This window comes from Tasmannia lanceolata, unplaced genomic scaffold (assembly GCF_043159265.1).
Source record: "Tasmannia lanceolata isolate RefF3 unplaced genomic scaffold, GAP_Taslan_0.1 ptg000016l, whole genome shotgun sequence".
Classification (NCBI taxonomy): domain Eukaryota; kingdom Viridiplantae; phylum Streptophyta; class Magnoliopsida; order Canellales; family Winteraceae; genus Tasmannia; species Tasmannia lanceolata.
Genome location: NW_027518693.1, coordinates 4,942,265 through 5,222,137, shown reverse-complemented (window position 1 = coordinate 5,222,137; position 279,873 = coordinate 4,942,265). Strand labels below are relative to the sequence as shown.

Here is a 279,873-nt window from a genome sequence, read left to right as displayed (position 1 = left end):
GGAGCCCGGTCCACCGACTTCCGGAGAGCAGTCGCCCGGCGAAATCCGCAGTCCTTGGCAGATCTGATGACCGGGGCGGAAGAGTACATCTCCGTCGAGGAGACTCTCGCTGCCCTGGATTCCGTCAGCAAGAGAAGATCAGAGGAGAAGAACCCCGCCAAGCAGCGTAGGGATGACAGGCCCCAGAGGAAGGAGAGCAGTCCGTCCCGGAAGGAAAGGAGCTCCCCCCGGCCTCGAAAGGAGAGTAGCCCCCCGGTGAGGGAGCGCTACACGCCCCTCACCGCGTCTAGGGCTCAAATTTTGGCAGCCATCCGGAAAGAAGACTTCATCCGGTGGCCGAAGAAGCAGACGTCGGAGGCAGGCACCCAAGACATGTCCAGGTATTGCCGGTTCCACAAGAGCCACGGCCACGACACCAACGCCTGCATCCATCTGAAGGAGGAAATCGAGCAGCTGATAAGCAGAGGGTACCTCGGGAGGTACTTAAAAAATAACGACAACAGAAGGGAGCGCCAGGACAACCCGAGATCCAGAGACAGAAGTCCTCGAGACGCCCAACCCCTGGGCGACCGCATCCAGGCTCCAGCCCCGGCCGTTCTCCCTCCTCAGGTACCTCAACCTCAACTCCAACCTCATGGTGTTATTGGTACCATTTCAGGAGGACCGACCGCGGGAGGGACCTCTTCATCGGCCCGCAGAACCTATGCCCGGCAGGTCAACGCCGTCCATGCCTGCAGCAAGAGGGCCGAGCCAGAAAATGAGATATCCTTTTCGGAGGCAGATCTTGATGGTCTGATCCTCCCCCACGATGATGCCCTGGTCGTCACAATGCTAGTGGCGAACTGGGAAATGAAGAAAATCCTGGTCGACAACGGGAGCTCCGCCGACATCCTCTACTACCACGCATTCGAACAGATGATGATCGGAGCTGACCGTCTGAAGCCGGCCAACTCAGATCTGTTTGGATTCTCGGGAGAAGTCGTCAAGGTCGAAGGGCAGATTGAGCTTCCAGTTCTGATCGGGGAGCCGCCCTGCCAGTCCTTCGCAATGGTGACCTTCCTGGTGGTTAAGGCCAAGTCGGCCTATAACGCCATTCTAGGACGCCCCGGCCAGAACCTCCTACGAGCGATTCCCTCCGCTTATCACCAGAAGATGAAGTTCATTACGCCAGGAGGCGTAGGTGAAGTCAGAGGGGATCAGCCCCAATCAAGACAATGCTATGCGGCAGCACTGAGAGGGAAGAATGCGTCTGAGTCTCTTCCAATCGAGCTGTACGATCTGAGAGACGAAGCGCAGATCACAGTCAACCAGCCCGCAGAGGACCTCATCTCCATTCAATTGAACATCGATGATGAACAGAGGGTTGTCCAGATCGGCTCTGCCCTGCCAGAGGCCGCGCAGCAGGATCTCGCTCAATTCCTCAGGGCCAATGCAGATGTCTTTGCCTGGACTCCTTCAGACATGCCCGGCATTGACCCGTCGATTAGCACCCACGAGCTCGGTGTCGATCAGACCTGCAAGCCCGTGAAGCAGAAGCGTAGACACTTTGCACCGGAGAGACGGAGAGCCATCAGAGAAGAGGTGGAGAGGCTTTTGAAGGCTGATTTCATTCGTGAGATCCAGTATCCGGACTGGCTCGCGAATGTGGTAATGGTAAAAAAGTCCAACGGGAAGTGGAGGACCTGTATAGACTTCACAGACCTGAACAAGGCCTGCCCAAAAGACAGCTACCCACTTCCAAAAATAGACCAGCTCATTGACGCTACAGCAGGTCACGAGCTGCTCAGTTTCATGGATGCTTTCTCGGGATACAATCAAATCAGAATGTACGAGTCTGACATCCCGAAGACATCATTCGTTACCGACCAGGGGACGTATTGCTATCGGGTGATGCCTTTCGGACTGAAGAATGCGGGAGCCACTTACCAGCGTCTCGTCAACAAGCTGTTCAGAAATCAGATTGGCCGGAACATGGAGGTCTACGTTGATGATATGCTAGTGAAGAGCAGAAGTGCTTCCAACCACGTCTCCGACCTCGAAGAGGCCTTCCAAGTCTTGAGGGAACACAACATGAAGCTTAATCCGACCAAATGTACATTTGGTGTCGGAGCGGGCAAGTTCCTGGGCTTCATGGTAAGCCAGAGAGGAATAGAGGCGAACCCGGAGAAGATCAAGGCGGTAATGGAGCTGACTCCTCCGAGCACTATCAGAGAAGTACAGCGGCTGACCGGGCTGGTGGCAGCTCTGGGGCGGTTTATCTCAAAATCCGCCGAGAGATGCCTCCCTTTCTTCAATGCGATCAGAGGTATAAAAACCGCGCCCTGGACTCCGGAATGTCAAGCAGCGTTCGAGGAGCTGAAGCAGTATTTGTCCTCCCCACCCTTGTTGTCCACGCCGGAGCCAGGAGAAGAGCTGATTCTGTACCTCTCAGCGGGACCCTTGGCGGTTGCAGCAGTACTGATCAAAGAAGAATCTAATCAGCAAAAGCCGATCTACTATGTTAGTAAGGTCCTCCATGATGCAGAGACCAGATATCAGAGAGTAGAGAAGCTCGTGTGCGCCCTCATTACGGCGGCCCGGAAGCTAAGGCCGTACTTCCAGGTGCACACAATCAAGGTCCTGACAGGACAGCCTCTCAGACAGATCCTCCACCGGCCAGACACTTCGGGCCGGCTTGTCAAGTGGGCCGTGGAGCTCAGTGAGTTTGATATCAAGTTCCTACCCAGGCCGGCGATCAAAGCTCAGATCCTCGCTGACTTCATAGCCGAGTGCACAGTTCCGGACCCAGACCCCGGGCTAGTAGCAGTTCCATCTCCGGAGGCAGAGCTGGCCGTGCCAGATCCCCGGGTCGTTTCCAGAGCATCACCGCATCCCGGGCCTGAGACCGTCATCTCGCACCCGGTTTTTGATGAAGAGCCGCTTTGGGAAGTTTACGTGGACGGGTCATCGAACAAGACAGGGTGTGGTGCAGGGCTAGTTCTCACTGGACCAGAGGACTTCGTCCTGAACTATGCCTTGAGGTTCGGTTTCCGTGCGTCCAATAATGAAGCAGAATATGAAGCGCTCATCGCCGGGATGAATCTTGCTGTGCAGACCCGTGCTCAGAGGCTAAAGGCGTACTGCGATTCGCAGCTCGTCGTCTGTCAGATCCAGGGAGTGTATGAAGCCCGTGAAGAGCGAATGATCAAGTACCTGGGGAGGGTTCGCAGTCTTGCCGTTCATTTCAAGAGCTTTGAGGTCGTCAGAATCCCCCGAGCAGAGAATGTAAAGGCAGATGTGCTATCAAAGCTCGCAGCCTCAGGTTACACCGCCCTCAGGGAAATTCGCATGGAGTTCCTGAAGAGGTCCAGTATCGACGCCCAGTCCGTCGTGGTGATGCAGATTGACGATGAACCGTGCTGGATGGATGAGATAATCAGGTATCTGCGCAGCGGAGAGCTCCCGGGAGAAAGAAAGGAAGCCCGTAAGGTCATGCAGAGGGCAGCGAGGTTTTCACTGGATGGCGAGACTCTATACAAGAGGTCGTATACCCTCCCGTATCTGAAGTGTCTTCGCCCCAGTGATGCCTTGTTAGCCCTGCAGGAAACCCATGAAGGAATCTGTGGAGAGCACCTCGGGGGCAAGGCCCTGGCCATTAAAATCCTCCTAAGAGGTCTGTACTGGCCTACGCTGAGGAAGGACGCGCTGAGCCTTGTGAAAAAGTGTGAGAAGTGCCAGAAGTTCTCTCCAGCCGTCCACCAGCCACCCGTTCCGATGGCCCCGATCATCAGTCCTCTTCCCTTCGCAGTATGGGGGATGGATATTCTGGGCCCCTTTCCGCCGGCCTCAGGAGGCCGTGAGTTCGTCGTTGTCGCCATTGATTATTTCACCAAATGGGTAGAAGCAGAGCCTCTGGCCAGGATCACAGAGCAGAATGTACAGAACTTCTTCTGGAAATCGGTGGTGTGCAGGTTTGGAATCCCCCGGGTCCTCATAACGGACAATGGCAAGCAGTTCGACTCGAGGAACTTCCGAAAGTTTTGTTCTGACCTGCACATAGAGCAAAGATTCACATCTGTGGCACATCCTCAGACGAATGGGCAAACAGAGGTGACGAACAGGACCCTCTTGCAGGGGATAAAGAAGAGACTGGATGGCAAGGCCGGGCGTTGGGCAGACGAACTGTATCATGTGCTCTGGGCGTATCGGACTACTCCGCGTACGGCCACAGGCGAGTCGCCTTTTAATCTCTCCTTCGGAACAGAAGCAGTTATCCCGGTCGACATCGGCGTCCCCTCCCCAAGGATCGTCCATTTCAGTGAGCAGCTCAATGGGGACGGACTCCGTGCCAACCTTGACTTGCTTGAAGAAGTCCGTGAGGAATCTCAGATCAGGTCGGCGGCCTATAAGCAGAAAGTATCCAGATATCATGACGTCAAGATCCGACCAAGAGAATTCCGCGCTGGCCACCTAGTCCTGAGGAAAGCCTCCGTTTCCCAGCCAAGAAGCGTGGGCAAGCTCTCTCCGACCTGGGAAGGACCTTACCGAGTCAAGGAAGTCATCCGCCCAGGAAGCTATCGGTTAGAGTCCCTCGACGAACAGATGCTGCCGCATGCTTGGAATTCTAGAAATCTTCGGATCTACTATCAGTAATTTTGTTTGCCTTCATAGGCTTGTAAAGAACTGCTGTAATCATCCGAATTCCGCAATGAATAAAATAAGTTTCCCAAATAATTGTCCCTCTTTGAGTAACTCATTTAGCCATCAGTATATAGCAGCAGTGGTGCACTCCGGCTCATCCTAGTGGCTTGGAGATCAGTTCCAGCCAGGACGCCCGCAGTGGAAACCACCTTCAAATATTTCCTAAGTGTTTGAGTACCAAGCTTCCAGCTCGGCTCTCGCAGACTTAGGACGAGCAGCAGTGGTGCACTCCGGCTCATCCTAGTGGCTTGGAGATCAGTTCCAGCCAGGACGCCCGCAGTGGAAACCACCTTCAAATATTTCCTAAGTGTTTGAGTACCAAGCTTCCAGCTCGGCTCTCGCAGACTTAGGACGAGCAGCAGTGGTGCACTCCGGCTCATCCTAGTGGATTGGAGATCAGTTCCAGCCAGGACGCCCGCAGTGGAAACCACCTTCAAATATTTCCTAAGTGTTTGAGTACCAAGCTTCCAGCTCGGCTCTCGCAGACTTAGGACGAGCAGCAGTGGTGCACTCCGGCTCATCCTAGTGGCTTGGAGATCAGTTCCAGCCAGGACGCCCGCAGTGGAAACCACCTTCAAATATTTCCTAAGTGTTTGAGTACCAAGCTTCCAGCTCGGCTCTCGCAGACTTAGGACGAGCATCAGTGGTGCACTCCGGCTAATCCTAGTGGCTTGGAGATCAGCTCCAGCCAGGACGCCCGCAGTGAAAACCACCTTCAAATATTTCCTAAGTGTTTGAGTACCAAGCTTCCAGCTCGGCTCTCGCAGACTTAGGACGAGCAGCAGTGGTGCACTCCGGCTCATCCTAGTGGCTTGGAGATCAGTTCCAGCCAGGACGCCCGCAGTGGAAACCACCTTCAAATATTTCCTAAGTGTTTGAGTACCAAGCTTCCAGCTCGGCTCTCGCAGACTTAGGACGAGCATCAGTGGTGCACTCCGGCTCATCCTAGTGGCTTGGAGATCAGTTCCAGCCAGGACGCCCGCAGTGGAAACCACCTTCAAATATTTCCTAAGTGTTTGAGTACCAAGCTTCCAGCTCGGCTCTCGCAGACTTAGGACGAGCAGCAGTGGTGCACTCCGGCTCGTCCTAGTGGCTTGGAGATCAGTTCCAGCCAGGATGCCCGTGGTGGAAACCAACTTCAAATATTCCCAGCACGGTTCTCGATGAAGCACAGAAATAATACGTACAAAAAAATAAGAATGCTGTACAGACAGTTTAACAAAAAATGTATTTGTATTCAGTATTCATATTCGCATTACAAAATTGCTCTCTTGCCGAGCTGGCTTACAAAGAATAGGCGTCACCGACTGTGCAAACAAAAAAGAAAGAAGGCTGCTGCTCAGGCCTCCTCGTCGGCCACCACCTCGGTGACGACCCCTTCGGGAGTGAGGGCTGCGAGCTCGCCACCCTCCGCCGAGGAGACGGCGGCCACAGTCACCTCCCCATCCACCTCAATAGGCCGGGAGGAGTCCGGTTCGTCTTCCTCCTCATCTTCCTCGTCCTCTGGAGGTGCATACGGGACGGTTAGCCCGTCCAAGGAGAAGCCGGGGTGAATCCTCTTCACCTGCTCGGAGCAGAGAAGGAAACCCGCCCTGTAGGCCTGGAGGCCTAAGTCGAAGTGCTGGGCATCCTTCCTCTCCTCAGTTTCCTTCACGGCCGCCTCCACGGCCGCCTTTTCCTTCCTTCCGGCCCTCTCAGCCGCACTCAGGAGATCCTGCACGGCCTGGTTTTTGACCCTCTGCAGCTCGTCCTGTAAGCTGTTGAGCTCGGCCTCTTTGATCTGGACGGCTTCATTGAGCTCGCCGTTCTCCTTCTGGAGCTGGGCCTTTTCGGACTCGATCCTTGTGATCGTCTCAGAGAAGAGATATCGCTTCTTGGCCATATCCCTTGAGTACACCTGGAGTTGATAGAGGGCGGAGCTGATTGCCGCTTCGCAGGTCTCCGGCACCTCTTTTTCGACCGCTAGCCGGTCGCGGGCGAGGACACCCTTGTACATCAACTCTGCGGCCACCCGGGTATCCCCCAGGCCGGTGTCCGTTTTCTGCACGGCCCAGTTCGGGCGGAAGACGTTGTCGCCTCCAACCGCTGCAGTAGCCGGCATACCCAGTACTGCCCCGCCGTGCTTTGACCCCGTCGCCGCTCCGGACTTGGAGCTCTGACCCGTGGTGTCTGCCCGGCTAGATAGGGCAAGCTTATGCGTCGCCCGGCTGCTTTTAAGAGGCTTAGCCAGCGCGACCATCGGCGGGGTCGACTCCGGCACCTTCCTCTTCTTGCCCTTTGGTTGGGGCTGCTCCTGCGCTGGAGACGCGCCCGAAGACTGCTTGATTCTGTCCAAGAGGGACATCTGCTTCACCATTTCTGCAAAAGAGAACGGAGCGCAGTCAGCAATATGAAAGTTGAAAAATACTTCAGAAAAATAAATGCTATCCTATAGTGTCTACGTACGTGCCGGCGTCGCACGGCTGACCCCGAGTGCGACCAGCTCGGCCTCCTCTTCGAACTCTGAGCAGTGAACTGGACCTCGCTTGAGCTCTTCTTTGATCAGAGCGAAGGTCATATGGTCATAGTCTTCGAGAGCTGGTTTTTTACTAAGGCGGCGAGTGTCTGGCGTTCTCCATTGTAATGAGAACGGCCACTGCGAGCCCGGCGCGGTGTCTTTTACATAGAAGAACCTGTTCTTCCATGTGTGAATGGAAGAAGGTATCCCAGTGATCATTTTCATTTCAGGCCTCTGGCTAATGTAGATCCAGCCGCCGTCCTTATGCCTCTTCAGGTGCGCACACATCCTGAAGACGGGCACGGTGGGGTTCCTACGGAGCCGGACTTCAAGAAGGTACAAGAAGCCGATCAGTGTCCTCCAAGAGTTCGGGACGACCTGTGTAACTGCCAGCCCGTAGTAATTCAGTGCATCCGCAAAGAAGGGGTGGAAGGGGAGCCTAAGCCCGGCCCGGAAGGCCTCCTCATACACGCAGAGGTCTGCGCTATCGTTGCTGGCCCGATCCCCTTCGACAGCCGCCCTCAGAATGTACCGGCTAGGAATACAGTATTTGTCCCTGACGATCTGAAGCCTGTTCGGCCACAGATGGTTCACCTCGTATAGGGCCCCGATGTTATACTGCGGGTTGGCTTCCATCTGTGCCTCCGCTATCACCTCGACTGGCATGCGCGACGATTGAGGGACTGCCGCTTCGACGTCCTCATCATCGTCGCTGGTTTCTACCCGGTCCGGTCCGTCCCCACAGGCCGGGATTGTGTCTAAGTCCACACTCATTTCCTCACCGCTCTCCTCGTCTATTATGATCACTAGCTCTTCGCCCTCAACACCGGCCTCCACTATAGGTGAGGCCGGAACCGCTCTCTCTGATGCCTCGGACCCCGATGCGGTACTGGTCGAACCGGACTCCCTTGAACTGGAGTCCGTCTCCGAACTAGTGCTAGACATAAAAAGCAAAAAGAGAAAGAAAGGCTAAAAGCTAAAAAAGATTACCGAACTGGAGTGTTGGACGAGGACCTCCGGGCTCACTGATCCGAAGCGGGCAGAAAACTTGAGCAGCCGAACAGAAGAGGAGGAGAGTAAAAGATGAAAAGTAAGAAATGAAGAGTAAACTCCTGTATTTATAGAGAAGCTGGGAAGAGCGGGAAAAATCCCGCCCATTTCCGCCAGCCGGAGTGCGCCACGTCGCCTTCCGCATTAAATGCGCCGCTCGCATTAAATGCGCCGCTCGCATTAAATGCGCCGCCTGCATTAAATACAAGGCACAGGTCCCAAAGCGCCAGAAGACAAAAGACCTATCCGGCTGTCCGGACAGGATATGGGGCATTCGAAAGACAAAGACCTGTCCGGCTGTCCGGACAGGATATGGGGCATTCGAAAGACAAAGACCTGTCCGGCTGTCCGGACAGGATATGGGGCATTCGAAAGACAAAGACCTGTCCGGCTGTCCGGACAGGATATGGGGCATTCGAAAGACAAAGACCTGTCCGGCTGTCCGGACTGGATATGGCGCGTTCGCTAGACGACAAAAGCGCTAGGCGACAAAAGACCTGTCCGGCTGTCCGGACAGGATGATTCAAGAGGATAAAAGACCTGTCCGGCTGTCCGGACTGGATATGGCGCGTTCGCTAGACGACAAAAGCGCTAGGCGACAAAAGACCTGTCCGGCTGTCCGGACAGGATGATTCAAGAGGATAAAAGACCTGTCCGGCTGTCCGGACTGGATATGGCGCGTTCGCTAGACGACAAAAGCGCTAGGCGACAAAAGACCTGTCCGGCTGTCCGGACAGGATGATTCAAGAGGATAAAAGACCTGTCCGGCTGTCCGGACTGGATATGGCGCGTTCGCTAGACGACAAAAGCGCTAGGCGACAAAAGACCTGTCCGGCTGTCCGGACAGGATGATTCAAGAGGATAAAAGACCTGTCCGGCTGTCCGGACTGGATATGGCGCGTTCGCTAGACGACAAAAGCGCTAGGCGACAAAAGACCTGTCCGGTTGTCCGGACTGGATATGGCGCGTTCGCTAGACGACAAAAGCGCTAGACGACAAAAGACCTGTCCGGCTGTCCGGACTCGATATGGCGCGTTCGCTAGACGACAAAAGCGCTAGACGACAAAATGTTTCACCAGCAAAGACCTGCCCGGCTGGCCGTTCACAGCCTTAGCCGAGCAGGACCCCATGACTTCCTGAACCAAGGACGTTCATGACCCCTGGCCGCCCAGGCCCCTGGTCAAAAATTCAGCCATGCTGGATAGTCAAATGCCTTCTGCCCGGCCGTACTCCTTCAGGCTAAACGCCAAGGCCAGGCCAGGGCGCCAGGAATCTCCTGTCCAGCCACTATTTCTCTTAGCTGAGTCTGAGCCCGGCCTCAGCTGCCTGGAGGTCTTAAGGCCGGCCCGACGCTGTCTTTACCTTCTCTTTGCTTCTTCTAGCCACTTTCATGGCTTGAAGAACCAGGGGGCAACTGATAGGGTCCGGACTCAGCACTGAGGGAATCCGGACTCAGCAATCCGGACTCAGCAATCCGGACTCAGCACTGAGGGATCCGAACTCAGCATCCAATTAGCTTCTGGCACGTGGCCCTCACAAGGACCGTTGGAAGGCCAACACCTGTCTCCCCTAGGTGTGGCACCTGGACCAATCAGGGACCTCCACCTGCCCTCCTTAGGCATGAGACCTGGTCCATACAGAGGCCACCACCTGTCTCACCACTACCACCTGTCTTAGACAGGTGGCTCAGAATCACTATAAATAGCCTTCACTTGTTCTAAGGTGAGGGTCCTGAAAATCTGAGAACCAAAACTCTAAGCTTTTTACTCTGACATTGCTCTACACTCCTGCTCATACTGACTTGAGTGTCGAAGCACCCGTCCGGAGTATCACTCCGGGTTGGTCCTCTGACCCTTTTCTTTCTTGTCTGTATTCTGTGCAGCGCAGGACTCAACCAGCCATTCAGCCGTGGCTCGTTAGCCCGGACCACCCAGTCCTACCATAACCTGTTACCGATTTTAGGCCTAACAACATGTATTTTTTTTGACAATTAGTTGATGATTTTATTGAAGATATCATCATCTAGTGTTGTGAAACAACAAATTATACGATAAACTTAAGTTGTTAGAGTTGGTGTTATTTAATCATTTATACCCCTCTTTTTTGGGTTGTACACATGGCACAGGTCTTTGCGTTGGCCCTACACGTGAATTTTTAGTATCAAAGAGTTGTTGAGTTTTGAACCTTGAGATCTCATACTGTGTGAAACAACCAGTTACTCCAAAAGCTTAAGTTGTACGAGTTGGTGTTATTTAATCATTTATACATCAGCAAGTATTATGTGTGCAACTCGGGCCGGGTAAACCCTTGCGGGTGTGGCTAGTTAGCAAGTGTCATGGGTATGGGTATGCTCCCCATAGACCCGTGTTCGATACTCCCCGGGCTTACCCGATGCGCGTGGTTTACAGGTGATTGCACGCATCCACAGGGAATAGTCCCGCCCTAAAAATTGGGGTGGGAATACCCAATGTCATTTAAAAAAAAAAAAAAAGGGCCCTAACCCAACTTGAGGTAGAGTTAATTGACTCAACTGAGCGTCGGGTTGAGAAGGGACAAGCCTAACCCAACCTGCCTCTAAACCTCTCGTTCCTAATTAACCCAAGATTTCAAATTGGGTTGGATTGGGTTTGGGTGGGCTCGGACAAAAGCAGAAATAACATCATAAAAAAGGATATTGGATTTGGGGGCAAGTTGGGTTGGGTTTGGTTACAATAAATTTTTTATTAAATTAAGAGGAAATATGGCGTTTGGAATACAATAAAATTTTGATAAAATTAAGGGGAAGGGTTGGGTTTAGATTGCCCAAGGCCTCAACCCTAACCCATTAAGTCAGGATGGCCTTTTCAAACCCTAACCCAACCAAACCCAAACCCGAAAAAAGACCACTAACACGTCGCCGCCTAGAAGCATGTTGGGTGCTGATTAACCATTCTTTAACCTTTCCCTAGCATATTTCCTTGTTTTCATTCCTAGCAAACTGTGAAGATGCTATTAGAGGTACCCGTCACCAACCAACCCACTAACATACGCCTGATGTGTAACTGCCCATTCATCCCAAGTGCATGTATCCTACCGGACCATCGAGCAACACTCATACTCTTTCCATTAGTGCTCAGTTCTCATTTTGTTGCCTCCGTCTAACTGTAAGGTCGAACGATTCCTCCGGAGTTCAACCTCCTGGTGTCCTTAACCTTTTGTCTGTAAGCGTAGGGAACAAGGATGAGCCCTCTCCATGATGAGACAAAGCGCGGAACCCCTCCGAATCCGAGAACCAGTTTTGAGCATCAACAAATATGGATGGCAAATGGCTACATGTATACACTGGTTCAAATTAAATAACAAAAAAAACACAATATTTGAAGCCATAATTGCATGATTGGCTTATTTTTGGGTCCAGGAGATCCAATGCGACTCCTATCTGCTGAATGGTTTGGAACAATAAAAGGGCCCTTTATGATATAGCGGACCCGCATTGCTTCTTTTTTAACATATTCTTATTTGCAGACGGGATATTAGAGAGAGAAGAAACTAAAGTCTTCTTAATAAATATGCGGATAGATGGAGAAAGCTGAAAAACCTCAAAAACAAAAGTTTTCGTTTGGTGGTAGTGTTTGAATTAGATATGGAGACCGTTTTGGGGACCTAAAGTGGAACGGAACTAATAGCCTCTTGGCCCTCTTCACGAGTCAGCAGGGGGATTTGCTTCATTGCTTGGTTCCACTCTAGGTCCCCAAGTCAGTCTTTATAGCAGCACTGAATAAATTGGAAAACTGCCCTTCCATGCCATGTGGCATGTGGGGATTTGTTTGGTTCCACTCTAGGTCCCCAAATCGGTCTCTATAGCAGCACTGAATATTTGGTTTCCGACCCTTGCTGTAAAATGATGGATCTTTTTCTTTATCCCTAGTCAATGGATCACGTGCATCTCACATGAGTCGGATGGCAAGGACACTTCCCAAATGAATATGTACAAAAATATAAAGAGGGGGTGAGAAAATTGCTGGATAGTGACCCACTTTACATTTATTATGAAGGCAAAATTGCAAAATCACACTTCATTTGTCCGGATTTATCCAAAATGCAAACACTTTTTGAGTTGATTTTAATTTTTGAGTCAAATAACCCTATTAGTTTACAAATTTAAGAACTAATTATTTGCCCAAAAGGACTCAATATAAATGATTTTGAGTCAAATAATCAGTTGTGGACTCACAATCAGTTCTCACAACCCAAAACAAGAAAGCAAATAAGCCCTATTTTTTTATTTGGGTATGGGCCCACTGTGTTTTTTGTAGTGTTTTGATTCGGGTATGGACCCACATTGTTTGGATGATCCAAAGCGTTCATTTGATGGGCCCTGACATAGATAGGGTGTGCCCAAAAAATCAGCTCCACTGGATCATCTTAACCCTTCAATCTGTGGACGAAACGTCAACTGAGGGGGCCTACCTTATACAAATTGAAACCACAGGGATCTACTTGTAACTTTTTAAACATTAGGGGTTAAGTTGATTGTGTCAGAAACCACAGGGTGTCTAAGTGTATTTTTCCCTATTTTTTATTCAAAATTGTCCTAAATCACTCTAAACCTACCATAAAATTGATTTAAACATGCTGAAAAAATTACAGAAAGGTCAGTAAATTTATAGAGGAAATATCAGAGAGGTCACCTTCAACTTCTCATGCATGTATAAAAACTAAAACTGCTAGTGTAATGTAGAGTTGGATATTCAAACATTTCATAGAGTTGGATATTCAATGGGGCTTTCTGTACAAAAATCCACATAGGGTGAACCAAAAAAAGCCTCAATGAGGAAAAAAAGATCGAACATAACATAGAGTTCGATATTCAATGGGGCTTTCTGTATGAAAATCCACATAGCCTGAACCAAAAACAGCCTCAATGAGGAAAAAAAGATCAAACATAACGTAGAGTTCGATATTCAATGGGGCTTTCTGTATGAAAATCCACATAGCCTGAACCAAAACAGCCTCAATGAGGAAAAAAAGATCAAACATAACGTAGAGTTCGATATTCAATGGGGCTTTCTGTACGAAAATCCACATGCGTGAACCAAAAACAGCCTCAATGAGAGAAAAAAAAGAAGAAAAAGATCAAATATAAAACCATAGATTGCAACTTACCATAACAAAATTTCAGCGGGAAGAAGATGGCAAAAAAGCCTTACCTCATCAATCCAGGTGCACACGAAAATAGCTGGAAAAAAAAAACTATCATTAAAACAAACCAAAGAATTCAAAAATTGAAAAAATATAATAGATCTAAATACCTGCTACCAAATTGAGTCTCAACTTCTCCAAGGCAGCTCACACACTTAGCTAACGCTCTAATGACTCCCCAAGGGCTGAAAAACGTACCAATACCAATCCCAATAGCTGTACGATTGCCCTTTTTCAAACCGAATGCAAGTATCCCAGCCCCAAAAAGGGACACCAATATCCCCCAAAAAATCTTCCCAAGAGAACTAGGTGGGTTGTCGAGATTTTCAGTATTAGGAAGAGGGTTCTCGTCGTTATTAGGTGGAGGAGGATGGTTGTTGAGATTGTTTTCAGTAGGATTTGGGGTAATGCCATTGCGAGGACGGATATCAACTCTCACATCCCCAGGCTTTGCAGTAAGAGTCACAGGGTTGGGGTTGGGTTTTTGTAACACAAGGATTTTCATCTCTTTGTCATTAGGGTTTTTTCCGGGCACAGATATCTCAATAGAGGTGTTCGGTTCCATGGTTTCTGGACACAAAAAAAAAAGAAAAAGGAATAGAGTGAGAGAGAAGAGAGAATGGCTTAGATAAGTTTTCTTTTATAAGGGCAGGTAAGGGTGTCAATTTTGGCTCGGGCTCGGAGGCTCGCTCGAGCTCGGCTCGAATCCTTAACGAGCTGAGCCGAGCCGGCTCGAATCCTTAACGAGCTTAGCCGGCTCGGCTCACCAGGCTCGTTAAGCTTAGCGAGCCGAGCCTAATTTAGGCCAGGCTCGGCTCGTTAAGAATTTAATATATTTAAAAATATATATTATATATTAATTTATACATTAAAAGGGTTGTCCAGGGAGTGAAAGGAGGGGGGCAAAATATGTCACTTCATTTTTGAAACCCCATTTGTTATTAGGACCACCCCCCATAGTGTAAAAAAAGTAGTCAAATTACATAATATAACCCGAGCTCGGTAAGGCTCGCGAGCCTGGCCGAGCCGAACCGAGCCCGAGCCTGGTTCGAGCCCGAGCCGAGCCGAGCTTTTGAGCTTAACGAGCCGAGCGGCTAGTTTACACCCCTAGGGGCAGGCCGAATTATTTAAAATGTGGTAGTGCCAATGTCAATGGCCATAAAGAAATTAAGAAACAGAAAGGGCGATGATATTTTCACCCCCTAACAGTACGCATTCGCCCCACTTGACTTCAAAAAGCGTTCATGTTATCAGTGGGGCGAAGAGGGGGTGAAAATATCATCGCGAAAGTGTCCTTTTTTAGTGGGATTTGCTAGCGTTCTTCGCAGAAGACATTTTGAGGAGGAAAAGAGGACGCTAGCAAATCTTTAGATCCCCTTTTTCACACCACGTTCTTCTACTTATCTTATCTCCGGTGGCTCCACCGCTTCTTGATCCGCCTTTGGACTTCTTCTCCGCCTTTAGCTTCTTCTCCGGATGGGTTTGTTCTCGGCGCCCATGGAGGAAAAGATGATTATGGATCGCGTATTTTAGGCTCCTCCATGGCCGGGTTTCTTCTCAGCTTTACTTGGCTTATTTTTAGGGTTTTGAGTGCAAATGGATTGATGACATGACTAGTTTTAGGCATGGATCGATGACTTGGCATTTTAGGCATTCGATCACAAACCATCGACGGTTGTGGTGATTTCTCTGAAAAGCAACACAACGTTGAGAAATGATTTCTCGTCAGAACAACGAAATATGCCATTGTCAATGTACAAATATGGAAATTCTGAGGGCCTCCTCATTCAATGACAGCCCCTCAAAAAAAATTAAAATGTTTTCTTATACGCCTCAAATTCCCCTCTCTCCATTCTCCATTTCCCCTTCTCTGTATCTCTAGTCTTTGTTGTCTCCTCTATGTAAAATTTTTCCCTCTGTTTTGGGTGATTTTATATGCTGTGTGCGGGAAAGTTCATTATTTTTTCAAAAGGTACAGTGTGGGCCACTTCACGGGATGATCTAAACCGTTTAATTGTTGGACCACAACATAAGTAGGGTGTACAGCAAAAATCAATCTGCATAGCTGGCTCCTAAACATGTACTTTTTGAAAATGGAGGGATGCTAAACTGAGGCGCCTTACCAAAAATCAGATGAAAGGGTGCCCCAAATTGGTGACATGCATCCAATCGGGGCACCCTTTCATCTGATTTTTGCAAGGGCGCCCTTGAGTTTAGCATTCCTCTTAAAAATATTTGACTTCACACGTGCACAAAACAATTTAGAGGTGCAACTCTGGTTGATTTTTTGGAATTCAGATTTAGCTTACCTTAAAATCGGATTGGGTTGATTCCAGTTCATTTTTTAGCACAAGCTCAACCCGACCGGACCCAAATGTACCCCTAAAACACATACAAAATTTCTAGATTTGGATTTTGAGAAATAATTGTGATTCCAAAACTGATTATGGGGTTTAAAATTAGGGACTGTTTGGATAAACGGATTTTAGAATCTTGGGTTTCTTCAAAATCCTGGATGGGAGACAAGGGAAGAAGGAGACCCCGTCTCGCTTCTCTTTATAATCTTGAATTTTAAGTAAGAAATCCAACTAATTTTAGGTTGTACCTCTGAGGATTCGGATCAACCTATGAAAATTATTTTTGTGGCACAACCTATGTAGGCAGTGGCCCATCTAATGGATGGTTTGGATCATCATATGGTACGGGCCATACCGTACATTTTAATAAAGTGAGGAGTGCGATCATCAAAATACGGTGAGTAGTGTCATTATAAAATATGGTAGTGAGGACATTAGCACTATATATAATTTGAAGCCATCGTTGTTACTTAGATGTTCCCACGCGGGTCGGGTTCAACCCGAATTTGGGTTGGGTTGGGTCGGGTCGGGTTAAGCTTTTTCGCGAATCGGGTTGGGTTGGGTTGGAAAAAATCAATCCGAATTTGAAATCGGGTCGGGTCGGGTTGGGCTGTCGGGCAACCCGACCCGACCCAAAACCCGAATTTGGGTTCCATCTGAAGAAGTTTTGTATATGTGTTTTCCTTTTTCAACATTGAAATAGTCTCCACAGTCCACAATGGACGGTTTGGATAATCCTATGGTGCCGGCCATACCGTACTTTAATAAAGTGAGGAGTGTGATCATCAAAATATAGTAGTGCGGATAACATTTTCCTTTGCTAATTGTTAGTCCCTGTTTGGTTTGGATTTTGAGAACCGATTGTGAGTGAAAAACTGATTATTTGTGACTCACTATTGGTTCTCAAAATCCAAAACAACCCGGCTTGAGTTTGAGGTGGTCAACAATTGGTACCATTTCAAATCGGGTCAACTCGACCCAACCCAACCCGAATTGGAAATCAAGTTGGGTCGAGTTGAGGAAATTGCAAATTGGGTTGGGACAGGTTGAACCCAGTCGGGTTGGAAATCGGGAACTACTTTTCCTTATTCACTATGTGCGAATCAAATTACAGAAAGTTTGATATTACGAATGCAGGACACCTGTAAAAATATTGACGAATTCTGCGCACCTTAAGAGGAACAACAATTATGGAAACCTCTATAGATTGGAGGGCTAGGATCAGCCTATGGAAATTGTTTTACGGACACAACCTATTTATGTTGTGTTCCATCACATGGACGGTTTAGATCAACCTATGATGTAGTATGTATAATTCTTTATCGGTCCGTGCATCGCACGGGGTTTTTTGCTAGTACTATACTATATAGCAGAAGAGAATTTTTTGAATTTTTTGAAAATTCTAGGAGAATTACACATTACTTTTTTTGACTTTCTTAAACAAAGGCACCCATTCAACCCTTTCCAATCTTACCCCCTCCTTTATACTTTTTAACAAAGGCACCCATTAAAGCCACATAATTTCAATCTTACGCCCCTCCTTTATACTTTTTTAATAAAAAATCTATATGGTGATCTTAACCATCCGATTTAAGAGGAATTATGGAAACCTCTATAGATTGGAGGGCTAGGATCAGCCTATGGAAATGATTTTTGGGGCACAACCTATTTATGTTGTGTTCCATCACATGGACGGCTTGGATCAACCTATGATGTGGTCCGTACAGTTCTTTGTAAGCCCGTGCATCGCACGGGGTTTTTTTTACTAGTATATATATAAAGAGGAAAATGATTGTACGCTCGAGCGTACCAAGCTTATGATACGCTTGAGTGCCCAATCACATGGGGGCCCACTTGTTAGGATGATCCAAAGCATTCATTTGAAAGGCCCTTACATAGATGGGGTGTGTACCAAAAATCAGCTCCATAGGATCATCCTAACCCATCCATTTGTAGAGGGCAAAAATAGACAGACCACAAATCTCCCCCATAGGGCTTCTAGTTTTAGGGCTAGTTTGTAAAGTGAAATGGAAGAGAGAAGGGTCAGAAATGGGCAATGGGATGTGTAAATATGTTTAGCTAGAGATTGGAAAAATGGAGATCCATAAATGATAAAAATAAGTAAATAAATATTGGGAGATGATATTTTCACTCCCCCTGCATTACGCACGAGCTCCCCCTTATGATGCGATTTGACGTTAAAAGTGGGCAACTTTGGTAAAATAACGTCACAAGGGGGGCGCATGGGTAATGCAGGGGGGGTTGTAAATATCATCTCCCTAAATATTAAAGGGAAACAACTTTTTTCGGGTAGCTGTACACGTAGAGGCGTAGAGCAAGGAGGGATGCATGGTACTCCATTTCAATAATTAAAACGGGGAGGAAAACGAGCTGTCGAAGTTTCAAAAAGTAAAACTTCAAAGTGGCAGAGTAAGATGGTGATAATTGTAAAAGTTTATAAATGAAGTTTTGAAATAGGTGGCTGATATGATCCTCATCTCTGTTTGATTGTGAGAGGTTGCTGTACTTGCTACTTGTTGGGTTGTGTGGTTCTTTATACAGAGAAATTAGATGATATTTTCACTCCCCCTGCAGTAGAGAAGCTACCACGCGAATGAAGAAATGCCTTCTGTCGATGGACCGTAGCAATTCCCAGAAGAAAAGCATAAAAATATGGGATTTGCTAGGGAATTTTGCAGCTGAACTTCGCATGAGAAAACAACTACCTCAGATGCAAAAGTCAGTCACAAAATGCCTTTGCTAAATTTCCTAGCAAATCCCTACAAATATACATGAAAAAGCTTGTATAGAAGTGTTCTTACTTGCCCTTATCTTTTAAAAAAATAGGGATTTGGTAGGGACCACCGCATTTGGCGGGCGGCTGTTGCATGAGAGTGCAGCCCCCCATAGGCTCACCTTTCAACAGATTTTGTCTTATTCGTTTACTTGTGGCTGCTATCTTATGCAACAGCTAGCCCGTGACATGCCTTTCGCGAGGGTCCCTAGCAAATCCCAAAAGAAAAAAAAGGATGAAAGCCCTAATTGCTCTTCTTTTGATTGGTTCACGGAAAAATAAATATCAAAATTACAAGATAAAGCAGCTCCAGAGAACTCCACATTTTAGGGAGGTCCCTAACAGTCCTCTGTGCTGTGCCACTTGTCCAACAACATATCAATAATATTTCTTTATCCCAAGAACACCCTTATTTATATGATTAAATGACAAAATGGCCTCTGCTTTTCTACACACGGAAGCATGGAGTGAATGGCTGTTTGGACAAATCTAAAACAAGCGTGTCTTGATACAATTTTCCATGATTAGGGCAAGGGAAATGATATATTATCTCCTTTTCTTACTTGGGACAGCCCCATCAAGTATACGAGTAAAAAAAGGGCGCTGATATTTTCGCCCCCCCTCCACTCGATATCCACTCTCCCTTGATGACTTTTTAACGCAAAACGTTAAAGGGTCCCGTAGATAGCACGTCTCTCTACTTTTATTACCGGCTGGCTGATTTACCGTTTTAAGAGAATTAGGGATTATAGGGTCTGGGTTCTGGAAAGGAAAGAAATACCCCTAGCGTTTTGTGTTAAATGTTCGTAAAGGGGAGTGGATATCGAGTGCATGGGGGCGAAAATATCAGCACCCCAAAAAAAAAGTTGCACGTATCTCTACTTTTTTTCATTAGCAGTTATTCGCACGAAAAATTGGCGAATTAATATCTCTCAAATATCTTTTTTCTCTTCAGATCGGAGAGAGAAATGAGAAGCAAATATCTGCAATCTTATGAACGACCTCATCAGATCGACGAATAACTGGTAGATTTCGTAACCTTCTGAGCTTTTTTCTAGGTTTGATTTAAACGAATGGATTCTAGAGAAGCTTTTTGAGTTCTGATTGTTTTGAAAAGATCGTATGCTGTTGTTTTTGTAAGGCGTTTCATGTAAGAATCCATCAGTATCATTCGATTTTGTGTTTTGCTTTGCTCCATTTTTGATGTTTTTGTTCCTTTTTCTTTTGATTATCCTACTATGGACCCTTACAAACTACAGGCAAAATTGGAAAATCCCTGCTACAAAACCTATTTTGTTCATCTAGAAATTATGCCCTAATTCTGATTAGATAATAGAAGACTATTTGGGTACTTAATTGATAACGACTGATTGTCTTCAAGAATAAAAATTCACTGTGATAGACCAGTCTCTCCTATGTGCAGAGCACCCAAACAGAGATGATTTTTCATTAATCTGCCTTTTCTTGTCACGGTCTATCCTTAATCCAATCACTTACTACAAACTAGGCATGATATCTATACCAAATTCCGAATCCTGTACAAGTCTCCCCCAAATATGTTACAAACTTACAACTAACATGGTGATTATCTCCTTAGTAGTAAACGAAAAACCACTACAAAGATAACAAATTACCTACTTGCCATAATGGAAATTATTCAAAATTAAAAAAAGAAGAAGAATTCTATCCTTACATTCCACCTCTCAATCTTAATTTTGATATTGGCTTTGGCTATAAGAAGATTTGACTCTCACGAGTAAAAAGAATTACTATTGATGAAGGAAAATTTTGAGATCTTTTGTAGCCTCTGATTTGCCATATTGATTTATGGTGCATAACTGCATACCTTACGGGTGGATTCATAGAGATCAAGTGTGGATTCCCTTGATTCTTGATTCATGGTGTTATCTCTTTTAGGTAGGTTTCTAGAGATCAAAGGTGGATTCTTTTGGTAAAGGGGCTTTTGTCATTATGTGGATTCTTATAGATATCGGTGGATTTCATACAATTTATGGATTCATTTCGTTACCCTTATTTCTTTCTTCATTATTGATTTTTTTACACTCTCAATTGCTTTAGATATCCTCTTTGATTTTCCATCTGAATTTTTCCTTTTCCCTTTTCCCTTTTCCCGTTTCCCCTTTTCCCTTTCCCATTACGTTTTTCAATTCTTTCATCTATCTACAAATTAGTGTCCAACCATTTATTTTCATTATCTTTTGCTATTCTTAATCTTGATTTCTTGATTTTAAATTTTGATTTCTTGAATTCGTTATTTTTTACAACCCAATCCCAACCGATTGTTTTTTCAATTCTTTCGTCTTGGCATTCAAAGTCAATTCGGCTGTTTGCCTTCCATTCTAGTTTCTTTCTTTTTTAATGGCAAATAGATTTATTGAGAAAGAAGCAGGAGAACCCACAACCAAGAAGGCCAAAGTACAAACAAAGGAAAGAAATTGGCTATACAACTACAAAGATCGCGCCCAGGGGCTGCAACTAGAGCGCCTAAACATCTCATAAGATGGCCATTAATAAAAAACCTCTAAGCTAGCCTTAGAAACACCTTCCTTAGTCATTGGATCAGTGTCCTGGTTAGCTGATCTTTTTACATGATTAAATGTAATCGTTGAATCATCAACTTTGTCCTGAATATCGTTAAACCAATGGGCCAATCTCCAAGGAATGGGGAGATTACCCATAAGCTATTTGATGACATTAAGGGAGTCCCATTCAACTACTACTTGTCCCTGAGGTTAGGATAAAGCAGTCTTAGCCCCTGAAGAACAGCCCTCACCTCTGCTTCATTTGAATCCGCCGTACCGATTGGGCTTGAGAAAGCCCATAATGTGTTCCCATTTTCATCTTTTAAAACACCTCCTATCCTTGCTGACCCGGATTTCCCATGTTAGATCCATCAAAGTTAAGTTTTAGCAATCCCTGAGCCGGTGGAGCCCATTCTTGCACCTGGGTTGATACAATTTCTGAGCTAGTGCACACCTCCCTCCTTCCATACCATAAATCATGGGCTGAAACAAACCTAAAGGAGGGTAGAATCCTTGCCCAAGAAATAGTTAGGGGTGTGATTTTACAGAATAAGAAGTAGGGTCCTTTCACTAGGACTCTAAAAACTCTTAACATTTCTTTCCTTCCACAGTACCCATAGAACTTCTAGGAGAATCAACTGAGAAGTTATTCATACAGTCAATAAATTATCAAATATGAGGCTGGAGCTGGATTTGTTGCAAATTTGGAAATCCCTCTCCCATGTGATGTCGTTTGTGTGGAGTATAACATCTATGTTTTTTCCGCTTGTGACTATCAAATTTGGATATCCCTCCTTATGAGGAAATCCAAATTCTCTTTTCTCCTCCCATATTGTCATTTTTGGTGTTGATAAATCTCATCTTGATGCGCCCGTGTCATTTCTTTTTCCTTTTCAACTTATATGAGAAGATTTCACGTGATTGTTTCACATTCAATATTATGTTTCTCTAGCTTTTAATTTTGTAGTAATTGTTAACAGAGCTGCATCGGTTACATATATGAATAGATCAAGCTCATTCAAGATGCAGATTTACTTAGTTTAAGTTCTGTTGGACAAAGAAGAAAGCTGTAATCTGTTTTTTCATTGTTCATGTAGTCTTAAAAGCTTATCAAAGCTTCCTAGGGAAGCCACATGCATCAATTTGACTTTATCCTGGTGGGACAAAGAAGAAAGTTGTAATCCGTTTTTTCATTGTTCATTTAGTCTTAAAAGCTTATCAAAGCTTCCTAGGGAAGCCACATGCATCAATTTGACTTTATCCTGGTGGTTTCATTTTCTCATCTATGTATTGTTGCTTTACATTATTCTGGAACTAGGTATTCATTACAGCTACAGTACAATCAAAATGGATATGTTTCCCAGTTGTGAGGCTGGAAATGGTCCTTCTGTATTACAGTTGCAAAAATGGGGCCATTCGCAAGCTCAGTTCAACTTGTCAGAATTTCGTGAAGCTTTTATTTCTCCAACAAGGGAGCTATTGCTTTTGCTTACATATCAGTGTGAAGCCTTGCTGCTTCCTTTGATTTCTGGTGAATCTCCCAGCCTCTTTGTACCTTTTTCACTGTTTCATCTAAGCTCATCTCTGCATTTCACTCAAGTTCAATTTTCTATATCCTCAGGGGAAGTATCGTTTTGTACATTGATGAACAAGGATGACTCAGACACAAATTGTTCTGGGGTTTTTCAGAAACCACATTCTTTACCTTTCGGTTCCACAGCACAGACAGCCTCAAGCAGGTCAGATTCATTGTACAATACCCCATACACTTCTGAACCTGTAAAAATGGTACATAGCAGTGCATTTCCACTGGGAAGTAATTTGTCAACATCTAAGAAGTACCCTGTTGTTTGTGATGTAAAATCATTGGCTTGGGGTCACTGCGGGGATGACTACAATCAGCACAAGGACACTGCCTTTAAGGAGCTTCTTTTTGTGTCTGGTGATCGTGGCATTACAGTCCATGGTTTCTGTTGCCCAGATAAAAACAATGAGGGGACCAAATCAGCACCTGAGGGTGAGGTTGTACGAGGTAGCTGGGTGGAGTGGGGGCCTTCCGCTACCCCTATGCTTGGAAACGCACATGATTTAAATAGTGATGATGGAAGTGGGGAGTATTCAATGAATAATACCTCAAAGAACTGGTTACGAACTTTCCTTACTGAAGTTGAAACTGTTGAATCGGAGGGTAACTTTATGGCCAGGTTCCCGGCAAAGTCGTCATTCCCTTGTTTCGCAGAGGTGGTTTCCTTTAACATTTCTTTTAGCACTTATACATTTTCAGATTTCCTTTCTTGTCACAATCCTGTATCAGATGAAAAGGAAAACCTGTGCAAGGAAACACTGCTACCTGAAGCTGACAGTCATTATGGGGCAGCTGGTATGGGCATTCTATTCCAATGTTCCAGAGTGTTCTCCAGCTCATCTCACCGGTCAATTGGTTTTGTTCTCACATCAGCAGCACCTGCACCAATTAATTGTAGGCTAGAGAATGGACAAAGTGAAAGCAAAATCATTGTGGTAGTTTCAATGGTATACCAGTGGGGGTTACAGTGGGTTTGTTCAGTGGAACTGGATTCTATTCCGAGTTTGGGGCCCAAATTTGAGTGGACAGACTTTAAATTTTCTGATGAACTTCTCATTTGCCTCAACAGTTCAGGCTTAATCTCTATTTGGGATGCAACGACAGGAAAATTTATCGTTCGTCTTGATGTTTTACGGTGCTGTGGACTGAATTTAAAACCACAAACTAGGTTGGAGCAATCAGAACGGTCTATAGAGGGTCATTTGGCTCCCACAAATACTGATGCACAAATTGACCTATGTAATGAAGTTTATGAGAAGACAACGGACCAAGTACAAGACCATCTTTGCTCTAAAAGAGTTTTTAAAAGGTTGATGGTGGCATTGAATTCTTCGCTGTTAGCCACTGTCGATGAATGTGGAATAGTGTATGTAATTTGTGTTGATGAATACATTTCAGATAAATATTATTCATTTAACAAACTAATACCTCATTTTAAGTACTGTGGGTCTGGCCTATTGGCTGCATGGAAGGTTGCGGGTTCTGAGATAGGTGGTCAGAGGGTATTTTCTGATATTTCAAACAGTCCAGATTTGACATTCTCATCAATAGAAAATGAAAAATTATCGTGCACTGATCACAGTGACAGAGGTAAGTTTTGGAAAAAGCAAAAGCATTCCAAAGGCAAAGGAAGCCAATTTTATTCAAATTTGAGTGGCTTGTCCAGTGCTGCTCAGATGAAAGATTGTCATATCCCCCCCTCCGAGTCTTTGTCTCCCATGCGAAGAGTATTCCTTCCTATAGATGGATTTGGTGAAGAAGATTCCATTTGTTTTTCCCCCTTTGGAATCACTCGACTTGTTAATAGGTGTAATTTAAAAGATCAAAAGGGTTTCCGAATTGTTCACACCTGCTTACATGTGGCTTCATCAGTTCTTGATGACAGAGGCTTAAATATGTGCCTGCAACCTAGATGTGTTCGTCTTCCAGAGAAGGAAAAAGCCTTTCTAGGGGAAGCTATTGGTTGCTTATTTCAAGGATATCTGTATTTGGTGTCACAAGATGGGCTGTCTGTTGTTCTTCCTTCAGTTCCAGTCTCACCAGCTGACCTGCCAGTAGAATCTATTGGATATTGGCAACCAAGTACATACAATGGGTACCGAATCAAAAATTTGTTGGCAGTGGAAGAATCTAAAGAATTTTGGCGACCTTGGAAAATTGAGGTTTTGGATAGAGCACTTCTGTATGAAGGTCCGGAAGAGGCTGATCACATATGCTTGGAAAATGGTGAGAATAATTGACTTTTTATGTTGATGTGTGATTGCTATAGCCAGTTATCTTGTTATTGGTAACAGTCTTTTGGTTATCGTAATTATTTACTAGATCATTATTGCTTCTATTGCATGGTTGTTGAATAAGCTTTTGACTGTTTACTTTGTGCATTATCATTTATTTGAATCATGTGTTATTGTGTTGTAACTCTTTTGTTGGCCATGGATTTAATATTTCTTTGCTGATTGTATGATCTCATTCTGGTTTTGCATTGATGCATATTGTTCTGTTCGAACATCTTTTATCCACAGACCATCTGCTTATGTGATTTTGCTTTGGTTTGCACATTTAGAATGCGCCCCAACCTCAACAAAGAATTTGATGCAATTTTAATCTCTCATTGAAATATCTTTAATGTGTTTACCTTTTACCCAATCTATCTTTAATGAATTTCTCCTTTGAGCTTTGGTTACAAATTTTGGCCCATTTATCAGGTTGGTTTTTTTTCTCCTTTGAGCTTTGGTTACAAATTGGCCCATTTATCAGGGTGGTTTTTTTTTTTTTTTTTGTCAATTTGCAGGTTTGCACCATTATAAATCATGAACTAGCTGTTCGATATTGTTCAGGGCTCCTGGTTGGAGGAAGCAATCAGTCAGAATATCTGACAGCTATTCTAAATAGATTTTATTAACTACCGCATCTCCAAGATGAGATAATATCAAGATTTCCAACCTTCGATCGTCATTTCAATTTGTTTGCTGAGAGGAGCGAGCATCTGCTTATGTTATTTTGTTTAATTTTGCACATTTAGAATGCCCCTCAACCCCAACAAAGAATCTGATGCAATTTTAATCCCTCTCATTTAGAATGCCCCTCAACCTCAATAAATAATTTCATAATTATTTACTGGATCATTGTTGCTTCTATTGCATTGTTGTCTAATAAAATTTTTTGACTGTTTACTTTGTGCATTATCAATTATTTGAACCATGCGTTTTTGTGTTGAATTAGTCTTTTTTGGGCCATGGATTTAATATTTCCTTGCTGATTGTATGATCTCGTTATGGGTTTGCAATGATGTATATTGTTCCGTTCGAACATCTGCTTATGAAATGATGCTTCGTTTTGCACATTTAGAATGCCCCTCAACCACAGCAAAGAATTTAATGCAATTTTAATCTTTGTCATTGAATTATCTTTAAGATGTTTCCCTATCTATCTTTGATGTATTTCTCCTTTGAGCCTTGGTTTCAAATTGGCCCATTTATCAGGGTGGGATTTTTCAATTTGAGTCTACCATTATAAATCATGAAACAGCTGTTCGATATGGTTGAGGGTTCCAGGTTCGAGGAAGCAACTAGTCAGAATACTTTATAGCTATTCGAAATAGATTTATCTGCTACTGCATGTCCAAGGCGAAATAATATCAAGATTTGCAACCTTCGATCTTCATTTTTTATTTTTTTGCTAAGAGGGACGAGCATATAATGCTTCTGAAATTCGTGAAGAGAAAAAGGAAGACCTTGGTGATGAAGGCACTAAACCATTATTCATATCTATATTAGAAGTAGTTCCGTATTTTATTTGTCAATTGGTGGCGAATAAAAACTGACATTTATTAATGCATATTTCAGGTTCTATTATCCTTTTGAAGGCTTCAATTACGACCGTTACCATTCAAAAAACAAAAAAAATTACGACCATTATACTAAAATAAAGTTATTGTATCCTCATTGAGGAATAAGGTTAGATCATCTACAAAGAGAACGTGGCTGATCGCTTGGCAAAGGAAGGAGTAGATAGGTTGTCTTTGGAGTGGTTTGATTTCTTACCACCTTGACTCGGGCCTCGATTTGTATTTTCTCTTTCTCATTGTTTACTTTTGTTTTTATTCGCATTGTGTCCTTCAGGTTGACTCCCTCTGTCGCCCTTCTTCTTTATAATACATTTTTGCTATCGCTCAAAAAAAAAAAAAAAAAACAAAATCTACAAAGAGATCGTGTCCTATTGTCCTTAATTCACCTTTAAAATTGGTAGTTTGGATCTGTTAGAAATGAGATTAGGGTTAGAGAAGAGAGGAAGAAGAAGAAGAGTGAAGGATGGAGAGTCTCCACTAGGGAGCTCCTCATGAATATGATGTATATATAGGCCCAAACTAGGGCAACAACATACAATGACTACAATACCCCTAACTAATACAAGTAATGTCTAAACTAACCTAATACGTTATTCAACACTCCCCCTCAAGCTGGAGTGTATATACTATGAAGCTCCAGCTTGCTACAAAGAACTACATCAACAACTAAAAAAGTACAAGAAGCTCATGCACATCCAGCTTGGTATAACACTCATCCTCAAGCTGGTGTGGTACATACATAATGAAAAACATAAACAAAAAAACAAAGGCCACCATAAACAGCATCGAGATCAATGTCCATCAAAAGAGTAGCTCCCCTGAAGTAGCACAACAACGAGAGCGATCAAATAAGGCCTCTCCTTGAATGAGAGCACGACGAACATATCCACATATCGAGGGCAATGGAGGCGCCATGGCAAGAACAACTACAATTCCGCAAGCAAAAGAGGCACACCAAAGGTGCGCATAACGAACATTGGCGAAGCAGCACAACGCCAAGTGAAGAGGATAGCAACTGATGGGGAAACCATCGAAGACAAGGTCGACGGAGAAACTGTTGCCTGGAGAGAAGGGATAGAGAGAAAGAGGATAACCAACCAATGATGGGGGAACCATCATCTGGAGACTAGGTCGACCGCAGGAACATCGTCACCTGAAAAGATAAGAAGATAGGAAGAGGATAACCAACCAGCGATGGGGAAACCATGGTCTGGTGACAACGTCGACGGCATGAACATCGTCGCCTGAAGATAAGAAGAGGAAGATAACCAACCAACGATGGGGACATCATCGCCTGGAGACAAGGTCGACAGCATGGACATCGTCGCCTGAAAAGAGCATACCAACGATGGGGAAACAATCCCCGGAAAGGAGAGGTCGACGGGAAAAGACAGTCACCTGTAAGAGAGCCGACCAACGATGGATATGGAAGCCATCGCCCGGAAAAGAAGGAAGAAGATAACATGAAGGGATAAGGCAAAAAGCCGAACAACACGAAGAGACATGAAAAACAAGACATGAAAACAAGACAACATTCCCTCAAGAAGACAAAGACAACACTTACAACTTTGGCACATGAGGTGGCGGGTTTGGCTAGGTAACATAATGGAAATGTATCGGGCTGCAAATCCTGGAATGACAGTTCGACCCCGTCCTTGGCCTCGGGGAGTGGCGAGCAGGACAGAACTTGAATCAATCAAATGGCATCGTATAGGGGGGCTTTCCTTTGGTTGACATCCACAGACAAAATTCTTGAACTTCAAAATAAATGAGAAATGAGATTAGGGTTAGAGAAGAGAGGAAGAAGAAGAGGAGTGAAGGATGGAGAGTCTCCACTAGGGAGCTCTTCATGAATATGATGTATATATAGGCCCAAACTAAGGCAACAACATACAATGACTACAATACCCCTAACTAATACAAGTAATGTCTAAACTAACCTAATACATTATTCAACAGGATCTTCTTGCCTTCGACTTCCTGTTTCAGTATGGATGAAAATGTCTTTATAGCAATACAAAGAAGATATGGGAGAGGGGTCTCCTTGCCTGATCCCATTGTTACTGTGGAAGTGGCATTTAGAGGATCCACTAACAAATGTTGAAAAGAAAATCCATGTGAAGTCATTACGAAATCCATTCATCCGTTGACCTTTGTGTAAAAGATCTTGCAAGTTATGTGAAAGAGAGAGAGAGGAAGAAGATAATTTTCCTGGAGAACACCCTCACAATTTGTGGGACTGGAAATTGTATTAGGTTTTCATCTGATGCACAGCCCTAATCACATCCTTATATAGAGTTTTAAGCATAGTTGCCGGATTGGGAAGGGAGTGTGAAAAGCATTGCGGGAAGTGAGAGGTTTAGACAAGATAAAATGTGGGAAACAAAAATCTCTAATGAAAGTAAATAGGAAACATAAGGAAAGCATCATTAAAAGTCAACATGAAGCATATAATAAGCATCGTCGAAAGTGAACAAGTTTTAGGAAGCTATAGTTTCACATATTTTATTCATGTAGATTAATGTTAAGTTTTTGGAAAAAGATACATATAAGTGCCATTTGAAACTTCAGATGAGTTTTTTTAAGTTTCAAAGACACTCTTTTTAAATACGCTTCTTCGGCATTATTAGTATGAGACAACACTCTTTTAGGAAAAAGATTAAATTAAGTGGAAACATGTAGAGCTTGCTTCCCCAAAATGTGGGAAGCGAGAAGACCTTAGCTTCCGAAGCGAGCTTCCCATCCAACTAGGAAGTTTCCAGTAACTTTGTTTTTAAGTTACACAATTACACGACTGCTATTAACGGAGAGACACACCATACTATGCTTGTGCTATCAATGAAGATACACGTCATATGATGCTTATGCCATTAATGAAGAGAGACACCGTATGATGCTTGTGTATGCTCCATACTGAAATAGTCACTTATGTGTTATTTCTAACACTCTCCCTCAAGTTGTACTATGTCTTTGAACATCTTCAAATTTCCAAATAAATAGTATGATCACTCTACCTGATGATCATTATTGTCTGCTATGCAGATTGATGGTCTTGCTTGTGCTCAGGATTATTCAATTTGGTGTGTGGAGAAATGAGGATAGATTCTCTCTTCTGATCATCGTGAGTGTGAGTGGGGAACAACGGCTTTTAGTCAAGACACAATAGCATAAAGTGGATCTCCTATCATTGACTGAATCAACTGAGTTTTCATTTGTGTACGACTTTTTTTTTTTTTTTTTGAAAATTATTCATTTGTGTATGACTCTACCCTTAGATGATTATGCTTGGCAATAATAGGCCCTTTCCTTGAGCGGATTTCAAGTATCACATAATCCTAAACACAACTTCTAGGTGAGATGACAGGGGGCATACATAAACCGACTCACTATACTCATGGCATACGCAATATCTTGATGAGCATGAGAAACATAAATGAGTCTTCCTACTAGCCTTTGATATCTTCCGGCTATAATTTTAAATTTTCATCGAAATTGACGTTGAACACCCAAAGTGTTTCCGTTTCCATCCCCGCCAAAACGCATGCCTAAATCGAAATCCATACCCAAACAAAAGTTGCACGTGCATTAGTGGTATATTAGTATGTTTTACGTACAAAAATTTATATGAATTGCATGTGAAATGTGGTGTATGTATTATGTATAAATATTTATATGAATTACATGTGAAATATATTATGTACTGAATTATCAAATATGTATGACACTACATGTTACTAGGTGTTCAATGTTGTTAAACCCATAGTTTCAAAACTGCCATGTCATCGTGGACTCCTCTGAGTTGAATCCCTTTGGCCGTGTTCTTGTCCGAGTCCTCGTTTTGCCCTACGAAGCCAATCAAAACTCCTTTGACTCTCCTGAGTTATGACTGTGTCAACTGAGTACTCAGCCACATCAATCAATTCCTCGACCGTGTTTTGCCGAGTCGACTAGGATTTGCTTTGGCTGCATTTTGACCCACATCTGTGTTTTGAAACACTGGTAAACCATTGTAGGTAGTTTTTTGTGCTTATGTGATGGTTATTTGTGCTTATTCCAACACTTCAGGACGTGAACTTTCAAAAAAGAAAAAAACACTTCAGGATGTTTCATCTTAGGTGTCCATCATTTGCATACCATAATTTTATAGGATTTCACAGAAATTTTCACCCGACATGTTTCCATTTCCTTCACGATCAAAACGCATTAAAAAACCAGAACCTAAAACTTGCTTCCAGATCCATCGGATCATCCTCACTGTCTTGACCAAGCTTATAGTTAGGATCTCTAGGGGTGTCTCCAAGTTTACATCCAAGCATTCACATCTCCTTAAGGAGGTCAAGAACATACTTCCTTTGCTACACGAAATGATGAAAATGCCCTTCTTTGATGTTGCCACTCAAATGCGAAGAAAGTGCTTCAGGTTTCTAAGTTCTCTGATCTCAAACTCCTTGTCTTCAAGTTCTGCATCTCTTTAGGGAAGTTCTCTATCACCACAATGTCATCTACGTAAATGATAAGAGCAATTGTCTTTACCCCGAGCGTGCTTTATGAACGGAGTATGTTCATCTTGACTTTGCTTATATCCGTACTGTAGCATAGCTCTGTGAAATCTCTCAAACCACGCTCTTGGAGATTGTTTCTTCAACCAGGAAACCTTGCCTTCAATAGTTGGAGATGCGAATTCTGTAGGGACATCCATATAAACATCCTCATCCAAGTCCCCATGAAGGAAACCATTCTTTACATCGGATTGTTGAAGTGGGCATGTTAGATTTGATGTTAAGGAAATAAGAACTGGAATGGAATTCATCGTAGCAATTGGGGCGAAGGTCTCTTAATAATCAATACTGTAGGTCTGAGTGAATCCTTTAGCTACCAGTTTCGTCTTGAATATCTCCACTGAGCTGTCAGTCCTGTGTTTTATTGTGAACACCCATTTGCAACACTAGTCTTCTTTACCATTGGAAGTCATCAATTCCTAATTGTTGTTTTTCCCAGGTGATCTCATTTCATTTCCTCTACAGTGGCTGCCTTCCACTCAGGTTCTTCCAGAGCATCCTTCTACCTTGGGGAATAGGCACGAAAGACAAATAGGATACAAAAGCACGATATGGAGAGAGGTTATGATATGGCGCAAAGAGATGGGATGATGGGTGCAGGAGCGCACTCCTTTACGGACAACACTAAGAAGATCAAAATCTACAAAATCAGGATTGGAAGGAGTAGATACAGGTTTTGACTCATTAACTGGGTGACAACCTTGATTTGATGAGTTCAACTAATAGGGATTTTGCGAAGAGGTACTGTGCTTGTCATTCTGCCTTCTAGAATAGAGTTGTAATTCTTTGTTTCCTACTTGACCACCTCCTTGTTTCCTACTTGACCACCTCCTTGTTTCTTTGGTTCCTCTTGTTCATTAGTCCTCATCACAAAAGTGAGGTATTAGTTGTCGTAGAGAAGTCAAGTCTTCACATTACTTCCATTCTCTCTAAAGAGTAGTCTTTGGAGAAATAGGCCATGGATTAAAAAAAAACCACATCCATGCTCACAAATTTCGTTTTGGAGGATGATAATATCTGTACCCTTTTTATCTCACTGAGTATCCCAAGGACACGTACTTCAATACAATCAAGTTTCTCTTATCTCACTGAGTATCCCAACGACATGTACTTCAATACGATCAAGTTTCTCTCTGGATCATCCCTGAATGTGAACAAAACAGACTCAACCAAACACTCTAGGTGATAAGGAGAAAAGCAAGGAAGGAATTGATAAAACTTTCAGCAGAGCTTTGAATCCTAATATCTGAGGCAACACTTGGTATATTAGGTGGGCAGCTATATGTATTGCCCCAATAAGACTTCGAAACATGCATGATAAACATCAAGGATTGCACTACTTTTCACAGGTGCTGTTTCTTTCTTTTTGCAACTCCATTTTGTCAAGTATCAACGCAGTCTGGTGAAAAATACCATGATTAGTAAGATGAGTGAAAAATGCACCATCTATGTCTCACTGCGATTATTCGATTCGAGTATTTTGAGTCTGGTGTTCTAATTGAGTAGATGTCTCATTAAATTCATCTAGTCATACTTTGATCAGATTCTCCTTTTTGTTTGAATGATGATGATCTGATTCTCCTTCATTGCTATATACCCACATCTTAAGGGGGCTCTATCTAGTCTGCTATAAATTCTTTGGTCACCTGCCTGACTATTGAACTGAAGATACAAAGGAAAAAAGAGCAGCCCAGTGCACGAGGCTCCCGCCATTGCGGGGTCTGGCTAGGGCTAGATGTACGCAGCCTTACCCCTACTTTGCAGAGAGGCTGTTTCCCTGACTCGAACCTGTGACCACCAGGTCACAATGGAGCAACCTTACGGTTGCGCCAAGGCTCGCCCTTATTGCGCCGAAGATACAATGTTAAGTTAATTATGTACTCATTAAAGTCGTCCAGTGATACTCTGATCCGATTCTCCTTTTTGTTTGAATGATGATGATCTGATTCTCCGTCATTGCTATATCTAGTAAGAAAAATATTCTTTTTTTATGACATAGGGTATCCCCACCCCATTTAGGGCAAGACTAACCTCTACGGATGCACACAATCACCCGTAAACCACGTGCATCGGGTAAGCCCGTGGGGACTCGAACTCGCATCTATGGGGAAACCATAAGCGGATGAAAAATAAAAGGCTGATTGTTTGGTTTGAATTCCATTTTCATGTAGCTATTTCAAAAAATAAAAAATTCATTTTCATGTCCTTTGGATGCTCCGGTGAGAAGAGGTGACTCGTGCCAAATTGATGGAGTAAAAAGAGGGGCAGACTGAAAACAACTTGGGTAGAAACAGTGAGGAAAGACTTGATAGCTAGGAACATAACCGAGAACTTGAACTTGGATAGATTAGAATGGAGGAAAACGATCCACGTAGAAGAACCCAACTAGAGCGAGGATTAGAGACGGGTAGATTCCTTTCACCTTCTTCATGAAATTTTTCTATAGGATTCATTTAGCCGACCCCAACTAGTTTGGGACAAAGGCTTTGTTGAGTTGAATTGAGTTGAGTATTATGACTGTTTTTAAAGCTTCTATGTACTGTTTTTCATGTTGCGAACTGATTTCTCTTGGTGGGAGCTCATCAAATAGAATCTTTAAACTTTATGTGTTTAAGTATGATAGAAACATATTTTCGTAATCAACTGACAAGTTGTGGGCTGTCAATACCATGGCAGGATGGGGCTTGAAAATTGCTCGGATGCGTCACCTGCAGTTGGCATTGCACTACTTGAAATTTGAGGAGATAGAGCAGTGAGATTCTGTCACATGTTTGTGTCTTTTTTTGTTTAGTTTTTAACCCACTTGAAATTTATTATCTAAAGGGGTGTAATTTATTCTGATCAAAATTGAATATTTTATGCTATAACGTAATCTAGGCAGAAACATGCATGTCTATTATTACAATTGGCTACTTGTATAGTTCTAGGAGACCATCTCTGACATGATACAACACTAATACTGGTATGGATACTCTGTGGATACTTTTGTCTGTCAAATTAACTTTCATGCTTCAAACAGATAGCTCGCTGATCGAACTCCTCATATGCTTCATTTTGTTATGCTTGGATATTTGGAATTTAAATATTGGTTATCCGAAGTCTGAAGCCTTATAAGTAAATATTGAGTAAATATTGGTTATCTGAAATCTGAAGTCTTATAGGGGCTATCAATATATGGTTAGTACTTTGTAAGTTATATCTAGTTGATCTTTTTGAGTTTTTTTGATATATACATCTCCTAGAGTAGGATACCCATCTCACCATCTATATCCAGATTTGTATCTGGGTATATAGGTGTCCGGGTCACTGCACAGAACTAGGTGTCAGACATGGGGATTCAAAAAATTGAAAATTTGACTTGCCAACGTTTTTATGTAACCGTATGTTAATGTTGAAATATATATTAATATATTATTTCATACGATTTGTGAAATTATCAAAACATATCTAGATAAATAGAAATAAAATATTATTATTATTATTGTTGTTATTATTATTATTATTATTGTTATTATTAGAGTATTCCATGAAGAAATGAAAATTTAAGTTTTATCCATGTCTATGACGATTCAATATGCATGTCTGACACCGGGAGCCATATAAATAAATTTCTTGAAACTTGACTCAAGTATAGAAGGAAATTTGCAACAGCTCAAATTCTCGCCCCAAGATAGTGCAGGAGTGGAGTCCTCCGGATCCATCAAAGTCCTCCGGATCCAGGTTTCTTAAAGTTGAACTTTGGTGGATCCAGTATTGGCAATCCGGGACCATCGGGGATTGGAGGTGTGCTTAGAGACGAAAATGGTTCGGTGAGGTGGGCTTTCTCGGGACCAGCAGGGATAGTTGACTCCAGTGAAGCCGAAGTGTGTGCTGCCTATCAAGGAATTAAATTCCTTTCCGAGTCCTTGGATAAATTGATTGTGGAAGGGGATTCTTTAAATGTTATCAGACGGCTTAGTGGTGCGGTGGCCCACCCCTTTCCGTGGAGATTTATGTTTTTCTTTTGAGGAAATTCAAGATCGGGTGGGTGAAGCTCCCCCTTCTTTCTGACATATTAGAAGATCGGCTAACCTTGTAGTTGATGGGTTAGCTATGGATGGGGTTTCTAAAGAGGACTTGGAGCTTTTTGATTTTCTCCCTCCTTGATGTTTTGTAGTTTCTTTTCTGGTTTTCTTTTTGTTCCCTTCTTTTTATTCTATTGTCTTGTATTTGACCATCTCGGTCTCTAAATGAAATTTTCACCAGTCAGAAAAGAAGAAAGTAATAGTTGTTTCACTCATAGTTTCCGAAAGCTTCCTAGTTGGGTGGGAAGCTCATTTCCACAAAATCTTGCTTTAGAAGCTAAATTTTTCCGCTTCCTAAATTTAGGGGAGCTGTACTTCCTACACATTTCATATTAATTAGGAGTACACTTCTTTGTACACTTTTTATGTAGGTGATTATTTCTCTCTAAAGAAGCATGTTCTCCTTTACATTAAATCTACATGAAGAGAACATGTAAAATTATAAATCTCCAAAACTTGTAATTCTAATTAGCTATGAAGTCCATTTTACTACTTGTAACCCTAAAGCTACATTAACCTTTCCTCCCTAAGCTACTATAACCTTATCTCTTTCTACGTCCTTGTTCGCTTCCAATCAGGCTTATTATATGCTTCATGTTGACTTTCAACGACGCTTTCTATACGTTTCCTCTTTCAGTTTTTTTTTCTCGCTTATTTTTTTTTAATTTGAGACCCCTCGCTTCTGCTTCCGCTTCTCGCGTTGCTTCTGTCACTCGTTTCCCACTCAAGCAACTATGGTTTCACTCATGGTGCTTAGATAAATCAAAATGGGTTCATTACTGATGTCTAGCACTTAAAACGAAGGTTAAAAGTCTTACCCGTGCATGCAAAACTTACCCATGTTTGATCCTCATCCTTATAAAGTGACTGAAGTTTCATTGCTTACTAGATCGTGCCATGTTTGTGCATCAAAGGCCTGGCTTTGGGTTCAGCTTTGTTTTATTCATGATTATGTTTATTTATTCTAAGTTCAATAGTTTTATATTTTTAGGATGGGTTATATTATTTAAATATGTAAAGACTAACTAGTCATTTTACTTAAACTTGTTATAATGGATACCTAGTAAAAATGAAAGATAGTAGCTCAAAATGGATAAGTCCCCAATTCGTGATTCTGATCTTTGACCAGTCTATTGATGCTTCAGTCCTTTTTTTTGGTGTTAAGGTACAAACGAACTCCGTAAAAATTGTTTAAGAGGCTTTATAGCATATTGAGCGACCCAATTCGCTAGGGTATCAGGCGATTCACTGTGACACAGAAGCCAAGTTTTTCAGTGTATCACCCAGTATAGGATTTTGTTCAAAACGATAAATTTTCATATCATCCAATATCTTAAACAATGATATTGATGGGCAAAGACTTTTTCCCCTACCCTTACATTTTGATGATTGCTCGATATGGAAGCAGTCATTCATCTCATGGTTTCATGTAGAAGCCAGGTATAATTCCATGAAAAACAAGAGCAAGCTGAGTTGTTCGGCCAAATGACTGCTGGCGTATAACTCCATGAAAAACAAGAGCAAGCAGAATTGTTTGGCCAAATAACTGTTGGCTCTGTATTTTGATTATGTAATATTAGAAGCAGTCAGTCATCTAAGGGTTTTGCATAAAACCAAGTATAAGGACATGGAAACTAGAAAACAATGAGTTTTTGTCCAGAAGGCTATGATAACTAGTAAACAAAATTAGTGTGTGACTACTAGATCACTTTCTGAATAATATGCGGATGTGGGATCAGCTCAAATTGTAAATACGTAATTAAGAATGAAACACAGAAGCTAATTGCCATTCCCTTTACAGTATATGGCCAGTGACAGCTATTACTAAAACTTTCACCAGACATAAGAAAATATCAAATTTGTTTTCATCTGGCAAATTTCTCTGGTTTAGTATTGCAAGCATTGCTCAAGGAGTTTTGTATATATATTTCCTATTCTTTTATTCCTTATTCTTTCTAATTAATGTGTATTTATGCCCACTATCCATTTCGTTAAAGATTCATGCATGCATTGTCTTCATTTCTGTATAACTGCAGTGTTCGGTTTCAGTTTCGGCCTTGGTTGAAACCGAAATTTCGGCCGAAATCCGGAACAAAAAAAAAGGAATTATTTCATTAAATTTTGGTAATTTCGGCCGAAATTTTGGAAAAATACTGAATATTGAAGAAAAAAAATCAAATTCTCGAAATTTTGGCCGAAATTTGGTAGAAAAACGAATTTTCGGCTATTGTTGATTTCGGTTTCGGTCCCAACCAAAATCCAAAATTTCGGCCGAAATTTAAAACCATGCTCGTGTGTGCTCGTATGTGTTTGCACATGTACATGTGTGTCTCAATCAATGAAATCCTTATTTTGTTCTCTTCCAGATTTACAATATATAATGTCAAAAAAGTCACAATCAGAAACTTCTTCAACCTTAAATGGACAGGAAGGATGGGAATTAATCCTCTTCTGTCCTCAAATTCTTCTTCAAACATCGTCTGATGTTTTCCCCTGGGGAATGAGTGTCATGTTATTAAACTCCCAGTTGTGATCAACTTGATATTAGTATAGCTTTAAAACTGCCATCCGGTTTCTTTTCATTCCTGGATCAACATATTCTACAGACTTATCAGCTTACGTGGTTTATATATTGCTTGAGTATATGTGATTTCTTTGGCCTCAGTTTTTTGCAGTCATGATACCAAGTACTTTCTAACTCTGCATTTTCAATGGATGGAACAGATCTTTGGAGATGCTTGTGAATGTAAATTTGGCAGAAGAAGGCATCTTGAGGTTGCTATTTACTGCCATTTATCAGATCTGCAAAGTTGGCAGCGAAAATGAAATAGCTCTGGCATCAAGGTACCTCTGTTTTTTCTTATTTTTTCTTCCCACTTTACATACATCTATGTTTTCTGCTGTGGATCTGTTGGAGAATTTTTTTTGTCTTTTATATGTCTGTATCTGAAAAACGAAGTTTCTGGTTTAAGTTATACTAGCTCTTTTTTCTGCGGGCCAATGTTATTAACTTCAAACTTCTCCATTCAATTAAGCATGGGTTGATTGACATGAATCATTGTCCTTTGGTGTAGTGCTTAAGAATAAGAGGCTTACCCAAATCAAGGTTATTGGGTGCCGAATATATGATTATATTGGACCAAATGGTTCGTTTGTCTGCTCCAACTAGTTTACATTATCATCAGTTTTAATTGCTATGATTTTCAAACGGGTACTCATGTCAATTTTCCGAACTAATTTTCTTTCTTTTTTTAATTGGTTAAATGAAAATTTCTCTAGTAGAGGTGGCAACCTTTTTGTTTTGAGATCTATTGAATATCCACAGAACTTTAACCAAGTTCGCATTACTTTGCACTTAGCCATCAGTTTTGTGTTCGTAAATCTTCATTTTGAAGAGTTTTTGAAGATCTATCGAGTATCCTCAGAACTTCAACCAAATTCCATCATTTTGGGCCTCAAAATAGACCCAGATCTTGGTAACAAATATTCTCCTAAATTATCTTAAAATCCCTAGAAATTAAGGCAAGTCACTCCCTTTGTTTCCTACACAAATTTCTATCAATGACAAAAAGGTGGAAGTGGGTGCAGCACTGACACCAAGAATCATGATGTAGCAATACTGGTCTCTTTTCTAGCCCGATACTGAATCGACGATGTGGCATTAATGGGCTAATTTTGAGCCCCACTATCAATTGATGACGTGACATTTGTGGGGTTATTTTTAGCCCCATTCTCAACTAATGGTGTGACATTAGTGGGGGCTATTTTTCAGCTGCACTCCCAACTGATGATATGACATTAGTTGGGCTACTTTTTAGCCCCATTGTCAGCATTCTATTATCTAAAAAAATGATACTTCATCAAAAGGTCTGGCGATGGGCTACAATTTATCCCCATATACAATCCTTTCAAATTTAAATTTCGGTAAGTCATAAAAATAGTTAATTTCAATGACTGGATACAACTTCCGTGACTCCATAATTTCTCTTTTAGAAAATCATTAGGTTGACAAGTGTTGGTTTGTGGTAGTTAAACTGGGAAATCATGAGTTTGACAAGTTTCACATGCTTTGTAGGTAAAATAATATCTTGAAAATATCTTATGAAAAAAGAAATTTTTTTGAAGGGCAGGGGAGATGTACAATTCCACTGAAAAAATTGTAGTAGAAAAGAAAAAACATAGAGAGAAAGCAATTCTGAGAGAGAGAGAGAGAGAGAGAGAGAGAGAGAGAGAGAGAGAGAGAGAGAGAGAGAGAGGTTTTTACCAAGTAAATCATGGTAACAGCCTTTGGTAAAAGACTTGCAGCTCCTTAGCAAGAAAAGGAGTTAAAAGACCGCTCTTCCTCTTTTGCAAAGAAGGAGAGAGAGAGAGAGAGAGAGAGAGAGAGAGAGAGAGAGAGAGAGAGATCCTTGAGGAGGTTTTTACCAAGTAAATCATGGTAACAGCCTTCGGTAAAAGAATTGCAGCTCCTTAGCAAGAAAAGGAGTTAAAAGACCGCTCTTCCTCTTTTGCAAAGAAGAAAATGTGTTCTGTCGGAACAAGGGGAAGAATTTCCCATGAAAGAAATGTGGTTTCTACTCTACCAGTCAATTTTTGAATTGATGTATCATTCTATCAAAATCTTTTCCTCTCAATCTTCGAGTTGCTGCGTCATTTAAACTACGAATTGTTTCATATCTCTGTATCAAGGAACCAATCACTCAAAATCCCTACTCCAATGGCCTTTCAGATCAAGACAGAGAATCTCTGACTCATTGCCCTCATACACCAGCGAAGCTTGATCAAATTCCTTATTACATCCTGATTAATCTTCAAATCATTATATTAAACCAACTTTGGATAATTTTATTTATGCTTGTTACTGGCCACATCTTATAGATTTATTGAACATTAGTAGACATTGCAAGTCCTTTCCTGCATACAATACTTTGTCTCTCACGAGCATTATTATAACTTACCTTGAAGCACTCTTAGGCCAGTACCCTACTTGTCTATTTTCTCATCCATACAACAGCCACCAATCTTTACTCACAGGGTCTGCCATTCCAAAAAAAAACCTCGAAGCAAGTTGGGCTGGATTTCCTTGTTGCCAATGATGTAATTTCATGCTATTGCATCCTTGTCTTGGGACCTGCAATAAATTTTGGTTGAGGGCATTCTTCAAGACTATATCTATCAAGCGCCCAAGTGGCTTCATCTTTATTGACTTGAGAATCTAAACTGAATGATTTAAGCTCCTTTATATAGGAAAGAACCATAAGTCACTATTTACAAATAATCTGGGTGACTAAACCCGCAACGCACATAACTTAACAGCAACATAGTACATAAGAAACATTATGGCATATTGTATCCAAGTTTTTAAGTTTCGGTTTCAGTTCGGTTGCCACAGAAGCGAGAACATTTCGGTTTCAGTTCGGTTGCCACAGAAGCGAGAACATTTTGGTTTCAGTTGGAAATTTTGGTAGAAATCTTGTAAAAATTACAGAAATGTATGGAAACAGATGCAAATGTTAGAATTTTAAGAATGAGATTTAAGGAAATGCTGGAAAAAGCTCAAATACACACTTAGAAACCACCTCATAAGCAGGATAGCCATCCATAACAGTTTAACAACACAGAACACCTAGTGACATGCACTGTCGCACATGTTTTATAATTTAGTACCACATTTCACATGTAATTCATATAATATTTCTACATAATACATACACCACGTTTCACATGCAATCCATATGAATATAGTTATGTAATACATACTAATATAATATATTGCTAATACACTTACGATTTTGGTTTCGGTATGCGACTTGGCTTTGGCATGCATTCGGTGGGGATGGAAATGGAAACATTTTGGTTGTTTCTGTCAGTTTTGGTAGAAATTTAAAACCATGATTGTATCCTTAAAAATCCCCCTCAATATTGTACATAAAAAAATTATTTCATATTGTATTTTTAAAATATCCCTAGAGGGCGAGCCTTGGTGCAACGGTAAGGTTGCTCTATTGTGACCTGGTGGTTACGGGTTTGAGTCACAGAAATAGCCTCTTTGCAAAGGAGGGGTAAGTCTACGTACATCTAGCCCTCCCCAGACCCCGCAATGGCGGGAGCCTCGTGCACTGGGCCGCCCTTATTTTATTTTAAAATATCCCTCAACATGAATGGACTATAATGGAGTCATCTTCTGATGCTCCTTTAAATTTATATTTATATTTGAATTGTCTCTCTCGTGAAGATATGATAGAGTTGGTCGCGTGCATGTTGGTTGAGCATGAGATGATCTATGAACCATGAGTTGAAAAATTGAGAAAAGGGGAGGGGAAGAAAGTAGGAAAGAGAGTTGAAAATGGTAAGGATTTGTGAGTTGTTGGGGAAGTAAAAAAGGAAAGAGAAATAGTGCTTGAAGGAGAGGAAAATAGAAATGAAAGAGACAAGGGGAAAAATGATATATTGTAGGACATGGAAAAAGAAAACATGACTTGTTTGGAAGAAAAAAGTAAAGGATGAAAGTTTTGTGTTTCTAAAAAAGAAAATCACAAAAGAAGCTAAACAGAAATAATTTTGTTCGGATCCATGTTCGGATTCATCACTAGAGTGGCTCCCTCTATCATTACCTGGGAATTATGGAAGGAAAGTTGCTATCGTCAGATGCAAGGTAAGTTTCGCAGCCTTTTTATTGTTATTAATAGCATCATGGACTGGTCGCATGCTCTTTCCAAGAATTTTAAATTGTCCAAGGACTTCTCTTTCATTGAAGCACTAATAACAAAAAAGAAAGCCTGTACGTGAGCATTGTAGACCTCCTAAAGGTAATTTTATTATGGTTAATGTTGATGGAGCTTCTAGAGGGAACCCAGGGGTTTCAAGAGGAGACGGCATCGTTAGAAATAGCAAGAGTAAGTTAATTTCGCATACTTGGATTACTATGTACTTCTAAGTTCTAACTAAGTTGATGGCTGAACTCCCTTTTGGATGGGTTTGCAAGACTCCGGGTATGAAAGATATTTGGGTGGAATCTGACGTCCAACTCCCTGTAAATCTTTTACTGGGAAAAGGTATCCCTCCTTGGTCTTTAGTATTATTTTGCAGGAATTGTAGTCTCTCATCTCTAAAGCTAATGTTTTGATTTCTCACCAATTAAGAGAAGGGAACTGTGTGACTGATCCACCAGCGAATAATTCTTGTAATTGCTCGAGTAATGTTTGTTATTGGCAATGTGATAGATTAGCTAGAATCACTAAGTGTGTGGTTTGTTTTGACTTGTTGGGAATCCCCAACATTCATATTAGATAGTTTTCGTGTTGTTATTCTTTTTAGGGGTGAAGGCAAGGCTTGATGTCCTTCTCTTCTTTTCTATTTATTAATAAAATTTTGAGGTCCGGCCCGAGTCCTTGAAAATTCCTGGTTGAAAAAAAAGCTGAATGGAAATACACCATCACAGAAATAGAACAAAAAGTGAATTGACTTCAGATGCTAAAATGTCGAGAAAGAGACCAAAATGAGATTGAGAGCACAGAGTAGTCTATTTTTCTTGTAAGAAAGAAATGATAAGGGAATAAAGGAAAGCGTGATTTCCATCTTCTTGTGACAGAGAAAGAGGAAAAAAAAAGAGATAAGGCAATAAAAGAAAGCATGATTTTCATCTTCTTGTCAGAGAGAGAGAGAGAGAGAGGAAAAAAAAAGAGACAGAGAAAGGCTACAAACTAAGAAACTGATCATGAGAAATAGTGGTAGGCAGTAACACAAGATTTGCAAACAAGAATAAAGGATGATTAAAGAAAAGAAAAGGAGACCGATGAAAATTAAAACGAGGGAAAGCATAGATCCAATGAAAGAGATATGATCACGAAATGTAAAAATAAGAAAAAGAAAGAGAAGATTGCATTAGCTAGTTTGATTGAGAAAACACTGCAAACGAAATCCTGGATAACCCTTTGCAAATATGATCTTTCGTTGAGGTTGAGGAAGGCATAATGGAAACCTATAAAAGTGCCATATTGTCTGACTTTTAACCATGATAAGTTTTAGAGAAAAGAGCAAGAAGAAGATGGCACATTTTATTACTAAGATTGGCTCACACTAGAACAAACGTGATCCTTGGTGCACAAGAAGACATATCTGTATTGACTTGAAAGGATCAGCCTCCATATATATATTAAACCCATTAAACACCAATTTAACATAGAACTTATCTTGGCCTCTTGTATGGTCATGTCTTCCTCTTTCTCCACGTACTTCCAAGCCTCATGCTTTCCTATTATGCAATATTGGATTCTCTTATGCTCAAAAAGGATATCTACGTGCTATTGGAGATGCATTTTTTCCTTTGTTATGTAGCTAAATACTACTCTGGTATGTTGATTGTAATTTCCTTGTCCTCTTGCTTTCATGTATATGGACATAGGGAATTCTTCCTATAAGACTAAGTCCCAGCCTGGATTGCGACAAATGGGATGATACAGATCTGCTTATTTTAAGTCACCTACTCATAACCTTAGAAGCACGAAGCGGGTGCGGGTGCGGGGGCGGAGGCGGGAGCGGGGTCGGGGAAGCGTGGGGTCTAGAAGAGTCTAAGTTTGGGAGCGCCATGGGAGCGTGTATGCAATAGTTTCTTTATATATCTTTCAAAATCCAATTACATCAAAAAATAATAGTTTCTACCCATTTTCATACGTATATTCAAAATTTAAATACATCTAAAACCTAATTTCTAACCATCTTCACCATCTTCATTTGCGTGCACTTGTTCCTCGTGGCTTATGAAGATGCACAAGCCTTTGTACTTGCTCTACTGAAGTACTTTGAAGAGTTGGAGGAGTTTGATGTAGGGAAGTTGATGATGGCGGGACTTATAGAGTAATAGAAGCAGGCTGGGAGTGTCATTAGAGCAGTTCTCGTCTCTCTGGGGTCGCGCTCCCTGGAAGCTCCTTCCTAAGGAGCCGAATCGAGGTTCCGAGGTGGGAGCGGCACCCTGAGAGAAGGTTCCTGCTTCTAAGCTCATAACCATCAAGTGGATATTCCTTAGTAAGTTGTGTTTTTGACAGCATGACGTGTGCTTTGGTCTAACATTGGGTGCTCTTTCTCTCAACAGTCCACAGATCTTTGTTTTCGTCTGCATAAATAGCCGTGGAATTGCAACTGAGGAACCTTTGTGGTTGAAGATTGTTGTCACCAACTTAACGACAACCTAATACATTGCATCGGGAACATTATTTCATTTTCTATTACTAGCAGATTGATGATTTGAAGAACAAAATGCTGTTGGTTATGACCACATTTACTGTCTGTTTGGTTGCAGGTATTTACCTGGTAGAGTAGTGGTATAAGTAGTCTACACGGAGGAGGCAAGCCTTGGATTTACCTGAAACTTACCTCGTAAAATGGTGGTAAGTAGTGGTTGTTGTCAACTTTGTAGAGTAGTGGTAGGGAGTGTCGTTACCAATACAGAAGGAGAAGAGAGAGAAAGAGAAAAATATCATTGCCAAGAAATCCAAGCAAAATTCCACCTTTTTGTGGTTTTTGGCTTGGATTTCTTTGGGAGGAGACGGGGGTGACACATCAGCAGACATGCAATGATTAGGCGGGAGACATCCCTGGTAGTCTCCAGGGATTTCAATGCTATATTGGCAACCAAACAAGGGGTTTTGCTGACATGACACCCAAATGCCAAGCAAAACCCCTAAGCCATCCCAACTTTTGTACAACCAAACACACTAGCAGTGCAAAAGCCAAATACATGGCCGTTGTTTACGTAGCTTGTGATTTAACTTGTCTAAAGACTTAGAATAAAGTTGAATATATGACTCTGTATCCAATATCTACTGTGATTAAGTGAAATTACTATACATATATCCAAGAATCTGGCTTCCCATGAGAGAACATAACACATAGAGGTTGATTATATATAATTACAAAATTACATCTATTTCGGTTCATAATGACTAAATAGTCTTACTCCGAAGTAATGACAAAACCTTCTTCATGCAACACAGTAAAATGTGTCATTATCAATAAACCATGATTTTAAATTTCCACCGAAACCGGCACGAAATGACCGAAATGTTTCTGGTTCCATCCCCACCGAAACCGAAACCAAAATGACAATGCATAAACCAAAATCGGTAAGTGTAATAGTCACATACTATATTAGTATGTATTATATTTATAATACATATTAATGTGGTGCACACACTATTTATAAATATTTGTATGAATTACATATGAAATTTGGCAGGTACTAAATTGTTTGACATGCGCGACAGTGCATGTCATTAGGTTTTTGATGTCCTTAAACGATTATGGATGGCTGTCTTGTTTATATGATGATTTGTAAATGTGTATTTGTGCTTATTCTATCCTTTCCTGAAGTTTCATCTTTAAATTCTATCATTTGCATATGTTTTCATACGTTTCATTGATTTTACAGGATTTCCACTGAAATTTCCAGCCAAAACCGAAACGTTTCTGTTTACTTGATGTCCGAAACTGAAACCAAAATTTAAAACCTTGCTATAAACTCTGATATAATGAAATTGATATACATATATCCGTGAGCACGGGTTTCCATGAGAGAACCTAATACATAGAGGTTGATCATGTATGTGTATAACTACAAAAGTACATCTGTTTGGGTTCATTAATGACTACATATGTCTACTCCAAGGTAATGACACAACCCTCTTCATGCAACACAATAAAGCGAGTCATTATCTATCCAAACATGAGCAATTTTGTAATTATACCTAATGAAAAACTCATTGAAGTGTATGGTTTTTGGCTACCCTAATTCATTTTTCCAGGAAGTTAACAAAAACAACTTGCTGATGACATATAATAATCATCGGTTCATTCAATGGTAGTTGAGGAGTAGTGAGTCACATGTATTTTGATTGATGGATTCTTCTAGCATTCTCTTAAGTACATATCCTTTCTGTCTTTGACTCAGCGACTCCTACATGAGATACTGCCTTCTTTGTCCTATATTTCCTCATGAGTAAATTGTGTTGACAGACTTCTGGTTTTAGCTGCCCGCTTTGCAACCAAAATGATTCGGAGATATGGGTTAGTGGAGCACAAGAAAGATGTATTCATGTTTGAGGGCATAGAGGACTCAAGAATCTCATATCTACAGCCAAAGTTTCCGAATAAGAAAACAGTTGAAAATGGAAACAGGAGAAGGCTTCGTGAGATGGCTCAGTTTTTGGAGGTCATCAGAAATTTGCAATGCCGACTTGGCGCAAAATCCAGACAGCCAGTTCAAGGATTGGTATGTTCTTTCGGTTGCCACCCGTAATTTATGAGTTAAGTTGAAGCATTTTATTACATCAGAAGGAATCTTTACACCATTTCAAAAAAAAAAAAAAAACAGAAGAAAAAAACAGAAAAATGGTTCCTCAAATCTCTGCGCAAATAGTTGACTAGTCAGTTGTTATTTCCTTACAGGTAGATGGCAGGGATGCATCTAGTCTTGTTGATCTTCCGCAAGATGATCCTCATCAAGTTCTTAACATGGATGTTGTTTCCTTGGGGATGCCATTGGAAGCTCAGAACCTGAAGGAGTTGTCCCTTCCAGCACCCGACGTGGCATTTGATAGCAGTGACAAGCTTGCTTTATTTCCCATTGAATCCTTCTCCTCAAGCATCTTGGATTCTGGGAATTCCCATGAGTCACAAAGTGGGGCATGGAGAAGGAAAATGGTTCCTTTGGAAAACCCGAAAGATATGGTTGCACGTTGGGAAGTAGATAATTTAGACCTAAAAAATGTTGTTAAAGATGCCTTACACTCTGGTCGTCTCCCTTTAGCAGTTCTTCAACTCCACCTTCAACGTTTAAGAGTTTTGGACACTGAGAAAGAGCCCTATGATACGTTCAGTGAAGTTCGTGATGTTGGAAGGGATATTGCTTATGACCTATTTTTAAAGGTACTGTATTGGTGAATTTTAACCTGAAGCTGACTCCAGTTTTGATTATGCTCTAATCATGCTTTTAAATTTCGGCTGAAATCCAAAATTTCGGATTTATTTATACCAAAATTTTAAGATTCACACCAAAATTACTGAAATTTCCTCCGAAATATCGGTTTCGGCTGAAGCCGAAACTGAAACCGAAATTTCAAACCTTGGTTCTAATGGCATGTGATTGACAGGGAGAAACTGGACTAGCTGTAGCAACACTGCAAAGGCTTGGAGAGGACATTGAGACCAGCCTCAGACAACTGGTATTTGGTACGGTGAAGAGATCTCTTCGAATGCGGATTGCTGAGGAGATGAAAAGATATGGATACCTGAGGCCGTATGAATTGAAGATATTGGAAAGGATGTCCCTCATTGAGGTACTTTTGTGTCCTTTTCTGCGATATATATTAATTATTTTTCTTCCATATATTTTACAATACTCCTAACTGATTTCTAAATTCTATATTTGATTATAAATATCTGTTGAACTAACTCTTATTTGTTTTATGTGGAATAGAGGCTTTATCCAAGCCGGAGCTTCTGGGGGACGTTTCTCAGCAAGTGGAAACAATCCAGTAAAGTTTCTTCTGGTTTAACTTTGCCAGAAGGAAATAGACTGCAGCTGACTGGTTCGTCGGTGTGGGACCCTTGTATCATTGAATGTGGTGAGGTTGATGGAGTTGTTATGGGTTCTTGGGCAAATGTCCATCAAGGGTCTTCTGATCCCGTGGTTGATGAAGATGACGTCGATGCTGGATACTGGGCTGCTGCTGCTGTCTGGTCTGATGCCTGGGATCAGACAACCATTGACCGTGTAAGTCTTTTCCCTTCCCACTATTCTCTAGTCATTGTACCACAGGTAGAAACATATGTATTTATAACTCCTAAAAATGATACTGTTAAATATATTCCCAAGCATCATTTTAAATTTCGGCCGAAATACCGAAATTTCGGATTTCGGTTGGGACTGAAAACGAAAATCACCAAAATCTGAAATTTCGGCTGAAACTTCGGGAAAATGTGATTTTTTTAGTTTTTTTTCCAAAATTTCGGCCGAAATTACCATAGTTTCGGTACATTACTGATTTTTTTAAACTGAATTTCGGCCGAAATTTCGGCTTCGGCTATGTCCAAAACCGAAACCGAAATTTAAATCCTTGTTTCCAAGTAAATGACCTTGGATAGGATAGAATGGAAGAAAATGATACACGTAGAAGAACCCAACTAGAGCCAGGATTAGAGCCGGATAGATTCCTTTCACATTCTTCATGAAATTTTACTAAAGGATTCATTTAGCCGACCCCAACTAGTTTGGAACAAAGGCTTTGTTGAGTTGAGTTGAGTTGAGTTCCCAAGTAAATGACAACCTGCGTTAGTTTGAAACCTAAGCTAATACTTAATGCCCATTCTTATTGTTATTCTCAGTTTTTGAGGAATCAGTATCTCCCTCATAAAATATCATTACCTTACAAGAATACTTCTTGAGAGTATGAGGTAAAAATAAAGCCAAAGCTTAAAAATATAAGGTATCTATTAGCTATTAAAAATTTACACTTATAAGGTTGTTAATAGTTAAACAAAACATCACATTTATAAGGTTTTAAATAACCTCTGGGCCACCCAATTTTTGCTTATTATCTATAATATAGGATTTCTTGATAAATTCTTTAAATTCCATTGCAAAACATTTTTTGTGTTGAGCCATTTGCCTTGCTATCAGTTTTATTGTTTATAGTTGTTACCACCATCTGTTATCAGATTTTGGTGTACCATCATTGGAGTTGGTATTTGGCTGCAATGTTCGGAAGGGATTATGTTGGTCCCATGCAATTACTCTTTTATGTAAATTTGCATCTAGGTAATCCAGTAAATAATTTGATAACTAAGAATTAAATGACCTCTAATACGCTGGCTTTTAAGTCAAGTGGTGAAGCAAGTTCTAGGCCTAACATTGAGTTTAAGCCAGCTTGGTGAGTTGGTGAATGGAGTGAATAAGAAAGAATGAAACTCGGTGTATTATAATAATAGAACAGTAGATGTGGCTGTGCCCAGGCCAATTACTACTGGAAAATTTGGAGGTGGTTAACAACTCTCTGTCTCCCAATGTATCGATGGGTTGTACTGCACAGAAGGATAGCTGGGAGAGTCTAGTTGGGGAAGACTGCAGGGGAAGTGAGTCAAATTCGCGGAACGAATCTGAAAGGAATAGCCTAGCTATGGTTTTAGGACTGGAGGAAAATCCGAAATACATTTCCTGGGTTGACCCTAAATTCGAGAATTTAGAGGTGTTTGTGAATCACGTCATTTCCACTAGTAGGGTTTTGGGGTTGACATATTTAGGCCCGGAAGATCAGTTGAGGAACATGTTTAGGGTTGCGGAGGGAAGAGATTTAGATCAGAGGATATGTTTGGATCCTTCAAGCTTTGAGGGGATAAGGAAGATGCTACGGGAATTAGGAAAGCTTAAATCAGATGTATATTATGAAGGTTCTGCAATCAATAAGCAGGAGGTTAAAAATATGAGGGGTGGCAAACGAGGTTGCTCCAGGGGACGTATTGCTCTTGCATCAGGTACCCGATGAAGATAATATCATGGAATGTGAATGGGTTGGGGTCTTTGGAAAAGAAAGCACAAGTTAAAGAAGTAGTAAAAGTTAATAAGCCTGAGTTAGTTTGTATTCAAGAAACGAAGTTGGGGTCGGTGAACAGTGCTATAGTTAAAAGTTTAGGAGGAGATACGAATTGGGATTTTATATCTCTAGATGCCGTTGGAGCTGCAGGGGGCATTTTAGCCATGTGGGATCAATCAAAATGGGAGATCCAAGACTCATGGCTAGGTAAATTTTCAGTCTCAATTGTTCTTAGGAAGTTGGGGGAACCTATTTTTGTGACTTTTTCAGGTATATATGGTCCTACAGTTAGGGAGGAGAAGAGATTGTTGTGGGAGGAACTTAATGGAGTTGAAGTAAGTGGGATCATCCGTGGTGTTTGGGGGGAGATTTCAACGAAATCAGATACATTGAGGAAAGGCTGGGGTGTAGAAGATCCAATCAGAATATGGTTGACTTCTCAGACTTTATCGCAGACAATGAATTGATTGATATTCCAGTGATGGGGGCTAAATTTACTTGGTCCAGAAGCACCAGTAAGAGTCGCATAGATCGTTTCTTGTTTTGTCCTGAATGGCTTTCCCTTTTTTCTGATTTGTGTCAGAAAGCGCTTGTCCATTCAGTCTTGGATCATTGCATTCTCTTGCTTGATCCGAGCTTGGATTCTTGGGGTCCTTCTCCATTCAGGTTTGATTTGGCATGGCTTGAAACTCCGAAGATTGAAGAATTGATGGGGGGATGGTGGTTTTCGCACAAGGTTGATGGGGCGGCAGATTATGTAATTGGGGAGAAACTCAGAGCTGTGAAGAAGACTCAAAGAGTGGAATTCCAATAGGTTAGTGGCAAACTCTGAAAGAAAGCTGTGGCTACAACATATAATCAGGGTTATCTCTTTAGCTGATGAGGGAGGGACAGCTTCAGAGGAGGATTTGAATGAGTTGGGGAGATCAAAGGAAGAACATAGATGTCTACTGTTGCGGGATGAAATATCGTGGAGGCAGAAATCCAGAGCAAATTGGTTAAAGGAGGGAGATAAAAATACTGCTTACTTCCATAGCATGGCTGGTGCAAGGAGGAGAAACAATAGGATTGAGGCTTTGGAGGTTAACGGTGCCTTATCATTCAGCAAAGAAGCTATCTCCAAGGAAATTCTGGAATTTTACAGGTCATTATATACTTCGGAAGGAGTGGTGCGGCCTAGGCTAGAAGTTGTGGATTTTAAATTCCTAGAAGAAAATAATAGGGTGGCTTTAGAAAGACCTTTTTCGGAAGAGGAGGTGGAGAAAGGGGTTTTTTCGATATGCCGTGATAAAGCTCCGGGGCCAGAAAGTTTTTGTCTAGCTTTCTTTCAGACATGTTGGGCATATGTGAAGGAGGATATTATGAAATTTTTTAATGAATTCTTCGATGGAATGGAGCTGGTTAGAGGCACTGGTGCGACTTTCATTGCTTTAATACCAAAAATAAAAGGTGCAGTGAAGGTTTCTGATTTCAGGCCTATCAGTCTAGTAGGCTGCCTTTACAAAGTTTTGTCAAAAGTCTTGGCGGATCGTATAAAGGTGGTTCTCCCTCTTATTATTTCTGAAAATCAGAGTGCTTTTGTGAGTCAGCGACAGATTTTGGATTGTTCTTTGGTGGCAAATGAAACGGTGGATTGGATGGCAAAAACAGGTACGGAAGGTGTCATATGTAAGCTGGACATGGAAAAAGCGTATGACAGAGTGGAATGGCATTGCCTAGATTATTTCCTTGGGAAGATGGGTTTCAGAAATAGATGGCAGGGTTGGATAAGTAGCTGTCTATCTTCTGCTTGGTTCTCCCTTCTTATAAATGGCTCTCCAAAAGGTTTTTTCAAATCTTCGAGAGGCTTGTGCCAGGGGGATCCGTTATCTCCCTTCCTGTTTGTGATTGTAGGAGAAGCTTTGAGTTTGCTGATTGGAAAAAGGTAACTCACTGGGTCTCGTTAGTGGTGTTAAATGTGGTCAGAATGGGGTAGAGGTTTCGCATTTGCAATTTGCGGACGATACTTTATTATTTAGTTCCCTTCAGGTTTCAAAGATCCTGAACCTTAAGGCTGTTCTTAGATGCTATGAAATTATTACAGGGCAAAGATCAAATTTCTCAAAATCTAGGTTGTATGCTGTGAATGTTGGAGAGGCAAAAGCGATTAGTTTAGCCAATCTTAGGGGTTGTCCTTTGGAAAGGCTGCCTTCATCATACCTCAGGCTTCCTTTGGGGATTGGGAGACCTAAAAAATGTGCTTGGGATCCTATTGTGGAAAGAATAGAAAGAAAACTAGATACGTTGAAAAGGAATTTGGTCTCCAAAGGAGGTAGGCTAACATTGATAAAGGCGGTGTTGTCGAATATCCCTATTTATCAGTTATCTTGTCAAGTGTCCTATGAGTGTTGTCAAGCGAATCGAACAGATTCAGAGGAGATTTTTGTGGGGGGAATCGGAGGAGAAGAGGAGTTTTGCTTTAGTAAGTTGGGAAGACGTGTGCAAACTAGTCAAAGGAGGGGGTTTAGGTATCAGAAAGATTAAACGGGTTAACCTATCGCTATTGGGGAAATGGCTGTGGAGATTTGGTGAGGAGCAATCGTAGTTTTGGGCAAAAGTTATTGTTGGCAAATATGGTGCTGAACCAGGTAATTGGAGATCTTTAAATTGCTTTAGTAAACCGGGAGTTACAATCTGGAGGGACATTTTTTGCTTGAGTTCCAGTTTAGATCGTGGTATCAGATATAGAGTCTACTCGGGTGACATGATTTCTTTTTGGAATATGCAATGGCGTTCCAATATTCCGTTGGAAGATTGGTTTCCTGATCTTTTCTTAGTTGCTGCGGATAAACTCGCCTTAGTGAAAGATTGTTTTGAGAGAGTTGGAGGTAAAGTCATCTGGAAGCCATCTTTTCGGAGAAGTTTTTTCGATAGAGAATTGCCATCGGTGGTCAGTTTTCTTCAGGTGCTTGAAGATATGTATATCAGCTTCTCAGGGGTTGATAAAAGGTTGTGGGTATGGGAATCTTCCGGTTTCTTTTCGGTTAAGTCTTTTTATAATGGATTGGTTCCTTATCAGGAGAATCCAATTGTTGCAAAAGTGTGGAAGATAAAAGCCCCTCCAAGGATTTGTGTTTTTGGGTGGGCAGCGATTCGTGGTCGGATTCAAACGGTGGATTTTCTGAGGGATAGGAATATGTTAATAGTGGATCATTGCGCTTTGTGTATCGAATCAGGGGAGTCGGCGGATCATATTTTTATTCATTGCAAAGTAGCCCGTGAGGTTTGGGGAGGGATCTTATCGAGGTTTGGAATTGCTTGGGTTTTTCCTTCTAATCTTAAAGATCTGTTTGAAGGTTGGTCGCTCATTCCTTGGAGGAAAAAAGGGAAGGTGCTATGATCGATGTCTTTGTTGGCCACAATGTGGGTTCTTTGGATTGAAAGGAATAATAGAATTTTTGAAGGTAGAGCAAAATCTTCTTATTATCTCTTCATCAAGGCAGTTGTGCTAACGATATCTTGGGCTAGGGCCCTCCCGCTTTTCCAATTTATTTCGGCTTTCAAGCTGTGGGAGGGGTGGAGAGTGGTTTGCAACAGTGAGGAAAGCGTTCCTGTAATACTTTAGGAATGGCTCCCTCCGCCCGTCGGTTTTTCAAAGTTGAATTTTGATGGTTCAGGCTTGGGTAACCCTGGCCCAGCCGGGATTGGGGGCGTATTGAGGGATTCCTTGGGTGTGGGCAACAAGTCTTATTCGGGTCCTATTGGGGTAGCCTATTCGAGTGAAGCTGAAGTTAGAAGTTTATCAAGGGATTTTGTGTGTGGGAAGAGATGGGCTGAACCGCATTATAGTGGAGGGTGACTCGCTTAACGTCATAAGGTGGCTCAAGGGTTCTTTAGTTCCTCCATGGAGATTTCTTCGCTTTTTCGATGAGATAAAAGACAATACGGATGGGTTCTCTGTTGCTTATCAACATGTGAGAAGATCTGCTAATGGCTTAGCAGACAAACTGGCTAAAGAAGGAGTTTCTAAGCAGGCTTTGGAGCTTTTTGATTTTCTGCCTCCCTGGTTTTTAGGGGGCTGTTTGTTGCTTGTTTGCTTGTTCTTTTCTTCGTTTTGTTGTTGTTTCTTTGTATCGTCGGGCGGACCATCTTAGTCTTCCTTTTTAATGAAATCGGTTATCATTCAAAAAAAAAAAAAACAGTAGATGTTTCTCATGCGTTCAAGCCTTTAAAACCCGAGTTTTGCAGATGTGTGGAACTATCTTATGAGTCAAGTTGAAGCCAGGCTAATCTAATCCAACCACCTGGGTGATGGTTAGTTTACATCCCAATTGATGTACTTATTCTCAATCAATGGTGCACACTATTCAAGTATCATGTTATTCATGTGATTCAATTAGTTGATTGGGCTCGAGTCTCTTTAATTGAGTTCTTTTATTGGTTGGCACTTTCACATGCCATTTGGTTCCTTCTATTCTGATATTTATGTGTGCCACCTTTATTGGATACATAAAGTTCCACTTATATTTTATATAATTGTCTCTTGCCATGCAGATAGTTCTAGATCAACCTTTTCTTATGGGAGTGCATGTCCTATGGGAATCACAACTTGAATACCACATATGCCACAATGACTGGGAGGAGGTTTCCAAACTCTTGGACATGATTCCAACATCTTTGTTAATTGACGGAAGCCTTCAAATTAATTTGGACAGATTACATTCTACTGCAACTGTTGGATGCAATGAAAAATTTCCTCTTCACAACGAGTATTTCTGTCCCGCTGAAGAATTGGATGGTGTTTGCATAAATGTTCCAAATATTAAAATTTTCCACTCTTCCGCTATTAATATGTGCTCCATGTGGTTAAGAGCACTTGTGGAGCAGGAGCTAGCCAAGAAGTTTATATTCATGAAGGAATACTGGGAAGGCACCGCGGAAATTATCCCTCTTCTGGCCCGTACAAGTTTTATTTACAACAAAGCCAAAATTTCCTTCCAGGCTGAAACCTCAGACACTTTATCAGATTTTGGTTTCTCAAATTTCAGTGAAGATTTGCACAAAGAATCTGTGGAAGCCTTTCACAAACTTGTTATACATCACTGTGCTCGATATAACTTGCCAAATCTATTGGACATTTACCTGGACCATCACAAATTGGCTCTAGATAGTGAATCTCTTGGTTCTTTACTGGAAGCTGCAGTAAGTTTCCTGTGATCCAGTGAGTTACTGTTTTCCAATTGAGATACACTTTAAATCCTTATTTGTTTTAATTGTTATTTCTTTTTCATTTTATGCTGTTATTATTATTATCCATTTTATAGGTTGATCTTGTCTATGTTTGCTTGATTTGGAATAACCACAACTGTCTGTGACACCAGAGGTGTCCATCGTTATCATTATATTAGTATCATAAGAATCGTTATTAGCATTTTCTTATCAATTGTGGATTTAATATTTCTATTTAAAACGAAGCATGGTAACTAAAGGGGAAAGTTAATTTAGTTGTATTTATATTATACATGTACATCCGTAATTGGGATAATTTCATTTTCTTGACATAGTTGTTTTGGACTTACCAATTTAAGTTTTGAAGGTAGGCATTTTAGTTATAGAAAATGGGGTTGTTTTAAATATTTGGTGCTACACAGAATTCATTCCCCAACCTTTAAAAAACCTAAGAATTATGGTGGGGGAAATTTTTGTTTTGCCAAAAAGCCCTTAATGCAACCTTTGAAATTATACGAACCAATCATTATTCCCACCATGTAAAAATTTTACTATTTTCTAATTAATAAAATGATTAAAATAAATCAAAAAGTAGTTTTTAGACTTAATAACAGCACTATTATATTAGATATTTTAGGGGCATTTTAACATTTTGTATTAATCAAGAAATATCAACCTGATGGATCACTGGAAATATTCAACAATGGTTGTTGTAAATGCTTGTTGAGATATTCTCAGTGAAACAAGTTTCACACCAAGAAATTTGCAGATCAAGAGTCTATCGACTCAAAGATTTCTTTTTCGACAAAAAGAAAAAACTTTTGCAACTTTCCTCAAAAACTTAAGTGATGCATTGCATGTAGGCCGTGGAGGAAATTAACCAAATATTGTACACCTATTGCACACCCTGTGCTCATGCATTGCATTTGGTCCTATCATAAATTAGTCATATGTTGTAGAAATGTTGTGCGCATTTGTTCCTATTGGAAACTATCAAGTTTGTATTTGTTTGTGCTAGCAAATTGCATGTGGGTCCCATCATAAATTACTCATATGGTGCACATCGATTGGACACAATGTGTTCGCACATCATGCTTGTCTTTTTCTAGCATTACACAAGAAAGATATAATAATCTTTCTTGTCCTTATCAAAGTCGCCACCCCTCTCTAGTACTTAGACCCATTGCCTAGATCTGCGGATTTTGTTTCGCAAGCTTTGAGTGGTAATAGTCCAAAGGGTGACTTGTTGGTTATATTAGCATCTTTCCAGTGCTACCTTGTTTTTCTTGTTTTCCTTTTGAAGAAACATCTTTTCATTTATTTGTTTAATGACACTTGGGAAAGATAGGTATGCTTTTTCTTTATATTTTATTCACTACTTTTTTTTCCTAATCATGCTTATGCAATTCTTGATCTTTGGAAAATATGATGTTGCTTGATTTGTCATGAGAAGATTATACGCCTTTGTCTTTTGGAGATGATGGGGTTGACGGAATGGGAGACAATTTTTGGTAGCTATTTTGAGTTTACATGGATATTTCTTTGACACGGACCATTCTTAATGATTTCTGGAGAATGGGTTTGGGGTTGATTACTACTGACTAGGTTTCTTTACTTGGATCATTCCTCTCACCTGGTGAATCAAACATTATCGAGTCCTCCCGCTGCCTCCTAGCTTCCTAAATTTAAACTTTGATGGTTTGAGCTTGGGTAATCTGGGTTCGGCCGGCATTGGGAGAGAGGGAGGGAGGGAGGGAGGGAGATAGGGAGGTGTTACGGAATGAAAAAGGAGAAGTAGTTTGGGCCTTAGCGGGCCCCTCTCTTAGCGGGCCCCATTGGGTAGGCCGACACTACCAAGGCCGAGGTTCACGCATCTCGTCAGGGTTTAAAACTATTGGCCGTGGATAGAGTAGATAATGTGATTGTAGAAGGGGACTCTTTGAATGTTATTAAGTGGCTAAATGGGACACAAAATCACCTGTGGAGATTTGATAGGTTTTTTGATAAAATAATCGATTGGATGAAGTCGTTATCTCTAGAGCTTAAGCATGTTCGTTGGTCGGCTAATGAGGTGGTCGATAGGCTTGCTAGAGAAGGAGTGTCGAAAGAGGCACTGGCATTGTTTGATCATCTCCCTCCGTGAAATTCTTTTGCAAAGCTTTGTTTTTATCTTTATTTTGATGTTCCCTTATCCTTGTATCTTGACCATCTCAGCCTTTTTTTTGCAATACAATTGAAGATCATTCCAAAAAATAAAAAATAAAAAAATTGGAGCCCTCCCTCCATGTATCTGGAATAAACCTAATATTGGTGAATCCAGAAAAGGAAAGGAGTGGTGCAATGACACTTGTATGAGCAATTTTCTGTGCAATCCTAACTATTGATTGCGATAAAGTGGTTTTGCCTTTCTCATTCTTATCTTGCAGCCAATGCAAATCTAAAAAGAAACAAAATCTCAACCCTTGGGGCAGGAATTTAACTTTCTCTTGAATGTCCCTCCCTTTATGATTTGGGTGTAAATTGATTGCCCTAATTCCAATGTAGTCAAAGGCTGTCCAGATGCTCAGACCTGTCTAACTTGTTACCTAGGGTTTAGCTGCTAATTTTTTACTGACCTTATGTGGATACAAAGACCTCAAGACCTTTTAGTCTATCACCTTGTCGCCTAATGATTGGGCTATGGTGACCACCTACAACTTGGGAGCAAAAGTGACTGGCTTCACCATTTACAATTTTATGTACTTTTTAACTTGAAATTTTATTATTATTTGTTCACAATTAGGCTACTCAATAATTAGTAATTATATTTACTAACAAAAGCATCTCATGGACCTTCCTTTTAACAAGAGGGTCCCTAAATCATTAGCACATCCTGATTGGCAGAGTAGTCGAACAATGTTGTATGACATGTTTGTAATTCTTTGTTGCTTTCCAGGGAGAATGTCAGTGGGCAAAATGGTTGCTGTTATCTAGGATAAAAGGGCATGAATATGATGCATCGTTCGCTAATTCTCGGTCAATTATTTCTCACAACGTAGTTCCTGATAGCAACCTCGGCGTTCCGGAGGTCAATGAGATAATACATACTATTGATGATATGGCTGAAGTTACAGGCGAAATGGCTGCGTTAGCCACTCTAATGTATGCCCCTATCCCCATTCAAAAATGTCTGTCCAGTGGAAGCGTAAATAGGCTTTGTAGCTCTTCAGCCCAATGCACATTGGAGAATTTAAGGCCTGGTCTCCTGCACTTCCCTACCCTGTGGCGTACATTGGTTTCTGCGTGCTTCGGGCAGGATGTAAATGGCAACCCTGTGGGTCTTAATGCAAAGAATGGTTATTTCTAGACTTTCTCATTTTTTTTCTAAGTTTGGATCCCATCCCTTAATAGTACTTGTTAAAAAGTTTTTTGTAGAACAGTACTTCTCACTGCATACCTGAAAGTATCTCTTCTTGTACAATGTTTGGCAAATCATCTTTGTCAGACTATTTGGGTTGGCGTGATAGCATTTTTTCCTCTGCTGGTGGTGACACTTCATTGGTACAAATGCTTCCATGTTGGTTCTCAAAGGCTATACGGAGATTGGTTCAGATTTTTAGCCAGGTTATTTCTGCTGTCCTTAATGACACTGAATTATTGTACTTCTGTGGTGTTATTCAATTCATTTTACCTAGTTGTTATGGTCAAAGGTGCTCGCCTAATGTAATTGAGGAAATCATATTGGAGTTTGATTTGCAATCTTTTTTTGCACCAAACAATATTATCATGTTATGGCCGGTAAAAGCCTGATAATGTTTCCATTGTTTATTGTCTTTGTATTCTCCATTGTTGTGTTTAATGAATAATAATGCTGTTTACGGGTGATTGCGCACATCCATAGGTATTAGTCTCCATTGTTGTGTTTAATGAATAATAATGCTTTTTATGGGTGTTGCGTGCATCCATAGGAATTAGTCCCACCCTAGCTAAAATGGGGTGGGGGTACCCTATGTCATAAAAAAAATAACAATAAAATAATAATGCTTTGTAAGAAGTTCTGGCATGGTTTCAAATCAGTCATAACATGCATTAAGTTCATGAAGCTTCATCCAACTAAAATCCACTTCCATCAAAAACATAACTGAAAATTGCTCCAAATTGCAAGGAATAGGAGTCGGCCCCTCTACCATATATTTTTACTCAAGCATTATAAAACAATTTCAAGCTTTAGAATGAAACCCTCTATATAAACCCTAGATCAACATGAAATAACCTATGATCAGCATGCGTGCATCCACACGTGTCGACACTCCTTTAGACACTTTAACTGTACTGCTAGAAGTGTCAGTAACTTTACATGTATGTATGTGTATGAGTGTAGAGGGCGAGCCTTGGCGCAATTGTAAGGTTGCTCCATTGTGACCTAGTGGTCACGGGTTCGAGTCACGAAAACAGCCTCTCTGCAAAGCAGGGGTAGGGCTGCGTATACATCTAGCCCTCCCCAGGCCCTGCAATGGCGGGAGCCTCGTGCACTGGATCGCCCTTTATGTGTATGAGTGTGACGCTATTTCTAGATTTTTAGGGGTTGCCATGTTAGATGCCTCATATCCGTGTCGAAACTCGGCACACGAATCAGTGTCCACAAATCATGATTATTTGTACTTTCTTTTTTAGGTGTGTCCCTGTTTCTAAATTTTGGGAGTTCGCCGTGTCTGACACTCCCTGTCCGTGTCGACACGCGACACTCATGTCGGTGTTCACAAATCATAGGAAATAACTAAATAGGAACTCATAAAGCACTTACCTCAAAGATGGCTTTATTTATTTGGAAACAATCTGTCCACCAACTCCAGGAAAGGAAGAAGATTCATACAGCTACAAGAATGGCTTTGCAGCTACAAGAGAGATCCTAATTGTTTTGTTTATCTTTTAAATGCTTATGCGATGAAAAAGTGACTTCTAGGAACCGAAAGAAAGTGGAAAATCCTTGGTTGCTTTAAAGTAGAAGAAGATGATGGCAGAAAGAGGAGAAAGAGAGTCTGGGAGATGGGAGAAATCAGAAATGATAGAAGGGAGCAGAATGGTCGAACCCCTCACTCTCACACATTTTGTTTTATTGAAATAATCACAAACTTGAGGCTTATGCCATTTGCCATTAATATGTTGGTCATACATAATCTCTAAATTTAGATTGCATACAATAACAAGGTTAGTGATATATTTGATCTCCAACATTATATCTATGAAAATTTTTAGCTCGTGCTGTTATTTTTTACTTCCGTTCCAAATATTTTTCTCAATTTTCAAAACTGCCGGGGATATAAACTCTTATCATGAGAAGGACTGCACTTCTTTATTTCTATATTTATTTCAGTAATTTTGTTAGCTAATTTTTCCTCCATCATGATTATATAGTAAGCTAGCCATTCCAAAAATCCATCTTCAATTATAGTATCAATGATTTATGCTATATTTCGTCTGTTGCCTTGGGAAAAAAAACAAATAAATGATTTATGGTCAATTTTCTCCTAACTCTATCAATGTTACTAGGGCCCTCTTGGATTGCAATCAATATCAGGTGCTGCACCCATGGGAGAATCCTTTCTTCACAGAGACACCTATTTTGATCTCACTGCAACCGAAAATGCTGAGGCCGCTGCCATAGCTTGGGAAGCAGCTAACCAGAAAAATATTGAAGAGGAACTTTATGCTTCCTCATTTGAGGTATGTTGCTTCTGTGTGTTTTCTTCTTCTTCTTCTTCTGCTTCTTCTTCTTTTTTTATTTTGAGAAGCGATAGCTTATATTTGCAGTGCCTTGAATTTAATATGTAGATGGGCAATGGTAAATAACTGCTGTCTGTCCTGTTGTAATATGGCCATGCATATTATCAAGTCACAATGTTATTTTAATTTTACTGTGTCATTTCTCAGGACATTTAGTTTTTCAGTTTTGGTTTTTCAGTTGTAAATTTTCTATAAATAGTCACTGATGAGGGATAAGTCTTATACTATAATGTTTAATCTAAACATAAACCTGAAATGTGAGTTGGAGCCAGAGCTTTCAACATCGTGTTGTATGTTCTTATTACTATAAGCGAAGCTACATATAGACTTGAGCCCTGTTGCAGTCAAAAAATAGGGTGTGGCAGTTGCGTACTACTGAGGAATCCATGTTAATTCATTAGTTAATGTGTGAGTAGGATGTTGACAAACGGTAAGGTGCAAGTGGCTTGTAGAGTAGATGGTGGAATGGTTTATATTATCTCGTCTTTTGTATTTTATTTTATTTTTTCTAAATAGGACTGCTTGGCGTCAAAGCAAGTTCACACATACAGAACAAAACTGTACCTAGGAACTTGGATTTCAAAATTGGTGAATGATGGAAACTAGACATTGAAACTATGCGGCATGTTGTAAGCCATTAACTGTTTGGTTGTTTTCCATCCCAAATTTGAGATGCTAAAAAAAAAGCTAGATTGTTAAACCAACCATAATCCTTTTTAAAAAAGGAGTTTGCATGTGGGTTTGATCTATGTTGCCTAGTTCGCTCAATGCCATGTATTGCAAACCAGTACGTGCAAACTGGTTCATAATACAGGTCACAATAATAAGCAAGCTAGAGAAGTACGAACCGGCATGAAAGATAGCGGTTTAATGTCCAATCTCAACTTTTGTCTTTCGTATTTCCAGATGATAGATATTTTTCACCTTCAACCCTTGAGTCTCATATTCTCACCTGCCATGTATTTACGGGTTCGAGAGGGTTTGAGTCGTTTGCTCAAGTACAACCAAAGACGATGCCCAAGGGACCAAACCATTGACTAGAAATGAACCAAAAGAAGCATACCCATTACGAACTGGATTCACATAAAAGTTGGTTGCCTCAAACTCGAACCCAAACCTGAACGAATCAAACCGATGAACCAGATAACATAGCTTTTGATTATTAATTTTGTTGGGAATCCTTTGGTTAAAAATTGTTCCATGAGGTTTTCTTAAGAGAATCTATATTCAAAATGCCTAATTCCATTTGAGGAGTCAAGAGGTCTCCAGAGCAGTCAGCATTAATAGTAAGTCAAAAAAAATTTTAGTTCAAGAATTGAGAGGTTGTTTGAGTTGGGAATATATTGTTGGTGATTGGTTGACCACTTGAAGAATACCTCGTTTAGAAAATTCACATCTTTTGAAAGCATTCTCCTTGTTGAGTAAATTCAGAATTGCAATTGGGTTTTTTTCGAACATTTAATTTGTTATTTAAAGAAAAACAAAGAGGAAAAAAAAGAAACAAAAGAAGGGGTCGGCCTCCTGTAAGTTGGGCATTTCTTCTTACACCCTTAATTCCAGATAGGATTCCATTAAATTTGATAACTTATCGGCATTAGTGCTTCCTTCCTGATAAAGAGCATTATAAATCCATTCGACAAACATTAAGCCAATTTTTCATGTTATGGAGGAGCCTTCTAAGTCTCTATTGATGGTGCTCTTATTCTTCAACCAAGATATAGTTGTTAGCGAATTGCCTTCATTCCACACCTGGTTGGGTGCATATAAAACCACAAACAGGGTCTCTCAAATAAGTTTGGGTAGCAATCAACCAGAATACAATCTCCGCCCCATTTATCTACTTAGAAGAGAGTATTTTCTCCATTTTCTATGTTACAAAAGATATCTTATTGGAATGATTTGAATATCTATTTCAAGGACTTCCATATATGTAAACCTTCCCTATTCCACTCTTCTAGACAAAGACTTGTCGCCATACTTTTGATATTTTTTCTCTAATTATAGAGGCCCAAAACTCATTTTTTGTCATTAAGCAGTCTCCACGATCATTTATCCGGTAAAGTCCCATTTTGAAACAGATTTTCTTTACACCAATCGCAGTTTCCGACTTAGGCCCACACACTTGATTCCTGTTAATTATATGGACCTCCATGAAAATGGGTAGGTCGTTCTGTAAGATTTTTTTTGGCGGGGGATTATATCTAGGTTTTCTATTAATGAGTGAAGTCATCCTTACCATAAGGCCAAGGTATCCTCATAATTAGTACAAACCGGACCTTTCATCTCTCAACCAAGCTGTCTCTTTTTGTAGCTTTGTAGATCCACTTGCAACCAATGTCCTCTTCTTTTGAAGATGAGTTATAGGAATACATGTATAATTTTCTCAAAAGCATGGATTTCCTCGGTAATAGATTGCTTCCATGTCGATTTGCAATAGCATTCCTTGTAGGAGCTAGTGATGCTAGCAAAGGTCATGAGCAAGCCCATAATTTTGCGAAGATCATTCGGTAGAAAAAGAGAGAACCAATGGCTAACTATGGAAGTCTTTGGCTTATTTGGAAATTGACATTTATTTCCAGCAAAAATTGCAGGATCTAATCCAATAATCACAAGATATATTAGCTTATCAACAAGTCGTTGATAAATGCCTGGAGCCTTCAATAGGTCTCCCCTATCTGATCTCAAGTAGATAACTTTCCAGATAGAAGAAGATACTGAATCCAAGTCTCTGTCAACAATTGTTTGTACTTTGTATTTCACAATCTTCTCTCAGTCTCGTAGCTGTCCATCCTTCCTAGGAGTGTTTTTTTTTTTTGGATTTACTCTTATTGAATTTGGCGTATCCATTTGTGAAAGTATCTTTTGACTTACATTGTTGTGAATGGTAAATCACACCAGAATATTCATGATGCTCCAGTCTTCAAACACGGATGCACCTGTTATTGTTAGTGATGGATCAAGTTAAATATATATATATATATATATATATATATATATATATATATATATATATATATATATTAAAAGTGTCGTTATTTAGCCGTGTCTGGCTTCTATTTGCATTTTATCACGTCTTTCCTCCCTGTTTTTCTCCAGTAATGTTCATGTGTTTGTGCATATAAATTACCCAAGTAATTAGATTAGATGACATGCTTCTATCATCTTACAGGCTTTCTATGTTCTTTAGGGGAATGGATTTGGAGTCGAGCACCACTTGCATCGTGGCCGTGCACTAGCAGCTTTCAACCATCTTATTGGCGTACGGGCTCTAAAATTGAAGTCTACATATGTTCGTGCAGAACCATCTGGAGCCTCATTGCATGGACAAACTAATGTCCAGTCAGATGTGCAAACACTTCTTGCACCTCTAACTCAAGATGAAGAATCACTCCTTTCACCCGTATGAACTTTTTCTTTGCATTTATATATTATTATTGAAACAAGATTTGAAATTTCAATTTCGGCCTCAGCCGAAAATGAAATTTCAGAGGAAATTTTGGTGGCAATTTCGGTTTCGGTGGAAATTTAAGTGAAAATCTTATAATTTCGGCTGAAATTTTAAAATTTTGATTTCTGTTTTAAATTTCGGTTTTAGCCAAAATTTAAAATCATGATTGAAATGAATGATATTTAGCTTTTCTGAGAGTGGGATGATCTAATTTTGATTTTATTCATCACCTTACATGTACATATAATTGTTTGAAGGTAGATTAAGAATCTTTTAGAATCCATGATAATGTTCAGGTTCCATGATATATATAGTAGTTCCCTTGAATATTTTAACCAGGTATATTGAAGAAAATTGCTAGAAGGAACCTAATTTTCCTTCATGCAGTTGTGACCATCAATGAAGTTGCAATCTTTGATGTGCTTTCTATTATTTTGACATGATAAAATATTTCTTGTTAAAGGCAAAATTATTTGTATCACTATCATCGCCGCACTTATATTTTGTTTACTTTACTATCCTCTTTCCCAATTTTTTTTGCTTTTGATTCAGGTAATGCCACTTGCTATCATGCACTTTGACCGCCCTGTTTTGATTGCTTCGTGTGCTTTCCTTTTGGAGCTTTGTGGATTATCTGCTAGCTTGCTCCGTGTAGACATTGCTGCCTTACGTCGGATTTCTTCTTTTCACAAGTCTGTTGAGTATAATGAGCATTATAAGCATCTTGCACCCAAGGGTTTTACATTGCATGCATCATCCAACGAAGGTGATTTTACCATTTCTCTTGCTCGAGCATTGGCTGACGATTATCTGCACCATAATAATGTTCGGAATACCGAGATAAAGGGTACTCATAGAGTTGCATCTATTAGTCGGCCTTCACGGGCTTTCATGTCTGTCCTACAACATTTGGAAAGAGCGAGTCTACCATTGATGGTTGACGGCAAAACCTGTGGATCTTGGCTTTTCTGTGGCAGTGGTGATGGAAGTGACTTCAGATCTCAGCAAAAAACTTCAAGCCAGCATTGGAATCTAGTCATAGCTTTCTGTCAGATGCATAATCTTCCACTAAGCACAAAATATCTTGCCGTGCTGGCAAAAGACAATGATTGGGTACTTACATTCTTGTCTTTTCTCCTAGAACTTCGAAATTTTAACTATCATCTGAGTTGAATCTTGAAAATATCTGTTGTTGCTCCTTTATTAGGTTGGGTTTCTGACAGAAGCTCAGGTTGGGGGGTACCGATTTGATGTTATTATCCAAGTCGTAAGTTTGATTTATTTCCCCAACTATCAAATGAAGCTAGTGATACATTAATGTCTGAACTCTCAACCAATGGAAAACTATTCTTTATCTGTTTTGATTTGTTTATTTTTGCATTTCCTAGGCATCCAGTGAATTTAGTGATCCACGACTCAAGAGCCACATATTAACAGTTCTAAGAAGCATGCATACAATGAGGAAAAAAGTTAGCTCTACAACAAATTCAACACCTGTGGGAAAAATTAATGAACCTTCATTCTCTGCTGAAAGCAACATTATGATTCCTGCGGAACTTTTTGGACTTCTTGCAGAGTGTGAGAAACAGAAAAGTCCTGGAGAAGCCCTTCTGATAAGAGCAAAAAACTTGCGCTGGTCACTTTTGGCAATGGTAGCATCATGCTTTCCAGATGTATCTTCTCTGTCGTGCTTAACAGTTTGGCTGGAGATCACTGCAGCAAGGTTACTAATAGCCTTTCCAGAACAGTCTCTAACTTACTTTATTTTATTATTTGCATTTTATGTTGTCGTCATGGTTTTAAATTTTGGATTTCGGTTGGGACCAAAATCGAAATCTCCCAAACCCAAAATTTAAGCTAGAGCACTATATTTCGGCTGAAATTTCAAAATTTTCAGTGAAATTTCGGTGGAAATTTCGGTTCGGTAATTTCTACGAAATTTCGGAAAAATGTGATTTTTAAGTTTGTTTACAAATTTCAGCCGAAATTACTGAAATTTCGGTACAATAATGAAATTTGCTTTGATTTTTTACCACATGGTTGTGGTGAACCGAATTTCAGGATCTCAACATTCTAAAAAAAAAAACGAATTTCAGGATCTTATGGTTGTGAATTTATTTATTTATTTTTCTATCAAGCTGCACTGATTTGTTAATGGACATGGGACTTTATCTTCTAGCAATGATTTTAGCCGAGATGTTTGTGCGAATTTAGGATGTGTTGCAGCAGAAATCTGCTTAAAATTTCACTATAGAACTTTCTTGACAGGGAGACCTCATTCATCAAGGTGAATGACATTGCCTCACAAATTTCAAAAAATGTTGGGGCTGCTGTCGAAGCAACTAATGCACTGCCAACTGGTAATAGAGGCCTTACATTTCGCTATAATCGAAGAAACCCAAAACGAAGGCGTCTAATGGAGTCCGCATCAGGAAATGCACCATCCAGTTCCCCTTCAGATGTTTCTAGTACTTTCAATTCTATCCGAATTTCTGGTCCTCATAAAGTCACCAACGAGGAGGAAAGGAGGAAATTGGCTGATGAGCAAGTGAAAGTTTTAAGCAATCCTGATGAAGGGCTTGTTTCTCTGTCTAATATGGTTGCGGTGCTTTGTGAGCAACATTTGTTTCTTCCTTTGCTGAGAGCATTTGACATGTTCCTTCCATCTTGTCCTCTATTACCTTTCATTCGCTCTCTTCAGGTATGTGGACAAGCTAAAACCTTCAACAGAATTCTGCTCCTGTAATCTTTAGATCAGTTCTTTTTTTGTATCATCATTTTGAAATACACAACAGTGATCTATTTGTTGAAATCAAGGATTTAAATTTCGATTTTGGTTTCAGACATAGCCGAAACCGAAATTTCGGCCTAAATACTGAAATTTTGGCCGAAATTAGGTAAAACAAAAATCAAATTTCATCAATGTACCGAAATTTCGGCTGAAATTACTGAAATTTCAGCCAAAATTCCAATAATTTCGGCTGAAATTTTGGGGAAAAACTTCAAAAATCACATTTTCCTGAAATCTCGGCTGAAATTTGGGACTGGCTGAAATTTCGGAATTTGGTTATTTCGGTTTCGGTCCCAACCGAATTCTGAAATTTCGGCCGAAATAGAAATTTAATTTCGATATTTTGGCTGAAATTTACAACCATGGTTGAAATTGAGCAGTGATCCTTTTGCTCTATTTCTTTTAGGCATTTTCTCAAATGCGACTGTCCGAGGCCGCAGCTCACTTAGCATCCTTTTCTGCCCGATTAAAGGAAGAACGGCATCATATGCAGCCAAATGTGGCAAGAGACGGGCAGATTGGAACAACATGGATAAGCTTGACTGCTGTGAAAGCGGCAGAGGCAATGCTTTCAACATGCCCATCAGCGTATGAAAAAAGGTGTTTGCTACAACTTCTGGCATCGGCTGATTTTGGAGATGGGGGGTCCGCTGCTACATGCTTTCGGAGAATTTATTGGAAAATTAATTTAGCTGAACCTTCTCTAAGGAAAGATGATGATTTGTATTTAGGGAATGAGATCCTAGATGATGCTTCACTTTTGACCGCTTTAGAGAAAAATGGACACTGGGAACAAGCACGTAATTGGGCCAGGCAGTTGGAATCAAGTGGCGCAGCTTGGAAATCTGCTGTTCACCATGTTACTGAGACTCAGGTATTGTGTTGCACATCTTAGACTTTGCTGAACGATTGCTGGGTTTTTTTTTTTTCTTTGGATGGCTTTGACAGAACGATTGTTGCCACCCAAGAAAGTTTGAAATTATTTGGGTAAAATGGAAGAGTAGTTATTATTCAGGGACACGGATTTCATCTTGTCATAAGAACTGTAAGAAATATTACGTTTACTCCTATCATTTCCCTGCTGCTCATATTTTGAGTTAACCCATTTTGTCCACCATTTCAGGACTAGCTTCGATGCCTGTGATCTGAGTTGACCCATGTTGTCTACCATTTGAGGACTAGGTTCGCTGTCTGAGATAACAGGGGACAATTTTGAAAATATCTTTCGTAAAAATTAAAATTTAGTAATTTGAAGGCTATGAAAACACATTGGTGGATTTGAAATAAATTGAATGGAGACATATGCTCTGTAATAAGTATACCATGTCAAAGATGAAGCCTGGGTCTTTTTGAAGATAACGGCTCTTACTAAGTTGAATCATGTTGAATTTGTTAGAAATTTGAATTACGCAGACATGTTTCTGAACTTCATATGCTCTTTTTTCCAATAGGTAATCTGAGACTGAGAACTTCAAATTGGATAACTTCTCTAGTAAGTCTTGGGGAACCAAGACTGGGGCCTTATAATACAACACCATCTTTCAGCTTTTGGATAAATCTCTCTAGTGCCACTTTTATCTTCTTTGCTTTTTAATAGGGTTGAAATGTTGGCTTCAATGTGGAGTCACTGAACGCCTTCCTATTGAGGTGCAAAAGTTTTGAAATTGGTTCAGCAGGCTCAAGTTGAACTAGCAGTTTTCTTATTTCTGATCTTTTGATGCTTTTGGGGGATACCTCAGTTTCTATGTGTCTCCCTTTCTTTTTCTTTTTTTTGAAATGAAAGTGCTAACAGTCCTAGTGGTCTCAGTGAAGAACCCCATCTCTTTTGATGCCGATGCTTACTTTCTATGCTGATTATTTCCATCCTCATGAGAAACCTCGTTTAAAAGTCAAGTGATCATAATCACATGGTGAACTTTTTCCGTAACTAGCAAGGATTAAATATATCTTTATTTCTTTGATGTAGTGCAAAACCATGGTTTTAAACTACAATTTGTGGACACACGGACACGAGTGTCGCGTGCCGACACGGACACTGAGTGTCGGACACGGCTAACTCCCAGATTCTAGAAACAGGGACACGCCTAAAATAGAAAGTACATATAACCATGATTTGTGGACACGGATTCGTGTGCCGAGTTTCAACTAGGATATGGGGTATCTAATATGACAACCCCTAAAAATCTAAAAATAGTGTCACTCTTAAACACATACATACATATAAAGTTATTGTCACTTCTAGCAGTACACTTAAAAGTGTCTAAAAGAGTGTCGACACGTGTGGACACCGGTGTCGTGTCGGACATGACATGACACGTGTATCGGCAATAAATTCAAAGTGTCGGCCAAATCATAGGTTTTAAACAAACTTCGACATGTGTCGATTTTGACAGACCCATGTCAACTTTTGTGTGGACCGAAATTAGAAGTTTGATTCCTTGTGGTGTGCCCACATAACCAAAAAAACCCATCTATCCAAGAAATATTAATGACATTCTATTAATAAATTGAGGAAGTTGAAAAGCAAAAATAATGGCACATCAAGTTTCAAAAAATGTAAAATTTCTATATTTAGAATGAATCTTATTGTTCCAAACTTACGCGACAATGCATGTCACTAGCTGTTTGATCTTTTTAAACCATTATGGCTGGTTGTTTTGCTTATATGATTGTTGTTAGGTGCATATATGTGCTTAATGTAGCATTTCCTGAAGTTTCATCGTAAATTTCCATCATTTTATTTCATTAACTTACATGAATTTTACAGAATTTCCATGGACTTTCATAGACTTCCATGAAGTACTTCCACTTCCGTGGTGACTTAAGTCCATACCAAACAGAGCATTTGAAACCTTGGGAGAACATTAGTTTGTCATGTTACCTGATTATCCTAACTATCTTATTTCTTTCATTTTTTTAATGGTTATCTTATTTCTTTCATCTACATAGAATCAAATGTCCAAATGAGACTCTGGCATATGCCATGTCTTAGAGGCAGTCTTGTCACTGTGTCTTGTACTCAAATCAGTTTAGATACCAGTTCGAACATGATAGGTTCATGAGGCAGTCATGTACTTTGATGGCACAGATCATATGAACGGAGTTGCCACCGTACTTCTCTCTCTCTCTCTCTCTCTCTCTCTCTCTCTCTCTCTCTCTCTCTCTCTCTCTCTCAGTTAATGCTTGGAAAACCTCTGGTAAAGGAACGAGGCTTTGATCTCTTAACATATCAAGCGATATCTCTTTTAGCATGATGAAAGTTGTTTGCTTCTCGGAAACTTTCCCTCCTTGCAATGTGACTGTGTTATAAGTCTTTGGCAAACCCAATAGTAAAAAAAGATGTCAAGTCGACTGCTTTGCAGTGTTACAGCCATCAGTTGATGAGACTAACAGCAAAGTACAACTTCAATTCCGGAGGATCACTTGATCGTGGGTATGAAGTTTTGTGCTGGTGAAGGCAAGTGTGTGAGTCGATAATCTATCTTGGCCTTCCACTTGGTTATAGGATTCCAAAAGCATTCCTTTGGGACCAAGTGTTGAGTGTATTGAAAGAAAACTGACAACATGGAAGAAAAATTATCTATCGTTTAGGGGTTGAATAGTGCTTATAAAGGTAGCCTTGGCTAATGTGTCGGTATATTACATGCCTCTCTATAAAATCCTGGTCAAAGTGACAAAAAACGGTACATTACATGGCTCTATAAAATCCCAATCAAAGTGACAAAAAGAATTGAAAAGATGCAAAGGGAGTTTTTGTGTGAAGGAATGGAGCAAGCAAGAAGAGTGAAACACCTCGTGTTCGAAAAAGGTATGCAGCTCAAAGAGACATGATGGAATTGGGCTAGGAAAAATCAGATTAAGGAACAAGGCTCTATTGGGAAATGGCTTTGGAGGCTTCAGGAAGTACAAGAAGCAGTGAAGCACTATGGCATCGAATCATCGGGGATATTAGGGGGGGGGAGCCCCTGGTTAAATTTAGGGCGTGGGTAGGGGGTATGGGGACTCAGTTTTGGGCATGCTTTCCCAGACCTATTCTCCCTGCAACCGGTAGAGGGGAATGACCATCCCTAAACGCAACTAGATTTCTTATATATGCTTGTGATCCCCATGTTGACTTTCCATATGATGTGGTTGGCATTCTTGGCTTTTCCTTCTCATCTCCTTGCAAACCTTTCTTTTCATAGCCCCCACACGATGAAAATGGGGATGCTTCCCATAATGACTACCATCTACCTCTATCTCTTTTCATTTGCCAGGTGAAACCAAACCATGCCTATAAAGGACTGTATGGCAAGTATCTCAATTGTTATGGAATACTACTGCAATAGCTCTTCATCCTCCAGTGTCCACCCTTTCACCGCTAGAGAACTTGTGATTTGTGTCTTCTTTCACATGGATGTGAAACGGATATAGGCACTTTTAACTAGATATATACACCTGTAGCTTTCTTGAACGTGTTTTAGATTTGAAGCTGTTTTTTATTTATTTATTATTATTTTTTTTTGTGTGTGTGGTCGTGGGGGGGGGGGGGGGGGGGGGCGGTGTCCCTTGTGTGTGTTGGGCTTGGCTTGCTCAGAACCTTCCAAGCCGTCTTAATCTGAAACTTTCTGCACTTATTTGGCTCCATACCAGCATATCGTTGCTACCGTTTAAAGGAATCTGAGTGTTGAGGATATTTGTGCATGCCTGGGAACAAGGATGTTCCTTACTTGGCCCAAATTCCAGTTTCTTTGATTATTGGGGAGTTATTGATCTCCGTACTTTTGTCAATATGCTTCATGTGTGGCTGATGTCCTATCCATTTATCCATCCAAAAGAGAGTTTCTCTTTTCTAGCCATTTTTCTTCGACACTTAATGTCTCTCCATTGTCTGGATGTCGTCTTGCTAATCAGCACAATATTTAGATGACTATCTTCTGTGTAGTTAGAGTTCATGAATTTGCTACGTAGGGTAGTATTCTCTTGGAGATTTTAAAGTGACTTTAGCCTGGAAGCCCTGCAATAGTCATACAATGATTTTGATCTAGGCCTCCTTCCTTCTTAGGTTTGCATGTGTTGCTCCAGGATGCCCAGTGACGCTTTCATCCAAATTTTGTACGGCCCCACCAAACAATTGGCCAGGGTACTATTTATTCTTGTGATCACAGTTTTAGGTGGGCTTAATGCCACCGGGATGTACATGGGCATACTAGACAGGGCATTGTTGATAAGAGTGAGTTTTCCTCCATTGGATAGAAGTTTTTCTTTCCATCCCTCCACTTTTTTTTCAAAGTTTTCCTATCGACTTATCAAAATATTCTATCTTCATTCCTCCCTTGAAAACGGGGGCCTTCCTAGTGGGGAAAACCTGTGGCATTGGCAAAGGGAAAGATGCTTTGCCGATGACCTTATGCATTCCATTGGGGTGTTTGGAATCAAAGGAATATAAGTGTCTTCAGTTGTACGGCCAAAATGATTGCTTTGCTGACTTTGGACATCAAACTCTCCATTATCAAGTGGACAATTGTAAGGGAATAATTTCGGGGTCTTTCGATTGGTGAAGGTTTTCGAGAGTACGAATCAATTGCATCTCACATCTTATGCATTTCAAGGCCGAATTAGGGGTCATTTGTTGGTGGTAGGTGACTCTATCTAATGTGATTACATGGGCGAATAGGTTACACTCAATTAGCTAACGTTATATTAGAAATTGTTGATCTTAGTAGAGTCTTAGGATCCTCTTGTAGGCATATCCCAAGAAGAAACATTTCCATGGCGATACCTTCGAAATAAAGTCTTAGTTGATCAAGTCTTCGCGTGGAAGATTCCCTTGCTCTCTTGTTGTTGCCATCTTACTGTTATTTCTGTGTTGTCATTCTAGCTCTTGTTTAGAGGTCACCATGACCCCGAGCCTTTTGTAAGTTTATCCTTAAATGCGAAAAGCAGTTGAGATCTTTCTGTTTTATCAGTGTTACAATGTAGAGAGGCTGATAATTTAGATTGGCTCTCATCATAGTGTCCTCACTGTACCTTTTGTTGCTTACTCTCCTGTTATGTATGCTTTGCAGGCTGAAGCTATGGTAGCCGAGTGGAAGGAGTTCCTATGGGATGTTCCAGAAGAGAGAGCAGCCTTGTGGGGCCATTGCCAAACATTATTCGTCAGATATTCCTTCCCTCCATTACAGGTCTGCTCATGTTGTATTACACATGTATAAACCATAGTTAGCAAAAAAGGCATTTAAAAAAATGCCATTTAAAACTCATTTTAATGGTTTGCCGTTTAAAACTTTTACAGTAAAAAAACAAACTCGATTTTTTGGAATGACCAACTTTCCAACTTTACCCCTACTATATTTTCCTTAGAGCTTTCATTTCCCACTTTTTCTCTTTTCTAAACCCCTTGCTTCCCGCTTTAGCTTCCCATATTGCTTCTCGCACTCGCTGCCCACACTGGCAACTATGGTGTAAACACATTAATTCCAAAGCATCTCTTACTCTTGCTTCCTTTGATAACAATTGTTGGCACTTTGCCAACAGGCAGGGTTATTTTTCCTGAAGCATGCAGAAGCTGTAGAGAAAGACATTACAGCAAGAGAACTGCATGAAATGCTCCTACTTTCCCTCCAGTGGTTAAGTGGAACTATAACAAAATCCAATCCGTAAGTGATTTTCTGGACTCATTGTTTTTTTTTTTACACATATTCCTTTAACTCTCTGGTGAATTTCTCCAGAGTTTATCCTTTAAATCTTTTGCGGGAAATCGAGACTCGAGTGTGGCTCCTGGCTGTGGAATCAGAGGCTCAAGTAAAAACTGAAGGAGACGTGACTTTACCCAATTATAGCTCAAATCATGTTGGAGTAAATATCACCAGCATTATTGAACAGACTGCAACTACCATTACGAGAATGGATAATCATTTAATTTCAATGAGGGCTAGAGCGACGGAGAAAAATGATACGAGGGAAAATAACCAGACACATCCCCGTCACCTGCAAGTCCTTGATGCTAGTTCTTCATCCACCGCTGGGAGTAGTGCGAAGACAAAGCGGAGAGCCAAAAGCTATCTGTCATCAAGACGGTCCTTAATGGATGCTGCTGACAAAACTAGTGACCCTGATGATAGTTCCAATTCTCCTTGCAGTTCCGCGCACAGCGTTGAACAATTTAAAAGCTTGCAGTTGCAAGAGGAAAATGTGAGAATAGAGGCATCTGTTTCCGGATGGGAGGAAAGAGTCGGCCCCGCAGAATTGGAAAGGGCTGTCCTTTCTCTATTGGAGTTTGGACAAGTAACAGCTGCAAAACAGCTCCATCATAAGTTATCCCCAGCCCACATGCCATTTGAATTTTCTCTTGTGGATGTTGCTTTAAAGATTGCTTCTATTTCATCTTCTAGTAGCAGTGAAGTATCTGCATCCTTGCTTGATCCAGAAATCCTCTCGGTTTTGCAGTCATACGATATACCAAGCGACAACCACTTGACTGACCCATTACAGGTACTTGACTGACACTTTATAGGTTTTGATCCAACTCTCTTTAGGGGCCGTTTGGATATGCGGATTTTAGAATCTTGGATTTCCTCAAAATCCTGGAAGGGAGATGAGAGAAGGAGACTGTCCGTCGTTTTCTGATTTCTTGCCTTTCTTTACGTCAAGCGAGAGAGTAGGAGATCATCCCATATTTCCAGGTTTTTGAAATCTCAGGATGGGAGAGAGATTTCTAAAACTTGGATTTCTCACTTAACATCCAGGACAATGGATTGTAGAATCCCAAATTTTACACCACTTTCAAACTAAAACAGCCCCCTAGTGTTCTTTGCAAAGGAGCTGCTTCATGTTGAACTAGTTTAGGTTGAGATTTAAAAAAATGACACATGTCTTTTCTATTTTCGGTTGAGATTAAAAGAAATGACATGTCCTTTGTCCATGTTAAGTGTTGTTTATAATCCTTTCAGTCAAGTAGCCTCCCCTTTCTTTTTTCTTTCTTTTTTGATTGATCCATGGAAATGGGTCGGAACTTTCTTAATCATTTATATGTAAGTGGAGCATCCTTACATCCTACTTCCATGATTATAGGTCCTCGAGATTTTTGCGTCTAAGTGTACTGAGGGTTGTGGACACGGATTGTGTAAGAGAATCATAGTAGTCGTGAAAGCTGCAAATGTGTTGGGTCTTTCATTTTCTGAGGCATATGCAAAACGGCCTATTGAACTGCTACAGCTGCTTTCTCTTAAAGCTCAAGATTCACTCGAGGAAGCCAAACTCCTAGTGCAGACCCATTTCATGCCTCCAGCTAGTATTGCACAAATTCTTGCGGAGTCCTTTCTCAAGGTAAACTTTGGTCCTTCTGTCTTCTTTTCTAGCATAATGTTGCTCATTTCATTCTCGAACATTTTCTATAATGTACCTTTTTTTTCCGGCCAGGGTCTATTGGCTGCACATCGTGGAGGATATATGGATTCTCAGAAGGAGGAAGGGCCTGCTCCTCTTTTATGGAGGTTTTCTGATTTCTTGAAGTGGGCGGAACTTTGTCCTTTGGAACCAGAAATTGGACATGCACTGATGCAATTAGTTATTAGAGGGCAAGAAATACCACATGCATGTGAGGTATTGGTTTCTTCTCTTGGGCTCTAAACATGCATAAAACAGTGTCTGATTTATCCAATTTCATGCCCAATACGAAAATTACTCAAGAATCTAAATGGACTTGCCAGCACTTACTTCGTAGAATTAGACTAAGAATTCATGGTGATCATATTCATAACATCCTATATTGTCATCATGAAATGAAAAATGAGTCGATACGCATTTATTTTTTGTAGATAACTTATCTCCTGATAAAATTTTGCCACGCAAGGCACGCTAGAGAAAATCAATGGCTTTGGGGAAACCAAAATTATTCCAAATGTTGGGAGGATTGCTTTCGAAGGGCCACCTGATATACTGTAGAAAGATACCACTCTTATCTGGCTTCCAGATAACTTTGTTATCTGAATATAATTGCAGTTAAGACTTTTGGTTAATTCAAGGAATTCATTGGAAGCTCCTAGAGACACCCTCAAGCAGTATTGGGTTAATAACCAAGTTTTTACTGAGTCTATTTGTATACTTTGCAACTGCCCGAGGATTAACAGTCTTTGACAAAAGATTTGGGAGTCGATCAGCTAGAATCAGGTTGTCACACACCATCTGCCTGACCAAAATAATATGTTTTTCTCCATTACGAGTGCTATTAAGGTATTCCTTTTCAATATAGAATTACTTCTTCCACAATTTCCAAATGTGGGATCCATTGGGCTCCCATATACATATGCACAAATTCCTTTAACATCCTGCATGGCTATTTGTTTTATACTTTTATTCATTTATTTATTTATTTTTGAATGATAAATGGCTATTTGTTTTTATGAGGGGTCAATTCGAGAATTCCAGGTGCCCCCTATGCCTTTGGGATGGAAGGTTTTGGTTTGCATAGTATTTTTATTGCAATTGCTCCATATCAAACCAATCAGGTTACACTATATTACATTTCCCAGGCCTATGTCCCCTAGAAATCAAGATTGATCTGTCTGTAGTTGCTGATTCTGATTCGTGACTTGCTGATAAAAGTCAGTGCAAACAATCAGGTTTAGTTCTGTTTTCTTTTATTAGTATCATTACTATTATTACCATTCAAATAAAAATATATATCATTACTCTTAAGTTTTTTCCATAGATGTTTCTCCAGAAATAAATTAAGAGTGCAAACTTCTCAAAGATCATAATTTCAAGTCTTAAATTTCCAGGTGATTTGCATGTTGAGTTTGCTTAACATTGTAGTCAAGCATGACATCAACCATAATGTAACCATAACACTTCCCTTCAGCATGATAAGTATCCCTACCAACTAAACTGATATTGGAGATGGTATTTTACATTTTTTACCTTAAGGAATTAATTTAGCATAGGTCCAACCAATGTTGTAAACACAATCATACGTATATCAGTAGTTGCACTTCTTCTAATTGGAACAACAAAAACAACAAACACCCACCCTCTCTCTAACACTTTGGGTCTGAGTATCTTATTTCTTCATTACGTTTGCACTCTCTCGGTCCTACTATTTTTGTTTACAGTCCTGCTTTCTAACAGTTTTGGGAGATAGTTAACTCAGCACCATTCCCTATCTTACAACAAGTTGAAATGATATTTCAGGTTGAGCTCCTAATTCTGTCGCACCACTTCTACATGTCTTCTGACTGCCTTGATGGAGTTGATGTTCTTGTAAGCTTTGCAGCTAACAGGGTAGAATCCTATGTTTCAGAAGGGGATTTTTCTTGTTTAGCTCGCCTGGTAACCGGAGTGAGCAACTTCCATGCGCTGAATTTCATTCTTGGCATTCTTATAGAAAATGGCCAACTGGAGCTTCTGCTTCATAAGTATTCAGCGGCAGACACAACTACAGGTACTGGTGAGACGGTCAGAGGATTTCGAATGGCTGTTCTTACATCACTGAAGCATTTTAATCCCCACGATCTCGATGCATTTGCTATGGTTTGTTTTTATTCTCCCTTTTTGTCCTCCTCATTTTCATACTTTTTTGTGCTTAAAGATATATAGGTGCTGTTTGGTTTGGGAATGAGAGAGATTATGGGTCCCCCTTCATCTGCCTTTTGGTTGAACTGGGGAAGCGAGAAATAGGGATCCCACTCACGTATTTCCCTTCATAAACAACCCAACTCAACTCAACGCAACTAAGCCTTTGTCCCAAACTAGTTGGGGTCGGCTTGTGATGATTGCACTAGATCCTGGTCACAGGGTGAACAGATCTGTGGTGAACGGAATCCGTATTCCCGTTTTTTATCTTCAAAACCAACAGTCCGTTAGGATCAATACCTGCCCCTCCTCTATAATCCGACCTGCGCAACTGCCGGAGACTCTTGACAGGCTTTTGTGGCCCCCACTGTATTTTAAGCCGATGGAGTAGATAACTTATCTACACGATCGTGTAGGAACACTTTTCTCATATATATATATATATATATAGAGAAAACGGTTCCTACACATATGTGTAGATAAGTTATCTACACACTAGCTTAAAATACAGTGGGGGCCACATTATTTGGGTGATCTAAACCATTCATTTTTAAGGCCCTCACATAGATAGGGTGTCCATAAAAAATCAGATCCGTAGGATCATCCTAACCATTCGAACTGTGGAGGCAAAAAATGGACTAAATTGTGAAGGTTTAAAGACATCCATTTTACCTCCACAAATCGTAGGGTTGGGATGATCCTATGGATCTGATATTTTGTAGACACCCTATCTATGTGAGGGCCTTTAAAATGGATGGCTTGGATCACCCAAACAATGTGGGTCCCCACTGTATTTTAAGCTAGTGTGTAGAGAACTCTCTACACATATGTGTAGGAACCGTTTTCTCATATATATATATATATATATATATATATATATATATATATATATATATATATATATATATATATATATACTCGAGTGCTGGAAAAGAAGGGGGGGGGGGTGGGGGGAGGGGGGTGATCCTAAGCATTCATTTGACATGCCTCATCATGGATGGGGGGGTGTACAAAAAATCAGCTCCATTGGACCATCTTAGGGTGTCCATTTGTGGGGACAAAAATGGACAAATACTGTTTGTCCACAAATCTGCCCATTTTTGGCTCCACAAATGGACACCCTATGGTGATCTAATGGAGTTGATTTTTGGTGGACACCCTATCCATGAAAGGGCCCATCAAATGAATGCTTTGGATCCCCCCCGCAACCCCAAATGTGGCCTACTCCTGTGTCTGCACTCGAGCTTATCTGCGCTCGAGCACTGGAACCTTCTCTCTCTCTCTCTCTCTCTCTCTCTCTCTCTCTCTCTCTCTCTCTCTCTATATATATATATATATATATATATATATATATATATATATATATATATATATATATATATATATATATGTATGAGGAAAGTGTCTCTAGTCGATCGACTAGAGAACCTTCTCTAGTCCGCCGACCAAAGAATCAGTGGGCCATGTCGTTTGGATGATCCAAATCATTCATTTGATGGCCCCTGACATAGATAGGGTGTGCCCAAAAAATCATCTCCATAGGATCATCCTAACCCTTAGATTTGTGGATGTTAAAATGGACGCATATAAACCCTATAGATAGGGTGTTCCCAAAAACACAGTGGCCCCACGTTGTTTGGATGATCCAAGTCATTTATTTGATGGGCCCTGACATAGATAGGGTGTACCCAAAGAATCATCTCCATAGGATCATTCTAACGCTTCGATTTGTAGGGGTTAAAATGGACGCGTATAAACCTCCACAAATCTGTCCATTTTTAAACCCACAAATCCAAGGGTTAAGGTGATCCTATGCAGCTGATTTTTTGGACACACCCTATCTATGTCAGGGCCCATCAAATGAATGCTTTGGATCATCCAAACAACGTGGTCCCACTGTGTTTTTGGTCGGTGGACTAGCGAAGGTTCTCTAGTCGACCGACTAGAGACACACACACACACACAGATATATATGTGTGTATATATATATATATATATATATATATATATATATATATCAGGTGAAAGCAGAGATGGAACGATTGAAGGAAGAATCTGGCTTATCCTATTATCTTTATGCCAACTGTATGGAAATCAATCATCACATTATGTTTACACCACACCATTCGAAAGACGAACATCAAGATCAATTTCAGGGACTACAACATTTTTAGATTGGCAGGATGAAGTAGAAAGCGTAATTGTAGAAGGTTCCCCCATCCAATAGATAAGGGATCTTGCCCTATAACCTAGTGAATAGGGAAGAACAGATCAAATATGTCTAGTTAAAAGCCTTTCTTTGGTGAACGATCAGTATAGTAGATTTTTATTGTTAGAGACATTTGAAAGATAAATTATATAAATTTTATTTTTTCCCCTTTTACATGTTTATGGTAATCAGAACCATATATGACATGATGTTTCTACTTGCTATGCAAATAAAAACTTTATCTTTCTTTTTCCTTTTGGCAGGTCTATAATCATTTTGATATGAAGCACGAAACAGCATCTCTACTAGAATCACAAGCCTTGCAGTCCAGGCAACAGTGGCTCGTCCGCTACGACATAGAGCAGAATGAGGATCTCCTAGAATCCATGCTTTACTTCATCAAGGCTGCAGAAGTGCACTCCACAATTGACGCAGGCAACAAGACCCGACGTGCATGTGCCCAAGCATCCCTCCTCTCCCTCCAAATCCGAATGCCCGACTTCGACTGGCTCAACCTCTCCGAAACAAATGCACGCCGTGCCCTAGTCGAGCAGTCTCGCTTCCAAGAGGCACTTATAATGGCCGAGGCCTATGGTCTCAACCAGCCAAGTGAGTGGGCTCTTGTGCTTTGGAACCAGATGCTCAAGCCAGAGCTTACCGAGCAATTCGTGGCCGAGTTTGTTGCTGTGCTTCCTCTACAGCCAACGATGCTTGCTGAGTTGGCAAGGTTTTATAGGGCTGAGGTGGCAGCGAGGGGAGACCAGTCGCACTTCTCTGTATGGCTCTCTCCTGGGGGTTTGCCTGCAGAATGGGCGAAGCACTTAGGGAGGTCATTCAGAAGTCTACTGAAGAGAACAAGGGATTTGAGGGTGAGAGTGCAGTTGGCAACAGTTGCGACGGGTTTTGGGGATGTGATTGATGCCTGTATGAGGGCCTTGGACAGGGTGCCGGACACTGCGGGGCCACTCGTGTTACGGAAGGGGCACGGGGGTGCATACCTTCCGCTCATGTGAAACTCGGATGATGAACTTTATTTTTCCAAGAGATGTTTTTTTGAGTTGAAGAAGAGCGCGGCCACTTGCTCACACTGGAGCTTCATGTAAATATTGTGTGGATGCTGTAAATTGGCTTTGAGAGCTTTCGGAATTTTGGAGGAGCTTTCATCATAAGTTGAAGAAACAGAGGAGGCACAATTCTATTAAATTTTTTCTGATAATGTCTGGTTATTTTAGTTTGCAGGTTGGGGTTGTATTCTGATTTAGCATCAGTCTCTTTGTATGCTTATTTTGTCTGTTATAGTGTTTGTACAGCACAGTTTTGTTTGATGATATATAGAAAAAAGAAAAATTTTGTCATATATATTTACAAAAGATGCTCATGAAAAGGAAGCATCTTCATGATCACTTCCAAGTAGGAAAATAAGACTCGGATGTGTTCTTCTAGTTCTTCTCTTGCAATGGTTGTATATGTTTGTAATCTTCCTTTATAGAAGAAAATCAGCCCATTTTGCTAAGGTTTTGTTTTACAATTCTTTATGCGGTTGGAAAACTAACGAGTGTAGTTCTAAGCTCCCTTTGGCTTAGGTCATATCTAGGGGTGCAACTCGGGTCGGGTTGAGCCTGGGCAATCTGACCTGAGTGAGGCCCGACATTGTTTATCAATTTTTTGTTTTGTAAAGTTAAAAACTTGGGCTGATTTGTGCTATAAGTAGTATATATATGCATGTAGGTGCTTGTCAAATTTGATAGAAATATGGAGACTAGAAATTGCTTAATCTTCATCCGTTTAATTTTCCTCATCGAACTTCTGTTTCAAAACTTGCTACATAAAAGTATCTTAGGCTTTTCCTTATAATGTGATTTGACATAAAGTTGCCCACTTTTTACGTCAAATCAGGTTATAGGGGGGTGTGAACGTAACGCAAGGGGGTGAAAATATCATCTCCCTTTCTTCAGTAGCATATAGATTGTTCCCAACTTCCCAATAAATGTAGGTTTGCCAATGGTATGTTCGTTTTGGATCCCTTAACAATCGAATCCTCTTTCGAGTGCTTTTAGGTCATGATCTTGCTTCTTTTTTGTTTTTAAATATTGAGGAATGCTAGATTGACAGGCGCCCTTGCAAAAAATGGGCAAAGGTCGCCCCCATTGGTCAAATTCCATTAAAGACAGTTGTATGGAATTTGACCCATGGCGGTGCCCTTTGCCACTTGTTTTTTGGTCTAGAAACCAATTTCTTAAAGGGAAATGATATCAGCACAACCATGTTTTGATTTTTTCACTCAACTCATCTTGTCTTTTTTATTTTTAAAAAGCTGCAATGGTACTTATTACAGTTCCCAAAAAGCTCGAAAAGACAAGCTGGGTTTGTGCGATTATTAAAACATTGTTGTGCTCAGATCATTTCCCTTTCTTAAATTTTCTCCACTTGAAGGTCTCTTCTGAGCTCAGCATTAAAAGAAAGTTTAGATGAAGATGAGAAAGATCCTCATAAGTTCATTGAAATGTATCGGAAATGATGTCATTCTTAAGAAGTGAGAAACAAAAGGGAGTGATAATGCTGAAAAGGGCGGTGGAATATCATATTCAAATCACAGAAACCCATATTATTTCTTAAGTTTTCTCTACATTAAAAGTCTCTCTAAGCTTAGCATTAAAAAATCATTAATATGAAGATGAGAAAGATCCACATACGTTCATAGAAATGCATTCTCCAACCAAACTTAAGCTTATCTAACTGAACTAATTTATAAATAATCATCCAATCAACAAGCCTTCCGTATAATATAAATCAAATTCTCATTAAGAAAGAGACGCAACATCTTTGAATTTTGTTTTAGAGCACATGCAAGTAAAGAAATGAAGAAAATGTAGGAAACTTAGGTATAAAATCGGTGAAAATGAAAGAAACAAAGTTTTACGTAGAGAATGGGTGAAGTCAATTGAGTAACCCCTTCAAACTCTTTGAATTAACCGGCTACCTTTTGAGCAGCAGTGACAGAAAGTCAGACAGTTCCCATGCAAGAGACCATTGCAAGTGTTAAGACTGTCACTAAACAAATCACTCAAAGTCTTCTCTACTATTTACAAGTAAACGGCACAATTTCTAGTGTTAATTTTCATTAAGGCTCTGTTTGATTAGACGTAAAAGGGGTAAAACAAATTCTACATTCACTTTTAAACTTAAGAGTGAGTGCAAAATTTTTTTTATGCCCATTTTAGCTCGAAAGAAACATAGCCTAAACAAATCCCTCGTAGTCTTATCTTGCATTAGCAAGAAAACGGCACAAATCTCTTTCACATTGTTCACTACCATTTACAAGAAAGCAATCACTATTCATATGAATAATGCGTGCTTATATGACTAAATGTACATGAGATTAAATTAGAGGTGGAGCTTAAAAATATAAGGTATTTCATAGATATAAAGAAGGCTGCATCTATAAAGTAAATAATAGCTACAGAGAAATTTACTTGTATAAGATATTTAATAGCTGTACCTGTAAAGAAATTTACGTTTATAAAGTATTTTATAAAGAAACTTCACACATTCATAAGTTTAAATTAATTAACCTTGGGTGCGACCCAAGTTTCCCCATATACATATAATTATGGCTATAATAAGTAAAGCTCTATAGTAATTCTAGTAATTAATACTCTCAACATTATATAAAATACGGACACTGGCAATATTAATTAGACACCTAACTTTATATATAATAATAGATGCATAACAGCCATAGGAGGGGGTGCGACAATACATGTGAGAGCAAAAAAAATGTGAAGCAAAAATGACATGTGTAAAATTTCTCGCTCAAAAAATGGAAAAAAAATATCAAGATAAAATGAGAATGACAAAAATAACAAATGTTGGGTAAAAATAATGGGTTTAAAATGATTTCGTCTTTAGTAAATTTGATTAAAAAATTTATTTATATACATCTAAAATTCTAAAATACTAGTCAATACGTGTCCATTTCAAAAATCTAAAATAATGACCAATAATTCATTTATTCCTCATTTTTCTAATAATAACAAAGGGGAAATGATAAATGCGCCCTTCTACATCATTTGGGACACCCAACAGTAGAGTATCAATGACTGCAGACGACTGATGTATTTCACGTCAAAAGGATTCAACGGATTTGATTGCCACGTACATCGCAGAAGGCATTTCGTAGATGGTCTGTCGCATGTCAGACCAGCCACCTGGTGAATATATGATGACAAAATCTGCGGAAAAGTGATCCCCCACCTCTGTGGAAAACTGATCCCCTGTGGCTGGTCTGACATGCGACAAACCATCTGTGAAATGCCTTCTGCGATCGACGCTAGTAAATCCCTAAAAGGTATATTATATTTAAGAAAAATGCAAATAAAAGGTATATTATATTTTCAAAAACTGAAAAATAAAAAATTATAGTTTAAAATAACAAATGAATAATTTTGCTAGCATAGGGTTCTGGCTATAGATAATGGGGAACTCTTTTTGGGATATTATATCAGTTTCTTAAAAAATTGTATTTCTACATGTTTTTCGAATATGCTTCCTTCTTTCCTGGAAAAAAAAAAATCCCAAATAATTATTAAAGAAACTTGTTTTCAAAATGGTTTCTCATACAGCAGAGGTGCTATTTTTTCAAGAAAACCACTTGTTCAATGATTGAAACCATACATTTGTTACAAAAAAAGACAATTTTATACATTAATAGCCAAATTTTGGTGCATGCAACGTCCATAACTAGGTCTAACAATTTGGATCATTGAACAAGTACGCCCCACTTGTACTTTTGCCCTCTCATATTTTTCTGAAGAGAAATAAGTACGTATATCATATGAGAAAGAAAGCTTACATATTCTATATAGAAAACCTTTCAGAATTTCGGAAACATATATCCTATTTTTTCATAAACTTGTTTCATATTTCTAAGATCGTTATTTTAAGAAACCAATTTCCTATTTTCTTTTGAATTTTTATTTATTCTTCACCTTTTTAAATATATAATTCTTCAAAAAATTTTCAAGTAAAAGAATATTAGAAGAAAATTATTTTTAAATATAATAATATAATGATTTTGTTTTTTTATAATAGATATTGGGATTTGCAATTGACCACTGTTGCATGACAGAGGCATAGATTTTATAGTGTTAGCTTAACATTCATAAATTAAGAACAGCACTCTGAATTTATCAAATGATTAAATGTAAGAAGAGGAATTCTAGACTGAAGGGAGCCCTGAGCAAAAAAGAGTTGAAAGGGCTCTCCTATTGGCTACACATCACCATCATGCATGGATGAAAAGTCAAACATGATGGTGATGTGTAGCCAATAGGGGTGCCCTTTCACCTTTTTTTGCAAGGGCTCCCTTCAGTTTAGGCTTCCTCATGTAAGAAATATGAGGCATGCTAAACTCAAGGGTGCCCTTGCAAAAATGGTCTGGAAGGGCGCCCCCAGCTACAGGTCACCAAACTGCATTTAATAATCTTTGATTTGCAGCCAGCATAAATGCAGATGGTGACGTGCAGCCAATGGGGTGCCCTTTCTGCCCATATTTGGATGGGCACCCATAAGTTTAGCATTCCTCAAGAAATATAGATGGAGAAGATGATAATAATATAAATAAAACTTTCATAATGCATATATTTTATCAGATAAAGGTTTCTGAGCGATATCTTAGATAGCTTATCTGAGCAAGCTCATATAAATAGGGTAGGTAGCTATGTTGTTTGGGTTATGTTACATATTGATTCTATAGGACCTAATATAGATAGGGTGTTCTTAAGAAATCATCTACGTAGGATCATGGTAAGCGTTGATTTGTAGAGGTTTAAAATGGACGTCTGGAAAATGGGTCCATTTTGTGCTTGTACAGATCGAATGGTTATGATGATTGTATGGAGATGGTTTGTTACGAACACCCTATCTATATGAGGCTCTATGGAATGAATGGGTTGGATGAGTCAAATAACATGGGAGATGGTGTATTTATAGTGGCTTGCTGAGATAAGTTATCTGTTCTATACCTCGGAACCCTCGCCCTTATATTTTATATAGTTTGTGAATATTATCGATTTCTGCTTCTCGGCTAAAAACCAGATAATTTATTTCATGAGGTGAATCTAATACTCTTTGACTTGTAGCCATCATAAATGCACGTGCAACTAATGGGGAGTCTTTTTATTTTTGAAAAGGCGCCCTGAGCTTAGCATTCCTCTTTATTTCTTACTTAAAACTCCAAATGATCCATGGAGAAATTCAAAGCTACCAAACCTTGCCAAACCCTGACCTACATCACGGACTTCAGAACCAACCACAGGTTGCCATGTGTCTACTGCCTATGTCGATGTAAGGGAAACAGGGCCCACATTGGCCGAGCTCAACACTTTTTTAGGGTTTAGCCAGGAAATTTGGTATGTTGCCTAAGGAATTCCCACGTGTGGTGGACCCCTAAATTCCCCACGTTTTTCCCTGTGCGTTGATTGTCGGTGTGAACAGTTTTGACTATAAGAACAGATCTCAGCCGTCCGATCAAGAGTTACCATGACAATTGGAACTCCCAGTTGCCAAAGACTTGGGCTGCCCCCAATGGAGTTGCTAGTTAATTTCACGGAGAGCCATTTCACGGCTGGCTTTTGCACAAAAGAACAGCCACATGGGTTGAGTTTTTATCACATTTTGTCTTATTCATTTAATTCACATGAGGTGTCAGTGCAAAAGTGAGCCGCAAAGTGCCTTTATGCCAAATTGCCTAGCAAATCTCATGTTGGATTTACACTCGGGTTTGGATTGCAAGAAAATCATTTAATCGTCAATTGAAAGGGATATCATCATAGATTGAAGACCCTTGTACATAAAAATTAAATGGGATTTGCTAGCCTCCTTCGTAGAAGCACCTTCGTGCCCGGTCTTTTGCACGTGATGATAGCCATGTCAGTTGGATCAAACGAATAGAACAAAAGTCAACATATGCAGCTGTCATGACTTACAAAGGAAAGGTGATTCTGTGAAGGAGGGTAGCAAATCCCAAATTAAATATGTTTGGTTCAAGTTATCTTCTACTGTATAAAAAAAAGTAGGAAATTTTAGAACTAGTCTTCCTTTCCAAACGTTCCCACAAAATTCTCGGCATCCAAACAGGGCCAAGGAAATGATATTCCCACCCACTTAGTTATGTCCTTTCGTGAAGAGGAATCTATTTTTCAGCAAAATTGTAATAAAATGAATGAAAAAACTGGAGAAAAGATAAACAAAAGAGGAATGCTAAACTGAAGGATGCCCTTGCAAAACTCAGCTGCAAAGTGGCTCCCTATTGGATCCATGTCATCAAATCACATTTATATGTGCATACTGCAGAAATGAAAAAGTCGAAAATAGCTCAAACTACCAACCTAGACGCCTAGTTGCCTTAAATACTACGTTTCCCTCACTCCCAAAAATTAGTATTTAAGAGGGTATCTTCCTCATAACAATTTTTATTTAACATCTTTCAATCTCCAAAGGTTATAGGCCTTTCAGTTCAAGACCCCCTTTCCCATCTTGTAACCTAGTACTTTTTCACGTCTCTTCAACTTTCATCATATATCCCATCAAGCCTGTTCTTCATCTGATTCAGTTCCCTTCATTTTTTGGTTGGATAGATGGCCAAATGAAAACTAGACGTTTTAGATTGAACCCGTTTGAATTTCATACAGATTTTTTCAACTTTGTTTCAGAAAGAGATTAGTGCTTTTTTGTTACACTTCGATTCAATTTTAGAGAGAATTTTCAGGTTGGATTTAAGAGAAAAAGAAAAAAGCTATTTCTCAGTCTTTAAATTTAGACTGTTCTTTCTCTGTTTTTTTTTTTTTTTTTGTGGGTCTGGGTAAAGCAATCAAAATTACAGATAGTTGGTTATAACAGTTTTGAATTTCAGTTGAAGAGTTATTTTGTTGTTTTCCTGTCAAATTGTCAAAATTTGACCACTTATTGATCAAAATCTACTTGAATTTTAGAGAGTTTCCTCATTTGATTTCAGAAAAATAGGTTGGGGATTGGAATAAAGTGTTTAAAGCTATGGAAAATTATTCTAATTCTACCAAAAGAGAAGATCATATTGAATTGCCTCCGGGGTTTCGATTTCACCCAACTGATGAAGAGCTCATAACTCACTACCTTTCAATGAAGGTTTTTGATAGCAGCTTCATTGCACAAGCAATAGGAGAAGTGGATTTGAATAAGTGTGAGCCGTGGGATTTGCCATGTAAGTCTTTCATAGCTTTGTTTTTCATTTCCTCTATTGGTTTATTGAATCCTAGTCCTCATTTGTGTTCTCTGGTTATGAAGGGAGGGCAAAAATGGGAGAAAAAGAGTGGTATTTTTTCTGTGTAAGAGATAGGAAATACCCAACTGGTTTGAGAACAAATAGGGCTACTGAGGCTGGGTATTGGAAAGCCACTGGCAAAGACAAGGAGATTCACAGAGGAAAAACATTGGTTGGGATGAAGAAAACACTGGTTTTCTACAAAGGGAGAGCTCCTAAAGGAGAAAAATCCAATTGGGTTATGCATGAATATCGACTTGAGGGAAAAGTTTCTCTCTATAATCTCCCTAAAACAGCAAAGGTAAAATTGCCCCCCTGTTTTTTCTTTTTTTTTTGCTTTTTGATGATGAAACTTAGTTTGGTGTTTATTTCATTGATGGGTTTTAATTTGTCATTTCTTTTTGTCAGAATGACTGGGTGATATGTAGGGTCTTTCAAAAGAATTCAGGTGGGAAAAAAACCCATATTTCAGGGCTGGTGAGAATGAGCTCTTCAGATCATGAATCGGGTTCTTCTCATATGCCTCCATTGATGGATCCAACATTCTTTCCCACTTGTTCTAACCCATATGATATCTCAAATGCTTCAATGCTTTTCTCCAAAATATCTCTTCCAAGCGCTTTGTACTCCATTCAAGGAGCTCCAAATCTAGGGAGTTTGCAGTACGAAAGTTCGGTTTCGATGCAAGACCAAACCATCTTGAGGGCTTTCTTTGAAAGTCGCGGATCAAACATGAAAGTGAACTGTAAATCAGAAAGGGAGATAGTTAGTATTTCACAAGAAACGGGTCTGAGTAATGATATGAACACTGAAATCTCATCAGTTCTTACAAATCATGAGATGGGTAGGTGGTGTTTTGATGATCAAGAGAACCCATCAGGTTTATCTGGTCCATTAGACCTTGATTGTCTCTGGAATTACTGAAAGAAAAACAAGGAAAAAGAGAGAAAAGAATTGCAGCTTCAGTTACTATTAGTGTCTATAATTTGTTGGCCTGTGTATAAATTTTCATTACCCATATAACAGGACAGAAAAAGAAGACAGATAATCTTCATGTATAAGAAGAAATTAGACTTTCCCTTTTGCATTTTCCTGAGTTTTTAATCATGTATCTACCATTGTACTTTTATTCAAAATTCTAATGGCTTTTGAGATTCATTTGGTGCCTGACTGATCTCAGTGGCACTTTTCTATGATTATTATTTGCCTTATTCAATTCTGCTGATTTTATTCCATACATACACTTGCTCACACCTAACTCATGAATTTCCACTCATGTCTTTTTATAATATATGTTGTGGGTCCTTGATAAATCAGCTAGAGATTCACTTCACAGCTCTCCCTTGATTCTCTTTGCTTCTCTGTCCAATTATTTTTATGAATTTGTTGATGTAGTGGGGACGTAATCCGTTGCACAGGATAAATGATCTGATGTATTGTTTATTGTTCCATGTCTTATTCTCTTTTGTCTCTTGTATCACATAATAATAAATTGGGATCAGCAAAATTCCCTAGCAAATCTCTAATAAAATATAAGTATAAATTCATGTCTATCTTTCTTCTTCTACTTTCTTAGATATGGTTTAAGTGAAATTAGAAAGAAAAAAAAAACCATATATGATAGGGGTGTATGTATTTAAAACTGTGGTATTTTGGGGGAGGGTCATGTTCTACTGGTTGCGACTGAACACACTGAAAATTTTCGTAACGGGTATGATCTCGGTTGGCTTATCGGTTCGAAAAGGCCATGATAACTAATAGTTTGTGTATCTAAAAATGGTAAATCTAGAATGAAACCTGTGAGCCAAATTAGGGTGCAACTTGGGTCGGGTCGGGTCGGGTCGGGTCGGGTCGGGTCGGGTTAAGGTTTTGCCAAAAATGAATTGATGTCAGCCCAAACCTGATCTAATTTTATATTAAAAGCTAAACTCAAATTAATGTTAATGTTAAACTGTTATGCCCATGATGAACAGGGCCTAAATTTTCCAAGAAATGGGGTGGAACCTCTGCCTGGAGGACTAGAAAAATCTCTCTCCGTGATTTATTCTAAGCCATTCGATGTTTCAATCACCAAAAATCATTATGGTTCGCTATATAGCAAGATCTGCAATTAAAAAAAACAGTGCAAAATATAAACATTTAACGTTTAAGATTTAGCGGGCAAAAAATGACACGTAAAACATTGTTAGAATGGTTGATTTATAGCCTAGCTAAGATAAGCCGCTCCATGTCAGTAGTTCATATCAATCACTGTACCCCACATACATGACATATGCACATACACAGGATGCTAAATTGAAGAGTGCCCTTGCAAAAACAAAAAAAAACGACTGGGTTTTTGCAGGGGAGCCCTTCAGTTTAGCATTCTTTATATAATGATGAAATGAAAGGCGCCTATGCAAAAACCAAGTACAACTAGGGGTGCAACTCGGGTCGGGTTGAGGCCAACCTGACCCGAGTTCCAACCCGACAAGGTTCAATCCGACCCGACCCGAGGAACCCTTTTTGCCAACCCGAACCCGACCCAACCCGAGATTTTAGTCGGTTTGACTCGGGTCGGGTTGCCCAAGCACTCAACCCGAACCCGACCCGAACTTAACCCAACCTGACATTTTTCAGGGTTGAACCCGTCGGGTTCGGGTTGAGCCCGCCCAAGTTGCAGCCCTAAGTACAAGGGTGTCCCGTTGTTCCCATCTCAACAAAGTTCATTTATTGTTCATTTAAAGGAACAATAGATGAACTTCGTTGACCACTGTGAGCACCCTTGTACCGGGTTTTTCTAGGTCGTGCTTGAGTTTATCACTCCTCATATACATATGAGAAGTGCTAGGCTGAAAGAGCCCTTGCAAAAATGAGATGCCATTGTGAGAGCCCATTCATCTCGCTTTTTCAAGGGCTCCCTTGAGTTTAGCATTCCTCTCTCTCTCTCTCTCTCTTCATATAATTCACGAACAATAGTTTTCTCAAATACTCTTGCTCATATCTCTCCTCAAATGTTATCCGATCCTAAAATATCTGTCAAGTTGATCTCTCGCTAATCCGAGTAAGCCTTCAAAATATCTGTCTATATATGGAGAAATGATAGATACAAGGGCTCCCTTGCATAATGAGCCAAAAAATGGCTCTTCATTGGATCCACGTCATTTTAAGTTACAATTTTAAATTGGTTGAAAAAGTAAAATCAGTTAGATTTGATGACGTGGATCTAATCAAGAGCCCTTTTTTGGCTCTTTATGTAAGTGCTCCCCCTGTATCTATCATTCCTCCTATATATGTGGTTGCTTTTTTAATAGGGAAGTGAGATATCCTCCCCTTTTATCACCAGGAACACCCCTGTCAGTGTTTGTAGCAATCAAGGGCATTGAATTCTTCTAACATAAGTACAACAGCCTCTCTTTTGTCATTGATACACTGACAGGGGGTGTTCCTGGTGATCAAAAGGGACGGATATATCATTTTCCTTTTAATAATTGCACTAACTCATGATTTCTTTTATTATTTAAACAGCTGTCAAATGTTATTATAGTTCCCAAAGAGCTCTCATGAGCCAATTAAAAAATAAAGAATAAAAGACAAGTTGAGTTAACGCAATCATTAAAACATGGCCGTGCTAATATCAGTAGCCTATATATGGAGAGAGAGAGGGTAACAAGAGTTGTGTAGCCTATAATGCAAGGTTGAATGAATAATTGTGAAATAAAGACAACTATGTCAAGTCCATCTCCCCTCATCCTGGCCTCATACACACTCTCCCATTGGCTCATACAAGGGCTAACAAACTCAATATAGGGTGTGTAAGCTACGAAAACAAGGGCATAGAAATATTAAATTATAAGAGGAAGTCTAAACTGGAGGGAGCCCTAGCAAAAAAAGAGGTGAAAGGGCTCCCCCATTGGCTACACATCACCATCATGTTTGACTTTTCAGCCGTTATTAATGTATAATGGTGATGTGCAGCCAATAGGAGAGCCCTTTCACCTCTTCTTTTTTTTTTGCAAGAGCCCCTTTCAGTCTAGAATTCCTCAAATTATAAACCCTACACACACTTGTTTGGATCTAGCTACAACAATTTTAATTTTTTTTTTCACCAGAATTGATACTCGCACTCCCCCTATTTAATTTTGGCATTGCTATCCGAATCATAAACTTTTCTACCGAAAACGATATGAAAACAAGCTCGTGTGATTGTCCATGATAATCTCCCTATTAATGCTGACACATGCACCAAAGTCAGGTCAAGTTTGTCATTTTATGAGATGGAATGTCATATTTCGATGTATACTTAGATCAAGATCGATTCCATGGCAACTTGGAGGCCACACAGGTGAAGAAGTGAAGAACGTTATTCGGTGGGCCACCTGGAAGTGTAATTGCCATACAAAGCTTGAAAACCACATATATATGATATAACTTATTTATGTATAGGGGAGGACTTGTCCTTCAATTATGTTTTTTAGGGAAGTTTACGAGTTGGCTTACTACACTTTAGTTAAGGGGTTAGTCGAGATCAGCCACGTCCGTGCCAAACAAGAAAACAAAAACAACACTACGACCGTGTTTGGATTGCAAGAAATTCTCTTCTCGGAAAATTTTCGTGGGAATTTCTTTTCTTTCCACTGTTTAGAAGGAAATAATATGATTATGATTAATTTAGAGGGATATTATCATATATATATATATAGAAGGTCTCTAAGTAAAAATCAAATAGGATTTGTTCAAGTTATAATATTTTGTTTCTAAAAAAAGTAGGAAATTTAAAAAATAATTTTCTTTTCCAAACTTTTCCAGCAAATTTATGCAGTCCAAAGAGGGCCTACTTATTAACAAAAGTTATGAACCTGCAACCTCTTATCTAAGCTTATATGTATTGCATATAAGTAAGATACATATCTTACTTTTTTGGGGAGGCTCACTAAAATTGATTTCCTAAGTTTTGGGGGGAGGGAGTTGACCGACTGACCATTCGCCCCTAATAAAGTTAAAATCTATCTTAATATCTCTCATGTCTTTTGGTAGTTTAGTATAAAACAACTTAAACCCCCATGGTTTGCTTCATTTAGGTGTGATAGTGTAAGAAATCTAAGCATAATCTATAAAAAAAATATGTATATTAATAGAAAAACATGCTTTTTTACCCAGATTTATATTGGAACACAGGGGGCATCTTAAATTTTATTAATAAGAAAATATAGTTACAAGAGGATGACATAGAACCTTGCATCTAACCCAACAAGATACAAGAAGAGAAAAAAGAAAACACCTTTGCCCCAAAGAATTAATCAAAATTTGTTTCGTACGAATACAAGGAATACCTAATTGTTCGCATTTAACAGCTCCTCTAGAGTTCTTGGGTTGAGTAGCCCATTCCCAAAAAACTGCATTAGCGTTGGTTTCACAAGCATGACTGGCCAAGCTGTCCGCAACGTGATTGCGTTCATTGAAAATGTGAGTAATAACAAAAACCATAGCAGTTAATATATATCTCTTATCTCTTCTAGAATATAGTGAATGTTCCAAGGGCATCTTTCTTTACCTTTGATGATATTTACGATGACAAGACTATTAGATTCAATCCAGATTTTTTATTACTTAAAGCAACACAATGACGAAGATCATCTCTCATAGCTCTAGCTTCAGCAGCATGTTAGTATTCACATCATAAAAGTGAGCAAAAACAAATCTGACTCTATTATAGTATTATTATCTCTGATAAAATCTCCTCCTCTGGCAATATCAAGCTCCTTCGTAATTTTTCATTTTATTTTCTTTTTTTCCCTTTAGAAATAATTTTTTTTCTCATCTTTCTCAAATTATCCAAAATTAAGGACAGGCATTGGCCTGACTGTATTTTGACAAGAATTTATATGATGTGTGGCCGTATAAAACCTTTTTTTTTAAATAGTACGGTATGACCCACTCCATAGGATGATCCAAACCGTCCATTTGTTGGACCACAACGTGAAGAGGTTGTGCCCCCAAAATAATTTCCATAGGATGATCCTAGCCCTCCGATCTATAGAATTTTCCATATTGTGTAGTCCCCTTTAAATTGGAGGGTTAGGCTCATTGTATGAAAATGATTTTGGGGACATAACCTCTAGACATTGTCGCCCAACAAATGGACGGTTTGGATGATCCTATTGAGTGGGCCGTACAGTACGGTTTCATACGATCGACCACACCTCGTATAAAATCTCATATTTTGATAATGGGATGAACTCACTTTGTTTTACGTTCTCTGACTGGTTGCTAGAAGCTTTTGGGGGCTTGGAATGGCCTTTGAGGGCTGGGTAAAACTTAAAACATATAAAGCAAGGTGAATTCGTACCATTATCAAGACATGGTCATGCAGATATCACCAGCCTAAAGATATTTTTTTCATGAAAAAAATTATTATAATGAGGTGTAGGGCACAGAAGAGAGGGCTTAAGATTGGAGTGCCATTATAAAAAAAAAAAAAAAATCAGGAAATTATAAATTTGCCCTTTTTTTTACATGGGACAGCCAAATCCAGTGTACGTGGCAATCAGGCCCGTTGAATCCTTCCCACTTGAAGTAAATAAATCCCTATGCAGTCATAGATTCATCAGAGATGGCTGTCCCAAGTAAAAAAAGGGGGCGGATATATCACTTCCCTAAGCAAGGGGTGTGAAAATATCAATTTCCCATCAAATTATTTTGAGTTGATCTTATTTGCGAATGGGACATTCAGGAGCTTCTTTAGATGATTCTTAGGTGCGGGAGCAAAAATAAGAGTGGGACCAACTTTTTGAATAATCCAAACCCTTCATTTCTTTGGCTTTACTATGGACGGGCCACGGAAAAAAATTTCCACCCGCATCGAACGATCCTAACACTCCAATCTGTGGCAGTTTGTTAGCCATTGGATCATTAAAAAGTTAGAATATTTGATTATATCATCTCAAAGATAGGGCCCACCAAATGAAAGGTATAGATCATGGTGATGTAATTTGGGTGGGCCATCTTTTATTACTAGCCGACAATCTCTCACTTTCCTTGCCAATAAAAACAATCCAAACTGTTTAGAGACTTGCACGAAAGGTGACGAGATATTTTTCTCTTGTCATTTATTTGGAAAAACATTGCACCAAAGGTGACGAGAACGTAATAAAGTTGAAGTGACTCATTTTTTGGCCCCTTTCAGCTTTTCTCAACCTGCACTTCGTTTGACATCAGTGGCAAAACAGTCATTTCCTCTCATAAACTGACAAAAGTACGCTCTTCGTGACGACGCATGCATGGTGGAAAGCACTAGCATTTACTTTTGGCTAGTGATGTCGGCACGACCATGTTTTGATGGTGATGTGCAGCTAGGGGTGTAAATGGATATTCGGGAATTCGATTACCGTCCGTATCCTAATCCGTTTAAAGCGATTATTATCCGAATCCGTTTTAAGCGGATATTATCCGAATCCGTTTATGAGATATCCGGCTCTTAGCGGATGCGAATCTGGTAAATGGTATATCCGATCCGTTTAACATCCGAATCCGAGAAGTAAATCCTTTTTATTTATTATTAATAATATCATTAATATTTATTTTTAGTAATGACACACTATCTTTTGTTTCTATAAGAAAAGTGAATATTCTTTTTAGAAAAATAAAACAAAAAAACAAAAATAGCCCAAACTCATTCCATCGTATACAAACAAAAAGAAAAAACCCAAAGACCACTACCAACACTATCATCCATCCCCATCGCCTCCCTCTCTCTCTCTCTGCCTTTGTTTTAAAAGGAAGAAGAGGATCTCATATATTTTAGGGTTTGAAAGTTAATTTTGTGAAGAGAATGTAGAGGTCTAGTTTTAGGGTTTGGAAAATTCATTCGAGTAAGTAGGAGAAAAAAGGGAAAGGTGTGCGTACTCGGTCGAGTAGATAAGCTTATCTACTCGGTCGGGTTAAAAACAGTGGGGGCCCACATTTTTGGGGTGATCCAAACCATTCATTTGAAAGGCCCTTACCTAGATAGGGTGTCCACAAAAAATCAGCCCCATAGGATCATCCTAACCCATGCAACAGTGGAGGGAAAAATGGAAAAAAATGGACAAACACAGTTTGTCCACAAATCTGCCCATTTTTCCCTCCACTGTTGGATGGGTTAGGATGATCCTATGGGGCTGATTTTTCGTGGACACCTTATCTAGGTAAGGGCCTTTCAAATGAATGGTTTGGATCACCCCAAAAATGTGGGCCCCCACTGTTTTTAACCCGACCGAGTAGATAAGCTTATCTACTCGACCGAGTACGCACACCTTTCCCGAGAAAAAAGATAAAGTGCTGCAATAAAATGTTCGAATTTACTGGATAAACGTATACGGATAATATCCGAATTCGAACAATATCCGACGGATACGAATTCGGTAATAGATATTAAATATCCGTCGAATCCGAATCCGAATCCGAATTCGGATAGTGTATACTGTAATCGAATTCGGATATAGCCATATCCTCTCCGAATTCGATCCGTTTACACCCCTATGTGCAGCAACCAATGTGTGGGAGCTCTTTCACCTCTATTTTGCAAGGCCTCCCTTCACTTTAGAATTCCTCTCCTTTTTCTTAGACTTTTGATTGCTTCTGGGGAATTACGATAACCTTTCACATGCAGGTCTTTGAATAATAAAAGACCAAGATGAGTTAGTGCAATTAACATAGGCTGCTGATATTTGCACTACAATATTTTGATAATGATACAAATCCACCTTGTCTTTTGTTTTTTTAACCTGTCAAAGGCTATTATAATTCCCAAAAAACTATCGGACGCCGAAGGCAAGTTTGTGACAATATCAAAACATGGTTGCGCAAATATCAGTATCCTTTATTGCCCTTCTCTATTATGGCCGGATTCAGATCTTATCCACTCATTTTTAGTATATAATCTTCTCGGACCCTACCATCAGTGCTCGAATCTAACTCTATTTAGATTCAGACCGTCCGGGATTCAAAAATAAAATATAAAAATCTGTTTAACGATAATTTCGAAAATTACTTGGGCTCTGTTTCGTTTGGATATGTAAAATAAAATTTACAACCATTTTACTTCCAAAGAAACAGAGCCTGCTAGGCTACTATGCAGCGTAATTAGTAAATGAGGGATTCTAAACTACAGGGGCGCCCTTGTAGAAACGGGGTGGAAGGGCGCCCTTATTGGCTGCACGTCAGCATTCATTTGACTTTCAAGCCTTCATTAAATGCAAGACGGGGACTTGCAGCGAATGGGGCGACCTTTCACCTCATTTTAAGAGTGGCGTCCTTCAATCCCTCTTGTTTTGGAATCGTACAAATTTCCTCTTTATTTTATACAGACTTTCGTGAGCTGCTGCAAGTAGTTAGCAAAACGCGATTCGGCAAAAAAAATGGGACGGCAAACATTTGAGTTTAAACGTGTCTAAAGCGTTTGCCTACAAAATTGGAGTTTTATATGTTGTAAAAGTTTTAAATGGAGTATTAAACAGTACACCAATAAAAAGTATTTTTTTTTATAAATAAAAAAGTCTGTTTTAAACGGAGTTTTGCTAACTATGGTTGCAACCGTGGTTTTAAATTTCGTCTGAAATCCGAAATTTCGGATTTCGGTGGAGACCGACACTGAAATGCCCGAAACATACCAAATTTCTATCGAAATTTAAGTAATTTCGGCGAAATTTCAAAAGAAATATTAAATTTTATTGCTTTATAAAATTTCAGCCGGAATTTCAGCCCCAAAAACCGACATGTCACGCCCCTTTACCGAATTTTGACCGAAATTCCAGGATTTCAACTGAAACTTCGGTATCGGCTAGGTCCAAAATATGTGCCTAAACTGAAATTTCAAACCATGGTTGCGAGTTGCAACCCAATGAAATGAATAAAGCGAAAAGGTACAGGGGGTGTGTCGCACGGGACTTAGCAAATACCATGAGTCACATGCTTTTCCCATAGTTACCTACTTACCTATAGTCCTAAGAAGGGTGGGGGAGTAAAGAGTGAAAATAGGGGTGGCAATCCAACCGAAACCGAACCGATACCGAACCGAAACTGAACCATTGCCCCCAATTTCCAATGATTATGGGTAATGGGTGGCGAAATTGGCCGAACCGAACCGAAAATTCAAATTTCGGTTCGGTTTTGGTTCAGTAGAACCGAACCGGTTCAATTTTCGGTTTGGTTCAGTTTGGGGGTCAAGCCGAACCGAAAGTGAACCGTTGCCAACCCTAAGTGAAAAGAGAAAGGATAGAGGGGGGCTTAGTCGCACATGATTTTGAATTCCTGCAGCCCTGCAGGCAGGACTTGGTAAATATTATGAGTCACTTCTCTGAGAATGCCAGCCGACTGGGAAATGTATGGGACTCTTCATCAAGGACTTCAAAGTGACTAGGTCTTTAAAGTCCTGAGTTAGTTGTGATAAGGAGTTAGTTGTGATAAGGGTATTTTGATTAGTTTCCATGAGACGAGCATATTGACATTTTGACATCGGGATATTATAAGATGTCCATTCTTTCCCGCAATTTTTCTATTTTTCTCACTTTTCATGGGATAAGGGTTTTTTATAAAGCAGCCACATAAGCTCGCGCTTATTGTCTTTTTTCGTTTAATTCATCTAATGTGGCTGCACTCTCATGCGATAGGCCATCAGCGAAATGCCTTCTCCTGTGGATGCTAGCAAATCCCTAGTTGTAATGCAAATGGGATTTGTTAGGCAATTTTGGTGAAAAGGTATTTTGGGTAAGACTTTTGCATGAGGGAACAACCCCACACGAGCTCAGCAGATTGTCTTATTCATTTAATTCATCTGAGGTGGCTGTTCTCTCATGCAAAAGTCAGCTGTGAAATGACCTTCCGCGAAATTCCCTATCAAATTCAAATGTACATGCCCCCACAAATATAATCATACTTAAGTCTGTCCAATTTCTAATACATATCCTAATTTTTTCTTCCTGTTAATAAATCTAAGAATTTTCATACCTATTTTAATACATAATTCATATATAGTATTTCCATTTTTAAAAACACGAGTCACTATTACATCTCTCATGAAAACCTAGTAAAAACAGGCTTCTTCTCCTCAGCCTAGATCTCCTTTGGCTATCTCCTTTGTAAGTTTAAAAAGTTACAAATAGACCCCATGTGGTTTCATTGGATTTTTTTAACTGGACGGAGCTGATGGCATGGGGGGAAAGACTAAAATGTCCTCTTCCTCAACTGAAAATTAGGGTTTTCATACTTGAAAACTAAAAATTGGGGTTTGATTCCAACCCTTGTTGATTTACCAACATAAACCCTCCATTTAGGAGTATTATTTGTCTTCATTCACATCATTATAATGATTTGCACAAAAACCCTAATATTTTAGGGCTTTATTTTTTGTTTAAATCAAAGTTTTTTTCTTGAAATGTAGGTTTGATGTAGCTATGGGGTGGTGTTCGATTGTCTGTGGTGGAAGTGACGGCGGAGGTGGCCGGAGGTGGCCGGAGGGGCGATGGCGGTGGTGAGAAATGGCGTAACCCTAATCCCACTGCAAATGAGGGTATTTATGTCCTCAAAATAATAAGCATGGTTAGTTTTAGTCTTTCCGTCAGGTTAACCCGACGGACAGTTGACGGAGGGGGTGTACTTGTCACGTTTTGAAACCACAGCGGGTCTACTTGTAACTTTTTAAACTTTTGGGGTCAAGTTGAATGTGTCAGAAACCACGGGGGTCTAAGTGTATTTTTCCCTAAATACTAAGAACTCGGATGTCCAGATTGACCTTATAAATGTAAATTTACTTTAGCTACAAAATAATTTATAAAGTAAATAAATTTCATTATAATCATTAAATATCGTATATCTATAACTCTAAAGCCATTAAGAACCTTCTTATTTTTTATTATATATCTATATTACACTACATATAAAATAGGAAAACTTGGGTGCCCCTTAAAAATATAAATTTCTGTTTATCAATTGGATACCTTATAATGGAAAACTTCTTTATATATATATAGCTATTAAGGGTGTGTTCGAAAAGGCCTCTCATTCTTGCTGTTAGAATCAGGCAGAAGCGGATTAATAAGAATCTGTCGAACCGATTCCAAATCTCTCCATAAAATCTCATTATTTAGTCGTGCAAAAATACAAATTGTGGAAACCAGCTTTGTGGGTCATGAGATTTTCAGAATTCTTTTAATTGAGTTCTCATTTCCGCACCTAAAAAAATAAAAAAATTGGTTGCAACCATTTCAATAATGGTTGCGGAACACGCCCTAACTTTCTATATTTTCTTGATAGCTACTACTAATACTCTGTATAAAATGGGAAAACGTGGGTACCACTAGTTTATCCGAAACCTTTTAAATATAAATTCTCTTTATCTATCAGATACCTTATCTACTAATACTCTATATAAAGTTAGAAAATCTTGGGTGCCCCTAGGTTATCTAAAACTTTATAAATATACATTCTCCTTTATCTATTAAATACCTTTAATAAAGGTAAATTTCTTTATAACCAATGAATATCTATATTTTTTAGGGGAATTGCTAGCTTCCATTGCAAAATGCGTTTCGCAGATGGGCTGCTGCATGTGAGAGCAGTCACCTCGTGAATGAAGACGAAATCTACTGAAAAGTGAGCTTGTGTGGCTGCTCTCACATGCAACGGCCCGTCCGCGAAATTCCTTCTGCGATGGTTGCTAGCAAATCCAATTTTTTAGAACTCCTAAAAAAGTTTAAATACCTTATAGAAGTATATTTTATTAGCTATTAAATACTTTATATTTTAAGCTATTTCTCCATTTCTAGCTCTCATAAAAACTTAAATCAGAAAAACACAAATTTTTTGCATGAATAATGTAGGCACATATCTTTTTCTTCAATTTTTTTAAATAATTAAAATGTTGGCTAAATCATAATTCTTGATTATTGTTCTATAGGAACTTTGGATTGTAAGAAAAACATTTCAAACGGAAATTTTTTTCTCAGAAATATTATCTTTCCACAATTTAGAGGGAAATACATTAAATAATTTGATTATAGTTCTTTCATAAGGTTGATTTGCTAGCATCCATCGCAGAAGGCATTTCGTTGATGGTATGTTGCATGTGAGACCAGCCGCACATGCTCACTTTCCAGCAGATTTGTCTTCATTGATGAGGTGGCTGGTCTCAAATGCAACAGACCAACCGCGAAATGACCTTCTGCAATGGACGCTAGCAAATCCCCCTTATGGAATAACTATAAATTAGATCCCATCATAAGGATAGGGAAATGATATATGCCCCGAGGTGTTTCGATAAACAAGCGCTCAACTTGTTTGTCGTGTAGTATTAAAAGGGATTTAAGAGGATATTATGGTTCTCAAAAGGCTCTCCGAGCGCTTTAAATACTACACGACAAACAAGCGGAGCGCAGATATCATTTCCCCATGGATAATATCATCTCGAAGAAGATCCCTCATAATAAAAATTGAATACGTCAAGTCATCTTTTTCCTTCCGTAAGAACAAAAGAGTAGAAAATTTTAAAAGGGAGGGTGAAGGGGCCCGTGCAAAAAGCCAGTTAGAAGGTCGCTCATACAAGCAAAGTGCATTTATGGCTCATTTAATATTATAGTTGTCAATGCCATTTGTACAAATGCACTTTTCTTGCGATGGACCATGAGAGCGCCCTTGTAACTGATTTTTGCAAGGGCGCCCTTCACCCTATCAGTCCTCCTTTAAAATATTTTTAGCTTTCCAAACTTTTTCTAGAAAATTCTTGCAATCCAAAAGCGGTGATGATGATAAATATGCCCTCTGTTTTTTTTTCTGACTGGTAAAAGGCGGTAATCATAAAATATTGCCCTCTGTTTTTACCTGGGACAACCCCTTTTAGTGGCTTTACCTTTCAGTGCATTTATGTCATTTAACCGACATGGCATTGGTGGGGAGAGATTAGGCGCTTGAAACGGTCAAGACGTAGGATGTGGGGGCCCACAACACGCCCATTCCAGTTGCGCTAACATCACGGCGGCTTTGGCTGCCAAACAGCGTGACGTCGGAGCGTCACTCTCACTTTGGCCACCAGGTCATAACGATAACGCACTCGCCCACGACACGTGTTGTCTAATACAGCGCGGTCCCCGAAAGCGACACCCAAAATATTTGATGTGGAAAATTTCGGGAAGTAATTTCCAAAATAAAATTTAAAATTGGAACCAAACCGGCCGGTTCAACTCGTCCGGTTTGACCAGGCTGAGTTAGCTCCATTATGATATTGATGACATCCGGGTTTTCACAATTTCAAATTCCAGGAGCGAAAGACCACCGATCCAATGGTTAAGATCATCGGATCGGTACGAATGTTTGGCCTATGTCTCATCTATCGTAGGACTCACATCCTGACCCATAGCTTTGCTCTACACCCATTCTGATTCCTTTGCAAGTATAGTTGGGTGTTTCCAGTAATAGATTAATCGTCAAACGCCACTATAACATGTTTTAATCATCATCAACATACCTCACCTTACCATATCTTCTTCTTCCAATCTTAAAAGTAAGTCATTTCTACAAAAGGGTCAAAGGATCACGTAGTGTGAGTAAATTTGGAAAAGCCATCTCCTCTTTATGCTATAGTGTTAGTTAGGTCAAGCTTATCTTCATCTCCTTCTTATATGCATGTCACTTGTTTGTTGTTAGCTTTATAAAGTTGATATCTTAGAAATATAGTAAGGTCTTTCACTGTACCTTTCTTCCATGTAGAAAGAAGAATAACTTTATAGTTATGCAAGGGAAATTTTAGTTGAGTGAGTGGAGGAAATTGTGAGATATTTGTTATTTCTGAGTAGTGTTATTTATGTTTCTATTTGACAAGGTCAGAGGGCCGTCATTATCGTATGATAGAGAGAAAATAAGAATCTCTTACTAATTTGGTGAATATTAGGCACATATTTATAATATATTCTCATAACATGTTGCAATCAGATGTATTTAGGAGGTAGAAGGTCAAGAAAACAATCAATACAAACCCTCCCCAACCTACACATTTGTGATGGAACTGCAGCATATATAGTCTAAATGGTAATGGGTTGTTTTCCTCTCTTTTTAATGGAAAATGATTTGATTAGGAGTGGATGCATGAACACGTGTAATTAATGAGTTGCATGCAGAGTCTTATTCTTTGTGGGTGTCTGTGTTTTGGATGGATTAGAGCTGTAAATTAACCGTTGAAAAATGTAGATCCACAACTGTAGGTGATGTAAAGGAATTGGATTCATTGCATCATAACATCAATGTGATACCAAGTTTTCAAATGGACTCTCTCTCTCTCTCTCTCTCTCTCTCTCTCTCTCTCTCTCTCTCTCTCATGAAAAAGAGAAGTAACCATCAAGGCTTTTGGGATTGGTGTCGTGTTTCCACACAAGTGGGGACTCATCTTTTGTTGTTTCCTGATAAGATTAAGAAAGAGAGAGGAGTATGTTTGGACGGTTTCTAAAACCACAGGACTCTCTTGTAGATTCCTATTATACAACGAGAGAGACTTATGTTTAAGCAACCTAAGTCTTATCTCGTAAGTGTCACATACCTCATGCCCGAGATGAGAAAAGAATGTAAGTGAAATAAAAGAGATTTGGCTTCGAGTGTTGAGCGTCTAAGGATTAAGCTAAGGGATTGAGATTATTTTCTAATCTCAAGTGCATATTACTCGTATGAAAGAAAAATATTTCCAGCGAAAAAAAAATTAGAAAAATATTTTCCTTTCGACAATTTAGAGAGAAATGTTATGATTATGGTCAATTTAGAGAGATATCATCATAAATTGAAGTAACCTCTAAATAAAAATTAAATAGGGTTGGTTCAAGTCATCTTTTTCCGTGTGTAAAACATGCAGGAACTATTAAAAATATTTTTCCTTTCCAAACTTTCCCAGAAAATTCCTGCATTCCAAAAAGCCGTAGGACGGGTTCACTCCCACAGATGTAAGACAACATTGCTAAACTATGTAAAGTCCTGCCTTCATTACGTGGCTTGTGTTTTCTTTATGGGATTTGCTAGCGTCATCGCAGAAGGCATTTCGCGGATGGGCTGTTGCAGGTGAGAGCAGCCACGTCGTGAATGAAGACAAATTCTGCTGAAAAGTGAGCCTATGTGCCACTGCTGTCACCTGCAACAGCCCATCAGCGAAATGCCTTCTGCCATGGACGCTAACAAACCCATTTATTATTTCCAACGAATATGTTCTAAGAACGTGTTTTTTCAACAAAGCCTTTGAGAATATGACGACTTTTATCTGCATAGTAGGCTACCGCGTTGGCTTCCCTCCATCCACCTTTTTAGAAAGTTGAGATTACATCCTTTTTTTCGTCTTTTACAGCAAATAATTGTAGTTCAGTAGAAGAAAAATGAAAAAAGGCAAAGAGAAAAGAGAAAATAGAAAAGAAGTCATTTTCAAGGAAAAGAGACAAAGTGGGTGTGAAGCAGTAGTTTTCAGTAAAACAAACAAAATGGGTGTGAAACGCAGCCAGGAAAAGAGGGTGTAAATATCATTTCCCTACTGCCATGTTTGGCACCCAGGAATTTTTTTCACATGATAAAGTTAGTGTCTCCAAGTTGAGAGGGACCTATTGAGATCAGGGTGAGAAGTGGCTAAAAATCACGAAAATATTTTCCTGATTTTTAGCCACTACTCTCCACTTCGAGAGTTGGAGACACTAGTTTCCTAATTTTTACCCACTTCACCCCCCTCTCACCACTTGGAGACACTAGTTTATCATGAAAAAAAAAAAAAAAAAAATCGTGGTAGCCAAACGTGACCTATATATTCATGAAAATAATACATTTCCCATTCCTTTAAGGCAATGGTTCCACTAATGGATAAACTCAAAGCAATTGGCACTTTCTTCTCGGCAACACTCTTCCATAAACAAGGATACAGTTTAGACATAAAATAATTCCAATTGGACACTTGTAAAAATAAATGTACTCCGAAAAGCCGAATGCGGCGACCAGCAATCCGCATGCTAAACCTCTGCTTGCATTTCGCGGCAAGACTTAGAAACAGTCTAATATCTATACACCGTCTAATGGCATATAACCACATTCTCCCCCTGGGCTTTCTCTCATTTCAGAAGAATACTAGCATTTGAACCCCGGGTGATCTCTATAGGGGTTCAATGCTTCCACTTTTAAGCCTCTCCATCCGGGCTTGAAGACCTGATAACGCCTTCTCATCCATGGGAAGAACACCCGTTGTTTGCACTGGAGGTACCTCCTCATCATGATCTAATCCATGTGGAAGCTGAGTCTGCAATCCATGTGTGTTGCCATTCCCGAATGTTAATGGCCGGAACCCAACATCTGGGTTCCCTGCAGCTGCGGTGGCCTGAATGCTTTTCATACGTTCTCTGATAGCATCCAATGTCCCAGTAGTGACTGCAGTAACTGTTACCATTTCACCGTCAGAAACAAGAGAGAGAGAGAGAGAGAGAGAGAGAGAGAGAGAGAGAGAGAGGTGGGGATTAGGATAATTCCCAGATTCAAAGCCTGTGGTTTTGCCGAACAAGTGAACAACGGACATGGAAAGAGAAAACCGCAGAAATCTAAAATTGTTCATCAAAATAAAAGTGTTTCGGGTTTTAGCTCGATTCAACAACATTTCTACGGATTTTTTGCTCAAAACAAAATTAATAATGGTGATAAACGGGAAAGAAGGTCAAAAATGTTTTTCTATTTGACTGGATTTTGAAGGGAAAGAAGGTCAAAATATCTACACAGAAACAACTAAAATCTACTGGATTTCAAAAAGAAGGCAGAAACCATTTTAATAATGTTTTACGTGGCATTTTTTGGCCACTAATTCTAAATCATTGGATGTTTATATTCTTTACTGGTTTTTTCTTCACGGATCTTGATTTGAGTAGTAAGGATCAGCAGATTATAATGATTTTTTATGATTGAAACATAAAAGCTCAGTACTACATGAATAGCTTAGAGTGATCATGGTCTGTGTGTGTGTGTGTGTGTGTGTGTGTGAGAGAGAGAGAGAGAGAGAGAGAGGAGAGGGGGAAGGGGGAAGGTGGGGTACCTCCAGATGAATATCTATCAGTCCGATCCTCCCCCAAATGCTGCTTATAGTCTGACTGATTGTTAGGGTCTTCAGTATATGATGATGGCAAATTTGAGTAAGTTTGCACGGGCTTCGCATTTGCTGATTTTGTATGTACAGGGGAGAGAGGTGCAAATTTGGGAGATGGAAGAGATAAAGCTGAGGGCGGAGGAGTTGACATTGGCAAACTTGAAGGTGTCCTCCCAGCCGCTGCATTTTTTTCCATCTGCATGCGTCAATAACAAGAGATCAATTTCTCATACACCTTCATTTTCTCGTATCCATAGAGAAACATGAGAAGCAATAGTTCCTTGCTGACCTGTGCTAGCCCATCTCTTATGTATGTGCGAAATGCCTCGCTAGCATTCTGGAGCTGAGCAAATATATCAACCTGTAAATGTAGTCATAAATAACCAGCTAAATGAGTATCAAAGCTCTCAACACAAACTAATAAACAAGCACACGGTCCTTAACTGAGAAATAGTTCTAATGGGTTCCCATGCTGTCCCAAGAGATTAATCAAGAGTAAATACCATTCAAAGATGCTAAGTAAGCAAATGTTTTACCTTAGGGTATAGTTGAGTGATACGGTAGAGCTCATATAGACCGATGGTACAAGTCTGTTTGTCGCCAATTTTCTTGAATACTGCAGCAAGTTCTTGCTGTCGTGACATCAAGCCCAAGACCCAAAAAAAAAACATTTCTCAGTAGCGAAGGTTAATGAACAGAATCAGAAACAAATGTGAAAGGTAAATTGGTACCTTCAATTGTGCATCAGTAGAATGTGTTGCAGGTGATGGACTGTTGGAGGCAGAATTCCCCCAATGAGTTTGGCCAACAGGACCTGATGGGGTCAACATTCTAGCTGCTGCAAGAGTCTGATAGAAACAACAAAAGTGAGTTCACCATGGTTACAATTGCTATCATCAAGGGTTTTAAGTGTCTTTTTGAGCTAGTCCCTTGACCTGGCAATGTGTACCTGAAGATTAAGGTCAATGTAGGCAAGTATAATAGGCTGAGGTTCCATGTCTATAGGAACCATGGAAAGGTGGCCCTTTATTGCCGTTCCACGAAGTTTAACAAGTTCGTGTAGAACAGTTTTAACCATTCGCAAGGGTTTGTCGTCAGCTCCAGCTCTGGTCATAGAGCACAGGGCAACAGAGAATTAAAATCAATATCCCTGGATGATAAAAGCTAATAACAAAAGGTATCAAATACCAAAAAAAAACTATATAAATAGATACCTTCTCCTGATTTCTTCCATCCCTAACTCTTGTAGATAGACATGAATGCTCTGAAGAATACGGTCAAGATCCACATCAAATATCGTACTCTGTAGAACCTGGAAACATCCAAATATAATGAACATTTCTGAACAAAAGCATAAAACCAAAAAAAGAATATTAAAAAATAAGGCATACAAATTGAAAAAAATTACTTTGGTCAACTTGATAAGACATTTGACAACTAGGTCAGAGAACTTCTGATTCCTAGCAGCAAGGTTCTCACTTGATGCAGGTGAAGGCCATCTTGAGGGGTCTAATGGCCTTAAGAGATTAATTAGCACAACAAAGGATGATGTGCGCTCAGCATTATCCTGTGTACACAAGCAGCAGTCAGAGTGGAGCAGTAATAGTGGCACATAATCTTAAACAAATGATTGTATTCAGAGAAAAACCAACAAGAATCTTGAGCATCAAAACATTCAGTGCTTTCAAAAGTTGGCTGCCATCATCCATTAGAGGAACTCTTTCATCTAAAAGCCAGAGAAGGAGCTCAGTGATGAGGCTGTCAAGGGTACTATCCTTTACAGCATGAGCAAGCCTTTTAACTTGAAATATCTGCAACAAACCAATAGTTATCAAAAATTGTCTAACACAGTTGCAACATACAGCTCATCTCAGAAAGAAACAAATGAGTAAATTACTGTCTATACCTGCATGAGTGTGTTCAGAACGTATTTACAAGACCTTGAAGAAGCTCCAGCGAGACTGAAGTCAAAGGTTTTCGCCACCTGCCAAAAGTTGATGTTTAGAAACAAGAAGGGTACATGAGGAGACCGGATACCAATGACGAGCTTACAAACATTTACCTTGGTAGCAAGAGATGCAACAAGTCTATTGGCATCCTTGATAAGATCATTTATTATGCTGCTTTCAGGATCATTTGTGGCCTGTGCCAGCTCATGGCAAACAACTTTCATGCCTTCAACTGACTGTACCAAAGTATTTAACGTCCAGATCAGAATGTTGATATTCAACACTGTTCTTTCATTACTACAAATACCAGGAAGTTGAGTTCCAACAACATCAACAGATTAATTAAACATTAAGGTTTAAATATTTGGGACTGAACTTGGACTCATGAAGGCAAGAGTCCTTAATTAGACGTGGGACTTGGCCCAGTTATTCAATTGGAGTCAGCTGTCTTGTAGTTTGAAAAGGAAAAACTAAATAACATTAAAAATGAAGATGATAAACACATTCTTTTTTCTGATATTGGCAATCATCACTTTACATTTGTTTCCATTGGTTGCTGCAATGTCCAAAACCCATCCCGCAAGAGAAGTTTAAAACAAAGACAGGTACGCCAATATCAAAACCCAGCGAAAGAGGTTCAAAACAAAGAGAAGTATAATAGGTTATAAGCGGCAGAACAGACAATTCACTTTTGGCTTTACCAAAACTCTTTCTATATTAGAGTTTTACCCATTTGAAAGGAACCATGAAGGGTTCAAAGAGTCCTAGTTTATTTGTTGTAGGATTTGACAAAGTCCGTGTAATGGAAGTCCTCAGGTCATTAGGAGTTGACTAACTAATTTAGCATTTGTCTTGTTACTATTGGTATAGAATCGGACTCCTTTGAGTGTAAAGATTATGTTTTAAGAAGGAAAGTCCATGAAAAATGAGTCTTAAGTCGATAGTAGTCCTAGTAGGGGTAGGAATCGGGGTTATAACTTGGTTTGGCTGAGGTTTAGGAGTGATAATCCTCTTCTAATCACGAATTTCATTTGGCTGAGGTTTATTCGGTCATAGCCTTAACTACCATGATATGACTGAATAAAATCAAGTTAATACTCCCAAGCTTGGTTACCAGCCATTAGTCCCTTTCTTTCTTTATTTCTACTCTCTTCCCAGAATATTAGTCTCCGAACCCTGGACTCCCATGAAAGTATCCACAACCACTTGGCATTCAAACCCAAGTTCTGCATTCTAATGTTCTTTATCCCCATACCACCATACATATTGGACTAAAAACTTGCTTCCAGTTACTTAAATGCGAGATGCCGAGATCATCGTCACCATCTCCCCCCAAAAAAAACCCAATTTATTCTCTCTATCCTTTCCAAGTCAGAAAATGGATATGAAAAAACACAGGAATGCTGGAGAGAGATGCCTTAAGCATGGTGATTCTTCTGTGCAAGGAGAAATACTTACTCTTCTGTGCATCAAGTTTGGATTCAATTTTATCCACAACCAAATCCCAATCTTGAGGGCATAGTGATTCATCTTTCAGATGAAGGTCAGGATATTTTATCAAAAGGGCATATGATTTAAAGCCAATGATATAGGCAGAAGTATTTGTAGTCAATTTGCCGACATTGAGACCGACCACATAAGATTTGCTCTGATTGACTTATTGAGCCAGTCCCCTTAAAAATGCAAGTACGAAAATAATATATATAGCTTGATCTAGGATAGTCTCAGTTAAGTATTATCAGAATACTATAAGTGGGAGATTGGAGGGCCCACGAGGCAAAGCTCAATACCAATAATGATAACGTTCTCTGCAGCTTTTGAGATAATATACCCTACGTATTCAGATAGTAGGTCTCCATGTCTAAGGCCCCTTAGAAGGGAAATAGTGGCCACATTTATCACCATTAATGACTTCGAAGAAGTGAACAGAAAAAATACACCACTTATTCCATTTTCTCTATTTGTGGCCACAATCATCTTTTCTAAGGTCCATTGGATTGAGGACCATTGCAACCTACCATAGCCTTTCTCCAAGTCAACATTTAGGAGCATACTAGACAAGCCAAAAATATTAGTTGAGTTAATGACTTCAATGGTCACAATGGTTCCATCCAGAACTTGTCTACCAGCGACAAACCCACACTAATTTGGAACTACTAGCGTAAGCATCACTTTCTTAACTCTAATAAGATTGAATATTGAAAACCCTGTCAATTACGCTAATCGACATGAAGTCCTTTAAATATACACTGCATTCCTAACTTAGGCGTAAGGGATATAGTCATATAGAAGTTGCATTGAAAATTTGAAAGCATTATTAGTTCCGTGGCAAAAGAAAACCTTGCCCACGACTTGCAGATATTCTAGCTCAATAATTTCCCAAATTCTAGGATAAAGTTAAAGGAGAAGAAGCCATCAGGGCCAAGAGGCTTAACAGGCCGAGGATAAATACAAATTTAGAGAACTACTACCTCATGAATCTACTTTCAGACTGGAATCAAGTGTTTTGTGAGACTAATGAACTTATAAATTATACGCTAGCTATGGTAGCCAAGCAAGTAACATTGCACCACTAAAATCTATTCAGAAATTAAAAATGTAGTGATAAATTTGGAAACAAACTCCAAACTGCTTCATAAATACTAGGTATGCCATATCGGTGAATCTGAGCATAAATTTGGAAACAAACTCCAAACTGCTTCATAAATAGTAGGTATGCCATATCGGTGAATCCGAGCATAACAGGATTTATAAAACCAAATGATCTGAAAACAAGCAAACCAAGCATACTATGGTCTACCCCTACCAAACATAAAATAAGCCATATAACAATGATGTAGGCACTAATAAACAAATACTAGTTTGGAATCCCATCATCAAACACTAACTGAACATTCCAACTTACATTTGTGTTTCCTTTCAGCCCGGTTTGGAACTTCGGATTGCAAGAAAAAAAAATCTGATGGAAAATCTTTTCTTGGGAAAATTATTTGTTATCACTATTTCGAGGAGAATAATATGATTATAGTTAATTTAGAGGGATATTATCATTAATCGAAAGTCTCTATGTAAAAATTGAATACAGTATGTTCAAGTTATAGAATAGGCAAAATAACAGGAAATTTTAGGCATATTTTTCCTTTTCAAACTTTTTCAGAAACTTTCTACAATCCAAACCGGGCCTTTATTTAAAGCTTAGGGAATAGAAGGCCATTCCAACTCAATGCCCATTCATCCAGAAAGATATTCTTAAATCTTAATAACTCTGCCTACTGTTGAGCTACAAGGATTCTAGCAATGTTGCAGTTGGGTTAAGATGTAGTGGCAATTAGAATGAAGAGATGCGGTCATTCAACAAGTTCATGGTTTCCAATACATCTTAAAATAGACAATTTTTTACCAGCCGTTCAAGAAAGTTCCACATATTTTATCAATCAAAAAGAAATTCCTCTCCTTAAGAATAGATAAAGAGAAATTATTAGAACTTCAAGGACAGCACCTACCAAATGAACAACCCACACAAAAGTATAAAATAAAACAATGGACAACACTTCATTCTTTCATTAGCATGACAGATTAATAGATTTATATAAAACGGAATAACTTCTAGGGCAGTCTTGTCAGTAAATAACCTGTTCAGGGGAACCCAAGGAAATGACATCCAGAGCTTCATTCCAGTCTGTTGGACCATTTGCAGTGGATAGTGAGCGGGATAAGAGATGGCTGTCCATATGAGACTCAAAATGAGCACTGCTATCCCTGGTGCCGAATAACATTAGCATCAAGAAGAAACATCAGAAATTATAATAAAACAAAAAAGAATATCAACGACATGAAAGAAAACACCCTTGAAAATCAAATGTTCTTGTAAACACAATCGATTGACAAATACCTTGTCATGATAGGGGCAGGTACGGACCTTGGGAGAATTTCTCCACTTTGTTCTGCTAAATCTAATCTAGAGACCAATAGTTAAATAATGTAAAAAAAAGTCAGAAAAAAGAAATGATGATGAACAGATACAATATTTTACCAATCTATAATTTGGAAAGATCTCTATTTTATTGGCACCATAGGAATGAAATATTAACCAAGCATAATATTACACATAGAAAGAAAATATGAAGTTTACAACTAGTTTCATAGGGAAAAATGATCCATCAAATATGAGATTAACCAAAACCTGGCTATCAAACTCAATCCAAATGTCATGCAGCCCCGGGGTTTAACAATATCTTAAGCCATCCAAGACAGCTCTAGTTTCCACAATTGTATTGGCTCCTAAACAATTGAACTGTGGAAGTAGGAGAAAACAAGGATCACTCGAGTGTGGATATTTCACATAATACATCTGCCACCCAAGTTACCTTGGTTCTCTTTCGAGGCATCATCCACATTAAGTTTAATGCAGTCTTCCAAGCATTTGATCCACCCAACTCGAGAGACAATTTTAGTAGGGACTATAATGTCCTGAAGGCTTTCCACAAAGTTGCTAGCTCGAACAGGCCTGAAATCGATAGCCAAAAGATGCTACCAGTCAACAACACTGGAAACGATATGTCTATTATGCCGGCTCTTACCTTCCATCCTGCACGAACATATACCCTTCCATATTCCCAATCAACAAGCAAAAAAACAACACTTCAGTTTCCAAACACCAATTTTTGCACTGCACAAACCACCCCCCCCACCCCCCCACCCCCAACCTACTCACTTTCACGCACCCACCTCCCTCCCTTACCCCTGGAACGATCATGTGCATCTAATACTACTGACAAACCCTATGAAAATGCAAAAAAGAAGGGGAACTAACAAAATCGTGCAGCAGCAGGTTCTATTGGCAGCCACCAAACCCTAACCCTCCTCCAACAGCCCTCTCTCCACCAACACCTCTCTCCTCTCGTGTTCTACACCATTTGCACTCATAGTGAGTTTAACGGGACAACAAGGCTTTTTCATCTCGCTAGTGTGGATGAAATTAAAAAGTTCACAGTTGAAGAAGGCGCAATTTCGAATTTCACGAAGCTCACGAGATCATACGATAGGGATGTGGGGTTTATACTATAACTTGTAAAATTACTGGATCTACGTTATTCAAGATTCGAGAAATGGCCATTGAGGCGTTATCTAGCTTGCCCTCTATTCCTCAAAACCAAAGGAAATTAGTTCTAGGAGATTATAATACCGTTTGTTTTTTTGCAATAGCTAAACCCATAAGAAACAAAATCGGGTAACAAGAAGTTCTTGCTTTCTACATAAATGTCGTCGACAAATAGCAACAGCAGAAGGAGGGAAATCGCAGCATCAAGGTATCTGAAATACTTGGAAAGATACTCGAGTGCTAAAACCTTGGCAAGGACATGTATGACTCTGGCGCTACAGCTCCCACCATGCTCCTCTATGGCCATGGCCAGAAAAGGGGTGGCATGTGCATCCATCTAGAAACAATCAGAGAGAGAGAGAGAGAGTAGTACAGACTGCGGTGAGAATTGAAGTCCCCACCAGTAGTCTCTGCAAAACGACGAAAAAAGATGTGTTGTTAATTGTGGTAGGGCGTGTAGATATCAATCTCAAAAATAATTCATGGTAGTTTGTGTTGTAGATGCTCTAGCTGATCCTCTAGTTCTTAATTTCAGTCCGCACTCTTCCATTTCTTCTTCTCTTTCATTTTTGTCTTTACAGTTTAGAGATGAGTACCACTGGTATCATTGAAACGCCATATAAAAGTACGGTCACTAAACAAAACTGCTCAAATCTTGAAGTCACTAATCCCACAAACTTAATATGTTAACTACCTTCCTAGATAAACCAAATTATATGAAAAGAATAAAGATATCTCAAAGTACTAAACAATAGGCAAGCTCTCGTCATTAAAGGGGAATAAGGATCTATGCAATTCTCAATATTTGAAGCCTGTTTGCATATACAGACCAGAAAATTTAATGACCAAGGTCCATCTTGCTACAAAAGAAACTATGACATAAAATCTATGGAGTTCCTACAAGAAGATGCAAAACAAAGAAACAAAAAGATGCAAAGCAAAGAAAACAACGAAAATACTAACCCACTGTCTCTAACAGATTTCCTCAAAGCTGCTCTAGCTTCCCCAGGCTTTCCTTCCTTCCTTTTGTCCATCTCCCGGGCCTGGCTAAGAATATCCATGAAATATAGGCAAAGAGAGATTAAGAAGTAACACAATAAAAGAGCATACCAACCTTCCACTTGAATCTATCATCGAGCATACTTTTTTGAGCATCTGATAACTTCCCAACATACCTCCATATGTCCTCGCCTATTACCAAGCAAAGATCAATAAAAAGAATCATCGATATACTTAATCGTTAAGACATCAGCCTATACAAACAATAATTAGTTGTTGTGCAATATTTAGAGACGATTAATATAGATCAATTCATATGAAACAGGAGGACATTTCCAACAAAACACGGCCAACAAATTATAGACTAAAATCATGCTTCGAATATGCATTTCACCAAACATGAGCTGCGGACGGGCCGGAGCCTCCAAACTCACAATGGCCATATAATTAGTCATAACATACCAAGATTCTTATAAGCGGTGGCCAAAGTATTTAGAGCAGCTTTCCTAATTTCACCGTCTCGTTCCGATGTCAACCCAGCAACAAGTTGCAAGGACTTTAATTGACCACTTATCTGTAGAAAAAACACAAACAAATTAGAGTTTCTTCTAAATAGAAACAGTAAATAATAGACTTTGTCGTGATACCTCAGCTTCGTGTTGATCAATCAAGAACCCAATCAGGTCAACACACTCTATCCGAGTCCTATTATTTTTTGAGCGCAATCCCTCCAAAGTATAAGGTAAAAGCTTTGATGCTGAATATACGCAAGTAATTTGCTTTGTCAGTTCACGCATTTTTTCTCGCACTTTTTCAATGTTATGTCCAGACTGCAACAAATCACGGGCCAACATGAGAAAGTTTAGCTTCAAAACAAGTAGTAAAATAAGATGACAATAACAAGCTAATAGAAGATATCATTAAAGCCCTCATCTGGAAAGTATCAACAATGTCAACGGACATGGAAGAGAAACAATTGCATGGTGCAACTAGGAATAAATGGAGTAAAGCATGAAGTTAAATGAAGACTTCAACAACCTCATTATTCCTTTTAAACTAATGTTAAAGAACGTGTACAGTTGTGCTCGCAGAAGAACTCGCCAAGGTAAAACCAAGTTGACTCGGGCAAGTCAATTAGCAAACGTGTTGGGTTTTTTCATTGACAAAGGCCAACTCAAAGGAGTTTTTGATTGATCAATACCAGAAATACTGACTCGAGTCAGGAAGTCAATGATTGATATGAGAAGGTTTTGAATAGTGCTTCCAACACTTAAATACGTAACAAGTCTAACAAATCACAATAAGAACCAAAACCATGCAAGTATCAAGTTTATTGTAAACAAACCTTCTCTATCAAGCAAGGAAGAAATATGGCAGCTTCCGACTCGGAGAGAGTATAACCTTCAACTTTCAAAATGTCAATAAGCTCAGGAAGAAAATCCAGCACCTGATTGGAGAGAGAGAAGGTATCATTATAGCTGGAAAATAGCCACTCAACATGCCCAAAGAAACAAAGTATGTACCTTCAACAAGCATGTTGTGTTCGACTCACAGAATCGCAAAACAAACCACCTTAAAAGTACATCAACAAGTTCAATTATTTCCTTCCCACTGGATGGTAGAGCCTGTACAATAGAGAAAGTGAGTACAGATAACCAAAGTGCAAGTGAATAGAGAAAATTGGGAATAAGATAGCAAAGCCACCGTCTGTAACAACTCAAGCCCATCTACTTGCTTCTTAAAATCCGTGCTTAGAAGGCGCCTCTGTAGGTCTTCTCTGAAATACTTCATAATATCACTCTGCAATAAAAGTCCAATTAAGATAAGAGTATACAAGTGATTTAAGGAAAAAAGAGAAAGACATTCGTATGCATATTTAAGAAATACAAACCTCAAGATCTTGAATCTGCTCCAGCCGTGGCTCCTCAAATTTATATCTCCGAATTATCATCCTCTCCCTATCTTCCTGAAAATATACCAAGCCATCTGTTAGGCATCTGGTGTTTCAAAAAGGATTAAAGAACTGTCCCACATTCAGTGATACCTTGTTAGAGTCCTTCGTATTGAATAAAGCTTGTGATTGGACAGCAAGATCCTGAACAGACACTATAGAGACTGACCTAGAGACCTTTGTCTGAATAGCTCTCTGTCCAAATGAATGTAACAATTAGCATCTCAACTTTGGCCAAATAGAGAGGGTCTTTAGCAGGTAAAACAAACCGGAGGAACAGCTTTGCCACCATGCTTAAGCGCACGATCACCAAGACCATTTGAACCTGGTTTCCCAATCTTTCCACTGCTTTTAGATGCCAGGCCAGTAGAAACCATTCGTGCAGACTCGGATGCTTCTGAACGGCATAAACAGGAACATGAATATGCCACTCTGAATAACAAGCAGAGTAGAAAAACATTTAGGACAAGTCTTCAATAGTAAACCTTGGGGTAACATAGCTGGTTGTAAACGTTCAAGAACATGAGCTAAAGCAGGGCCACGTAAATCCTTTAAGCTCTTGGTAACCTAAATAAAAGATCAGCAGATAAAAAATCATTGATAATTTAATAAAAAAAATTAAAATTCAATCAACAAGAAAATTAAGTTACTTAAAAGCAACTTACAGTTTCTGGTCCACAAACTCTCAAAATTTCACCCAACGAAGCTTCTGCTGCTTTTCGGACTTCAGATGATTTGTCCTACATAAAGCCATGTGGATTGAAGAAAAAATATATGGTATGCTTGTAATTTCTTAGAAATTTGGCACTGCTACATCTAACATTTAAAAGATACCGTCAGAGCAGAAGCCGTTGGTTTCAGTAGGTGCAAAGCGTCAGTTGAGTCACTCATCGTAGAAAGATGCTTCGATAACCAATCAAAAAGGTCCTTTCGCCCCTCCGCTCCAAGCTTTGTATCAGCCAAGGTTACTGTAATGTACGGAACCTACAAACCACAGCATATCCATGGATCTATATATGCAGTTATCAAGAATAAGCTTCTTTAAAAACTAAGTCTGTAAGAAGGTACCATCTTGTCAATCTGAACAGCAGCAACCCACAAATCCAAAGCATTGACTGTGCATTCCCTCATGTGCTTTTTATTGTCCCCAAGGCATTTCAAAACATCTGACAGAATTCCCTGTGAGAAGCACACTGTCTAATACTACAGCTTCAAGGCTTCAAAACACACTACTTTGAAACATAAAGCATAGGAAATTTTAATTAATGTTAAATTGCAAAACCTTGCTTGACTTCTCAACTGCAGGGCCCATTGCGGACGCAATACCACCAATAGCAGCCAAGGTTGCCATCACTAAGTTCTTATTGCTGTCATACAGACGGCCTTTAAGGGCTCCAAGTAACTCCACTGACAGTTAAACAACAAATTCAAGAGCACGAGTTGTCAATTTGATGAAAATGCACCCATGTCCATAACCATGCAAGTATATTTAGAAAATCAAAGTAAAAAAATGCAACATGATCATGCATTACCAGTTCCGGTAGGCTGAATGCGTTTATTGGCTTCTTCCAAAATTTTACTGATTGACTCAATTGATTCCAAACGGACCTGGAAAACGTCACGTTACCAACAAAGAATTAGTACCGACATAGTGAATCATCACACCCTAAGTCACAAATATCATGCTTGGGAACTTCTCGGCAAGGGAAAATCTCGGGGATACATTAAATTTGTTTTAGTTTTTCGGGTTTAAATCGGGAAATACAGGATAAAATAAAATTATTTAAAAATAAATAAATTTATATTAATTAAAAAAAACATAAAATATAAATATCTTTAAAATACAATAAAAATATCGTGATATTGTCGCGATATTATCATGGCAAATGAAAATATCGTTATTTTTTAAAATTTTCAAGATTATTTCGGGATTTTGCCTTTGTATCAAAATATTGCAATAAAATCGCTATATTTTAAAAATATTGGAGATATTTGTGACGTAGCTCACACCATGGTTTTAAATTTCGACCGAAGAAATCAAAATCGGTTAAACCCGAAATGGTAGTTTATTTCGGCCGAAATTTCGTCCGAAATTTAAGGGATTTCACGCAAAAATCTCAATTTATGATAATTTTTTAATATTATCCCAAAATTTCAGCCGAGATTTCAGCCAAAATTTCAGTAATTTCGGAGGAAATTCTGTACGAGATAAAATAGCCGTTATTTGATTTCATTGGATTTCGTCCGAAATTTCGGCTAAAATTTCAGTTTCGGTGAGGACCGAAATTTGAAACCATGGGTCACACCATGCCCAATTAACATCTACGAACTGAATAAAAATATGTTGAGAAGTAGACCTTCCAGTCGGGGCTTCCTAGGTTCTTTAGAAGGGTAGGAGTGATCTTCCCACTAATATCTTCACGAGGCAGGCCATCTGATCCAACAGCAGTCATAGATGAAGTGGCCTCTGAGGCCTTCACAGTTTTCTTCGTAACAGCCGCCGCACCCTTTCCATGAGAACACAAAGTATTTAAAAAGCAAGCCACAAGAAACTCAGTAGGCATTCATGAATCAGCACTAAACTGTTATACCTCAAATGGGTTTTTCTCATACTCGGCTTCAAGTGCACTAATAAGTGCAGGTTTGACATCTGAAAGAAAACCTTTAATGTCTGCAACAAAGACAAATCTTAAAAACCCCACATGAAATGGACACTAGCAAACAGATCAGACAAGAAACAAACCAAAAAATTCAAAAAAAAGACAACGAAAAAAAAAAAAAAAACCTGGGCCGACGAACTTATGTAAGGTTCCAATAAGTTTGATGGTTGAGTTTCGTGCTGCAGCAGCACTGGACTGTAATCCCGTGTCTTTGCAGAAATCAATTAAATCCTGTAAGTAGATACCATACACGTTTAACTATGAAAACATCAAGAGATGACAAATGCTGAACACAATAACCGTAAAATAGAAAAGAGTCGTCAAGAAAATGTGAATCCATGGCGCATTAGTGAAGAAACTGGAAATACCTTCAACTTTAAATGTGAAACACCAAAATCTTCAACAGCAGAGACCATCCATGAAATCCCCTCACTAAGTACCTTAGGATTCTTGTGCTCTTTTGTGATCTTGAAAAGCTAAAATACAAAAAAGTTGAATTAGCAAAAGTTGTTATCCAAAGGGAAATTACCAGAGCAAAATAGCCGAGGCAAGTAAGAAAGCCATTCTTTTTTCCGAAAGATACATAAATTAAATGTGTGGTGTGAAACCATAAATAACTACAGTATAAGCATGGTTTTAAATTTTGGCAGAAATGAAATGAAATGATTGGAATATTTCGGTTGAAATTTACATGAAGTCATTTCTTTACAAGTTTTCTGCGAAATTTCACCAAAATTCCGAAATTTCACCGAAATGTCGCCAAAATTTCAGTTGAAATTTCGTTTTAGCCAATTTTACAAAATTTGCACCAAAATTTTAAATATGTCAACTGAAATTTATGAAATTTCCACCGAAATCGCCGAAATTCACACCGAAATTTTAGACATTTCAGTCGAAATTTAGAAAAAAAACGAAGTCATTATCATAATTTTTATATGATTTCGGCCATAATTTCGGCCGAAACCGAATCGGTGGTGGCCGAAACCGAAATCTAAAACCTTGTGTATAAGTGACCGCTATGCTTACTCTCTCGAAAACAAATCCTGGACCCACTGCCTCTGAGAAAGTAGTAAGGCACTTCATTGCATGCGTCCGGGTCTTAATATCCGCTACCCGTTCGCTTATACCTGTAAATAAGATCTATTTTGTAAAAATAAAGTAACAGATTATCCTATATTGAGGTCCTTCCGGAGATGAAACATGAAGTAAAAGTGCATTAATAATGTGGAGAAAACATCTTGCTATGACCTGCAACTGCATGAGTCAGCAAAAACCAGGTGCCCAGCAAGTTAATTCAAACAAAAACCCATTAAACGCACTCAGCATTCACTTTAATGAATTGATGGAGACAATTCGGGTAAGCCAATGCCATGTTTGCATGAAACTTCTGAATTTTTTTTCAATTTTTCAAGGTGCGCTAGCTGACAAAATGAACCACCTAGCTCAGTAAACTAGGCTTGAACACAGACCAATCAGACTATGTCTAAAGTCTTCTAAAACTTTGGGCACAATTATATAAGGCAACTTCATTTTATAACTTAATACCTACCTAGAAGGCAGAGAACAACACATCGTTTTGGGAATTTTTTTGCAGTAGAAGCTATATGAGTAACGACCTCAACAACTTGTTGTTGCACCTGCATTCATTCAGAATAGTGTTTGAGCGCCTTGCTAAAAAATCAAAATTAGAGGAGAGTTTAACAAGAGGGAGTGAGTACCTGAACATTTTTCTCACCCCAACCAGGAACAGCACATAGCAAACGAATCAAAAGCTCTGCAGCCTGGTCAAGATTTTCAAGACCTTCTACCTCTTGTTTTAGCAAGATAATTGCTGCCAACAGAATAGACAATTAAACAAGGTATGATTACCTTTCTCACCCCAACCAGGAAAAGCTCTTCAGTACCTCTTCTATTATAATCAGCCAACACACTAAATCAAACCACATAGACAATTAAACAAGGTATGATTACCTTCCTCAGAAAATAACAGACAACAGGAGCAATTCATGAACCCCATGTGGCACTAAACTTTAAGACTGGCATGACAAACACAATATATTACTCTAGAAAAGAAGAAGACAAGATGTGGACGTAATTTTGAGATCTACAAAGATGCTATACACAAATATAAGAACAAGGAGTCTTGGAGGAAAAACAGATGAATATGAACCCCTACATAAAAGCTGCCCAACTTCAGGTAGGCTTCTAAGTTTTAACAACTGCAAATAAGGTTGTCCAGCAATGATAAGCTTAGTAGACACTAGCTGTAGTCAAAAGAGCTATCTACTCAACCTCGGCATTTTCTTTACAGGTAGGTTATCAGTCATTGCCGACCCCAGCCAGTTTGGGACAAAGGCTTTGTTGAGTTGAGTTGAGTTGAGTTGAGTTGAGTAGGTTATCAGTCATTTGACCAACTTAAGTCAAAAGAGCTGTCTACTCAACCTCGGCATTTTCTTTATAGGTAGGTAGTCTGGAATGAACCTGTGATTGGTTGAGACACAAACCTTCCAACTAAGATATAGGCTATAGAATATAGAGCAAAAAACCTGTGACTGTTTCAAGTTCTACGCACCTTGATGCAGCAAAATGTCGAATGGTAAGTTCCATTTTGATACGGTTAAGTATGCCTATTACTAGGAAATGCAGCGTGTTGAATTAGCTGGACCTACACATTGGTATCTCGATCTTGGACACATTTCGATTGCAGAGGTACATCATCACTTCATATTTTTATATTGTAGATGCCATTAATGTTTTGGGCAGGGAGGCTGTGCTCATTCTATCCGGGCACGAGTAGGACAGTAAAATCAACCGAGTTTAAACTTTCGAGCATAGATTTAAATTTTCATCAAAACGACTGAAATGTTTTCGTTTCCATCCCTACTGAAACTCATAGCAAAACTGAAATGTATACTGAAACCAAAATTGTGTGTGTGTGTGTGTGTGTGTGTGAGTGTGTGTGTGTGTGTGTTTTAATGATAATCTCATTAAAGAGAAGAAGACAAAACAAAGGAGTCCTAACCGAGAAGTCAAGAGCAAGGAAGCAACAAGGGAGAAAGGAAAAGAGAAAACAAAAGGCCAACAAAGACTATCAAGGGGGAATAAAATCAAATAACTCTAGAGAATCATGTTGGACTCCCTGTCTAGCAAGTCGGTCTGCCTCCGAATTTGCAGATCTTCTAACATGAGTAAAAAGGATAGAAGATCCCTCCACGCAGTCTTTGAATTCATCAAGCTACGGCACAAACCGGCAAGGAAGGGAGAGGCTCCCCTTCAACCATCTTATCAGATTTAAAGAGTTCCCTTCCACTATCACTCAATCCATAGTGTGCACCTCTAAAAGCCCGATTCCTTCTAGCACGGCTCTTACTTCTGCCTCATTATAGTCTGAAATGCCAATGTGACCCTACAGTAAAATCGACCGAGTTTAAACTTTCGAGCATAGATTTAAATTTTCATCAAAACTGACACAAAACGACTGAAATGTTTTCGTTTCCATCCCTACTGAAACTCATAGCAAAACTTAAATGTATACTGAAACCAAAATTGTGTGTGTGTGTGTGTGTTTTGTTTTTTTTTTTTGAATGATAATCTCATTAAAGAGAAGAAGAGAAAACAAAGGAGTCCTAACCGAGAAGTCAAGAGCAAGGAAACAACAAGGGAGAAAGGAAAAGAGAAAACAACAGGCCAACAACGACTATCAAGGGGGAATAAAATCAAATAACTCTAGAGAATCATGTTGGACTCCCTGTCTAGCAAGTCGGTCTGCCTCCGAATTTGCAGATCTTCTAACATGAGTAAAAAGGATAGAAGATCCCTCCATGCGGTCTTTGAATTCATCAAGCCACGGCACAAACCGGAAAGGAAGGGAGAGGCTCCCCTTCAACCATCTTATCACATTTAAAGAGTTCCCTTCCACGATCACTCAATCCATAGTGTGCACCTCTAAAAGCCTGATTCCTTCTAGCACAGCTCTTACTTCTGCCTCATTATAGTCTGAAATGCCAATGTGACCCTAGACCGACCAGGAAGTCTCGCCGCTCCCATCCCTTAAAAGGCCCCCAACCCTGGAGGACCCGGGTTACCCATGTTGGAACCATCAAAGTTCAGCTTAAACTCTCCTGGCTCACGAGGATCCCATCTAGGAGAGATGATGATGGGGATCGTAGACGTCCCTTGCGGGTTTATTCTAGGAGGGGCCACACTCAGCGGGGCTTCATAAGGATATTTATATTGTTAGGAGGGATTATTTTTTGTTTGTGGGGACACATTTGAGGGATTTTTTGGCTTTATTAGGGTTATTTTGGTCCTTTATTGATTTTAGGGACATGTTAGTCTTTTTTATTGTTGATGCTTATATATAGGCCAGTTATAGTCCTTATAGTCACTTTTTTATGATTATTGATCGCGTTTCAAGATTTCCCCAGCTTTTGGTTCTCCTCTACTCTTCTTCTTCCCATCCTTCTTCTTCTGCTCTTCTCCTTCTTTTCTCTTATTCTTCTCTCCCTAGCTTGCATTAGTAAGTGGTAGTCAGAAAAATAATTAAACAAAAATCTTTGCATAAATTTTTGGATTTCGGCATGTAAGCCCGAGCTGCATGATGGTACTTGCCTTTTCCCGTTACCAACATATACAGTTCCCCGATAACTAAAACACTAAGTTCAGTAGCTGAAAAGGACAACAGTGGCATAGACAAGTATTAATCAATGTTTAAAAACTCAGTGTCGATCACTATTTCTCGAGCCAACTCTACTTTGGCCCCACCAAGTCACTTGGGGAATTAAAACCTTGGCAACTCACATATCACTCAAGATTAGAATGGAAAAGAAAGACCTGTACAAGGAAAGGAACATAACAAACTAGACTCAATTAGGCACAACAATATAGCTCCAATAGGAAAGGAACATAACAAACCAGACTAAGGTAGGCACAACACTACAGCTCCAATGCTCTAACAGAAAACTAATCATATTGTATGAAGAAAATGAAATGCTACACAAAAGAGAATAACAAGAAACCTTCAAGCCTTTCCTTCCAGACACCACTTTTTAATTGGGAAATCGTATCAGCTTGTAGAAGAGAACCCAATCGTCCTTCGATCTCTTCAAGACTCATATCTCCTGGCTGAAAACAACAATAAAAGCTTATGGTAGTATAGCGTGCACATGTATTTCATGCAAAAGTATTCCCAAAAGGAGGATGGAAATCAATTAAAAAAACTCTGAATAGCTTCTACGAAAGATGTGGAGATTTACTTCAATGTCTTCTGGTTCAACTGATCCCATAGTCTTCAGCTGTCCGACTCCATCACCTTTTTTCCCAATTCCAGGTTTCACCAGCGCAGATTTTTTAGCGACCAACTGAGAAAACACTCGAATAAGCCAAGAACAAGATAGCATAAAAGAATAAATTGCTGCACACTTAGTGCTTAATGCATAGAAAAAGGAATTAGCAGAAAAAAAACTAACAGCTGGCTGGACAGGCTTCTTTCCACTAAGCATGCTTGCTGCTGATTTTCTCACAAATGAGCCCTCCGAAGCCTGCAAAGGGATCAAACAAGTCAGCATCATCACTTTCAATGCAACAATGTATCCAACATATAAAATTTCTAAGTCAAACATGACATTAAGGCTTGGAAAAGTTAATCTGGAACATTAATATGGATAATCCAAAATGACATGCCTTACTAAATCATTGTAATATTCAAGCAGTGAACACATTGGAAAACGAATTGTCAGCTCAATAAGCACTTGCAGGTTGAAGCCAAACAATTGAAAAAAACTGAAAAAAATCTCCAGATAACCTCAAAACATGAAAATCTCAAAAAGCGAACATGGGTATCTCAAAACATGACAATTTCAAATGCGTTGCAATGGACATTTGTCTTTCATTTTTTCATTCGACAAACATTGCACAAGCAGCACCTCAGCGAAAATTGGGATTCCAGGGACAAACCATCATGTGATTTAAAATTGATGACAAACAAAAAATGGGAACAAAATAGCATCAAAGATGTGGATGCAATATCAGAAAGCTTTGAATAAACAAACACAATAGTATCTGCGAAAGGAACTATGCTGCATGGATATATGACGGACAACTATTTAGAGCACTATATGCTTCCACAGAGGGAAGTTCACAAATAATAAGAGAGAATCATTCTCAAGGAGGAAGGAGAGGAGCGCAGTCAAAGATGACAAAAGGCCAGCTCATATAAACAATCCTGTTGGACCAGAAAGTGAAGATAGGCATCACATCATAAAAGACACATCTATGTGGTTTCAGCATGTAATAGTAAACAATACAGTAATTGACAGACTTCAGTATGGACAAACCAAAATTTTTTGAACGGGCCATATCATGGAACAATAAAAAAAGGATATTCACGTCCAATCATTAATGATTCAATCATTTCGACAGAAGATTCAATAGGAATGGTTTGGATAAATAGGATTCATGGTATCCTTTATAATCTTTCTGATTACCAAGAACTTGAAGATAAAATGGATGCATATGATGGAGAATTAGTATCGCCAGACATTGATCATTCCTTGACCTCAATCAGTGACGATCTGATCCAGTTATATGATAAATTTTGGATGTCATTAGCCTGTGGATCCCACCTGCTGACACTTGACGCCCCCAGTAATAGTATTAGTGGGTTAGAAAGTGTAGAGGACAGCATGATGACAATCCCGATCATCAATGTGGAATTCAATCACAAGGCGCGATAAGGTAGAAACCAAAAGGATGACTGACTTCTCTGGTATTCGAATCGAGCAGTAACTCCAAAATTAATGCAAAGGTAAATGAGTTCTATGGAAGAATTTGCTTGAGCGGAAGTCCAAATAGGTTTTTTTTAATACAGGGAGGGACAAAAGATGAAGCTAGCTGCCACTATATTTGTGAACAATGATCTAGTATGGTGGAGATGAAGCTAGCTGCCACTAAATTTGTGAACTATGATCTAGTATGGTGGAGACGAATTTTAATCCAATTGGTTGTAAAGAAAATATTGGCAGGTGAACTATGATCTAGTATGGTGGAGATGAAGCTAGCTGCCACTAAATTTGTGAACTATGATCTAGTATGGTGGAGAAGAATTTTAATCCGATAGGTTGTAAAGAAAATATTGGCAAGTGAAGGCGCAATGGAGAAGTCCGTCATTGAATTATTTTCTAGATACCTATCTTTGTTTCTAAAAACCAAAAGAGTGTACAGGAGTATATTGAAGGAATTATAACTGCTAATGTCAAAGTCAAAACAAATTTCACAATGCATTGGAGGGCTGTGATCTTCTTTACTTTTCCACTGTGCATTGGAGGATTCTAAACTTCATTTTGAAAGGAGTTGGATCTCAAAGACTTCTATAGGGTATCTGATTCCTATCGCTATGACTTGAACACTGCAGACTTCTTGAATAAACCATGATATCAAAGGCACAGCTCCTTTTAACTCCACGAGTTTGAAATTGGATAAGGTGATGAAGGTGTTGGGAGAATCTTATTGGTCTAAGGGCTCAACTGCACCCTACTTCGGAGGGAGGAAGTTGCGATCGAGATAGGAGATCTTCTAATTGACCAGTTGAAGTTACTTGTTTCCAATGTCTGAAAAAATGGAGCAGATTGCAATCACTGTCCTAAAGAAAATCACATAAGCTGGAGAATTGTCATTTCGAAGATGAATTTTTTTTTTAATGATAGATGATAATGAGAACAAATAGGACATAAACAAATATGTGATCAGTGATGAAGGGCTAAGTCAGCAAGGAGTTAACAATTTAGCAAATCACAAAGCGTCACTTTCTCCACTACAAGCTGTTTGGGAATAACATTGTTATAAGCATGGTTTTAAATTTGACTGAAACGAAATGGAACCGAAACCGAAATCCCAGAAATTTACCAAATTTCGTTCGAAATTTCAGAAATTTCGGGAATTTCGTCGAAATTTATATTAAAATAATAATTTTTTATCCCGTCAAACAATTTCGAACGAAATTACCAAAAATTCCGAAATTTTGGGCGAATTGTCGGTAATTTCGATCGAAATTTCGTCCCAAAAAATCCGGGATTTCGTGCGCGATACCAAATTTCACCCAAAATTTCGGGATTTCGGCTGAAATTTCGGTTTCGGATAAGTCCAAAATTTTAGCCGAAACCGAAATTTAAAACCGTGGTTATAAGAACCAAGCAAGCTAAGTCTATTGAGCCTCCAAAAGCCCATAGATCAGGAACATTATAGTCACTTTTACAGTAGTCCATGGATTTAGTGCAAAAGAAGTTTGTGAGGGTTGCCACTAATGAGGAATATTCAGTGCCATATTGATCCAATACCTAGATTTACAATTACTAGTAAATCACATTACGTAATGAACCTTAAGAAAAATGTTGTGCACCAACAAAAACAACATGTTACAGAAAGGACTAAAATAAGGCCGAGAATGTCTTCATGCGTGGTGACGCCAAAGAAAGCTGGGGGCCAGGGAATGTACATAAATAACAAACTGATTAATGAATAACAAGCAAGTTTTGCTTTCCATGGAAAATCTTGAAGACATGTTGATAATATTGCATGTACAAAGCTTTTAACAAAGTTAGACTTAAAAGAGTATATCGTCAAATTCATATCTGTCTCAGCTGGAAGATTATGCACCAAATGAGAGCTGCGAATGGATGCCTATGTCACGTTCATGCAAATCATGACACAGGTAATATATGAAAATGTGCCTACAGCGGAGAGAGAGAGAGAGAGAGAGAGAGAGAGAGAGAGAGAGAGTTGTGGCGTTTGATTACATTCAACAATCTAATGTGAATGATACTATACTTTTTTAGAATCGGTCTTGAGGCGTTTGATTACATTCAACAATCTAAATTGCCTTCTAGCAAAAGGAAGGTCCCGCGGTATAATCAAAGGTTTTAGAATCAGTCTTGATACAACAGAAATCACTCACTGACAGTTTGCCGATCATACTATCCTCTTTTGCTCGCCGGAAGCTGATAAGGTTCTAAACTTGAAAGCTACTATTCGTTGCTATGAGCTAGTTTATGGGCAACATTCCAACTTTCATAAGTCAAAGTTGTATGGAGTTCATATGGATCCAGAGGTCTCCTTAGGGTTGGCGGGCATTATGGGGTGCAAGTTGGACAATTTTCCCGGCTCCCTTTGGGGGTTGGCAGGCACAAGAAACTTAGTTGGGATCCCATTGTCGAAAGAGTGGAAAGGAGGTTAGATACTTGGAAGAGAAACCTTGTTTCTGGAGGTGGTAGGCTCACTCTCATTAAGGCGGTGTTAGCTAATATTCCATCTACCAATTGTCCCTTTTCAAGTGTCCCGCTAGTGTTGCCTTGAGAATTGAACAGATTTAGAGAAGATTTTTGTGGCGTGGGGCTGACAAGAAGAGGGGCATCCCTTTAGTGAGTTGGGAAGAGGTTTGTAAACCGATTAAAGCTGGAGGTCTTGGGATCAGAAAGATAAAACAAGTGAAACAGTCTTTGTTGGGAAAATGGTTATGGAGGAATGGGGAGGAACCGTCTTCGCTTTGGGTGAAAGTAATTGATAGCAAGTATGGTGCGGCAGTGGGTCATTGGGAATCAGAAGATAGGTTTGCACAGAAAGGTTGCACAGTGTGGCGGCATATTTTAAGTTATTTGCATTCCTTCCGTGCGAGTACTAGATTTAGGGTTCACTCCAAGGATCGCGTCAGATTCTGGCTTGATAAGTGGTGTGCTATATACCCATTGAAGGGGATATTTCCGGACCTATTCTTGGTGTCTTCCTCAAAGGAGGGTTTTGTTAAAGACTGCTTTGTGCGCCTTGGGAACAGGATGGTGTGGGCTCCTGCTTTAGGCATAATTTTTTTGACACAGAGCTTCCGTCGGTGACTAGATTGTTCGAGCTGCTTGAGGGTTGGTGCATACGGATGGCTCTTATGTTAGGGTGTGGGGCTGGAATGCTTCCAGGGAGTTCTCTGCAAAATCTTTCTTCCTTCATCTTGTGTCGTGTCCTGCTTCCCCTGGGATTGCTAGAATGTGATCCATCAAGGTTCCTCTTAGGGTTGGCTTTTTTGGCTGGTCAGCTATTCAGAAGCGTATCCAAACGGTGGACTTCTACAGAGAAAGGAAAATGCTAACCATTAATCATTGTGCTCTATGTATTGAGGATGGTGAATCGGTTAACCACCTTTTTATCCATTGCAAGGTGGCTAGGGAAGTGTGGGTTAGTGTTTTGAAGACGTTTGGCATATCTTGGGTTTTTCCTGAGGATTTTTTCCAGGTGGTGGAGGGTTGGTTCTTTTCCCCTTGGCAGAGTAAGGGTAAAATTGTGTGGCTCTTTTCTTTCCTAGCGGTGATTTGGGTGCTTTGGAAGGAAAGAAATTCAAGAATTTTCAAGGTTGTGGGAGAAAAGTGCTCTTTATTTATCTTCAAAGGAGACGCGCTCTCGATTTTTTGGGCTAAATCACTTCCTAGTTTCAATTTTGTCTCCGCCTTTAATCTTTGGAATGGGTGGATGGAAATGTGCTCTAGTGTTGAATTTTCAATCCCTATTGTTCAAATTTGGGAGCCGCCGGAGAAGGGTTTTCTTAAGCTAAATTTCGATGGTTCTAGCCTTGGCAATTCGGGGCCAGCTGGTATTGGGGGAGTGCTTAGCGAGGAGAATGGAGTGGTTAGGTGGGCCTTTGCGGGTCCTTTGGGAGTCCGCACTCTATTGAGGCAAAAGTTCGGGCGGTTCATCATGGAGTTAAGCTATTGGAGGGGGAGGATCTCAATCTTGTTGTGGTTGTTTGTTTTTCCATTTCTTGTATTCTTTATTCTTTTGACCATCTTGGTCCATTCAATGAAATTTTACCATTCAAAAAAAAAACAATCTAATTTGAATATGAGATTTTTTTTCTTCCTATCTTTTTTCTTCCCATTTCATAAAAAATATATAAGATTTTTGCTAAATCTGCTATTGCCATTTTCTATTCTAGTAAGGCATTTAAGCCTTTCTCTAGAAGGCTAATACTTTGGTAGTTCAGTACATATGTAACCTATGTTACCTGAATACTGATGCGAGTATTGGATCGAGTACGGGGATCTTCTAGATTCTAAAATCTTAAGCTATGGATACGGCAAGGATCCGATATGTGAGTGTGGAATATCAATGAGATTCCTTTAAGAAAATGTTAGAATACCTTAAACCAAATGTTGTTTGAATTTTGAGTAGACACATTCAGTACATATGTAACCTATGTTACATATGTAACCTATGTTACCTGAATACCGATGCGAGTATTGGATCGAGTACGGGGATGTTCTAGATTCTAAAATCTTAAGCTATGGATACGGCAACAAGGATCTGATATGTGAGTGTGGAATATCAATGAGATTCCTTTAAGAAAATGTTAGAACACCTTAAACCAAATGTTGTTTGAATTTTAAGTAGACACATCTCTCTCATACAAATCAACACCTCTTCTCTTAGGGAACTCACTCTCTAGCACGTAAGAGTTATTTGCCTTGAATCATGCACCAACTAACAAACCTGATGTTGCACCATTGTCTTGTAAATGTCGAGTATAAAAGAGCTCCCACCATACTCCTATACATCTCCACATGTCACTTTTTCTCCTTTGCTGCCGGCCTTTTTGGTGTAGAATCTATAGACTACTGGAGTTGCAACAGGCTTACAACTCATCAGGCTAAATCTGCTTACGAGATCTCTGTCATGCTTCGTTTGGGTTAGGTCCCCTACCCCTCCTTGTTCTCCACACACATCAATACTGAGAAAGTAACGAAGTTCTTCCTAGTCCTCCACTAAAAAAATTTATTTAAGACTACTTTTCATTTTCTAAATTTTACATCAATGTTCCAAGTAATAATAATGTGAACATCAAGTTCTAAATTTTACGTCAATGTTTCAAGTAACAATAATGTCAACATAAATTAGTATGAGAACTTACCTGACTAAGATTGTTTGACGAAATTAAAGTATCACATACACTTATTCTATATCCGCCGCCCTATACACTTGTTATATATCCGCTGGCATAAGAGCTTTATTCAGCCAGTTTTTTTTTCCGAATTGGAGCATGGTTCATCATCTCAAGCCAAGTTCTCGGGCTTGCTTAAGCCCATAAATTGATTTCCTAAACCTACATAGAAAGCTATCCATGTTTACCACCTCAAAGCAACTTGCTTATTCAATATAAATGCGTTCCTTTAGGTATCCGTGCAAGAAGGCATTTTTCACATCTATTTGGCCAAGCTTCCATCCAAAGATTATATGCAAGGCCAGAACAAGTCTCACTGAAGTCCCCTTGACTATAGGACTGAATGTTTCATGGTAATCAAGTCCAAGTTTTTTTTTGTTTTTTTTTAATGGTGAAAAATTCATTAATAGAGAAAGACTGAGGTGGTCAAATAAACAGAGAGGAGAATGAACACAAAAGAACAAGAATATCAAAACACCTGCTATAGAAGTATAAAATCAAGGTGGAAAGAAATCATATTGCTCCAGAACCTCCAACTGAACCCCTCTTCTAGTTAAGTTATCCGCGACCTCATTAGCCAATCTCCTCGCATGACAGATCAAGTCCAAGTTGTTGATAGTTTCCCTTTGCAATGCAAAAGATTAAGGCATTCTTCATACTCTAAAAATTATTTGCATTTAATCTCATATGCAAATGTTTAAAATTTAATATGATTATTTGCAAACAAAGATTATAAAACTTTTAGAGATGATATCATTAAGGACTTCAATAGAGGGCTTCTTCATACTCTAAAAATTATTTGCATTTGATCTTGTATGCAAATGTCTGAAATTTAATATGATTATTTGCAAATAAAGATTATAAAACTTTTAGAGATGATCTCATTAACAACTTAGATGATCTCATTAACAACTTCAATAGAAGGCATAATATCCCATCTGCAAATCAGATCACAATAAATTAATGGTAATGATGAATCCACACGTTTTTCACACTCTAATGCCCCCATTACCAACTCATTCTCATCCCGTGACATTTTTAGTAGAGGGATGATCCAAACAATCCCAGGGCACACTTATGCAGTGCCTTCACCTCTTTTTGCATAGCATCAACCTATTACTCATTTGCCACAACTTCTTTGAACGTAGCTGGTTCAACTCCAGACAAACAAACCTGGACATTCAATGCATGTATGTGTCTATTTGATGTGTATAATACTATTCATATGGTCGCAAGATATAGTTGCAGAAGAAGGTGAGGTAGGAGCGAAAAGCACAGAATGACTGTACATTGTGCTATACACCACCTTAATCTCACGACCAATCTTAGGTGGATCATAGAAATTAAGCACATCAAATGTAACAAGGTGTGACAAAAGAATCATACGAGAAGACAAAGAGTAACATCTATAAACCATGGGCTCCTCTTCTTCCTTTTTTTTACTGTTTGTCGGGTGAGCAGTGGATGAGGGAGGAGTAAGACCATGGGATCATCGTTGCAGCCAACCAAAATGAACATGATGGCCTCAGGATAGAATTTTCATCGAATCGTGTCTGGCACATGAATTGGCTTGTCCCACATGATTGTCAATCCAAACATTATGAGTCTCATACCAACACCTCTGGTTTCATTACTGTTGATCCCAAGGATCTGTCCTTGAAAATCAGAATTACAATGATAATGTTCAATTGCTCATTGAAATTGAAATTGTTCTCCCTTTGCATTAGTTGATCCGAAAGTACTGAACTTTGTTTCCATCACCTGACTCCAAATCAATATAAAAACCCAAATCCTCCCCATTTTATTTATAAAAATCATAAATGGATCACCGAAAAGTCGAAGCAAGTCCACGACACCCCCAACTGTTACAGATTCAAATCAATAGGAAAGCCCAAATCCTCATCTTTCTTAGAAATTTTTTTGAATTTCAATGAATACATTACTTTTTTTAATGGCAATGATTTATCAAACTACAAAGGCAGGGCCCAAAGACTGAGATGGTCAATACAAGACAAATCATAAAATGGGAAAATACAGATCTAGCGACTTCAAACCGAGGGGGAAGAAAGTCAAAAAACTTCAAGTCAGATCTAGCGACTTCAAACCGAGCTAAACGGACAACTTCACTTTTTGTGAAACACCATATATGCTGAAACTTAATAGCATGGCCCAATACCTGGTCAATGACCTCTTCGATCACATCAACACATCTCTGTGGTTAGCTCGCACCCTAAGGGAGTCTCCTTCCACAATTAAGAAATCTAAATCCTTAACCTCAGCTAGACAGATCTCGGCCAAGAAGGCATGCACCTCCGTAATCGCATCGGTCGCATTCGTTTGATCCAACGGGCCAGAGTAGGCCCACCTCATAACAATGCTCGTCACAGGAAGAAGACCCCCCAAACCAGCCAATCCTGGATTTCCCAACCAAGACCCGTCAAAATTTAGCCTAAAAATGCAGGAGGATGAGGCAACCCCCTGGGAGTCCCTGCATTCCCCAATCTAGACCCATCAAAGTTAAATGAACATATTTACTTTGATGACATTACATACCTAATGGGTAAAGCGTAACGCAACATGTCATGTATGGGTGCGCTTTAGATTTCTTAGATATTAATACGTTTTGCTTTTCACTAGAGAAGAGAGAGAAAGAGAGACGGGAGGCAGCCAGTTAGCTGCAATTTAATCCAAACAATGAAGCAGCAGAAACATGATAAGACAAATGAAAGATAGGAAATCTTTGGTGTAAAAATTAAAAATCAAAATAAAAGAATAAAGATATTTCAGATGGAATTTAGAAAGTGAAGTAACAAGTACAAAAATATGTCTGCAAAAGGAATTAGGGAACTAGGAGCGAAAGAGAATATGCCACGATTATTCAGAAACGAACACTGACAACATGCCAATATTCAGTGCATGCCAATATTCACTATGAAAACCAAGATAAAATATAGAACATAAACAAAGATCCAAAAAGAACCAAGCAGCAACCCACCTCAGGAAAAGAGATGCTCCCATTTGAAGTGGAGACTACACCTAGCATGTTAAGAAATAAAGGTGAAGAAGCAACACAGGACAAAGTAAAAATTAACCAAAAAATACACCTTCCTGAATAATAATTCAACATGGGTTCAAATTAGAGAACCGAAAGCATTCAAACCTGATCCTGTACCCGGAAGCAGACCACCCCCAGAACCCGCAATCATTTCTGAAAGTTTCTTTTTCCTCACCTCATCAAGTTTCTCTAGTGACCTTTCTAAAGGTTTCATACCAACCAACTAGAAGATAAAAAAAAAGAGAAGAAGAATAAGAAGAAGAGATCTTAGTGCAAAGAATCAATACTGTTATGAGAAAAAGAAATTAGAGAAACATTTATCAAAAGAAAGGGGCCCGGATTCATATAATAAGAGTACAACCTTGGCTATTGCTGCCAAAGCAGAAAATGCTGCATCTCTCACTTCTGGTGTGCCATCATTCAGGCACTACAAAAATGAAAAGTATTTATATTCTATAAATTGAAAAATAACTGTTAAGTATATATAACAGCAGATATTTCAAATGAAGCAGGGCATAATAGAGAAACCCCAACCAAAGGGATAATAAATTCGACATTCACTGACCTCCATACAGACAGGGACATAATCCTTATGCAACTTAAGGACAACTGCTCTGTTACTTGTCTCAATACAAAATGTGACCCAGTTTAAAGTTAATGAGCGCACAAGTGGAACTTTATTTTTCATCGCTCCTCTAATATCTACAAGAGCAAACACTTTCAGCCGTGCAAAGAACTGACTATAAAAGTTATACCATGCAGCTGATTTGAATTTTTTAAAATGATAAAAATCTTCAGATGTATAAGTTGCAAGTTCCTAAAAAGCACAACACAATCAAATGTGTCAACTTGAAACGAAGATAATTCGGTTTTGCAAAACTCCTTCAGAATCCAGAGGCACTTATTTGGAACAATTAATGTTGTCAAGATGGTAAAGACTGAAAAAAAAGAAGCAAAATTGAAATGCTAAAACAAAGCAAATTCATAGGGTCCTGACATGGGAACGCCACACCAATGATCAAACAAAAGACTCATTTAATGCAGCTGCAGTTGCAAACTCGGCACCCATTAAGAGCATAACACCAAGCATTTCTCATAGAATCCCTTGTTTCCAATGAACACTTGGTTCACCACATGCCCATAAATACAAAACAAGATGTAATTCTGATTGATATGACCATGTTGAGGAAAGAAACTACCACTGATACCACACTTCAAATCTGTTCTTAATTAAAATCTCATGTTTTTATCGAATGAGATATCAGATAAGCGTCAATACAGGAAAAATGGAGCACAAATCTCAGATGTAATTAAGCTTAACTCCATTAAGAATTCAAAAAAATATTCCAACCCTGTTCCTAATTAGCCTTACCAGGAAAGCCAAACTGTGAATGAAGTGATGAATAGAGAACTATTGAAAGAAAGATAAACCGCTGATGAAGATAATTAGTAAATTAGGCCACATTAAGCACACTGATGTTACGATGACAGTAGAAATAACGGTGGGCAGCAATATTAACATTAGAAAAAGTTCCAGAATTAAAATCTAGTAAGGCTTGCCTTCGATAACATCAGCAAGGGTTAAACACCCGGACTTATGCATTGCTTGGAGTGTCTGCGTTAGAGACTCTATGAGAACTGGCTTCTTCTCTTTCAATTTTTCCTAGAAACATAACAAAGTACCATAAGCCATCTTAACCAACTTAATAACAGTGAGAGAAGCAAATCGAACTTTTTGGCATACACAACTTATAACAACACAGTTAAAATAATCAAGATTCAGACATGAGTAAGAAATTTGGTTCTTAAAGAGAGAATTATCCAAATCGTTTATCACCTAAACACCCGATAAAAGCAAGTTCCATCAGTTTATATTGACTTATAAGCAAGTTACACCGTAGGAGCTCCTTGCAAACACAAAAATATGCCAAAATAAGCAAACCATATAACTGAGTCATTCGCTACTCTAATGCTTCTAAAAGCACAAGTTCAAGATGCCTAAATGGCATCTGATGGTCATTTCCAATACTAGTGATGCAACGCAAATTTATAGGTTCTTCAAACTAGAAATTGAAGGATGGCCATTGAAGAAAAAAGTTTTAAAGTCAGAAACTATTTAGGGAAGGTCTAGGAGTTTGTGTCCGAGAAGTAAAGTGTTATACAGGTGAAAAAAGTCTATTTATATGATGTAAGACACTTCTTGGAGCTTCTTTTTTTTTTTAATGATAACGAGAATATATAAAAAGAGAAAAGGGCTACACCTGAGGACCGAGGTTGTCAAAGCACTGCAGAGAGCAAAAACCCAAAGAGAATGGCAAAATTAAGGGGAAAGAAAATCAGAAATTTCCAACTCTATTATGTGTGTTCCAGTTCTAGCCAACTGGTCTGCATCGTTGTTAACGGAATGCCAAAAACGATGGAAAGAGGCTGCATGACGCTCTACTAGATCGTGGATCCCCTCAATCACATCGGAGAACCTCCAAGGAAAGCTAGCATCCGGCTTTATCCAATGAATAACGTTACGCGAATATCTTTCCACAAATAAGGAGTCTAAATCAGCTACCTTTACTAGGCAGTCACGATCAAAAGAGCCTTAACTTTTGCTTCATTAGAGTCCATTATATCTAGAGGCCTAGAAAACGCAAATTAAGTGGCGCAGTCCAGCAGACTCAAAAGGCCCCTCATTTCCATTTGACCAGAGTTCCCTGGACTAGATCCGTCAAAGTTCAATTTCAACTTAACAGCCTCCGGGGGAGAACATCTAGGAGAACGGTTACTGGATTAAACTTTGCTGTTCCCTATCTTAGCCCCCGAACTTCGTAAGTAGGACAGTGAATCCCCTGAAAGGCAGAAAAAACTAAATCCTTCCCATCGCATGATCAAGGAGAAAATATGATGTTTGATGGAGAGCACTTATGACCGATCATTCAAAATTACGGTTGTTCATTCATTTCCTGCCACATTACCCACAAGACCCTTCAACATTACCCAGAAGACCACTCCTAGAGCCAGGTACCAAAGGATCTTTCCTCTCTTAGTCCCAAGAGTGAGACCATTCCTATATCACTTCATCCAAGTGCTGAGGAAACACCCACTACATCTCAAAGAGGCTAACCACAAAGTTCCAAATTTCTCTAGAAAATCTGCAATGAGTGAAAAGATGGTCCGCCAATTATCTTGTAGCTAAGCAAAGAGCACAATGATTTATAATAAACATCCTCCTAATCCAAAGGTAATCTACTGCCAGGATCTTATTCAGACATATTGTTCGAGCGTATGCACAAACTCTAGGTGGTGCCGGAATCTTCCACACAATGTTATTTGGGGAAGATAATAAATATGGTATCAAAGAATGAACAAAGAACTCTCCCAACAAGTCTCAAATCCAAACTCTCTTGTCCTCTCCTTTGCCATTAATGAACAGCGAGTCTGGGAACTCCATTTAACTGGGCCACCCATTCAAGCTCCCTCTCGAAGAAGTTCCAGCAAAAAAGTGATCCTCCAGCTGACTCAGCCATACTCTCTGGTGAAAACATCCCCAATCATCCAGTCTTTATCCAAAGCCACCATGTACAGGTCTTATAACCCCTCTTTTAAAGAACTTTTGATTAATTATAGTAATTGAAGATTATGCAAAGAGTTACTCTTTTCTATGTAATATTCTCTTTGAGGCAGAACTATAATATCCTGTTCTTACTGTCTTTTATTGAGGTACGTGCTTAGTTTTATTTTGGGCTTGGATTTATGATTGAAATTTATTTGCTATTACGTTTCAGCAGCAACGTAACATAGATTAGACTTTAGAGGACTTTTGGTCATTAAATTTTGGTGGAGACCAAGAAAATATCAATCAGTGTTTTGAAAATCATGAGGCCCTACCAAGACAACTAGATACTCTGAGGAGACATATGGATAGAGAATTACGAGAAATTCAACTCTCACAAGGACTAACCAAGGCTACACCTGAGAAATCTGAAAATCCTATAAAGATATACACAAATAAATTGGAAGGTGTCCAACATGCTACGATGAATTGCCGAGGAGCATGTGATGGTTCTACAAAATGTTTACCAGCTCAGCGACTTGACTCAGAATCAGCTTAGTCGATATACAGTTTTTTAACTAACTTGTTTTTTACAGAACACGTAAACTCGCAAAACTCGCAATTCGGTGTTTCTAACCGTAAGCATCAGGAGGAGACATACAACAACAATGAGAAGCTTAGTCAGTGTTATTTTATCATAACCATTCTTAATTATTTTCATCTTCACTGCATAGGGTTTTAGTTTTTTACAAGCCCTAGGTCAGCACGCGCGCGCGCGAGAGAGAGAGAGAGAGAGAGAGAGAGAGAGAGAGAGAGAGAGAGAGAGAGATGTGGAAATATCTTGCATGAGTCCCATGCATTCTTTAAGCTTATCCTTTTGCATTAGAGAGGGCACTTGTTGAAAGTAACTTTCTCTTTTTTTTAAAGGGCGCCTTTTTATACAACAGCAGAAATGAGAGCTGGAAGCTAACTATACAAAAAGATAACTTTTTCAAGAATAGGTCATATGGTCAAGGTTAAGGTATAGTTTATTGATAAAAACAAAAGGTTGCAAGTTACATAAGTGGTTGATGGATTAACTTGTGTTTACCAATAAGTCTTTCGTCCTAATGGGTAAGAAGAGAGAGGGACCGTATCCCAAGGAACTGCAGAGAAGTGTCCAAGGTAGACAAAAAATACATGAACTATCCTTTTTCAGTAGCTATATTCACTTGTTTGACTTATCCATTTTGACTTGTGATGCCTTTCAACAAACTTCAACTCTGACTTGGAGTTCTCAAATAATAGTTTTACCAATCAGAAAAAGAACATGAATTGGACCATGTTTACGTAACTACAATAGTTTCTGTTTAACACCCCAATTCACTTAATTGGGAACTTCTTAAAAGAAAAAAAGCAAAGAAAAATAATATACAACTATAGTTATTTGTTTAATTAAAGGAGCAATTGAAGTTACCACCAGAAGGTGGACGGCTGACATACATCCCAATGAAAAATATTATACATTATGTGAAAGCAGTTGTTTGAGAATCAGTTACATCCCCAAACAATGCAATATCGCAGCTGGTCACGATAGACAGAATTTTTAATAATGTCATAAGCAATAAGTACGCTAGAGATATGAAAGAAATGAAGGCAATCAAATGTATTGTGTGCAAGTTACGCTCCAATATACTCACAAGTAATATAGGTAACAGAGATCGTGAGTTCCCAGAAAAATTATTTCTTAAACCCCTGGCTAGATTCCCAATAGCTTGGATGGCTTCTACAGAAACAGCTATGTTTACATCCGTAATTAGCTGCAAGAAGAAATATTCATTTAGAAAAGCTATTACTCTTAGTGAATCACAAATCAGCATCAAGTAGAGCAGTAGCAGCTAAGCAACGTAGAAATGGACACATTTCCATGTCCAACAAAGAAACGATGTGCCATACGTGGGAACTGACCATGCATGCTATCATTCTTGTACAATTATATGATAATAATGCAAGACAAGTCAATTTGTGAAGCTAAAACTAAAGGAAAATTTACAGGCTCTTGGTAAATAGAAATAATAGATTAATAATGCTTAGTTAATACATACCATTTCAAAAAAAAAAAAAAAAACCCTTAATACATAATGCCAAACAGGAAGGAAAAGGGATAGTAAAAAATGTGCCATTTTCCTAATCACGTGTTGAAATGTGCCCAGTGTTTCAAAACGTGGATGAAGGTCGGAACGCGGCCAAACCAAATCCTAGTTGACTCAGCACGACGCGGCTGAGTACTCGGTTGACGAGGCTGAGTACTCGGTTGACGCGATCATAACGAAGGAGAGTCAAAGGAGTTTTGATTGACTCTGTAGGGAAAAACACGGACGAGGACAAGAATGCGACCAAGGTAAAAGGGGGTCAGCTTGGGGGAGTCTAGGATGATGCGGGGATGTTTTGAAACATGCATGTGCCCAGCGCATGGCTTAAGTAAAGCAACTTCTAGAAAATGACGTGTACTCATCCAATAATTTAGCAGAAAGAAAAACCTTCTTGAGGGTTCTACAGATTTCAGTGAAATCCCCAGGAGCAATTCTTTTTGTTGAAGAAATTTTAGTAAGCTCTGCAACAGCATCCCTCCTTTCAGACCATTTAGCAGCTTTCTGGAACATCATAAAAAAACACAAAAATAAAAGTTAAAAAAATGAGCTGCTCATAGGAGTTCAAAAATTACGTGTGATGTCAAAAATAAAAGAAAAAATTATATTTGTAACATAAGAGAGAGCACTGACCACACCATCCCAAAATCCTGACTTATCCAAAGGAGTCAAAATGTCAACAGGATCAATAAGTTCATACTCATCTATTTCCTGGGGAACTGACAAGTAAGATTCATATCAGTGTCCAAATTTTGGTGAGTCGAACAAGTTGAATGCAACGGCCTACCATATCAAGATTAAATAGATTATTGAATAGATCCGCCTTATATAAGAATAATAAATTATATTTTTTCAACAAAGAATAATAAATTATATCATTAAGCCCATAAATTAACCGAAGCAATTACAAGCATTCGTTAAAGTTAATTCCTTACCATCAACTGAGGATTCATCGGATGGGACCGGACCTGCAACTTCACGCACAGCTTCCGGCTCTGGCTCCTTATCTTGCTCGGATCTGAGAAGGAATAAACAGATCATCAGACCTACATGATAACGCCAGACAACCTTAAATGTGTTTTGAGTATAATTCAATTCAGACTACTATTGAAGATTGTAAGCAACAGTTACAACCAAAACAGAAATTTAAAATAGTAAAAGCACTTATTAAAGTCAATACTAATCTTTCTGATAAGGTTATTAATTGAACATCAAGGGAAAACAGTAGAATTATAAATAAATAACACTTCTACAAATCCACTTTTTATTAAAGAATAGTTCTACCGAACTTCAATTTGCACCACCAAGTTTTCATCTAATTACTATTTTACGAAAAATAACAAGATTTTACGAAACACGATAAGTAGTAATGATTTGTTTCATGTTGTTCTAATGTAGCAAGCCAATAAAATAACATTTCTCCTCTGGTAATTTTCCCAGATGCTACAACACAAACTTTCTTCACTAGAATTGGCCATCAATTGTTTGTTCAGTGTGTACCCCAAGTTGCTAATTTTAAGCTAGACGGATTTTAATTAATCACAGCTTTCTTTTTTTTATTTCTACTTTTTGCCTTCCTTTTAAAGGGATAGATGAGTAAACTAGATTGGCTAATATGTTGTAGCAAAGAAAACACTGCGCGAAGCTTGGTCTTGTTTTCTTTCCTTTTTTTAATAAAGATTGCTGCCATTCAGGAAAAAAAAAACAATACTTTTGATTCATACTCCATCATACGAGAGTAAAGTCATTGCGATGGCAAATAACCTTGTTTTTTACATACAATGGTAAGCTCAATAGCCAAATTGGCAAAATTCGCCACAATAAAAGTAAAAAATAAATAGATTATGAAAGAAAATCCATAGACCATAAACAGAAACTGAATGGTCCTATCAGATGAAACGTCATCATGACTCCTCTCTATCCAAATTCTGCATGTCAAATAGAAAGAATAAAATGAAAGGAAAGGAAACAGAACTAAATGTCTGTTGCAGATTCTTTTTTAATGGTAAATTAATTATATTGAAAAAGAGCAAGGAGAGAAACAGAAAGCAAGAGCTGATAACCTTACGGATCATCGCACCAATTGATTTTCAAATCATCACACCTTCAAATGTACATGTGATCAAACCGGTGGGTATTCAAATCGCTACACCGATTGATCTTCAAATGTGTCTGCGTTGGGCATTCAACTCATAGCACCAATTGACCACCAAAGTTGCCACATCTGTGGTTCTCAAGATCATGGAGATAGAATAACAAGGAGTCTTCTTTCGGGAATGATGTGAAGAAAGTCTCACTCAAAAAGGACTCTTAAGGGAGACAAGTTTCCAAGAATTCCGTACAAGAATTAGGATTCTCTATGACTCAAACGAGTTTCTCCTCCGGGTGCAACTCTTTTAAAAAGAAGAGTCAAAGATAAGACTCCCCATGACTCAAAAGAATTCCTCCTACGGGAGGACTAGTTTAGAAAAAGAAGTCATGTTTGTGACAGAAGTATTTCTAGGACAAATATTTAATTTTTGTTTAATTTTAGTTAGAGAAATGTAATTAACAGCTATTAGAACCAGAAGTGTGTGCCCCCATTATTTTAATAAAACCTCTTCTTCCAAGAGGAAAATTTGATCTCAGTGTGTTTTATGTGTAATTTCCGCATGCACAAAAATATTTGTTGAGAACATTCATACAACTCTAAAAAGGGGCGCCAAAGTTGGATTTTTTAATTTTTGCCAGTTTTCGGATTTTAAAACTTCATAACTTAGTTGTATTAGGTCTTTCAGAAAATGAAGATAAATTTTTTAGACCACTTAGGCTTAGGCTTTGGTTTTAGAGAGACAAATATGTTCTTTCTTATGGGATTTGAAGACAACTTTGAAGTATTATGCTGTGTTTGGGAGCTTTGGAGCCCAAAATTTGATTAATGACACATTGACACTGATACCAATCAATATCCGTAGTTCCTCCTTTTCTGTTTGAATAACCTAGCTATAATATTTCTGATCTCTACCATTCAAAAAATATACATTTCAAATTTCTGTTGTTTTACTGTTACTCTTTCCTACATAAACATGATATAGGAAAGAATGTATACATTCAGTTAATATGATCATAATTTAATTCCTATTCCCTTGCTTGATGTTTATTATTCAGCAATAGCATGGAATGAAATTTTGGAGCTGCGGATCTACTAAAATTTTTATATTCATTTTACAATTAACCTAATATAAAGTTTCAGAATGATTGTTCAGTTCAGTCAAGACTTGCAGAAAACTATAAAACTATTATACTGGTAGAATAATACAAAGCATGCATTATCCTGTGAACATGCATCACAAAATCACTCTGCAAATTGCAATTACCACCACTAAGCTTTCAATGTAATCAACAGTCATCATGCTCAGTAAAAAAGGAATTTTGTAGGCAAAACAAATCCAAGTGACATTCACTTGCTCAAATACACCATCTGCAGCAGAGCAATCAATGGCTTGCCAGCCTTATGACACCATCTGCAGCGCAGCAATCAAGGGCCTAGGATCACCCGATCAAGGTGATCTCAATGCCATTTGGCCGGCCTTATGGATGCCATTCAAATCAACAGATCCCATCACTTAGAAGAGGCAAAACTGGAGCATAATAAGTTTCTTTCAGGAAGGAGCATATAAGTGACTTCCTTTTTAGCATTTTTTTATAAAAGATGACAAAAAGAGGCAATAAGAGGACAAACAATGATGACTTAAAAGACAACATGCCAGGATAATCTTACTCCAGCATATATAAGAGATATACAGGGGACTTAAAATTAGCAGAAACAAGTATATAAATGCTAACTTGGTCCAAGTTATACTAAACCACTAAAACACCAAACATTAGGAGCAGCAATAGTAGTTTTTCAACACCACAAGAATGTAAAAGGATTTGAGAAATCTACCTTATCTTACGTGTTGGCCTTGCTGTGCCAGTGACATTGACAAGCTCTGCCTCAAGCTCTTTTTTCTTCAAATAGCAGAAATGAGCTCTTTAGTTTATCCATACATTATGAAGAACACATGAATGAAAGATATTAAGCTCATCAGAATTATCCTCACCATTGTATCCCGCATTTTTTCAAACAAAATGGATTTTACTGGTTCTTTCCCAATCCAGCGGCAAAGTTCTAGTGTCAGTCCTTTTGAGGATGCACGGACATTCTGGTCTTGATGGTCGAAAAGTTCAGGGAGCATTTTCAGAATTTTTTTGGGGGGGATAACCTTTGCCCCAAAATCACTTAATATGAGAAGCAGAAAACAAACATGGCACCACTTAAATTAGTTCAGAAAACAATCAAAAAGCAAGTGATGATGAAGTCTCCACCATTGTAGTAATCCAAAAATATACAAACCTAAGGGCTTGAAACATGACATCAATAGCAGGCACGACTGCTTTTGCAACTTTGTTCTTGATGGCTTTCTCCATAGCTTCCTGCAAGCCCAACATGACTTGTGTATTTTATTAATGTAATGCAATGCCCGCATGAGAAATCAAACACAGATTCATACAAATGAAATTCATCACACATTCATTACCGTGTCCAGTGATTTAAAAGGCATACAGGCCTGTGAGGTGTATGCCTCCGTCAGAGGCATGTTGAGGTCTATTAAGGCATATGCCTCAAAGAGTCTCTGGTCTGAGGTGTAAGCCTCATAGGCATGTCTGATAAAACGAGAAGGCCTAAGAACCATCCCTAATCTTTCTTTTTAAATTTGGTTTTCATTCCATTCCTGGGTTGCCAAGGGACTGGCAACCGTCAACATTGAGCTTGATGACATTCCTTGGAGGGGAGTTCCACCTTGCTACTACGTTTGCTTTAGGAGCACTACCTGATAAGATAGTGTCCTAATTTCCAGTAATATTGTCCACCAAGTAACCCGAGAATGACTTGTGCAGAAGCGCCCAAGATACCAATGTGAATCTAATTTTCTGCACTAACCAAATCGGGGCAGAGCCTCTATCATAAAAATACGTGAGTTTCTCTCCAGCCAAATGATATAGAAGACAGTGAAAGGAGCAAGATGCCAAAGACTTTGGCCCATAGATCCAAGACCTGTTACTCTCCAACTTTCAATCAATTCATGGACTTCCAATCAATCCAGTTGAATCCATGACAACTGAGAATCCGATCCCATATGAAGGATGCCACTCTGCACTGAAAGAAAATATGAGAAGTGAATCCATCTTCCAATGTGCAAAGGTAACATCAGTTCGCCAAGTGGAAGAGTCGATCTCTGAGCATGTCCTGAGTGTTGATGCCAAGCACAAGGCCTTAACTGTCAATGGGACAAAGGACTTGCTAATCTTCTGCCATGAGAAAGAAGTTGTCGTGTGGTGGCCCAATAACCTAAATAGTGATTTAATTGAAAATGCGTCATTTGATTCCGAGGCCCAAACCTAACGATCCAAATGATTCACGATGATGTAATGCTCCTCCAATCTGCAAAGAAGGTTAGAATAGCATACGACTTCAGAGTCTAAAAGGTTCCTATAAAAATCTAACCCCAAAATTACCCGTCCCCACCCTTTAGAATAACTCAGCAACTCTCGCATTTTTTCCTAGACCAATAGAGGCTCGAGAATTCGTGGGATAACGAAACAATATCTGACCACTTATCCCTGCAAAAAGCCACACTCTTCTCATCCCCACATAAATCTAAACCCCTGGGTAAGAATGTTAGAAATTGGAAAATTTGACTCCCACGCTCCCCAGCCTCGGACTCTACCTATCCTATCTAGGTCCCACTCATCCCTCCCTTCCCCATACTAACTCCTAACGACTTCCCCTCCAAAGAATGATCCTTTCAGTTCCGAAGAGCTATAGTCATTTCCCCGAAAGGGTCTTATTCCTTCTGAACAGATCTCCCATCCCCAAGCCTCCTTTTTGCACAAACACCCTTGATCTCAATTCACTAAGTGCTTCAATTTTTTGGCATCCTCCTTCCCTTCCCAAAGAAAATCCCTTTGCAGCTTTTCTATTTTATTCGCAACTGACATGAATTTCGAACAAGGACATGTAGTAAACAGGAAGACTGACTAAAGTCGCTTTAATAAGGGTAATGTGAACCCTAAAAGAGAGAAAGGATATTTTCCAACCTGCCAACCTCCTCTCTATTACCTCAATGATTGGGTTGTCGTCAAAGGTATACTCAAACCAAGAGGCAAGGCTCAATAGACAAGCAAAAGGGAAGATGTCACACAGCCCAAAGTATAAGCCAAGCTTTGCAGTAGATGATTACCCACGTTGCATCCAGCTATTAAGGCTTTCCTCAAGTTAATCCGTAAACCAGACACCACTACGCACCATCTTAAAATGGCGTGTAAATTTGGAATCTTATCCCGAATGGCCTCGTCCACAAATTGAAGATGAGAGATAGGTCCAAAATTTCTAGAATTGACCCCTTCAATTAATCCAGCTTCGTCAGCTTTCACCAAAATCCTACTTAGAGATTATCCCACAATTGTAAAGAGGAAGAGGGTAGGCGGATCTCCCTGTCTTAGACCCCTCAAACTCTAAAAATAGCCCTTTGGTCTTCCATTGATAATCACTGCAAAGGAGGGATTCAAGATACATTCCTTCATCCATTTTCCCCATGTATGCCGAAAGCCCATTCTCCCAAGCAAATAATCCACAAATGCAAAGTCCACATGATCGTAGACTTTTTCCATATCTATTTTGCATTTCGCCCCTTGAGAAAACGATTTAATTTGCCCCTCTTATGAAATTCTTCAAGCATCCTCATAATATTTCTGTGAGGCATCCTTGACTAGAATCAATAACTTAACTAATAAGAAAGGCAGATCATTGGTGTTAAAAGTGTCTTTTAAGTCCTTTAAGGCTGTAGGGGAGTACTACGGCCTTTTTGTTATAAATCACTTTAGTCGATAACGTGAATATGTCATAAAAGTGGGCCCATCATGTATTACAAAAAAATCTAAGGGGGAGAGAGTCCTTGTTACGTTTTAGTTAATTGACGAGTTCAAGATTTAAGTGAATAAGATTCCTAGCTAATCTTAGCTCGAGGGTCAACACATCTAATGCCTTTGGCCCCTTTGGGAGTTGTTATGAATGGTATGAAGAAAAGCCCCTTTGTTCGTTGCAAATCTTAGATGAGTGGTCCACCAACCAATCATGGTGTGATGCCTCAATCAACCTAAGGTGTGATGCCTTGGGATTCGCTTCAAATTCTAGAGTCTTCATCTTTTCGTACACCGTCCACACATATCCAAGTTTCAGGATGATCTGACGATGGGATCTTAAAATTAGATCATATATGGACCGTTGGTCCTCAACTTTTATAGATATGTGAATTTTGCACAAATCAATGATCAGACGAATTCTGAGATTTCCCAAAACCTACAGAACTCTTTATCTTGCCAAGATCTCAAATCCAATTGTTCGAGAAACATGAGATTGTAGTATCATCATACATTTAACCAATACTAGCGCATATTCAAAATTTGTGAGGATCCAACGGTCGGATCTTTTCCAATCCATCAGACCAGTCCCTTTCTTGATCTGCCTAATAATTCCAAAACAGTCATAAACCAGACATGCAGTACTTAGTCCTCAACCAAATCTATCCAATCTACTCCCTCATCCCATCGGCCACCACCACTTGTTTTCCCTTCCAGAGACCTTTAGAACCAGTCCTATTGACATCCCTGCAACCTATACTACAGTCCCTTCTAATCATCATCACAGTCCACCAAAACCAGTCCCAACAGTCTACAAAAAGAGTCCCAACAGTCCACAAAAACAGTCCCATCAGTGCACAAAACGAATCTCATCAGTCCATTTGATTAATTCTATATCCCATCTCATCAATTAGCTAACCCTCTAGAAACGAGTCTCATATTCTTTGATCCCATATCCCTTGGCTATACTCCTAAAACTTAGCTTTTAACCCTCATCTTCACTGTTGCGATTAAATTCAGCAGACTAGAGTATGCCTTCCCTAAGGCCTAAACCATGCTACATCAAGTGGTATCAAAACTATTTAGTTTTCTTCCCTTAAGGTCCTACATCAGCGCATGAAGAACACATTTGATCATGCTAAGTTTCCTAAGTAATAGCAGATACAATGCAAATTTCATCTGCAAAGTCCTTCAAGAGAGGGGGGAAGGTTCCTTAGATCATTCACTTAAAGTCTATGATTTGTTGACACGGATACGAGTGTCGCGTGTTGACCCAAACACGGAGTGTCGTACACAGCAAACCCCCGAAAATTTAGAAACGGGGACACAGCTAAAATCGAAAAAATATTTAATCATGATTTGTGGATACGGATTCCTGTGTCGAGTTTCAACACATATATGAGTTGTCTACCATGGTAGCATCGAAAAATTTAGAAATGGTGACACATACATACAGAAATTCAACTGCAGACAATAAGAAGCATTTAAGCTACTCGCTAGCCATTAACCAAAGTCAAAAAATTTAGACCTTTCTACTTCATATAGTTAAATGGAAAATGGTATGTATATAGTCCAAAAAAAAAAATTGAAAGGGAAGCAGTCACTACTCACGAGCCAACTCTTGTCAACAAGGCTACATTTACAAGTAAGATAGAGGCGGAGAGATATATGATACACAAGAGTGAGTTTGCAAAAACTGGTCAAACTCCTACGTTAATGTTCAAAAGACAATTAGATTCTTATTAAATTAGTAAGTTTCAAAGAGCGACCACCAAGCCCAGGGCTCGAGGGCGAGCCATACGAGAGTGGGTCAAAAGCCCTCCATTTCCGTTCTTGGTTTGGGGGCTTTCGCTTGGGTTATTAGGATTGAGTCTAAGGCTGTTACCGCCATGGATTAAGAGAAGGGGGAGAGTGACTTCTTTAGTGAAGGCAGGCGAGGGCCCTCAACCCGTTTTGCAGAGCCTCAGGTCAGTTGGTGAACTTTACTAAGTCACAATCCTACTTCAGTCCTCACGCCCCGGCTTGGCTTAGAAGAAGACGGTTCAACCACTCAATCAACTGGCTCTGCGACTTGCTCAGATGTTGCTTTGAGGGGAAAAATGGATCGAAATGAATCTCAGTGATCCAACAATTGAGCCCACCAAGTGCTACGAAAATTTTAGACCTTTCTACTTCATATAGTTAAATGGAAAATGGTACGTGACGCAGTCACTACTCACTAGCCAACTCTTGTCAACAAGGCTACATTTACAAGTAAGATAGAGGCAGAGAGAAGTATGATGGCACCCACAGTTTTGCCAAGAGAGCCAAAGCAGAAATTTTGGGTTCCAGGAAATGTGGGAACTTGGAAAATAGCAGTACTTCGAGTCCATGATGATGTTAGCTGATTATGGTATGATGCAGTAAAGATTAATCTAGGATGTACAACCACGCTTAGGCCCTGTTTGAATCAGATTGTGACAACCGATGGTGAGGGCCCCAACCGACCCTCACCATCGGTTGTCACAATCTGAAACAAACAGGGCCTTAAAAGTGATGCACCACAGCTAAGCCTGCATCTGCCTGATGCAATTCAAAAAACTGGTTCAAGGTCAATTAGACATGTGGATCTGCTATGAAAGTGTACCGAAACAATAGGCAGTGATAAGCCACCATGTAACGTCAAAATAGCAAGGAAAGGAACATGAATAAAACACAGCCTTTCGTAAGCATTAATAATAGCAGAATTTAGTTTAGGTGATATGTGATATGTCATCGCCACATTACACACTGCATGCTATTCACAACAGAAATATGAGGTAAATTAATTGAGCACGACTAAGAATTCAAACATAAGAAGTAAGAATGCAAAGCTAGGAAAGTTTTATTCAAGAAAATTAATGAGAACACGGCAAATAAATCGCACCCTTTCGTAAGCATTAATAATAGCACAATTTAGTTTAATTGAGCACAACTAAGGTAAAAATGCAAAGCTAAGAAAGTTTTATTCAAGAAAATTATTGAGAACATAATCCTATCCTAAATGAGATACATACCAAGAACACATCAGTTGCCTCCAATTCAACCCAAAGAAGAAATGCTGCCTGAGCCTTCTCTACTGTCTTGGGGCGACCAGTGAGGCATTTGGCGACAATCGCATCACATACTTCTTTCGCATACCTAAGCATATACACAACCAAAATACACATGCGGAAAACCCAATTAGGGCATCAAAAGAAGGAAAACTAATCAGAGATCCTAAAAAAAAACACCCTAGATTTAAACAAATGTTTACCTTCCAGCATCAGCATCCGCAGCACGTAAGAACGCAATTAGGGCATCAAGAGCTTTCTCTTGAACAGGAGCGTTTGAATCCGCGACAGTCTTTTTAAAAATATGACCTGAAAAACAAAGAAAACAAAACACAGATCTAACAAAATAGGATTTTCAAGTCGAACTATCTATCTCTACAAAAATCTAGGGTTCGAGAAGCCAAACCAAACAGTAGAACAGAAATAAATTCAATGCAGACATTCAGAAAAGATCAATAGATCTATCTAATCTTGCCCTAAAATTGAGAAATAAATCACGCATTATTACCGAAATCTCTGAGGCGTGGATCTTTGGGATCTGTGATGGAATCACATAAGGAAGCAAGGTCTATGTTGGCATCATTACGGACTTTCCAGTTCTTGTGAAGGAGGCGATCTTCCCATGGAAGTTTCTTCGCTTCCTTGAGTAATTTCTCATCCTCTGACATTTTTTACACTCTTTTTTGTTTCTCTCGTTCTAGAAGAAGAGAGAAAAGGAAAAGGAAATCCTGAGAGAGAAACGTTTCTTTGTTCTTTCTTCGCCCTCCGCCGGCAATTGAAAAGGAGCGACGAACACATGAAATGAAATGACAGAAATTTTATTTTATTTTTCTTTTCTCCCCGGAATTTTGGCTTCCACGCGACACACACACATAACCTTTCTGCTACACCGGAAAATTTTTACCATCACTTTGTTTTCAAAATTAAAATAATATTAAATGTGGAGAGAGATAGTCTCACTCCCTCGTTCTAATAATGGCACTCCACTCTTTGTTTTACACCGGTCTCGCGCCACATCGGACATTTTCACCCTCACTTTGTTTTTTAAAATAAAATAATTAAGGGCAATGATAAATTCGCACCCCTGGTTGGATAATTCGCTCATGTGGCGTACTTTTAACGTCAATTCACGTTAAAGGGCGAATTATCCTACAGTGGGTGCGAATTCTGATAATGGCACTCCTATCTTTGTTTTACCCAAGTCGCTCGATTCGTTGTATCACCTCACGGTAAATCTCTCGTTAACCTTTTTGTGGAAAAGGCTATGTTTGGTTCGACTAATGCCTTGCTTTTGAGGACACCTTGAGGGAGTGATCTATAGCCCCTCGATCCATCAAGCCTCGTTTAGGATTCTACTAAGGGTGCTTACTACAATTGAATGGTTCAACATTGGAAAGATGTAGAGATGTTTTGTGCTTGTAAAAACCTAACCTCCTCGTACAGTTATACAATAATGGGGATTAAGCGTCTGGCTCGATGTTCTAGGCTTTGGAAAACCAATCAATTGACCATGCACAACTGCGAGGTCCATTCGGAGAATTTTGTCTAATTTTTTTTTCGTCCCTTTTCTCCCCAAGTAAATACTGAATTTATTTTTCACATCAAGTCATTTGATTTTATGGAAAATACTATCTGACATTTTCGCTTCTAACCCTATAGTTTCGAAGTCACCACCGACACCCCCTAAACTTTATGATGCATTTAAGTAGACCCCGGTCCGTCACTTTAGCCTGATGGAATGACTCAAACTAACATGGGTTAATATTTTGAGGACAGAAATACCCTCCTCACTGGTTTTAAGTCATTTGCAAAGCAAGATGTGACGCCATGGCCTAAGGAGACTGTTAGTTAGATACAGAAAGTACATTATTACTATATACCCTCTTCTTATATAATAAACTAGAAATGACTCAATTAACCAAGACTCTGAGAGGTGCCATAAGGCATCACTACTAGACCTGGCAAAGAGTGACCCGGACCCGCGGGTCGACCCAGCCCGCCCGTAATTTTCGGGTCCGGGTTGCAATTTAGTGACCCGTTTTAGTTTGATCCGCGGGTCCGCCCGGCCTGTCAAAACTGGTCCGGGCCGGGTGGACTCACAGGTGCTCGTTAAAATGCATAATACTTTTTGGGGGAGAGGGTATTTTCGTCGAATCCCAGTTTTCAAATGCTTTTTCTTCCTGTGTGGTCATTTCGTGCAGATAAGGACTGCCTTGTCCCGAGGCAAAAGAGGAATAAATTTCATTTTCCATTTTTTTATTTTAATGTAAGACAAACCAGAAGACAAAAGGAAAAGAAGATTGTTGGTAGATGGCCATTTGACACGTGCCTGAAAATGAAAAATCTGGTGCAGGTATCGAGAAAAAAAAAAGAAGAAGGAATAGAGTGACAGCTATTAAAGATAGAAAGAGAAAGGAATGAAAAGACTTTTCAGAGGATGTGACACGTGCCAGGGTTTTTTTTTTTTTTTAAGAAAACAACTAAAATTCTTTAAAAAAAATACGGGTGTCCTGCGGGTCAACCCGGCCCGTACGGGCCAGGTGCGGGTCCAAGATCCGTGACCCGTAAATTTTTCCGAGTCATTATGACCCGGCCTGTTTGACCCGGACCCGTACAGGTCGGGTCAAACCTAGCCCGACCTACCCGTTAGCCAGGTAATCACTACATTGCTAAAAGGTATTAGGATTATCTAAACCCTTCATTTGCCAAGCTATTATGGAGATGACAATACTAGAAAGTACTAGTTTTTAAAAAAAAAAGGCGGTACTAGAGAGTTGTGGTCAATGATACCATTGTCCACTCAATGACTTGCAAAGTGATGGTTACAAAAAATTAATAGCTTTCAACATTCAAGTTCAATTATCAAATGGGCATATTGTTTAGAGCTACAATTATCAATTGAGCATATTGCATAGAGCTACTGATTTTAGATTACATTATCTACAATAGGCGAGCCATACTTCTATTGGTCGTGTATATGATGGGCCGTTGCATGATGTATGCAACCAATTAGGGGATAGGACAACAATTGCATGCACTCTAATTTAGCACGATGGAATAAACTTTGATAGTGTGATTGATTAAACACGAGAATAATCTGTCTTTGTTGTTTATTCATGCCATTGAAGCCAAAATAGAGTTGAGTAGATATAAAATTCCACCGAAACTACCTATTTTCTACGTCAAGTAAGAAAAACTCCAATTATTTTCTCTTCTCAGATTTTGCAAGTGTAATAGGAAGAGGTATTATCTTCAATGTCTTAAAAAAGCGAAAATTATCATTCAATGAGTAATGTTTCTAATATTGATTTCTAATCTTCTATTTTACTTTTTTTTAAAGGAATTTTACATGCTAAGAGTTCCTTAAAGACTTCAGATATTAGAGAAAACTAAAAAATCCAAAGACCTAGACTTACATTCGCATCTATAAGTATACAGGTATTATGAGTTTAACTACTACAATACAATTTAATTACCTCATATATGATCTCAATAATTCACTTTATTATTTGGCATGTCATTGGTTGTAAATAAATGGCATGTCTTGTAAATTGAAAATGTAATGAAGTGCTTGATTTGGATGTGAAATTGCAGAAGAGATGCTGCAAAAGGAAAAAAAACTTGGCTACGCAACGTTGCGCATGAACCTCCTGCGCAACGCACTAAAATCAAGGGAAACAGGAGGTGTGACAATATCAATTCCATGGTCTGATATTTCCACATCCCCTATTTCCCCTTGATTTTAGTGCGTTGCGCAGGAGGTTCCTGAGCAATGTTACGCAGCCAAGTTTTGTTCGCTATAAAAGCAAATGAATGAAGACACACTTGTGTCAAGGAGGTCCCAAATAGCCTGTCATGATATTACCATATATACCTAATTAAGATAAATAATATGATAAGTATGCCAGTATAAACCCGTATTTATCAAAAAGTATGGTACATCCCACTATATTTCTTATAAGTATTATATCATCCAATATGTCTAGATTTGAAGCATGCCGTTGCTAATCCATGTTAGAATGTCTGCAATATTTTTTCTGTCTACCGATATTGACACTACCATTGTCTTTTCTTTTTTAATCACTTATTGATAGCTTTTTGGGAAGTGTAATAACTTTGGACAGCAGTTTAAATAATAAAAGACAAAATGAGTTTGTGCAGTTATCAAATCATAGTAGTGCCAATATTAGTATCCTATTTTTTGCAATTTAAAGCTACTACGTTAGAATATTTTGCTTGTTGAAAATTCAAAAGTAAAATCAGAATTCCCGGATGCCCTTATCAAAACAAAGCATGGCTAGCTTTCTTGCTACCTTTACATTTAGGCACTCTTTGGATTGAAAGAATGAAATTCCACTTAGCAACCCAAGAGGGGGTGAATTGGGTTTCTTTTCAAATTTTAAGAATTTTGAAAACTTAGATTGCACTAGTTTTAGATTTAATAGGAAATCAAAAATAGTATTCAAAGCAATGGTGAAAACTTACCACACAAGAAGAGGTGAAGAGGCAAAGAAGCTTTGACACAAAGATTTTTATAGTGGTTCGGTCTTAGCTCAAGACCTATTCCACTCTTCTCAAGTTGCTCTCCTTGAGGATTCCACTATCTTCTCCAAGGAACTTAAATACGGCGTTCCTTCCGCCTTGTACAAATCGAGCTCCACGCTCCAAAGGTCTTCTACGGCGCCCTTTGTGCCAAATACAAAGAAGATGAAATGAAAAGGCTTGCTTGCCTCTAGATAGGCTAATTTAAGGTAAAGCTCACTCACTCTCACAAGAACAAGATGAACAAATGAAGGTCCTAAGGTCTCTCAAGAATAATCTAAGGTAAATGGCACAAGAGAGAGATGGAGAGTGAAGATCTTCAAGAGAAGGAGAATAAATGGCTTTTAGTGCTCTTGAAATCTTTGTAAAATCCTTAGGTAAAAAGCCCAAGAGTCCCTAGGTTCATATATATAGGGAGGGCAAAGAAAACACAAAATTTCGCTCCCCAATGGTCGTCTCGGACTCCGGGCTCGGAGCTCCGAGCGACATAATTTTTGAACCTGGAACAATTCTCGGAGCTCCGAGAATTTTCTCGGAGTTCCGAGAAGCCTACGAACAGCAGAATTTCCTTATATTTTTGCTGTTTTTGTTTGGGCTTTTGGAACTTTGATTTTTCAAGATAAATGGAATGTCATGAGGGTCCAACAATGTTGAGACACCACTATGAACATTTACAAACCCATTAAATTCTATCTAGGTTGATTTTAACTCTCCTTTGTGCCATAGACCTAGACTAAACATTAAGGACCATTTACATTCTAAATTTACTTGGTCTTCAATCTTGTTGGCACCTTGTAGGGGCTTTGACATGTCTTCACTCAACTCCATTGATGCTTGAGCCAAGCTTGAACTTTTAAGTTGATTTGCCATTTTTGTGCTTGAGTTGATTTGCCATTCTTGTGCTTGAGTTGATCCTTGTCATGCACTCTTGAGGATGGTATACTGTGAACATCATAACTTTGCCAATAGAAATTATTAGTGTATAAAACCTTTATAACAAATTGAGTTTGTTAATCATCAAAACAATTCAATAGGAGTACTTGTTGAACCCTTGGGCTAACAAAGAATTTTTTGGAAAAGTTTGGAAAGGAAAAACGTTTCCAAATTTTCATGCTTTTACATTGTTTGATTACCCATGATAAAATAGTTCTTCATCAACCTCGATTGAAGTTTTTTCTTTACAGAAACCATTAATTTAAGACAATATCCCTAAAAATTGTGAAAATAAAGAAAATTACCCAAAAAACAAGTTTCTTCTTAGCTCGGTTTCTTTCACCGTAAAATGGGCGTAAAAACAAAATTTACTCCCATTTTTACATTAAAAATATGAGCATAAGATTTGTTTCACGTCTCGAAAGAAGCGGAGCCTTACGAAATTTTCTCAGCTGACAAACATTTGAAATCATTGCATGTTTTTTTTTTTTGGATTTTGAGGGGATTTAGCAATTTAGGGAGATTTGAGATTTTATATCATTGTAGAAATCCTTTTTTATATGATCGTGTTTATTTAGATGTTCTTATATGTACACATAGTCTGTCTCTCTACCTTTGTCTTCAACCAGCAAAATCATCCTCCGCAACAAAACCCGCAACTACCAAACCCTACTCTACAACCGAACCCGCAACTTTGAAAATATACATGTAAACTCTTGTAACACAAAACATTTGTTGTGCCACAATTCAAACATATAGATCAAAATGTTAGGATAGTCGGTGTAGGAGTTAATGTGGTCCTAATTCCGATTTGATGTGGTCCAACTGGATGCAAGCTTTAAAGTAGACACTTGTCCATGACCCCTCCCTCTTCTTCTATAAGTAGGGGGGGCTCTCATTTGAGTCGAATTCCCGAGAGAGAAAAAAAAAAGGAAGCTTTTTCTCCCTCGACTGAGGTGAGAGAGACAGTTAAGAGAGAAGATCTGTGTGGAGCAAGAAGGAACATATCTGACTCGTAAGGCCTTCCTTCCTACTTACTTTTTTCAACTTGTGTTGTTATATATTATAAATTATATTATATTACTAATAATGTATTTGGTATTATAAATTATATTATATTAAATAATATATTTTGAAAGGAAAAGTCAAACTTTTGAGATCTGTGCAAGTTCCCTCCATTAATTTGGAGGGAAAAATCAAAGTCTTGATAGTTGTGCAAGTTCCCTCCACTTTTTCATTTTAGAATCTTTTCAAATGCTTTTGTGGGAATTATTTGAAATTTGTTGAATCCCACATGGAGATTTAGGATTCAAACTCCTTCACCCCTTCACCTATAAATATGTGATGGATTCACTCATCTCATTCAAGTTCTTTGGAGCTCTTTCTCTTTGAGAGAGCACCATGAATGAACTCCAAGTAATTATTATTATTAATATATATATATATATATATATATATATAGAAGAAGAAGAAGAAGAAAGAAATGAAGGAAGACGAAGAAATAAAAAGACGGTTAGGCCTAACGGCTATAATGATAATTTTTAAACATAAACAATTATAATTGCCTAAACAGTTTTCTATTAAACGGCTATAAACGAAGCGTTGTGCCTTTTTTTAGAATGGTGCAAGTCTCTTCATAAGAGGGTGTCTTTTACACCGATTCGAAGTCTATAAAAAGACTCGATCCAAGTTTCTTTAAAATCTTCTTCTTCTGTCGTTCTCTTCTCTCTTTCATATAACTTTTAAGTTTTTTTGAGTGGGTTATGTTTTGTGAGAATACAATAAGTGCAATCTTGTTAAAATTCTCAGTGTTGGGCATTGTATCCTGGAGATAGAATTTCAAGAATCCATTACAACTATACGTGGGAAATTATTATCTTAAAGATAGCTTCCTGAAAGTGCCTTTCCCAATAAATTCTATTGTTCTATTTTCTACATTCTGTTATGTTATTATCTACAACAGTAGTCCATGTTGTAAATGTGATTGTCTCCTTCATCTGCTTCGATGATTGATCTGTGTTTTTCTATAGTGCTATATTTTTTTAGTTCTTCTTCAATTCCTTTGATTGTATTAGAGCTAAGAGCCTAAGATGGAAAAGAATCTTCATTCTTTCCCAATCAGACTACAATGTTGTAAGTTAAGCTTCCGCCATTAGATATCCTACTCAGATCTATGTGTTTTAGTTATTACAGATCTATGTGTTTTAGTTATTACTACCTATCTTCTTTTTCCTACAATGTTAAAGACTTTTTGTGTCAGAAAACTTCAGAAAGAACTGAACTTGTTAGGTGCTATAATTCCACTCTGTTATGCACTATGTCCTACTTCAATCAATACTAGTATCACTATTGAATGTTAGACAGAGAAATATCAGATCTGCTTATAGCTAGCATGGATCTAATTTTTCTCCATATAGTGCTGAGAAATATCTCCGCAGAACTTAGAGAAGTTTCAGTTCCGCTCTTCTCTCCTGATCATTTCATAATGTAATTGTTTCAGCCTCAGTTTGCAACATAAATACTTTTATCCTCAGATTCCTTTGGAAACACTCTTTAACTGTTTTTGAGAAAACAGAGCATCGTAGATGCTCTGCCTTTTCTAAAATCCTTTCTTTGTTCTATCTTCATTTGCCTCCTATTTCTCTATAGCTATCGAACTGAAAATTATGGATAAGTAGACTGATGTTTTTTAGTATTGACAGAATGGTGGAAAACATTGACCATACTCGTTTTTTTAATGCTCCTATGATGGATGTGAGGGGTGGTTCTCAAGGAATGTGGTAGCGTTTGGATTTTACACTAGCTCTCATGGCCTTAGTCCTGTTCGATGCTCCACGTATTATATATGATATTGAAAGTGAACGTGATCAAAGCAGTATGTTCAGCAGGGTGTTAAGCTGAATGTTATTGGTTTGGAAGGTTTTTAATTTCTCGCTTCTACTCCTTTCTTTGGCAATGACAATCATCAGCTGTAGAGGAACATTTGGAATATTCCAGCTTTGCAGCATCATCTTCGCGGTATCTCTGTTCTACACATCTGAACATTCTACGCTGATCTACATCGTTACCTTGCTCAAATGTTCTGAATATTCTGTGCTGCTCTACATCGTTACCTTGCTCAAATTTTTATGAATTCATTTTTTAAGTTTTCTTTTTACTCTTTTAATTGTAGAATTTACAGGAGCCATAACGAAGAAGAAGTGACGCAGTGTGGGTTTCGAATGTACATAATCAATACGCAGTGTTGGTGGGGGTGGTAAAATTGTATTGTAGCACTGTAAATAATAATAATGAATAAGCAGTGTTTTGGGTTGTGAATGAAGTTGGTGGCAGATAAAATGTAAATAAAGACTGCGAGAAATGTTTTTCCTACAATCCAAACAAGGGTTGCATGGGGGTTCACCACCCTCTATCTCTCTACGGCCTGCTTAGCGAGAGAGAATGTATGGTGTTTTTGGTGCTCTGCCTGTTTTGGAGGTGAAATTGCAGAGGAGAGGCTATAAAGCAAATGAATTAATGCTTGTCACAGGGGTCCCAAACAGTCTCTCCTAATATTACCATCTATACCTAAATAAGAGAAATAATATGCTATGTGTGGCTGTATAAACCTGTATTTATGAAAAAGGACGGTACATCCCACTCCATAGGATGATCTAAGCTGTCCATTTGTTGGGATGCAATGTAAATAGGTTGTGTCAATAGAATCATTTCCATAGGATGATTCTAACCCTTCGATCTATAGAAATTTCCATAATGTGCAGTCTGTCTATAGATCAGAGGGTTAGTGCTTAGGATCATCCAATGAAAATGATTTATTTTTCAAAAAGTACGGTAAAACCCACTTCATATATGAACCAAACCATCTATTTGTTGGGCGACAATGTAAATAGGTTTTGCACAAAAGATCATTCCATATCATATAATTTCTCAAATTAAATGAGGGAAGTGATATCCACCCCTTTGCATTCTGCGGACACCCGCATTTACACGTCGAAACCAGCTAAAGTGGGTTGCAACTTTCAACTAAAAAATAGTTCCGAGAATGACAAAAATACTCTTTTAATAAATTCCTAGTTCACTCCCACCACTAACCCTCGTTTCCTCTGTCTCTCACCCAAAACCTAAATTGAAAATCTTCAAGGTCTCTCTCTCCCGAACTGGCTCCTTTCAATTTCTTCAGTTTTTCTGCCACCGAGAGATCCTACAAACTACTATGGAAATCATTACATCATCTCAGTTCTGTGATTTAAGGTTGGGTTTTGATCCAAAAGTGCTGGAACCAAAGACTTATGACAACAAGTTCTGTCCAATGAACTTGCTGCCATAAGCTCAACCTCTGTCTTTAACTCTTACCCAATTCCCATCAATTAGGTGTACTAATTCTTCCTGACATATCTCCATATAGAGAGACCTGCTATATCATAAAGGAATTGGACGAGATCTGCTTACATTCTTTTTATTTAAAAAACAAAAATGGCCCCAAGAAGCAAGTCCATATTTCAACCTTCATCTAAGAAAGCAGCTCAATTTCATAGATATGAAACGTGTAGCCCGTGGATAGTTTTGAAGAGAGAGAGAGAGAGAGAGAAAGTGTAACAACCCTGATTTTTAGAAATACATAACTCGGGGCATAGGAGAATATTAAATATTAAATTACATCATTTTTCTCAAAGACTTTCATTATTCCCAATATCTCAAATACAACAACCATGTTTAGAGGGTTTACAGAAATTAGGTCTAACTTATTACATCTTAATTCAAGACATAGTTAAGACATATTTGTCATTTGAAACAATTCTAAATTCAACTCTAGCGTTCCTCATCTTTCATCTTTACTTTATCTGGGGGTTGGAACAATAAAACAAGGAAAAATAGTGAGCTCAAATAGCCCAGTAGGGTACAAACAACAAGTGATGTAGAATTGTCAAGCTCATAAGAACATGATATTTTGTAGATAAAACATCTCACATTATAAACATGGAAAAAAAAAGAATAAGCACCACATACTTTCCAAACATATAGAGAAAACTTACAGAACATGATATCAAGAAATATATATATATATATATATATATATATATATAGAGAGAGAGAGAGAGAGAACATTTCCTACACACTTGTGTAGGTAAGTTACCTACACACTACCTTAAAATACAGTGGGGGCCCACATTGTTTGGGTGATCCAAACAATTCATTTGAATGGTCCTCACATAGATAGGGTGTCCACAAAAAATCAGATCCATAGGATCATCCCAACCCTACGATTTGTGGAGGTAAAATGGACGCGTATAAACCTTCACAAATTAGTCCATTTTTTGCCTCCATAGTTTGAATGGTTAGGATGATCCTATGGATCTGATTTTTTGTGGACACCCTATCTATGTGAGGATCATTCAAATGAATGGTTTGGATCACCCAAACAATGTGGGCCCCCACTGTATTTTAAGGTAGTGTGTAGGTAACTTACCTACACAAGTGTGTAGGAAATGTTCTCTCATATATATATATATGAACTTCATTAAGCATAGATGCTTTCATTCATAGCCATATCTCAGCCCATTCATAGCCGTACCTCTGCTCATAATCCTCTAGATTTACACTCTCTAGAGTCCTCATTACCCACGTGCACATGGAGGACTATAATGCGTCCACCCGTCATCATATCATAACTCAGTCCATATTCAGAATTAGGGTATCACAAGATAAACCCTAAACATAAACATATCTCACGGAAACAAGTTTTGAGTAGAATCATTTATATAAAATGATTGGGGTCTGAAAGAAAGGATCCCCCTTAGATTCTCATCAGTTGTGGATCTCAGAAGGATAGAAACTCTTATGACAATTGCGAACAAAGAGAATCAAAGAATAGAAAATACTTACATCCAGTATAGCAAAAGAGAATCAAAGGGAAGAAAACCCTTGCATCAAGTTTAGCAAAAAGAAAATCAAAAGATAGGGAACCCTTATATCAAATATAGCAAAAATGGAATAAGAAGATATGGAACCCTCATAGCAAAAAGAGAATCAAAGGAAAGGAAAACCCCTACCTGCAAATATTCTGTAAAAATTTAATATATTCAAAATAGTGTCCTTGTTGTCCAGATAGTGTCCTTTCTATCTAATTTATGCTTCAGGGTAGTGTCATTTCTGTCCAATTTATTTTATGGTTACTATGCTTAGCAGTTCACCATTCTTTGATTTAGTTTACTTCTTGGCTACTATGCTCAGCAGTTCGCCTTTCCTTAATTAAAGTTTATTTCATGGCTATTATGCTTAGCAGTTCACCTTTAAGTTTATTTCACGGCTACTATGCTAGCAGTTCACCGTTCAAATATTTTTAAGGCTTGCATCGTGAGGCATTATTAATCCACCTGGCTAAGTCAATTTTATAAATTAAACCTCCATTGTGAATAAAAACTTCTCACGGGAGTTTCTAAAATATAATGATAAAACTTGCATAATCTATAACTAGTTATCGCCTCTTATGCATGCTTCATCCTAATATTTTGGAAACAAAATCTAACATAGGTGGTAGAACCGACCCATATTTGTAATACCCATAACAAATAACTTTAAAACTATCTATTATGATGCATATTAAAGACTTACTTTGGTGGTGATGAACAGGAAAAAATAATTTTCCCAAATCTTTTTCTTTCTCTCTCTCTACGTTTCCTTAACACTCTTTCTTTTTCTTTCTTCTCTCTCTCTGTCTCTCTCTTCCTTTATGTTTTTCTTCTTCTTCTCTTCCTCTATTTATAGGGAAAGCTGAAGTGAATAGTGATATGAATAGTGTTTGAATAGCGACCTTTGAATAGTGACTGAATAGTGAATGGATAGTGACACTTAATAGGGAACAACAACTTTCGTAACTTTCGTCAACTTTTTCAGCTACTGTCTTAAATGTATTTACGAAAATATATAAATAGTAAAGGTATAAATAAATGAATAGTAAAGGCTGCTTGAATAGTGACCGAATGATTAATATTATTTAATTATTATTTTCGTCGGTACTGGTTGTGGAGTTTACCCGCTTAGTCAGTGAGTTAATGAAAGTGGTTGCGGTGTGTCCTTCTGGTAGTGGTTCCCACTAGTGACGAGTCCCGCTATTTATGGGTCCCACCGGTGGTAAGACCCGCTTGTGGTGGGGCTCGTTGGTGAATATTACTTGGTGGGTCCTACTGTGAATAGTAAATATGAATAGTGATGTAAATAGTGCCAATGCATAGTAATTTTGAATAGTGACTATTGTGAATAGTAAATATGAATAGTGATGTAAATAGTGCCAATGCATAGTAATTTTGAATAGTGACTATTGGTAATATTCAATATGTGTAAGTATATCTACTCATTATATATATATATATATATATATATATATATATATATATATATATATTACCGGTTATTACATAGAGACCCTTGATGGCCGCCAAGGGCTTCAAATTTTGCCCAAAAAAGAGTGATGATGGTGACTAGGGTTGTTCGAGTGTGGATAGAGACCTTGAAGCTTTCAATTTGGGAAGAGAGACCTTGATTATTTTTTATTTGGGTTTTTGGTGAAAGAAAGAGGAAACGAGCGTTAGGGGTGGGGGAAAGAGATGGAATTTATTAAAAAGGCATTTTTGTCATTCTTGGAACCATTATTTTGTTGAAAGTTGCAACCCACTTTAGCCGGTCTCGACGTGTAAATGGGGGTGTCCGCAAAATGCAAAGGGGCATATATATCACTTCCCATTAAGTAATCCTTTGGTCCTTTAAAAGTGGCCATTAAAATGTATAATGTCATATTTGGGAGGATTGTTAAGAAGTTATGTGACACATGTATGTCTTCGTATTGTATACTGTTCAATAGTCAGCAAACGTGATTTTTTAATCGAAGGGTTTAATCTTCAAACAAATGGGGTTTTTAATCAAGGGTTTTATCTCAAAATCGATGAGTGCATCTGCCCCATTTCTATATTCGTATTTAGATTTATATACAACAATCTTAAAAACTTGGATTAGACATATTATAGACGGATCATCTATTTTTTTCAAGAGATTATCCATGAATCATTTTGTCCATAAAAAATCCGACCGATTGCCATCCGTCTGACCTTCATTTGATGATCTTAGCCACTTTTGGTCACAAGTGAATTGTTGAGAAAATTCGCCGGGCAAATCAATCCGATCGTGCACAAATTAAACGGAAAAGTAAAAGTAATAAATTAAGCTGCTAGATGAACACCAAGATTTTACGTGGTTCGGCCAAGCCAACTCCACGGGCAAGAAACACGATCTTCCACAATGAGAAAAATAAAATACAAGGATTACAATGGATTAGTTACAAACCCGCAACCATTTCCTTGCTACCCAACCCAAGACCATATAGGAGAGTAACCCAAGAGAAAACCGAAGAAAAACCTAAGAAAAGACCCAAGAAGAATACAACCTTCTTTCTCTATTTCTCTCTCTTACCTTCTCTTTCTTTCTCTCTCTCTCTTCCTTGGCCAAGAGGTTGGCCAAGAGGTAGCCGACACACGTCCAACCCAAGACTCTTGCCGCTGCCCACAAGAGAAAAAACCTCTATCTCTTTTTGCAGCCGTAACCCAAAGAGAATCGAGAGCTCGTGTTCATAGGTTTTACAAAAACCCCAAAATTAGCACCTTTCCCACCCAAGCAATCCGCAGTGGGTGGGAAATAAGGCAACTTTCCCAACATGAATAATTTTTTTTTTTTTTTTTATGTCATTGGTTGTTCGAACCTCTCAATCTTGACAATATGATCTTGTACAATTGGGAGTTGAACCATTGGGCCACCTTAGATTAATAGTCCCATCACGACTTAATCCTGGAATATATTTTTTCGTTATAAAATATTATCTTTCAGTCTTTCACAATAGTCTTTTTCTTTTCCCTAGATCCAAATATTTTAGGCCCGGTTGAATTGAAAGAGCATTTCTTGAGGAAAACTTTTTCATAGGAAATTTTTTTCTTTTATCTTTTTCGTAGGTAAGCAGGGATTGAAGCTCCGACTTCTTGGTTGAGAAACAAAGCCTTTACCAATGAACTAGAGGCTCAATTCCTATATTTTCTTTTCTTTTCTCAATTTAGAGGAAAATGACTTGGTCATGGCTTGTTTACATGAGTATCGCTATAAATTGAAGGTCAATGCAGATAAACTTGAATTGAAGTTATTCCAGTTACTCTCTTTTACATGTAATCAAACAATGGAAAATAACAAAACAGAATTTTGTAAAAGTTTTTCTTTTCCAAACTTTTCCAAAAAATTCCTATAATCAAAAGAGGACCTTAATGTAGTCTATTTTTGTGACCTCATCATAGTTCTACTCTGTAAAGAAGAACCTTATGAATACACACTATTTTGCAGCACGTTTGTTACTTTATTAGAAAGATAATAGTATTTTAAACAAAAGTATTAGTCATTAATTTAGGGAAATGTTATCAGCACTACTGTATTTTGATGATCCCACTCCTCACTTTATTAAAAGTACGGTATGGCCCGCACCATAGGATGATCCAAACCGTCCATTAGATGGGCCACATCCTAAATAGATCGTGCCCTAGAAATTATCCTAACCCTTCGATCTATAGGGGGTTAGGATCAACCCTCTAACATTAAGATCGGAAGGTTAGGAGCAACCTATGGAAATGATTTATAGGGCACAACCTTTTTAGGCTGTGGCCCATCTAATGGATGTTTTGGATCATCCTATGGTATAAGCCATACCGTACTTTTAATAAAGTGAGGAGTGCGATCATCAAAATACATGAGTGCTGACAACATTTCCCTTAATTTATTGTTTGATATGCATAAGAGGCTTTTATAATATTTTAAATGATCCTGTGGCCCCCCAAAATTCATTATCATATAGAGTATATATATAAATTTCCCTTAATTTTATTGGTTGTCATTTAAGGTATTTAATGTCTATAGAAAATTTTATATTTATAAGGTTTTAAATAACCAAATTTTATTAGGAATTTGCTAGCGTCCATCGGAGAAGGCATTTTATGCATTTTATGGATGGTCTGTTGCATGTCAGAGCAGCCACACCGGATCACTTTTCAGCAAATTTTGTCTTCATTCGTGATGTGGCTGCTCCGACATGCAACAGACCATTCACGAAATGCCTTTTGCGATGGACACTGGCAAATCCCATTTTATTATTTACAATATTTAATATATATTGATTATTTAATAAAAATAAATAAAAAAATGAAACTTATTAGGGTCTTTCCTAACAGCCGTTGGGCATTATGTCTGCCATGTGGGCATGTTGGTCCAAATGAAGGCCACAGTTTCAGCCATAGTTGCTGATCCGATCTTGATCAAGAATATCCTAGCCCCTTGATCTATCTTGATTGTTTTAAGGGTTCTGCGAAGTAATTCTAAAACTACTTATGTTTATGTTTGGGGAGTGATAAATCGACCCCCATAACGTTAAAAGGGATCTCAACCATTCTCATGTCGGTCTAAAAAAAGAGCAATGGTCTCAATTACACATACATATCCTCATGTTGGGTCTGATTAGTTTTCTTACATATGGGTGTTTGTGTGTGTGTGTGTGTGTGTGGACAGATGTGTGTGAAACAGCTGTGTGTGGAGAAGGGAATTGCAGAATTTCATCAAATAATACGTTTGGGTTTGCTTGCGAATGCAATCGGGGGTGGACACAGTTTCATATCGCCGATCATCTCCAATTTCTGTCCTGTGTCGTTCCCAACTGTAAGATATATCTTCTTATTTCCATTATTTTGAGAAAAGTCCAATGGAGCCCACTTCATAGGATGATCCAAACCGTTCATTTGTTGGGTTGTAATATAAATAGGTTGTACCCTGTAGATGATCTCCATGAGATGGTCCTAATCCTCCGATCAGAGAGTTAGGATCATCATCATCATCCTATGGAGATTATCTATGGTTGTATAGCCTGTATAAGTTGTGACTCCAAAAAATGGACGGTTCGGATCATCCTTTGAAGTGGGCCCACTGTAATTTTCTCGCAGTACTGGAATTCCCGAGCACGGAGCACCCTTTCAGATTTTAAAATGACAAAATTGTCCTCAATTCTGAGGTTAAGTGATGAGGGTATTTCAGTCCATCCCTCATTCCGGGTGCCCACTCCACTCTCCAGAACCATCCAGAAGTTTCTGCAACTAAATACATATTTTAAATGGCTGAGATACCCTCTGCTCTCTCTTTCTGAATGTCTCTAGAGGACATAAAGGTCATTTCAGGGAGCTTTGGGTTTAGTTTTTCGGTGGGTGCACTTGCCTTGCCAAAGTTTCAGTGAACTTTTAGCTGGATAAATAATAAAAGACAAGATGAGTTAGTACAATTATCAAATCTTGGTCTAAAAATATATTAATTTACCAAAAAAAAAAACCAGAAACACGTTGTACATATATGAAAGCGAGACTTCACCACCTGTCATTAAAGAAAAAGACGGAAAAAGACGAACAGGCCTAATCATTTCTCACTTTAATTTTGAGTCCAAGAATCAGTTTTGGACTATAATCATTTCTTAAAATTCAAACTAACCCACTTGTGAGTCCAAAACTATTATAGTGAACTAATACTAAATCATGTATTACAACACCAATCATTAACTTAAAAAAAAAAAAACCCTAAGGCCCGGGTTGGATTATTAGAAAAACCTTTATGTTCCTGAGAAATTTTCTTCTTCCCATGATTCCGAGGAAAGTTATTTTATTATGGATAATTTGGAGGGATATTATAGGGATATTATCATAAATTGAAGGTCTCTCCGAGTCAAAATTGAATAGGTCTGGTTCAAGTTATCGCTTTTTCATGTGTTAAAAAAAAGTAGGAAATTTTACAAATATTTTCCTTTCCAAACTTTTCCAGAAAATTCCTGCAATCTAAGGCCCTGTTTAGATTGCGGAATTTTCTAGAAAAGTTTGTAAAGGAAAAAGATTTTTAAAAGTTCCTGAAAAAGTAACTAGAACCAATCCTAATTAAATTTTACTTAGAGTGGCCTTCAATTTATGATAACATCTCACTAAATCAACCATACTAATGATCATGGAAAGAAAAATAATTCCATTAAAAATGTTTCTCTTGCAATCCAAACAGGGCCTAAAGAGCCTAGTTTTCATCATTTCACTACAAGTGGTAGCCTACCAAATCACCTTGTACACCACAAATGGGACCTAAAAATGTATCCGTTCACCCCTCTCTTCGGACATGAGAGAAATTATTATAATGAGCGTAAAAACCGGAACAAAAGGAGGGCATTTTCGTCATTACGGATCTCGGACAAACCTCGACAGGATGGATTTTCTAAAGAGAGGGGAGAGTGATGAGGTGGCCGTGTGTCATGGACCACCTCACGATTTCTCTCTGGTTCAGGTCAACAAAACCCCCTTTTACTTTTCAGATTCCTCGTTAAAGAAAATAAAAACCACAAAATCTCCATTAAAAAAAAAAACAATTTTTTCCTTTTTTCTACTTGAAATGGATCTGGTCTGTGAAGAGGTACGCTCCTTCTCATTGCACACGTGTATTCTCTCTCTCTCTCTCTCTCTCTCTCTCTCTCTCTTTTCCCTCAAGCTATTATTTTCTTATATATTCTGATCGGAATTTCAGGGACTTATAAGCGGTTCGGGTTCTTTCTCTTGCTTTATGTGAATCTGAGTAAGCACCTCAGTTTTTTTTTGTTTAATTTTTTTATTTTTCTCTTTTAATTTTCATTTGCTTTTCATATTTGTTTTTTTTTTTTTTTGTTCATTTTTTAGTTCTGGATTTTTTTTTTGTCAATTTGACTTGAATCTCCACTTCTGTTTTTTTTTTTTAAATTGTTTTATGATTATGTTTGTATCTGTGTGTGATGGATGTGGAGAGCAATTCCGAATCTGGAATTCACCAATTTATACGAATCCATCATGTAGATGTTTTTTTTTTTGGGTCCATTGACTTCAGAAAGCATGTTCTGAAATCCCTGTAGTGGCGCGATTAAATTACAGTACTGTTTCCAGTTGATCGCTTTAGGTTCGAACTGATTGGTTAGTTAGGGATTGCTTTATGTTTGAATTGAATTTGAATCAGCTATTTTAGTTGAAAATTGTGCTTGATTAGAGTTTCCTGTGTAATTATGAATAAATATTTTAATGTTAATTGTTGTTGGTTTGGTAATCATTGAACTAATTAATTTGTGTTTCTCATTAGCTGCTTTAGATCTAACTGATTGGTCCACTTGGGATTTTTTTTTTTTTTTTTTTAATGTTTGAATTGAATTTGGATCAGCTATTTTAGTTAAAAATTATGTTTGATTAGAGTTTGCTATGTAATTATGAATAAATTGTTTAATGTTAATCTTTGTTGGTTTGGTAATCATTGAACTAATTTTGCTCTGTTTGTCTAAGATTATGACAACATATTGCGAGTGCTAAACCCATTATTGGACTCAAATTTAAATGAAATTGAGTCCAATAATCAGTTGGGCATTTATAATCGGCTGTCACAATCTGAAACGAACAGGGCCTTAGTTTGTGTTTCTCATTATGAACTTGATGATGGATATCTCTAGCATGAATTGATCATTGAAGGCGCAAATGAACTGTGTTTTATTTGCTATAGTTTGATGTTGTAAGTTATGTTGGATTCTACCTATAAGAAATGGAAAACGCACGATATGATGTTAGAAGAATGTTGGGTTGTTTTTATAGTTCGTTATTGACCATTTAAACCTACCAGCCTCCAAACTTTTTTGCATATTGGATTTCCAGTATACCAGTGGAAGTTCAAGGGTTGATGTTTTGAATTTGTATGAGCAACAGAACAAACTTTCCACCATCATACTTTTGCATATTAGATTTCCAGTATACCAATGGAAGCTCAAGAGTTGATGGTTTGAATTTGTATAGGCAACACAACAAACTTTCCAACATCTAAGGTGTTTGACAAATAAGTTACATGAAAATGGGATTTTGGCTAGACATTAAGATGTGGTGTTGAACAAGGGTGTTGGTACTTTTTCTACAAGGCTTTCATTCTAGCATGATCGTGAACTGTTTGTGTTATGGAAATAGAGTAAATTGATTGCCATCTTGAAATGTGCTAACTGATTCATTTTGAATGAAAAATTATAAATGGGGATTTTGGCATGTACAACTAACATGTTGCTAGTCCTGCAATTTTGATTCGAGGTGCTGGTTCAAGGATTTCTTATACTGGATTGATGGGGTTAGCTAGGGAGTACTTTTGTTGGTTGGGCCTTCTTTATATTTATTAGTTGGAAGGTTCACACTTTTACTCCTCATTCCCACCTTAAACTTTTTGTCCATTTCTCCTCAGGTTGTGTTTCACAGGTGACCTTAGTGGCCAGTCCATTTCAAAACAAAAACTTCTATGATTTCAACTACTTATAAAGGCAATGAACCTGGATGCTTTTGATTCCATATTACAATGTCCATATACCTTTGGAGCAACATACCCCATGCATTTTATGCTTGATTGTACTTCAATTTTTAAAGCATGGCTTCTATGTCAGAAATGAGAAACTTCTGGTTGGAAATAATCATGGAATGAATTAAGGGCCTCCATGGGCCAAAGTTCTCTAGAAGTGCCAACACATGCACACACACATATATGTATATTATATATTTGTAAGATAAAAGTACTATGAAACCAGAATAAAAAGAAAATCTCTATAGCAACCTAGTTATACCATTTCAAGATGCGGCAACATCTAAGGGATTAGTGCAATTTGAGTTTTGAGCCGCCAAGAAAAACTTTGTTCAGAAAATTGAGAAGCTCATGTGCTGTTTTTCCTATACTCATTACCCGATTTGATCTAAATCATGCATAAGCTCTCTAAATCTTCGTCTACCATGATTCCATTGATTCCTTAGTGGTTGAGATAGATTCCTTTAACGTTATCTGATGGCTTAATGATGGAAACAATTTTCCTTGGAGATTCTTGATGAAGTGTTGAAATATATAGAGGGCCATGCGGTCACTTTTCAGAACTCTTTTCGGTCAACCAATGATGAAGGCAGGCTCTCTTGTTAGGGGTGGTGTTTTTAGGGATTCCCTAGTTGTTAGAGCATTTCCGTTTTGAGGAACCCATTTATGTATGTTGGTTTGCTTTTCTTTTTCTTTTTCTTGTTTTCCGCTGACCATCTTGATCGCATTTCGTTCTGTTGCTTCCTAATAATTTTTTCCATCATTCAATGGAAAAAATATTCTTTAACCTTCTGCTGCCACACATAACAACCTATTTGATTTTCACCAAAAGTTTGGAGTTGCATCTGCAATAATGCTCTCTCTGAATATGCCTGTCTCTCTTCTCTCTCAATGTGAAATCCAACTTCTTTTAGAAATCAATCCTCTTGATATATCCAAATTTGTATTCTTTGGTTAAACCTTTTTCCAAATTAGTTTATTTGGTCAAGCACAAGCGGAATATTTTGTTTAATGTCTGCAAGCCAGAAAAAGTAGTTTATAGGGTCCATCTAAAGAGATTATGTGCGCGAGTAGCAAATCGTTCTGATATAGCGTTATGAAATACACCCGCATTGCAATTAAATCGGGTACCTACCATGCATTTGACTGGTAGCTTACATTGAGCTTAATTTAAATTTAACAACACGTTTGATGAGTCAATTGCACTAATGAACCATACCCACATCCTAAGTAGCTTCTTTTGTATCGAAATGATTTTATTAAAAAAAAGACCCAGGTGGTCAAGTACACGACAAACAAAAGGCTAGCCGCTAGCTTGCCAACTCTGGCTCTAGCTAGCCAATCAGCCTCACTATTTTCAGACCTTCAGACGTGATGAAAACTGTCTGTATGCCCCACGAGCCAATCTAGAATCTCTTCAATTGTATCCGCACTTCTCCATGGGAAGCTTGCTCTTGTACTTATCCATCAGATCACATTGGGTGAGTCCCTTTCCACAATGAGGCAGTCAAGGTTTGTCTCTACTAGACTAATGCTTACTAGGATAGTCTGTGCTTCCACATTAGTAGCATCTGATAGGCCGAATGGGCTGGAGTAGGCCCACTTAGTCACACCTTCTGAATCACGTAGGAGGCCTCCAACACCCAACATTCCAAGATTTCCTTCACTAGACCTGCCAAAATTAAGCTTAACACACCCATGAGATGAAGAAGTCCACTTGAGGGCCACTTTTGTTGATAGTATCTTGCTAAGCCTACCTATATATGGGGATCTTATAAGGGAATTAATCTCAATTACACTAAATTCGGATAAGCTGCTGGCCCAAGAGCAAGATCATAGAGAAGATATACTTACTCAAACTTTGAAGGTTTTTGGCTACCCCTTTGAAAATACGATTGTTCCATCCCTTCCAAGTTCCAAGTAACCCATATAGAAGCCAAGAGGGCTAAACCCCAAAGTTTCCATCTCCTTGTCAGTCAAGGAGCACAAGACCGCTCGTCAAAACGTTTATCGATGTTGTCTGGGAAGGGCCAATCGGTGCCAAAAAGCTGAAGAACGAAGGTCCACATAACACTAGTCAACCTTTATTGAATGAATAAATGATCTACAGTCCCGCCCATCTTGAGGCATAAGGCACAATGGCCGACAATGATCATCCTGCGTCTTTGAAGGTGATCCTCTGTGAGGATTTTGTTGATGCAGGCCATCCAAGCGAACGCACAAGCTCTATGTGGGGTTGGAATTCTCCAAACTCTGCGGGAAGGCGATGAAGACGTCAGTGATAGGAGAGAGTGTTAGAAAGAATGAATAAATAAAACTCCACCAGTATTTAAGGTACAAATTCTCCGATCACTTGCCATTCAAAAAAAATAAAAAAAAATAAAAAAAATCTCGGATCACTCCCATATTGCTTAATAAAGTCTACTCAAGAATAGAAATCAAAGTGGCAACACTGGTGATCTCTTTATCAAAGAAGTTTCTATGGAATTTAATCCTCCGATTAGCTCTGTTTTTCTATCTGAGGAATTAGTCTTGGACCGAGCATTCATGATCTGAAGCAACCAAGAATAAGTCCGGAAATTCATCCTTAAGAACCGGTTAACCACGCCAAATGTTAGTCCTAAATTTGATTTGTCTTCTAAGCAAAGTCTGGATCTAATTTCTTTTTGGAAAAGTGGTCGGCCTCTCATGACATGTCTCCAAACAATTTTTATCTTATGTCTATGCACATCTCCGTATTTGCCAGCGATCCACTTGCATGATAGGTACCTATTCATTATCTTAAGATTTCCTATGCCCATGCCTCCTGTACATTTAGGTTGACAAACCTCTTTTCATTTGACCTAGTGGAACCGCCTTCTATGGTCAGAATCATCTCAGAGAAAATTCCTTTTCTATTGTTCAACTAGTCTAATTACACTAGCAAGGCATTTGAAATTCGACATAATGACATATACTATAAGGGCAAATTAGATAGAGCCACTTTGTTCAAAGTGATTCTGCCATTAGATAGGGTGTTCTTCTTCCACGTGGAAGCCTTTTCTCTATCTTTTCAACAATGGGGTCCTAGAGAGGCCTTCTAGGTCTTCCATAGCAAATCAGATGGCCCAGATAAATGCTAGGAAGGTTCTCCACTTTACGTCCTAGGATATTGTCAAAGTGACCTTGGTCCACGTTGCTAAGATTGATGCCCATCAACATTGAATTATTGAAGTCATGCACTGGCCTGACACCTCATCATAGCACCGAATGATGACCTTCAGAATTTTATTTTGCTATCCTTAGCGAAGCAGAAAGTCAGGGTGTCATCTGCAAACTGAAGGTGCAGAACCTCAATACCTATATTACCCAATCTGAAGCCTTGCCTTCCGCAACTGAGAGACTTGGCCTTTTCGATCATTCTGCTGAGGTCTCCGCTACATTATGAAGAGGAAATATGAAAGAGGGTCCCCTTATGTAAGTCCACTGAAGGATTTGTAGATTCTATAGATCCATTGATCAGAATAGAGAACCAAGCAGAACAGATACAATTGTACATCCAAGATCGCCATCCAGCATTGAAATCTGTTCATCTCAACACCCCACTTCAATCTGTCGTACGCCTTCTCCATGTCGATTTTACAGAGAACCCCTTTTTCCTTTTTCTATGGAAGCGATCCAATAATTCATTTTTCCTCAGAACTGTTGTAATGTATTGAGTTTTGTATCGTTGTATATTTAGTTGTTTTTGTATGGCTTATTTCCTTTTATTTCTTTGTTATTCTTCATTAAGGGTATTTCAATAATTTGTAATAAGTTACGCTTTATATATAGCAAAGGAGCTCATTTCCTCCTTGTGCTTTCATCGTAAACTCTCTATTCTCTCCCATCTCTTTTTCTCTCTTCTTCATCTTCATTATTTGCTTGATTGCCTTGATTCCATCTAGCATCATGGTATCAGAGCTAGTCCATAATGAAAGATTTCTGTTTCTACTCTGCATTTATCAAACCCAAGAAGAGAGAAGAGAGGTTTGATTTTGTTTTTGTCGTCACTCTTCTCTTACTTTAACCTTTTTTATTTGGTTGTTAGAGGCTGTTACAATTCCCAAAATGCTATCAACATACAATCCAAAAGTGTAAAATTGAGAGAGGAGTGCCACTACCAAAAGGAGGAGTGTGAATGAATACGGAGCTTGCATTCTTGTTTTAATATTCTCACCCTTCTTTTTACTTAAGCATTTTTAATTGGTTTCTAGACATGGTTACAACTTACAATTCCCTAAAAGCTATCAACATCCAATTTGTGTGGCAGAAGTATCTACTCGTTATGGAATCTCATGTGTCAAAGTGTGGATCTCAAATACTTAAAAAATCAGGGACATGCTATATCAGAAACGAACGAAATATAGTAAATATTGTGAAGGCAGATGTAGTAGGGGTCGCAAGCTGGACGGTAAACAAATTGAAAATCGGAATTGAATCATAAATTGTAATTGGGGTTGAATCTAATTGTATTGTAAATCCTAACTTAAGGAATAGTTCAAAGCATTCAGGGAATGAGCACCAATGATAACAACAAGTGTATTGATTTACAAGCATTCACTCTTTCGGCATCGTCAATTCTAGAGGGAGTGGGTAAGCTTGCTATATTAGAAGACCGGCTAATGGTGAAGCGGATAAGCTTGCTAAATCCAGAGTTCATATGGAGGCATTGGAGCAATTCGATTTTCTTCCTCCTTGATCTCCGCTTTCTTTCTTTTTCTCGTCTTTGTATTGCTATGTTGCTTTTTGCTTGTTGTTCTTTATTCTTTGACCATCTTGGTATGTTCTAATGAAATCTTTGACCATTAAAAAAAAATCCAGAGGGAGTGGGTAACTTTGCCACTCAAAAGGGTTCCTTCCCTGAGAAGACTTTTCTACAAAATGAGTTTGTGAGAGATATTTACTTAACCGACTTGTTAACTTCTTGTCCCTATTTAGTTAGGGAACCTCTTTATGAATAACCAGAGGTATTTTCTTTCTTTAAGGAATGTCTTTAATGCCCATTAGAGCCAAAAGTGTATGTCTAATCCAATTTAATAACATCTCTTCTCGCAAGAGGGAAATTTGATTGTGCTTCATATCTTCAGAACAGAGCTTTGGGTTGTCTCTTTGTGGAAGTTGATTCTTCCATCACCGTTGCTTGGGCTTCAAGATGGAGTGTTGGTCCTTTGAGGTTGGCTAACACTGTTTGAGGAGAAATTAGATATTAGCATGTTGTTGGATGTTTCTTTATCTCATATACGTGGAGAAATCAATGAGGTGGATAAGGCTAGTAAGGGAAGGAGTGTCTAGGCAAGCTCTACCACTTCTGTAATTTTCTCTTTGTTTTTTGAATAAATTTTTGTTGTTGACAATATATATATATATATATATATATATATATATATATATAGAGAGAGAGAGAGAGAGAGAGAGAGAGAGAGAGAGAGAGAGAGAGAGAGAGAGAGAGAGACGCAAAGTAGATATTTCTAACGATCACTTGACCAAACATGAATCTTCAGTGGGAAAATTGAGGTAATTTGTGCATTCTCCTTGAATCATCTTAGAATACATTAAAGGCTCACCTAAATGAGGAATTATGTACGCTGTATGCCACAAATGAGTATATTTGTTTTTTCTGGTTACTCTGATTGGTTTGGCAACCTCAGCAACATGAGATCCACATTTGTTTATTGATTATTTGTGAGTGGAAATTCGGCAAGACAAAGTGAAAAGCAGTAGCTGATGGCATGGTCTAAAATTGATAGGAGAATGATGGCAAATACAACTTATTAACTTTGGCTAAGGAAGAGTTCCAAATAGGCTTTGACGTCTGCTTTTTTGTGGGGATTCACTTGATAATAGCTTCCATGCGTGTTGCAAAACCGGATATTTCATTAACCGAAAAAATATAGGTTTCTTCTATCATATTATAAGAGAGAAGGTTGCTCGAAAGGAGATGCCTACTCCATATGTGAGGCCTGTGATCAAGTAGCAGATTCTTGCACGTGACAGTAGTTGCTAAGGACATCTAAGTTACATTTTGTATAAACAAGGGGCCAGTGCCGTTCCTATATGGGCTTGATGGGAAGTGTTGTTTGGTATATTTGTATTTGTGTACTTTTATGGTGTAGAATAGAATCAGATACTTAAGTTTTCATTTTCATTTTTCTTAATTTCCTTTACTAATACGACTACAAGTATTCATGGAATTTCTTCATATTATTAATTGAATTGCAATGAAGGGGCATTGATTCTCGCCTCCCCCCAATTTTTTTTTTTTTTTTTCATTTCGAGATAGATAAAGCCTAGGTGCACCATTTATCACTGATTTACTGGATGCCCTTCCAGTTATTGCGGGACTTTCCTTTTTCTTACTTCCCCTGTTTCCTATCCTATCTTTGCATGCATACTTTTGGCCGAACTTGCTTCTCTGTCACCCACTTATTGATCTTCCCAGAAATAAAGGGTTTAATGTAGAAAATTTTTATGCATTCTAAGAAGAAAGCAAACATATTTGATTTTATAAGAATTATACACGGAACAATTATGTCTAACCAAATGCAGTGGCACCATTTGATTTGTTTCCTGCTTCACCAACTATCTCAATTTGAAATGTGTAGCTTAGATTTCCAGTATATGAGCGTTTGCTTCCATTTTTCTCACTGCTAGGGCTTCTGAGAATTCCAGTTCTATCCACTATATGTGACTATACATGAGATATTAATTATAATTATTTGCTTATACCTGTGACTCCCTTCCCTGATGCTCTATTTTCATGTTCAGCATCAGGTCTAGGAGTGGTACTCCTACATTGTTTTATCAAGTCGGAAGTGTTTTTGATATCCGGAAATTGATCAGATGCGTCATAAAAGATTTTAGTTTCTTCTAATAGGGACGGTGTCTAGAAATCCTGGACTCCTTTAGTGGAATTGGATGCTCTTTCCTTTTTATTATCATTTTGAGCTGTAAAAACAGTTCTACCTAACCCATTGCTCATTAAGCTCCATGTGTTGAAAATCTAAAGTACTTTTTGTGGGGTATAGATAATATTATCTTTTCTTTTATGAAATTATAAAAAGTGGTTTATGTATTCCATTGCTCACTATACTAATATTATTGTTGTTCTTTGATGTCTAGATTCCGATATCGAATTGGAACTTGTTAAGTTATTCTTATTGCGGTGTAATGGAGGAAACAAGGAATTCTGAAGAAACTTCTCCAGTGGAATTCTCTTCAACCACTTCATTATCCTCCAAAGAATCTGCTCACATTGATTCAGAACCTCCTACTTCCCCAATTCTTAATGGAAAATTAGAACCTGACCCTCAAAGCACAGTAATAAAAGATTCTGAAATTTCATCTGCACGTGATACCCTTGATTCATCGGAAAATATGGCTGAATTGGGCCCTAAGGGTATTGACATTATTTCCGGGTACTCAGAAGCTGATATTCCATTACCCACTTCAGAAACTTCAAAAGCACAAATAAGTGATATTCCATTGGCAACGGAGGATGGTGCTTTCAACGGCATCACCAATTTTCAGGTTGATGGTGTAAAGCCTAATAATGCCCCCAGTGAAATTAGGGACACTGAAGATAACCTCCACATCGTATCTGATGAGCTCCATCAACCCCAAGTGGAGGTTGCAAGTGTTCCAAATAAAACACCAGAACCCATCGATCATTCTGAACATGGAAAGCATGATGTCAACAGAGGCCTTGTCGATACTGCAGCGCCCTTTGAATCTGTCAGAGAGGCTGTTACCAAGTTTGGAGGAATTGTCGATTGGAAAGCCCATAAGATCCAGACTGTAGAGGTAACAATGTTTCTCTGTCATGATTTTGATATTTTTTCTTCTTATCTCTACTGTATATTCCAAATGACTATGCATTACTCTAGACCCTTAAGGAAGCATCATGTATGTGCCTTCTCCTCTCAAATTGTAGTGGCTTTCAAAACATCAAACCACCAGGACCATGGCATGCTCTGTGTTAGAACTTTTTAGAATCTAAAAAAATGTGTTACTTTGTATTTACTTTTTATTAGAAATAATGGAAAAGAAGATATTTTCATTTTTTTATGGAGATCATTCTTTCAAAAGGGAAAAAAAGTTACTGTATTTTATTTTTCTTAACTCCATTTTTGGGACCCAATATGTATAAAACTTTTTAGTCACATTTTTGGCAACTGTGGTTCCTGGAAGAATTTTATTTTTCCTGCCTTTTCTTTATAATACTCAATGACCATTTGAACTTAAGATGCGTCATATTCATTATTTTCAAAACATCGAGTGAATTTATGATAATTTTCTTCTCTGACCTTCTGTGGACATCTCTGATTCTTTTTTTATTTTTTGAAAATAGATGTATCTGATTTTTTAATAGCAAGGTTTTAAATTAACTTCATTGGCTATTCCCAGAGGCGCAAGCATGTCGAACTTGAACTTGAGAAGGTGAATGGAGAAATTCCAACGTATAAGAAACAATCAGAGGCTGCTGAAGATGCGAAAACACAAGCATTAATGGAGCTTGATAGCACAAAGAGGCTCATAGAAGAACTAAAGCTGAACCTGGAGAGAGCACAAACTGAAGAGGACCAGGCAAAACAGGACTCCGAACTTGCTCGGCTCAGGGTCGAAGAGATGGAGCAAGGAATTGCTGATGAAGCGAGTGTTGCCGCCAAGGCACAACTTGAGCTCGCCAAAGCACGGCATGTGGCAGCAGTCGCAGAGCTGAAATCCGTGAAAGATGAGCTAGAAGCCCTCAGGAGAGAATATGTTTCTTTAGTTAATGAAAGAGATGTCGCTGTCAGGAAAGCTGAGGCGGCACAATCTGCGTCCAAGGAAATTGAAAAGACAGTGGAGGAACTCACTTTAGAGCTTATCGCGGCTAAGGAAACCCTAGAATCTGCACATGCGGCACATTTGGAAGCAGAAGAGCAGAGGATTGCTTCCGCCATGACCTTTGAGCAGGATTCTCTCAATTGGGAGAGGGAACTTAAGCAGGCAGAAGAGGAGCTACAAAGGCTGAATGACCAACTTTTGTCAGTGAAGGATCTCCAGTCAAAACAAGATGCCGCGTCCCAATTGTTACTTAACCTGAAAGCCGAATTATCGGCTTACATGGAAGCTAAGTTGAACCAAGAAACTGATAGCACTGAGAAAGAGGAGAATCAAACAGATACACAAGCAGCAATTGCTTCAGCCAAAAAGGAACATGAAGAAGTAATGTTAAATTTAGAAAAAGCGAAGGATGATGTGGCGTGTTTGAGAGTTGCGGCGGTATCACTCCAATCAGAGCTCCAGAGAGAAAAAGCCGCACTGGCTTCCATGAGACAGAGGGAAGGAATGGCATCAGTTGCCGTGGCATCTCTCGAAGCTGAGCTGAATACGACAAAATCAGAACTTGAACTGGTTCAGATGAAGGAGAAAGAAGCGAGAGAAAAGATGGTGGATTTGCCCAAGGCCATACAGCAAGCGGCTCAAGAGGCAGATCTTGCAAAGTCGGCAGCTAAATTGGCACGTGAAGAGCTTCGAAAGGCTAAGGAAGAAGCGGAACAAGTTGAGGCCTGTGTGAGTACCACGGAGAGCAGATTACATGCAAGTTTAAAGGAGATAGAGGCGGCAAAAGCATCGGAGAGGTTGGCATTGGCGGCGGTCAAAGCTTTGCAAGAGAGCGAATTGGCTGTGAGCACTGAAGGTGAGGATACACCGAATGGAGTGACTCTTTCTTTAGATGAATACTATGCACTTAGCAAGATGGCTCACGAGGCCGAGGAGAATGCGAACAAGAGGGTGGCAGCTGCCCTCTCCGAAATAAAAGTGGCCAAGGACTCGGAATTGAGAAACTTGGAGAAATTGGAGGAAGCGAATAAGGAATTGCGTGCGAGGAAGGAAGCATTGACAATAGCAATGGAGAAAGCTGAAAAGGCCAAGCAGGGGAAATTGGGTGTAGAACAAGAATTGAGGAAGTGGAGAGCTGAGCATGAACAACGAAGGAAAGCTAGCGATGCAGCTCCTGATCTAGTAAACACTGTTAGAAGCCCGCAAAGGAACATTGAGGAAAGGAAAGAACCAAAGAGCTTTGTTAGGGAACAAAATGCGGCTCCGATTCCTTCCCATCCTGTTTCGAGCCAGAAGGTGTTTATGCCAGGAAATAATGTGGAGAACCTTGGGCCAGAAATGAAAGTGAAGAAGAAGAGATCTTTCTTTCCACGTATTGTTATGTTTTTGGCTAGAAGGAAGGCAAATTCTACCAAGTGAGCTCTTACATTGGTGTACTTTTATGTATTGTTTCGAATTCTCTTTCTTTTCTTTGTTTCTTCTTTTCGGGGGATTTGTTGAGGAATCTGAGGATTGTGATCAGTCACCCGAGGAAAGCAAGAGATGATCCGGAATTGTGCTTATTGTATAAATTGTGAGAGTTTTATGTACGATAATTTGTTAAATGTTGTTCTGATGTAAGTCTGCTTTTGTTGGGGGAGAAGAGAATAATATGGCTGTATGGTATAGTGCTTGCAAGAACTCCATGTATATTTGAGCAAATTTCTTAGAATTTTTATCGACTAGAAACCCCTATATTTGCTTTAGATTCATTGTCATTGTATGTGAATGGAGGGTACCAAAATTTAGTTCAAGTGATATAGAGTTGCAACAAAAGTAGATTTGTGTGATTTATTAGCATGTAATAGCATAAAATGGTGTAAAAATTGCTCGTGGAAGTTAATGAAAGTGGTTTTCATGTTGTCTGAGTATTTTAATTAATTCTTCAATTTTAGCTTTTTAAATAATAATATGGTTATAAAATGTAGCATACATATTGAAAATTTTAATAGGTCAAGTAAAATGTTTTATTTCCGTAAAAGCTTACTATTAGGATGGTTAAAACTTATATATTCATATGTGATAATTGTAAAGCTCTGGTAGTATATATATATATATATATATATATATATATATATATATATATATATAGGGAAAGGTGTGCGTACTCGGTCGAGTAGATAAGCTTATCTACTCGGTCGGGTTAAAAACAGTGGGGGCCCACATTTTTGGGGTGATCCAAACCATTCATTTGAAAGGCCCTTACCTAGATAGGGTGTCCACAAAAAATCAGCCCCATAGGATCATCCTAACCCATCCAACAGTGGAGGGAAAAATGGGCAGATTTGTGGAGAAGCTGTGTTTGTCCATTTTTCCCCATTTTCCCTCCGCTGTTGCATGGGTTAGGATGATCCTATGGGGCTGATTTTTTGTGGACACCCTATCTAGGTAAGGGCCTTTCAAATGAATGGTTTGGATCACCCCAAAAATGTGGGCCCCCACTGTTTTTAACCCGACCAAGTAGATAAGCTTATCTACTCGACCGAGTACGCACACCTTTCCCATATATATATATATATATATATATATATATATGAGAAAACTGTTTCTACCCACAAGCGTAGATAAGCTATCTACACACTAGCTGAAAATACAGCGGAGGGCATATTGTTTGGGTGATCCAAACCATTCATTTGATTGGCCCTCACATAGATAGGGTGTCCACAAATCGTAGGGTTGGGATGATCCTATGGATCTGATTTTTTGTGGACACCCTATCTATGTGAGGGCCTTTAAAATGGATGGTTTGGATCACCCAAACAATGTGGGCCCCCACTGTATTTTAAGCTAGTGTGTAGAGAACTCTCTACACATATGTGTAGGAACCGTTTTCTCATATATATATATATATATATATATATATATATATGAAAAGTGTAGCTACACATACGTGTAGCTAACTTAGCTACACTAACGGCTTAAAATACAGTGGGCCCCACATTGTTTGGGTGATGCAAACCATTCATTTGATGGGCCCTCACATAGATAGGGTGTGCCCAAAAAATCAGCTCCATAGGATCATCCCAACCCTACGATTTGTGGAGGCAAAATTGGACGTGTAAAAACCTTCACAAATCTATCAATTTTTGCCTTCACAGTTTGAAGGGTTGGGATGATCCTATGGAGCTGATTTTTTGGGCACACCCTATCAATGTGAGGGCCTATCAAATGAATGGTTTGGATCACCCAAATAATGTGGACCCACTGTATTTTAAGCCGTCGATGTAGCTAAGTTAGCTACACGTATGTATAGCTTCACTTAACTCTATATATATATATATATATATATATATATATATATATATATATAGGAAAGTGAAGCTACACCGCCGGTGTAGCTAACTTAGCTACACCGCCAGCTTAAAATACAATGGGCCCACATTGTTTTGGTGATCCAAAGAATTCATTTGATTGGCCCTCACATAGATAGGGTGTCCACCAAAAATCAGCTCCATAGGATCATCCCAACCCTACGATTTGTGGAGGCAAAAATGGACAAATTTGTGAAGGTTTTTACACGTTCATTTTTGCCTCCACAAATCGTAGGGTTGGGATGATCTTATGGAGCTGATTTTTGGTGGACACCCTATCTATGTGAGGGCCAATCAAATGAATTCTTTGGATCACCAAAACAATGTGGGCCCATTGTATTTTAAGCCGGCGGTGTAGCTTCACTTTACTCATATATATATATACTAGTAAAAAACCCCTCGACAAAGAACTGTACGGACCACATCATAGGTTGATCCAAACCGTCCATGTGATGGAACAGAACATCAATAGGTTGTGCCCATAAAATCATTTTCATAGGCTGATCTTAGCCCTCCAATCTATAGAGGTTTCCATAATCTGTTGTTCCTCTAAAGGTGCCCGGAATTTGTAAATATTTTTAAAGGTGTGCGGAATTCGGTATATCCTCAAACAATTAATAAGGCAAAGTAGTTTTTCCGTAATTGTCATATCCAGGTACCCGTTGTCCATAATTTCCCTCTCAAACTTTACTATAGCTTCTTTCTTTGCTTATTATTGCTAGCAACCTTTCAAGAAATAGTCTTTAATAAGACAAATCTCTAAATACATACAATTGTGAAGGATGTGTGAGACGTAGCGTGTGAAGAATGTGGCTAGCAAATCAAGATTCAAAATTACCAGCCACGTGTTAATGCCACATATTTTGTAAATAATTCTGAACATTCATACCTTTTTTACCCTCACACAGCTAGTATGTTCAGATATGTGGGGAGGGCAAAAAAACGGTAAAAATCATCCACATTGCGTGTTAAATGGACAAAATTCTCTCCTTTTCTTTTCTGCCATATAGTAGTAGATATACATACTAGTAAAAAAAACCCGTGCGATGCACGGGCTGACAAAGAACTGTATGGACCATATCATAGGTTGATCCAAATCGTCCATGTGATGGAACACAACATCAATAGGTTCTTTTTTCCTATGTAAGTGTCAAATTTCTCATTTAGTTTGATTTTGTTTTATCTTTCCTATGTAAGTGTCAAATTTCTAAAATAGTTGCATTCTCAATGTGATGCTAATATTGCAATCCTTTTTTAAAAAATTTATTTCTCTATAATGTTGGTTGGGCTTAGATTTTCCTTCGATTAAATGAAGACAATACTCCTGCATTTTTGTACAAGGATAAGATTAATTGGATCATTTGAGTAAGAACAATACTTGGAGTCTTGGACCTATCTGTTGAAATGGTGATGTATAATCACCATCCCTTTTTTGGAGAAATTATATGATGCACGACCGTCAAAATAGCAAGGGTTAGGTGGCAAACCACCTAGCCCTTGTAAATTACCCGGTCGGCCATCATATAAAAACTCCATTTTTTTGTATTTCTTTTGTTTTCTTGGAGTGGGGTATGTTGTAAATACATAAAGGCAAGAAATGGTTTAAAAGAAAGGTTAGAGAACTTGAGAGACGTAGAGAAGAGAAGAGAGGAAAAATCTAGAGCAAGGAAATAGAGGTTTTTCTCTTGGGGCTCTAGGAGAGTTTTTGTGGTGAAATAAGAGCAATGATTTTTCTTCTTATTCTTGGTTACTCAACGTGGTTCTTCTACTCAAGGGTGAGAGGAGAAAATCTAGGGCAAGATGAGGGATTTTTCTCTTGAGGCTCTAGGAGGACTTTCGTGGTAAAGCAAAATCAAGGTTCTTCATCTTGAGGGTGAGAAGAAAGGATAGGGCAAGGTAAGAGGAATTTTCTCTTGGGGGCTCTTAGAGTGCTTTTGTGGTTAAGTAAAAACATGATTTTTCTTGGAGGTATAATCTTCTTTTTCCATTGTTCTTCTTCTTCATAGAGTTTTCTTCATTGCAAGAGAAGCATTGTGTTGGAGGATTTTCCAAAGGGGTTTTTTCTCATACTCAATGTAAAGATTTGAGGGCTGCTTCAGGGTTGCATAGAAGGTTGGAGAGAAGGGTTTATCGGTGGATATTACCGGTGGAGGTAACATTGTAGTATTGATTCTAAATAGTAGATTTTTGTCCTGCCTTGTCCGTGGAGTGGCCCATTGTAGTGAACCACGTATATTCTTGTCTTCTTGAGTTTTGCTCGCTTTGAGGTTGTGATTTGGCGGCATATATTTTCTCCATCTTGTAGTGCAAGATCTTGGGTATTTCATGTGTTCGCCGGCGATAGATTAGCGGATGTTATTGGTGGTGGGTTTTGACCGCCAACACCATCAATGGTTTGATAACTCATTTTCTCCAAGGCAACATTTGTATCTTTGCCTTTGTACAGGTAAGAAGGCTCATCCGTTCGGATCGAATTCTTAACATTGAAGTTGCAACCATATAATCATATGCTTCCTCCAAGGTGGCATCTTTCGTGGGTTTTCATTATTTGTGTTTTAACCATCCCCTTGTAGCAGTATTCAATGATGTTCTACATGTATTGCACTTGATTGATCTTTAATACTCCTTTAATTTGGCTTTGAGATGAGCTTTCCAGCCACCATCTTCTGGAGTGTTTTTTAAATCTAATTGACAAGTGAGTATGAAAACCTCATATCATCTGTTCTTTAATAATTTTCATGGGTTCTATGAACATTTTGTTGTAATGTATCTTTCCCATTTAGTACAAGGGCATGATTGAAGATGTGGAAAAAAATAATTTTTTATCACTTAAATTTAAAATAATTATGAAACTACAATTAGCTTTGATTTTTAATCTGGCGGTGGAAGTCCCGGTACACGTCCGAAAGTTGATTCAACCAGTGAATGTAGGATCTGCGGAATTCTCTTATTAGAATCACATGTTATTAGGATCATAGCAGATTGTGACTTGAGATCCAATTCGTTAAACCCATTCCAATAATTGAGCCGGCTCCTTGTTTTGACGGCACTCATCACTGTATTAAACATCTTTATAACTAGGTCACATGAAACCTTTCAAGAAAATAACCGGCTCACACGAATAAGAAAAGTTTCTTTAACAAATTTCTCGCGGAAATGATATTAGTCATGGCAGTGATCAATTTTCCAACATTTTCCCACTGCTAGCTCTTGGGGACTGTAAGCTCAGGGAAATAATGATCCCCCCCCCCCCCCCCCCGCCGACAGTGTATTTTCACCCCTCCTCATAAGGTGTGACGTTTTTGATGTCAAATCATGTTAACCAGGGGCGAATGCACACTGCAGAGGGGTGAAAATATCATCACCCTAAGCTAAAATAAAGAGAGGACTACTGTTATGAAAGGGAAGTAATATATCCGCCCCTTTTCATTACTTGGGACAGCCAACTGCAGTGTACGTGGCAATCAAATCCGTTGAATCCTTCTCATGTGACGTACAACAGCCCCTTTGCAGTCATAGTTATAGTCTCATAGATACACTGCAGCTAGGTGTCCTAAGTAATGAAAAGGGGCGGATATATCACTTCCCTTTATGAAAAAACTCTAACCCGGTTTAATTTCATCCCATCTGATCATCTGATCGAGGTGGGGCCGGTGAGAATAGGCTGTACTTCTAGTCACTGATTGAATCGTGATCGGATCTTTTGAATCAATTGTTGACGATAAAGTCCGGCAAAATGCCGTCTAGAATACCTCGATCGGTTTACTCTAGGCCTTCGATCCGTAGAGCCTTGTTTAAGATTTTTTCGAATAAAATCTAAACATCAAAACTAGATAGTTTTTTTTTCGGGTAGGTAGGGATGTAGAAAACCCAACCTTGGCTCGAGATGCATTACAAAAAATTAAAAGAATCTAGAAAAAAAATATCAATAAATTTTTTTTTTTTATTCCATGCTTTTGTTTTTCCTCGATCCAAAACATGAGTTTAGACTTTTGGTATCCAAAGCATGAGTTACAATTTTCTATTTACTAACTTAATGGAGGAAAATCTGTATGGCCAAGGAAAGATAAAAAATAATAGAACATTGACACAATCCATAGAAGATGAACAATGAGTGTGATTATTAAAACAAGAGGGGTGAGGTATGACATGTAGGAGCCACTCTCCAAATCAATACTGTGGCATTGGACATTATGTGTAATCGTTGTTGATCTTGTATAATATTGTGGAGAAATCCATATGATCTCTGGTCCCATGCTACACGGACAGTATACTATCGTGGAGAAATCCATATAATCTCTGGTCCCATGCTACACGGACATCCCATTTGTAAGATATGAGACTAGGGAAAATTAACGGTGTAGCTTTCTTTCTGCTGATTAAATCAATGGACCAGATCTTGTTTACACACCTCTAGTGAAAGATGGAGAATGAGTTTTACAGTGGTGTAAGGTTTTTATAGAGAAGAATCCGCTGGTATTTTTATCATAAAGAATACACTTTTGTTGAGCCATTGAATCACATTGAGTGAGCCCCCCCTCTAGTACTAGGGGTGCAACTCAGGCCAACCCGACTGGACCCAAGCCCGAGGAACCCTTTTTCCAACCCGAACCCGACCCAATTTCCAACCCGACGAGGTTCAACCTGACCGACCCGAGGCATCCTTTTTCCAACCCGAACCCGACCCAATTTCCAACCCGAGGAGGTTCAACCCGACCGACCCGAGGCATCCTTTTTTCAACCCGAACCCGAACCCGACCTGACCCAACCCAACCTGAATTTTTAAGCTTACAAAAAAAAAAAAAAAAAAAAAAAAATTATAAAAAATGTTGGGTTGAACTCAAGTCAGGTTGCCCAAATCCTCAGCCCGAACCCAACTCAAACTCAACTCAGGTTGGGAAACCTCAACCCGAACCCCAACACGACACAAACTCAACCGACCTGACCCAACTTTTTTCGGGTTGAACCCGACCCGAGTTGTACCCCTACCCTCTACCACCACTTGTTTAGTTCTACATTCTCAAGTAACTTCATTCCTCGATGGATGCACGCACTTCAGCTTCATTTCATCTACTACTCCAATAGCGCCCATTAATGCCCACCTTAGTGACCCAAGTCATAAGCGGATACAAATCTGAAACAAGGTAGAGATCTCGCCAACTTTTGTCATATTGGGTTCTCGATATGAGTCGCAACAAATCCCCTGCCATCCATACGATAAGTCATAAGTGGATACAAATATGAAACAAGGTAGAGATCTCGCCCAAGAAATGGACAAGGCTATGATCTTATTATATAGCAAAAGCACCCTCTTTCTGTATCCTATGAAGATACGAGCATTTCGCTCTTTCCACAATGCCCATATTGTTAGTAAAAGAGAAATATTCAAGAGAATTTTCCCCTTCCTTCTTCATCCCCTTCCTTCTTCACAGGACATTAGGCCAGCCTTCCAGAACTTCCATTAGCTTAGCAGGGAAAATCCACGAAATGCCAAACCTGGACAATATCCTATTCCACACATCTCTCGCCATTCTGCAATGTATGAATATGTGGTCAAATGTTTCCCCAGCCTTTAAGCATAGTGCACAATTATCGATGATCAATATCTCCCGGGCTCTCAAGTACTCCACCATCTGTATTCTTTGGAGGCAAGCCACCCAGCCAAAGGCACGTACCTTTGGTGGTGCTTGGATGCTCCATACTTTGGCTACTTAGGAAGATCCAGGGCAAGGTGCAAGATGATGGTAGAAAGATTCGACAGAGAATTCCCCATCCGAGTTCCAGATCCAAATCATTTTGTCCTCTCAAAAAAATTCCTCTTAAAGACCGGCATCCATGTTACCTGACCTTTTCTTCCATCAAAATAGTCCTTGACCAACGCCTCCTTAGAGGAGGCCAATGCAAGCAGCTCAGGATATATTTCCTTCAAAGGAGCGGAAGAGCAATTAAACCAGAATCTGACCATGTCCCCTGAGTAGACCCTAAACCTTACACCTTCTAAAAATTTCTTCTTAAATCTCATGATGTCATGCCACACCATTACGCTTGGTCGTTTGAATCTATCCTCTGACTCCCAATTCCCTTGAGTAGATCCATACTTGCTCTCAATTACTTTTGCCCACAACTGAGGTGTTTCCTCCCCGTATCTCCATAGCCATTTTCCTACCAGTGCTTCATTTACTGAAGCTTCCTGATACCAAGACCTCCCGTTTTGATGGGTTTGCAAACCTCTTTCCAACACATCAGTGGAATACCACACTTTGCATCCGACCCACCCCATAACAATCTCCTTTTAATTTGATCCAACCTGGCCATTCTATAGGTATTTACTCTTTATCTCTTAAACGTAAATCATCTCTGAAACCTTTTTTCTCTTTCTCTAGTTTTAATAAAAGAAAAGGATATCCATTTCAAAAAAATAAAAGAAAAGGAGATCATTTACTTCTTCCCTCCATTCTGTGTGAAAAATCTTTGCTTCTACTGTAATTTTTTCTTGGTTGCTGAATTCAAAAGAGAAAACCCAACAGAAACAACCTCCTCTAAATCAAGCACTTCCTAATAACTATGAAAAAGAACCTATCAAAAGAGATCCAAAAAAAACCCAAAATTGTCCAAAGATACAACACCCAAGATCAACTTCTTTACCTTCTATATCTTCAAACCGAAACAGTACCAAAGACGAACTCAGAGAGCATAACAAATAAAAAACAAAACAAAACCCAGACTTAGGAGCTGGTGTAGTTTAAAAGAAGTATAGATACGACAAAAAACTACAAAAATTGAAGACGATGAATTTAACAACATTCCCTGCTGTTTAGGAGCTGGTGGTATCTTACAGCTGAAGTAACATAGGAGAGGTTGACCTCCCTCAGTTGTATTCAAGAACCAGAACCAGCAAGAGTTTGAATCACAGTTGTATGCCATGGATTGGAAACGTGTGATATGAGGTTGTCGATGGGACCGACGCGAGTCACATAAGCTTGTACAAAGATTCCAAGCATTGCTACCATTGCCAGCCGTCCTGGAACCAAAGATCCCACTCAAATATGTTGAAGTATAAATGATTGAATAACACCATTTCTAACAGCTTAAGCTTTTGGGGTAATTGGTTGTTTCACATGGTATCAGAGCTATTGCCTCACAATAGGTCTTGGTTTCAAATCCCAACAACCCTTGATAAATATCCATGTGTATGGCCAACCCAGAAAAAGAGGGGTCACAAGTGTGGGGGAGTGTGGAAGTATAAATGATTAAATAACACCATCTCTAACAGCTTAAGCTTTTGGAGTAATTGGTTGTTTCACAAAGTACCATACAAAATATTTCAGTATTTCTATATCATTATTGAAGAGGAGAGATCAAACCAAACCATTCTTAATTTCTTTGAGTTTCCATTCATGGGCATTGTTGATGTCTTTCGCCAAACCGAGAGGATTGAGCAATGGACCACCAGGGTAGCTATTGATACAGACTGTTAGTTTCCCATAAGAGGAGTGTTCTACTATGGTTTTGCAATTTCGCTAGTGAAGGATACAAAGAAGTCTTAAATTAGGATAATTACCCAGGTTCAAGACCTTCAAATGAAGCTTCCAGCCCTAAGAAGGTTCCTTCTTGGGCTTGAGATCCAGGATTAGTAAAATCCATGTACCTTTTGGTTTCTACAAATCTGCAAAGTCACAAGTGAATACAAACAATGTATAACAAGTATTGGAAATGCCAAAAAGGATTAGCAGCTGATACAGCCTTCTATGAGTTAAAATAATGTAAGATCATAGTCTATAACCACATGGTTGAACAGGTAAGAAAGTTAAAATGGGGGCTTGATAATGTTACTTTTGGCGATGTTAAAATAAACACTTTTTGCACTCACTCTGCAAGATTATGGTAAATTGGGCCATTCTTTAATTGGATGGCTGTAGGTCCAAAATACTTGCAACTGAGTTGTACATGCTCTTATCATGTATAAAAAGTACAAATGCTATCTCTCTCTCTGAATACATAATTACATACAAACAGGGCTAGAAATTTATATATAAAGAAAGAATGGCCTGTATCATGGCGATAAGCATTCAAAGAATTTAATAGTTATTTTCGAGACACACACGCATACATATATTGATCACATGCAATCTTGGATGCATTGTATTACCATGCTTCCTACTTTGTATCATACATATGAGGCTGACCATGATTGATCTAAGCCATCCATTTAATATAAGTTACCTTAGATGCTTCAATGCCTAAAAATCATTATGATAGGGTGATCCTAAGTATCCCATCAAGATAGATAAAAAGACAATACATAATATGAATATACAATGGTCCATATTCAATGGCCTATAAAGGAGGGAGATAATCATATTATCTTCATATTATGTATTGTCTCCCTCCTTTATAGACCAATAAATTAAAAAAGATGGTTAAATGGTTGATTTTTGGGCTATCGGCAAACTCTCTCTAAATGGTTAAATGGTTGATTTTTGGGCTATTGGCAAAATCTCTCTCTCTCTCTCTCTCTCTCTCTCTCTCTCTCTCTCTCTCTCTCTCTCCTCTGAATCAAGGTATGCCCTGAGTGGACCCAATTTGTCTTTTTTGCACACACAGAATCTGTTAGCCATTTATTTTTCAAATACTCTTATTCTGATTAAAAAAGCGTGATCTTTTCAAATTTTTTATTTTTTCAAATACTCCTATTCCTTGTGGATCTAGAGATAGAGCTTTTTAAAATTTCCTTTCAAGAAGGAAGCCTCAGAGTCATCTTCAAAAAGAACTGGGCTGTACCACTCGATCAGCTAACAGTAATAGGCAGGTAGCTTTGGCTCTCAAACTTGCTTTATCTGCTATTGTTTAGCACATTTGAACGAAAGGTATAGCCACACATTTGCTAAAAAGCATGCACAAGTCATACTTAAACAAAATCTTAAAGAGGTCAAACAGAAAATTGCTTTGTTCAATATGAAAGAAGAAGACAATGATAGGGCAATACTTAGCAGATTGGGTTGGGAAAAGTCGAGTGACAGAAGTCACCATTGACGGCTCTCTTATATCTTTGAGTAGAATATGTTATTTATACAAAGCTTTGAAAAGATCGTTCATAAGTCTTTTTGTGTGTATAAGCTACAAAATGAAAATTTACAAGCTTTGACTGCTTTATTTTGAATCAAATTTTTGGAGGGAACTTGTATTCTTCTTGTTGGTTTGGGAAATTAGAAAGCAAGAAAAAGGGAAGTAGCTTATTCCGAGAGACTCTTTTCCAATGTTAAGCACTCGTAAATAAACAAAGAGAGTTCATTTGAAATTTTTTACCACATGTACATGTGCCGATCCAAGTTGTGTGTGTGGCGTGCAAACACAGGCGTTAGTGCGTGAATTCCCGTGTATCCCATGGGCCCATCCTTTACATTGCTTTACCACTTTGCAGCTCGCATAATTGATTTGATTTAAGGATTCTTCTCCTCAAGCCTACATACGTCGTTTTACCTTCTTATATACTGTCTGGACCCTTTTTTCTAATGGCGAAGCTTTATTAGAAAAAGGGCAAAGCTCAACGACCAACACCCAAACAAAAATAGAAAGAACAACAAACAAAAAGCTACAAGGAGGGAGATACTCAAAAGTTTATATCCCTAATCTAGCCTGGTCTGCCTCACTATTGGCCAAGCACTACAAATGTTGAAAATAAGTTCTGTGCCCCTTGACCAAATCAAGCACTCCTCTATGACATCCGCAAAGTCCTAAGGGTAGCTGACCCCATCCCTTACCCAATGATGACGTTGAGCGAATCAACCTCCACAATGAGAGGATCAGGAAGAGACTAATCCAAAAGATGAACTCCGTCCCCATTAGAATCCTTCTTGCCAATCGAATTAGTCTCTGCTCCACTTATTCTCACTCTTACTCTGGAGCAGGCCCCCAATCCTAGCTGGACCTGGATTCCCCAAGCTAGAACTATCAAAGTTCACTTGAGGCTCCCCGAAGGAGGGATAGGCCACCTAAGAGAAGGTTGATCCACCATGATCCTGTTTGTCCTGATCTCGTTCCAAGATCGCCAGATAAAGGACTCCCAAATATTGTGAAAGTCTGGAATGATAGCCTCCCACTAATTGATATTAATGAGAACTAGGTACAAAATGGAGTGCACTCTCCTAGAAAACACTCCCCCGTGAAGAGTTCCTCTCCCTTCCAAATAAGCCAAAGTAAAGCACCAAAAAGATAATCTCCATAAAATGTGGCTTTGGAGGGAGGGAAAAGCCCATTCCTTGAAGAGGTTGTCAATGTGGAATGGGAGGGCACAACTCACGCCAAAAAGGCCCAACATCAAGGACCAGGTCTCTCTAGCAATGCTGCAATGTAAGAAAAAATGATCCATTATCTCCTCAGAAGCAATATACATAGCACAATCACTAATGATGATCAAATGATGGGAACAAAGATCTCACTATCAAAACATTACCGAATCAGGTAGTCCAGCAGAAAGCATTTATCTGAAGGGGAGATGGCAAGTTCCAAACTCTAATGGTCAGGGAAGGGATAAAGGCAGAATTGGCTGTTGGCAGAAAGATTGAACCGAAAACTCACCATATGAATATCAAATCTAGACCCTGTCATCCTCACAATTTCTTCTGGTGAAAACCGAATCAAGCCTCATCCTAAAGGTAGCAACCAAGTCTATCTCTCTGAAAGAAGCACCTGCGAAATTACACATTCCAAACCATCGTGTCCTCTTCTCTATCGCGAGAATCCCCTAAACCGGTCTAACTATCATAATTCACTATGAACAAAGTGGGATAGTCAACTCTTATGGAATTGGCCCCACACAATATCAATGGATTGAGCATTTTAAGTCATTTGAGACTTTTTAACTGTAATTAATGTTACTTTTTTTCATGCATTTAGAGCCATTTAGCCCTAATTAGGGCTGGGTGCTTTGATCTAAACTCTAAGTGCCTATAGAAGATAGACTATTGTCACTTTCCTTAATAAAAAAAATCTTCTGCCTTGTGCTCTATCAATTCATCTTCTCATAAGAGGTTCTCAACCAAATCTTAGCTTTTGATACTAGATTTTGTCTTCGAGCTCTTCATCATTTCACTCTAAAAAGTTTCACGATTTGGCAGGTCCTCAACACTAACATGTTCGCTATGTCCAATCAAGAGAGGTGGTTGTATCCCAGAGATATCCCAAGAAACCCAATTGCACATCAACTGTTAGGCGCAATAATCCATTCTAAGGTTGTGATTAACCAATCATGTGCCTCTGCTCGTTATTTTGGCACAGAACTGATCAAAGCTCTACATCTGAAACTAGAAATCGTATTTGGGTAATTGCTTGAATAATTTTTTTGAACTGATTTGAGTACCCTGTTTCTAACAAGCTTAACGCAGATTATTGAGACAAGAATAAGGGGAATATTACAATATGAAAAACCTTCGACACTGTGTGAGATACCATCATCTCAAGGGAAATTAGACCCCTCAGTTAGGGAAAACCTCACAAACCAAAATAGCTCAAGCAATATGGTTGAATCTAAGATCGTCATTCAAGGAATTGAAGAGAAGAAGTTTGTGATAATAAAGTTTGAAGTGTACATGGTTTGCAATGTGTGATGTTATTACCATATCTGTCCTGTCTTATCCATGCCACACAAATGAAAATGAAACAACTAGTATCAGAGATTCAGAGTAGGTAAATTTTAGCAATTAATTTGTAGGAGTGGAAGTCCATACAAACGTGACTGAAAGGCCACATAAACATTACCCCATCAAAAAGAGCTGAATAATAAAGAGTGCTTCTGTGCTGGCAAACTCAAATTTTACAGCACCCGCTTCATACCAAATGGGTATATTGCTGATTCCTGTCACACGAAGTAACTGCAACTAACAACAAAAAGATCAAATCACAACACTTTCAAAATGAATGAAGTGCACACTGACTGATTAGAAGTTGAGAATAATCATCAAGCTCGTACTATTTTTCTTCAAATCAAACACTGGAGTATTTTCAAAGCAAAACGAGGGATGAGAGAAGAACTAAATAAATGTTTTAAAAAGATGTCCATCCTGAGTAAGAAATAACCAAAACTGCATCCTTCGCATGGTTACTTTTTACCTCTCAATGATTAGTTCAATACATGCTTTGAGTCATGAATTTCTCACATTGGGAAAAGATAGTAGCTATATTTGAGTTGATGAAGAATGAAACGATCTAAACATGCACTGGATTAAGCATCAGGTCAGTGGATTATAATCAATAAACAAGTAAACTTAACAGCTTGCCAAAGCAATCTTAAAATTTAAATAAGCATCTTATGTTTGGATTAAGTTTAGTCGAAGATGTTTTGAGGAATCATTGTGCAGGCTGAAGGAACAAGTGGTTTACAAACAGCGAATTTTTCAAATTTTCTCCTGGACTCGGACCATGTTATCAGTATAAAGACAAGATATGTTCAACTACAGTTGCAACTTTTTGCAAAAAAGTTTTTGACCATTTTGTCACAAAATAAATTTTCTCTTCAGAATATTATATTAATGGGAACAGAGTGCATCAACATGCTAAAAGAGAGAAACAGTCAAATTAGAAAATCATTAGAGGGACACATCTACATAAGCATGAGGACCACTTGGTCTTAACTCAGTAATTTCTAAAGCAATGTCAATACCATTACCAAGTAGAGTCAAACAAAATCTTCCCTCTTTTTCTTGGATTACAAACAACCTGTAAATTTTATTTTGACCACCGCTCATTGTTTGTCCCTCCTTAGTTTATTAGCAGGATTATTCCAATGTTAAAAAAAAATAAAAAATCAATGGTTTCTGCTTCGATGAGCTTCCTAACTGTGATTCTTTATTTTTTCCAGGCAGTTCACCTAGAAATAAGAAATTGCACCGTTATTAGGTATAAAACAAATATTAGTCCCAAAAGGGTAGTCGGAGCTAGATGACAAAGTCTGATTTGTGGTAGAGAGGCCCATTTTCTGGGTAGGTAAGCCATGGGATGGAAATCGTATCTCAGATGCCACTCGTGATGGGACTTCAATGAGAGAACAGGCTATACCCAACATAGCCTTTACTCTTGACATTGCATATATGAATGAATTTCTATGGGAAAATCTGTTCACAGTTAGGTTGCAAGATCATCTTGGCTTGCATCAGTAGGTTTTGATGTGCTCCCTTGATAGGTTTGGTGGAAAGACTATTTGGATCAGGGCATTTATTTTTTAATAACATAGCCTTGGGGTTAATTAGGGATGTGAGATTGCGTATTGATTTTGTCTGACCATCCCTATTCTTAGTGCTTTGACTCATCTTGTTTTATTCATAACAAAGACACCTATCAGCTTAAAGTAAAGAGAATAAAATAAAATTCCACTGATATTTTTTAATGTTAGCAATCAGATGTGGTATAAGAACATTATATTTCAGGCAAATAACTCATTTATCTTTGAAGTTTTGAGCATATTTTTATTTTATTTTGAATGGTAGTTTTGAGCATATTGTTACACATATTTCATCCTATACAAGCTATTCAATCTGCATATTTTTTTCCTGGAAGGAGTTCCTTTGACCTTAAACAAGTATTTGATCATTTGGTTTATCTTGCTTATGAACATAAGGAAAAAAGCACCAATTGAAAATATTGATTTCGGACAATCTACCTTTTTATAAGCATTTTAAAGTGGAGTGGATTCAAGCAGGAAGAGGTCAAAATTGGCATGGATTGAGATGAAACAACCAATTACTCCAACAGCTTCTGCCCTATGATTTGTGGACACGGACACAAGTGTTGCCTGTCGACACGGGCATGGAGTGTCGGACACGGAAAAATTCCCAAATTTAGAAACGGGGACATGGCTAAAACAGAAAGTATATATAATCATTATTTGTGGACATGGATTTGTGTCTCGAGTTTCGACATGGATACAAGTTATAAAAGGTAAACATAATATTCAATAATAAAATAGAATTTCACACTTGTCACGGTACAAAAACATGTCGACACAAGTCCGACACCTCCATTTAGAACTGTCCAAAGGAGTGTCGACAAATGTGGACACGCAATGTCACGTCTGTCTGCAATAAATTCAAAGTGTCTCCCAAATCATAGCTTATGCCCTGTTCGTTTAAGATTATGCCAACCGATTGTGAGTGCAAAACCGAATTACATTTGGCAATCACAATAAATTTGAGTCCAATAATCGGTTTAGCACTCACAATCGGTTATCCTAATCTCAAACAAACAGGGTCTTAAACTGTTTGGTGTTATTTAATCATTTATGCTTCAACACTCCCCACACTCCCCCTTGTGTGTGACCCCTCTTTTTGGGTTGGCCATACACATGGATTTTTAATATGAAGGAGTTGTTAGGTTTTGAACCCTAAGGTAATAGCTCTGATACCATATGAAACAACCAATTAAGCCAAAAGCTTGAGCTGTTTGAGTTGGTGTAATTGAATCATTTATACTTCAACAAGAACTAAAACGCACAACTCAACTCAACTCAACAAAGCTTTTGTTCCAAACTAGTTGGGGTCGGCTACATGAATCCTTTAGAAACAAATCATGAAGAAGGTAAAAGGAATCTACCCGGCTCTAATCCTGGTTCTAGTTGGGTTCTTCTATGTGCATCATTTTCCTCCATTCTATCCTATCCAAGGTCATGTTCTCTGTTATGTTCCTAGCTATCAAGTCTTTCCTCACTAAAATGCAATAAAAAACGCAATAAAAAAAATTTCACAGGAAGAAATTATCACATTTCATGGAATTTGTAGATAGAAAAATCCCAATCACTTACATCGGGTAGAAGAATTCCCACTACTCCAGCCATTGCAAACCGGGAATGGACAAGTTCTGCTTGCACATACCATTTTAAACTTTCAGGGTCCTCTCCAAGTCCCAAAGGATCAAACCCATAATCTCCAGCAAGACTACATAAGATAATCTCAATTAGCCGACATGTACGGGATCAATTAGATACTTACACAAGTAAGATGATGCTATTAGAGAAAATAAGCAGATGCTGCTTGAGTCCATTAACTAAAAGTAATTACCAAAAAAAAATCCCCATTGTGCTCAAAAGTGCCTCCATTCAACTGGATAAAGGAAATAAGCTCTCCAGAACTAAGACATTGTTGATGTTTTATCAATCAATTGGACCGACAATAACATCAGAAAGGTATAATGGGCTAATTAAATATTCCTAATAGCAAAACATTGAGATTGATATTTTGGTGTTGGTGTATTAAAAAAGAACATCGGTTCTTTAGTTACTCCTAGATAGAAAAGGGGAAAAAATGTGTTGGTTTCATTACGTTCAATCAAATCTCCAGTTTCAATGTATTGAATCCTCCACATTCCTAATTCACAAGAACCCCAGTTCGCAAACCCATTTATAAACATGGGTTTTGTTCTTTATCCAATCAAATTATCATTTCCAACCAAGATCACCTTATTTTTGTATAATCCTCTGAAAAAATCGTTAAAAAAGAAAGCTCCGAAATGAAAGTAGTGTGACACCCAAAAAGAGAAATAGCATAATAAAGTATGAGCTCATTGAATTGAGAGAAACTACCACCATTCAAAGAAGGAACTTCAATGAGAGAGAGACTAACGTGCCATCGAGGTGGGGAGGTGGGTCGAGTCCAGGAAGCCAAGTGGCACGTTGGGCTCGAGCCAAGATTGAGAGTCGAGATGGAGCGAGTGTTGTTGGGTTGTGATTCCTTCCATATTTTCGAGAGGAGTAAGGAAATGGAGAAGAAGAGCTAGGCAAAACGAGGGCCTTGCCTAAAGCAACGTTCATCTTTCCTCAACGCTGCTTTTCCAAAATCATCTACAACCAACCTTACGCCTCTGCTTTTATCTTCATAATAATATTCGCATAAGCGCACCCAGGGATTTGCTAGGGACCATCGCAGAAAGGCATTTCTCTGCTGGCTGTTGCATGTGAGATGAGCCAGACAGGCTCACTTTTTGACAGATATTGTCTTGTTCATTATTTCATATGAGGTGGCTACTCACACATGCAACAGCTAGCCGAGAAATGCCTTTCTGCGGTAGTCCCTAGCAAATCCCTAAGAAGAAACCATGAAGACAAAAGTTTCTTATATAATTCAATGGGTTTTAGATGAGTCAATTGACTCAAAGCAGTTTTAGCCTATGGCGATGAACTTAAATGCTAAATTGAAGCAGTGCTTCAAAATGAGGTTAAAATGTGGCCAAAGCAAATCCTAGTTGGCTCGGCACGACTCATTTGATGTGATTGAGTATGGGAGAGTCAAAATAGTTTTGATCGACTTATTAAGGCAAAATGCGGCTCAAGAAGAGTCGACCCTATGTTTTTTTAATTATAAGTTCTTAATTGCTAAGCAAAAGCCTTAACAGTTGGCTCATAAATGAGGGAAATGATATTTCGCCCCTCCCCCCGTTCCTAACGTTATTCGTTAAGTTTTAAAGGCAAAGAAAAACATTAAAGGGGGTGGGTGGATTTAAGGGTGGCGGTGGGGATATCATTTCCCTAATTTCTTTAACTTTTTCAATTGTTTTTATGTTTATGTAATACTTGATTTTTGGATGCTGGAGCATATTTTGAGGCACTACTATAAAATAGATCAATATAGTTGACATCAAGGGGCTTAAGTAATTTTTTTCTTCTTCTAAGATTTATATGTGAAATGTTGTCCTCTATTACAAATTGAGTGCAGTGGGTAATGTGTTTTAAGAGAGATCAATGCTGGATCAAAATGGACTAAAATACCCCCATATCAAGGAAAACGACCAAAATAATCTTTTACTGAGTTGGTGTATTATGTTGAGCTTGAGCAAAAGAAGAAAAACAAAAAAATCCTAAAAGGAAAAAAATTAGAACACCTAATCGTATAAAATGACTAATTAAAATACACTAATCTAATAAAAGAAAACCAAAATACTCCCACTTCATCAAAAATAACCAAAATACCCTTTTCATATAGGTTGCGTTGGGGCTTGAAAAAGCCAACCTGATTTAATTTCATGTTGGGTTAGGGTAGAGGCCTTGGGTAAGCTAACGCAATCCGAACCCGACCTCCATCCTCTAATTTTATCTTGATTTTCAAAATCTTCAGTTATGTTTTTTACTTTTTATATTTCTTTTCTTTTTGCCCTAGGCTAACTCAAAACCTAGCTGACTCAATCCGACTAGAAGCTGGTTAGGTTAGGGTTAAGAGATTTAGACGTAGGATGGGTTAGTGTTTAGCATCCTCGACCCAAGGCTCGGGTTGGATCAGTTAGGGTTGAGGGAATGCTATCTAAAGTTGGGATCGCTATGGCATCAACCTGACCCAAACCGGGTCGTGCCCCTAGGCCCCCTACCAACATTGGCAATGCTCGCGTTCAATATTTTAGCCTAGGAAAGATTTCAAAGAGCCAATATATTGGATTTCTCAAACCATTGCCTACATACCCTAGTAGCGAATAGCTAACAACTTCCAATTAATATTAATCTTCCACTGCAAGTAAAAGTCATGAAATCTACCAACAAAATTCATACCAATGGATTATCGTAGGTTTGAAATCCGTTGCTTAATGTGGCTGCAGTAAAGCTTTTTACCAGCAATCGAATAAATTGTCTTCAGGTAAAGCTTGTCTTTCACTGATAGTTATTACTTATTACTGATCCTAATATATGCTTATTGGTGGTGGTCACTGTCACAACTGCCAGTATATTATTTATCTTTACCAGCTGTCATAATCCCTGGTAAAATGTGAAGTATGAACCTGTAGACAATAGATCTTTCAAATATATGAAGTATAAGGTTCAAATATTAGTATGTGTGCTCGGGACGGGAAAGAGATTCCAATGTCTCCCCCCTTTAATACCGTTGTCAATTCTGCCTCTCTCATTCTGTTATTTTTTTTGAACTGAATGTCGTAATCAGGCAGAATCGCAGAGTGCACCCAATTGTGAAACGAAATCACGTTGATCAGATGATTCCAACAAACAATTGCAAGGTAAGATGAACAGTCCACATTCAACAACCATTAGTACTTGCAATTGGCCAATTGGGCACTCATTTGTTAGGCCCCAACAGAAATGGGTCGACCCCAAAATCATATCCATATGATGGTGTAATCCTCCATTCTCTAGATTTGTAGAGAGAGTGACACATTATAAAAACCTCTACAGATCAAAGGAGTAAAATCATTCCATGGCCATCCGTAGCAAAATCTAAGAAATATTCCAGGGACATGGCTTATTTATGTTAGGGCCAAACAAATGAATGTGAGCTGATTTTGCTCGATGGCCATCCTTAGCAAAATCTAAGAAATAAATGGTTTGGATCATTGAGCGAATGGTCCCCACTTGAACTTTTAATTGCTCATAATTATTTTTTTGAAAAATATCACCATCAATTTGGTTGATAAAAATCCGTTGGGAGAATCCGATCCGACCGTGTACAAATTAACGGAAAAGTAAAATAAACACAAGCCATAAGATGAACACCGAGATTTACGTGATTCGGCTAATCCTACATTCATATGAGATAAAAAATGATCTTCCACTATGAAATAACAATATACAAGGATTAAAATGGATTAACTAACAACCCACAAACCAGCAATCCTTTCCTTGCTTCTCTCACCCAAGACAATACCTGAGAGTAACCCGAGAGAAAACCCTGAGAAGAAAACTTAAGAAGAAACCAAAGAAGAAGACCCAATCGCAGATACCAAATTTCTCTCCTCTCTCTCTCTCTTTCACCTTTTCTCTGTCTTTCTCTCTCTTTCGTGTGATGTGTTTACGTACTTAGGTTTTCCAAAAACCTATTGGCCCACTTTCCAATTTTGGACTCTAACCATGTGGAAACAAGACACTTACCCAACAAATCGTATAAAGAAGCCAGATTTCCACTGTAGTAGTTTATAAGTCGCAGTGGTTGGATCAACTATATTCTAATGCAATGCCACAGTTCTAGCTTTGATTGATCCCTACCGTCCGCTTGATAGGCATTGTTTTGGATCTCCCGTGACCCAAAATTAAATAAGACCAATAATCCAATAACATCTAATTTTTGTTGTTGAAGATGAGGTCAAAAACTACATAAACTCAACAGTTCACATTCAATGAAAAAATAACAAACATTATTCGATGTTATAATTTCATGAAGAAGATGGTTTGTGGGCCATAGGAGATCAATTGCAAGGATGACCAAATGAACAGTTTGAATCAATCAAAGTAGGACCCGCCATGCTGTTGTGGGAGCGCTACATTGTATCACAATGAGGTTTTGCCCTGCTGAAGTAGGTAGGGGTGCAACTCGGCCTGGATTGGATCCGTTGGGCAAACCTAGCCTAACCCGAGGCGTACTAGGGCTTGAGTTCGCACATGGCAAATGTAGAGAAATTGTTAAAAAACATAACCCAAATATTTGGAAAATCATGATAAAATGAGAGGACGGGGTCGGGTTCTGGTCGGGTTGCCCAAGGCCTCAACCCTTCGAAATTCAATTGGATTAGCACCTAATCCTACCCAATCGATGAAAAACCAACCAAACCCGAGCCAATGTCAGGTTGAACCTGTCCGTTCGGGTTGAGCCTAAACCAATTGCACCCCTGATGGTAGGTGAATATTTTTCTTAATTTACATTGTCCATCTGTAGGCCACAAATCTTAAGGCTAGGATCATCCAACGGGGAACAGTAGGACCTACTAGGATCATCAAAGATAGGGCCCATCTCTACTTTAGCTTCCTTGTTTAGTCAATTCTTCAAAGGGAAGTGATATATTCGCCCCCTTTGCTTTCCCAGGACGCCCCTCTGCTGTATTCATGACTCATGAGTTATGATTTATGATTTATGAATATGATTACTAGTCTTGTTTACAATATGGGGTGGCTTGGGAAAGAAAAGGGAGTGAATACATCATTTTCCTTCTTCAAAGTCATTGGCTCATTGCCCAATGAAGTTTATCTGAATCAATTTAGTCCCTGAAAATAGAAGGGATTTAAAAGGAAGAAGAGAACACTACTCTGTAAGCAGGGGCGGAGCCAGGAATTTACACTTGGGGATGGGGGGGGGGGGGGATTTTATTTTTACAATACCCGGAATTTAATGATTTTGAATTGTGATTCTTTATGCCTTAGTTTTGACTTGTGTTGATTTTTTTTTTAAATGGACTACTGTTGCTGAAATTAATGACATGTTTTATTTGAATCTTATCTGAATTATGTTATTAAATTGATAATATACACTTTGGCTGTCAAATTACAATTGATATACACTCAATTAATAAAGGAAAGTGATATTTATGCCCCTTTTATTACTAGGGACACCCATTCCCTGGGTATCAACGACTAAAAGGGGACTAATTTACTTACGTCAGAAGAATCCAGTGGGTTTGATTGCCTTGTACACTGGCGCTGGGTGTCTTGGTGATAAAAGGGGCGCAAATATCACTCCCCTTAATAAAGTATTTAGTTAATTAAATACTAATTGTCTGAAAATTGTAATTTTCTCTGAAATTTTTTTTTTTTGGATTTTTTTTTTCATGAAAAATAACTTTACCAAAAATTAGATAAAGTCCATGTAATCCGTTCGATAAAGATGATCACAAGATAATATCAAAATGTCATCTATTTGTCGCGTCATGCACAAATTCTAGAAATAAATATAAATATTAATTGAAGATCTCAACAGAGATGCAGAAACTTGCCACTAATATTTAGTTTTCCCTTGTTTGTTTGTATATCCACATCTACTGATATGTACACTCCTTGTTTTTTATACCGTGTACCTCTTTTTTCTACTATAGCTTATTGGTCATTGGACTCTGCAAGACGACTTGATGAGCCATTGTAGTAGGCTAGTAGCCTATGAAGGACTTTAATTTAAGATACGTGCATTATACCAAAAGAAGGGGATTTAAATAGGTTGCAAGTATATGCATTATTATATTTTGATGGTGGCACCGTGGTTTCTCTGGAAAATTTTTTCTTTCCACAATTTAGATACCCTGTTTTACAGCCAGAAAGTAAAAAAGGAACCTTAAAAAAGAAGATAATAGAGGAGTTAAGAGTACATGAGGTTTCTATGGGATTAGAGGTTCAGAGTATAAGAGAGATACTGAGATAGATAGAGATTGAGGGAGAGTGGGAAAGAAAGAGATATTCGGATAGGGTGGGAGAAGCAGAGCATATCGTTGGAAGGAAATCCCCAAAAATTTGGACTTGCACAAAGAGAGTTATTAGAGAAATACCAAGGCATTGACCTCTTCCAAAAAAATGGAAAAATTAACAATTCCGGAAAACTTCGATTATGAGATAAGAATGAATCAATTTTTTTTACGATTTGTAAGGGCCATGTCACTTTGGAATTTACACTAACAAATGGGGGGGGGGGGGGGGGGTGGGTGGGAGGCGCTATATGTAGTTCCGCCCCTGTCTGTAAGACTCATACTACATTGATTGGTAAGCTAGGGTTAGGCAGACTCCTACCAGAATTCATTAAAAAAAAAAGAATACAATCAAGGAGGCTCAAAAGCCAGCAATTTGGGGATAAGAATCCAGCACAGCCCACAACAGGAGAAAACAATACAATTGAAAAAAGTCAGGGCCAGACAAAGCAAGGCATTCTGCACCAAGAGCAAGGGAGATAAGCTATCAAACCAAAAGTCTTCAGCAGGGAGCAAGGATTTGGGTGGGGTGGGGTGGGGGGGCAGCACAGCTTTTAGAAGAGGGATTTATCGTAATAAAATTTTCCACAAGCTTTATCAAACTGAAACTTTTTTTCTTTTTCTAAGCACTAAACGCTTTTTGTATTTCACTCACAAGTCGCCCAGCAATTTCAGTACCAAACAATCTCGGCATGTTAGAAGCAAGATCAATTTCCAACGTCTTTCTCTTCACCAAATCATCTCTCCTAACCAAAATCTCCCTCTCAAACTCTCCAATCTCTCTTTTTCCCCCACAACTCTCCAACCAAATCCTCAACAATTCCTTAGCCACAACCCCCACATGGTCCCTTACAATCTCTTCCATGTTGTCACATTTTATGTTCACCACCATGGCTGTGGGAGAGAGAATGCTTCGGATATAAAGAGAGGAAGAGAAGTAAGGTTGGGCTTCTTGGAGTTTGTCTAATGTTTGTCTCTGTTTCTCCAGCTGGGTGTCTTGGTAGAAGGTGTGGAGGTAGTCTGGGTGAAGGACTAGGTCCTTACGAGGGAGCAAATCCATTAAAAGAATGAGAGAATTTGGGCTGCTTTGAATGAATTCCAGTAAAAGGTGGGGGGCGTCTGTTGTAGATTTCAGGAAGGCTGATAGAGTGGTAATATTAATAGAGGCAGAAGCAGATGGAAGCTTGCAATGGAGCCAAGATCCCAGGATGAAGTCTATCTGTAGAAAAATCAGATACGGAAACAAAAAATAAAAAACTATGAAACATCCAATTAATACAAAAGATAGTGTTATTTGATCATTTATACTTCAACACTCGTGTGGCATCTTTTTTTGGGTTAGCTGGATTTTTAATTTGAAGGTGTTATTGGGTTTTGAACTCTTGCTTATGTGAAACGACCAATTACTCTAAAAGCATAAGCTATTAGAGATGGTGTTATTTAATAGATGTTCTGTATGGCGTAAGCACGTAGAGTCTGACGGTCCAAACCGTCCATTTAATGGGCCAAAACATAAATAGGTTGTGCCTCATAACTCATTTCCATATGATGACCCTAGCCCTCTGATCTATATAGAGGAACTGCATATTATGGAAACTTCTATTGATCGGAGCGCTATAGGGGTGTAAACGAGCCGAGCCGAGCTCGGGTTATATTAAGTTCACACCCCTCATCTTCCCTGGACAGCCCTATCTAGTGTAATTTGACTACTTTTTTTACACTATGGGGGGTGGTCCAAGTAACAAATGGGGTCCCAAAAATGAAGTGACATATTTTGCCTCTCCTTTCACTCCCTGGAGAACCCTTTTAGTGTATATATTAATATATAATATATATATTTAAATATATTAAATTCTTAACGAGCCTTAATGAGCCAAGCCGAGCTGAGCCGAGCCTGGCCTAAATCGGGCTCGGCTCGTTAAGCTTAACGAGCCTGGCATGCCGGTTCGGCTCGGCTTGTTAAGGATTCGAGCCGAGCTTTTTTCGAGCCGAGCTCGAGCGAGCTTCCGAGCCCTAGCCAAAATTGACACCCTTAGAGGGCTAGGATCATCCTATGGAAATGAGTTATGAGGCACAACCTATTACAGTGTGGCCCATCAAATGGATGGAATGGATCATCCTATGGTGTAAGCCGCACAGTACTTCTTGAAAAATAATGGACTATAGATATAGCCTTACACCATATAAAATGTAAAAACTTATTTAATCATTTAAATTTCAACAAAAACTGTAGGTGGGTTTTTGTTTCGATGAAATTCGACCTGTAAAATATCAGAAAACTTGAATTGAGATTTTGTTTTGATGGTAGATAGAATAAAATACCGCGGAGTCGTTTTGGCCGAGTCTGATGTCAAGGGAGCCTTGGGAAGTTCTTTGTTCATCCTCGAAGAAGGCGACGTCGGGAGGGGTAGCAGAAGGGAGGAGGTGTGGGCCGAGATGGGCGTCGACTGAGGAGAATAGATCGAGCATTAGATTGCGATGGGTAGTGGAGAGATGGGGGAATTCAAGGAGATTTGATTTCCAATCGGAGGTGGAAGCCATGGAGCAATAGAGGGAGGACCCAAGGCTCGATTTTGTTTTGAGGAGGGACGGAGGAGAAGGTGAGGAGTAGATATGTAGATGATTTTGGTAGATGAGGACCACCATTGATACTTAATAAAAGACAAGAGAATCAGATATTTATGCTAAGAGTTAGTTTCATGTATCTACCTTTCATCTATGTGTCTACGTTATATAATTGGTATATTTTGTTTTCTTTTCATGGATTTTTTTTTATATATAATATCTACTACTATATATCTAAAGAAAAAAGGAATTTCTTTTCTTTTTATGTGAGATTTACACATCAGCATTACTCTTTTACCATTAACCCCTTTGCTGATATCTAACATCTATCTCTATGAGAAATTATTTGTGGGTAAAATCGTAATCTACATAGGAAAAGTACCGATCCGGGTACCTGTCTATGACAATTACGAAAAAAAAACTACCAAGAAGAGGTAAACATATATGACAATGACGAAAGAATTACTTTATATTACTCATGCATAACACTTGCAAAATATTGACGGATTCCGGGCACCTGAAGAGGACCAACAATTACGGAAACCTCTATCGATTGGAGGGCTAGGATCAGCCTATATCGATTGGAAGGCTAGGATCAACCTATGGAAATGATTTTACGGGCACAACCGATTGATGTTGTGTTCCATCACATGGACGGTTTGGATCAACCTATAACCCGCTATAGATCGGAGGGTTTGGATTGACCTATGAAAATGATTTTGGGGCACAACCTATGTAGGCAGTGGCTCATCTAATGGATGGTTTGGATCATCCTATGGTACGCGCCATACCGTACATTTTAATAAAGTGAGGACTGCGATCAGCAAAATACGGTGAGTAGTGCCATTATAAAATATGGTAGTGAGGACATTAACACTATATATAATTTGAAACCATCGTTGTTACTTGGATGTTCCCATGCGGGTCGGGTTCAACCCGAATTTGGGTTGGGTCGGGTTAAGCTTTTTCGCAAATCGGGTTGGGTTGGGTTGGGAAATATCAACTCGAATTGGAAATCGGGTTGAGTCGGGTTGCCCGACAGCCCAACCTGACCCGACCCAAGACCTGACTTTCGGTTTCATCTGAAGAAGTTCTGTATATGTGTTTTTCTTTTTCAACATTGAAATAGTCTCCACAGTCCACAATGGACGGTTTGGATAATCCTATGGTGCGGGCCATACCGTACTTTAATAAAGTGAGGAGTGTGATCATCAAAATATAGTAGTGCGGATAACATTTCCCTTTGTTAATTGTTAGTCCCTGTCTGTTTGGATTTTAAGAACCGATTGTGAGTTAAAAACTGATTATTGGTGACTTACTATTGGTTCTCAAAATCCAAAACAACCCGGCTTGAGTTTAGGTGGTCAACAATTGGTACCATATCAAATCGAGTCAACCCGACCTAACCCAACCCGAATTGAAAATTGGGTTGGGTCGGGTTGAGGAAATTGCAAATCGGGTTGGGTCAGGTTGAACCCAGTCGGGTTGGAAATCGGGAACTATTTTTCCTTATTCACTATGTGCGGGTCAAATTACGGAAAGTTCGATATTACAAATGCAGGACACCAGTAAAAATATTGACGAATTCTTGGTACCTTAAGAGGAACAACAATTATAGAAACCTCTATAGATTGGAGGGCTAGGATCAGCCTATAGAAATTATTTTACGGGCACAACTTATTTATGTTGTGTTCCATCACATGGACGGTTTAGATCAACCTATGGTGTGGTCTGTACAATTCTTTGGATGCACGGGCCGAGTTTTTTTTGCTAGTATTAATATATGCTAAACGTGTTTCTTTCCTTTGTCATAGTTACCTTTTGGTTGAAATTATTTAATGAAAATTTTCCTATGCTGGATTTTTTTTACACTGGTGAGTAGCATGGGACTAGTATGTGGGGGCCATCCTTTTATGAACACATGTTTTGATAAGGTGAGGCCCATTATTTTACACTCACTCATAGCATGAGTGGAGCCCACATTTTGCACTTCATGTTTTGACATAGTAGGGCCAACCAATCTCTCCAGACCCGTGCATATGGTGGAGCCTACAAGTATATACTCATGAGTGGGCTGATCATCTCTATCCAAATCCTTGCATATATAGAGTAGGTCTCCCCAACTCCACCCAAATCCATGCATTGGGTGAGGACCACCATTTTACTTCATGTTTTGTTGGGATGGGTCCTATGTCTGAACCCAAGCCCATGCATAGAGTTGGGCCCACCATTCAACACCTCATATTTTGAATGGGTGAGGCCCATTTTTTTACATCCATGCATTAGCACGAGCCAAAAATGTCAGTATAATAATATGAGAACAATGAAATATGAAATTAAAGAAAGGGCAGTGTTAGTATAAAATATCAGGGGCTTGATTAGTGAACTCCATTAAAAAATATGAGATTTGTTACTATAAATCCCTAATTTGTAAGCATTTTCCATCTATAATCTATAAGATACACTATCCATTTCTTCCTACGTAAGTAAAACTTGTTGTATGTTCATTTTTACAACATAAAACAAATGAAACGATTCCTTTGTCATTTGTTTTCTTTCCATGGAAATTTTTATGGAAAAACTTTTTCATGAAAATTTTACTAATTTTTTTTTCTATGGTGGATTTTTTTTTCCACATCTTGCATAGCATTGGCGGGGTCCATCATTTTAGAAACACATGTTTTGATAACATGAAGACCATTATTTATTTATTTTACCCTCATGCGCATGGGCCCATCATCTCCCTTGCAGAGGGTGGGACCCATCATTTTACACCATATTTTGACAGGGCAGGTCCGGCCAACTCATGTGGGGGCGACCATCTTACCTCGTGTTTTAATGGGGTAGCTAGGTCCTAGGATCTCCACCAAAGCCCATGCCTTAGGGCGGGGGCTACCATATTACATGTCATGTTTTGATGGGGTGGGGCCTTTATTTTACACCATAGCATGAGCCAACAATGCTAATATAATATAGAGAAATGTATAAAGTTAAAGAAATGGTGATGTTCCTGAAGAAAGTTGAGGCCTGAAATTCAGAAAGCTCTTGCAGAAACCATGTCTCAAGGCATCAAGTGACCAGAAAAAAGCTGGGAAATTTAATAGAAGTCCATACAGATGAAGGCATGAAGCATACATTTTAAATCTGTTTCCACTTTATTGTATTCCATAGTCAAGACCCAACATTGTGGGTGTATATGGGTCAGCCCTGGGCTGAAATTTTGGCCAAAACATGAATATGAAACATCCCTGCTCAACCCCATAGCAATTTCAGGCCTGCAGATGCCATCACTTTCATCTGCACCCAAAAATGGCATCACTTGATTCCCTACCTGAAGCTCAAATGTCTTTTTTTCTTTCTTTTTTCTTTGAGATGGTAGAAAAAAAAATTGAGAAGGAGAAACAGATTACAAAGGAGGCATATATATTGCCTCACAGACTCATTAGCTGATCTAGAAATTAAATAGAAACTAATGTCTTACCCAAGGAGAGATTCCAGATCAGATGAATGAAATGTGCAAAACTTCACGGCCCCAGACAATGATCCCTAGCCCAATAATTCACGTTGGAGGATTCCCCCCACCCAATGAGACTTTCCCCAAGATGTTCTTTGTTAAGTTCTTACGTGATGATTATGAGATAGAGAAGAGAAGAGATGGAGAATGGCGTGAGAGAGAGTTAGATTTCTCTCACACGATTTCATATTTATAACCCTTTAATACTCTTCAAATAACTGAAGCCCAGTAAAGAGAGCAAGAGCTTCTGTTTCATTAGAGCACGTCTCCTCTTTCGGATCGGCATAGGAGATAGAACAGTCTCACCTATGGAATTACGAACAGCACCACCCACTCTGGCCATGGCGGGATTACTAAAAGATCATCCGTCAAAGATTAATTTTGAGGAGTTGAGGGTAGGGGTTATCTTTCCTTCTGCTTCTCTTTGCGGTTGTTAAGTTTAACAATCACATTCCATTTTCTAAAAGTCTCTTGGAAGGAATAATTTGTAAACTAGTCGATAATCAATGTCCAACTAAAAATGCAGCTCTTCACCTTCCAAAGTAGCCTTTGATAAACCCTGTTTTCAAATATTATCGACTTCCTTTTATTCTACAAGGCCCATGAGAATGCAAAAGGGACCATACTCTTAAGGACCTGAACTTTGGAGACTAAAAACTGATCACGCCATTGGTGGATGTTTTGAAAAAAAACTTGGAGACACCCATCCAATCTGGAGCCATGCAAGCATGTCACTCCAAATATCTCTAGCCGTCACACAACAGATAAAGAAATGGCCGAAGCTCAACTGCTTGATTCTCATTGTTGTCTCATTTCTTGGCTTGAAGGAAACTTTCATCTGACTGTTGTTTGGATATCTCATTAGGAGTCATCACCTGTTTACATAGAAAGCTCAAACAGCTTAGTATCATCAATGATCTGGGGAAGGTGGTATTGGAACTGAGCAGCACCCACAAGTCAACACACTAAGTCAGCAAACAGTTATACTATGTGTTAGGTACCTTACCGATACGCCAAAAGCTCCAGAGCTGATGGAACGCGTTAGGCAAGGCCTTTAAACCTGTCCCATACCAGGCTGGGTCCCACCCAGTCCCATACCTAGGCGGGCCCCCACTTAGGACCGTAACACTATGCAAGAGTAATGATGAGTTTCAGAAATTCAACTGAAGCATATCTTCTAGAAGTGTCTGAAGTGGAAGTTCTGTAGCCAATTTATAGCTGCACTTTAGGTCCTTCAATCCTTTTTCGAGTAAGCCTCAGCTAGAAGTGTGATTGGAGTAAGTCTCACCACATCCTATAATATTGAACTGTAAGCCCCTCCGTACAAATAATTTGTACCGAGTTAGCCAAACAAAATTATATTACAAAAGGATAGCAGGTAATCAACATGGATTAGCATTTTCCTCCATAAGATCTAAAATCCTCCATGTTATCAACATCAGCCCAAATAAGAGCTTCACAGAAACGGTAATGTCAGCTACTAGATATATATGAAAGAAGAATGCAGACTGAGCGTTTGAACATACTGGAAACTCATTTTCCGTTCCTAAGAAAGCTCCAATCAGTTCCTAAATTCAATTCTTCATCTAGATTGAAAGACCCTCCTTTGTCCTAGCATTACCAAACTATATTTCACCACATTTAAGAATAAATAGTTAATATGTTCACACTGCCAATCTACCAAGTAAACGACTAATGAGCTAGCACCAATATCAGTTACCTATTAGTCCCAAATTCCAGAGGAAGTTCTTCTTTCATACACCATATATTTGAATTAAATCCCTCTTGACAAATGCTTCACAATACCAGTACATCTGTAACCATAATCCTCAGCTCAGGGTCATCTGTTATTTTTGTGTCAAGCCACTTTATGACTTATGATGACCAGAAGACTTCAAATCGTCATTTTTGCAGTTTCAAAATCCATTATTTAGGATGCTCAGTATATTCCTTCACTGCTTGCTTTCCCTGTTCCAAATATAAGAAAAGATATACACAGGTACTTGATCAATCTCTGCCACGAACAGCATTTCTATTCAGTTCAGTAAGACTAAAACCTGGCACTTTTCTCAGTCCTCTCCCCTCCATATCAGACCTTAATATGCTGGCATCAATCCACCTTCCAGCTGCTGAATAGATATTAGCAAGCATCACATATGATCCAGAATTTTCAGGTTCCAGTTCATTGAGCAATCTACCAATTTCTTCACCAAGTTCAGTATTACCATGGACGCTACAGGCACCAAGCAAAGACTCAAGTATATTAGCAGAAGGCTTAAATGGCAGTCTCTTAATAAAATCATATGCCTCATCCAAGTGACCTGTCCGCGCAAAAAGGTCAACCATGCAGGCATAGTGTTCCATTCTTGGTATTATATGGTACTCTTCCATCATAGAATTGAAAAGCATTTGACCTATATCAACCAAACCAGAATGACTGCAAGCTGATAAAATGCCAATGAAAGTAATTTCATCAGGTCGTACCCCTCGACATTTCATCTCCGAAAAAAGAGCAAGGGCAGCATCACCATCTCCATGCATCCCATATCCATTGATCAACACACTCCAGGACACAGCATCCTTTTTGTTCATTGAATCAAATATTTTCTTTGCAACTAATATGTTTCCGCATCTAGCATACATGTCTATAAGGGCGTTACTAACAAAGATGTCTTTATCAAAACCTTTGCAAATAATGTAAGCTGTTATACATTCTGCAAGTTCAATACTGCCTAACTGAACACATGCTGAGACCAAGGCCAAAATTGTAACAGAGTTGGGCTCTGTTTCCATCCAGAGCATTTCATGGAAATAAATAAGTGTTCTTTCAGCGCGTTTGCTTTTGACATACATAGACATCATAGCATTCCACACAACAACATTTCTCTTGTCTGCCAACTCAAACAGTTTGCAGCATGAATTTATATTCTCAAATTTATCGTACATACAAATAAGGGATGTAACAAGAGGAGACTCTAAAATACAGGTTCTAACTGCATATGCATGAATGGACTTACCTTGTAACTCGCTTTTGCATATAGATAATAAGTTTAACAAGGTTACAGAATTAGGCTTCTGATCCTCAAATTTCATTTGATCAAATAAGACCATTACCTCCCTAAATAAGTTATGGTTGCGGTAACCAGTTATCAAAGCATTCCAAGAGACCACACTCCGAAAAGGCATGCAGTCAAAGAGCAACTGCCCGGCCTCTAGATCGCCACAATTAACATACATACTTATAAGTGCATTGACAAGCGAAACATCTGAGCCATACCCGGTTTTGCTCGCATGGCCATGAATAGTTGTCCCTTCTACAAGGTCTTCAGCCAGACAAAAGATAGGGAGAATACTTATCACTGTAACCAAATCAAATCTGACATCCTCTTGCTGCATCTGGCGTAGGCAAGCAATGGCAGTCCCCTTGTCACCATTTCGAACACACCCAGATATCAAAGTATTCCAAGAAATCACATTTCTTATTGGTATATTATGAAATAACTCAAGAGAAGAAGAGAACTGGCCGCAGTCAGAGTACAAAGCCAAAAGTGCATTCAACACATTAAGATTCAAACTAAATCCATTTCTAAGACAATATGCATGAGCAGACTTACCAGAGGGTAAGTCCCCTAATTGGGCACAGGCAGAAAGAATGCTAACCATAGTGACCGAGTCCGGTATGATGCCTGAGAGTTGCATTTCATGAAGTGCAACCAAACCCATGTCTGAGAGACCATTATGAATATAGCTAGAAATAATTGAATTCCATGACAAAATGTTCTTCTTAGACATCCCATCAAACAAAAACCGAGCAGCATCGATATCTCCCAGTTTGGCATACACAGACATAAGGCATGTAGCTATGGAAACTTGTTGCATAAGCCCAATTTTCATTCCATAGGCATGAACTGATTCGCCATATTGAATATTCACAAGATTACCACAAGAGGGAAGAATGGACACCAAAGTGACCAAATTCGGCGTCATGTCTTCCTGACACATTAGCCGGAAAACATCGAAGGCTTCATTAAATTTCCTGTTCTGTGTACATGCAGATATCATGGCATTCCAAGCAATTACATTTCTTGCAGGTAACAGACCAAACAAGATTTGTGCAGCGGATAAATCTTCGCAACCAGCATACATTGATATTAGTGCAGGCACAACTGACTCCTCTAAATAAACCCCACATTTAACTGCAAAACCATGGATTGATTTACCAACCATGGGGCCTCCTAAATGCGTACAGACAGGAATAATGCTGACAAAGGTGCTTACATTAGGTTTCAAACCCATTACTAGAATCTCCCTGAAAACCTCCAAGGCTTCCTTATCAAGCCCATTTAAAGAATACCCAGAAAGTAAGGCATTCCAAGAAATCAAATCTCTTTGAGAAATTCCATCAAACACTCGGCGTGAAGTTTGAATGTGACCAACTTTAGCATACATATCGACGAGAGCGGTCTGTACTATAACATTATGTTCAAATCCAGTCCTCAAAACAATACAGTGAATCTCCTTTCCTGTTTGAAGAAGAGAAAGCACAGCACATGCCTTGATCAAAAAAGGAAATGTGAAATTGTCAGACTTACACCCCAATTTTTGTAACTTTGTGTAGAGAGTCAATAAATCAACATAGAACCCATGATCAGAGAGGCACCTGATTGTCAAATTCTGCAAGATCAAACTGGGTTTTTGGATTGTGTGGAAGACCAAAAGCGCATGTTCTGGAATATTGAAATGTAAACAGATTCTAATAAATTCTCCCACTAGAAACTCATCTCTAAGCATCCCATGAACGAAAAAGAGTGTCTGAACTTGCTTTAGTGATGATGTGCTTTCGCAGAGGCGCAAGAGAGGAAGATAAATGTGGCCTTTTAGATTAATGGGATGATGCAAAATTGAATATGGTGATGGGAATTTTTTGGTTTGGTTTTCTGTTAGAGAAGAGAAATGGGATGATGACAAGAGAAAGTTGCAGAAATGGTTACAGCTTGAAATGAGATGTGGACGTAAATAAGAAAGGAATCGAAATCGAAGAGAGACAGCCATGGTTGCAAATAGAAGGCCATTACTAGCTTGGAGAAGGTATTACTGCCATTGGAGTCTAAATTTTTAAATAGAATGATGAAGACAAAGAGGGGAAAAGATACGTTGAAGCAAAACATGAACACCATTAGAATCGGACAGGGTCATATTTACTGGGGAGAGGAAAATTGGGGTTTTTTAAATATTATGAAAATACCCTTCAGAAATCAGAATGGATTTAAATGAACTAAAATATAAAAGGTTTTTTCCTAAATTGATGCCGGACTTGGGATGCTCATGGGATTTTGTGGCTATGTCTGGGTCACAATCCGAAATAATTTTGGACCTTAGGATATGGATCCAATGGACATGGTTTGGGGCATAATTCACATGGATATAGTAAGTGTCGCTTGGGCTGCTTTAATGGTAGTCTTTACATTCTCTCTTTCACTCATAGTATGGGGAAGTTGGAGTCAGATTTGCCAAGAGATTTCAAGGCATTGATGATAACGGTGAAGCGAGTGAACAAATTGATAGGTTAAAGACAGAGAAAGAGTACCAGTGACATCTCTAATCTTTGAGAAAATCGGGGTTGCAACAGAGTCAACCAAAGACCGGAGTGGACTCTAGGGATACTATCAATTGTGTTGAGTCCTTTGGATAAACTGGTTTAGGTCCTTTTGACAGCCCTAAACTCAACAATATCATTGGAAAGTTGCTTGACGTATAGATAAGAATCTTGGAATGAAGTTCACTCATGAACTCCCGACACTAGCTGTTTGATTGTGCATAAGGATTAAGAAGGCATATTCTACTCAAACTTGTTCTCTGGCCTTATCCACTATTTCTTAGAATAAATTTCACTCTATGTATTTCCACTTTATGTGGCTTTTAAGAGCAAATTTCACTACAGTTCATAGCTTGAGTGAATCTCACGAATTCTTATCTGCATGCCAAACAGCCCCAAGAGGTGTGTGTGCATTATTGTAGATTTGCCAGTCTTTATTTTTCTGATTGTCAAATTGCAAACTTTAGTCAGATTGTTAAAGTTTTACAGTGAAGACCTCAAGCAGAACCAGAGAGACCCAGCTTGGTTTTCTGTTCCTTTTCTCCCTATGCAGATGCTGGTTAGATTTAATTTTAGCTAAGTTGTAAAATTATATTCTTAAGCACAAATTAGTATTCATTTCTTGTAAGAAATGAGAAGAATTCACTTCAATCAGACTACGTCCAGCATAACCATCCCCTTCAATGTCTTTCATCATCTTCCTCATTCTAGCGACATCATCCCACCTCCCGGTGACTGCATAGAGATTCGACATCAATACATACAACCCACAATTTTGATGATCCAAGAGGAAAACTCGCTTTGCCAAACACTCGCCCAGTTTGATATCTCTGTGGGTGCAACAGGCGCTGATTAAAGCTCCCCAGACAACAGAATCAGGCTCAACCTCCATGTTTTTTATGAACATGACAGCTTCATCTAACAAGCCCGCTCGTCCGAGGAGATCAACCACACACGCATAGTGTTCAACTCCGGGAGACAAATCAAACACCTCAGTCATGAGCTTGAAATATTGCCTCCCTTCCTTTACAAGGCCTCCATGACTACAAGCAGACAATACCCCTACGAATGTGATTTCGTCTGGTCTCTCCCCTCGTTCCCTCATCTTAGTGTAAAGATCAAGAGCTTTCTTTTCAAGTCCATACAAAGCATAGCCCAAGATCATTGAATTCCAGGTCGCAATACATGGTTCTTCAACACTCCCAAATACTCTTTCTGCACTTTCTATGCTTCCACACTTTGCATACATGTCTATAAGGGCAGTTACAAGAAAAGCCTCTATTTCAAGATTGTTTCTACATATGTAGTTATGGAGTCTCTTCCCAAACTGCAAGGATTGAAGCTGAGCACACCCTGCGAGCAGGTTGACCACAGTGATTGAGTCCGGTCTGTGTCCGTACATCTTAACTTGATGAAACAGCTCCACGGCATCACTCAATCTGCCGGTCTGTACACAACAAGAAATCATCAAATTCCAACTGATCAGTTGCCTGTAGTGCATTCCTCGAAACAAAGAGAAAGAAGACTCTATATCATCAAATTTTGTGTACATGCTAATCAGCCCATTCACTACCAACACATCAGAACCCAACCCGATTTTGATTCCGTAGCAATGCAAAGAGATACCCACTTGAATGTAGGTTGGGTTAGTGAGCCCTTGGAGAATGCTAACCATTGTCACCGCATCGGGTTTCATGTCCATGAATTGCATTTGAGAAAAGCACTCTAATGCCAAATTCACCCTTCCTTCCTCAATATAACTAGCGATGATTGCAGTCATGGAAACCACATTCTTCCTTGGCATCAACCCATAAAGCAATCTCGCTGCTTTGGTGTTACCAGACTTTGCGTATGAGCAAACCAGTGAAGTAATCACAGAATCACTGTCAAGTAGACCAGTTTTTACAGAATAACAATGGGTAGAATCCGAGTGGGCGTTCGCTGACAAAAGACTTATGATAGTAACTGAATTGGGTACTACATTTTCCAAACGCATTTGATGGAAAACATCTAATGCAAGGTTCAAAAATCCATTTTGCCCATAAGCAGCAATCATGGTATTCCATGAGATCACACTTTTCTCAACCATGCTTTCAAACAAAAAACTGGCGGTGTCTAAATCTGAAAACTTAGCATACATAGTAGTAAGTGCATTCATAACTCGAGAATCCAAAGAAAGAGCGGTCTTAACTCCATATCCATGAACAGATTTTCCTTGAAAGAGTAATTCCAGTCGGGCACACGAAGGTATAACGCTAACCAAAGTCGTCCGACAAGGTCTCGAACCATCTTCCAATAACCCCACAAAGAGTTTCAATGCATAGAAATCATACCCATTACGGGAGTACCCTGAAATCAGCGCGTTCCAAGAGACAAGGTCTCTGTGGGGCATTTCATCGAACAGTTGGTGGGATGAAAAAACACACCCACATTTCGAGTAAAGATGAAGGAGGGCAGTGTTCAGGTAAACAAAACGGTCGAATCCGGATTTGACAAGGTGGGTGTGAATCTTTTTGGGCTCTTCTTGGTTAAAAGAGTTGTGAGAATTGGAGAGAGAATAAACACATGCCTTGATGAGTAAAGAGAAAGTGAGATCGTTTGGTTTAACGTTTGATTTTAGCAGATGATTAAAGAGAAGGAAGACCCGTGTGAAAAGTTTGCTTTGAATGTGAGAGGTGAGGGTCGAATTCCAGAGAGAGATATGGGAGTTCAAAGAGATCATAGTCCACAAAGAAAAACTGAAGAGCGGTGGAGATTATTTCAAATGGACCCTATGACCATATATTTAATTTTCAGCCGTCCATTTCTGTGATGAGATTGACTAGCAAGATGATCTCGTCTTGATGAAGCAAGATGATAGGCACAAAGCTTAAGTCGGTACCACTTGTTCAATGATCCAAATCATATATTTGTTAGTCCCGTTGTAGATAATCCATCTGCCGGAAATTGCTTCTGTGCAACCTATTGTGGGCCCCAAACCTATTATTAGAATCCAAATTACGTTTGTTTTGGAGTACAATCGGCTTAGGGTCCACAATTTAAAACGATCCTAAGGCCCTGTTCATTTTAGATTGTGGTGACTTAGGCCGTGTTTGTTTCAGATTGTGACCGCCGATTGTTAGCCTCCCATCTTACTGTAGGTTCAAAATTAAGTTTAATTTTGGGTCCAATAATCGGATTGGGGCTCACAATCGGTTGTCACAATCTGAAACAAACAGGGGATTTTCAGCCTCAAACTGATTATGACTCAACTAATAATATGTTTGGGGCTGACAATCGGTTGCCACAGTCTCAAAACTAACAGGGCCTAAGGCTGTTTGTTGTGGCCCTCTTCGTTTAAGATTATAGCAACCGATTGTGAGTACTAAATTTTGAGTCCAATAGCAGGTTTGGAGCTCACAATTGGTTGTCATAATCTTAAACGAACAGATTCTGACAGCCAATTGCAACTCCAATTGAGACCAATAATCGGTATTGGAGTCACAATTTAAGATGGCTCAAAAATGTTATTCATACTTGGCGTCTATTTCTAACTCTTTAGATGATCTAAACCATTCATTTGTTGGTTCCAGAAATATTTAGTGTCAAATGCACAAACAACAGTCTAGAAACCTCCACAAATAGAAGGATTAAGATCTCTCCCTAGGAATATTATTACCATGGGGATGCTTAGCTTTTGTGATAATTTGTAAAGAAATTTAGACATTAGGTAAGAGTATTTCAGTCTCTCTCTCTTTTGCCATCTTTATAAAACGGAGTTCCGATTTGAAAGTTCATTTGTCTATTGCCACTAGAAGTCAAAAGATGGTTTTATTACGAGCCCATTTCCATTTAAGATTGAATATGGACAGAGGTATGAAGCTATAACATTAAATCAGAAAAACAATAGCTTCCTTAATATCTTATTATCGAATCCTTCACACATACTTCACAGTTAATCAGATTGAAATCTTCCTCCAGAAAAAGCACAGAAAACAGAGCAAAATGAAACTCTGCAATCGGATAGTTACATGAAAGTTTATTATAAGATCATGTTGGTAGGTTGATCTTCTTGTTTTCTTTTCATGGCTAGACTTATCTCAAGAGGCTTGATTTCACAGACAAAAAAAAAAAAACAAAACAAAAATTATACAGGGACAGCTAATTTACATCAACAGTGATCAAGTACAAAGATACTTGGTGATTGGGATTTCTTTTCTTTGTTTGTTTGGGGAAAGGGGTACAAATAAGGATATGATTAGAATGAAAGAAAGAAAAACATATATATCAAACCCTGATGATATCAACCTGATAAAATGATTTGCATCGAGATTGGGCTTGGGATGAGGAAGTTTTATCTGCGAAGATAGTATTTCCACTCAAAAATTCTGCTCCCAAATATTACACCTCAATCTTCATCTTCTGAATCTGTATTAAACAGCAATATTTATTAATAACCATTCAATCATAACCATAGACGTGGCTGGAAAAAAATTCATTATATAGGTATATGCTCATTTCTCTGAAATAAAATGGGTTATTATTATTATTTTGGTTGAATGGTAATAAAACGGGTTACGTATGAGCGACTAATTAAAATTTCATGAAATTTAGCACATGAAATGGAGAATGATTCGTTAAGAGGCTGATATATTCTCACTCTTATCTACAGAAAGTAGTACAGTAACCAAGAAAAAGGATAATATAAATCCATGATATGTGGCAGTTCAGGGACAGTTGGGCATTCCTTTGATAGGACTGAAGTTTTTGAAATGTCATATGTGGGCTCCTGTGGTGAATACAACATCGGTGTTTCAAGTGTCAAGATCCGTAGATTTGCCAAAATATTTTTAATTAATTCTCAGATTTTAATTTTTTGCATAATAATATGGTTGTGACAAGTAATATATTGAAAATTTTAATATGTTAAGAAAATTTAATGATTTATTTTCATATAAAAATCTTACTATTATGATGGATAGAACTCAAAATCTGTGGTAATTATGAAGTTGTGATAGTAGCATTCTAGAAAAAAGGAAATGATATCAGCACTCCAATGTTTTGATATCCAAGCTCTCCTTGCTTGTCTTTCAGTATTTAATGGGCTTGTGAGAGCTTTTTGGGAACTGTAATGACCTGTGACAGCCTTTTAAATACTAAAAGACAAGCTAGTAGAGCGTGATATCAAAACATTGGGTGGGCACCGTCATTGTATTTATAAAGAACTGAGCCAAATATGCAAACTCCAGAGGAATTATGGGCTTTTTTGTTTTGTAATTTTAAAATTTGAATAGTATAAAATATAATGTATTACCTGATCGGATATCCTCTCCGACTTGTCCTCCATTACGCAGCTGTCTCAATACCATCGAACATATAAGAATCCACCAGTATACGTGGAACACAAGAAGTGTCAAAAGCATTGTGTTGAAAATGTAGTATAACGAAGTGGGATAACTTTCTGATAGATTTAAGCACTTGATAAGATTGTAGCTGGAGAATGCAACAATCAAAAGGATAAGTAACAAATAAAAAAAAATTAAACAAGTTCAGAACATCGTAATGGTGTGAACAAACCTTGTTGCCCTGATTACCCAAAAGGGAAAGAATATTAGCCGCAATAGGAGCCATGACACAGCAAAAAATCCAAAGCAGATGCTAGCTCCTAGCTCCTTCTCGGAATACTTGAAAATTTTAGCGGCTTCCATAAATACGTCGCTTGCATCATGTAGGGCAAGAATAATTGACCCAATCCTGAAAAAACTGCAGAAAGAACTCTTTTAGTGTCAAATTCAACAAATCTAATCTCACTATACTTTAGAAGCATTAAGAGAGAATTTATTTCCAAGTATTTAGTTGTGATAGAAATATGAATAGTACCCTGCAGGTTATAGATAAGAATGCTCTTCAGCAGAGACACTGTTCCTTACCCTGCAGGTGCTCATTCTAATCAGTGACTAGCTCATATTTTCACAAAGGAATACCTATCTATGAACAATACTGCTCAAAGCTGGAGACGGGATACATTCCAGAACACATTCAAGTTTAACTATCACGGTTTTCTGAGCTCGTATCTCAATCAAGTGGAATCTTAAAAGTCACATGATGCTTGGTCTAACAAAGCGCACATTCAGTACTTAAAGACTTTGATGAAACTATGATTGGAGCTAACGATCTTTCTGATAAATCCCATCTTGCATGAGCTAGCAGCTGAATATAATAATAGTGGTTATAGCTTGAGGGTATTTTATGTTTAGCTTCTCACTTAAAGAGAGAGAAAAGGAAAGAAAAAACTAAATTCAAAGGCAAGTTACATTTTGGCACGAGGGGACAAAAACTGGAAATTCTTCCATAGAATGGCAAGCACAAGAGGTGTCAACTCCATCAGCTGTTTGAAGGATGGAGAGGAGTAAATTGAAGAAAAGGCTGACCCGGCAAGAGGTGTCAACTCCATCAAGGCATCAACTCTTTGAAGGATAGAGAGGAGTTAATTGAAGAAAAGTCTGACCCGGAACTTACATCGAGGAATATGATTTTTTTTAAAGGTAATGAAATTTTATTCAAACATCATGGAAAGACATACATAAAGGGACAAGATGTGCCTGGTTTACATGTCATCATGATAAGACCCAAAAAGAAAAAGTCCCAGATCCAGGTATAAGATATAAAGAAAGGTAATCCGAAAAATTAGACCAATCCAGGAGAAGCCTGGAAGACCAAAGCTAGAAGGTATAGCGTTTAAAAGGCTGACCCGGAACCAGGGTGAATGGCTTGAACGAGAATTCTCAGAGGACGAAGTAAAGCTAGCAATTCTAAATATGAAAAAGGACAGGGCACTGAGACATGATGGATTCCCAATGGCGTTTTACCAAAGACATTGGGAAATCATAAAAAAGGATGTGATGGCTTACATCAAGGAGTTTCATACAATAGGCAGGTTGGGGAAGGAAATCAACATAATTTTTATCACCGTTATACCAAAGGAGGAGGGGGCATTTGAGCTGAAAGATTTCAGACATATAAGCCTGGTTCATAGTATGTACAAGATCTTGGCAAAAATACTAGCCAGGAGGGCGAAGGCAGTTATGGGAAAAGTCATCTCCAAATTTCAAGGACCTTTATGTATAGTAGACAGATGTTGGATGGCATTCTCACAGCAAATGAGGTGATTGACTCCACAAAAAGAAGGTAAAGGGGGATAATGTGTAAAATCGACATGAAGAAGGCCTATGGTTGTGTAGATTGGAACTTCCAGGACTTCATACAGTGTGAGATAGGTTTTTGTCAGAAATGGCAGAGGTGGATTAGAAAGTGCATATCTTAAGCATCATTTTCAATACTACTAAATTGATCTCCAGCTGGATTCTTTGGTAGTACAAGAGAACTTGGGCTAGGGGATCCAATCTCCCCATACTAGTTCATTATGGTGATGGAAGCCCTCACCATATTATTGGTGAAAGAGGAGAAAAGTTTTATCAATGGGTTGGAACCCTGTAGAAGAAGCCAGACAATATCCTATTTGCAGTTCATCAATGAAACACCGATTTTCTTGAAGGAGGAGGCGAATATGTGGGGAACTTAAAGAGAGTATTCAAATGGTTTTTTTTTCTTTTCTTTTTTTGAATGGTAGAGAGTATTCAAATGGTATGAGATGATTTCTGGACTGAGAATCAATTTCTCCAAAAGCTCCGTTGCCCTTACCAACATGCAACTGGAAGAGGTATCGGTTTACGCATCTACAATGGGGTGCAAAGTTGATGCAAAGTTGAAAGCCTCCCTATCACTCATCTTGATCCACCATTGGGTTTGATGTGCCTAAAGCAGCTCTATGGGGCCTGGTTATTGAAAGGATATAACAGAAATTAACGGCTTGTAAGAAACAATACTTCTCATTTGGAGGGAGAATTATACGCGCTTTCTTACCTTCTGGTATACTTCTTATCACTCCATAAAGTTCCGGTAGACGTGAGTAAGAAAATTGAAAAGTTGCAGAGGGATTTCTTGTGGGAGAGAGGAGCGAGTAAGAGAAAAACATTTAATGAATTGGAGAAAATTAAGTAGGTTGAATAAGTATTGGGGGCTTGGGGCATTGGAAATATAAAAATGAGAAAAAAGGGTTCTTCTTGGACAATGGTGGTGTAGATTGGAGAATAGAAAAATTCTTGGTGGCATCAAGTCATTTAGGATAAATACAGGAGGGGTTTGGGATTGGAAGAGTAAGACTTGTCGTTAGGAAAAGGCTTAGGTGCATGTAAGTCTAGATGTGAGTCTAGGTCTGTACGTAAACCTTTCGTTAGGTTTGGAGTAGGGAGGAATGACAGGACCGGATTTTGGGTAGACCCTTGGCTAGGCGAGTCATTGTTGTATCATGCATTTCCGAGCCTATACCTTTTAGCAATTGATAGGGAGGTTACCATAATTAAATATATTGAGAGAGGGAGGGATGGAGGGGGGTATAATCTTGTCCCTTATGTTCAGGCATAACCTTAAAATTTGTGAAATTGTAGGCATGTCCTTGCTTCTCACCCATCAAAACTCTTGGACTGTAGGGTTTGGATTGGATTCCAAACTTTCCTGGCTCCTTCTCGGTTCGTTCTTTTTTCTGCGGGTTGGCATCATTGAATAGGGAAGAATCACGCGGCATAAGGATTTGGAAAGTGGTAATACCACCTTCGCTTGGACGGTAGTAAGGAAAAGGATCAACACCTGTGATCGGTTCAAAAGGAGGCATGGCTATTTGGTGTGCATTATGCTTACGTAACGAAGAATCAATGGACCATCTCTTAGTGTATTGTGCTTTCTCATACCAGATATGGATGACAATAGAAAAAAGTTCCGGCATAGAGGGGGATCTTCAAAGGTCAATCGAGACAATAGTATTAGAATGGAGTGACGGACCTTTTGGTGTTGTAGGAGGGGCTATGCAGAGATTGACATGTTACATTGTGATTTGGCATCTTTGGAAAGAAAGAAACAATCAAATATTCAAAGACCAAAAGTGGAGTTGGGGAAGAATAATACTTGACATCAAGTCCGACATCATAGTATGGAATGGCAATGGGAAGGATGCAACTAGCTATAATATTGGTGAGATCTTAAGGAATTGAAAGACGATTATCATTGAAAAAAACGAAGCAAACGGCGAAGCCAAGTTGGAGTCCACCAATTGGGCAGACAAAAATGAACTTTGATGGAAGTTCAAAAGGGGATCCGGGACTTGCCGGGATAGGAGGCCGGCTTTTGAGATTCAAATGGGTGTCTACTTTTTTTATCTCTCTTAGGGCCAGTCGGAGTGTGTGATTCAAATGAAGTGGAAGCACAGGCATTTTTGTGGGGATTGAAATGGTTTGCAGCACATGGATCTGGATAGCTGATTGACGAAGGGAATTCGACAAATGTCATATCCTGAACAACTAACAAGTGCAGATATGATAATGAAGAGGGTAAAAAATTAGCCAAAGATGGAGCAAAAATCGAAAAAATGATCACCTTGTGGTGGTTGGGTGGGGGGGGGGGGGGTGTTATGATTAGCAATATTGTGGAATCAGGGTTGTTTCTCATTTACGGTTATGTGTACTGATACAAGGGTTGTGACAGTTTTCGACACCGTTGGGGACACTTGTCCTCCTAGATGCTGTAATTGGGTTTGTCGATTAATAAATGTCACTTTTCAAAAAAAAAAAAAAATTTCCATAGGCAGTGTGGAACAAATAGTGGCTATAAGCAATACACAGATTAGTTTAACATAATTTTCTTTTTGGAAGTAACCGTGGTAGAATATGTAAAAAAAGTAATAAATTACAGAAGTAAGGGAAATGATAAATTCGCCCCTTTTCTTTACATGGGACAGTCAGCCCCAATGTAATCATGCCCATTGAATCCTTCCCACGTGAAGTACATCAGCCCCTTTGCAGTCGTAGATACACTGCTGCTAACCGTCCCAAGTAAAAAAACGGGGTGGATATATCACTTCCCAGAAGTAATCATGACATCTTAATTTCCATGCTCAATCTGCAGACTAAATCATCCAACTGATAATGGAAGTGATAAATCCCATCCTCACAAGATAGTATGAATGAATGATGAGTGATGCCATAGGGGACAATTAAAGTATTACACAACTTTCCTCCCACAGGGAACCATGCTCTACCAAAATAAGATGTCATTTAGCTTCAAAACCACCACCTTAATATTTTAAATGTTTCAACATAGACTCATCCAATATGAACTAATATCATGTTTCATTTTTCAACATTATCTTCCTATTTTCTATTAGAAGTTCTCAATAAAATAACAGAGAGGGCGGGCATACTATCCCATCCACTCGAGCAAATTTTCTTTAGTCTCCATATCTATTTGAATTTCAGCCTAAACCCTAGGAAGCGACGAAAGCCACAAGACCCACGAATAGGGGCAGTAATTATTGTCCTCGAAGGTAAGGAGAGAAAATGGTGTGGATCTAAATGCTGACTTTAAAAAATAATAAGATTCACATGGAGATACCAACCTAATTTCAAGGGAATACTATTGGTTAGAGTGAAAATGGAAAACATAACTGTAATAGAGCCCAAAAAGGACAAGGAACTGTAGTGGCATTAACACCCTGATATAATGGGAATAAAATAGCTCAACCAATAAGGGCCAGTAATCTTTAAGATGCATGTATGGAAGACAATCAGAAAACCTAATTTAAATCCTTAGTCTCAGAATTAATAGTAGTCAATCTAATTAATATACAACGAAAAAGAAGAAAAGAACTCAGTTGCAAAAAAATATAGATGCCTAGTCTGTGAGGGTTCATGCACATTTTGTACCCCTAAATTTGTCCCCATGGAACCATGATCCAAAGGACAAGAGAAAGAAGAAAACCAATCAGGGCTTAGTAAATGTTCATGCATATACTAAGAAAAAGAAACTAAATTACAAAAAAAATATCGATATCTACTTCTATTAGTATTCATGTATATTATATTCTCTACCTTTAGTTATGTCTCCATGGAAACATGATCCAAAGGTAAAAAAATTTAAACCACTCAACAAAATAAATAAATAATGAAAATCACTAAACACACTGCAGTTAGAAGCATAGGATCCAATCAGACAAGTGTTTGGGGTGCAGCTTAGCCCCATGTGGCATCCAAGATCAAAAAGGATTTGGAAGAGTCTTTTATGCCATGATGGATAAATTATTTATAGAGAGACTAATTCTGGGCATTCATTTTAAAAGGTTGACTCATACACGTTTGAAGTTCATGTGAAATAGCTACAAACAAGAAAGATATAACTGACTAATACTTGATATTTATATAATATGAAGTGCAAGATTCCACGTCAACAGGGAATTGTAAGAATACCTTGTAATGTAGGAGTACCATATCAGAATAACAGTGACAATGTGATGAGACATCATTATACTGAAATCTTTTCGACGTGTCTCCCATGTGAGAAGAGCGACAATGCTGTAGATATAAAATCCACACTGGGACATATAGTAAAGCTTTAGCGAAACCCTGAACATAAGAAGCATGTTAGCATAACTAAAACAATTTGAGATAAAGATTAGAATCATCAATCAAGAACAAATTGTAAGACAGCTCTGCCTAAAATCAGATTTTTATTTGGCATTGGTCATGGAGACCTCAACTTTATGATGGATCTAGCTGCATGATGCTCTTATTTATTGTCCGATGTTGAAGTTTTGTTTGTGTGCACCATCGTGTCATTATCTGTATGGTACCATCGTCTTGCCCATACAGACAATAAGGTTTTACAATCCTTGGTCTCACATTTATTAAAATTGCTTGTAATAAAGGTTTCAAGCCTTGATTTCGCCCATCGTGAACTCCCACTAATTTATTATAATTTACAATAATATTCGCACTTCCTTTCCTTTGAAAATGTTTATTTGGATGTGTGGTGTCCTGCCCTAGTTTCTTCTTTAACTGGCTCTGGGTTTATGTTACCTTTGTGATTTTACCATTCACCTGTGAAACATAAATCTGATCTTTTATCTTTTCCTATGAGTTAGCCGACACTTTGAATTTATTGCTGACACACAGACATGTGTGTCCACACATGGATTTTACCATTCACCTGGACAATACGACACTCATGTCCACATGTGTCAACACGCCTTTCGACACTTTTAAATACACAGATAGATGTGTCGAACAATGTGGGCATGTCGACATGTTTTGTACCGTGTCAAGTGCGACATTCTGTTTTATTATTGAATATTGTATTTACCTCTTTATCATTAACTTTTTGTTTATTATGAACTCCTATTTCAGCTCTTCTTTAACTAATATTTGGTGTTATATCCCCTCTAAATCTAAAACCCTAAAAAAACTCTTATTCCGATATGATATTCATTGTATCCAACTGTTTTAGCCATGTCCCGGGGAGTTGGCCGTGTCTGACATTCCATGTCCATATCGACAAGCGGTGCTCCTATCTGTGTCCACAAATCATAGATCTTTTCTCGTTTTCATACACATGCTATGAAACATCATGAAACTTGAACTAAACATCTAAGAAGTGATGGTAGAGGTGAGTACATCTCGCAAGTCTTCTGGGATATACACTTATACCACTCACGGTCTATACTATAGCAGTTTTCCTGCCCACATAAACCTCAAAACGGTGTTTCTAAGTGAAAACAATTTCATATCATAGAGTCTGGTTTATATATGATATTTTACTTAGGAGTACCACACCATCTATGGAGAAGCATTTTATACTACCACCTATGTTATTAATCAGCTCTCATCCATTTATTTAGGCAATCAAACTCCTAGTTATGCTCTCACTATTCGGAGTCCAGATTATACATTATTATGTTCCTGGGGTGCATTTGCTAATGTTCACAAGCCGGCATCTAAGCCCAAGAAGTTATCTCCAAAGGTTGTGATGTATATATGTGCAGGGTATTGACGAAAATTGTGGCAGTCGTTGCCATTCCGGCTCATTCATGAAGATCATAATCTTACACCACAAATCCTTCGATGCAGATATCACTTTTAAGACCCTCCGCCATAGGAATTGAACTTAAGGGGAGAACAACTACCACCATCACAACTTCATCTCATGACACTCTACCTAATAATCCTCCTTCTGCTCATAGACCTGGTATTTAAAGCCTCATGAAAAACTATGTTCGCTAGCATTGACAAAAGAAAACCCTTTTAGCCCAGGTAACAAGCACCAAAGAACTTAGAACTCTCTTTGTTTGCAGAAGGTGTAAGGCATGAAAAATGAATAGAAGATATATTAGATGTAATCGATGCATTATACATGGGATGCCTGGAGATTATGCCTAGACCTCCAAAAAAAATAAAGTTAGTCGTAAGCGGGTTTACAAGCTCAAGCAAAAGAATTGTTGCACCATTGATAGGTATAAGGCACATCTGGTAGCTAAAGGCTATCATTAACAACAAAATTAGACTACAAAGAGACATTTAGCCTTCTTATTAAAGTACAACTGCTCAACTTATTATAGACTTGCTAATATTTTTTGGGTGGTCCTTATCTCAAATGGGTGTAAAGAATGTTTTCTTACATGGTCATCTAAAGGAAGAAGTTTACATGGAATAGCCAAAAGGATATGAAACAACAAACAGGAGATCATTTGCGTGTAAGCTAAACATTGCCATACATGGATTGCAACAAGGTCTCAAGATGTGAGGATCAAAGGGGTAAGTTAGATAACTACTTAGTTGACACACTTGATTAGGTATGGTTCTCATTTTGGTTGATGTTGATGATGGATTCATCACTGAGAGTGATATTGATTAGATAAGGAGATTGAAAGAGGACCTTAAGCTTGTCTTTGATATGAAGATCTTAAGGAATTGCAGTACTTCCTGGGTGTTGAAATTAAATGCACCAAGGAAGGACTGACTACGACCCAAAGAAACTACATATCAGACTTACTCTCAAACTTCGAAATGATGAGTTGTAAGCAAGTTCATACTCCAGTAATTAATTTTTTTTTAAAAAGGGAAAAATAAAGATCGACCCCCTCAACCTCAACTATTTGACATTTTCACTTCTAACCCTATAGTTTCGAAGTCACCAACGACACCCCCTGAACTTTCTGACACATTTAAGTAGACCCCCTCCGTTGACGGTCCGTCACTTTAACCTGACGGAATCACTTAAACTAACCTGGGTTAATATTTTGAGGACAAAAATACCCTCATCACTTGTTTTAAGCCATTTGCAAAGGGATTAGGGTTACACCGTTTCCTTCCAAGCTTTTTTCTTCCTAGTTGACAGTTACTCCCCCTCAATGGCATCATGGCCCTTCATTAGGACATCCCCCACCACAGACAACGAAACCCCACTCCATGTATACATCAAACCCCACATGTCAAGAAAAAAACATTGATAAAGACAAGAAAAAAACATTGATAAAGACAAAAAAACCTAAAATACTAGGGTTTATGTGCAAAGCATGATGATGATTGGAATGAAGACAAATAAAACCCCTACATCGAGGGTTTGTGCTGATAAATAAATAAGGGTTTGAATCAAACCCTAATTTTCAGTTTTCAAGTATGAAAACCCTATTTTTTAGTTGGGGAAGACGAGGGCATTATAGTCATTTCCTGCTCTCTGTCCACTCTGTCACGTTAAAAAAACCCAACGAAACCTCAGGGGGTGACGTTGGTGACTTCGAAACTATAGGGTTAGAAGTGAAAATGTCAGATAGTTGATGGGTCTATCTGTATTTTTCCCCAAAAAAAAAAAGATGACTGAGAAGGAGAAAAGATGAAGGATCCTCTAGTGCATCCTAGAATAGTTAGAGCATTATAATACTTTAATTTTACCAGACTTGACAATACATATGTTGTAAATGAGGTTTACCAAAATTTAGATGATCCCAAAGAGGAATACTTAATGGAAGCTAAAATAATTATGAGATACATAAGGGGTACACGGGACTATGATACAAGGAGATCAGTTGCAGGATGTGTGTTAAAGGTTTTTTTTTTTTTTTGAATGATGGGATTTGTGTTTACAATTAATGGGAATTTAATTTCTTGGAGTATCAAGAAGCAGAGAAGAGTAGCCAAGTCTAGCAAAGGGGATGAATATAGGGCCATGGCATCCTTCACTGCAGATCTTGAATGGATACGACATTTACTACAGGAGCAATATCTTAACTTGGGTTCTCAAACTCTTTTCTATGAAAATCAGAGAGCCGCTAAGATTTCACGGAATACAGTCATCCATTTGGATATAAAGCATGCAGAAATAGATTTTCATTTCACTCATGAGAAAGTGGAGATGGAGAAGAATATTCTCGTACATGTTTCTAGTGGAGATCAGAATGCAGATGTATTCACTAAGGGTTTGACCGGAGAGCAACACACAATTGATTAGCAAGTGAATATGTTTCAAGGAAATATTCAGCTTGAGAGGGAGTGATAGAGACCGAGTATGTACAGAAAAGTATTTTAGGCAATGCACTCAAATATCTCATATGAATGATATTACACATTCTCACGACGTTTTGTCTCATTCCCTCTTCTCTCTTCTTTTCTCACTTCTTCACTTCTTATCTCATATTCTATGTAACATATGGGATGATGGATTAGGTTTACAAATTGATAACTATTGGTAACAACCGGTTGATAATCTGAAGCATAAAAGTAGGATGGCGTAACCATTAACAATTTTTTGGACCAATCAGCTGGAAAATTGAGCATATAAGAAAATATAGCCAAACATATATTCTAAATACATATACTCTTGACGTCATTCAAATTCAACTTTGATGCAAGCTTGATAAGCAACCCAAGTTCAGTGGGGGTGGCAGGTAGTGACTTATGGCATGCGCAATTTCAGCAACTTTTTCCCAAATTGTCAATGCATTTCAAAGAAATAGCGTGCGGCATGCAGCCATATATTAGATTCTTCAGAAAGGAGAAAGAAAATATTGTACTCACTTGAGCTCCTGAGTAGGCCAGCCTTTAAAGTATTCATTTATATCACTAAACCAGGGTTCATGGTAGGTAATTGCAAGAATACATGATTGCACAGTGGCATAGTACGTCAGCTTCCACATAGATTCCGAGCATTTTACAATCTTTGCCTGTTTAGCCTCACTAATCTTTGCCGGAACAGTTCCATTACTCAATAATCTGATGGCTAACCTCTGAAAAGGATAGATTACCATCAATAAAGTCAACAAGGGAGCAATGACAAAATTAACATAGAAATTGGCATGGTTATGGCTTTGGCTTTGACAAATGGTTACAATATTTGCCTAAGCCACTCAGCAAATTCATCATTAAAAAACACGACCAGCCAGAAAACATTTAACGAAAAACATTCATGGAAACAAATAGCACTTTCACAGAAATACAGAAGAAAATTGAGTGAGATACTATTCAACAGATAATCATTCATAAAATGGCAACAACCTTAGTGTTTATTCACTTTATTGTAAAAATAATACTTTCTTTTTCTAATAATAAGACTCACCATTAAAAAAGTAATGTGAAAAGCTTCCAAGAACTTCTCTATATTTGCAATAACTAAATGAAAGCATGACCCCTATTATCGAATTTTTGAAAGGGGCTACTTTTGTGTGATCCAAGGCTGCACAAATATGGCCTTTGACTTGGTGAAGAAAGCAATGACTGAAGCACAAATGTTGGTATTACTGGACTTTGAGAAGCTCTTCATGACAGAGTGTGATGTGTCCCATATGTTGGAATAGGGACTGTTCTCAGCCAAGATGCCGACCTTTAGCATTGTTTAGCAAGAAATCAATAGATGCTAAGAAACATTATTCCACTTATGACTCGCGGTTTTATGACTTGGTGCGTGAATTACAACATTGGTGACACCAAAGCCAGTTAAAAGGGTACAATTAATATGCAACATGAGAGCAAATTTAGGTTGCAAGATGGAAGATAAAAGGTGGCAATAGATATTTCAAACAACTAGGATGCTATAATGGGTTAGATTTTGTGGAAACTTTACATTGTAGAGAAATGGAATTCTCAATTTGCTTCACATAAGTTGCAAGTATTGAACTAAGTCAAATAACAACAATAGACCTTCCCTAGGACACAAAGCAACCATTTGAAATCCCAATAAAGCTCCAAATTAGCCAATTCAAAGACAAACTACTAAGAAATCAGCTCCAAATTCATTTCTCCCAGAAGTGATCCTTTTTTGGTTCAGTGAAAGGATAAGATTGAGTTCTGAAATGCTAAAAGGTGAAATTTTTTGCAAATTAGGTTTCTACAGATCCAACTAAAAGTGAATTTGCAAATCCAGCAAAATTTCGTTCAATGCACGAAAAAAAAAAAAAAAACTCATTCATTTATTACACAAAACCCCAATTAAGGTGAAAATCCCTAACATTTCAATATCAAAGACGGTTGGAAGTTGAAATCCCATCCTTGATAAATCTAAAAAGAAGAAACAAAAGAGAAATCGAAAACAGAATAACTAACTCGAATCTTCATGCTCAAGATCTCAAAAAACGTGTAGAAAAAGAACAGATCCAGACCTGATAGAAGAAGAAGTCCAAGAAGAACCTCGTGGCAACGAAACCGAACGCTAATAAGATTGCAATTAGGGCATCACGTGGGTGTGGAACTTCATTACTACTCCAGATCGAGTCCATATGAGAAATTAAGCGACTTAAGGAGAGAAAAAGCATTAATCAACCAATTGCCTGTTGATTCACAGAAAAGAAAAGAAAGAAGGATTTGTTGATTTGATTTGACGAAGGTCCGAGAGGAGATCTAGATATCGCCGAGGACTGCATTTGGAACGGGAATGAGAGGTTGAGATCTTGTCTCTTTTTTCTGTTTTTTTAAGAAGACCAACACAAGTCCCGTTGATGGCTTGAGAGAGAGAGAGAGAGAGAGAGAGAATTCAAAACAAGAGAAGCAAATTCTCTGATTAGCGTCAGAATTAGGAGAAGAAAACATGAACGGGTGTGTGAAACGTTTGGGAATATAATAAATATTCAATTGGTAAGGGCACAAGGTGGACAATTTGGATCACCTAATAAGATGGAGTGATGGACGGTCTAGATCACTGTTGGGATTGGCAGATGTAGACTTGTCTAAGTGGGTTTAGTTTTATATTGCCCATCAAACCACATGAATTGACTGTCTACAAGTATTTCCAACTAGGTATAGAATATAAAAGTTGATACAAAACCATTCACCTTTTTTTTTTCTTTTTTCTTTTTTTTTCTATGACGTAGGATGTCCCCACCCCCTTCGGGAGTAGGACTAGTCCCTACGAATACACGCAACGACCCACTCACCACGTGTATCAGGTAAGTCGGGGGTGGGATTCAAACACTCGTTAACAGGGAGCAAACCCATGACTTTATGCTGAAGAGCCAACGCCTCGGTGGGTAAATCATTCACCTTTGTGGGGTTGTTTGGCACGGAGATAGCTATCAATTAGCTGTGATCATTCTCATCCTTTTCTGTTGAATCCAACGGTTGGCGGCCAATCCATCTCCAACGAAGCCAGGTATGCCGATCGATCCTCACCCTTGTTCACCCCAAGTGATTGTCTAACTAGAAAAGTAAATGCTTGAGCCTGAGATGCTTCTGGCATGGTGGGCCTGTAAAACTCACTCTCAACCTCTTTACTTAACCCAAAAAGCAGGATGAAACTTGGGATAGCTAACCCCATGCCAAACACCCTGGTGGCTTGCATAGCACATGGGTTGGACCCACAAGGCGGCTGATTAAATTCAAATGGTTTACAAGTCATATTCAACAAAGATGGTTATGACAATGAAATGTATCCATCTGTTGTCATTTGGGATAATAATATATGAATCGCTTATAGGCCCATGAATTAATTATTCCTGCAAACATTTCCTCCCCCCCCCCCCCCCCCCCCCCCCCCCCGCGGAGATCATATGTGTGCAAATGGGTATCGCAACTCAACTAAACTAAGCCTTTGTCCCAAACAAGTTGGGGACGGCTAATGAATCCTTTAGACCATACATACATGTGCAAATGGGTATATAATTGGAAATACCCATCTAGTGAGTCACATCAAGGGTGGGGCCATTAGCCCAAAAAAAATAAAAAATTAGGTGGTATTAAACATTTTTCCATCCCAATGACAGCACTAAAATAAGGGAAGTGTTATATTCGCCCCATTTTCTTCCATGGGCCAGCCCTTCTAGTGTATTTTGGTGAAAAACCGAAACGGTATTTTATGTCGGCCGAAATTTTGGTCGAAATTTCAGTTTTTCAGAAATTTGATGCAAAAAATCTGTTTTTTTTTAAATTAATATACTATTTCACCGAAATTTCGGCCGAAATGTTGAATAAAATATTGGTTTCGTTTTTTGTACCAAATTTCGACCGAAATTTCAATTTCGGAATTTCATGGGTCCAAAACGGGTACCGAAACCTAAATTTTAAACCTTGTTCATGACTACCCTTTTACTACCAGCGGGTGGCTAAAAGTATCATTTCCCCTAAAATAAATTTCGTGAGGGAATAATCTTCACGTGTTCGTGAGGGGTTTTTTCATAGTGGAAAATAAAAGTACTTTTTATTTAAAAATAAATTAGTGACCGATGTTATCTTTCTCCGCTGGGACGGATTTTTTTTTGGGAGATGATATTTTCACTCCCTTGAATTACATGCACACTCCCCTTATAACGTGATTTGACGTCAGAAAGTGTTAAAGTGGAGCGTGCGTGTGATGCAGGGGGAGTGAAAATATCATCTCCCTTTTTTTGTCGCTAAATGCATATATAGCTCTATACAAGGATTTAAATTTCGGTTTCAGTACCGGTTTCGGACCCCTTGAAAAATGAAATTTCGACCGAAATCGGGCGAAAGAAGAAAAAGAGTATTTTATTCAATATAAAATTTCGGCCAAAATTACCGAAATTTCGAGTCAGTAAAATATTAAAATAATTAAAAAAAAAACAGGTTTTTTGGGTGAAATTTCGGTGAAAAATGAAATTTCGACCAAAATTCCGAAATTTAAAACCATGGCTCTAGAGTGCCAATTTTGGATCGGATTTTGTCCATCACCAATGATTGCATTTCTTATAGTGAAATTTGGCATTCAATGGATGCTAGTCAACTTATCAAATGGTCAGGATCACATCTAACTCATCTTTAAAAGCCCAACCATGTTTTTATAAGAGAAATGATTTTTGCGCTCAAGTGTTCTGATAAACACGCGCTCCACTTGTTTGTTGTGTAGTATTAAAGGGTTTAAGAGCTTTTTGAGAACCGTAATATCCTCTGACATCCCTTTAAATACTACACGACAAACAAGTGGAGCACGTGTTTATCAAAACACTTGAGGGCAGAAATCATTTCCCTTTTATAATTGCACTAACTCATCCTTTTGAAAAATAAGGGACTATAAGAGCTTACACCATATATAATCTCCTTCTATAGATGGTTGAAAATAAGGGACTATAAGGACTTACACCATATAAAAACTAGGGGTGCAACTTGGGTCGGGTTGAACCCGATTTTTGGGCGGGTTGGGTTGACAAGATTCGGGTTGGGTTCGGGTCCAGGTTGGGATTTGGCAACCCAACCCAAATTCAGGTTGGGTTGAGTTGGGCATCAGGCAACCCGACCCGACCCGTAACCCGGTAACGATTAACACACTTTTGACTTTTTAAGTTTTTGACGTTTTGTTTTTTTGTAGTTTCTAATTCTATCTTGAAAATATAATTTTATATTATTTACTTTATATACTTATCAAAAAGAAAAGGTAAAGGCAAACCCTAACGTTTTGTTTTTTCTAGTTTCTATTCTCTTTGAGAGAAGCCACAGCAGCAGTAGCCTCCATTCTTCTTAGTAGCCTCCATTCTTCTTCCGTTCTTCAGCCACAACAGAAACTCTAACCTACAAGGTTCTCTCTTAGAATCCGGTGATTGAAACCCATATATGCGTATCTGGGTCTCTCTCTCACTGTAAAAAATTTCGTTTCCACTTTCCGTCTTGTTTACCTATCGTCGTTTCCTTCTTTTCGAATACCAGTAAAAAATTTCTTACCTGATGCAGGAGCTACTACCGCTCTATCTTTCTATTTTGACCCCAATTATTTTGTGACACATGAGAAGCTTCACGCTGTGGAAACATGACCTGAAACTCCTTGAATCTGGTCCAAGCCCAAACAAGGGTCTCAATTTTTTGCCTTTTGAATTGTCTCTTTAACTCTATTTTTTAAATGGTTTTAAACTTTTTTTTTCTTCAAGGGGTCTTTTTTATCTCTGTTTAGGGAAAAACCAAATTTTCTTATCCAACCCAACTTGGGAATTCGGGTCGGGTCGGGTTCGGGTTAGGGAAAAACCAATTTGGGTTGGGTTGGGTTAGCCATGCTGGGTTGAGAGTCGGGTTGGGTTGGGTTAGGGTTGGAGATCTAGAATTTCGGGTTGGGTCGGGTTGGCCTCAACCCGACCCAACCCGACCCGAGTTGCACCCCTAGTAAAAACTCTTAATATAGCATGGGGTCAGTGATCATAAATGCTAGAGTGCTACCCCGCGAGGATATGTATGTCTTAGCATTTCTTTAAAGGGACTTTCTATATGGAAGCGTAGATTGTAAATTTTATATATAAGCAATTCAAATTGGAATTCATTTCAATTCACAGCTAAATCTTTTTAGTCATTATCATATAAATAATCTATAGAGTCAATTCTCCCATTATCCAATTTAACTTATACAAATATAATTGATTATTATTTTTTTGAATATCCAATGTAAACTTATCTATTAAAAAATTGTAGTATACACTTGGTATAAGTCACATGGTAATTTTCTATCTTTATAAATGCATGTATTGGAAATTCTTAGTATTCACTTTACATATAGATAAATTGTGAAACAAAGTATATAATTCTTTTAGGCCATGTTTGGCAACCATGAATTTTTTTTTTTTCTTCATAGATTATTGGCTTGCCAAACGTTGCGAGAGGGCTAGGGAGACTGGAAGAGGGAGAAAATTGAGAGGGCACATGACTGAGGGGATGAGGCGAAGTGGCAGAAAAATAAAACTCTTTTTTGAAAAGAGTTTTTCTTTTCTCTATTTTCAATCATTCATTGTCCTCTCCTCATTCATGCCCTCTTAGTTCTCTTCATCTTCCACCCTCCTTGCCACTATTCCACCAATTGATAAACCAATATTCCATGGCAACAACTTGCATGGTTGCCAAACATGACCTTAATGTTTTTTCACCAATAAAACTTGCTGAAATTAAGAAACTCCTAAACATGAGGTAAAATGGTGGCCCACCTGATGGATGGGTTTGCGTGAAGATGGTGAGATCCACCCTATCAAAAAATGGTGTACAGTGGTGGGCTCCACCCCATGATATGCATGAGTGTAAAATGATGGCCTCACACTCTCAAAACATGTCTTGTAAAAATAATGGCCCTACCAATGCTATGCTTAAGGTGTAAAAAAAAACCCATGTATAAAAAATTCAAGTAAAAAGTTTTCATTGGAAAAGTTTTCTAAGGCCGTGTTTGGGAACCATGAATTTTTTTTCATGATAAATTTAGTTTCTCAAAGGGAAATGATATTTACGCCCCTTTTATCACCAGGGGCACCCATTTGCCAGTGTACTGTGCAATCAAAGCCTCTGGATTTTTCTGACATAAAGTACATGAGCCCCCTTTTTGCCATTGATACACTGACGCTGGGTGTCCCTGTGATGAAAAGGGGTGTAAATATCACTTCCCTTTCTCAAATAGTGAGAGAAGGATAGGGTGGGTGGGAGAAGGAGAGATTTAAGAGGGCACGCATGAGTAGAGGGTTAGAAATGCTTGAAATCAAGGGCGAAAAAACTCTACTCAAAATATGACTTGATTTTCCTTGAATTTTAGGTGTTTCTCTAATGCAGAGGGGCAAGGGGCTCTTTCGGAGGAAAAATTCTATTTTTTTTTATATAGAACTTAATTAGGATAAATCGTAAATTGTAGGATTCAATCGAAAAATCATAAGATTCATATAAATTAAAATTTAATCATGGGACTCAAATCGTAATCCATATCTTGAATCGTAAATCGTAAGATTTTCAAAACATCATATTGTCTTCTTTTGTTACCCTGGATCACTTATCCTAGGATTCGGGAATCTGGACTTCTGATCTCATGACTTTCATGGTGCTAGCCTGGCCTTATCATGGACTTTAGGAAGGCCCACCTATTCCAGATCCCGATGACTCCACTACCGCATTGTTGGTGCCTTGGAATATCTCAGTCTCAGCTGTCTTGATATCAATTGTGCTGTTAATCAGGTGTGTACGTCATTGTCCCTGGTGTAATTGGATGAACGGATGAATTTGTAACCATTAGATTCAAACGGTGAGAAGAGACTGTTCATGAAGGGTCATGGTGAAAAGACGTGATGGCCGAAAGGCCATGTTGGGGCTGTTCAATTAAAAAAAAGCCCATTCCCTCTTCTTGTGTTCATTCAAGTGATTCAACCGACTTATGCCACTGTCACACCATATTGGTAGCAGAACCAAGCTCTTCCTCGCAATTTTCTATTTTCTGTTCTTGCATTTCATCTCACTAATACCTATCACCCAGTATGGACCATGAATACGCTTGCATCTTGTAGTACTGAAAAGAGAACACTTGGAATTGTCCTCACACTCAATTAAGGGTCAGTCTCTAATAGGTGCATTTTCAATGTTTGATTGGGCTGATTGCATAAACTTACCTTGGTGCGGGGAAGGGGGGTTGCATAGGGTGAGGGCCACCACTCTTTCACACTCGAGGGGCTTGTCTCAGGTAAAAAAACGGGGGTGAATATATCATTTCCCCATTATATTTGGATGTAATGGGCCCACTATCTTACAAATGTTTTGATGAGTGGGGCCCACTATTTACCACCCGTACCATGGCATGGGTATTTTGGTCTTTTACAAGGTAAAATTTTCTCTTCTCAAGTGTAAGGACATTTTAGTCTTTTTCAATGGTAATAAATAAATAAAAATCCACCACGGTGTGTTCTAAGGGCCAGACTTGATTGGGTGTGGTCCAGACCATAGGATTGCAGTGTAGCAGTCGAAAGCCGATCAACTGTGATGTAGACTAGACCTGGCAAGAAGTGACCGCCTGCGGGTTGAACTAGCCCGCCTTTATTTTCCTTGGTCCAGGTCACTCATTTGTGACCCGTTTGAAAACTACCCGCGGGTGCCCGTAGGAGAGTGAAACAACATTTGTGACCCGTTTAAATTGTTGATTTTTGTAGTTCTTTATCTTATGCCAGTGAATGGAAGTGATGTCTGTTTAGCATGGGACTAAGTCCATGTGGGTCGCCTCATAATATTATTGGTGCAAATAGGGAAATTATAAAATAAAAACTGCAATAGTATGATCTTATCCAACAAATATCCTACTTGATCAGTGGTCCTGGTTGTACATACGTGTCCCCGTGTGAAACCTTTCTACACAGCTGCCCATTAAAAGTTCAACATTTTGTGTAATAGTTGCCGCATTATATTACAAATTTACAATTAAGTCGCACCCTTTTGAAGTGTTTGACAGGGTTCACCGTGACTATCATTAGATTAATGTTATTGCCATTGAGTTGGGAGGCCATGAGAATGAACGAAAGGAAGAGAATTCTATTACTCGGATAAAAATCTTCATGGTTTGGTATTTTTTCCTTGAGATTTCAAAGACCAGACCAAATTGCAACTCTTACGTTGCTTTCAGAAAATATGAGTCAAGAAGAGAAAAGCATGGGTCTGGCTTACGTTAATATTCACGTTTGGGAAATGATAAATTCTCAGTTGAGAAAAGTACGGAATGAGGGCTGATGTTTGGAGTAATTACGGATTGTGGGCACCTTTTAAAACAAGAACAAAAAAGGGGCTAATCTTTAAAATCAGGTTGGAAAAAGACCCTGATGCCCTTGTGACATCGACAAAAACGTCATTCAACTTCCTTTTTCATTACTACCCATTAAATTGGCGAGCTTCACGAGGCTTTTTTTGGTTCGTTTGAATGCGTATTTGAATCGAAAGAACATTGGGTTCGTTTCTATCTTGGCTGTCGGAAATAACTAGAGACAGGTGGATGCTTGACACGTGTTGAAACTTTTTTTGAAACGCTGACAACCCAAAGTCAATCATTATCTTTTCTCACTTCTCTTTTGGCTTAAAACGGTAATGTTATTGAATACGTCTCTTTTGGCTTTGGGTTCGTTTCTATCTTTTCACTTTTCTTTTGGTCCTCACTTCTGTTTTGGTTTATAACAGTAACGTTATTGAATACGCCTCTTTTGGCATAGAACGACTACTTTATTGAATATTTTTTTATTTCTTACATCTCTTTTGGCTGAGAACGCCGCCGGAATATTAAGGAGTACGCTGACGGAATTAGGGTGTAAGTGAAAATAGAGTATACGCCGGCGAAAATAAATGGGTACGCTTGGGAAAGCGTAAATAATAGGGTAAGCCAACGAAAGTAATGAGGACCAAAAGAGAAGGGAAAAAAATTATAAGCCAAAAGAGAAATAACGGGTACGCCAGCGTAAATAATGGGGACGCCGGCGGAAATAATGAAGACCAACAGAGAAGAGAAAAGATTCTAAGCCAAAAGAGAAATAATGGGTACGCTGGCGGAAAGCGTAAATAATGAGGTAAGCCGGCATAAATAATGAGGACCAAAAGAGAAGGGAAAAGATTCTAAGCCAGAAGAGAAATAATGGGGATGCCGGCGTAAATAATGGGGTACGCCGATGGAAATAGGGTGTACGCCGACGAAATTCATGGGCACGCCGGCGTAAATAATGGAGACCAACAGAGAAGGAAAAATATTCTAAGCCAAAAGAGAAATAATGGGTATGCCGGTGGAAATAATGAGGTACGCCGGCGGAAAGGCTAAATAATGGGGTAAGCCGGCGTAAATAATGAGGAGCAAAAGAGAAGAGAAAAGATTCTAAGCAAAAAGAGAAATAATGGGTACGCCGGCTTAAATAATTGGGTACGCCGGCGTAAACAATGGAGACCAACAGAGAAGGGAAAATATTCTAAGCCAAAAGAGATGTATTCAATAATGTTACTGTTCTAAGCCAAAAGAGAAGTGAGAAAAGATAATGCTGCTCACTAAAGTATTCATTAACGTTAGCGTTCCAAAAAGTTTAAGTTTTCCAACACGTGTCAAGCATCCATTCATCTCTAGTTATTTTCGACGGCCAAGATAGAAATGAACCAAGGTTCTTTCGGTTCAAACACCAATTCAAACGAACCAAAAGAATCCTCATGAAGCGTGCCAATTTAATAGCAGTAATGAAAAACGAGGACTATGTCGACAGACGACTCCATATACTCATCTAACGTGGGCCGGAAGCCTAAAAGCATCGTAACTGTTGGATCATCAAACGACTATAAATAAATGTCCCTCCAACTAAAACAGATGAAATTTTCCTTCTAATTACGAAAATACCATTTTATGGGTTGCGAATTGCGATAGAACACCCCCTCAAATTTGTTTGTCAATGATAAGTCCATATTCGAGAACGGCTAAAAAACAAAGTGGAGAATTATTTTTAAAATATCAAATGGGAGATTTTTTTTCGCCCCCTTATAGGATTATGCACCCCTTTTAACGTGAATTGTGGGCAGAGTTTAACGCTTTATGACGTCAAATCACATTAATAGTGGGGCGCATAATCCTACAAGGGGGAAATCATCTCTCATATCGAATTCGTATATAGGGTACGATAAATCATGTGATGAAATGGCGTACAAACTCTCACTCACGATCTATCGCCGGAATAGAATATCGGACGTGTCGGTTGCAGACCCCTGACCATTTTTGAGAGAGAGAGAGAAGTGGGGCATTAATTTCTGTTAACACGGGGGACAATTTCTATACAAATTTGTACAAAAACTGCTTATTTCAGGCTATTGCAGGGACAATTTCTATAGACGTACAATGACTTGGAAAAAAAATGTTATTTTCAAGGGAGCACAATTGCTCCCTTCACCCCCCTGGCTTTGTCTCTATATGTAAATAAACTTTGGATAAAATCCATTTTCAGGGGGGCAGCTGCCCCCCTCGCCAAGTTGGAACTCAGGTTGGGTCGGAAAAATGGGTTCCTCAGGTTGGGTCGGGTTACCCGGCCAATCCGACCCGATTTACACCCCTATGAGAAACAAGGCATCCCAACAGGCAGTTAAATAAAAAAAGAGGTGGGCTTTAGTTTAATTAATGACAGTCCTAGTTAAAAGAAATATGCACTTAAGATTAATTAATCCCACCTTCACTTGATAAAAAAATTTGGAAAGAAAACCACCCAGGCATGAAATTTCCCAAATGATGGAAAACTGCATGCTTATTATGTGATTTATGCCCACCAAATCTATTTTGAAAATAATTATGTTCACCAAAAGATATTGGATCAGGCCAACAAACACTGTCCCACATGCACAGGTTTGTGTAATCAAGACCATTGATAATGCGAAGCGTAAATCCCATCATTATGATGTGTGGTATGTGGGGCCCGAAAAGTGGCTCTTGTATTTCTAATCACCTGCTACGTTTCTAGCTTTTTCTTGCTAAAATGGCTAAATATGTTTGGCAAGGAAAAAAGAAATTATTCCATAGAATATTGGTGGGTCCCACTACTATATCTATAAGCAAGGCTGGGAAGTAGAGGAAGATAAGTGGGTGGGGTGGAGTAGAGATGGCATAGCAAATTCCTAAAAACTAGTGAAAAATAAACTACGCTTGGTTTTTTGTTTTGTGTTGGCATGGGAAGAAGCTGATCGTGAGTTGGATAGAAGTTCTAATTGGAGTGTAATGCAGATGAAGCAATTCAGTGTTTGGATGGTACATAACTGCTCGGACTGTGTTTCATCTTCCAACTCCGGATATAAACCATCAAGTCTTCTTTTTTTCTTTTTTGCTCTTCTAAATGTAGTGATCTTTTGAGATTTAGTTTTGCTGCTCAGCCTTCCTTTCCATAAAATGGTTGTAAAAACAAATTTTATGCCCATTCTTACACTTAAAAGAAATGAGTATAAAATTTGTTATTTATCTTGATATGATTAAGTTATTTATCTCGAGTGAGTACTTGGTTGGTTGGCTGCTGGTAGATTTGTTTTTGAGTGTTTATTTGGAAGATATAGGAGATAATGGTTAGTTTTGCACGAGTGAGCAGCCATCTCAAATGAATTAAATCAATAAGATAAAATCTTCTAAAAAGTGAGCCTATGTGGTTGTTCTCTCATGAGCTAGCAAATTCTTTATTTAATATAAGAAAAAAAAAAAAAAACTTCAAATGTGAAAGGCAAATTAAGTTACCTCTATTGGAGTTTTATAAGGTTAAATACCATTTAAACGTAGTCGCAGGTAGTTTAGTTGTTGGGTTAAAACCAAGCAACCACTCGTATGATAACATGTGGCAGTGGACCCACGAAAGCCCAAATTTCCCAAGCATTATGTGTGTATATATTTCGCGGATGACCTGTTGGATCCATGAAATTCCTTCTGGGGTGGGCGCTAGCAAATCCCCCCCTATCCTTAAAAGCATGCTTCTAGTTCCAAGTATTCTAACATATTTAGGCAGTTTTGCCCACCCCTTTTGTTTGTCTTTTAGGCTCTGTTTCTTTTCGATGTAAAAATGGACGTAAAATTTGTTTTATGGGCCGTTTGGATACGCGGATTTTAGAATCTAGGTTTTAGTTTGAAAACAGTGTAAAAGAGGGTTCATGATCAAGCTGTTGTCTGCTGTCCTAACAGCGTTTCTTGGATTTTAAGAAAGAAATCCAGTTTTAGAAATCTCTCCCGCATCCTGAGATTTCTAAAACTTGGAAACATGGGACGTCGAGAAATCAGAAAACGAAGGCCCCTTACTGAATCTGGCTTTATTTTTATTGGGCTATTTGTAAACTAACTGATAAAAAAGTAAGGTACGTAGATTTGCAATTGTTACTATTTTTCCTAACATCATTTAGAAAAAACCTAATGGGGTCACCAGTGGCAGATGCTAGGCATCACTTTGGCAGCTTTCATTTTGATAGTAATTGAGGCTTCTATTGGTGCACTTGTGAACTGAAATTGGACACTTAATTGGTATGCGTCAGAGTGCTTGCACACCCACATAAGCATGCATTTTCTACAAATAACAAATGATTAGTAATTCTAGAAGTCCAGTTGTTCAATTCTCATTAAACTGACATGGGCCATGCTGAGGTCCAGATGAACCCAGCCAAATACTAATCTGGCCTTAGAATGCTTACATTAGTCTGATGGGTCTGTCCCGCCCAAGCAACCGAATAGCACCAACATCAACAACCCAAGCCTAGCTTAAATATCACTTGGGCCTTTAACAGGCCCATGGACCAAATCCAACAGAGAAAAACAAGCTCTAATGTAAGAGCCATAGACTCATAGTTTGTGCATCCATTGTAAAGGTAGATGAGATTCATGCTGTTGGGTTCAACAATTTAAATCATTCCCTCTTAGACTAATTAACCCAGTTTGAAATCCAACTGACTCTCATAATTGTAGTTCATTATTTACACTTGGGCAATTTCCTGCTCATCCAAATCTTTCATCGGAAGGCCTAATAAGATGCTTCATTATTTACATTTTAGTTGAGATTTTCTCTTAACTTTGTCTTGTTTCCCATCCCTGAACTGAAAAAAGTAAGAGTATTAGAAGAAGAAAGGTGAAATCTACAGCATTTTAGTTCCATTTTAGAGGATTTTTTTTCTGGACGGGTGAAATCTATGTATTCTTTTTTTTTCTTTTCTTTTTTTCCAGCATAAGCTATCCCCTTATTGGGATTCTCTTGACGGTTGGGTTTTAGCAATACCTATTCAAGTTGGTTTGACTTATTTCTTGATCAAAGATAACTAGTTCGTGTTTTATGCTGCTTTGTTACTTGTATTTTGAGCTGTGCACTGGATTTCAAACATTGGGTAATGGAAGTCAATACAGTTGAATTGAATGGAGCTGACTTTTTTTTTTTTTTGAATGATAAATGGAGCTGACTGTTATAGAATGAATAGCAGAGGAAGTGTAATAGAATGAATAGCAGAGGAAGTGTTATAGAATGAATAGCAGAGGAAGTGTTGTTCTCGATGGGTGTTGCAATGGGAAATTGGGAGAGAATAGTCTGCCATTTTTCTCTATTATGTGATGCCATTGTTGGTTTGGTGTGGCATGCATTTTTTCTTCAATGCGTCTCATGGGTTTATAATTGTTTTGTCCTAGATGGGATTAGTTTCTGATTTCTCAGATGAGATTTTGGTTTCTCTTCTTATGTGCTTCCTTTCTTAGATGAAATTTAGATTTTTCTTAGATAAATTTTATATGAAGGTATTTTTTTCCAAAGTATCAACTGAATTTTTGCAGCAGTAGAACTTCTATCTCCTTGGTGCAAGCAAAAAGGGACAAAAATTAAGAAGGGAAAACGCTTCAGATATTATTCTACCATCTAGATCATGGTCACTGGGAAGCTACACGGGAGTTTCATGTAAGTCGATTGCTTGCCTTTGCTTATACAGTCATCAGCTGCCAATGCCGAAAAACATAATGTGCTGAAACCATAAATTAAGTACCATGCATTGCTAGCTGCATTATACCTTTAATTGCATGTGTTTCTATTTTTAAAGTAAGAATTTCATGGATTAGGCCATTGTTTGAAGATGATGTTAGATGCCAAACTTAAGTAACCTACAATTAGAAACTCAACGTACCTAGGTACTTACTGTTACATAACCAACTAATTCAAATATTTTTTATAGTAGAATTCAAAGGACAGTGGAACAATTCAATGTACCCAGGTACTTCTCATTAGAATACGAGTGATTAAATTTATTTATAAGAGTGGTGAAAAGAAAACGGCTTTGGACCAGTCAACTAATGCAACAAGCTGAGCCACAGGAAGGTTCAGGTCATAGCTAAAATAGTATATTAGAGGCCCAGTCATTGAGATGCATTGGACGATATGTTTATCAGGAATCTTCTAAAGATAAAATTTAATGAAGGAACCTCGGTTTGGCCGGCAGTTATCCTTAGTTTAGCTGGTGGTCATGATGTCTAATAACTTGTATTTCATTTTATTTAGGGAATGAACAGAGTTGTTTGATTTAAATTAGGGAATGAACCACACAATTAGAGGATCATGAGTAGAATTTTAACAAACCTTCTGATACAGCCTCATGGTTTGATATGGTAGGGCCCTTCATCTCTACCCAAACCCAATCATATGGTGGGGCCTACCACTTTACATCCACGAATGGACCCGTAATCTCCACCCAAAACTATGAATACAGTGAGGCAAATCATTTATATCATGTTTTGATATGGTTATCTCACCAACTCCATTCAAGCCCATGCATCAATGGGTCCACCATTTTACCTCATGTTTTGATGAGATGGGTCCTAGCTAGGACAACCATCTTGGATTCTTGGCCCATGCATATGGTGGGGTCACCATTTTACACCATGTTTGTGGCAATAAACTGCCGTATATGACCCCCTAAAATGAGCAAGATTGTTTGTCTGGTACAATAAATGGAAACATCCATTGATTAAACATGCAAAGCGATGCATGCATGTGCCTTACAAATCCATCCAATTTGATAAATTTTTGAAGATTGTTGATCTAGTGGGTCTAATAAAACAATCCTAACCATCTGACCCAAGTGATCTTCAAATTGAAAATAATATAATCAACGGGCATTATTCAACACAACCAGAGATGAGATAGAAGGACTAATTAACCCTTATAAACACATCTTTGATGCTGATTAATTACACAAAACAAAGTATAATATAAACAATTGTGTGTCGTTTAAGGAACCAAAGCCCCATTTGGACTTATTAGCCCTTACAAACACATCTTTGCTGCTAATTAAATCCACAAAATAAAGCAGAACGTAAACAATTTTATGTATAAGGAATCAAAGCTCATTCGATCTCTACATAACCTAAGGCTCTTGTAAATCCAATTTCAGCGGGCCCACCATTTCTTCCTCTTCAAAAAACACTTCTTCTTCCTTTCACTCCCATCGGACCCTTTCAACCACACACCAAACAGCTTCATTCTCACCTCTTCTTCTTCATCTTTTTCTTCTTCTTCCTCTTCTTCTTCTTCACAAAGACCCATCAATTGATCCGGCTTCGAATTTTCTCCCTTTGTCATGATCCGATTAATCTTATCCGGATCCACGTATTTGGAGAGAAATGTCAATAGCCCGTCACACTGTTTCTTTTTTCGTGTCAGTTCTAAGCTGAGGTTAAGATTGTCTTTTCTCAATTTCTCGTTCTCGTCTGATAAATCGGAGGCCTGAGTTATCGCGGTCATATCGCTCGAAACATTGTTTTTGGGAGGGTCGGGGAATGACGTGGAGGAGGAGACTTCGTCCTCGCGTTTGGGTTTTGCGATGGAATGATCCTGAGCCGTTGATGCTGCTAGTGCTTTTCGACGGTGGATCTCACAGAGGAGTGTCTTTTCTCCTCGGCGGAAAAAGTCATTCGCGAATTCCCATCTGTCCTGGACCACCTTTCGAAAACCCTGAATAATATATATTGGGAGAGACAGTTAGGATGATGGTGCCTATTTTAGTGTATTTTAAGGCGAATAAGACAAAATCTGCTGAAAAGTGAGCTTGTGCGGCTGTTCTCGCATGCAAAAGCCAGCCGCAAAATGCCTTTCTGATATGGTTTCTAGCAAATCTTTAAGTTTAATCTATTTTAAGTGAAGTGGTGAGCCACCACCGTCTAGTGTGCTTTATGACTACTTATTTTGTCATGGGGCGGCCCCGGCAAGAAAGGGCGGCAAATATATCATTTCCCTATTTAAAATTCTTCAGGAAAGACAAACAAAAGTGGGTGTACACATCATATCCTATTTATTTATCAATTTATAGTCCCCAAAAAGAGAGAGAGAGAAAAGGTCAAAGAAAAATGGCGACTTCTAATGTCAATATTACAGCCTCAAAATTGACTGCAATAAATAGCTGTCTTAAATGCTCCCTTGAAAATCACCAAGACATACCTAAACACAAAGGGTGATCTCACAATATGTTATTTGGAGAGTGATCAGGTGCAAAACAATGTTTAACAATACTTAATGCTATGTTTGCTTGCTTGTTTTGGGGGGATTGTAGGAGTTTCAAATGCATGAGGGAGATCTCCCCAAAGCATGTTTGGTTGTCATTTACACCTTTGACCACTAGACAACTTCTAGACATTATTATTGGTTTTTATCCTACGTGACGGAGATGTTCCTCTCTTTCTCTCTCTTACTTTTCTCTCTCTTCCACCTATATTTTATAATAACACCCTACATCTTCCGCTAATTTTCTCGCGCAACCAAACACTACTCGCAAATCTCCCTCCTAATATTCTCCTCATTTTCCATTCTCTTCCATTCTTGTCTAATTCTCTTTGACTTATTTTTCTCCTATTCTCCCAGCCTTCTACAAGCAACCAAACAGAGCATAAACGTTTTAATGAGAAGTGGGCCCACATCAGCGTTTCAAAACACGGATTTGACGCGGAACGTAGCCAAGAAAAATCCTTGTCGACTGGGCACGGACGCGGCCAAGAACGCAGATGACAAGGTTGACAAGGTCATAACTCGGGAGAGTCAAAGGAGTTTATTGACTCTTGAGGGCAAAATGCGGAACGCGGATGGGGTGAAATGTGGAAAGCGGCCGAGATAAAAAGGAGTCGACTCGGGCGAGTCCTTGCCCAGTCAAGGAGTTTCTTGACTTTTTATACACTGGCCCACATAATCCAGCCAACCCCAACAACAAAAAGGGCCCACCTTTGACAATCACAGGCTTTTCTTGTTTGAATGGTAAAAAAGATTTGGTCGCCGATTTCCGACAAGATTCACACACATCAGCACATCAGCCCCCCTTATTTTGATATTGGCACTTCTAACAAATGGTAGTGTCGAGAAACTCATAAACAGAGGACTTGCATTGTTTTTCTTAGCCAATCTGTTTCTTGTAAGATACCAGATAGGGGTGGGGTGTCAATGGACTCAAAATGCCCTATGGATCCTAAGGTCGAAAATTAACGAACAGGATTTGGGCAAAGCAGCTGGTTCAAATCGTTTCCATTGGATCAATTATCCTAAGGTCTGAAATTATTTTCGGATCAGCCTAAATCCAAATGGAGGGTGCGAATGTATAGGAATATACCTTTCATATTTTTATTTCATTCATACCTAGTCATAAGGGGTATTTTAACAACATTAAAAACTCATTTAAGTAGCATACCCAAAAGGAACCAATCTAAGAAATTCAAATGGATAGTGATCGACCAACACATAATTGGGTCCAATCCTAAGCGGATTCATTAGAAAAGTAAAGTGATGTGGTCCAATAACCAAAGGCAACCAAACTCTCATTTACTTCCACTCATGGTTAAGAAACTTAAGAGTTTAAGAGTTTTTTTTTCTCCTCTAAACTGCCCCATCTGGGTCAGAATAACCTTGTTACTTTAGCACCGATACCTACCTAGAAGCTAGAAAAAGAAAGAAATGGATATATCCCCCCTTCTTTTCTGGGTTTCACCCCCATTTGTTTGTCTTTATCTAAAAACAAAGTCTTTTTCAAGAAAAAAGAAATCAAACAGTGAAAGGAAAAAGAAAGGAGAAAGTAGTAACGTACATAGGTGTTAAGTTGGCGAACGAAGCTTGAGAAGTTGTTGTGTTTGAAGTAATTTGGAAGTAAATCCCTAGCAAACTCCACAGGCTGCCAAACTACAAAAGTCATCCCACTTTCGCTCCATGATATAATACTATCCAGGTTTGGATCTTCCACAAGATTGTAAGTTTTCGTCAAAAATGGTGCAGGAATACATCTATTCGTCATTCCTCTTCTTCCCTCAACAAACCCACAAAAACAAAATAAAACAGAGAAAAATATGGAATTGGAAGAGAGAAGAAGAGGAGGAGGTTTGGGTTTTTTTTAGAGATAAAAGGCAGAGAAGAGCAAAAGGGCCGTTAAAAACACCCAACCCCAACAGTAGAATCCAGAAACAAAAGCAAAATTCATGAGAATCCAATGAAAACGAGAGCAACACAAACCAATATCCTCAACAAAAAATTAGAACCCACGAACATGACTCGAATCTGCAATAAGAGAAATTCGTTTTCGTGAAGAAGATATTTATAATTACTCTAGAAAGAAGAGATAGGATAAAAGAAGGAAGGAAGGTCGGTTTGGAGAAATTTCAAGGGCAAAGTGAAGGAAAGATGAGAATAAGAATAATATAAGAGGAGGACGCAAAACAACGCGCTTTTCCTTTGAAACCACTTCGTCGTTATTTAGGAAGCTTCTACCTAGGTTGTCCTCATCCGACGGTCAAGAGTCATACATGTGTTATGAATCTAGTCTATCTTCCTTCTCTTTGTTTTTCTTCTCTATCCTTTCCCACCGAGACTCTCTCTCTGTAGAATGTTGGAAATTTCTCAAAGGTGAATTTGACTTCGGCAACCTTCTTTATACATTATGTTTGCTTATAAATAATCCTTTTTTAATGGCAATGAATTAAATTATTAATGATCAAAGCAATACAAAGAAGCAAGGGTTTAAATTTCGCTTTCGGTACCCATTTCGGACCCACCGAAATCCGAAATTTGGTATTTTGTCTCAAACATGTTTTTTTTTTTCTTTAAAAATGGCATTTGGAATTTCGGGAAATTTCGGTTTCGGTGGCCACCGAAATCTGAAAATTCGGGTTGAAATTTAAAACCATGCAAAGAAGAAAAAAAGAAGTGGCATAGAATTTTCTGAAGGTAGAGATAATGAAGTAATTGTTCTGTAAGCAATGAATTAACAGTTGGGTCTTCACGGCAGAAGTTTCTCTTTCATGAAACTTCGGGCAAATGAAAAACGTTGACTAGAACTAGAAGCATTAAAAAAGGGACGGAATAAACTGTTTTTTATATTTAATTTCTAGACGCTTCGAGTAGCCCTTTGAATTTATCCACTTTTCAGATTCTTAAACTTTCTTTTTTTCTTCATCTGATTTTGTTAGGGAACATTGTACAAGGCATTTTGCGGGCGGGCGGTTGCATGAGAGAACAGCCAGCTTAGATTAATTAAATGAATAAGACAAAATTTGTTGAAAGAGAGCCTACGTGGCTGCTCTCTCTTGCAACTCGGAATGCAGCTTTGTCAACTGAAAAATAAGACGTCAGCCCCCCACTTGTTTGACATTTTCAACTATCCTGCTGCTTGGGTAAGTTTATCTTCAAATTTTCGGTACACCACTCAACCCGAGACTCGGGTTGGGCGGGTTAGGATTGAGGGAATGCTATCTTGGGTTGGGCTAGGGTTCGACTCAACCCGATCCAACCATACCTGAATCTCACGCCTATCTTGTACAACCGGTAGTCTCTCTCCCTCTCTCTCTCTCTCTCTCTCTCCAAACATAACCTTTGGTGGGGCCTAACAAGAGAATTGTTTAGATTTTTGAAAGAGACCACACCTGCACTTATTCTCATAGTTAGTACTCTCTCCCTTCTGTCTTTGAGCACAAACCCTTGAAGGGGGCCGACAATGAATGGTCTAGATCTATGAATAAGGTTGACATCATAAAAAGTGTATTTTTCTTATAATAAAAAAAACACTTGGGGCACCTGATTTGAAGATCCGAACCGTTCATTTGTTGGTCCTCAACGTAAATTGGCCTTGCTCATAAAATCAATTCCATAGGATGATCCAAACCCTCCGATCAACCTCTATAGATCCGAGAGTTAGGATCATATCTGATTTTCGGGGAAAGGCCTATTTACATTGGGTCCATCAAATGAACTATTAAGATATTGGGATAAGGGCCGCAATGAATTTTCTAACAAATATGCGTGTTATAGGTTGTTTTTATTTGTTTTTTTTTTAAAAAAAAGTGGGTCCACCTTGCTCAAAGATCTAAACCATTCAGTTGGTAGGCCCAAACGTAAATACGTCATACTGGAAAAATCTTCTCCATTGGATGATCTTGACTCTTCAATCTATAGAAACTTCTATATAGTGTAGTTTATCTATAGATTAAAGGGTTAGGATCATCCGATGGAGGCCAACAACTGAATGGTTTGGATTTTCGAACATGGTGGGCTTCATTGTATTTTTCGAAATATATGCTCACCTACGAACCGACCATCATACGCTGGGCCCACCTCACCTACGTGCATACATCATATAATGCGTACTTTTAAGAAAATTCACTCGGCCATCCAAACCATTCATTTGTTGAGCTTCACCATAAGTACTTTGTGACCCGATTCCTCCGACACCAGATATGAATCTCCACAGATCAAAGAGTTAGGAACACACTAGGGAGATGTTTTTGGCACAAGGCTTAGTACCTACGTTGGGTCGCAACGAATGAATTGTTCAAAGATAGAAGAGATAAGAGTACCGGTTGTTTGAATAAAGTTTTTATTGGTGTATGCCAGTATAGTCAAGTATTTTTCAAAATGGACTGTACGGCCCACACCATAGGATAATCCAAACCTTCGATGGGCCACAATGTAAATAGGTTATGCACCCCAAAATCATTTTCATGATCAAACCCTCTGATCTATAGAGGTTTCTATAATATGCAGTTTCGCTATAGATGGGAGGACTAGTATCATCCTATGGAAATGATTTTTTGGGGCACAACCTACTTACGTCGTGGTTCATCAAATGGATGGGTTGGATCATCCTATGGTATGGGCTGTACAATCCATTTTGAAGAATACTGGACTTCATGAAATCTCGTGAGGATAAGTATGGGTGGGGCCTACCTTGTTCAAAGATTTAAATAAATCAATTGTTGTGCGCCGCCAACAGTTCATGTTGGAGAGAGAGTACCGGTTGTACAAGTTGTGAAAGCTTCACAACCGGTAAAAGGGGCTGAATTTATCCTAGAACGGGGTGAATTTATCACTACCCTAAAAAAACCTCAACTAGTTATTTTCATAGAGAACAACCATAATGTCATAATGTGTCCTAAAATATGGGCAGTTTTGTTATTTTATAAAGATATAAACATTTCTAAGGATTATTTTTTTTTGTAATAAGACCCTATTCAGTAAAATATCTTCTTATTAGTCATTAAGAATAATCTTTTATTTAACAACTTAAGGTTTTAAAAACTAATTTCTAAACCATTTTCCTTCAAGATTAATGTCTGTCATTCACAATTTGAAAATTACAATTTTATTCTCTACTTATTAACCACTCGTGGACCCGTCATCTTCTCCTTTTCTAAACCTCAATTGTCGTTGTTCCTTATAGTGATAGGTAAAGTCCGACGACCCTAGTGAACAAATGGGAACAGATGGAGAAACTACGGTAAAATCTAAAATCACATCATCCGGTAATTTTGAAGTCATTGTTACATAGTCGTTTTCCTTGTATGGTGTTTGGCAGGATAATCGGTGACGATTTGAAGGCTACAGTCATTCCATTTGTAGGGATGATCCGACAATTAAGGCCCTGTAAATCTGGCAAGGAAGGCAAGACAAAAATTGAATTCCCATCTTAATTCAATAAACACATCTACCTAACCAACGTCATGCCTCTTATTTTAAAATTGAAGCACATATCTAGTAAGTTTGGTTCAAATTATCTTTTTTCATGTGTAAAAAAATAAGGGAAAATATTTGGGACATGTTATGATAGGATTTATGTGCTGGATCTATTTTTAAGTGCTAATTTCATGTCTTTCCATTTTGAAACTTAACTTAGCACTTGGACTTTGGGGCCACTTGGATTGGACGGCTATCTAACCCTTATCCGACCATTGGTTCGTGACCAGTCGCTAAACGTGGACCCTATAACCACTCTCTCGGTTGGGGCGTGACAATCGGTTGCCATAATCTTAAACGAACAGGGCCTAAAGGAAGTAGGTAAGCTGGAAACGAACTTGTGATATACAAAGCCTCGAACCATTGAGCTACAGGCCTAAATCCTCAAGATTTATAACTTACATATGAAACGGGTCCATTTCGCGTAGGCTTCTTTGCTCTACTTTTATATTTGCTAGTTTGACATGCCCTCACACCAATAACCGTTTTATTTAGAACCATTCAAATCCCTGAGGTCCCTGTTTGTTTTGGATTTTGAGAACTGATTGTGAGTCCAAAAGTGATTATTGGTCTCGAAATTAAACAAAAAATTTGAGTCAAATAATCAGTTTTGGACTTAAAATCCAAAACGAACAGGGCATTAATTGTAGTCCTGATTCAATGGTTGGATCACACATTTCAACCATGTGCCGCTATTTGAAGACTGAAAGTGAGTCAAATTGGACTCCGGATTTGTGTAAGATGCGTCTAGGGGGTCAAATTGGACTCCGGATTTGTGTAAGATGCATCTCTCTCTCTCTCTCTCTCTCTCTCTCTCTCTCTCTCTCTCTCTTGAAGGGCATCCTTACAAAAAATAGAAATGAAAGGGCGCCCCCATTGGCTGTAATTCACCAAAGTGCATAAAATGAATTGAAAATTCAAAGAGCATTGAATGCACATTGTTGGCATGCAACCAATGGGGGTGCTCTTTCATCCCTCTTTTTGCAAGGGGGCTCTTCAGTTTAGAACTCCTCAAATAATACTTCCTGCCTAAAACTAAAGTCTAAGCAATTCTTAAGTAGACTTTAATATTTAGATTAAAAAATAAGGTCCTTAAACATTAATTAATGTAGTAGTTAGTTGTTAAGACCTGAAAATGGCAGCATAAATGCTTTTACCGAGTGAAGTTGGGCTCATACACTAAAGACCCATTCAACAAAAGACCAGAAAATAAAATTAGGAAAAAATGCCAATGGGGGACATCAAAATACGAGAATTGCCAACGGGAGACACACTTTTGAAAAATTGTTAGAGGGACGAAATGGGGGTTATCAAGTCTCTAAAAGGGGGTTATCAACCCTCTAAATGGGGTTATCAAACTCTCAAAAGGGGGTTATCAATAGGGGTGGTTATTTGGTTATAACCGAACCGAAATAACCGAAATTTGATAACTGAAAATTTTAAAAACCGAACCGATAAAAAATTCGGTTATTTCGGTTAGTGTGAGAAAAAGATGGAAAAAACAAAATCTCGGTTTCGATCAGAGGGCTAGGATCATCCAATCGAAATGATTTTTTGAGCACACCTTAATTAAGTTGTGATCGATCAAATGGACGGTTTTGATCATCCTACGGAGTGCCCATATAGCACTTTTTTTTTAATTTTAAATAATGGTTTTTATCAAAATTTGGGTTATTTTGGTTAACTGATTTTTTTTTTTAGGTAACCGAAACCGAATAACCGAATTTCCAAAAGAAAAAGAAAAAAAACCGAAACCGAACCGAAAAGGAAAAAAACCGAACCAAACCGTCCGGTTATAACCGAATAATGAACACCCCTAGTTATCAACCCCTCTTTAGCAATTTTTCTGTAGTGTGTCCCCTGTTGGCAATTCTAGTATTTTGATGTCTCTCATTGGCAATTTTTCCATCAAATTACACAAAAACAAGGACAGTTATACGTTCAACCCTTTTTTAACTTGGGACAGCTAGCTCGTGTATCTATGACTGCAGAGTGGCTGTTGTACTTCATGTGGGAAGGATTCAAACTGAGAAGAGAAAAGTACGGAATGCAGGCTGATGTTTTGGGAAATTATGGATTACGGGCACCTTTTAAAACAAGAACGAAACACGGGCTAATCTTCAAAATCGGGTGGTCAAAAGATCCTGATACCATTCTGACATCGACATAGTCCTCATTTTTCATTACTGCCTATTAAATTGGCACGCCTCATGAGAATTCTTTTGGTTTGTTTGAATGGGTGTTTGAACCGAAAGAACCTTGGTTTGTTTCTATATTGGCCGTCGGAAATAACTATAGATGGATGGATGCTTGACACGTGTTGAAAAACTTAAACTTTTTGGAATGCTAACGTTACTGAATACTTTAGTGGGCAGCATTATCTTTTCTCACTCCTCTTTTGGCTTAGAACGGTAACATTATTGAATACATCTCTTTTGGCTTAAAATCTTTTCCCTTCTCTGTTGGTCTCCATTGTTTACGTCGGCGTATCCCATTATTTACGCCGGCGTACCCATTATTTCTCTTTTGGCTTAGAATCTTTTCCCTTCTCTTTTGGTCCTCATTATTTACGCCGGCTTACTCCATTATTTAGCCTTTCCGCTGGCGTACCCCATTATTTCCGTTGGCGAACACATTATTTCTCTTTTGGCTTAGAAATCTTTTCTCTTCTCTGTTGGTCTCCATTATTTATGCCGGCATACCCATGAATTCCATCGGCGTACACCCTATTTCCACCGGCGTACCCCATTATTTACGCCGCCATCCCCATTATTTTTCTTTTGGTTTAGAATCTTTTCTCTTCTCTTTTGGTCCTCATTATTTACGCCGGCTTACCTCATTATTTACGCTTTCCGCTAGCGTACCCATTATTTCTCTTTTGGCTTAGAATCTTTTCCCTTCTCTGTTGGTCTCCATTATTTCCGCCGCCGTACCCCATTATTTACGCTGGCGTACCCATTATTTCTCTTTTGGCTTAGAATTTTTTCCCTTATCTTTTGGTCCTCATTATTTACGCCGGCTTACCCCGTTATTTACGCTTTCTCCGGCGTACCCCTTTATTTCCGCCAGCATACACCCTATTTCTGCTTACACCCTATTTCCGTCAGCGTACCTCTTAATATTCCGGTGTCGTACTCCTGAATCCGGCGGCGTTCTCAGTCAAAAGAGATGTGAGAAATAATAAAATATTCAATAAAGTCGTCGTTCTAAGCCAAAAGAGGCGTAATCAATAATGTTACCGTTATAAACCAAAACAGAAGTGAGGACCAAAAGAGAAGTGAAAAGATAGAAACAAACCCAAAGCCAAAAGAGACGTATTCAATAACGTTACCGTTTTAAGCCAAAAGAGAAGTGAGAAAAGATAATGATTGACTTTGGGTTGTCAGCTTTCCAAAAAGTTTTTCAACACCTGTCAAGCATCCACCTGTCTCTAGTTATTTCCGACAGCCCAGATAGAAACGAACACAATATTCTTTCGGTTCAAATACGCATTCAAACGAACCAAAAGAAGCCTCGTGAAGCTCGCCAATTTAATAGGCAGTAATGAAAAATGAAGTTGAATGACATTTCTGTCGATGTCAGAAGGGTATCAGGGTCTTTTTTCAATCCGATTTTGAAGATTAGCCCCTTTTTTGTTCTTATTTTAAAAGGTGCCCGCAATCCGTAATTACTCCAAACATCAGCCTCATTCCGTACTTTTCTCAACTGAGAATTTATCATTTCCCGTGAATAGTAACGTAAGCCAGACCCATCATTTTCTCTTCTTGACTTATATTTTCTGAAAGCAACGTAAGAGTTGCAATTTGGTCTAGTCTTTTGAAATCTCAAGGAAAAAATCTCAAACCATGAAGATATTTATCCGAGTAATAGAATTCTCTTCCTTCCGTTCATCTCATGGCCTCCCAATTCAATGGCAATAACATTAATCTAATGATAGTCAAGGTGAACCCTGTCAAACACTTCAATAGGGTGCGACCTAATTGTAAATTTGTAATATAATGCGGCAACTATTACACAAAATGTTGACCTTTTAATGGGCAGCTGTGTAGAAAGGTTTCACACGGGGACATGTATGTACAACCAGGACCACTGATCTAGTAGGATATTTGTTGGGTAAGATCATACTATTGCAGGTTTCATTTTATAATTTCCCTATTTGCACCAACAATATTATGAGGCGACCCACATGGACTGAGTCCCATGCTAAACAGACATCACTTCCATTCACTGGAATAAGATAAAGAACTACAAAAATCAACAATTTAAACGGGTCACAAATGTTGTTTCACTCTCCTACGGGCACCCGCGGGTAGTTTTCAAACAGGTCACAAATGAATGACCCGGACCAAGGAAAATAAAGGCGGGCCGGTTCAACCCGCGGGCGGTCACTTCTTGCCAGGTCTAGACTACATCACAGTTGATCGGCTTTCGACTGCTACACTGCAATCCTATGGTCTGGACCACACCCAATCAAGTCGGCCCTTAGAACACACCTCGGCACAATCCTATTATCCATATTGCAACCCTTCGGGATCGATCTCATCTGATCGCCATACAATCACACCGACCAATTAAGATAATTGCTAATCATGATCAGCGACACAAATCTAATCGAAAAAAAATTAAAGGCGCTTGGTTGCACCTCGTGACGCTGTGGAAGGACCCTGTGGAAGTGTGAATGGAGTGCCAAAAAGCACTGCTAGCTCCCTACAGGCGAGCATGAGTAGACTTTATGTTGCACCATCCTATTGCCACAGTTTGTAAAAGGCGTGTGCTTTTAAAGTTGTGTGAACAATGAAGGGAGACTTATTAACCCATCCCACTCTTCTCACTTTCCAATGTGGGGATCAAACTTTTAGTCTCCCACAAGCTCTTCTGCACTACTTTTCAAAAGCACCCATTTTTTCTAAATGAAACTTTCTATTTTCAAAACCACTTAAAAAAGTCACTTTCGAAAATATCCTATAAAACCAGCTTACGAAATCGTATTTGGCTGCTACAAAAATGATATGGTATTTGGTTGCCACAAGGTAGCAAGCCAAGGGAGTACTGTTACACCATTCAATCAAAAAGATAGAATGCTTGAGCTAGCTGTGATTTTGATAGCACCACCCATGTTCCCATTTTCTGTGCTCTTGACATGAAGAGTGAAGAGACCTAAGTTGTTTGGCTCCCAACCGTTACTATGGGGGAATGCAAAACATTTCTATTTCAAAAACTTCCTAAATAACACAACACTCCATAGTACCATTAAGTCCACAACATATCAAGAAATACATAGCCCAGTAAAGAAGTAAAAACTCTTCCTATGTAGCTGACTAGCCTGGTAGGTTGTTAATTATACCTATCTTCCCATATACATATTTTAAATCTATATGTAGGTATAACTATGTATAACACTTAAAGGAGTTATAGGAGGCCACCAACTATCAGCATCCCTGATAGTAAGATTGATTGATATGCAACAGTGAATCAGTTCATCCTACAAGTTTTCCTAAAAACAGCTCCTAATACCAGTTACATCATGCCGTTTCTCATAACAACAAAGCACAGCACCCATCTGTCGTTACCTGGTTTGTATGTCAAGCTTATCTTCTTACCGGAGAATGTGATTTTGAGATCAGAAATCATCGTTAATTATCTGCACTTAAGTTGAAAATAGTTGTTACAAAGCATCACCATCGCCTTCATTCAGCTATTGGTTTTCAAAGAAAGGTTCAGATTCTGGACACTCTGATTGCCGACCTCTACAATCTCCAACTTTCCTTCTCTGAGAAGTGTGTGATTCTTATTAGGATTCGGTGTTATTGGAGACTTCTCAAATGGAACAACCTGAAAATACAATTAAAAATAGTAGAGTGAGATTTTTCACCAACAACATGAAATGATTTTAAATTTGCATGTAATGTCTAGAATATGATTTGTTATGGGAACAAATTACTCGATCTTCGCTCGAAACATCAGCAAGTGCAGTCCTCACCTTTCTCTTCCTGCATGGACTGCTTAAGTTTTTCCCTTCACCACAGCCAAAGCTTTCATCCACAAAGTTCTGATCTGATACCTCTGCGAAAGCCCAAATAATTTACCTGTTTTAGCGAAAACTGAGCTAGAATTTGACATGATGGAAAGAATATAGACCACTTTTCCTTTCCCCAATTATTAATAGTAGCTTCAACATTTACAGAGGACCATCTATTATGGTGAATTACCATATATCCATAGAATTCACTTCACAGATTTTTTTAAGTATAATGCAGAAAGAAGGGAGGATTTTATCTCTAATGCCACCACACTGCAAAGTGAAGATACAGGACTTTAGTTTACTCATGACCCATGATGATTCATGAGAGTTGTTTCAATCCACAACTTTGTCGCATCAGATTATGTATAGAAATTGCGTGTAAGCTTATGAGTGTTTTCACTGGAACAGAACCTTCAATATTAAAATTCAACTTACAATAATAGAATTCATCTATGTTTCTTCTCCCTTTTTCTTTATTTATTTTTCAGATGTGTGTATGTGGGGTGGGGGAGTTGGTAGGCTAGGATTATCCGTTTGAATTGAGAATCAAAGATAGAATACTTTGGGCTCCTATGTAATTTATCAAAACGTGCAACAACCCATAGTTAAAACCCATGTCAAAACAGAATAAGGAAGAAGTTGCTGAGCAGTTGCATGCAGTTATTGTTGTATGTTGTCAGCAGTAAGTTTACTTAGTTGAGCAGTTGCATGAAGTTATTATTGTATGTTGTCTGCAGTAAGTTTACGGAGTTCAGCAGTTGCATGAAGTTATTGTTGTATGAAGTCGGCAGTCAATTTACTTAGTGAAGGCATTTACGTAATTTTCTTTTATGTGGATAAATACAAATGCCATGAGACAGAGAGAAACCCTAAGCTCCTTCTTCCTTTTGTCCATTCTACAGTCTTAATCAACATATCATCTTGGTATCATAGAAGTTATAAGCATAGAAGGAATTTGATGGAAAAAGGGGTAAAGACCCAGCCATATGGACTGTACGGAACCATACTGACCATAGTTTTAAAACTCCCCCACGTCCGCGTTGACTCGGGAGTCGACTCCCTCTTACATTGGCCACATGCATTATTTATAAATATTTATATGAATTACATGTGAACTTTGGCAGGCACTAAATTGTTGGATATGTGTGACAGTCCATGTCATTAGGTGTATGATGTTTTTAAACCATTATGGATGGTTGTCTTGCTTATATAATGATTTCGAAGTGTATTTGTGCTTATGCTAGCTTTTCTTGAAGTTTCATCTTCAGATTCTATCATTTGCATATGTTTTCATACAGGATTTCCACCAAAATTGCCACCAAAACCGAAACGTATCCGTTTCTGTGGCGACATAAATCGTAACCGAAACCAAAATTTAAAAATTTACTCAGCATCCTATCTATAACTTTGTGTCCTATCATTGTCTCTCACCTTCCTATTGTGCCTTTGTATCGTCTTTGTGTTCTGTGTCTATTCCTTAGGGTTGGAAGGATGCTCTAGAGAACCTAAGTAGAAGGCAGACATGGAAGACGAAATGAGAACTCTTGGGAAAAACAACATTGGGAATTGGTGACTCTTCCATAGGAAAAGAAGATAGTTGTCTGCGAATAGGTGTTCACATTAAAACACAACGCTGACAGATCAGTGGAGCAATATGAGGCGGGACTAGTAGCCAAAGGCTTTAGTCAGGCCTACGGTAATGATTATCAGGAGACCTTCGCCCTAGTTGCTAAGATGAATTCCATTCGAGTTCTCCTTTCCTTAGGAGAAAATCCAAGATACCCACTTCAACAATTTGATGCAAGGAATGCTTTCTTTATTCAATTCGAGCTTTCCTTTCCGTAACAGCAAATCTAAGCTGCCCCCTTAAACAATTCGATGTAAGGAATGCTTTCTTTCATGAGGACTTGAACGAGGAGGTTCATATGGATGTTCCTCCAAATTCTAGTCCCCATCCAATGAAGGCAAGGTGTGGAGGTTCAAGAAGGAGCTATACGGTCTAAAGCAATCACCAAGAGCATGGTTTGAGAGATTTCACATAGCTATGCTACAACACGGATATAAGCAAAATCGAGCTGACCATACTATGTTCATAAAGCACTCTTAGGTTAAATTAAAACAATTGTCCTTATTGTTTACTTAGATGATATTGTGATATATGGGAAGTACCCTATAGAGATGCAGAAATTGAAGACTCATTTGGCCCAGGAGTTCGAGATTAAGGACCTTGGGAACCTGAAATACTTTCCTGGAATAGAAGTGGCGAGGCAAAAAAGGGTATTTTCGTGTTGCAAAGGAAGTATTTACTCGGCCTCCTTAAGTAGACATGAATACTTCGATATAAACTCGGAGACACCCCTATTGATCCTAATCACAAGCTCAGGAAATACAGTGCGGGTGATCCAATGGATGCTGGAAGATATCAGAGGCTAGTAGGGAAACTTATTTATCTATCTCAAACTCGCCCAAATATTGCCTACGCGGTGGGTTTAGTGAGTCAGTTTATGCATGCTTCCTGATCCTATCGCCTGGAAGCTGTGCTTAGAATTCTGTGATACTTGAAATTTGCTTTATGAAATGGACTATTGTTTGCTGAGTATACAGATGCAAAATGGGCTGGTTCAATTGACGAGAGGAGATCCATTTCAAGCAACTATACCTCTGTTGGTGGCAATTTAATAAAATGGAAGAGTAAGAAGACACATGTTGTTGCCAAGTACAAAGGCCGAGCTCAGAGCTATGGTTCATGGGCTTTGCGAGTTTATGTGGTTAGAAATTGTTAACTTACCAACTTCTCCGAAAGCTTAAGCTGTTGGAGAAAGGCGTTATTTATCTTTTGTACTTTAACACTCCCCCGCACGTGTAGCCCACTTGGCAAACACGTGGCACATGTGGTCCCACTTTGGGCCAACCATCGCATGTAGATTTTTGCTATCCGGGAGGTTTGAACTTGAGACCTTTGGCTCTGATACCATGTTAACTTACCAACTTCTCCAAAAGCTTAAGCTGTTGGAGAAAGGCGTTATTTATCTTTTATACTTTAACAAAAATCATCCTTCAGGAGTTTGATATTGATCATCATGACCCTTTGAGACTTTATTGTGACAATAAGGTAATCATTAACATTGCTCATAACCCAATACAGCATGACAGTATGAATCATATTGAGGTTGACAGATATTGCAGCAAAGAGAAGCTAAGTATCGACCTTGTTTGTACTCAATTTGTGAGGACAAGAGATCAACTTGCAGATATCTTGACTAAAGGGGTTGATTGTAAAAGTTACCATATAATTTTGTGCAAGCTGCGCATGTGTGATATTTACCCTTTATTTACTGAGGGCATTTATGTAATACTCATTTCTATGAATAAATACAATTACCGCGGCCATCTGGTTCACTGGTACTACCAAAAAACTCTCATGCTTACGTTACTGTGATTTATGTAAGTATTATCTCAGACCACAAAGATCCCAGTTGTGCTTCTGGTTTCCATTTCCATCATCATATTGAAGTTCACGCTCATCTAAAAATGAACAGAAGGGCCCTGAAACGAAATCTAGTTACGAAACGCTCGAAACTAAAGTAAAAAAGAGGCTATGTTAATACCTCAACCAAGTGGCCCCATGTTTCTATATAGAGAAATTGGAAAGAATTCGGGTTCAGGGGGTCTCGAGCATTCCCTTCTTGAAAAGGTTATTTGCATCTCTTCCGGCGGTAGCCATTGGGCTAAGTCTCTATAAAGAGCCACTCACATATTTATTTATAGTTCGGTGTGAGATCAGCTAAATTAAGCTACGCTCATCATTTATGATCCACGGCTCACTCAATTAGATATCCAAATATGGAGAACGGATCCAATCTGGTCAAGTTCTAATTGTTCATGTTGACTCCTTAGTCATAAGATCAGCTAAGCCTCATTTGGCCACCCCAGGAGCAACCATTCATGCTCTCTATTCTGTTCTCACTCTCTTCTTTCTTCTTCTTCTTCCGTTTCTCCATTCTACAATCATAATCAACAAATCAAATGCTATAACCTTCTGATCAACTAGCGGTCCTGGAGATTCTACAGGCAATCAACCATCTTGAATGTTGATGAGCAATTGCAAGAAGTTGTATCTTCTTGACATCAACTAACGGGACATGCAATTCTGCATGCAATATGAATCAGCATGACAATCCATTGTATAAAAGATGAAGTTGCATTTCATCTTAAAGAGGAGACGAAAAGACATTTGAAACTTTAGTCCACCATGACAGCTTTAGCACCTCAGCACGAATACACGAGCAACCCACAAGAATTCGAGAAATGAGAGATTGAAGTCACATGACTTGTATTTTGTCTCTTATATAATAAGTGAGATATATACAATTACAATGGTAGCCTTGTTACATTGTTTATCCGATGGCATTGATTATGTACACTTAGGAATGGTATGTATCTACAGAAGCAATTATCTTACCATGTGACTTTATGATGTATATATGTTGCCTATGTCCTGCACTTTCTCTCAAATTGATGCATTGAGTCATTCATCATCAATTTGTGAATCAAAATATTATGCATGGCGTGAGTCATTGCTTTTGTGAAGATATCAGCAAGCTGATTTGTTGAGGACACATTGTAATGTATGTCACCCTTTGTCATAGCATTAATGTATATGCTGACAGTCTACACCACAACCTCATAGATAAGTGCTCGAATCCACACAACCTCATCAGACGTTGCTGAAATGGATCAGTATTGTGCTTCAGCTAATGATTTTGAAACAACATCATGTTTGTTACATTTCCATGAGATAAGGGAATCTCCTAAGAACATACACCAACCACTAGTTGAACATCGTAAGTCAGGGCATCTTGGTCAGTCATTGTTGAGAAAATCCGCCGGGAAAAATCCAATCTGATCGTGCACAAATAAATGAAAAGTGAAAATAAACACAATCTATAAGATTAACATGGAGATTTTACGTGGTTCGGCCAAGATGCCTACATCCAAAGGCGAGAACACGATATTCCACCATGCAAAAATAATATACAAGGATTACAATGGGATTAACCCGTGAACATAAGGTGACACCAACAGACATCTCCAGTGGAGACCAAGTAGCAGATTTATTCACTGAAGGGTAATCTTGTACTTTTCATTGACATAATAAGTAATAAAATATGTTCCTTTTTAGTATTAGATAGAGAATACCCCTCATATTTTGTTTCTCTCTTCTTCTTTTTTTCAATCTTAGCTTATACAATACATGTATGTAAAAGACGGACAAAGGAATGAACATTTTAATTCATCTTAAGATAGTTTCAAGATTTCAATATCTGTCTTGCTCCATGATTTGTGGATTGAATTAGGGCTATATCAACAATAAACCTCCAAAGTTTTTAGCATGCTTCCCATTCTACTTGTCTTTAATCTATCCGTAATGAAGAGCTGAGGAAACTAACAAATATCACTTCTCAACATTACAACAGAATAACAATAATTCTGACTAAAATATATTTGTATCGCATAAGAAACTTCTCAGCATTACAACAGAAGAACCACAATTACGACCAAAATTTCATTTGTATCCCATAAGAAAACTGTCCATCATTGGTTTTCCCTTTAAGTCTTCTCCTTGCACCAAACTCATCTCAATTGGGATTTGGATTTGAAATTAGGAATGGGAATGGGTTCCAAGGAATCACCTACATTCAAGGAATTGGACTTAGAGATCCAAGGGATGGGCTTATGACATTTGGCCAAGTGAGCTGGGTTCGGGTAGAAAGGGGTTTGGGTTACAGGTAAGTATTTTACATGTTGATTTAACATTGCATGATCTAGGATTGCATGCCTTAATTTACATGTCATAACTTTAATTTTAACTCTTGATTTGTATGCTTAGGATCTTATTTTTTTTATATATATGCTTTGATTAAATCTATTATGGAACCTTAATTAGGACACCCTATTAGAACATAGGATGGAATTTTGGATCTTTTAGCTCTAGGGGATTATCTGACGGAATCAGTATGTTCATTTAACATAAATACAAAAGAAGACAATCAAAGCACACTAATTCCCTTCTACTCAGTCTATTTGTTTAGAGGATGAAGCACTCTTATAATACTGCAACTCAATATTATATGGTTCATAAATCATAACTATAATTCTAGTCTTGAATAATTTCAATGTATAGTTGACTCAAGTTAAATCATGATCATAATTCAAAAATGACAATATAACGCTCAACATTATTGAGTTATCTCCTTCATTGTAATTTATTAACTTAAAATAATTCCAATAAAAAGGTAAATTACTACCTCATCTTCTCAACCACATGGTAAGCTGTGGTCACAATAATTATAGACTAGTCACGCCTGAGTCTTAAAATTATGATACCTTCCAATGGTAATTAAATTTGAACAATTAATGAGGGCATCATACTTAATCCAAGGAAATATATAACAGAACTGTCATTACTAAGGCCCTGTCTGTTTTAGATTATGGCAACCGATTGTGAGTCCAAAACCTATTATTGGACTCAAAACCACGTTTAATTTTGAGTCCAATAATAAGTTCTGGATTTGCAACCGGTTGTCATAATCTGAAATGAACAGGGCCTGAGCAATTGGATGCATGAAAAAAGTAAACTTGAAGACCCATTGGGGATGCGGAAAGGGAAGAAAGAAATTTCGCCAAAAGACTTCACAAACTACCAAGTTGTTATTGAAATCTACCAGTAATGCTGCCAACAGAATCTTGACGATGCATGCTAGAATAACAAGCAGGATGTTGCTTTGAGCTCGTTGGTACTCCAGAGGTTGTGGTTTCATTCTTCCGCCCACCTAGGTGGACGGTTTCACTATTTTCTTGCAGATCGACTGATGTCACTTCAAGCCCTTTGCCAGAGGAAGCTGACCTGAAGTGCTGGATCCACGGGTTTGCTAATAGAACACGAGACTCATTTCCAGTGTCCAACTGAGTCTGAGCCTTTTCAAAGTTATGTTTTTCCCAGAAGCCACGTCGGAGAACCTTAAACTACAAAAAGATAACAACACATCTAGTTAAAAGAGCGATTGATTTATAAAAGCAATTGTAGAATAAAAATTTATGAAAGGAATTGATTGTGAACCTGGCCTGAAGAGGAACGACTGTTGGCATTTGAAGGTGAAGACTTTGAATCCAGCAGTTTTTGTTTTCTTGACTGCCAACCGTTTGAATCCATCAACCGGTAGTCATAATTGTGTAACTGTTCAACAAACGATGCTTCTATGAGATTGAGATACAAACTGTGCTTCTCATCTGTCCATTCACTGCGCATAGATTCTACCATCTGAAGGCCCTGTGATATGAAGTTTCAATCATTCAAAACCATAATTTTTCTCACTAGCAATGAAAATTGTTAAAGTGTAAAAGATTAAATAATGCCTTCTCCAAAGACTTAAGCTTTTGGAGTAATTGGTTGTTTCACAAAATATGATGCACGGGCTCAAGCATATCAGTATTTAGTACACAGAAGAACAACATAGAAGGCCAAAACAGGAACCTGAAGGACATACTATCCAACTGATAGTGAAGGTCACCTTTCCATATTAGTTATAGGAGAATTTCACTAAAAGAATGCAAGCGAAAATATCATAAGCATCCACGGTGATTCAGCACAATGAAATGGATCTGGAGGTATATTTTTGTTGGCACATCAACAAATTGTCTCAATGACTGATGCAACACATGAATTTCAAGAAATCCCTAGCTTAGACCATAATTTTTGTTCGATCTGCGAAAAATTGATTATAGAAATCGCATGAAATTTTCAGTTATGTATTAAGTATTAACAAAGGTTTAAGAGCAAATATACAATATTCAGTGCAAATGAATAAAAATTGGATTTTTTTACTAACTACATACAACAAGTTCCAGAAATTACCAAAAGAGGTAATATCCAATATTCAGTGCAAATGAATAAAAATTGGATTTTTTACCAACTACATACAACAAGTTGCAGAAATTACCAAAAGAGGTTGACTTTGGAAACTATTAACCAATAGGGTCACTGTACGTGAAAGACCAAAATGCCTTCTACCAACTTTTATCATTTTTGTCTTCTCTCTCTTTGAATCTTCACCCTTTTTATCCCGTTGTTGTAAACGTTGTTTAAAAAATCTTACGATTTACTATTCAAATCTTACAATTCAATCAAATCTTGTGGATTTTAATTTGAGTCCCATGATTGAATTTAATCTGTTTGATTCTTGCGATTTTTTTTTATTAAATCTTACAAGTCGATTGTAAATCGTACGATTCATATGATTTATCCTAATTAAGTTTTGTACAAAGATAATATGACTTTCTTTCGAAAGATCCCAATTCCCTTTTGCATTAGAAGAAACCTCCAAAACTCCTCTAGTGAAAAGGAAAAAGACAGAGAAGGGTGAGGGGTTTGAACCAGTCAAGCACAATGCATGTGCTTGAGGACATTGCTTGCATCGAAGGAGTACGGCCTAATTCCTATGATTTAACCAGCACTTTGAATTTATTGCTGACACACATGTCGTGTCCTACACGAGACTCGTGTCCACACGTGTCGACACTCCTTTCGATGCTTTTAAATGTACAAATAGAAGTGATAGACTTAATGTGGGCCTGCCGACACGTTTTTGTAATGTGACAAATGTGACACTCTGTTTTATTATTGAATATTGTGTTTACCTCTTTTATTATTAACTCTTCTTTTATTATAAACTCTTTAACTAATATATCCCCTCGTCTAAACTTAAAATCCTAAACAAACTCTTATTCCAATATTATATTCATTGTATCTTATTGGTTTTACTTTCTCACAACAAACTAGAGACGGAAGAAGATGAATGCATTGTTATTTGATTATCCCATGTTTGTTTTAGATTATAGTCCATTAATCATAAACTTCATTAATTTGTTAAATGGATACAATACTTATATTATTGCAAATTATGATAGTAATCAATAATGTTATATGTATGTAAGTGTATGGGTGTGTCACCACCTCTATCCATGTCGCAAATCGATACACGAATCCATATCCACAAATCATGATTATATATAATTTCTAATTTGGTCGTGTTCCGATCTCTAAATTTTGGGGGTTTGCCATGTCCGACACTCCATGTCCGTGTGAACACGCGACTCTCATGTCCCTGTCCACAAATCACAGCCTAATTCTCTCCTCCTTAAATAAACCTTTGTAATAAGTAATCAATTGTACTATATGAAACATTGTGAACCAAGAAGTTCTATAATAATATGAGAAATTAAAAACCTTGATGATAATCGGCTGGTAAATAGTGACACATTGTGAATTCCTCTGGAACTCAAATCATCTAATAAAAACATTAATAAAAAATTTAAAAATAAAACCTTGTTCAAAAGTGATTAATGCATCTTATACTTCTCTAACAACGAGATCAAATAGCTTGGTAGCACAACACACAAAATAAGGAAATTCATTACTATGTTTCTTAGTCAAATTAGATTCTAAACCCATAATTGGAAAACCCACAAAAATGACAATAACTAGAAATTGTGAAGGGTTGAGATGAATCCCTCCTGTGAAGGGTTGAGATGAATCCCTCCAAAGAGCATGTTTTTTTCTAAAATCAACCCATTTTCCATTTTCCAACCCAACAACATCAGACCAGCATTCTTCTTCATAAATTCCCAAAACAACCCCCCCCCCCCCCCCCCCCCCAAAAAAAAAAATAAAAAAAATAAAAAACCCATGAACAGAAAAAAGAATCAATGCAGAACCCATCTACCCAAATCGATTTTAACAAAACTCTAGACGATTTGTTCCATTTCAAAGCACAAAGAAAAATAGAAATTATTACCAAATCTCTCAAACTGTTTTCTCCCGTTATTCCTGAAGTCTCCAAACTCGATCGAATCCCAATCTCCTCGTTGCTCTCCATTGCTTGATTTAGATTATTTTCATCCATTTCTATTTGAATCTTTCCCAGATTAAGAAAAAAAAAAAAAAGAAGTCCCAAAACGCTTTCACCAGAAAACCCTTTTCATGGTCTCTGTCTTTCTTGAAAAAGAAAAAGTTAACGGGACGGAGAGGGGTTTGAGCCGGAATACCTTACACATGGCACCTCTTCACACGTGTCGTTCTGCCACGGAGGCAGTGTTGATGATATCTAGCGCCAACAAAGACAAGATATTTTCCCGAGGTAAAATGGCCATGACATGGCGTGTTCTTTTGGTGCTTTTTGTCACGTATTTTTGTCTTTTCTTTCTTATATTTTGCTTTTTAGAGCTCTTTTGGAAATTGTGATAACGCGGTTAAAGACAGAGTGTTGCAGTTGCACAAGGTGAGTTAGTGCAAGTATCAAAGTAGTGTCAATAACAGTAGCCATTTATTTCCTTGCTAGTCGGACGGTGAGTAATGATCCCGATAGAGTCCATGCACATAGACCCAACCATGGACTTTGTTAAGTTGTTCTAACCGGGTCATCTTAACTTTTTGATTAGTTTTTAGGGATTTGCTCGCATCCATCATCACATAAGGCATTTCGCGGATGGTATGTTGGGTGTGAGAGCAGCCACCTCGTGAATGAAGACAAAATCTGCTGAAAAGTGAGCGTGTGTGGCTGCTCTGTGGCTTCTCTCACATGCAACTGACCATCCGCGAAATGCCTTCTGCAATTGATGCCTACTAATCTCTAGTTTTTAATTGTAATTATCCATTCGTAAGGCATAAAATGGATAATTAGGGTGTGTTATAACGGGGCCATCTCATTCTCTCCTGACTAAAACCGGTAGAAACTTACGATGAGAATCTTTGGAAGTGACTGCAAAAAATTCTCATCTTTTCTTTTTTTTTAGCAGCACAAATGGGAGAAATGAGCTTTGCGAATTTAGGTAGACAAACAGTCTTCTTCTCGAAAAGTTCGGAAAGGAAAATATTCCTAAAATTTTGTATTTTTCTAGACACGAAAAAATATAACTTAAGCCAACATTATTCAATTTTTACTTAGGGGGACCTTCGATTTACGATAGTATCCCTCTAAATTAATGATAGTCATATTATTTCCTTCTAAACCAAGGAAAGAAAAAAGATCCTGAGAAAAAAATTTCTATCAAAATTGTTTTTCTTGCAATCCAAACAGGTGAGGATCTGTTCAGCAAGGCGCTTCTCATTCACTTAAGTAAACGAGGGGAAACAGTTTAATGAGAATATGTGGAAGCAACTCTGAGTAGCTCTACAGAAAAAAAAATCTAGATGGACACGCATAGCAATAATAAACCATTAGTTTGGGACAATTATAGACTTACAAGTGTGTCATTGCACCGATTTCCTACCAAAGCTCTCCATGAGTCTGAATTTTTGAAAAGAGTGACTACAAAAAATGATATGAAAACCAGGAATATAACCTGCTTAAAACCCAACAATCATATTAAGATGATGGATTAATTAGAAACCATTTTTATATGCATCAAAATTGAACTTTAGTTTTTTTAGAACAAAAAAAATCAATCCTTACCCTAATTTTTATCCTAATTTTACCCTAATTTTAGAACAAGGTAAAAACCATTACGTTGAGTAATGGTTTTTATCTCTTCCAATTTTCTTGCCCTGAAGACTGTGATCGGGTTCTTGAATTGGGCGATCACTCATACTCTGGGGGTGGCCACTAGTTCTGCGAAAATGGAGACCTGGGACTCCATTTGAGAAGCTCAAACTAACTCCAGTTCCTATCTGGGTGCGATTTTCCGGCGTGCCTCTTGAATTTTGGAGTGCTATGGAGATTAGCAAGATTGCCAGCTATATTGGAAACCCCTTGTACATGGATTCTCAAACCTCGGAGGAAACAAGATTGAACTTTGTGCGTTTATGTATTGAAGTTGAAGTGGGTGCTCCCTATCCTGAGATTATACCTATTCATGGGGTTGAGTACGATTGGAGACCGATAGCCTGCAAAAATTGTATGAATTTCAGCCATCAAATTGACGAATGTCCCAAAGATATTCAGAAGAATGTTTCAAAACCACTGCAAGAATGGCATCCAATCAAGGAGGCACCTAAGACTTAGCAAGAAGTTCCATCTATCATCGTAGAAAGCCGAAGGGAAGGTAGACCTTCTGGTGGAAAACTAATAGAAAAGGCGGTGGACGGCCAAAAAGAAAGCATTCCTCTACAAAATTGCTTTTCAGCTCTTGAAGATGATGAGATACAAGGAGAAAAAGAAAAAGAAGAAGATGCATTAGATCAAAAATTTGGTGACGATACAGAAGAAGGAAAGATCTCAGAGTTAACCTCCAAAGAACAAGATCCCTCCCAATCTTACAAACGTTGTATCCTTACATGAAGAGCGGCGGGAGGAGGTGAGAAAAAAGACCCACCAAAAAGTGCGGAAGAGCCAGAGAGATAGAAAGTTGAGTCAGAAGATGAAAGATGCTTTTGATTACGAGTGGTTCTTGAGATTCTTTGTGCTGTCCCTTCTCCTTAGATATTATTTCTAAAGTTTTATCCAGTCTTTGTTCTCTTGGTTTGTAGCCCTTCTCACGCGATAGGGCTTCTGCATTGTAAGCTGATTGCAAATCTTTTCAAAAAATAAAAAAAAAATAAAATCTTTACCCTAATTTTGTTATTGCAGCTACCATCTATGCTTTTCAATTTGGGTCAGGTCGGGTTGAGATTTTGCTAAAATATCAATTAGAATCAACCTGAATCCGACCCAATTTTATGGTAAAAGCTCAACTCAAATTCCCAACAATTGCCCCGAGTTGCACCCGTAGTGACCCGTGAGCTCATATTGATGCTTTGGATGGTGAGAGGGCTGCCCTCTGCTAAAAATGTTTTTGATTTCTATTTCACTTTGTCACCCATCCTTGGACAGGAATGCCATTTCCTAATTTCCACTACTAATTTAGGAATTTGAAGCTGTGGAATAGTATCACCAAAGGACGTCTTATGAGAGCCACCCTAAGTCATCAAAGACCTTTTTTAAATTTCTACCGTTAATTTAGAAATTTCAAAGTAAAGAAGAGCATTACCAAAACGTGATACATGTAGACCCACCTTCAATTCGGACAATAACTCCTTCCCAATTTCCACTGCTAATTTAGCATGGTACATGGAACCCATCGTCCCAGACAAGAACGCTCGTTCTGAATTTCTACTCTTATATTGAGAATTCCCAAGCTTAGGAATAGCATTTACGTACCCAAACGTAGCAGTTAGCACATTGCCATGGGACCCATGCTCGGGGAGAAACTCCCATTTTGCAAATTTGCACTGATATGAGAAGTTTAATTAAGCCTAGGAATTTATATTACCGAATGTAGCACATGAGACCACACCCTTGGGCAATAAATGCCATTTTTCAATTTTCACTTCTATTTTTTTTTTTTTTAATTTCATGCCGAGAAATAGCATTGTTACATGTCACATTGGATTTGTAGAAGAATTATGCCCTCTCAAAGCTACGGGAGGCTTCAATAGAGGCAAGCCCATGTAAGCATCCCACTTGAGCAACACCCAACTTTGATTCTTTTGCAAAATTATCATTGCTATTTAAGCCCGTTTTCTTTTTTTTCTTTTCTTTTTTAACCCGGAAAGATAGCGACCTCAGGGCGGATCGGCAAATTTATATATAAAAGTTGAGGCCATACAATAGGAGGGGAAACCTCCTAGCCATGAATACAGGAAGCCATAGCCCTAGAAAGAGAGTAAGGAGGAGAGGAAGCCTCTAATTTGACAAAATAGCAAGCAAAAGCCATGGGGAAAAGACAACATTCAATGCTTATAAGGGAGTGCCCTTAGTTGATCGTGCTTCTGATGTTAGGAAGGCCAAGTGCATCACATCTTGCTACCCCTCTTGCCAGGTGAGGCATGGAGGCCCAGGAGGGATAGAAAAATTGGATCTTGATGAGCAGCCAAAGTTTGCAAGGGCATCTGCAACTGAGTTTTCCTCTCTAAAATGGTGATTGCAAGTGGGAGACAAAATGCAAAGGATGGTTGAAATAGGATTATTACTTGTCACATTGGACTTGTAAGCTACGGGAGGCTTCAATAGAGGCAAGCCCATGTAAGCATCCCACTTGAGCAACACCCAACTTTGATTCTTTTGCAAAATTATCACTGCTATTTAAGCCCGTTTTCTTATAACGCAGAAGGGGTGTAAAACAAATTTCACACCCATTTTTTCCCTACTTAATTTTATATCAAAAATTAAGAAATGAAGCTTTGATTTCTAGGAGAACAGCATTACCAAAGCGCGATGTAAGCTTGCTCCAGTAACTTGTTGCATTTCTATTCCCAATCAATGGTCGAGATTCCAAACGTCTGCCCCTAAAACTTGTAGGACCTACAAATTTCCTATTACCATTCATTGTAAAAGTAACATTTACTTCTGAAATACAAAATACTGAGGCATGTAAAAGACATGATACCTATTTTAGAGGAATGAAATAGTGGGCGCTTCCACATTCACTTACATTGCATAAGTGGGCAAGACCTCGATCAATCCAAACCGTCTACATAGTGGGCCGCACATTGCATTTGCACAAGATTCAACAATTACTCTGATCAAGCCATTCATTTCCCTGGAGTTTTCTCTCTCCTTGGAAATGACCCATCAGATTGAAGTGCTGAAACAACCCAATGTTGTAAACTTGGATGATTTCGTGTTATAAATGGATTCTATAAATGCAGAGAAACTGAAAACTTGACAAAGCATAGAGTATATTTGACGTGTAATTAAAGAGAAAGATATATGCACCATAGTTTAAAAACTTGAATACTTGTTTGTCGATTACCTGGATTATGATGAGGTACGGAGTAGTATGTGGTGTGTTGAATGCACGTGCCTGCCACTTAATAGGGTGAGGGTCCAAATTTCAATTCGAGGGATAATCAATTATGTCCCTTGGGATTGGATTGCAGACTAAGGACGCGGTGCCAAAGTGATGGATAAATGTAAAGATAAATTAAGACAAGTAGGGCTGCAAACGAGCCGAGCATCTGTGGGATTTGAACCCTGCCTCCTCTAAATCCAGACATCTTAACCACACAGCCAAACTTTCATTTGTGATAAACAACCCACATTCTTTTATTTTATATATACAAAAAAACATAATCCAAGCTTTAAAGCTCGGCTCGGCTCATTTATGAACCGAGCCTAAAAAGCTCGTGAGCTTTTCCGAGCCGAACTATACAAAGCTCAAGTTCTGCTCGTTTATTTGGCGAGCCTAATTTTTGGGCTCAGGTTCAGCTCGTTTAGTAAACGAACGAGCCCGAGCCGAGCTTTTAACGAGCCGAACCCAAACATGTTCGCGAGCCGGCTCGGTTCATTTGCAGCCCTAAAGACAAGTTTGATGTTGGTTCTGAGATCTCTTCCTTGAATGTAGGCATCTCCGTATATAAAATTCTGTTGTAACCGCTTACAAGTGCTCGATTCCGTTGGGAGGGAACCTGTCATAGCTACCAACTTCCATTTTGAATTTTAATCCGTTAAGAATAGCCCCCGTTGCTATCTTTTGAGAAAACAACTGTTGGTGAATAACTATTCTAATTCTAATAGATAAATCATCAACCAATGAATTAGTCTAAAACGGCCTATTTTAAATTCAAAAGTGGGTGTAATAAACAATTGGAAACACGGATTTGGGCAGATGCTGCAACTTCGTTAGCAATTGGAAACACGGAGTTCTCAAAACATGGAGACTCCTCTTGCTAGTTGTAACCTAGCTGGCTAGGTCTTCTAGTTTTCTTAATAAGCAGGTGACTTATTTGAGTTCTAGACGACAAACTCATTTTACAGGTGAGTCGAGTCAACTCGGACGAGTTATGAGTTGGCAAGAGGGGTTTTAGTACTGTGATCGACACTCTTGTTTTGATAACTAGACGCCTAGTTCTATTGATCACTTTTTGATTGGCTATAATACATATAGTTTTCCGTGAGTGTCAATCAGCCTTAACAAAAGGGAGTGTCTATTCCCTAGGCCTTGTTTGGATTGCAGGAAAAGTATTTCTTGCAGAATTTTTTTCCTAGGAAATATTTTCCATAATTGAGAGGAAAATGATAATTATAGCTTATTTATAGTGTTACCATTATGAATTGAAGTCTTCTCTAACTTGAACTGCTGTGGTTCAAGTTACTTTTTTATGTGTAAAAAATGAAAAAAGCAAGAAAATTTTCTTCTCCAAACGTTTCCATAAAATTCCTGCAATCCAAATCCAAACCGGGCCAAAATCAACCCTCAATTCTAGGGTTTTAACTCGGGTTGATTTTTGGGAATTTTTGTTGTGCTTGTACCAGAAAATGGGGTCGGGTTTGAGATGAATCCAATTCATTTTTAGCAAAAGTTCAACGCGACCTGACCCAAATTGCACCCCTAGCTTGCACAGAGAAAACATTTATCCTCGCTTAATCAAAAGGGAAGTAAGCGATAAACGCCAAAGGAACTGGTGTCACTGATCATGACTCTGTCGGGACCTGAGTAGAGCTCACGGGCCTTAAAAGCTAGCCATTAACCCCGCGGGGGGGTGCCCAAGTCCCTATAAGCCCATCCACATCTATTACTTTTCCGACGTGCCATCTTTTGCTTTCCCGTGAAACCCCTCTACCTCGAGTCCCTATAGTCACATCTCTACTTCTGATTGACCAACCACATTCCGAGGCTTAAAATATCTAAGCAGGACAATTAGATTGATGAAGATGTAAACATCTAATCAGAAGGAATCTCAAGGACGAACGGAGATTCCTCCGACAAGTGAGGAAAGGTGATAGTGTAACCCACTAAGTTATTGTTGAGATTAGCTGGCACTTACAAGTGCTAGTCTCCAATAGGCGAATGCATCGCTACTTATAGTGGTCCAACATAATCATGGATGATATCAACCCCAATCATTCATAACTTTCATAGTTAGAATCCTCCTTTATTCTTGTGGATCTAAGGTATAAACTGATCAGTAACTCGTCAATGTTTGCAACTTGTCTGGTGTGATTTATTCTCCTTTGGCTTTCTCTTCTTGGACTTACTCATCTGGTGTGAGAAATTTGAGTCAAAAACTGATTATTGGACTCATATTGGACTCAAAATTAAAAACTGATTATTGGATTCCATTGAGCCCAATAATCAGTTTTGGACTCAAAATCCAAAACCAACAGGGTCTTAGCATATCAAGCTATTCAAAAAAAAGAAGCCCACATCTTACTTTCTATGGTCATCACTTAAAATCTATTCAGTAAAACTGGGCATTCCACATCCAAAAGCTCTCTCTCTCTCTCTCTCTTCTCTCAAATGTCAAGTTGATAAGAAGGAGTATAAACTGATCATTTTTCTATGAAGATGTCTATTGGATTATTAATACAACATGTACTATGGCATTTGTTGGAACTCTTTTATAATAATATTTGTACATTCAATGTTTAGAGTTGAACTTGGAAAAATAAGAAATTGAAAGATTTTCTATCCATACTACCATTGAATTTTTATTTTAACCATTGGATGTAAAGAATGGGTACATTCAAAATTTCCACCACTATAAACTATTAGAAGTCGCGCACAAAATATGAAGTGTTTTGATCACAGGATAGATATTTTACAGGTATAAATTAAACCCGTTTGTTTTGAATTTTGATATATGTTTTTGTCCAAAACTGATTATTGGACTCAAAATTGATTATGAAAATCCAAAACAAACAGGGTTAGTAGAATAAGAGGATTCTGATTACGTTAACAAGTATGCATTTGTCTTCCATCTAGATTTGCAGATTCAAAAACATTCAAAAAAGTTTTCAAAGTCAAATAGGCATCATTATAAAAATCAAAGTATAGGAATTCATAGGTCTTTTTATCTTCAAGGGACTCAGGCCTCACTTACGGTTCAGACACTCATAGGTCTATTTATTTTCAAAGCACCCATAAGCCTCACTGTTAATATCACACTGCAGGCAGTCACATATAAAACACACCAAATGAAGTACACCGATAAATCCAAGTACTTGATCTCAAACCAATTGCGTCATGTTCAACAAGTTTATAAACCTGTAACATTGGGTCTCTAACATATCCCTGATATCTTTGTCAGCTTTTCTTTGCATTGAAGGATAGATTTTCAAGGATAGGATCTATTCGAAGATATGAGTTTTGTCACACAACTATCCGTGATATAAGATATGTAGTTAAAAAGCACTTTATGTTTCAAAAAAATGATGATGAATGTAATTCCATCTACATGTGGAATGACACTTATTCTCATTTTTTGAAAAAACACAATCCAAATTTTCGCTTATAAAATTCATTAGCTTGTAAATCCAGAATTATAAAATCCTTTTGTCCAAACGGTCAAGGTTAGAAATCCTATGGAATAGAGAGTATTTTGAATATAAGTTAACAAAGAAAATATGGTGTTTAGTACATTAATTCCTCCCGCTGACAGATTAGATGAAAAACCATCAATTTGATTTGAAACAGGAGAAATGCCCACACAAGAAGTCCTTTAGGCTAATGCTTGGCAGCCATGAATTTTTTTTCTTTGATAGAATATAAGTTTATCAAGTTGTAAGAGAGGGGCAAGGAGGGTTAGATTGGTAATCTAATATTCCACGAAAAAAAAAAATCAACATTGCCAAGCATGGCCTTAGTGAAGATGTCGAATTTGAACAAAACTTCGCTCCTCAACATTGAGTAGGAATCTGCTCCGCAATTCTGCGTGGGCGAGTAAGATTCTTCCACGTTGAGGACTCTTTAAGGCACAAAATACTCAACTTTCATGAGGACAATAGTACCCCTAAACCCTTTAACACAGCCTGCACTCTTTAGACAAAAAATTTTTTAACTTTTTTTAAGGACAATCGTACCCTTTGCCCTATTATACTTTCTTTTCTCCTTCTCGATTCCTCTTCGGCCTTCAATCTATCTCCTATCCGACTTTCCTTGTAAAAGCTTTCTAGGAAAAAGAAAAAATCCTTAAAAGGGCAAGATGCGTAACAAGGTAGTCATAGATACAATGTAGTGGGCTGGCCCAAGGAAGAAGAGGGGGGGATATATCATTACTTTTTTCAAAACTCACTTGCGCAAACTGTGTAAAAGTCTATTTTTGATGAAAAACTAATATGACTAGGGGTATTATCGTCCTCGTGAAAGATAATTTTTTTCATCTAAAGAGTGCAGGTTGCGTGGGTACTATTGTCCTCAAGAAAGATATTTTTTCTCGCCTAAAAGTGTTGCTGCATTAAAGGGTTTAGGGATACTATGGTCCTCGTGAAAGTTGAGTATTTTTTGCGTTAAAGAGTCCTCAACGTGGAAGAATCTTACTCGCCCACCTAGAGAATATTTGGCCATCACATCTAACGAAGCCAATAGAGATTGCTCCATTTCCTCCCAAATGCCATGACCAGTTATGAACTGTTGTCATAAAAATCTATATTAAGAGATGGTTGCATCCAAGAAAGAGGTCTCGGAACCAATACAGACATGAAATAATATATTATTACATTTAAGAGCAATGATACAAGTACAAGTTGAGAGAGAGACCCCTGCACCTTGTACCCAAAGGGGGGCGAATTCGTCCTTGGAGGGGGAGAATTTATCAGCACCCATCTATATAATTAGACCTGGCAAGAATTAACCTGGACCCGCATGTCAACCCGGCCCACCCGTAGAAGTGAAACAAAGTAGTTTTTCCGTAATTTTCATATTTCTATACCTCTTCTTTGTAGTTTTTTTCGTAATTGTCATATAAAGGTACCCTTTTTTGGTACTTTTTCCGTAATTTTTCTACTTTACATCACTTTTTCCTTAATTTTCCTCCAAAATTCGTTCGGTACTTATTATTTCTAGCCACCTTTCCAGAAATAGTATTTCCGTGCAGCTTTCACCACGTCTAATAAGACAAATCTCTCAACACATACAATAGCAAAGGGTAGGCGAGAAGTAGCCATTGGAGAAGGTGGCTAGCATTTACGTATAAAAATCTTGAAAAAACAGAAAAAACAAAAATTCATTAAAAAAACCGGGGGCGGGTCCAAGCTTGGTGACCAGTAAATTTTCCAGGTCATTTTGACCCGACCCGTTTGACCCGTACGGGCCGGGTCAAACCCGGACCACCCCGCCCATTTGCCAGGTCTATATATAATACAATTATATTCCCAAATTCATACCACTTTTTCATTGGTGTATGTTGGGAGCTAACGACTGATGAAGTGGGTGTGGAATCCAACCCTAGGCAAAAGCGTGTACCAACAAAAGAATCTATGAAGAACTGCAACGTGTGGATTGAACATTGGAACGAAAAAGAAAATTGGAGGAGAGAAATCTGCTTCCGCCCAAAGGGTATTCAATTGGTGGTGGTGATACACCTGTCTTGATTGACCAAATTAGGACACCCAGCCCTAGAGAAAACCAACATTGAAAGCTTGTGCCAGTGGATTTAGATACACCCATGTCTGTATTGTAGAATCCAAGTCCCAGAATTCCTATAAATCTACAAATGCAAGATAATTGATGCATTTTGATGATACTTAAGATGGAATTGGGGCCACATCAGCTCACATCACTACTGTTAATGGCCCCACATGAGAAGAAAGAAAAAGAGGATTTTTCTACAAACACCCCAAATTCCTCCATTGATAGTGATTGGATTGGAAAAATCAGAGCTCTTGTCCTCATCCATGGAGGAGTGTCATACCAAATTGGGTTGTCAGTCTTCCTGATGTGGTATATCTCTAGGGAGATGAGGGATGGGTAGCCGTATAATCCAAACAATATCTATATAATGGCCAGACTTTCAATCTTTTGATCTTTAACTTTAAGGCTATGTTTTATTTGAATGTGGATATGGGGTATAATGGGTGTTGGATGCATTGCATTTGGTAATATCCTCAGAGATTTGCAAATCATCTTGCAGCACGCTCCCCTTCAATTCCATCATTACAAGATATTC

General features: G+C 38.7%; 11 protein-coding genes across 16 annotated transcripts; 3 read left to right on the top strand and 8 right to left on the bottom strand.

Moving 5' to 3' along the window:
* The first annotated feature begins 19,429 nt into the window (after window positions 1–19,429).
* LOC143848009 (spatacsin carboxy-terminus protein) lies at window positions 19,430–81,063 on the top strand. 2 transcript variants are annotated; one of them, XM_077356783.1, is made up of 26 exons: window positions 19,430–19,584; window positions 22,421–22,633; window positions 22,724–24,913; window positions 33,770–33,845; window positions 37,882–38,001; window positions 46,168–46,423; window positions 46,600–47,079; window positions 47,304–47,489; window positions 47,630–47,926; window positions 54,276–54,923; window positions 57,886–58,285; window positions 58,435–58,553; window positions 60,480–60,653; window positions 63,901–64,113; window positions 64,714–65,274; window positions 65,369–65,428; window positions 65,550–65,884; window positions 66,430–66,862; window positions 67,359–67,826; window positions 73,000–73,116; window positions 73,469–73,590; window positions 73,663–74,425; window positions 75,005–75,259; window positions 75,353–75,535; window positions 77,123–77,372; window positions 79,976–80,118. In XM_077356783.1, exons 2-26 carry the CDS (start codon window positions 22,450–22,452, stop codon window positions 79,981–79,983), a joined length of 8,898 nt encoding a protein of 2,965 aa, XP_077212898.1. In that variant the 5' UTR covers window positions 19,430–19,584; window positions 22,421–22,449; the 3' UTR covers window positions 79,984–80,118. The 2 variants fall into 2 exon arrangements, with proteins under 2 accessions (XP_077212898.1, XP_077212897.1); XM_077356782.1 differs by having other exon boundaries at window positions 19,431–19,584; window positions 77,123–77,461; window positions 79,976–81,063.
* Window positions 81,064–87,142: 6,079 nt separating this feature from the next.
* LOC143848808 (NAC domain-containing protein 100-like) lies at window positions 87,143–89,210 on the top strand. Its single transcript, XM_077357872.1, has 3 exons — window positions 87,143–87,951; window positions 88,035–88,312; window positions 88,420–89,210. The coding sequence occupies exons 1-3, from the start codon at window positions 87,765–87,767 to the stop codon at window positions 88,933–88,935; spliced, it is 981 nt and encodes a 326-aa protein (XP_077213987.1). The 5' UTR covers window positions 87,143–87,764; the 3' UTR covers window positions 88,936–89,210.
* Window positions 89,211–104,767: 15,557 nt separating this feature from the next.
* On the bottom strand, window positions 104,768–150,369 carry LOC143848999 (protein MOR1-like). Its single transcript, XM_077358044.1, has 54 exons — window positions 149,983–150,369; window positions 149,678–149,783; window positions 149,439–149,562; window positions 143,837–143,916; window positions 143,544–143,721; window positions 143,387–143,451; window positions 140,397–140,479; window positions 140,095–140,180; window positions 139,852–139,965; window positions 139,012–139,131; window positions 135,349–135,451; window positions 134,354–134,490; window positions 134,150–134,215; window positions 133,894–134,011; window positions 133,729–133,769; window positions 124,231–124,302; window positions 124,018–124,122; window positions 123,781–123,886; window positions 120,481–120,593; window positions 120,312–120,399; window positions 119,789–119,889; window positions 119,131–119,238; window positions 118,888–118,993; window positions 118,694–118,773; window positions 118,460–118,609; window positions 117,635–117,710; window positions 117,385–117,509; window positions 117,171–117,281; window positions 116,937–117,086; window positions 116,768–116,842; window positions 116,588–116,669; window positions 116,372–116,499; window positions 116,196–116,297; window positions 116,043–116,117; window positions 115,856–115,951; window positions 115,675–115,776; window positions 115,497–115,598; window positions 114,799–114,981; window positions 114,614–114,725; window positions 114,267–114,343; window positions 114,116–114,195; window positions 111,944–112,009; window positions 111,684–111,810; window positions 108,165–108,287; window positions 108,009–108,086; window positions 107,755–107,913; window positions 107,511–107,669; window positions 107,317–107,414; window positions 107,052–107,208; window positions 106,834–106,950; window positions 106,639–106,734; window positions 106,392–106,463; window positions 106,052–106,298; window positions 104,768–105,408 (listed from the first exon to the last, which is right to left on the bottom strand). Exons 1-54 carry the CDS (start codon window positions 150,140–150,142, stop codon window positions 105,128–105,130), a joined length of 6,066 nt encoding a protein of 2,021 aa, XP_077214159.1. The 5' UTR covers window positions 150,143–150,369; the 3' UTR covers window positions 104,768–105,127.
* A 16,930-nt stretch (window positions 150,370–167,299) lies between these two features.
* On the top strand, window positions 167,300–179,977 carry LOC143848106 (protein WEAK CHLOROPLAST MOVEMENT UNDER BLUE LIGHT 1-like). The gene is made up of 4 exons (XM_077356919.1): window positions 167,300–167,456; window positions 167,568–167,615; window positions 176,526–177,206; window positions 177,810–179,977. The coding sequence occupies exons 3-4, from the start codon at window positions 176,574–176,576 to the stop codon at window positions 179,649–179,651; spliced, it is 2,475 nt and encodes an 824-aa protein (XP_077213034.1). The 5' UTR covers window positions 167,300–167,456; window positions 167,568–167,615; window positions 176,526–176,573; the 3' UTR covers window positions 179,652–179,977.
* An 8,234-nt stretch (window positions 179,978–188,211) lies between these two features.
* Window positions 188,212–197,422, bottom strand: LHCA5 (photosystem I light harvesting complex protein 5). The gene is made up of 6 exons (XM_077357242.1): window positions 197,191–197,422; window positions 196,374–196,506; window positions 193,340–193,452; window positions 189,144–189,248; window positions 188,952–189,040; window positions 188,212–188,603 (listed from the first exon to the last, which is right to left on the bottom strand). The coding sequence occupies exons 1-6, from the start codon at window positions 197,376–197,378 to the stop codon at window positions 188,461–188,463; spliced, it is 771 nt and encodes a 256-aa protein (XP_077213357.1). The 5' UTR covers window positions 197,379–197,422; the 3' UTR covers window positions 188,212–188,460.
* Window positions 197,423–203,316: 5,894 nt separating this feature from the next.
* LOC143848326 (red chlorophyll catabolite reductase-like) lies at window positions 203,317–205,389 on the bottom strand. Its single transcript, XM_077357241.1, has 2 exons — window positions 205,046–205,389; window positions 203,317–203,942 (listed from the first exon to the last, which is right to left on the bottom strand). The coding sequence occupies exons 1-2, from the start codon at window positions 205,367–205,369 to the stop codon at window positions 203,346–203,348; spliced, it is 921 nt and encodes a 306-aa protein (XP_077213356.1). The 5' UTR covers window positions 205,370–205,389; the 3' UTR covers window positions 203,317–203,345.
* Window positions 205,390–208,415: 3,026 nt separating this feature from the next.
* LOC143848990 (pentatricopeptide repeat-containing protein At5g39350-like) lies at window positions 208,416–214,581 on the bottom strand. 3 transcript variants are annotated; one of them, XM_077358035.1, is made up of 2 exons: window positions 213,463–213,596; window positions 208,416–213,325 (listed from the first exon to the last, which is right to left on the bottom strand). In XM_077358035.1, exon 2 carries the CDS (start codon window positions 213,249–213,251, stop codon window positions 210,810–210,812), a length of 2,442 nt encoding a protein of 813 aa, XP_077214150.1. In that variant the 5' UTR covers window positions 213,252–213,325; window positions 213,463–213,596; the 3' UTR covers window positions 208,416–210,809. The 3 variants fall into 3 exon arrangements, with proteins under 3 accessions (XP_077214150.1, XP_077214149.1, XP_077214148.1); XM_077358034.1 differs by having other exon boundaries at window positions 208,416–213,356; window positions 213,463–213,590; XM_077358033.1 differs by having other exon boundaries at window positions 208,416–214,581.
* A 231-nt stretch (window positions 214,582–214,812) lies between these two features.
* LOC143848499 (Tetratricopeptide repeat (TPR)-like superfamily protein) lies at window positions 214,813–217,355 on the bottom strand. Its single transcript, XM_077357455.1, has one exon. It carries the CDS (start codon window positions 217,118–217,120, stop codon window positions 214,988–214,990), a length of 2,133 nt encoding a protein of 710 aa, XP_077213570.1. The 5' UTR covers window positions 217,121–217,355; the 3' UTR covers window positions 214,813–214,987.
* Window positions 217,356–218,275: 920 nt separating this feature from the next.
* LOH2 (LAG1 homologue 2) lies at window positions 218,276–232,363 on the bottom strand. The gene is made up of 6 exons (XM_077357136.1): window positions 231,908–232,363; window positions 230,331–230,539; window positions 225,732–225,887; window positions 219,955–220,140; window positions 219,692–219,870; window positions 218,276–218,805 (listed from the first exon to the last, which is right to left on the bottom strand). The coding sequence occupies exons 1-6, from the start codon at window positions 232,058–232,060 to the stop codon at window positions 218,786–218,788; spliced, it is 903 nt and encodes a 300-aa protein (XP_077213251.1). The 5' UTR covers window positions 232,061–232,363; the 3' UTR covers window positions 218,276–218,785.
* A 13,732-nt stretch (window positions 232,364–246,095) lies between these two features.
* On the bottom strand, window positions 246,096–249,607 carry LOC143848238 (heat shock factor protein HSF24-like). Its single transcript, XM_077357124.1, has 2 exons — window positions 249,021–249,607; window positions 246,096–246,910 (listed from the first exon to the last, which is right to left on the bottom strand). The coding sequence occupies exons 1-2, from the start codon at window positions 249,222–249,224 to the stop codon at window positions 246,347–246,349; spliced, it is 768 nt and encodes a 255-aa protein (XP_077213239.1). The 5' UTR covers window positions 249,225–249,607; the 3' UTR covers window positions 246,096–246,346.
* Window positions 249,608–258,123: 8,516 nt separating this feature from the next.
* On the bottom strand, window positions 258,124–269,207 carry LOC143848516 (cold-regulated protein 27-like). 3 transcript variants are annotated; one of them, XM_077357471.1, is made up of 5 exons: window positions 269,058–269,207; window positions 266,074–266,283; window positions 265,679–265,979; window positions 258,873–258,994; window positions 258,124–258,763 (listed from the first exon to the last, which is right to left on the bottom strand). In XM_077357471.1, the coding sequence occupies exons 1-5, from the start codon at window positions 269,064–269,066 to the stop codon at window positions 258,623–258,625; spliced, it is 783 nt and encodes a 260-aa protein (XP_077213586.1). In that variant the 5' UTR covers window positions 269,067–269,207; the 3' UTR covers window positions 258,124–258,622. The 3 variants fall into 3 exon arrangements, with proteins under 3 accessions (XP_077213586.1, XP_077213584.1, XP_077213585.1); XM_077357469.1 differs by lacking the exon at window positions 269,058–269,207 and adding an exon at window positions 268,808–269,027; XM_077357470.1 differs by lacking the exon at window positions 269,058–269,207 and adding an exon at window positions 268,808–269,026 and having other exon boundaries at window positions 258,912–258,994.
* Window positions 269,208–279,873: the final 10,666 nt, after the last annotated feature.

Bases quoted from the DNA above. Each gene is read 5' to 3' on its own strand.
- LOC143848009 (XM_077356782.1), top strand. From the start codon at position 22,450: ATGGATATGTTTCCCAGTTGTGAGGCTGGAAATGGTCCTTCTGTATTA. The intron at 24,914-33,769 runs GTGAGAATAATT...ATACCATGGCAG, and splicing joins TCACATATGCTTGGAAAATG to GATGGGGCTTGAAAATTGCT. The intron at 54,924-57,885 runs GTAAGTTTCCTG...GTTGCTTTCCAG, and splicing joins GTTCTTTACTGGAAGCTGCA to GGAGAATGTCAGTGGGCAAA.
- LOC143848238 (XM_077357124.1), bottom strand. From the start codon at position 249,224: ATGACGAATAGATGTATTCCTGCACCATTTTTGACGAAAACTTACAAT. The intron at 246,911-249,020 runs GTACGTTACTAC...TATATTATTCAG, and splicing joins TTCGCCAACTTAACACCTAT to GGTTTTCGAAAGGTGGTCCA.
- LOC143848326 (XM_077357241.1), bottom strand. From the start codon at position 205,369: ATGGTGGTCCTCATCTACCAAAATCATCTACATATCTACTCCTCACCT. The intron at 203,943-205,045 runs GTATTTTATTCT...ATTTTTCTACAG, and splicing joins TCGGCCAAAACGACTCCGCG to ATAGACTTCATCCTGGGATC.
- LOC143848808 (XM_077357872.1), top strand. From the start codon at position 87,765: ATGGAAAATTATTCTAATTCTACCAAAAGAGAAGATCATATTGAATTG. The intron at 87,952-88,034 runs GTAAGTCTTTCA...CTGGTTATGAAG, and splicing joins TGAGCCGTGGGATTTGCCAT to GGAGGGCAAAAATGGGAGAA. The intron at 88,313-88,419 runs GTAAAATTGCCC...TCTTTTTGTCAG, and splicing joins ATCTCCCTAAAACAGCAAAG to AATGACTGGGTGATATGTAG.
- LOC143848516 (XM_077357469.1), bottom strand. From the start codon at position 268,915: ATGGATGAAAATAATCTAAATCAAGCAATGGAGAGCAACGAGGAGATT. The intron at 265,980-266,073 runs GTTCACAATCAA...ATCTTTTTGTAG, and splicing joins GTCGTTCCTCTTCAGGCCAG to TTTAAGGTTCTCCGACGTGG. The intron at 258,764-258,872 runs GTAATTTGTTCC...TTGTATTTTCAG, and splicing joins ATGTTTCGAGCGAAGATCGA to GTTGTTCCATTTGAGAAGTC.
- LOH2 (XM_077357136.1), bottom strand. From the start codon at position 232,060: ATGCTTTTTCTCTCCTTAAGTCGCTTAATTTCTCATATGGACTCGATC. The intron at 225,888-230,330 runs GTGAGTACAATA...TCTTATGTTCAG, and splicing joins TGGCCTACTCAGGAGCTCAA to GGTTTCGCTAAAGCTTTACT. The intron at 220,141-225,731 runs GTATTCTTACAA...TTCTTTCTGCAG, and splicing joins TGGTACTCCTACATTACAAG to TTTTTTCAGGATTGGGTCAA.
- LOC143848990 (XM_077358033.1), bottom strand. From the start codon at position 213,854: ATGGCTGTCTCTCTTCGATTTCGATTCCTTTCTTATTTACGTCCACAT.
- LOC143848106 (XM_077356919.1), top strand. From the start codon at position 176,574: ATGGAGGAAACAAGGAATTCTGAAGAAACTTCTCCAGTGGAATTCTCT. The intron at 177,207-177,809 runs GTAACAATGTTT...GGCTATTCCCAG, and splicing joins ATAAGATCCAGACTGTAGAG to AGGCGCAAGCATGTCGAACT.
- LOC143848999 (XM_077358044.1), bottom strand. From the start codon at position 150,142: ATGTCAGAGGATGAGAAATTACTCAAGGAAGCGAAGAAACTTCCATGG. The intron at 134,216-134,353 runs GTCAGTGAATGT...TCATTTTTGTAG, and splicing joins ATGTCCCTGTCTGTATGGAG to TGCCTGAATGATGGCACACC. The intron at 115,599-115,674 runs GTACATACTTTG...CTCTCCAATCAG, and splicing joins ACACAACATGCTTGTTGAAG to GTGCTGGATTTTCTTCCTGA.
- LHCA5 (XM_077357242.1), bottom strand. From the start codon at position 197,378: ATGAACGTTGCTTTAGGCAAGGCCCTCGTTTTGCCTAGCTCTTCTTCT. The intron at 189,249-193,339 runs GTAATGTTTATG...GTGACTTTGCAG, and splicing joins ATTCAGCTCTTTTTGATGGG to ATTTGTAGAAACCAAAAGGT. The intron at 188,604-188,951 runs GTTTGGTTTGAT...CTTTGGTTCCAG, and splicing joins ACTCAAAGAAATTAAGAATG to GACGGCTGGCAATGGTAGCA.
- LOC143848499 (XM_077357455.1), bottom strand. From the start codon at position 217,120: ATGATCTCTTTGAACTCCCATATCTCTCTCTGGAATTCGACCCTCACC.